Source organism: Phyllobates terribilis, unplaced genomic scaffold, assembly GCF_046119375.1.
Source record: "Phyllobates terribilis strain yellow unplaced genomic scaffold, ASM4611937v1 Scaffold_1__5_contigs__length_1240528914, whole genome shotgun sequence".
Classification (NCBI taxonomy): domain Eukaryota; kingdom Metazoa; phylum Chordata; class Amphibia; order Anura; family Dendrobatidae; genus Phyllobates; species Phyllobates terribilis.
This window is the reverse complement of record NW_027362761.1, coordinates 428,321,322-428,609,679: the sequence shown is the minus strand read 5'-3', so window position 1 is coordinate 428,609,679 and position 288,358 is coordinate 428,321,322. Positions and strand designations below refer to the sequence as shown.

Here is a 288,358-nt window from a genome sequence, read left to right as displayed (position 1 = left end):
ATTATCAGCATGACTATTCCGGTGATTTACATGCTGGAGCATATGTTAAACAGAATTCGGAGTCAGGTGGTGGCACAAGAGGAGGTGGAGGAAGTAGAGGAGGAGGAGTTGTATGCGGAAGGGCTAACATCTGCAAGGTCCAGACTGTCGACAGCACCAAGGCGGCAGGCATGTGAGGGTGGGGGAGATGGTTTTACCAGGGCGCATGGTAGCAGCCAAACTAGTGAGGAAGGTGCAGGAGCCCAGGAAGAAGTGGAGGACGAACTGATGGAAGACTCATCAGATGAGGGAGACCTTGATCACATTTCTGTTATGCGAGATTGGGGGGAGAGGACAGAGGAAGGAAGCATGATTGTTACCTCGCCACCAACACAACAGGGACTTGGTGATCCTGGATGCGCAAGACACATGAGTGCCTTCTTGCTGCACTACCTGCAACATGACCCTCGAATTGTGAGAATTAGAAATAATCCTGACTACTGGGTTGCCACACTGTTAGATCCCCGGTACAAAAGTAAATTTGCAGAAATTATTCCTGCCATAGAAAGGGATGCACGCATGCAGGAGTATCAGCAGAGACTGTTGCAGAATCTTACATGTGCTTTTCCACAAAACACCAGTGGTGCACGTAGTGAATCTCACAGTTCCAACTTGCCAACCGTGGGACTGTAGAGTGTTCAGCACTCAAACCGTAACAGAAACACAGTATCTGCTGGTAACATCAATTTTGTGGAATCATTTCACCACTTTTTTAGCCCATCCTTTGCAAGGCCACAGGAGACAAGAAGTCTGACACATAGTCAACGCCTAGAGACGATGGTACAGGAGTATCTCCAAGTAAACATTGAAGCCATGACTGTGTCACTGGACCCTTGCTCTTTTGGGCTTCCAATCTGGATAAATGGCTGGAGCTCGCCACATACGCCTTGGAGATCTTGTCATGCCCCGCAGCCAGCGTTCTGTCTGAACGTGTGTTCAGCGCTGCTGGTGGTGTGCTGACAGATAAGCGCACGTGGCTCTCCACTGATAATGTAGACAGACTCACGTTCATAAAGATGAACAAATCATGGATCCGAAATGACTTTTCTACCCCTGTGTCATCCTGGGGAGAGTAAAAGCTTGATGATTTGTTAAAATCACCTCACCAACCGTTTTAAGCTTTCAAATTACTAATCATGTTTATCTGTATCTTGGCTGGAAAATAATTTGGGCCTTGTAGCAGTGTGCAGTACTGATTCTATTAGGCCATCTATACTAAACTCCACCAGATTTAAAATTACTAACCATGTTTATCTGTATCTTGGCTGGAAAATAATTTGGGCCTTGTAGCAGTTTGCAGTACTGATTCTATTAGGCCATCTATATTAAGCTCCACCAGCTTTCAAATTAATAATAATTTTTAGCTGCATCTAGCCCGGAAAATAATTTTGGGGCTCCTAGATGAGCAAGACACATGAGTGCCTTCTTGCTGCACTACCTGCAACATGACCCTCAGATTGTCAGAATTCGAAATAATCCTGACTACTGGGTTGCCACACTCTTAGATCCCCCACACTCTTCGATCAACCTTTTCATTTTAATAAAGAACAAAAAAATGGTCATTTTTGAAATTATAAGCATTAGCAGGTTATTAGTAATTGAAATCAAACAGTTTTCAACTCAAAACTTTATTCTAGGTGATGTTACATTTGCACATAGGACCCCTTGTTCGAAAGGAGCTTCTGATCTCACTTGTCCATTGAATTTGTCAGGTTTTGGATGGTTTCTGCTTCAATTGTTTTGCATGAGGACAGAATACCCTCCCAGAGCTGTTGCTTAGATGTGAACTGCCTCCTGCCATCATAGACACTCCTTTTGATGATGCTCCAGAGGTTCTCAATGGGGTTGAGGTCAGGGGAGCATTGGGGTCACACCATAAGTTTGTCCCCTTTTATGCCCATATCAGCCAGAGATGCAGATGTGTTATGTGCTGCATGAGACGGTACATTATCATGCATGAAAATGATCTTGCTGCGGAACACACGGTTCTTCTTCTTGAACCATGGCAGGAAGTGCTGTTTGAGAAACTCCACATACATTATGGAGTTCATCTTTACCCTTTCAGGGATCCTAAAGGGGCTGACAATCTCTCTCCCCATGATTCCAGCCCAAAACATTACTCCACTTCCTCCTTGTTGGCACCGTAGCCGTGTTTGCATGGGGTGTCCATCAACCAGCCATCCTCCACTCCATCCATCTGGACAATCGAGCGTTGCACGGCACTCATCGGTGAACAAAACAGTTTTGAAGTCAGTCTTCATGTATTGTTTGGCCCACAGGAGCCGTTTCTGCTTGTGTACAGTGGATAGAGGAGGTCGACAGGATGGCTTACGCACAGATGCAAACCTCTGAAAGACCCTGCATCTGGTTGTTCGGGGGACGTTGGAGGCCCCAGCAGCTTCAAAAACTTGTCTGCTGCTATGACAAGGCTTTTTTGCCGCTGCTCTTATAACCTGACGTAATTGCCTGTAGGAAAGAGTCCTCAATTTTCCCTTATCAGCACACACACGTGTGTACTGTGAATCAGCTACTTACTTCTTGATTGTGCGATGATCAGGATGAAGTGTCTTTGCAATGTTGATTGTAGTCATGCCTTGACCTAAACACTCCACAATTTGTTGCTTCTCAGCAGCCGACACATCCTTTTTCTTTCCCATTTTGGCAGAAAATGTAGGCTGCTTAATAATGTGGGACAGCCTTCTTAAGTAGTCTTGCCTTTCATTGGACACACCTGCCAAACTAATTAGCACAGGTGTCTGCAATTGCTTACAGTGATATAAAGAGCCCTGACACACATCACCATCAATGAGTTTAACTGACAAACAAAAAAATTCTTACCTTATCACTCCTAAGCACTTTTTGCATAATAATTTGTAACACAGTGTATGTAACATACCTGGCGGCGCCCTTGCATGGTGGTCCATCTCCCACTGTGCAAGAGCGCGCACTTGATCTCCAGTCCAGAATGTCTCTCTGGCTTCCCTCCATGCTGTCTGTTGGTGTCTGTTTCTGCTGCTTAAGGGCGGCGCCCGATCACTTCCTGCTTTTTGTACCTGCTGTGGGTCACACCCCTTGTGCGTCCTCAGCCTATTGTTGTCTGTCACCTGGTATATAACCCAGCTGCTCCAATCAATCCCTGAGCATAGTGTTTCATTCAGTGTGTGCTTGCACTCTGAAGGTGCCAGGTCCCGTTCTGTGTTCTCTTGTCTGCCTATCCTGGAGGCTGTATGTCTAGGCCTGTCTGAACACGCTCCTAGCCTGTTCCTCCCGCCTTCTAGGGGCCGATTACCTAGACCCGCTCCTGTATCTTGTCTGTCCTGTCTGAACACGTTCCTAGCCTGTTCCTCCCGCCTTCTAGGGGCCGATTACCTAGACCCGCTCCTGTATCTTGTCTGTCCTGTCTGAACACGCTTCTTGCCTGTTCGTCCCGCCTCTCTGGGGGCCGTCTTCCCAGACCCGCTCCTGTATTCCGCTGCAGTGTCGGTCTCCTCCGTACACTCAGTTCCAGTCTGAACTCTCTCCTATCCTTTACCTGTTTTGCCTCTATGTCCGTTCCCTTCCTTTTTCTGCAGAGTCTGAACTCATACCTAACTCCTGTTTGTTGTCTCTGTACTCCCGTTTGTGAGTTTGTGGTCCACTCGCTACTTCACTGCAAGTACCTGTGGGTATCTGGCTCTGCTTTTCCCTTCCTGTCTGTTCCGTGTGAACAGAGCCCTGTCCCCCCTGCTCAGCCTTGCCTGCTCTGACTCCTTTGCTCACCGCTCCGGCGGTTCTAGCCTGCTCTGACTCCTTTGCTCACCGCTCCGGCGGTTCTAGCCTGCTCTGACTCCTTTGCTCACCGCTCCGGCGGTTCTAGCCTGCTTTGACTCCTTTGCTCACCGCTCCGGCGGTTCTAGCCTGCTCTGACTCCTTTGCTCACCGCTCCGGTGGTTCTAGCCTGCTCTGACTCCTTTGCTCACCGCTCCGGCGGTTCTAGCCTGCTCTGACTCCTTTGCTTACCGCTCCGGCGGTTCTAGCCTGCTCTGACTCCTTTGCTCGCTGCTCCGGCAGCCTTGCTCCGCTCCGACCCTTTTGCTCACTGCTCCGGCAGTCTCGCTCCGCTCTTATCCTTTTGCTCACTGCTCCGGCAGTCTTGCTCCACTCTTGCTCACCGCTCCAGGCGGTCTCGTCCTGCTTTACTCTTGCTCACTGCTCCGGCAGTCTCGCTCAGTTCTGACCCTTTGCTCACCACTCCTGGCGGCCTTGTCCTGCTCTACTCTTGCTCACCGCTCCAGGCGGTCTTGTCCTGCCCTGTTCTCGCTCACCTCTCTGGGCGGCCTCACTCTGCTGTGTTTGTCCGCCACATCTGTGGTTCTGTTCCTGGGTCCCAGTGTGTACTGGGTCCTGTCCCGCCAGTGTCCCTACCTGCTAGTGCCTCCCTGTCTGCACTCTAGCTGTGCTTGCCTGTACCCTTCTGCCTGTATTGTTCCTGAGTCCCAGTGTGTACTGGGTCCTATCCCGCCTGTGTTCCTACCTGCTAGTGCCTCCCTGTCTGCACTCTAGCTGTGCTTGCCTGTGCCCCCCTGCCTGCATACCCGCCTGCCTGCATATCAGTCGTGCCTGCCTATACCCACCAGTCTGTGCGCCAGCCTAACCAGCCTGTTCCTGTATTCCCCTGTGTGGGTCAACAGCCGTGTCCGGGGTCTGTCCTGGAGTAGCACCTGGTCCCTCTGCTCGGTTCCTCCTTGGTGCACTGGCGTCGTATGCCGTCGTGCGACCCTGGTCGGATCGGGTGAATACCTAGTTACGCCCCTCCAGGCATTCACTCTCCGGCACGGTCCAGTGGAATCACACGCACACGCCGCTCAGCCCGGGCGTGTGCATTACAGCATGCTCAGGCCATGGTTCCCGTTGAGCCCCACGGCCTTCGCTCTCTGAGACGTTTTCCAGCGAATACATGCATTAAAAATAAATAAATACAATTTTTTTTTCTCTAGCTGAGTTCCTGGCTAATTACGCACCCGTCCAGATGGATCTATCGGCTCTCGGTCCTGCGGATTCGCCACATTACTATGGGGATCCAAGACAAAGTCGTGCATTTGTGGAGCAATGCATGCTACACTTCAAGTTCTACCCTCTATGTTTTCCCACCGATCGGGTTAAGGTGGCATTCATTATGTCTAACCTAGCGGGTGATGCCTTGGAAGGGATCAACCCCCTATGGGAAACACAGGATCCTATCGTCCTGGACATAATGGCCTTCCTGGAGGCCTTTCTAATGGTCTTCGATGATCCTAACCCGGAGGCTCCTGCTGAAGCTTCACTTCCCAATATCCCGGAGCAGCCCCGATGGGTAATGTGTGTGGGTAGCGCAATAGTCCTCCAGCCCAATGAGACTACTGCCACCCAGAATCCTCACAGGGTGACTACGCTCTCCGGAATACTTCTCCCAACCTCAAGAGGTAGTCCAGACGTGCTAGACGTAGAGGCAAGCCGTCACGCCAGGGTCTGTCCTCCCTGAGACCTCCTGACCCCATCCTTGAAGTCCCTACTGAAGCTTCATCTCCTTGTATCCCGGAGAAGCCCCAATGGGTAATGTGCGTGGGTAGTGCACCAGTTCTCCTGCCCGAAGAGACTACTGCCCATCCAGACTCCACACAGGAGAACTTCCTGCACCCGGCATCAGATGCTTCACCCACTTTAACCGGTGTGCATGTACAAGGATGCTCCGAAGCTGTGATTACCTCAGAGTCTGTGCACCTCTACTACCTGGAGGAGGACCCCCAGTTACCTCCTGAATCCTCCGGGATACCACTCGATGACAAATGGAGAGAGACTTCTCTACACCTGGTACTCGATACTTCGTCCGCTCCGTCCTGTGAGCCTGACAATGGGTACCCCAAAGTGGTAGTTACCCCCGAGTCTCTACACCCCTCCGACCAGGCGGAGGACCTCCAGTTGTCTCCAGAACCCTTCGGGGTGCTACCTGGTAGCGAAAGGTCAGAGACTCTCCTATACTCTGTACCTGATACCTCTCTCGCTTCGTCCAGTAAGTCCAACCTAGTGTACTCCGAAGCAGAGGTTACTCCCGAGTCTCTACACCCCTCCGACCGGGCGGAGGACCTCCAGTTGTCTCCAGAACCCTTCGGGGTGCCACCTGGTGGTGAATGGACAGAGACTTTCCTATACTCGGTACCCGATACCTCGCCTGCTTCGTCCAGTGAGTCCGACCTAGTGTACTCTGAAGCAGATGTTTTCTCCGAGCCTCTGCACTCTTCTGACCCGGCGGAGGACCTCCAGTTGTTTCCTGAATCCTCCGGGGTACCACCAGATAACAAAGAGACAGTGATTTTTCCTCATCCTGTACCTGATAACCCGTCTATTTCTTCCTGTGAGCTTGACAAGATGTACCTCGAAGCAGAGTTTACCCCCAAGTCTCTGCTCCCCTCCAACCTGGTGGAGGACTTCCAGTTGTCTCCTGTACCCTCTGGGGTGCCACCTGAAAATATGTGGAGAGAGACTTCCTTGTGTGCTGTTCCTGGTACTCCACCCGTTTCGTCTGTTGCTGAGGATGGCTGGATAGGAAGTAGCATCCTAGCTAACCAGATGAGACCAGTTTTTCCTGTGGACAGTGGGAGTGATCTCCTTAAAGTGAAGGATTGGCCCTCGAATTCCCTGCGGAAGATTCTGGCAGGCCTGAAGAAGAGGGAGCGTATGGGGGGAGGTACTGTAACATACCTGGCGGCGCCGTTGCATGGTGGTCCATCTCCCACTGTGCAAGAGCGCGCACTTGATCTACAGTCCAGAATGTCTCTCTGGCTTCCCTCCATGCTGTCTGTTTGTGTCTGTTTCTGCTGCTTAAGGGCGGCGCCCGATCACTTCCTGCTTTTTGTACCTGCTGTGGGTCACACCCCTTGTGCGTCCTCAGCCTATTGCTGTCTGTCACCTGGTATATAACCCAGCTGCTCCAATCAATCCCTGCGTGAGCATAGTGTTTCATTCAGTGTGTGCTTGCACTCTGAAGGTGCCAGGTCCCGTTCTGTGTTCTCTTGTCTGCCTATCCTGGAGGCTGTATATCCAGGCCTGTCTGAACACGCTCCTAGCCTGTTCCTCCCGCCTTCTAGGGGCCGATTACCTAGACCCGCTCCTGTATCTTGTCTGTCCTGTCTGAACACGCTCCTAGCCTGTTCCTCCCGCCTTCTAGGGGCCGATTACCTAGACCCGCTCCTGTATCTTGTCTGTCCTGTCTGAACACGCTTCTTGCCTGTTCGTCCCGCCTCTCTGGGGGCCGTCTTCCCAGACCCGCTCCTGTATTCCGCTGCAGTGTCGGTCTCCTCCGTACACTCAGTTCCAGTCTGAACTCTCTCCTATCCTTTACCTGTTTTGCCTCTATGTCCGTTCCCTTCCTTTTTCTGCAGAGTCTGAACTCGTACCTAACTCCTGCTTGTTGTCTCTGTACTCCCGTTTGTGAGTTTGTGGTCCACTCGCTACTTCACTGCAAGTACCTGTGGGTATCTGGCTCTGCCTTTCCCTTCCTGTCTGTTCCGTGTGAACAGAGCCCTGTCCCCCCTGCTCAGCCTTGCCTGCTCTGACTCCTTTGCTCACCGCTCCGGCGGTTCTAGCCTGCTCTGACTCCTTTGCTCACCGCTCTGGCGGTTCTAGCCTGCTCTGACTCCTTTGCTCACCGCTCCGGCGGTTCTAGCCTGCTCTGACTCCTTTGCTCACCGCTCCGGCGGTTCTAGCCTGCTCTGACTCCTTTGTTCACCGCTCCGGCGGTTCTAGCCTGCTCTGACTCCTTTGCTCACCGCTCCGGCGGTTCTAGCCTGCTCTGACTCCTTTGCTTACCGCTCCGGCGGTTCTAGCCTGCTCTGACTCCTTTGCTCGCTGCTCCGGCAGCCTTGCTCCGCTCCGACCCTTTTGCTCACTGCTCCGGCAGTCTCGCTCCGCTCTTATCCTTTTGCTCACTGCTCCGGCAGTCTTGCTCCACTCTTGCTCACCGCTCCAGGCGGTCTCGTCCTGCTTTACTCTTGCTCACTGCTCCGGCAGTCTCGCTCAGCTCTGACCCTTTGCTCACCGCTCCTGGCGGCCTTGTCCTGCTCTACTCTTGCTCACCGCTCCAGGCGGTCTTGTCCTGCCCTGTTCTCGCTCACCTCTCTGGGCGGCCTCACTCTGCTGTGTTTGTCCGCCACATCTGTGGTTCTGTTCCTGGGTCCCAGTGTGTACTGGGTCCTGTCCCGCCAGTGTCCCTACCTGCTAGTGCCTCCCTGTCTGCACTCTAGCTGTGCTTGCCTGTACCCTTCTGCCTGTATTGTTCCTGAGTCCCAGTGTGTACTGGGTCCTATCCCGCCTGTGTTCCTACCTGCTAGTGCCTCCCTGTCTGCACTCTAGCTGTGCTTGCCTGTACCCCCCTGCCTGCATACCGGCCTGCCTGCATACCAGTCGTGCCTGCCTATACCCACCAGTCTGTGCGCCAGCCTAACCAGCCTGTTCCTGTATTCCCCTGTGTGGGTCAACAGCCGTGTCCGGGGTCTGTCCTGGAGTAGCACCTGGTCCCTCTGCTCGGTTCCTCCTTGGTGCACTGGCGTCGTATGCCGTCGTGCGACCCTGGTCGGATCGGGTGAATACCTAGTTACGCCCCTCCAGGCATTCACTCTCCGGCACGGTCCAGTGGAATCACACGCACACGCCCGGGCGTGTGCATTACAGTGTACATGTGCTTTTCCACAAAACACCAGTGGTTCACGTAGTGGATCTTACAGTTCTAACTTGCCAACCGTGGTCTGTATGGAGTTGTTCAATAAAGGGCTCAAAATTCAGATAACATAGACGGGAGAGGTCTCTATGAATACGGATTCCTAAGTATTTGATACCCTGTGAGGGCCATGCAAAGGGAAAGTTCGACTGGATGCAATCCTGTATGGATTTGGGGAGGGAAACATCGAGGGCCTCAGACGTCGCTGCATTGATTTTAAAATTTGACCATGTAACAAAGTGATCTATTTCAGCCATAACAGCAGGGATGGATATATGTGATTGAGTGATATATACTAGGACATCATCAGCAAATGCAGAGCACTTGTACTCGGTGCCTCCCACCTCAATCCACCTAATATTGGGGTTATGGCGAATTGATGAGAGCAGGTGCTCCGTCATTAGGATGTATAAGAGAGGGGACAGAGGACATCCCTGCCTTGTCCCATTGGTGATTATGAAAGGTGATGAAAATGTTCTGACGCGCCCCCTGGGTCTTGGGACACCCGGAGCCGGACCCTTTTTGGTGGATGCTGGGGGTTGTAGTCTCCGTGGCAGCGACCCGTTTCCGTGGCTCAGGGCGGTCAAACCAGTGGCGGAACTATTTATGTGGTTTTGATGTTGAAATGTCCGACTACGCCACCCGTGGATTGCGGTCAGAGTGAACCGCCGCTGCAGGGCAGACCGCTGAGGCTGGTGTTGTGGGTGCAGCAGAGCGTAGTATAACTCCCCACGGGAGAAGTATAGCCTCAGGGCAGTGTATGTGGAGGATGGGGGTGATGGTGCAGGGCAGCAGCAGTAACGACACGGAGTCAGTGATGCAGTCCAGGGCCTTTACTCACAGTTCTTATTATCCAGACCACTTCTGCAGGTAACGGCTGCCCACGTCGTACTGTGCTCACCAGGTAAGGGGCTCGGCCAACTCCCAGATAACTTTGGAGCACTTCACAGGACCCCCTTTGTGTGTCCTTTCTCTGGCCTTTCTTACCCCACCAGTGACCACGCTTCTGTCCAGCTGCCTCGGGCCTCCTCTTGGTAAACTTGGCGCCAGTTTCCCTGACCCTATGAGGTGCCTTCCTAGCGGGTGTAGCGAGGGGCTGCGCCACATAAAATGTCACAGCCTCCGGTTTCTAGCTGAGGGTCGTTTCCCGCCTCCACTAGTTTCGGGGACCGGTCTCCCCCTTTGGCCTGACCCCTCCACGCAGGTGGATTCGGGCGTTCGGTGGCGACTCGCCCATCTGCACCCCTGGGATCCCTTCGGTCCTCGTTCCTGGAGCCTTCTCTGCTCCTCTTCCTTCCTTCTCCCTCTTCCAGGCCTGGGACTCTGTTAGTAGGCCCACCTCCGGAGCAGAGCTCATGCAGAGCCCCTGCTCCCTGTCACTTCTGCTCAGACTTCTCTGCACTGAACTAAGATGGTGCCCACCTTTTATACTCCCTTCTCAATGCACCCAGGAACTGCTTCCTCCCTGCTCCTGCACTACAGGGTTCCCCTTCTTCGGTGTTTCCTCCCCCCACTCCAGCCAGGGACAGGGAGTGTCATGCCCATCTCAGGGGCATATTGGTCGCCCTGCCCCACGGCAATGTGGTGTAATGCATGCAGGTGTCGGGGTCCTGATCCACACTCCATCCTTACCTGAGAGTGAGATATCACACCTCTGGGTGAGGTGCAATACCTCAGTAGCAACCGAGCCCTCGGGGTGCTACAGTTCCATTTATCTTCAGCCTAGGTGACGTATTGCGATACAGGTCTGTGATTTTGGCTATAAAAGGGTCCCCTAGACCCCTACACCAAGCTTTTTAAGAGAATAATATATGGCATGCCAGAAGACTCTATGGAATGCTTTCTCAGCATCCAACGAGAGTATCTAATTACAAATTTTTAACTGCGTCTAGCCCAGGAAATACTTTGTGCCTAGTAGCAGTGTCTGCTAGTCAGCAGATTATCCCAGCTGTTAAGCAAGCTACACCACCTGTAGTTTGGACACTTAATTTTTTCAAAGGAAATGCTTCGGGCCCCCGGAATACTCAGTGAAGAGCATTGGGAGGCACCCCAAGGCACAGGGGCTGGGACTTGCGGTAGGACGCCTTGTGGTGGACCGCCAAGCTCGATCCTTATAAAAGCTTTTTAACTGCAGCAGCTTTAGTGGACGCTACTCGAGCTGGAATTCCCGCAGCTGCTGGCATGAGACTTGCCCTCCAATAGATCCTTGTAAAAGGATTTCAAGTGTACTCATTCAAATTAGAGAGACAATTTAAATGAAAAAGCTTAGACCTGCCTCCACTGCAGGGGGGCTCGCTCGACCCACCAGCGGACAGGCACCAGTATTGGGAGAGGGGGGCTGGCCATCAGGGTCCACCGCAGCTCTGGCACAAACACGGAGACACGGAGGTCGCACGGGCAGGAACGGACTGGCCGTGTCGGCTTCGCACTTTTTTGGTTTTAGAAGGGCATGACATGCCTATATCTGTGTCTCCCCCTCCTTTTACTCCTCCACCTTTTTTCTTTTCGCATGACTATATGTACTTGTCACTTTTCCATGTGTTAGTTGTGTCTTCTGAGCAGCTTGTCAGCTTTTGGACTCTTTTGAAGTGTTTTCTATGTGTTTTCTATGTGTTGCTATGTGTTTTTGTTCGCCTGCCATTGGTTTTAACGGTGTTCGAAGGTGTTCGTCGAACAGTTTGACAAACAGTTCGTTGAACATACTGGTGTTCGACGAACCGAACCGAACTCGAACACTACGGGGGTGGCTCAACACTACTCGCTACTTCATTGTAAGTACCTTGTGTGTATCTGGTTCTGCTTGTCCCCTTTCCCTGCCTCCGTATCTACCTCCTGTGTTCTAACCATCTTCCTGTATTTTCCAGTCTGTTCCATGTGAACAGAGCCCTGTCCTGTCTGCCTTCACCTTCTGCTCTGTTCTGCTCTGCTTGTTCACCGCTCCGGCGGTTCCACTCTGCTCTACTTGTTTACCGCACCTGCGGTTCTGTTCTGCTCTGTTTGTTCACCGCTCCGGCGGTTCCGCTTTACCCCGCTTGTTTACCGCACCTGCGGTTCTGTTCTGCTCTGCTTGTTCACCGCTCCGGTGATTCCGCTCTACTCCGCTTGATTATCGCACCTGCGGTTCTGTTCTGCTCTGCTTGTTTACCGCTCCGGCGGTTCCGCTCTGCTCCGCTTGTTTACCGCGCCTGCGGTTCTGTTCTGCTCTGCTTGTTCACCGCTCGGGCTGTTCCGCTCTCCTTCGCTAGTTTACCGCACCTGCGGTTCTGCTCCACTCTGCTTGTCTCCGCATCTGCGGTTTTGCTCCGCTCTGATTGTTCACCACACCTGCGGTTTTGCTCCACTCTGCTTGCTCACCGCACCTGCGGTTTTGCTCTGCTCTGCTTGTTCACCGCTCCTGTGGTTTTGCTCTGCTAGTCCACCGCACCTGAGGTTCTGTTCCTGTATCCCAGCCTGTATTGGTCACTATCCAGCCTGCGTTCATACCTGCCAGTATCTGCCTGTCTGCATTCCAGCCGTGCCTGTCAGCACCCGCCTGTCTGCATACCAGCCGCGCCTGCCAGTACACACCTGCCTACATACCAGCCGTGCCTGCTAAGTACCCACCTGCCGTCATACCAGCCGTGCCTGCCAGTACCTACCTGTCTGCATACCAGCTAACCTGCCTGTTCCTGCATTCCCCGGTGTGGGTCAACAGCTGTGACCGGGGTCTGACCTGAAGTAGCACCTGGTCCCTCTGCTCGGTTCCTCCTTGGTTCACGGAGTCGACTGACCGCCTTGCGACCTTGGTCGGACCGGGTTGATACTTAGTTACGCCCCTCCAGGCACTCCTCGGTTCATGGTACAGTGGGATCACTAATCACGCTCATGCCAGTCAGTCCGGGCACGAGCGTAACACAGTATTATAGCTGAAACTGTGCTGCAAAGGTCTGGATCAAAATTAAAACTCAGATCCAATCAATTTTATCCTTTAGATATCACAGTCAATAAAGTGGGCACCAATTGGTTCTCATGACCTAAAGATCATTGTGTACATTTGAACTGTCTGGGAAGTGTCTTGCACTACATACATCTAGTACAAAGTAGTGGACTACCCCTTTAAATACGACACAGGAGATGTTATGTTCTTTTTTTGGCAGTGCAGACTCCTCAAGATGTATTAGAGGAAAATAACACATTTATGTTCTATTTCTAAACTAACAAAAAAGTTCGAATTTACAAAGCATATACTGTACACCAAACAGTACTAAGTTACTGCTACTTTGTGAGCCAGCACTGTCAGTTTAGATTATGAAAGTGTGAGGGAAGAGAACTGGACAATGGAGACAAAGAGATAAATAGAGTAGATTGGCAGTGACATAGGAGAGATAACATTAGGAAGCGGTGAATTACCAGAAATCTAGAAAACAGGAAAAAAGTAGAAAAAGCTCTGACAGTAACATTCCATTCTAGCAATAGAATAGGTTGCTGCAAGGAACTTTATTTTCTTAAAATGCTGAATATCAACCCTTTACAAAAGGCTCTACTAGTAAAATCACAAGGAATCTAATGTTTTATATTATAATAATTCATGTACCCACTATATAAGATGCTTTCTGACATATAACAGCAAACGTTCCCCTTTATTAAAGCAAAAGTACACTTCGGTTTCATACATTCCCTGATGCCTGGCTGCCGCACTCTATGCACCAGGGGCATTACTCTACACTGCTGACCTCTGTTTTCATACATGTTCCTAATGTCTGTCAGATGAGCTTTATGCACCAGGGTCATTACACTACACGCCACTGTTTTACTTCACAGGGCAATTTTAGCCATGTAACTTTAAATAAAGATTGGTGTAGTAACATATTTTAAGAATTACCTTTAAGAATATGTACTTTAGAGTTCATTTACACCGCATTCCAAATTATTACGCCAATTCTATTTTTCTCTGATTTTCCTAAATAGTAGATACAAATGAGTCAATGTAATTTTCAAATTATCAACTGTTCCAAATTATTATGTACAACAGTTTCCAAACATTTTATAGGTTGTAAAGAACTGAAATGGTCATTTGTTGAATTTGCAGCATTAGGAAGTCACATTTACTGAAATGAGAAGCTTTTTCAATTAAAAACACCTTAACAGCCAAGTTACGTAGGACCCTTCTTTGATATCATCTTCACAATTATTGTATCCATTAAACTTGTGAGTTTTTGGATAGTTTTTGCTTGGATTTCTTTGCAGGATAACAGAGCTGCTGTTTTTATGTGAACTTCTACCCACCCTCATAGATCTTTAGCTTGAGGATACTCCAAAGGTTCTCAATAGGGGTGAGGTCAGGGGAGGATGGTGGCCACACATCATGAGTTTCTCTCCTTTTATGCCCATAGCAGCCAATGACTCAGGGGTATTCTTTGCAGCAAGAGATGGTGCATTGTCATGCATGAATATGATTTTGCTACACATGGCATGGCTCTTTCTGTACCATTGAAGAAAGTAGTCAGTCAAAAACTACTTTGCCGAGGTAATTTTCACAACTTCAGGGTCCCTAAATGGGCCTACGAGCTTTCTCCCCATAATTCCGGCCAAACACATGACTCCACCTCCTCCTTGCTGATATCGCAGCCTTGTTGAGACATGGTGGTCATCCACCAACCACCATAAACTATTCCATCCATCTGGACCTTCCAGAGTTTCACAGCACTCATCAGTAAACAAGATTGTTTTAAAATGAGTCTTCATTTATGTCTGGACCCACTGCAACCGTTTCTGCTTGTGAGCACTATTTATGGGTGGCCGAATAGTAGACTTATGCACAACTACAGTCAGTTGTGCTCAAAAGTTTACATACCCCGGCAGAATTTTTCTTTTCTTTGCCTTGTTTCAGAGAATATGAATGATAACAAAAAAATTTTTTCTCCACTCATGGTTATTGGTTGGGTGAAGCCATTTATCCTTTTTGTATCCTTTTCCTGTGTTATACAGTTCAACTACCTTTTCCCGTAGATCCGTTGACAATTCTTTTGCTTACCCCATGACTCACAATCCAGAAATGTCAGTGCCTGGATGAAAGATTCAAGAGTCTGTCTGGATCCCAGAAACTCACTCAGCTTTTATGCACACACACTGATTACAAGCAAACAGGTCACAGGTGAGGATGTTACCTTTAGTAGCCATTCAAACCCATTTGTGTCAAATTCTGTGCATGTTATCAGGCCAAAATCACCAGGGTATGTGAACTTTTGATCAGGGTCATTTGGATGTTTTTGGTTGTCGTTAAGATTTAACAAGAAAAACACAGTAGTTTGACAATAAATGGCTTCAACCAACCAATAACCATGAGTGGGGAAAAAGTTTATTTGTTATCATTCACATTCAGTAAAACAAGGCCAAGAAAGCAAAAATTCTGCCGGGGAATGTAAACTTTTGAGCACAACTGTACAAGTCTCTGGAGGATCCTACAGACCTTGAGGTTCGTAGGAATGCAGAGGTACCAGCAGCCTGAAATAAGTGTTTGCTGCTTTGTAATGGTATTTTAGCATCTGTTTTCTTAATCCAATGAATTTGTCTGTCTGGCAGAAATCTTTCTTATTATGCCTTTATTTGCATGAACCTATCTGTGCTCTGTATCAGCCACAGTATGATGATCATGATTTTCATGAAATATCTAATTTTTTTATACCTTGTCCAAGGCATTGCACTATTTGATGCTTTTTGGCAGCAGAGAAATCCTTTTTCTTTCCCATATTGCTTGAAACCTGTGGTCTGCTTAAAAATGTGGAACGTCCATCTTTAATAATTTACTTTAATTGGGCTCACTTGGCAAACTAATTATTACAGGTGTTTGAGATTGATTTCAGTGATCCAAAGGGCCTTGAGACACAATAACATCCATGAGTTTATTTAAAAAAAAAACAATAATTACACCTTTATGACACCTAACTCCAATTTTCATAATAATTTGGAACACTGTATAACCCTTTATACCCAGTTACAGCATGATGAAAACAAGCAGTATTCAGAATAGAAATCATAGGGCCTAATAGCAAAAATCAGATTATCAGTCCCTCTCCAACCAAATAAATATAAGATCTTTCAGAACTTCAAATGGATGTAACCTCAGATTGATGTCTTCTTCAATTTGACTGACACTGGTTCCGGATGTCCTGCTGCTCCTTACTGTGACTTTATCCTTTTTCTGCTACGACATGTTTACAAGGATAAGACTGGATGAAATCAGTGTCAGATGACATAACAGTCAGCATGACTATTACCTCATGGGTAGTTTTATTTGGCTCTTCTTGGGGCACAGCTGGTTGGTGGAAATTCTTGACATCACAGTAAGAATGAATATTACACTAATAACTATTCAATTTTCTTCTTCAGTCATAAAGTCTTCTGATTGGTTACATTTCAGCTTAATGACATCCCAATTAGCATGACTATTAGCTAAAATAATCATGCACAGAATTCCACCTAACCAAATAATTCCAGCGACAGAGAAAATGCTAGTCCCTTTCACCCACAGTCATCTACCTTGTTACACGCTGTGGACCCTCCATAATACACATACACATCACACGGACAATCATATCTTGCACCAAGCAACTACTTCAGCTTGTTCTAATGTGCTTTTCATTGAGGCTGTGTGCCCACGTAGCGTTTTTCAAGCGTATATGCTGCGGAATTTCCGCAGCGTAAACGCTTGAAAAACGCATGTATATCCGCACCCCATGGTCCCCAATGGCATTCCGCAATGTCAATGCCCATGCTGCGGATTTTTCCGCAGCGTATATGCTGCGGTCAAAAATCCGCAGCATGTTCATTAATTTTGCGGAAGCGCAGCGGAATCAATGTGCGGATGGTACCCAAGTCTGGATGAGAGGAGACTCTCATCCAGACCTGGGTACCAAAGAACCTGTAAAAAAAAGAAAAAATAAAGTTTATACTTATCTTCTGATGTTTTCCCTCCGTCGCGCTGTTGTCTGAAGGACCTGCCACGTCATTGAGTCATGTGACCCACCACATGACTCAATGACGTCACCGCAGGTCCTGCACACAACAGCGTGAGCCGCTCAAGCCTCCGGACGGGGCAGAGAATGCATCAGAAGGTGAGTATAAAGTTTATTTTTTTATTTTTTACCATTCTGAACAAGTTGTCAAGCACTTTTCCAAGTGATGCTTGGAGAAGTGCTTGATAACCCGCATGCGGAAATGCATGCAAAGACGCCTCACAAACGCTTCTACCTGGCGGGAAAACCGCATGTAATATCCGCATGCGATTTTCCCGCCAGGGAGAAGCGTAAAAAATATGCTTCAGGTCCGCAACGTGGGCACATAGCCTGACCCACATTTTTTGAGTATGCATTTTTTTGGCTGTGACTACTCAATCTTTGGTCATTTAAAACAGTACATAGCAAGGCTGATGTGATTTCAGTGTCTCCTGATGAACCGTTACTCCACCCACAGGGAAATTCCTTGAGTATGAGTTTTCTCAGTTTTCTCTTTAGGGCCAGTGATCTTTTTTTTTCTAGACTTTTGACATTTTCTAAACTGCTATTCTTTCACTAAACTTTGCATTGCTGTTACTCACTTATTGTCATTTTAACACTGGTGGATGTGGACGTACTGTGCCACCGGCCGGGCTTATCTTGGAGGGATGAAATAAGTGACTACCAGATGTTCGCTAGAGCCTCTGATGGTGAGGATAGGCTTTGCCGCTGGTTGATACCAGGTACCACTCTAAAGCCCCCGTCACACTAAGCGAGATCGCTAGCGAGATCACTGCTGAGTCACAAGTTTTGTGACGCAACAGCGTTTCCGCTAGCGATCTCGTTACGTCTGACAGGCAGCAACAATCAGGCCCCTGCTGTGAGATCGCTGATCGTTACAAAGCTTCCTGGACCATTCCTGGGTCGTTGCGCTCCCGCTGGGCAGTGTGCATCGCTGTATTTAACACATTATCAACCACCTCGTTAGCGATTCAGAACTGAGACACGTAGGCGTGCATAAATTGGACTTTTCGGCGCCCCTCGTCCCCGATTGGTGGTCGCTATAGCATTCTCATTTCCGGCCGTGCATAAAGAAGGCAACAGAATAGCGATTCCATCCTTTGTTTCTGACCTCGTGCTTGATTGCAGATCCTAGCCGAACTCTCCGGGCTGTTGATATATGTTCATTGGATTAGTCCAGATTTTGCGGATCGTTGTAGGGTTGTCCGGCTGTGACTCCACTTTGAAGAAATCAGGCATCTTTAGCGAGGTAGGTATTGTTTGGGGTCTCAAATGAGTTTCCATTTTTAATTCATTTATAGGACATCTACCAATTATCTGTTAGCATTGCTCTTCAGGGAGGGAGGTCTTGGCTTCTATCTGTATGTATATGCTTTTGCATAGGCAGATATTTTAGGGGTCTCGTGCACACTCACCCACACAGCACGTTTTCTGACACGCTGTCCTGGCCAACCGCTTCAGAGGTTTTCTGTCACGCTCACTAACGGAATGGAACACAGTTTTCCATGGCATTTTGCATGTACAATTTAAATACTTGCGTTAATTGTTTTGTTGAAAGTGTTCTCATCTTTTCATTTTGTGTTTGCAGTTTGCACATCATGAACGACGGGCAGCGTGCTATTGTGGTTGCTGCATTGCTGGTTGAGGAAGCTCGGCGTATAGATGAGGCAAGGGAGCTACAGAGGCGTTCCAAATGAAAGCATCGCATGTGGACCAGAGAGTGGCTGCAGAAGAGGTCTGAATTGTCCCACATGCAACTTGTAAGAGAGCTTCAGGAGAAGAATCCTCATGATTTCCGCAACTATCTGAGGATGTCAGAGGAATCATTTAAAGTGTTACTGGAAAGAGTTACGCCACGTATTCAACGGAAGGATACAGCAATGCGTGCTGCCATTCCGGCAGATGAAAGATTGGCAGTCACGCTGCGATTCCTGGCCACTGGACGCTCACTGCAAGACTTGCATTTTTCTTCAGCCATTTCAAGGCCCATGCTCAACGTTCTAATTCCGGAGACATGTAATGCCATTTTCCACAGTCTAAAAAAGCTACATACAGTTTCCCAACACGGAGGAGGAATGGAAAAAGATTGCCTCTGATTTTGAGCAGCTGTGGCAGTTCCATAACTGTGGTGGGGCTTTGGACGGGAAACATGTCCGGATCACTCAGCCACCAAATAGTGGATTCTAATTTTATAATTATAAGGGCTATTTCAGCATCATCCTGATGGCCCTTGTTAACGCCAATTACGAATTTATAAATGTAGATGTTGGCATGAACGGCAGGGTTTCTGATGGTGGTGTTTTAGAGCACACACTTTTTGGAGAGCGATTGGACAACTGTGACCTACACTTGCCTCCCAACTCAGAGACTACAGGTAACCTTAATTTTGTTTTTGTTGGCGATGAAGCCTTCCCACTTCATCCCAATCTTATTAAACCGTTTCCCCAAAAAAGTCTGACACAGGAAAGAAGAATTTTCAATTATCGTTTGTGAAGGGCACGTCGTGTTGTAGAAAATGCCTTCGGTATCATGGCCAACCGCTTCAGAGTTTTTCATACGCCAATTAACATGAAGCTTACATCAATAGACTGCACGCTTCACAACTTTCTTCGTCGACATGATGCAATTACATACTGTCCGCCTGGCTTCGTGGACTCTGTGGACGTAGCCAATGGGGAAGTGGAGCTCGGTGAATGGCGTGCAAACGATCCTGCAATTGCAGGCCTTCAACCAGTGGGTTATGGCAGAAACACCCATGATGCGAAGACCTGCCGCGACAACTACTGCCAGTATTTTAACGGTCCTGGTGCTGTTACTTGGCAGCATCAGAACTTATAGTGGGCAACTGCTGACATTTATACACTACTTTCACTTTTGTAATGATTTGTCTAATAAACTGTGTTTTACTTTGCAAATGCTTTGTTTCTCATTGTTTCAGTAGTAAGGGCCTGTATACACATACGTGTACTCCAGGGGCATACATAGGAATCATGGGGCCCCATAGCAGAAGTTCTAATTGGGCCCCCCCCCCCCCAAAAAAAAAAATTTTAATAATTGTTGGGTGCACAGAAGAGCAGATCTCACAACTTTCCAGCCTTTGCATAGCCATTTTCTTCCTTGCTGAACTCCTGGATTCCTCTTTCATAGCCCCATAAAATGTGATGCCAACAAAAGTGTCCCCCTTAACACAGTATGATACCCCGATGGTGAATTCCTCCTCTTTAGCCTCCACATGCACAGTGTAATGACCCTACTGTCAGGGCTGTGGAGTTGGAGTCGGTATAAAATGGACCGACTCCTAAAAGATATAATAAATTGGGTACAGTAGTTCAATGCAGTTTGTGGGGAATATTTATTTCTTAAGTATTTGGGAAATATCCTATAAATGTCTGTCCTATTCCTGATCTCAGGGTCTGGACTTTTAGCGGAGATGAATCTGTGCAGCAGTAAATTTATCACTACACATGAGCCGTGTATGAGGTGGTCGCAGTCGGAGTCGGTGTCATGGAAATTGAGGAGTCGGAGGTTTGGCTTTCTGACTCAACAGCCCTGCCTACTGCACCCCACCTCAACTTCCAGGGCAAAGTATGGTGACCCCAACACAATATAATCCACCAACTGTGACCCCCACACAGTCTTCCATGCAGTATAGTGGGCCTACATACAGTATAATGGCCCCCACATCTCTCCACACTCCACAGAGTATAATGCAGTCCCCATGGTCCTCCACACAGTATAATGCAGCCCCCCATAGGGTAAAAGGCAGCCCCAGTCCTCCAGTATTATCAGTACTGACTGATTTACAAAAATAAATAAATATATACATATTCAGATACATAAAAATCTACACCCATATCCACACTTATATACAGATAACTACATATACACATCCATAGTCACAGACGCAGCAGCGTCCTCCAATAAACCGCGCGGGCATTGTGGGTGACGTTAATGCGTCGTGGGCGTGGTTTACGACGTTGATGCATCGTGGGCGTGTTTTACGACGTATTTGCGGCCTAGCTTGTTAGGAAAGGCGGCAATATGGCAGCCAGGAGGCATGCATCTCCATGGGGGGATGCAGAGGTGCGCTACCTCATAGCACAGCTGGATGCCAAGGATTATGATTGCCTTGAGCATCTTTGGTCCAGGGCCTGGACCAAAGATTTGGAGTGCAGCGCTCCGCTACCCAGATCCGGAAGAAGCTGGCGGATCTGAGGTACAGATCCAGTGAACGTATTACCAGCATCCGGTCACAGACCCTGCCCCATCGTGGTGAGTGGTTTTAAAATAGGTTAGCACAGTATATGGCAGAACATGAGTTACAACTGCAATTACAGTGCAGTACCTCAGGTATGTAATGTTATTTGTTCTCCAGCACCTGCAGACTCGGAGCCCCAGCAGGAGTCATCTACAAGCTCGCCAGCATCACTCCATGATATGGGTGTAGCTTCGTCTTACGGTAATGCTTTCACATAAAATACGGTCCATACAACTTGTTTAGTATAGAGCTGTCATGTACTATGAAGTGTTGTGTCTTTCCCTAGCCGGTGACGCCAGAGGATCCGGGTGGTCCATAAGCTCTTCATCACCAGAGCAAACCGAAAACCGTAAGTATTAAATAGCAAACATGTACCTGATAGGCTGTGTGCCCACGATGCGTTTTTAATGCGTTTCTGCAGCGTTTTTGCAGCTGTGGAAACGCATTAAAAACACAGGGGTAGAAGGGCAGCAATGTTCCCCAACGATAATCCGCATGTGCTGTGCACATGCTGCGGAAATTTCCGCTGCGGATTATCATTGCGGAAAAAAAACAGCATTACCAATTATTTTGCGGAAGTTTTGCGTTTTCACCGCCATTGACTTGCATTAGAATGCGCCAATTCCGCAAGATTGCATCTGTACTTGCGCAATTGGCGCATTCTAATGTGCGGATGGTACACGGGTGTGGTGCATCGTGGGCACATAGCCTTAATTAGATGAATGTACAGAATTATTGGTCTTACGTTTAACAATTACCTCCGTAGAAATCTCTACATTAGACGATCTCCTGGCGTCACAGCGGAGACTAAGCGAAGCAGTCCAACAGCACGGAGTGATGCTGGCAAGATTTGTGGGGGCCCAACAGTGTCGCGGCAGCCAATAACTTTTTTTTTTGTTGTTGTTAATATTTTTGGGTTAGGTTGTTGTTATATTTATTTTATATTTATAAAAAAACGTTAAAGTTTATATCCACTGTTGTGTACACTTTGTTACAAACAAATAAGATGTTTCATCACTCACACCCATTATATGTATGCATCTGTATAGATCAGGGGTCTCAAAAACGCGGCCCCTCCGGCTGCTTCATGCGGCCCACAGGCACAGACCCCGTAACTATCGCGGCTCTTTCCAGCAGCCGCCAACATCAGCGCTGTAGTGCAGAGTATTGCGGAGACCGGCTCTCTGCACAGCAACACCAGTGCCAGCCGCCGGCCTATCAGAGGCCAGCAGCTGACCTCTGCGTCCCAGCGCAGCGGCGTATGACGTCACTGCCATGCGCAGATGTCAGCTGCTGGCCTCTGATAGGCCGGCGGCTGACACTGGTATTGCTGTGCATGCAGAGAGCCTGTCTCTGCGCGGCAATACACTGCATTACAGCGCTGATGTCCGCGGCTGCTGGAGAGAGCCGCGATCGTTACAGGGTCTGTGCCTGCGGGCCACAGGTGCAGAGGACGCCGAGGGAACGGAGGACAGGTGAGATTTTTTTTTTTCCCTCTGTGATGTGAAATACAGCACAGGGGACCTGTGCTCAGTATGGGGGGGGGGGGCACTGTGCTCAGTATGGGGGGACGGAGACCCTGAGCGCTCTATGGGGGGGTATAGGGACCCTGAGGGCTGTATGGGGGGACGGGGACCCTGTACGCAGTATGGGGAGGGGGCCTGGATGGGGGACATGTCTGCAACATAAGGACCAGGATGGGGGACCATGTCTGCAATATGGGGGACCTGGATGGGGGACCATGTCTGCAATATGGGGGACCTGGATGGGCGACCATGTCTGCAATATGGGGGACCTGGATGGGGGACCATGTCTGCAATATGGGGGACCTGTAGGGGAGGCCATGTCTGCAGTATGTGGGACCTGCATGGGAGACCATGTCTGCAATATGGGGGACCTGGACAGGAGACCATGTCTGCAAGATGAGGACCAGTTCAAAAGGTGTATAGAAAATAAAATGGTATCACTAAAAATGTCACTTTGTCATGCAAATAATGTGGACCCCCAAATTAAATGTTTTTTCGTGTGTGGCCCATATGCCCAGCTGAGTTTGAGACCACTGGTATAGATGCACCCAGTCCATTACCCCGCCTAGTAGGCCTGCTAATAACTTTATGCTGAAGTCAGTAAAGCAGGCTGCAAGTCTTAATTCAAAAAACATTTTTATTATGAACAAATATTTTAATAAATAAACAATAAAATTAACTATTAATTAAACAATAACTTAACAATTTAAACATTTTACGTAACCCCTACAAGGAAAACATCACTAAAGCTCTTGATACTGGTTTTCCGCATTCAAAAATCCTTGGCTGGGCAGAGAAGAGAGTTCTTCAAGGAACGAATTTGAAAACCTGGGATATTGGGGGGGGGCAAGCTGCAGGTTTTGTTGAGTTAAAAATTGTCGCACTGGTGTGCTACGCTGTGGTTCCGGCATTTGTGCCCATGCCTGCCTTGCACAAGGATCACGGTCAATCCTACTATGTACTGTTGATGTTTCATTGAGTTAACCGGCTGCCGCTTTATTTAAAGTCTCGAAAATGACCCTTTCGGCAAGGATCCTCTGTGTGGCATCCAGCTTGTGAAGTCGATCAGCGGCAAAGTTGGCAAAGCTGTCCATGCCCGAGTCGGTCTGCTGGCTTAAAATTTTCTTTGCCAAAGAGAGTAGCTCTGTCGATGGTGACAAGGCGGCCTTTCTCTTATTACGTGAGTTGATTACTCGCCGAGATGCAGTAGCTGAGTTGAGGGTTGAGGGTGCAGGTTCTTGACTCGACCCCTCAGTAGCCTCCGCCAGGCTAGGTTCATCACCCAGGATGTCGTCACTTGTGGTTGACATATCTTGCTGATGTAGCTGCGGGAACAGAAAATTAATGTTAAAGTTAAACCCAAAAATTATTTTACAACATCCAGCACCACACCACAGAAATGTGTTGGCATTGGATATATCATATAGTAGTACAGGATATGAAATGTCATTCAACGGTATGAGAACTGAGTGGGTCGAAAATAGTAAAGGAGTGTACTTATCTGAACAGGAAGGGATAACTTGTAAACTGCAGAATTAAGCAGGTGAAACCTTAGTTAATATTTTCTATTAAACTATGGCATGTACATACCAAGTTGAAATGCTATTTACAGGGAAGCAAGCAAAGAAGGTACTTACATTTCGAAAAGGGGTGACAGTCGGGATCACAGGGTCTTCATCCAGGGTCTGCCGCATGGAAGATACTGTTGTGCGCGGCAGCTCCTGGTCACGGGTGAAGCCAAGTAATTCATAGTACCATAATGAGGGCACATAAACTTGATCTGTGCCGGCACCAGACTTCATTGACTTCTCGACCTTGTTCAGCTCTTTTTTATACACTCTGCAAAGACCCTGGATCTTTTTCCGAACAACTGTCTCATCCACCTTCTCGCTGGGATTATGGTGCTTAAAGAGATCTACTAGTTTCCCATATGCCTCCCTTTTTTTATTGCGATTACTGTAGTCGGCAGACTTAATCTGCCAAAGGCAAGGCAGGGACGGATACATCTCGATAAGTTCTCGAACAAATTCTTCAGTATTGTAAGACATCTGAAATAAAAAATAGCATACAGTGATCATACATGGAACATTTGAAAAAAAAGAAAAAAGTACCGTTGTAACCACACTACCGTGTGCACACGAGACCACCTAAAATGGCTGCCCATACTAAAGCATATGTACACAAATAGAAGCCAAGCCCGCCCTCCCTTCCTCCCTCCCTCCAGAGCAATGATAGCAGATAATAATAGTAGGTGTTCTATAAATTAAGGAGGCAACGGGAACGCATTTGAGACCCCAAACGATACTTACCATGAACAGAGTATAGATCACAAGAACCGTTGAAGAATCGAAAAAGAGTCGCAGCCCAGAGAACTCTACTACGATCTGTAAATCAGCACGCGGTCAGGAACAATGAACGGAAGCGCTACTATGTCTCCTCATAATGCAAGGCCGCCACCCAATCAGAACGCAGTAGCGACCACCAATCGGAACTGAATGGGCGCGGAAAAGGCAACGCAAATGCACGCCTTTATGACTACGTCACACAGTACGTCCCTCATCGAGGTCTGAATTGTCAGAGCAGCTGCTATGTGTGACAGGGTCACAACGACCAACGACATTGCTTTACAGGTCGCTGTGTCGTTGCAGCATCGCTGGTGGCATCGGACTGTTTGACATCTCACCAGCGATTACGTAGCGATGCAGCAACGATCTCTACCAGGTCGTATCGTTGTCGGGATCGTTGTAGCGTCGCTCAGTGTGACGGTACCTTAAGGCAGTCTCCAGGTCTGCCTCAGCTGTCCAGAAGGTCAGAGGTATGGGTACAAGGTACAGAAAGGCTATACAGGAGCGTAGTTGACGCACCCCCTGGCCGTGGGGTATTCGGTAGCTGGGCCGGTCGGTGCTGGGGATGTCACGGTGGCAATTACCCGGTCCGTGACCCAAGGTGGTCAGTTAAAGGAAAAGTAAAAGGGGAATAAAGTTTTTAGAGATAATGTTTGTGACGCCACCTGTGGTATGCGGCTATATGGGGCCGCCGCTGCAGTGCAGATCCCCTGAAGCTGATGGTGACGCAGCAGAGTTGGTTCAGCTCTCCACAGGCAGAGCGAAGCTCCGGGGCAGTGTAGATTATTTGAAGAGTAGATGTTGTCGGCTGCGACAGTGTCGTGCAGGGCTGAGGGCGCAGGTAATGAACAGACAACACATTAATGGCAGTTTCCTCTTAGCTTTACTTGCGGTTTGGCAGAGCAGACTGGGGCACGGGTACTAGCTGGTAGTGGAGGTCCGGGCGGCCTGTAAGCAAGTTGGGGATCCACCTCACCAGGTGCAGTTGTAGGCCTTCCCTCTGCCCTAATCTCTTTGGCCCTGCTGCTTGAAGCTATGCTGCGGCCCTCGTCCCTGAGTAAAACGTCTTTTTCCTCACCCGTATGGCAGGCAGCTCGGGCCTTCTTCAAGTGTTGCTCCCACGTGGCGGTGTTGGACCTTATGGTGCTGCTGTGCTGCCGGGCGTCTGGTGGGGCCAGGAGACATGCAGTCTCCTGCCTGCCGGATTCTGCTGCTGGGCCTTCAGTGCCCCACAACCACGGACTCCAGTGTCTGGTTCACTTGCGCTTCTCTCTGGGGTGAGCTTGTACACAGCTCCCTTCCCCAGGTCCTTCCTCATCGCTGCCTTGTCTCCAACTCCCCTCAACTAACTCTTACTAACCCCGCCTCCAGATTCCAGTTGCTAAGGGGAGGAGCTCCCCTTTCTGGTCTGGAGCCAGGAAAGTGTTGTATGCTGGTAAACCTGATTAGGGAACCCCTCCTTGCTTCCAGGAATGACATCACCCCTTGTGAGGGAGGCAATGCCACTGTGGCAACCGGACCCCTGGGGTGCCACATAGTCAGAAGGTCTGAGGTCGGGGCAGGTAGCACAGGATCAGTAAATGTAGCTGAGGTCAGGAGCAGAGAAGTCAGGCAGGACAGGTAAACAAGCCGCATTAACAAGAAGTGGAATACAGAAGATGGCATAAATGTGCGCTAACAGAGTAGGAACCAACATTTGGGCGGTGAGTGGTAGGAGGAGCTGCCTAATAAAGGCCTTGCTAGCTTGAGATAGGTCGGGGAAGCTTATCTTTGCAGGACACAGCAGGGTTAAATTCCTGCAGAGACTGGCCTTGCCTCCTAAGGCTAAATGAATGCCATAGCAGAAGCAGCAGTGCTGCAAGAATCAGAATCAGGATGACCTGACATGGAGAGAAACCGCACAGTGAGTAGAGGGGCGCTGAGGAGGCGTGCGAGTTACTTCCATGGAAGTCATATTGCATGGTGGCTGGACTATTAAGGGGCCGGGTTCCTAGTGGAAGTATACCTTATCAAGCTGGTCATGTTGGTGTAGGAATGGTTTTCAAGGGATACAATAAGGGTACAAAGTAACAGGTTTTTTTTTAATATGGATAGTGTGTTTTTGCGATAATTATTAAAAGTTAAATATTAGTTGCAATGAATTCTAAAATAGAAACTAAATATAATTCTACACTTTTTCCAGTCTTCTCTGTGTGCCAGCTGTTTTTTGGACACAATTCAAATGGAGTATTATTTGCAGAATTTATGGCATTGACTGTATATTAATGACCATTTTAAATCTTCTATGCATCTATGTCTATAACCTTTAGAAAAATCGCATGCAGATATCGTACCTATGCTAAATAAGCAACACCGCATAAAAAGTTTTAGCCTTATAAATAAATCATAATGAGAATCATATATTTTGCTGGCTGTAGCGGTTTTCTATATTTCAGGAGTTGACTTATAACCATTTTTAGGTCCAGAGCGATGAATGAGAATTGTAAATTAATTTTGTCATCAGAGAAGATCTATGAATTTGTTTAAGTAATTAGAATCCTATATTGAGGAACATTTATCTCGTCTGCTTGCAAATAGTAGAAAAAATAGTGCACGTGTGGAAATTTAATGCAGCTTAATGCAACAGTAGTAAACTCTGAAATTGGGATATAACGTAATAGGGGCACTAGCAGGGCCTGAGAAATGAGATGACGAGCATTGTTGCTGCTTATAATTTATATAAACTATAGTATTAGAATAAACTTCTGTGTTTCTATCCCATCCTGTGGGAGCTGCACAAAAATGAAGTGTATGAAATGCATAGTATTGTAGTTGAACATACGGGTACAATGGTCCCCATAAATGGCATCTGCAATGTTAAGCAAGGTGACAAAACTCATTTCAAGCATACTAATGGAGTTGCCCTCTATTCTAAGACTCGAGGTGGCCACTAACGAAGACAAGGAGTAATTGCGTGTCTATAGTGACCAAACAATTGTCTCTGACATACATATCTGTGGTTTAGAGATGGAATGATCTGTCATTATAGCGGGCTTTGTTTAATGCCAGCTACAAACACACCGTAGCACGGATTACTATTGTTAATTGCGAGTTGTTGAACAAGTCAGGTAACACTGGACCGTAGCAAAAGACGCTGGTAAAATTAGAACATTATACACAGATCTACACTGGGAACAGCTTTCTTATTCGTGTTATTGAATGTTGGTACCAAGAGACTATATAATCTTTAACATGGGGCGATGGTCGTCTGAACAAAAGTTCGTTTTAGATCTTTGCCATGATAAGCACGCCCAATAATCAGACTACAGATGAGAAAACACTTTATTTGTTAATGATCTCATCTTGTATACGGAAATATAAATTATCGTTGGTCGGTACACCGCTCTGGGTATCATGTGCTCTTGCTGGATCTGTGTGCTTCGGAGCAGTTTTTTGAGCAATCATTGAGGATCTCAGAACCCTGATGCCCAACAATCTGCAGGATGTGTAACAGGGTAGCACATAAAAAATAAATAATAATTACACTTTGAGTTATTGTCCTGTGTACATGCATAGAAATGTATGAAGACTATTGATGACCGAGCATGTTCTGTTAACCCTTTCGGCGAGCATGCTCGGGTGCTCGCAGAGTATCTTCAGCGTGCTCGGGAGTTATGTTTGAGTCACACCGTGCGCATGATTTGCGACTGTTTGACAGCTTTAATACATGTGAGAAATGCCTAAGAAACAGGCATTCCTCACATGTATTAAAGCTGTCAAATAGTCGCAAATCATTCGCACGGCGTGACTCAAACATAACACCCGAATATGCTGAAGATACTCGGGAAAACACCCGAGCATGCTCGTAAATCTCGAGTAACGAGCATGCTCGCTCATCACTAATGACGACATACAATATGTAGGAAGTTGAGCCCCCAAGCACTATAGATAGCTGTCGACTGAATCTATCTGACAGCTATCTCTTGAGAATCCTACGTAAACATTGCTCCTCTGTTCTCTATGAGACAGGCCCAGCCAGACTCCTCCTCCAGCAGTGGCTTATTTCACCAAGAACAAGAGGATCAACAGTTTGATATCACCTGTTGTAGGAGAGATCTAAAGACCCCCCATACACATTAGACTGTTAGCTGAGCCTGCCGTTATAGATGGGTTCAGCCAATGTTGGCCTACTATTCAGGCACAGCTTTGGGGAAGCATTTATGTAGGGGACATTTATATCCATTTTACCCAAGACCATTTTTCAAAGTGCCTTGCAGTTAATCATGATAGTTAGTAATGAGCGAACGTGCTTGCCACTGCTCGGTACTCGCCCGAGCATCACGGTGCTCTACAAGCCTGGTGAGTATTTCTGGGTTGCTCGGGCGGGAACTTGGGTCCCCGCCATGCATGTTTAGCGCTCTTTAGACAGCCAATGAACATGTAGAGATTGCTTGCCACGCACTGTAATGCCGTAGCCATGTTGGTTGTGGGCATTACAGTGATTGACTGGCCGCACAGCATCATCAGGTCTATATAAGACCTGTCGCCGCTATGCTTGTCACAGTCTACTCCGGAAACAGGCAGAGTAGGGAGAGCAGCTGCTGAGTAGAGATGAGCGTTGTTCTACTCGAACTGTTCGCCAATCTCAAATTCGAGCTGTTTTGGGCGGTGTTCGAGCCGTTCGGCGAACACGAACAATTTGAGAAAAATTCGGCTGTTCGAGGTTATGTTCGATAACTGTTCGTGCACCAAAATCATAACTGGATTTTTTCTCAGTAATGATGAAAATTAATGTTAATACGCAGTTTGAGTGTACAGCGGGGTGGGGGGAGGGGCAGGGGATGGATCTCTGCAGGAACAATGAAGATCTCCATTTTTTTTTTTTTTTCCCGCATTTACAGTGGGGAGGTGCAATCTGTCAGCCTATCAGCAGCGCACACACGGAGCGAAGTGCTTTTTTTCACACAAGCAAGGGCATGTGTCATTGGCAGTGTATGTCACATGTCCTTGCCCTATAAGACCAAGCCATTTTCCCCGTCGCCACCATTTTCTCACTGCTGCAGCTGCGTGTTAGACGGCACCGCTGTTGCTGTGTGCGCTATACCTTGTTAATTTCAAGCCAATTTTCGCACAAATCTACAGATAGCTTGGGAGTAGGGAATAGTTGTGATTGCAGTCCTTTTAAGGACTAGGTTACAGCATTTCCTACGACTTTTATCAGGCAGGTCTGTGCTCTTAAATAGATAGATTGTGGGAGTAAAGACTAATTGTAATTGGAGTCCTTTTCAGGACTAGGTTACATCAGTTCCTATCAGTTTTTGCCAGGCAGGTCTGTGCCAGTGCTGTGCAAGTTTTTTTCACAGCATTTGGCTGAATCTAGCAAAGCTAATCCTTTTTGGCCTATTGCAGAGTGTGTTAGTCAGTGGAGTAGCCTATCTGTGTTGCAAGATATACCACCTGTGTATAGAATACCAATTTTTTTACTGCACCTAGTGAAGTAAAATCTTTTGGGCATAGCATCATTCTATTAGTCCATCTATACTGACCTCCATCAGGTTGCAAATTGAATATAATTTTTTTCTGCATCTAGCTCTGAAAAAATATTGGGCTTCTAGCTGTGTGTGGGACTTGTTGTATTAGTCCATCTATACTGACCTCCATCAGGTTGCAAACTGCATAAATTTTTTTCTTCATCTACCTCTGAAAAAATATTGGGCTTCTAGCTGTGTGTGGGACTTGTTCTATTAATCCATCTATACAGACCTCCATCAGGTTGCAAACTGAATATATTTTTTTCTGCATCTACCTCTGAAAAAATATTGGGCTTCTAGCTGTGTGTGGGACTTGTTGTATTAGTCCATCTATACTGACCTCCATCAGGTTGCAAACTGAATATATTTTTTTCTGCATCTACCTCTGAAAAAATATTGGGCTTCTAGCTGTGTGTGGGACTTGTTGTATTAGTCCATCTATACAGACCTCCATCAGGTTGCAAACTGAATATATTTTTTTCTGCATCTACCTCTGAAAAAATATTGGGCTTCTAGCTGTGTGTGGGACTTGTTGTATTAGTCCATCTATACTGACCTCCATCAGGTTGCAAACTGAATATATTTTTTTCTGCATCTACCTCTGAAAAAATATTGGGCTTCTAGCTGTGTGTGGGACTTGTTCTGTTAATCCATCTATACAGACCTCCATCAGGTTGCAAACTGAATATATTTTTTTCTGCATCTACCTCTGAAAAAATATTGGGCTTCTAGCTGTGTGTGGGACTTGTTCTATTAATCCATCTATACAGACCTCCATCAGGTTGCAAACTGAATATATTTTTTTCTGCATCTACCTCTGAAAAAATATTGGGCTTCTAGCTGTGTGTGGGACTTGTTATATTAGTCCATCTATACTGACCTCCATCAGGTTGCAAACTGAATATATTTTTTTCTGCATCTACCTCTGAAAAAATATTGGGCTTCTAGCTGTGTGTGGGACTTGTTCTATTAATCCATCTATACAGACCTCCATCAGGTTGCAAACTGAATATATTTTTTTCTGCATCTACCTCTGAAAAAATATTGGGCTTCTAGCTGTGTGTGGGACTTGTTGTATTAGTCCATCTATACTGACCCCCATCAGGTTGCAAACTGAATATATTTTTTTCTGCATCTACCTCTGAAAAAATATTGGGCTTCTAGCTGTGTGTGGGACTTGTTCTATTAATCCATCTATACAGACCTCCATCAGGTTGCAAACTGAATATATTTTTTTCTGCATCTAGCTCTGAAAAAATATTTGGCCTTCTAGCAGTGTGTGGGACTTTCTCTATTAGTCCATCTATACTGACCTCCATCAGGTTGCAAATTGAATATAATTTTTTTCTGCATCTAACCCAGCCAATAGTTTTGGCCTAATACCACAGTTTGGCCACTCAGCTCTGCTCGGTTCCCATCCATTGTTTTTTTGTGCAAACAACTCCAGAGTTGTTAATTAGTTAACCACCAAAATGAGTGGAAAAAGGCCTGCTGCTGGTGGAAAGGGGAATAGGCGTGTTGGGAAGGGGAAAAAAGGTTGTGTCCGTGGGGTAGGTGTTAAAGAAACAGTAACATCTGCAGAAGAAAGACCATCTTCCAGCCAAACAAAAATGTCTACTTCTTTTAGAGGACAATGTGATAAGATCCCTTTCTTACGGCCAAGCCAATCGCTACAAATTCCAGATGAGGCACAAAAACAGCAGGTGCTTCAACGGATATCAAGTGCTCCTTTAAGTGGGCTCTCCTCCACATCAACTTCAACATCACAAATACTCCAGTCCTCAAAGGTGTCACCCCAATCGCACTTGCTTCCTCACAGCTCCCAAATCTCCAGCTGCCCGTCTGAGTATGAGGTAGAACAGATGGTTGAGTCTGCAGAGCTGTTTACTCATACTATAGCCTGGGAATCAGAGGTCGACTCCAGCGCTTCTGTGAATCCAGACGAGGAAATGATCTGCACTGATGCCCAGAATCTTTATGAGTCGGATCCAGGACCAGACGCAGAAGGTTCTGACCATAATGTAGACCCTCATTCCCAAACTGTAACTCCTGTTGGTGGAGACAATGAGGAAGACGATGATAAGACTCAAATACCTGATTGGAGCGACAACTTTAGTTTTTTGTCAGGGCAGGAACAGGTTGGCTCTGAGGACGACGGGTGTGATAACGCACAGGGTGATGATGATGAGGTTGGAGATCCCACTTACTGTCAACCCACAGTCAGCCAAGAGATGAGGTCAGCAGAGGAGGTGGAGGAAGATGCTAGTGACGACGAGGTCAGGTTGCGCCTTCCTGGACAGAGACGTAGTACTGGAAGCACGTCAACAACTGCATCCACAAACACAACTCTGCCTCTCACCACAAGTCGTGGTGGCTCTTCAGGTCGCATGGGTGCTAAGCCTTGCATAGCCTGGGCATTTTTTCAGATCGATAAAGATGACCCAACTCCTGTTATCTGTAACATTTGTCAGCAAAAGCTAAGTAGAGGCCAAAAAATACATAGTTTGAGTACTTCATGCATGAACCGGCACATGGACATGAAGCATAAGTTGCAGTGGGAAGCTCAGTGTGCTACAATGCGGCCTAGCCGGCCGGGCCAACCACCGTCTGCCATATCTTGTGCATCCGCGGCCTCTTCATCCTCTGTGACTGGGGGGACAGCAGTCACACCTGTTTTGGGGCGCAGACCTGCCACCTCTTTACCCGCAACAGCCAGCGTGATTGGCAGGTCATCATTTTCTTTGGAGGTGGTAACACCAGCTGGTGTTGAGCGCTGTCCGACATCGATAGCACCACCTTTGGATCAAGGCAACCTAACATGTCCGCCTGCATCTTCCTCACAGACCGGCAGTTTGCCGGGGACACCCTTATCAACCCCGTCTAAGCACAATAGCCAGCCCTCGGTCCCTCAGATGTGGACAAGTAAAAGACCATTTCCTCCTAGCCATGAGAAAGCTAAGAGGTTGAATTTCACCATCTGCAAGTTCTTGGCTACAGAAATGCTGCCTTTCCGCCTGGTGGACACAGAGGATTTTCGAGACCTTATGTCTGTCGCAGTGCCCCAGTACCAGATGCCCAGTCGGCACTACTTCTCAAAGAAAGGTGTGCCTGCGCTCCACCAGCATGTCGCACACAACATCACCGCTTCTTTGAGAAACTCTGTGTGTGACAGGGTGCATTTCACCACAGACACTTGGACGAGTAGGCATGGACAGGGGCGTTACATGTCGCTGACTGGGCACTGGGTAACTATGGTGACAGCAGGACAAGGGGCTGCTGTCCAAGTCTTGCCGTCCCCACGAGTTGTGCGTCAATCCTCTTTATGTCAAAGTTCCTCCACTGCTTCTGCCTCCTCAACCTCCTCTCGGTCTTCCACCTGCACCCAAAGCCTGTCTGGTCATGCCACAAGCTTTCTAACTGCACAGAAGGGATCCTGCACACCTCCTTACTATGCTGGCAGTAGGGCTCAACGTCATCAGGCGGTTTTTACATTGAAATGTCTGGGAAATGTGAGTCACACAGCTGAGGAGTTGTGGTCAGCTCTGGAGAATCAATTTCATGAATGGTTGTCTCCACTGGACCTGAAACCAGGGAAGGCCGTGTGCGACAATGCTGCAAACCTGGGTGCGGCCCTTCGCCGGGGCAATGTCACACACGTGCCTTGTATGGCTCACGTGTTGAACCTGGTTGTCCAGCAATTTTTAGCCCACTATCCCAGACTAGATGGCCTTCTGCAGAGGGCACGGTCGCTGTGTGCTCACTTTCGCCGTTCGCATCCCGCAGCTCAGCGACTTACATCTCTACAGAAGTCGTTGGGCCTGCCACTTCACCGGCTAAAATGCGATATGCCTACCCGGTGGAATTCAACTCTGCACATGTTGCAGCGACTGTGGCAGCACCGACAAGCCCTGCTGCAATACGTTCTGACGTATAGCCTGGGCCAACGAGATCCAGAGGTGGGGCAAATCACGCTGGAGGAGTGGTCTCAGATCAGGGACCTATGCACCCTTCTGCACAGTTTTGAAATGGCGACGAAGATGTTTAGTGCTGACGATGCCATTATCAGCATGACTCTTCCGGTGATTTACATGCTGGAGCACATGTTAAACAGAATTCGGAGTCAGGTGGTGGCACAAGAGGAGGTGGAGGAAGTAGAGGAGGAGTTGTATGCGGAAGGGCTAACATCTGCAAGGTCCAGACGGTCGGCAGCACCAAGGCGGCAGGCATGTGAGGGTGGGGGAGATGGTTTTACCAGGGTGCATGGTAGCAGCCAAACTAGTGAGGAAGGTGCAGGAGCCCAGGAAGAAGTGGAGGACGAACTGATGGAAGACTCATCAGATGAGGGAGACCTTGATCACATTTCTGTTGTGCGAGGTTGGGGGGAGAGGACAGAGGAAGGAAGCATGATTGTTACCTCGCCACCAACACAACAGGGACTTGGTGCTCCTGGATGCGCAACACACATGAGTGCCTTCTTGCTGCACTACCTGCAACATGACCCTCGAATTGTGAGAATTAGAAATAATCCTGACTACTGGGTTGCCACACTGTTAGATCCCCGGTACAAAAGTAAATTTGCAGAAATTATTCCTGCCATAGAAAGGGATGCACGCATGCAGGAGTATCAGCAGAGACTGTTGCAGAATCTTACATGTGCTTTTCCACAAAATACCAGTGGTGTACGTAGTGAATCTCACAGTTCCAACTTGCCAACCGTGGGACCGTCAAGTGTTCAGCACTCAAACCGTAACAGGACCACAGTATTTGCTGGTAACATCAATTTTGCGGAATCATTTCACCACTTTTTTAGCCCATCCTTTGCAAGGCCACAGGAGACAAGAAGTCTGACACATAGTCAACGCCTAGAGACGATGGTACAGGAGTATCTCCAAGTAAACATTGAAGCCACGACTGTGTCACTGGACCCTTGCTCTTTTTGGGCTTCCAATCTGGATAAATGGCCGGAGCTAGCCACTTACGCCTTGGAGATCTTGTCATGCCCCGCAGCCAGCGTTCTGTCTGAACGTGTGTTCAGCGCTGCTGGTGGTGTGCTGACAGATAAGCGCACGCGGCTCTCCACTGATAATGTAGACAGACTCACGTTCATAAAGATGAACAAATCATGGATACGAAACGACTTTTCTACCCCTGTGTCATCCTGGGGAGAGTAAAAGCTTGATGATTGGTTAAAATCACCCTACCAACCGTTTTAAGCTTTCAAATTACTAATCATGTTTATCTGTATCTTGGCTGGAAAATAATTTGGGCTTTGTAGCAGTGTGCAGCACTGATTCTATCAGGCCATCTATAATAAGCTCCACCAGATTTAAAATTACTAATCATGTTTATCTGTATCTTGACTGGAAAATAATTTGGGCTTTGTAGCAGTGTGCAGCACTGATCCTATTAGGCCATCTATACTAAAGCTTCACCAGATTTAAAATTAATAATAATTTTTAGCTGCATCTAGCCCGGAAAATAATTTTGGGGCTCCGAGATGCGCAAGACACATAAGTGCCTTCTTGCTGCACTACCTGCAGCATGACCCTCATATTGTCAGAATTCGAAGTAATCATGACTACTGGGTTGCCACACTCTTAGATCCCCCAAACTTTTCGATCAACCTTTTCATTTTAATAAAGACCAAAAAAATGGTCATTTTTGAAATTATAAGCATTAGCAGGTTGTTAGAAACTGAAATCAAACAGTTTTCAACTCAAAACTTTATTCTAGGTGATGTTACATTTTCACATAGGACCCCTTGTTCGAAAGGAGCTTCTGAACTCTCTCGTCCATTGAATTTGTCAGGTTTTGGATGGTTTCTGCTTCAATTGTTTTGCATGAGGACAGAATACCCTCCCAGAGCTGTTGCTTAGATGTGAACTGCCTCCCGCCATCATAGACACTCCTTTTAATGATGCTCCAAAGGTTCTGAATGGGGTAGAGGTCAGGGGAGCATGGGGGTCACACCATAAGTTTGTCCCCTTTTATGCCCATATCAGCCAGAGATGCAGATGTTTTATGTGCAGCATGAGATGGTGCATTATCATGCAGAAAAATGATCTTGCTGTGAAATACACGGTTCTTCTTCTTGAACCATGGCAGGAAGTGCTGTTTGAGAAAATCCACATACATTATGGAGTTCATCTTTAGCGCCTTCAGGGATCCTAAAGGGGCCGACAATCTCTCTCCCCATGATTTCAGCCCAAAACATTACTCCACCTCCTCCTTGTTGGCGCTGTAGCCGTGTTTGCGTGGGGTGTCCATCAACCAGCCATCCTCCACTCCATCCATCTGGACCATCGAGCGCTGCACGGCACTCATCCGTGAACAAAACAGTTTTGAAATCAGTCTTCATGTAATGTTTGGCCCACTGGAGCCGTTTCTGCTTGTGTGAAGTGGATAGAGGAGGTCGACAGGATGGCGTATGCACAGCTGCAAACCTCTGAAGGACCCTGCATCTTGTTGTTCGGGGGACGTTGGAGGCACAAGCAGCTTCAAAAACTTGTCTGCTGCTATGACAAGGCTTTTTTGCCGCTGCTCTTTCAACCTGACGTAATTGCCTGTAGGAAAGAGTCCTCAATTTGCCCTTATCAGCACGCACACGTGTGTACTGTGAATCAGCTACATACTTCTTGATTGCCAAGACACTTCATCCTGATCATCGCACAATGTTGATTGTAGTCATGCCTTGACCTAAACACTCCACAATTTGTTGCTTCTCAGCAGCCGACACATCCTTTTTCTTTCCCATTTTGGCAGAAAATGTAGGCTGCTTAATAATGTGAGACAGCCTTCTTAAGTAGTCTTGCCTTTCATTGGACACACCTGCCAAACTAATTAGCACAGGTGTCTGCAATTGCTTACAGTGATATAAAGAGCCCTGACACACATCACCATCAATGAGTTTAACTGACAAACAAACAAATTCTTCCCTTATCACTCCTAAACACTTTTTGCATAATAATTTGGAACACAGTGTACATGTGCTTTTCCACAAAACACCAGTGGTTCACGTAGTGAATCTTACAGTTCTAACTTGCCAACCGTGGTCTGTATGGAGTTGTTCAATAAAGGGCCCAAAATTAAGATAACATAGATGGGAGAGGTCTCTATGAATAGGAATTCCTAAGTATTTGATACCCTGTGAGGGCCAGGCAAAGGGAAAGTTGGACTGGATGGAATCCTATATGGATTTGGGGAGGGAGACATCGAGGGCCTCAGACTTCGCTGCATTGATTTTAAAATTTGACCATGTAACAAAGTGATCTATTTCAGCCATAACAGCATGGATGGATATATGTGATTGAGTGATATATACTAGGACATCATCAGCAAATAGAGAGCACTTGTACTCGGTGCCTCCCACCTCAATCCACCTAATATTGGGGTTATGGCGAATTGATGAGAGCAGGTGCTCCGTCACTAGGCTGTATAAGAGAGGGGACAGAGAACATCCCTGCCTTGTCCCATTGGTGATTGTGAAAGGTGATGAAAATGTTCTGACGCGCCCCCTGGGCCTTGGGACACCCGGAGCCGGACCCTTTTTGGTGGATGCTGGTGGTTGTAGTCTCTGTGGCGGCAACCCGGTTCCGTGGCTCAGGGCGGTCAAACCAGTGGCGGAACTATTTATGTGGTTTTGATGTTTAAATGTCCGACTACGCCACCCGTGGATTGCGGTCAGAGTGAACCGCCGCTCCAGGGCAGACCGCTGAGGCTGGTGTTGTGGGTGCAGCAGAGCGTAGCATAACTCAGGGCAGTGTATGCGGAGGATGGGGGTGATGGTGCAGGGCAGCAGCAGTAACGACACGGAGTCAGTGATGCAGTCCAGGGCCTTTACTCACAGTTCTTATTATCCAGACCACGTCTGCAGGTAACGGCTGCCCACGTCGTACTGTGCTCACCAGGTGAGGGGCTCAGACAACTCCCAGATAACTTTGGAGTGCTTCACAGGACCCCCTTTGTGTGTCCTTTGTCTGGCCTTTCTTACCAACCCTTCTGTCCGGCTGCCTCGGGCCTCCTCTTGGTAAACTTGGCGCCAGTTTCCCTGACCCTATGTGGTGCCTTCCTAGCGGGTGTAGCGAGGGGCTGCGCCACATAAAATGTCACAGCCTCCTGTTTCTAGCTGAGGGTCGTTTCCTGCCTCCACTAGTTTCGGGGACCGGTCTCCCCCTTTGGCCTGACCCCTCCACGCAGGTGGATTCGGGCGTGCGGTGGCGACTCGCCCGTCCGCACCCCTGAGATCCCTTCGTTCCTCGCTCCTGGAGCCTTCTCCGCTCCTCTTCCTTCCTTCTCCCTCTTCCAGGCCTGGGCCTCTGTTACTAGGCCCGCCTCCGGAGCAGAGCTCATGCAGAGCCCCTGCTCCCTGCCACTTCTGCTCAGACTTCTCTGCACTGAACTAAGATGGTGCCCACCTTTTATACTCCCTTCTCAATGCACCCAGGAACTGCTTCCTCCCTGCTCCTGCACTACAGGGTTCTCCTTCCTCAGTGTTCCCTCCCCCCACTCCAGCCAGGGACAGGGACTGTCGTGCCCATCTCAGGGGCATATTGGTCGCCCTGCCCCACGGCAATGTGGTGTAATGCATGCAGGTGTCGGGTCCTGATCCACACTACATCCTTACCTGAGAGTGAGATATCACACCTCTGGGTGAGGTGCAATACCTCTGTAGCAACCGAGCCCTCAGGGTGCTACAGTTCCATTTATCTTCAGCCTAGGTGACGTATTGCGATACAGGGCCGTGATTTTGGCTATAAAAGGGTCCCCTAGACCCCTACCCCAAGCTTTTTAAGAGAATCATATATGGCGTGCCAGGAGACTCTATGGAATGCTTTCTCAGCATCCAACGAGAGTATCTAATTACAAATTTTTAACTGCATCTAGCCCAGGAAATACTTTGTGCCTAGTAGCAGGGTCTGCTAGTCAGCGGATTATCCCGGCTGTTAAGCAAGCTACACCACCTGTAGTTTGGACACTTCATTTTTTCAAAGGAAATGCTTCGGGACCACGGGATACTCAGTGAAGAGCATCAGGAGGCACCCCAAGGCATAGGGGCTCGGACTGGCAGTAGGATGCCTTGCGGTGGACAGCCGAGCTCGATCCTTATAAAAGCTTTTTAACTGCAGCAGCTTTAGTGGACGCTACTGGAGCTTGAATTACGCGGCTGCTGGCATGAGACTTGCCCTCCAATAGATCCTTGTAAATGGATTTAAAGTGTATTTATTCAAATTAGAGAGACAATTTAAATTAAAAAGCTTAGAGCTGCCTCCACCACAGGGGGGCTCGCTCGACCCACCAGCGGACAGGCACCAGTATTGGGAGAGGGGGGCTGGCCGTCAGGGTTCACCGCGGCTCTGGCACAAACCCGGCGACACGGAGGTGGCACGGGCAGGAGCGGACTGAACGTGTCGGCTTCTCACTTTTTGGATTTTAGAAGGGCATGACATGCCTATATCTGTGTCTCCCCCTCCTTTTACTCCTCCACCTATTTTCTTTTCGCATGACTATATGTACTTGTCACTTTTCCATGTGTTAGTTGTGTCTTCTGAGCAGTTTGTCAGCTTTTGGACACCTTTGAAGGTGTTTCTATGTGTTTCTATGTGTTTTTGTTTGCCTGCCATTGGTTTTAATGGTGTTCGAAGGTGTTCGACGAACAGTTCGACGAACAGTTCGGCGAACACACGGGTGTTCGACGAACCGAACCGAACTCGAACACTATGGGGGTGGCTCAACACTACTGCTGAGTCAGGGAGAGATTTGTTTGTTTATAGTTAGTATAGGTATTCCACAACATATATATGCAGCTGCATATATTCAGTGGTGATAGCAGGAGTTAGGCAGGCAGGCAGGGTATGTGACAGACTGCAGTGCACGATACAGCACAAGAGTGTCCATTGCACGTTCAACTTCTGACCGGTCCTGCTGTGACAAATATTTGTAGACATAGCCCCAGATATCAGGGGCCAAGGCAATTTTTTTTTTATCTTAATCCTGGTTATTTGTTTAAAAAGCAATCCAGAGTACACCATTTTTCTGCTCCATTTGCTTGTTAGCACTGCAGAATACAGCCAGATCTTTTCCATATTACAGCGATAAAAATCCAGAAATTTGAACTGAATGTGGAAAATATTGGCCTCCTTTTCCATTTTGTTGCAGTGTGTCGGTGAAACTATTCACACTAGGTCTCTGTGAAGAATAGTATTAGTAAACTACAGACCCGCTGTTACGGGTCCGGGTGGTGGAACCTCTGTGCCGAGGTGCAAGGAGGGACCCATAGGGGCGTGACTAAGTATCCACCCGAACCGACCCTGGTCGTACGGCAGCAAACGACACCGTGACCAGGGAGGATCCAGGCTGAGGGACCAGGTGCTACTCTGGGGACGACCTTGTAAGAGAGCAGGTGGCTCCCACGGGTCAGATGGCTGGGACTGACCGGTATGGCGGATGGACACGGCAAGCAGGCGGAAGTCTCTGGTAGCTGACAGGTGGTCACAGTTCGAGAAAGCAGGGCAAGTAGCAGTCTTTAGGTTTACCAGGAAGGTGGTCACAGCAAGTGATGGCAGGGTCTCCAGGCAGGCAGGCGGGAAACAGGCAGGTGCTCCCAGGTGAGCGGGCAGACAGACGAGGCAGGTAACTGGCAGGTAACTGGTGGGCGCTCCCAGGTGAGCGGTCTGACGGACACAGCAGATAACAGGCGGTTGCTCCCAGGTGAGCGGTCTGACGGACACAGCAGATAACAGGCGGGTGCTCCCAGGTGAGCGGACTGAAAGCCAAGGCAGGTAATAGGCAGGTAACAGGTGAGCGCTCCAGGTGAGCAGGCTGGCAGGCTAGGCAGGTAACGGGCAGATAACAGGCTGGCAGGCAGGACGAGGCGCTCCCAGGTGAGCGGTCTGACGGACTCAGTAGGTAACTGGTGGGCGCTCCCAGGTGAGCGGTCTGACGGACACAGCAGATAACAGGCGGTTGCTCCCAGGTGAGCGGTCTGACGGACACAGCAGATAACAGGCGGGTGCTCCCAGGTGAGCGGTCTGACAGACACAGCAGATAACAGGCGGGTGCTCCCAGGTGAGCGGACTGAAAGCCAAGGCAGGTAATAGGCAGGTAACAGGTGAGCGCTCCAGGTGAGCAGGCTGGCAGGCTAGGCAGGTAACGGGCAGATAACAGGCTGGCAGGCAGGACGAGGAGTCAGGCTAGCAGCGGGACCTGAGGGCTGAAGCAAAGATCAGACACAGTGCAATTGGCCGGGGACTCCTTAGGACGGCGCGCGCGGTCCCTTTAAGAGAGGGGGAGCGCGGGCCCTAAGCAAACTGCCGGGGAAGGAGCGCGCGCCGGCAGCAGCGGGGAGAGAAGCGCTGGAGGACGCTGCGCCAGGAGCGTGGAGGTGAGAGGGACGGCGTCTCTGCCTAGCAAGGGGCAGAGACGCCGATGCTACACCCGTTATTTAGAACCGTGGATCTCTTTCAGACGTATCACATATAACTGCGCTTCAAATCCAGCCATTTGTAGTGAACGTGGAAAATATTGTCCTCCATTTATAGATTGCAGCAGTGTGTCAGTGTACACCATTTAACAGCTCCATTTGCTTGTTCGCAGAATGCAGCCAGATTTTTTTAGTTTTATTCATATTATGGTTAGAGATGAGCGGTGTTTGACTCGAACTGTTCGCCAATCTCAAATTCGAGCTGTTTTGGGCGGTGTTCGAGCCGAACGATTTGCAAAAAATCCGGCTGTTCGAGGTTATGTTCGATTAACTGTTCGTGCACCAAAATCGTAACTGGATTTTTTCACAGTAATACTGTTAATCAATGTTAATAGACAGTTTCAGTGTAGAGTGGGCAGGGGGAGGGGCAGGGGATGGATCTCTGCAGAAATAATGCCGATCTCCATTTTTTTTTCTTTCCCGCATTTACAGTGGGGAGGTGCAGTCTGTAACCCTATCAGCAGCGCACACACGCAGCGAAGTGCTTTTTTTTCACACAAGCAAGGGCATGTGTCATTGGCTGTGTATGTCACATGTCCTTGCCCTATAAGACCCAGCCATTTTCCCCGTCGCCACCATTTTCTCACTGCTGCAGCTGAGTGTTAGACGGCACCGCTGCTGCTGTGGGCACTATACTTTGTAACTGTGTGAATTGCAAGCGAATTTGCTCTTAAATAGACAGATAGGTTTAGGGAGTAGGGATTAGTTGTAATTGCAGCCCTTTTGAGGGCTAGGTTACAGCAGTTCCTAGCACTTTTTGCCAGGCAGGTCTGTGCCAGTGCTGTGCAAGTGTTTTTCATAGCATTTGGCTAAATCTAGCTAAGCCAATCCTTTTGGGCCTCTAGCAGTGTGTGTTAGTCAGTGGAGTAGCCCATCTGTGTTGCAAGCTACACCACCTGTGTATCTCAGGCTGCGTGCCCAAGTTGCGGATTACAAGCGTTTTTGATGCGGATTTTCCGCAGCGTAAACGCTTGTAAAACGCTTGTTAATCCGCACCCCATGGTCCCCAATGAGAATCCGCAAGTTCTATGCCCATGCTGCGGATTTTTCCGCAGCGTTTATGCTGCGTTCAAAAATCCGCAGCATGTTCATTAATTTTGCTTTTCCGTATGCGGAATTGCCTTATTCAATGCATGAAAAAACGCAAGGCAATTCCGCATGTCGAAAACGCGTGAAAAACGCGCGATAAACGCGTGCAGAATTCCGCATGCGTTTTTCCGGGAGAGGACATGCGGAAATGAAGCACAAATTTTCTGCTTCATTTCCGCAACGTGGGCACATAGCCTAATACCAATTTTTTACTGCACCTAGCCAAGTAAAACCTTTTGGGCATAGTAGCAGTGTCTGTTACTCATTGGAGTAGCCCATCTGTACCAAGCTACACCACCTTTGTATTTAATAACAATTTTTTACTGCATTTAGCCAAGTAAAACTTTTTGGGCATAGTAGCAGTGTCTGTTTCTCATTGTAGTAGCCCATCTGTACCAAGCTACACCACCTTTGTATTTAATAACAATTTTTTACTGCATCTAGCCCAGTAAATACTTTTGGGCCTGGAGCAGTGTCTGTTACTCATTGTAGTAGCCCATCTGTACCAAGCTACACCACCTTTGTATTTAATAACAATTATTTACTGCATCTAGCCCAGTAAATCCTTTTGGGCCTGTAGCAGCGTCTGTTACTCATTGTAGTAGCCCATCTGTACCAAGCTACACCAGCTTTGTATTTAATAACAATTTTTTACTGCATCTAGCCCAGTAAATACTTTTGGGCCTGTAGCAGTGTCAGTTACTTATTGTAGTAGCCCATCTATACCAAGCTACACCACCTTTGTATTTAATAACAATTTTTTACTGCATCTAGCCCAGTAAATATTTTTGGGCCTGTAGCAGTGTCTGTTACTCATTGTAGTAGCCCATCTGTACTAAGCTACACCACCCTTGTATTTAATAACAATTTTTTACTGCATCTAGCCAAGTAAAACCTTTTGGGCATAGTAGCTGTGTCTGGTAGTCAGTGGAGTAGCCCATCTGTACCAAGCTACACCACCTTTGTATTTAGTAACAATTTTTTACTGCATCTAGCCAAGTAAAACCTTTTGGGCATAGTTATAGTGTCTGTTACTCATTATAGTAGCCCATCTGTACCAAGCTACACCACCTTTGTATTTAATAACAATTTTTTACTGCATCTAGCCCAGTAAGTCCTTTTGGGCCTGTAGCAGTGTCTGTTACTCATTGTAGCAGCCCATCTGTACCAAGCTACACCACCTTTGTATTTAATAATACTTTTTTACTGCATCTAGCCAAGTAAAACCTTTTGGACATGTAGCAGTGGCTGTTACTCATTGGAGTAGCCCATCTTTACGGATATGCAGCGATACTAAATAACTAATGGTGCACAAGCTTATGGCCTCCGTATTGGGCAGAACAAGTGCTGACAAAAAAACAGACACTCCTGGAACTCTTCCCAATAGTGGTAGCAATAGAAATATGGGGCGCGCACCTGGCTAACAAAAATATATGCTTCATAACAAAAAACACCAGCCTAGCGCACTGCATTAATAAGATGGCATCATCGTCTCTCCCAGTGCTAGGCCTACTACGCCGGCTAGCATTCCTTTGCCTAAAACACAATGTATGGGTCCGCGCTAGCCACAATGCTGAGGGGTCTAACGCTGCTGCTAACACTTTATCACAATTCAATTGGCAGATTTTCACAGAGCTCCTCCCCAACGCCCACTCATCAGGCAACAATTGCCCACCCTCCCTATGGGATCTAGTGGCGAATAGTTGATGCCATTAATCAGAGCGTCAGTTGCCCCGTCGACGTGGCAAGCATACGGTAAGGCATGGGAAGAGTGGACACGACTAGTAGCAGGCAGACGGGTTGACCAATGTGAACAAGCCAGATTACAAGTCACCATAGAATTTCTCCACCAGAAATGAGGGGCATATCAGGGGCGTCAGCGCAGCGGTGTCTGACCGGAGTAGCATTTCACTTCCAACTACTGAATTGGGGAGATGTGACAAAGAGATTCATCATCAGACAATCCATAAAAGGGTGGAAAAGGAGTCAGCCAAGTCAGGAGTGTAGACGTCCCGTCCCGTGTCACTAAAACTGATTTCTCACATCATATCCCTAACAACATTAACATGACACTCACAATTTGAAGCAACACTACTGTCTACTGCATTTGCGATCGCCTTCTTCGGGGCGCTATGCGTAAGCGAATTAGTCCCTCAATCCAAAATTACCACCAGTGGAGGCTTATTACACCAGGACGTAGACATAGCCAATAATGCAATACGTCTACGCAAATGCAAATCGAAAACGGTTCCAGCGGGCAGGGGCACTTGGGTACTTCTACAACCAACAAACGGTACACTGAGTCGGGTAACAATAGTAAAAACATATATAACCATCAGATCACAAAGTAATTTCTTCCTAACACACATTGATGGAACGCCATTATCAAGATACCAGTTCCAAGCTATATTTAATAAATGCCTAACATCTTCACGGAACCACCCCAAAGATTACGGGACACACTCATTCCGCATAGGCACGGCCACGGAAGCAGCAAGAGCAGGACTGTCAGAAACGAAGTTCAGAGGATAGGGAGATGGCGATCCACGTGTTTGGCGAGATACATAAGACCGGACTTGTTATCCTAACGTGGTTTGTTTCTTTTACAGGTGACGCTAAGTCAACAGTGTGGGTGATAGGCCACTCGTATATATATTGGGCAGAAAAAGGGGCGAAAGTCCTCCCAGGAGGGAGGAAATTAGAGTTTCATAACACATATTTCAACTGGAGAGGTATTAGAGGCCTGCAATGGCCACAGGTACTAATGGAGGTAATCAAGTTAGGGAGCGAGGCAAGAGGTCCGGTAATCTTAGTTATACAGGCCGGGGGAAACGACCTAGGTCATCACAAGAGAGCATAACTAATGGCAATAATGAAACTGGACACTGAGCGCTTTAAAGAATTTTTCACAAAACTAACTATAGTATGGTCAGAGACTGTGCCGATAGCGGTATGGCAAGGTGCGCGAGACATCACGGCAATCGAACGGACAAGGCGGGTAATAAATATTCGGATGGCAAAATTTAGAAGAGATAGAGGCAGTGTAGTAATACGACACCGACAACTGGAAGGAGATAAAGCAGGCCTCATACGGCCCGACGGTGTTCACTTAATGGATATTGGACTGGACATATTCCTGTCAGGACTCCAGGACGGAGTGGAAAAAGCGTTAAGAGTGATGGATGGGGGTCAGAGTCCTGCATACGAGTACGCAGGATCCTCCGTGGCCTGAAAATAGAAAGGACATTTTGGAGAGTTACACTTGTTGGCCAACTTGCTGGTGTAGAGACACAGGGCATGCTGCAACAAGCTGAATTATTTTAGAAATAAAATGCCTTTCTAATGGAATGAGTATAAAGAGTTAATAAAGCTGTGACCGATCCTCACCCATCCAGTTGTAAGAGTTACATTATTGTATTGTCAAGGAAAGGGGGGCGGTATGGGGGCTGAGTGTCTGGGTTTGGTTGGGCACCCCATAGTCTGCCTAGGCTAGATGCAGTTAAAAATTCTTATTAGATACACAGGAGGTGTAGCTTGCTTCAGAGATGGGCTACTACGCTGACTAGCAGACACTGAAGCTTTGGACAGACCTCTCAGTAAACAGCTCTTCAGACTCAACCATCTGTGTTACCCCAAGCCATAGTGTATGTTGTTTCTTACGGTTAAAAGGGGGGGGCGACCCAACCCACCTGGAATTTAGGATGCCAACGTCACGTAAAACACAGCAAGGGGACTCCAAAAAGAGTCTCCATTTTTTCCAAAAATTGTGGCATAGACACCACTTAAGTGGCATCAATTGCCCCAGAGCTGCTTAAAACGGTTGGTGAGGTGATTTTACCAAATCCTCAAGCTTTTAGTCTCCCCAGAATGACACAGGGATAGAAAAGTCCTTGCGGATCCATGATTTGTTCATCTTTATGAACGTGAGTCTGTCTACATTCTCAGCGGACAGCCGCGTGCGCTTATCTGTCAGCACACCACCAGCAGCGCTGAACACACGTTCAGAGAGAACGCTGGCTGCAGGGCATGACAAGATCTCCAAGGCGTGAGTGGCGAGCTCTGGACATTTTTCCAGATTGGAAGCCCAAAATGAGCAAGGGTCCAGTGACACAGTCAAGGCTTCGATGTTCACTTGGAGATACTCCTGTATCCTCTCTAGGCGTTGACTATGTGTCAGACTTCTTGTCTCCTGTGGCCTTGCAAAGGATGGTCTAAAAAAGTGGTGAAACAATTCCACAAAATTGCTGTTACCAGCAGATACTGTGTTACTGTTACGGTTTGAGTGATGAAGACTCGACAGTCCCACGGTTGGCAAGTTAGAACTGTGAGATTCACTACGTGCACCACTGGTGTTTTGTGGAAAAGCACATGTAAGATTCTGCAACAGCCTCTGCTGATACTCCTGCATGCGTGAATCCCTTTCTATGGCAGGAATTATTTTGGCAAATTTACTTTTATACCGGGGATCTAAGAGTGTGGCAACCCAGTAGTCGGGATTACTTTGAATTGTGACAATCCGAAGGTTATGTTGCAGGTAGTGCAGCAAGAAGGCACTCATGTGTCTTGCGCATCCAAGAGGACCAAGTCCTTGTTGTGTTGGTAGCGAGGTAAGAATCATGCTTCCTTCCTCTGCCCTCTCCCCCCAACCTCGCACAACAGAAATGTGATCAAGGTCTCCCTCATCTGATGAGTCTTCCATGCCCATCGCCAGTTCGTCCTCCACTTCTTCCTCGGCTCCTGCACCTTCCTCAACAGTTTGGCTGCTACCATGTGCCCTGGTTAATCCCTCTCCCCCACCCTCCCGTGCCTGCCGCCTTGGTGCTGACGACCGTCTGGACCTTGGAGATGTCATCCCTTCCGCATACGACTCCTCTACTTCCTCCACTTCCTCTTGTCCTACCACCTGACTCCGAATTCTGTTTATCGTGTGCTCCAGCATGTAAATCACCGGAATAGTCATGCTGATAAAGGCATCGTCAGCACTAAACATCTTCGTCGCCATTTCAAAACTGTGCAGAAGGGTGCATAGGTCCCTGATCTGAGACCACTCCTGCAGCGTGATTTGCCCCACCTCTGGATCTCGTTGGCCCAGGCTATACGTCAGAACGTATTGCAGCAGGGCTTGTCGGTGCTGCCACAGTCGCTGCAACATGTGCAGAGTTGAATTCCACCGTGTCGGCACATCGCATTTCAGCCGGTGAAGTTGCAGGCCCAACGACTTCTGTAGAGATGTAAGTCATTGAGCTGCGGGATGCGAACAACGGAAGTGAGCACACAGCGACCGTGCCCTATGCAGAAGGCCATCTAGTCCGGGATAGTGGGCTAAAAATTGCTGGACAACCAGGTTCAACACGTGAGCCATACAAGGCACGTGTGTGACATTGCCCCGGCGAAGGGCCGCACCCAGGTTGGCAGCATTGTCGCACACGGCATTCCCTCGTTGAAGGTCCAGTGGAGACAACCATTCATGAAACTGGGTCTCCAGAGCTGACCACAACTCCTCAGCTGTGTGACTCACATTTCCCAGACATTTCAAAGTAAACACCGCCTGATGCCGTTGAGCCCTGCTGCCAGCATATTAAGGAGGTGTGCAGGATTCCTTCTGCGCAGTTAGAAAGTGGGTGGAATTACCAGACAGGCTTTGGGTGTAGGTGGAGGACCGAGAGGAGGTTGAGGAGGCAGAAGCAGTGGAGGAACTTCTAGATAAAGAGGATTGACGCACAACTCGTGGGGACGGCAAGACTTGGACAGCAGACCCTTGTCCTGCTGTCACCGTAGTTACACAGTGCCCAGTCAGTGACATGTAACGCCCCTGTCCATACCTACTCGTCCAAGTGTCTGTGGTGAAATGCACCCTGTCACACACAGAGTTTCTCAAAGAAGCGGTGATGTTGTGTGCGACATGCTGGTGGAGCGCAGGCACACCTTTCTTTGAGAAGTAGTGCCAACTGGGCAATTGGTACTGGGGCACTGCGACGGACATAAGGTCTCGAAAATCCTCTGTGTCCACAAGGCGGAAAGGAAGCATTTCTGTAGCCAACAATTTGCAGATGGTGAAATTCAACCTCTTAGCTTTGTCATGGCTAGGAGGAAATGGTCTTTTACTTGTCCACATCTGAGGGACCGAGGGCTGGCTGTGCTTAGACGGGGTTGAGTAGGGTGTCCCCGGCAAACTGCCGGTATGTGAGGAAGAAGCAGGCGGAAAAGTTAGGTTGAATTGATCCAAAGGTGGTGCTCTCTATGGTGTTTCCACTTCCAAATGAAATGATGACCTGCCAATCACACTGGCTGTTGCGGGTAAAGAGGTGGCAGGTCTGCGTCCAAAAACATGTGTGACTGCTGTCCCCCCAGTCACAGAGGATGAAGAGGCCATGGATGCACAAGATGGGGCAGACGGTGGTTGGCCCGGCCCGCTAGGCCGCATTGTAGCACAGTGAGCTTCCCACTGCAACTTATGCTTCATATCCATGTGACGGTTCATGCATGAAGTACTCAAACTATGGATTTTTTGGCCTCTACTTAGCTTTTGGTGACAAATATTACAGATAACACGAGTTGCGCCATCCTTATCGATCTGAAAAAATGCCCAGGCTATGCAAGGCTTAGAGCCCATGTGACCTGAAGAGCCACCACGACTTGTGGTCAGAGGCAGAGTTGTGGATGAGGATGCAGTTGTTGACGTGCTTCCAGTACTCCGTCTCTGTCCAGGAAGGCGCAACCTAACCTCGTCATCAATAGCATCCTCCTCCACCTCCTCTGCTGACCTCATCGACTGGCTGACTGTGGGTTGACAGTAAGTGGGATCTCCAACCTCATCATCATCACCCTGTGTGTTCTCACACCCGTCGTCCTCAGAGCCAACCTCTTCCTGCCCTGACCGAAAAGTCAAGTTGTCGCTCCAATCAGTTATTTGAGTCTCATCATCGTCTTCATCATTGTCTCCACCAACAGGAGTTACAGTTTGGGAACGAGGGTCTACATTATGCTCAGAACCTTCTTCATCTGGTCCTGGATCCGACTCATAAAGATTCTGGGCATCAGTGCAGATCATTTCCTCGTCTGGATTAACAGAAGCTCTGGAGCAGACCTCAGTTTCCCAGGCTATAGTATGAGTAAACAGCTGTGCAGACTCAACCATCTGTGTTACCCCATACTCAGATGGGCTGCTGGAGACTTGGGAGCTGTGAGGAAGCAAGTGCGATTGGGGTGACACCTCTGAGGACTGGAGTATTTGTGATGTTGAAGTTGAGGTGGAGGAGAGCCCACTTGAAGGAGAACTTGATATCCGTTGAAGCACCTGCTGTATTTGTGCCTCATCTGGAATTTGTAGCGATTGGCGTGTCCGTAAGAAAGGGATTGTATCGCATTGTCCACGAAAAGAAGTAGACATCTTAGTTTGGCTGGAAGTTGATCTTTCTTCTGCAGATGTTACTCCCCCCCACCGCGGGGGGGCTCGACCCACCAGCGGACAGGCACCAGTATTGGGAGAGGGGGGCTGGCCGTCAGGGTCCACCGTGGCTCTGGCACAAACCCGGCGACACGGAGGTCGCACGGGCAGGAACGGACTGGCCGTGTCGGCTTCGCACTCCAGCGTACTCCCTCTGCCAGCTCGCGCCCGTAACCTCAAAGGGATGAGCAAGAGGCTTTTCTTCCCAGGGCTGTTCCCCGCCCAGCAGGAACGTGGGGGAGCTCAGGTCGGCCTTCCACTGTACTCCCTTACCTCCCTCGCCCTCTTTCCTTCTTCCGTTCTCCATCTAACCCCTCAGCTCTGTGGTGTCCGCTCTCCCTCATGCTCTCTCCTTCTCACAGGTGGACTACCGCGTGTATTCACACTGTGGCGAATCTTTTGGGCCCAGGCATAAGAAGTTGTCGAGGTAATGGATAATATGTGCCCTCTTAGAAACGTCCATTACAACCCATTCAAGGAAGCAACTAAACGCCTCAAATAGTGAGCAGGATCTGGACCACCCCATGGGCAAACAGCGATCTATATAGTATGCTCCTTCCCAGAAGCAGCCCAATAGGTGGACACTATTCGGAGGCACAGGTAGTAAGTAACCGGAACGCCGCATCAATGTCTGTTTTGGCCATTAGGGTGACCCTTCCCAACTTCTTGATCCGCCTGATTACCTTGTCAAAGGATGTACAGTATATACTACTGTACTTGGTTCCGCGTCGATGTTGTCGTTTACTGACCTTCCCCTTGGATATGACAAATGGTGGATTAGTCCGAATGTATTGGGTTCCGTTTTTGGCACAACTCACAACGGGGATACCACTACGTCTTGTAAGGAAAGTGTTCTGAATGGAACCGCCATTCTACCAAAAGATATTTCTTTTTTTAATTTTCTTGTCACGACGTCTGGGTGTTGGTAGGCTGATTTTAGATTTTTACTCCAGCCTTTCTTGATTTTAGAAGGGCATGACATCCCTATATCTGTGTCTCCCCCTCCTTTTACTCCTCCACCTCTTTTCTTTTCGCATGACTATATGTACTTGTCACTTTTCCATGTGTTAGTTGTGTCTTCTGAGCAGTTTGTCAGCTTTTGGACACCTTTGAAGGTGTTTTCTATGTGTTTCTATGTGTTTTTGTTTGCCTGCCATTGGTTTTAACGGTGTTCGACGAACCGAACCGAACACTACGGGGGTGGCTCAACTCTAATTATGGTATTGTGGAAGCAGAGGAACTTTTTTCAATGATCAGATGCATGTGATCCATATGACTGTCGTAATAATACAGAAATTTTGTGGAGCATGCCAAATATTCCACTCCATTTAAAGTCAGCCACCTGTGTTGAACCAATTGACACTTGGTCACCGACAAATACCATACTATTAGGTGACTGCCTGAAACCGTGGCCATCAGACTTCATCCCATATGACTGCCCTAATAATCGAGCAATTATTGTGAGCGTGTCAAATATTACACTACATTTAAAGTATTGCAGTTGTGGGTTCAAACCTATTCACAGTTGGCTGCTGACAAATAGTATATCTGTGAACAATGTTGTCAGAGTATTACGTCACTTTTATGGACTGACAAAAAAAAACATACAAAAAACAAGCTAAAATGGAAAAAATGTTAAGAAACATTCTTTCCAGGGTAATTACTTGTATATAACGCCAAAGAAATAATAAAAAAAAAAGTTATGGACTGTGGAAGACATTTATGCCACCAGAATGAACACTCATCGGCAGCTGGTGATGATACCACCTAGCAGCACCTGTTTCTATTGTAAATGCATCTAACAGCGTTATCTATAGGGAATAGAATAGATTTTAAATTTTTTTGGGCAGCACCAGCAGCGCACAGTATACAATAATACCTGGCTGGATTGATGTAATACGCTATCCATACTGCGATACCTCACCCATAAAAGAATTTCAGAAAAGACAGTTAATATTCTAGAGTATAGAATCTATTTCAATTGTCCTTCCCAGTATTAAGGAGTGTGTCTGCTATACGGTTATTGCATATGCAGCAATTTCAAGGGTTACCAAAAATTAGGACGAACTCCAATACATATTTGAAGAGACGTAAAAAAAATAAAAAATAAAAACACAGTAGGATCTTTTTAGTATAAAAACAAGACTCACCAATGTAACCTCAATGTAATCACATTGTTCAGCTCCTGTACCACCTCCTCCTCCTCCTGTTCAGCCTCTATCTCCGAAATGACCACATCAGTCACAAGCTGGAAGCTTGTTTAGTGACAAACTGCCGCAGAGTTGTTGAAAGCTGTAACAGAGCAGCCTGATCTGTGGCTCTCTGTAACATCCCTGGCGGTGTGCTGGCATGGCTTACCATCTCCCACCATTCAAGACTGCCAACTTACCTACCAGTCCAGGCTGTGCACTATACTCCTCTACTTGCTGTGTGCATGTCTCTTGTCTGCTGGCTTAGGGCGGCAGCGCTGGAACTTCCTTATTCTTAAAGTTACAGTGTGTGCAGTCCTAATGCGTCCCCAGCCTATTGCTGTGAGTCACTGGATACTTAAACCTCCTCCACCCAGTGGGAGGTGCCTGAGCAACACTTTCTTACAGTGTGTTCTGTGCAACTGGGAGTTGCCAGGTCCTGTCCTGAATCTTGCCTGTTTCCACCACCCTGGGGGCTGAGTACCCAGGCCCGTTACCTGTATCTGTGACTTCTAGTCTATTTGTGCCACCCTGGGGGCTGAGTACCCAGGCCCGTTACCTGTATCTGTGACTTCTAGTCTATTTCCGCCACCCTGGGGGCTGAATGCCCAGGCTCGTTCCTGTATCTCGTTCCTGTGTCAGTTCATGTCTGAACTGTGTTCTAGCCCGTTACCTGTTTGTCTCTATGTCCGATCCTTCCTTTTTCCTGCAGTGTATGAACCAGTACCTAACTCCTACTCGTTGTCTCTGTACTTCTGTTTGTGAGTTTTGTGTCCACTCGCTACTTCATAGCAAGTACCTTGTGTGTATCTGGTTCTGCTTGTCCCGTTTCCCTGCCTCCGTATCTACCTCCTGTGTTCTAGCTATCTTCCTGTGTTTCCCTGTCACTGTCTGTTCCATTTGAACAGAGCCCTGTCCTGTCTGTCCGCACCTGCGACTCTGCGTTGCTCTGCCCTGCTCCGCTTCCCCTCCGCACCTGCGGCTCTCCTCTGCCCTGCTCCGATTCACCTCCGCATCTGCGGCTCTGCTCTGCCCTGCTCCGCTTCCCCTCTGCACCAGCGGCTCTGTTCTGCTCTGCCCTGCTCCGCTTCCCCTCCGTGGCTCTGCTCCGCCCTGCTCGGCTTCCTCTCTGCACCTGCGGCTCTGCTCTGCTCCGCTTCCCCTCTGCACCGGCGGCTCTGCTCTGCTCCGCCCTGTTCCGCTTCCCCTCTGCACCTGCGGCTCTGCCCTGCTCTTCTCTGCCCTGCTCCGCATCCCCTCCGCACCTGTGGCTCTGCCCTGCTCTGCTCTGCCCTGCTCCGCTTCCCCTCTGCACCTGCGGTTCTGCCCTGCTCCGCTTCCCATCCGCACCTGCAGTTCTTCCCTGCTCTGCTCTGCCCTGCTCCGCTTCTCCTCCGCACATGCGGCTCTGCCCTGCTCTGCTCCCCTTCAGCACCTGCGGCTCTGCCCTGCTCTGCTCTGCCCTGCTTCCCATCTGCACCTGCAGCTCTGCCCTGCTCTGCTCTGCCCTGCTCCGCTTCCCCTCCGCACCTGCGGCTCTGCCGTGTTCTGCTCTGCTCCGCTTCCCCTCCGCACCTGCGGCTCTGCTCCTGTATCCCAGTCTGTACTGGTCCCTATCCAGTTTACCTACCTGCCAGTACCCACCTGTCTGTATACCAGCCGTGCCTGCCAGTACCCGCCTGCCTGCATACCAGCCGTGCCTGCCAGTTCCTGCCAGTCTGCATACCAGCCAAACCAGCCCATTCCTGTATTCCCCGGTGTGGGTCAACAGCTGTGTGACCGGGGTCTGACCTGGAGTAGCACATGGGCCACCTCCCACGTCCCTCCTCGGACCACGGAGTCGATTAAGCCGCCGTGAGTCCGTGGTCGGATCTGGTGAGGTCCTTGGTCACACCCCTCCAGGCACTCCTCGGTTCGTGGCCCAGTGGGACCACTAACCACGCTCACGCCAAACAGTCCGGGCGTGAGCGTAACACTCTCACTGCTGAACATACAGCTAGACATGGTCATGTGTGACAATGGGCGGAACATGACAGAAATGACAGCCTGAGTAAATACGGTTTCCCTCTATGCCAGTCCTTTCACCGAGCTAAAGAATACAGCTGTGGTGAAATACAACTCTCACCAAGAAGCAGACTGAAAAACATTGGACCCACCAGAGGATTTGATTCTGAGGGCCCACCTTTCTCCCCCACTCAAGAGCCAAATTGCAGCTGCAGAGCTTGCGTTACCATGAACTCTCCTGATGGAGAAGCCAGGGCCCACCCGAGGATTCTTGGGTGGCCCCGTCCAACCCTGCCGAGAAGCAGCCCTGGCTAAGAAATGTGTTTGGGAGGGTTCCCGGACACTCTATGGCTGCTTTTCTACTGAGGGGGAAACCCATGCAATTATGGGGAGAACATACAAAATCCTTGCAGATGTTGTCCTTGGTGGGATTTGAACCCAGGACCCCAGCGCTACAAGGCTTCAGTGCTAACCACTGAGCCACTGTGCTGCCCTCTCTGTTCTCTCTCTGATATCTAACATGCTGGACAAACTTGCACCTACTGCCACTAAGTATCTTCAGCTCCTTTGTGAGAAACTAATGTATTTGGGCAGAAGAAAAGGAAATTGTGGATGGCTACGCTGCTGGTACTGGGGGCACTACTAATACCATGGCGTCGTGCCAGAGTTCACTGGAAATATTCCAGGCTGGTTGGAGCCAAACTGATTCCCATAGAAAAGTACCAGCAGCAAGCTAAGGAGATGGTGGCCTCTATCATCATTCCAACCTCACCTCAGCACGATAACTCTTCTGATGGAGAAGCCAGGGCCCACCGGAGGAATCTCCAGTTCTCTGGTGGGCCCGTCCAACCATGCCGAGAAGCAGCCCTGGCTAAGAAAAGTATGTGGGAAGGTTCCCGGACACTCTATGGCTGTTTTTATGCTGTGTACTAGCAGCGTACCGTCCCTGGCCACATTCACTTGTCCACGTGTTTGTGGTTAGGCGGTCCTTCCCAGTAAGTGCACTGGGGAGAACACGGGTAATGTTCTGGGACCTGCGCTTGCTGAAGGCGGAGACGATACCCGGAGAAATAGTGGTGGCTGGGGACCGAGCATAGACACCCGGCCGCCGCCATGAGGTTGTGGAAAGCTTCCGCCTCCACAAGCCTAAAAGGCAACATTTCAGGTGCAAGCAGTCCAGAAATGTGGCAGTTTAGTATTGCGACCTGTGGATGGGTGGTTGGCTGCATACTTGCGCTTGCATTCCAAGGTCTGAGGTAGGGACAACTGAACGCTGCGAAGGGACAAGGATGTGGACGGTGTCTGCAATGACAGGTGCAGGGTGAGAGGCATCTTCGCATGTGCCATGGACAGGGGATTGGCGTGCACGCACAACAGCGGAAGAGGCAGTGATGTCACCCGCAGAAACTGTTTCTGGACCTTGGTGTTCGGCCAAGCTATTCGGGTGCTTTGCTGTCATGTGCCTGAGCATTCTGGTGGTGGTCAGGCTGGTAGTTTTGGTGCTCTTGCTGATTGTGGCCTGGCATATGTTGCAAATGGCCTTTTTGGCCTTATCTGAACAGTCTTTAAAAAAGAACCAGACTAGGGAAGACCTAACAGTTGCACTTGCAACTTCCGTCTTGTTGGTGTTCCGGGGAGCAGTTGCCCTCCTTGTGTCTGTGGCCACCACACTGCTTGTTCCTGCCTGTTGTGATGCTAAGCCTCACTCCCCCTGTGTGCTGCTGTTGTCCTCACTCTACATGTCCCCTTGCCAGGTTCGGTCAGTGACTTCATCGTCCACTGCTTCATCTTCCACTTCCGCACCCTGGTCATCCTCCTGACTTTCTGTCCATTGTGTCTCATCATTATCCACCTCTTGTGACATTAATTGCATTTTCCAACTGTCACATTTGGGTGACCATGGCTGCTCAAATTGCTACATGTGATCTTGTGTTGCCCTGTTCAAAGCTGGCCGGTCAAGAGGCCCGAATCTATAGATGGAAAAGTGAACAGCTCTTGGGGTAACCCTGGACTCTATTCTCTCCTTCAAACCACATATCCAAGCTCTTTCCACTTCCGAGCGGACCGAGTGAGAGACCAGAATCTATAAATGGAAAGATGAACAAAACAGCTCTTCGGAGTGTCCAAGTTTGGGATCAGTTGTCTCAAGGCATTCAAAATGGGGGAAGGAGGATCAGGGTGAGGAAGATGCCGACTCCAAGTAAAAAAAATCTTCCGGATCTGCACATTCCTCAACCACGAATCTACAAAAAAACTAGTGCACGTCCTCATCATCTCTCTTCTAGACGTCTGCAAGCTCCTGCTCTATGGCCTCTCTTCTAACACTCTCGCATTCTTCCAGTCTATCCTAAACTCTGTTGCCCGACTAATCCACCTGTCCCCTCGCTATTCCCTAGCCTCTCCTCTGTCAATCCCTTCACTGGCTCCCCATTGCCCAGAGACTCCAGTTCAAAACCCTAACCTTGGCATGCAAAGCCATCTACAACTCTCTACCCCACCATTTCTGACTCTCGCCTACTGTTGAAACCTTCAAAAAGCACCTGAAGACCTACCTCTTGCGACATGCGCACAACCTGCAGTAACCCTCGCTCCACCATACCGCTGCACGACCAGCTCTATCCTCACCTACTGTATCCTCACCTATCCCTTGTAGACTGTGAGCCCTTGCGAGCAGGTCCCTCTCCTCTCCTGTACCAGTTGCTGTCATATTTTTGTTCAAAATTATTGTAATTGTTTTTGCGGTGTATACCCCTTTTTCACATGTAAAGCGCCAAGGAATAAATGGTGATAAAGTAATAATAATAATGTGGTCCAGACTCACATCTACTGAGACTGGACTATGTGGAACACAGAGTGGTGGTGGTGGCAAACTGACTGGAAGCTTTATCAGCTATCCAACAAACAACCTTTTCACTAGAGATGAGCGGTGTTCGAATCGAACTGATCGCCAATCTCAAATTCGAGCTGTTTTGGGCAGTGTTCGAGCCGTTCGGCGAACACGAACGATTTGAAAAAAATTCGGCTGTTCGAGGTTATGTTCGATAACTGTTCGTGCACCAAAATCATAACTGGATTTTTTCTCAGTAATGCTGAAAATTAATGTTAATACGCAGTTTAAGTGTACAGCCGGGCGGGGGAAGGGGCAGGGGATGGATCTCTGCATAAATAATGAAGATGTCCATTTTTTTTTCTCTTTCTAGCATTTACAGTGGGGAGGTGCAATCTGTCAGCCTATCAGCAGAGCACACATGGAGCAAACTGCTTTTTTTCACACAAGCAAGGGCATGTGTCATTGGCAGTGTATGTCACATGTCCTTGCCCTATAAGACCCAGCCATTTTCCCCGTCGCCACCATTTTCTCACTGCTGCAGCTGCGTGTTAGAAGGCACCGCTGTTGCTGTGTGCGCTATACTTTGTTCATTTCAAGCCAATTTTCGCACAAATCTACAGATAGCTTGGGAGTAGGGAATAGTTGTGATTGCAGTCCTTTTAAGGACTAGGTGACATCATTTCCTATGACTTTTATCAGGCAGGTCTGTGCTCTTAAATAGATAGGTTGGGAGTAAAGACTAATTGTAATTGCAGTCCTTTTCAGGGCTAGGTTACATCAGTTCCTATCACTTTTATCAGGCAGGTCTGTGCTCTTAAATAGATAGGTTGGGAGTAAAGACTAATTGTAATTGCAGTCCTTTTGAGGGCTAGGTTACATCAGTTCCTATCACTTTTTGCCAGGCAGGTCTGTTTTAGTGCTGTGCAAGTTTTTTTCACAGCATTTGGCTAAATCTAGCAAAGCAAATCCTTTTTGGCCTCTTGCAGTGTGTGTTAGTCAGTGGAGTAGCCTATCTGTGTTGCAAGCTACGCCACCTGTGTATAGAATACCAATTTTTTTACTGCACCTAGTGAAGTAAAACCTTTTGGGCATAGCATCATTCTATTAGTCTATCTATACTAACCTCCACCAGGTTGCAAATTCAATATAATTTTTATCTGCATCTAGCTCTGAAAAAATATTTCGGCTTGTAGCAGTGTGTTGGACTTGTTCTATTAGTCCATCTATACTAAAGTCCACCAGGTTGCAAAATCAATATAATTTTTATCTGCATCTAGCTCTGAAAAAATATTTCGGCTTGTAGCAGTGTGTGGGACTTGTTCTATTAGTCCATCTATACTAACCTCCACCAGGTTGCAAATTCAATATAATTTTTTTCTGCATCTAGCTGTGAAAAAATATTTAGGCTTCTAGCAGTGTTTGGGACTTGTTCTATTAGTCCATCTATGCTAACCTCCACCAGGTTGCAAATTCAATATAATTTTTATCTGCATCTAGCTCTGAAAAAATATTTGGGCTTCGGCTTGTAGCAGTGTGTGGGACTTGTTCTATTAGTCCATCTATACTAACCTCCACCAGGTTGCAAATTCAATATAATTTTTTTCTGCATCTAGCTCTGAAAAAATATTTCGGCTTGTAGCAGTGTGTTGGACTTGTTCTATTAGTCCATCTATACTAACCTCCACCAGGTTGCAAATTCAATATAATTTTTATCTGCATCTAGCTCTGAAAAAATATTTGGACTTCGGCTTGTAGCAGTGTGTGGGACTTGTTCTATTAGTCCATCTATACTAGCCTCCACCAGGTTGCAAATTCAATAAAATTTTTATCTGCATCTAGCTCTGAAAAAATATTTGGGCTTCGGCTTGTAGCAGTGTGTGGGACTTGTTCTATTAGTCCATCTATACTAACCTCCACCAGGTTGCAAATTCAATATAATTTTTTTCGGCATCTAGCTCTGAAAAAATATTTCGGCTTGTAGCAGTGTTTGGGACTTGTTCAATTAGTCCATCTATACTAACCTCCAACAGGTTGCAAATTCAATATAATTTTTATCTGCATCTAGCTCTGAAAAAATATTTGGGCTTCGGCTTGTAGCAGTGTGTGGGACTTGTTCTATTAGTCCATCTATACTAACCTCCACCAGGTTGCAAATTCAATATAATTTTTTCCTGCATCTAGCTCTGAAAAAATATTTCGGCTTGTAGCAGTGTGTGGGACAAGTTCTATTAGTCCATCTATACTAACCTCCACCAGGTTGCAAATTCAAAATAATTTTTATCTGCATCTAACCCAGCCAATACTTTTGGGCTAATACCACAGTTTGGCCACTCAGCTCTGCTCGCTTCCCATCCATTTTTTTTTGTGCAAACAACTCCAGAGTTGTGAATTAGTTAACCACCAAAATGAGTGGAAAAAGGCCTGCTGCTGGTGGAAAGGGGAATAGGCGTGTTGGGAAGGGAAAAAAAGGTTGTGTCCGTGGGTTAGGTGTTAAAGCAACATTAACATCTGCAGAAGAAAGACCATCTTCCAGCCAAACTAAGATGTCTACTTCTTTTAGCGGACAATGTGATAAGATCCCTTTCTTACGGCCACGCCAATCGCTACAAATTCCAGATGAGGCACAAAAACAGCAGGTGCTTCAACGGATATCAAGTGCTCCTTTAAGTGGGCTCTCCTCCACCTCAACTTCAACATCACAAATACTCCAGTCCTCAGAGGTGTCACCCCAATCGCACTTGCTTCCTCACAGCTCCCAAGTCTCCAGCTGCCCGTCTGAGTATGGGGTAGAACAGATGGTTGAGTCTGCAGAGCTGTTTACTCATACTATAGCCTGGGAATCAGAGGTCGGCTCCAGAGCTTCTGTGAATCCAGACGAGGAAATGATCTGCACTGATGCCCAGAATCTTTATGAGTCGGATCCAGGACCAGACGCAGAAAGTTCTGACCATAATGTCGACCTTTGTTCCCAAACTGTAACTCCTGTTGGTGGAGACAATGAGGAAGACGATGATGAGACTCAAATACCTGCTTGGAGCGACAACTTGAGTTTTTTGTCAGGGCAGGAAGAGGTTGGCTCTGAGGACGATGGGTGTGATAACACACAGGGTGATGATGACGAGGTTGGAGATCCCACTTACTGTCAACCCACAGTCAGCCAGTCGATGAGGTCAGCAGAGGAGGTGGAGGAGGATGCTAGTGACGACGAAGTCAGGTTGCGCCTTCCTGGACAGAGACGTAGTACTGGAAGCACGTCAACAACTGCATCCTCAAACACAACTCTGCCTCTGACCACAAGTCGTGGTGGCTCTTCAGGTCGCATGGGTGTTAAGCCTTGCATAGCCTGGGCATTTTTTCAGATCGATAAAGATGACCCAACTCGTGTTATCTGTAACATTTGTCAGCAAAAGCTAAGTAGAGGCCAAAAAATACATAGTTTGAGTACTTCATGCATGAACCGGCACATGGATATGAAGCATAAGTTGCAGTGGGAAGCTCACTGTACTACAATGCGGCCTAGCCGGCCGGGCCACCCACCGTCTGCCACATCTTGTGCATCCGCGGCCTCTTCATCCTCTGTGACTGGGGGGACAGCAGTCACACCTATTTTGGGACGCAGACCTGCCACCTCTTTACCCGCAACAGCTAGCGTGATTGGCAGGTCATCATTTTCTTTGGAGGTGGAAACACCAGCTGGTGTTCAGCGCTGTCCGACATCGATAGCACCACCTTTGGATCAAGGCAACCTAACATGTCCGCCTGCATCTTCCTCACAGACCGGCAGTTTGCCGGGGACACCCTTCTCAACCCCGTCTAAGCACAACAGCTAGCCCTCGGTCCCTCAGATGTGGACAAGTAAAAGACCATTTCCTCCAAGCCATGAGAAAGCTAAGAGGTTGAATTTCACCATCTGCAAATTGTTGGCTACAGAAATGCTTCCTTTCCGCCTTGTGGACACAGAGGATTTTTGAGACCTTATGTCCGTCGCAGTGCCCCAGTACCAATTGCCCAGTTGGCACTACTTCTCAAAGAAAGGTGTGCCTGCGCTCCACCAGCATGTCGCACACAACATCACCGCTTCTTTGAGAAACTCTGTGTGTGACAGGGTGCATTTCACCACAGACACTTGGACGAGTAGGTATGGACAGGGGCGTTACATGTCGCTGACTGGACACTGGGTAACTATGGTGACAGCAGGACAAGGGGCTGCTGTCCAAGTCTTGCCGTCCCCAAGAGTTGTGTGTCAATCTTCTTTATCTCGAAGTTCCTCCACTGCTTCTGCCTCCTCAACCTCCTCTCAGTCCTCCACCTGCACCCAAAGCCTGTCTGGTCAAGCCACATGCTTTCTAACAGCGCAGAAGGGATCCTGCACACCTCCTTACTATGCTGGCAGCAGGGCTCAATGTCATCAGGGGGATTTTACTTTGAAATGTCTGGGAAATGTGAGTCACACAGCTGAGGAGTTGTGGTCAGCTCTGGAGAACCAGTTTCATGAATGGTTGTCTCCACTGGACCTGAAACCAGGGAAGGCCGTGTGCGACAATGCTGCAAACCTGGGTGCAGCCCTTCGCCGGGGCAATGTCACACACGTGCCTTGTATGGCTCACGTGTTGAACCTGGTTGTCCAGCAATTTTTAGCCCACTATCCTGGAATAGATGGCCTTCTGCAGAGGGCACGGTCGCTGTGTGCTCACTTCCGCCGTTTGCATCCCGCAGCTCAGCGACTTACATCTCTACAGAAGTCGTTGGGCCTGCCACTTCACTGGCTAAAATGCGATGTGCCTACCCGGTGGAATTCAACTCTGCACATGTTGCAGCGACTGTGGCAGCACCGACAAGCCCTGGTGCAATACGTTCTGACGTATAGCCTGGGCCAACGAGATCCAGAAATGGGGAAATCATGCTGGAGGAGTGGTCTCAGATCAGGGACCTATGCACCCTTCTGCACAGTTTTGAAATGGCGACGAAGATGTTTAGTGCTGACGATGCCATTATCAGCATGACTATTCCGGTGATTTACATGCTGGAGCACATGTTAAGCTGAATTCGGAGTCAGGTGGTGGCGCAAGAGGAGGTGGAGGAAGTAGAGGAGGAGGAGTTGTATGCGGAAAGGCTAACATCTGCAAGGTCCAGACGGTCGGCAGCACCAAGGCGGCAGGCATGTGAGGGTGGGGGAGATGGTTTTACCAGGGCGCATGGTAGCAGCCAAACTAGTGAGGAAGGTGCAGGAGCCCAGGAAGCAGTGGAGGACGAACTGATGGAAGACTCATCAGTTGAGGGAGACCTTGATCATATTTCTGTTGTGCGAGGTTGGGGGGAGAGGGCAGAGGAAGGAAGCATGATTGTTACCTTGCCACCAACACAACAGGGACTTGGTGCTACTGGATGCGCAAGACACATGAGTGCCTTCTTGCTGCACTACCTGCAACATGACCTTCGAATTGTGAGAGTTAGAAATAATCCTGACTACTGGGTTGCCACACTGTTAGATCCCCGGTACAAAAGTAAATTTGCAGAAATTATTCCTGCCATAGAAAGAGATGCACGCATGCAGGAGTATCAGCAGAGACTGTTGCAGAATCTTACATGTGCTTTTCCACAAAACACTAGTGGTGCACGTAGTGAATCTCACAGTTCCAACTTGCCAACCGTGGGACCGTCTAGTGTTCAGCACTCAAAACGTAACAGAAACACAGTATCTGCTGGTAACATCAATTTTGCGAAATCATTTCACCACTTTTTTAGCCCATCCTTTGCAAGGCCACAGGAGACAAGAAGTCTGACACATAGTCAACGCCTAGAGACGATGGTACAGGAGTATCTCCAAGTAAACATTGAAGCCATGACTGTGTCACTGGACCCTTGCTCTTTTTGGGCTTCCAATCTGGATAAATGGCCGGAGCTCGGCACTTACGCCTTGGAAATCTTGTCATGCCCCGCAGCCAGCGTTCTGTCTGAACGTGTGTTCAGCACTGCTGGTGGTGTGCTGACAGATAAGCGCAAGCGGCTCTCCACTGATAATGTAGACAGACTCACGTTCATAAAGATGAACAAATCATGGATCCGAAAGGACTTTTCTACCCCTGTGTCATCCTGGGGAGAGTAAAAGCTTGATGATTTGTTAAAATCATCTCACCAACCGTTTTAAGCTTTCAAATTACTAATCATGTTTATCTGTATCTTGGCTGTAAAATAATTTGGGCCTTGAAGCAGTTTGCAGTACTGATTCTATTAGGCCATCTATACTAAACTCCACCAGATTTAAAATTACTAATCATGTTTATCTGTATCTTGGCTGGAAAATAATTTGGGCCTTGTAGCAGTTTGCAGTACTGATTCTACTAGGCCATCTATACTAAGCTCCACCAGCTTTCAAATTAATAATAATTTTTAGCTGCATCTAGCCCGGAAAATAATTTTGGGGCTCCTAGATGCGCAAGACACATGAGTGCCTTCTTGCTGCACTACCTGCAACATGACCCTCAGATTGTCATTATTCGAAATAATCCTGACTACTGGGTTGCCACACTCTTAGATCCCCCACACTCTTCGATCAACCTTTTCATTTTAATAAAGAACAAAAAATGTTCATTTTTGAAATTATAAGCATTAGCAGGTTATTAGAAACTGAAATCAAACAGTTTTCAACTCAAAACTTTATTCTAGGTGATGTTACATTTGCAAATAGGACCCCTTGTTCGAAAGGAGCATCTGAACTCTCTCGTCCATTGAATTTGTCAGGTTTTGGATGGTTTCTGCTTCAATTGTTTTGAATGAGGACAGAATACCCTCCCAGAGCTGTTGCTTAGATGTAAACTGCCTCCCACCATCATAGACACTCCTTTTGATCATGCTCCAGAGGTTCTCAATGGGGTTGAGGTCAGGGGAGCATGGGGGTCACACCATAAGTTTGTCCCCTTTTATGTCCATATCAGCCAGAGATGCAGATGTGTTATGTGCAGCATGAGACGGTGCATTATCATGCATGAAAATGATCTTGCTGCGGAATACACGGTTCTTCTTCTTGAACCATGGCAGGAAGTGCTGTTTGAGAAACTCCACATACATTATGGAGTTCATCTTTACCCCTTCAGGGATCCTAAAGGGGCCGACAATCTCTCTCCCCATGATTCCAGCCCAAAACATTACTCCACCCCCTCCTTGTTGGCTCCGTAGCCGTGTTTGCATGGGTTGTCCATCAACCAGCCATCCTCCACTCCATCCATCTTGACCATCGAGCGTTGCACGGCACTCATCGGTGAACAAAACTGTTTTGAAGTCAGTCTTCATGTATTGTTTGGCCCACTGGAGCCGTTTCTGCTTGTGTACAGTGGATAGAGGAGGTCGACAGGATGGCTTACGCACAGATGCAAACCTCTGAAGGACCCTGCATCTTGTTGTTCGGGGGACGTTGGAGGCACCAGCAGCTTCAAAAACTTATCTGCTGCTATGACAAAGCTTTTTTGCCGCTGCTCTTTTAACCTGACGTAATTGCCTGAAGGAAAGAGTCCTCAATTTTCCCTTATCAGCACGCACACGTGTGTACTGTGAATCAGCTACATACTTCTTGATTGTGCGATGATCAGGATGAAGTGTCTTGGCAATGTTGATTGTAGTCATGCCTTGACCTAAACACTCCACAATTTGTTGCTTCTCAGCAGCCGACACATCCTTTTTCTTTCCCATTTTGGTAGAAAATGTAGGCTGCTTAATAATGTGGGACAGCCTTCTTAAGTAGTCTTGCCTTTCATTGGACACACCTGCCAAACTAATTAGCACAGGTGTCTGAAATTGCTTACAGTGATATAAAGAGCCCTGACACACATCACCATCAATGAGTTTAACTGACAAACAAAAAAATTCTTACCTTATCAGTCCTAAACACTTTTTGCATAATAATTAGGAACACAGTGTACATAGTGTACATGTGCTTTTCCACAAAACACCTGTGGTTCATGTAGTGAATCTTACAGTTCTAACTTGCCAACCGTGGTCTGTATGGAGTTGTTCAATAAAGGGCCCAAAATTAAGATAACATAGATGGGAGAGGTCTCTATGAATACGAATTCCTAAGTATTTGATACCCTGTGAGGGCCAGGCAAAGGGAAAGTTGGACTGGATGGAATCCTGTATGGATTTGGGGATGGAAACATCGAGGGCCTCAGACTTCGCTGCATTGATTTTAAAATTTGACCATGTAACAAAGTGATCTATTTCAGCCATAACAGCAGGGATGGATATATGTGATTGAGTGATATATACTAGGACATCATCAGCAAATGCAGAGCACTTGTACTCGGTGCCTCCCACCTCAATCCACCTAATATTGGGGTTATGGCGAATTGATGAGAGCAGGTGCTCCGTCACTAGGATGTATAAGAGAGGGGACAGAGGACATCCCTGCCTTGTCCCATTGGTGATTATGAAAGGTGATGAAAATGTTCTGACACGCCCCCTGGGCCTTGGGACTCCCGGAGCCGGACCCATTTTGGTGGATGCTGGGGGTTGTAGTCTCCGTGGCGGCGACCCGGTTCCGTGGCTCAGGGCGGTCAAACCAGTGGCGGAACTATTTATGTGGTTTTGATGTTTAAATGTCCGACTACGCCACCCGTGGATTGCGGTCAGAGTGAACCGCCGCTGCAGGGTAGACTGCTGAGGCTGGTGTTGTGGGTGCAACAGAGCGTAGTATAACTCCCCACGAGAGGAGTATAGCCTCAGGGCAGTGTATGCGGAGGATGGGGGTGATGGTGCAGGGCAGCAGCAGTAACGACACGGAGTCAGTGATGCAGTCCAGGGCCTTTACTCACAGTTCTTCTTATCCAGACCACTTCTGCAGGTAACGGCTGCCCACGTCGTACTGTGCTCACCAGGTGAGGGGCTCGGCCAACTCCCAGATAACTTTGGAGCGCTTCACAGGACCCCCTTTGTGTGTCCTTTCTCTGGCCTTTCTTACCCCACCAGTGACCACGCTTCTGTCCGGCTGCCTCGGGCCTCCTCTTGGTAAACTTGTCGCCACTTTCCCTGACCCTATGTGGTGCCTTCCTAGCGGGTGTAGCGAGGGGCTGCGCCACGTAAAATGTCACAGCCTCCGGTTTCTAGCTGAGGGTCGTTTCCCGCCTCCACTAGTTTCGGGGACTGGTTTCCCCCTTTGGCCTGACTCCTCCACGCAGGTGGATTCGGGCGTGCGGTGGCGACTCGCCCATCCGCACCCCTGGGATCCCTTCGTTCCTCGTTCCTGAAGCCTTCTCCACTCCTCTTCCAGGCCTGGGCCTCTGTTACTAGGCCCTCCTCCGGAGCAGAGCTCATGCAGAGCCCCTGCTCCCTGTCACTTCTGCTCAGGCTTCTCTGCAGTGAACTAAGATGGTGCCCACCTTTTATACTCCCTTCTCAATGCACCCAGGAACTGCTTCCTCCCTGCTCCTGCACTACAGGGTTCCCCTTACTCGGTGTTCCCTCCCCCCACTCCAACCAGGGACAGGGACTGTCGTGCCCATCTCAGGGCTCATATTGGTCGCCCTGCCCCACGGCAATGTGGTGTAATGCATGCAGGTGTCGGGGTCCTGATCCACACTCCATCCTTACCTGAGAGTGAGATATCACACCTCTGGGCGAGGTGCAATACCTTTGTAGTAACCGAGCCCTCGGGGTGCTACAGTTCCATTTATCTTCAGGCTAGGCGACGTATTGCGATACAGGGCCATGATTTTGGCTATAAAAGGGTCCCCTAGACCCCTACCCCAAGCTTTTTAAGAGAATAATATATGGCGTGCCAGGAGACTCTATGGAATGCTTTCTCAGCATCCAACGAGAGTATCTAATTACAAATTTTTAACTGCATCTAGCCCAGGAAATACTTTGTGCCTAGTAGCAGTGTCTGCTAGTCAGCGGATTATCCCAGCTGTTAAGCAAGCTACACCACCTGTAGTTTGGACACTTAATTTTTTCAAAGGAAATGCTTCGGGCCCCCGGGATACTCAGTGAAGAGCATCGGGAGGCACCCCAAGGCACAGGGGCTGGGACTGGCGGTAGGATGCCTTGCGGTGGACCGCCAAGCTCGATTCTTATAAAAGCTTTTTAACTGCAGCAGCTTTAGTGGACGCTACTGGAGCTGGAACTCTATTTTTTATTTTATATAAAAGTACAAAAAAACAGAAACAAAACACAAATATAAACCACAAATACAAACATTGTACAAGAAAAACAAAAAAACCCAGCAAGACATAGCCCAAATCCAAAATTATATGGAGTCCAACAAACTAACCCATGACACTTGACACGAAACACAAGACACAAAACGTCTTCGTTTTTCCAAAAGACCCCCCAGCAAGGGAAGACCTTCCGTACCTACCAGCCAGGCCACGCCCTAAAGCGCACAAGACCCCTAACATCCGCAACATTCATACCTGCACATTCACACCTAACCCCAAAAAGGAAAACTAAATAACTGGCCCACCGCCCAAAAATAAGAGATGGGCCACCTGGCCAAAACTAACACTACACACAAAAAAAATTATTATTTTTTTTATTTTATTTTTTTGTAATTTTTTTTTATTTATTTATTTATTTTATTTTTTTTCCCCACCACCATTTTTAAACACCCAACGTCCCACGAAAGTCTGTGGCCTCTTAACACCAACAAGGTCCCACGAAAGTTTGTGGCCATTTACGCGCAAAAAGGGTCCTTTTTCCCGCATCCCGCAGGATGTCCATTTTTTTTTTTTTTTTACAAATACACCCCTTCCCCCTCCCCCCCTGAAACCCCCCACCCAACCTAAAACTACAGCCCCCCACAAGCAATACACATATATATACATACAATACACATATACATACAATACACAACATAAAAAGTCTGTTTTAACACTTAGCAGTAACATGATAATTTCAAACCACAAAGAACCAACCATAAATCAAAAATCAGACCCAAGTTCAGTGCTTGCAAGCCCTATATTCCGATTCCGATACCGCAAAACAAAAAACTACAATGTGAGGGAAGCAGCCCACCACCAGGAAACTGGAGACTACAGAGGCTCTCACCCTAATCTAACACACAACACCCTGTCCCTCCCTATTAAAGGAAAGAAAAAACCTGTCCCTACCGCCCTACCAATCTTTCCCTACCTGTCCCTCACTGACCCTCACTACCAACCTAATACTAAACTACCTATCCCTGATGACTGTCCCTGCCTGTCCCTCCCTGACCCTACACGACTACCTGACCCTACAAATAAATATAAAGTATAGCAGGAGACTAACTCACCCTATCACAGACACGCGTAACCTAACTCTCCCTAGGGCACATTGAATGAGAACCCCCTCCATAGAAGGGAAGCCCTCCCTGCACCCAGCCTCTCATACTCCAGCGAGCGCACTTTTGCCAGGTCACCCAGGATGTTCCTAATCACCTCTTCCCGAGGGAGGGCTTTCTGCTGGGTGGACACTAAGCACCGTGCGTTCCACGTGTAAAACCTAGTCACTAAGCTAACTAAGGAAACAGTGCTCCGATCTCGGCCACCCAGGGACCTGAATGCCCCATAGGCCCACTCCGCATAGGAAAGGCCTGCCAGCCTGGGCCAGCCAATGGAAGCACCCACCCTACTGTAGACCTCTGTATTAAAGGGACACCGAAGCAGGAAGTTCTCCATGCTCTCAAGCATGCCGCCACACTCCTCGCGGGGACAATCCCGGTCATCAGAGTTCCTGTACTTCAGGTTGTCCCTCACATACAGTCTCCCATGGAAGCAGCGCCAAGCCAAGTCCCAAAACTTCAAGGGGATCCGTTTAGAGTTCAATAACCCAAGCCCTACCTCCAGATCCCGGCTTGGGCAATCCTTGAGCGCCAGGGGCTTCTGAAAGTGGGTCAACAGGACCCTATTGTCAAGTAACCTCCTTGACAAGGTCCTGATCTCCCACACTCCCAGACCCCACCGACGGATCACCTTCAGAACCGGGGTAGCATAAGCCGGAAGATGCCCATGAGGGGTTCGAAGGTCCTTCACCTGCCCTCCTGTCTCCCATTCCTGGAAGAAAGGCCGAAACCACCCCCTACAGGAGAATACCCACGGAGGAGCCCTCTCTAACCAGAGGTTGGCGATGTTTGCCTTAATAAAGGTGTTTACTAGGAACACCACTGGGTTGACCATACCCAACCCTCCTAGTCTCCTCGTGCGGTACGTGACCTCCCTCTTGATTAGGTTCAGCCTATTCCCCCATAATAGTTGAAAGAACAGGCTGTAGACCCATGTCCAAAGAGGCTCTGGCAAGATGCAGATACTGCCCAGGTATATTAGTAAAGGCAGCAAATACCCTTTAGCCAGGCTAACCCTTTCCCTCAGGGTCAGGGACCAGCCCTTCCACTGATCCACCTTCTGGGCGGCAATCTTAAGTCTGCCCTCCCAGTTTTGCTGGGGGTAGTCCCCCGGGCCGAAACTGATGCCTAGTATTTTGGCTGTGGCCTGAGGCCCTGGAAGAGTGTCCGGGAGATCAAAACTAGGATCTCCCCCTCCCAGCCAGAGACTTTCACACTTATCCCGGTTGATCATGGACCCGGATGCCACTGAGTAGCGCTCAACCTCAGACATGACCCAATCTGCCTCCTCTCTCGAGGTTACAAAAAGGGAAATGTCGTCGGCGTACGCCACTACCCTCAAGGTGGCATCTGGCTCCGCCTGGTTCATCCCGACTCCCACCAATGGTCCGCGCTCCACCCTCCTTAGAAGGGGGTCAATCGCAAACACGTATAACAGTGGGCTCAGAGGACAGCCCTGGCGGACACCAGACTTCACCTCAAAAGGGGGTCCGACCCAACCGTTCACAAGTGGAAAAGTCTCTGCCCCATTGTATAAAACTCTCAACCAATCAACAAACCTCCCGGGCAGACCGTACCTCAGAAGGACGGACCAGAGGTACTCGTGGATAACCCGGTCAAAGGCTTTCGCCTGGTCTAAGGACAGCAAGTACCCCTTCCAGTGACCTGACCTGCTCTGCTCCACTGCCTCTCGGACACCGAGCACAGCACTAAATGTGCTGCGGCCGGGAACAGGGCAGTGCTGGGCCCCCGAAAGGAGCCGGGGTGCGAATTTCACCAACCGATTAAAAAGCACCTTTGCCAGAACCTTTCGGTCCGTATTGAGAAGCGCTATGGGACGCCAATTCTCAATACGGGACGAGTCTTTACCCTTTGACAGAATAATCAGGGCTGACTTCCTCATTGAACTGGGCAGAGCGTCCAAGGAGAGACACTCATTAAACACCTCAGTCAAGAGGGGGACCAAGGAGTCCCTAAAAGTCTTGTAAAACTCGGATGTTAAGCCATCCGGACCAGGCGACTTTTTGGGCCGGAGCCCATCAATCGCCCGTCTCACTTCCTCTTCCCTGATTGCTTCCGCCAAAACATGAAGAGAGGGGTCATCCCCTGGCTCAGAGATGATTTCAGCCAGGAAAGCCGATATCTCATCCCAATCCCCCAAGAGGTGCGAGTAGAAGGATCTGACCACCTCCAGGATCCCTGATTTGGATCTGTTCAGGGACCCCGTACTGTCGATCAGTCCTGTTACCACCTAACAACTCACTGACATCCTGCAGTTCCTGTAAGGGTCGGGCGAGCGGTACCTCCCGAAATCCCTCTCAAAAACCAAGGATGTGTGCCTATCATACTGGCACCCCTTGAGCAAGGCCTTCACCCTGGAGATTTCCTCACGGTCCCCTCCAGTCGAGACGAGCTGCTCGAGTTTCCTCCCCAGATCCCGATACAGGCGGTGCCTGTTCAGGCCCCTGAGGCTCGAGAGCTGACGGAAGAACCTTGCAACCCTTCTTTTGAAGATCTCCCACCACTCAGACTTAGTACTACAGAGACCCAAGAGAGGTACCTAGCTCTGAAGAAATTCCTCAAAGGATTGTCTTACATCAGCTTCTTCCAACAGGGACGAATTCAGCTTCCACAGGCCTCTCCCCATCCGGGGGGTCTCTGTAACATTCAAGGAAAAGAAAATGAAACAGTGATCGGAGAATTCCACCTCAACAGCGGACACTGCAGAAGAGACGGCCTCCTCCTTTAAATAAAACCTATCTATCCTAGACCTACTGCTACCCCTATGAAAGGTGAAACCCCCGTGACCTGGGGTGTGCCGGATGTGGACATCCACCAGGCGAGCTTCACTTGCTATGCTATTCAGGGCTATGCTATCATAAGCCAGCCGGTCTCCGGGGCCTCCCCTATCACGGGATCTAGTTACAGTGTTAAAATCCCCACCGAAGACCACCTGCCGGCTTGTAAAAAGATAGGGCTTGACCTTCAGGAAGAGACATTTACGGTCCCATTTAGATTGCGGGCTGTAGATATTAATGAGCCGGAGCTCCTGTCCCCTCATGAAGACATCAAGAACCAAGCACCTCCCCATTTCTACCTCAATCACCCGTCTGCATTCCACCGAAGCGGCCTTAAAAAGGACCGCTACCCCGCTATATGGCTCGGCCGCAAGAGAACAGTATGAGGGCACACACCTCCACTCCCTCTTTGCTTTATAAATGGCCCCCATGTCCGTTAGTCTGGTCTCCTGCAAAACTAACCAGCCTCAACTCGGGTGAAAAAATCAAAGGCCGTAAATCTGGCCGCATCTGACTTTATACTGGCGACATTAATCGACGCCAGAGTCAACGGGGTAGGTTCCGCCATCATGGGTGATTGAGTTAGATGGCCTTCTTTTTCCCCGTACCCCCCTTTTTCCTCCCGCCTTCTGAGGAGGAGCCCGAGTCACCCCTCCTCTTTAGGGATACCGAGGTGTCCATGCCCGCCCCTCCAGCATCGGACACCTCCTTCCTAGCACAGGTTTCCTCGCCTCCGGACCCCAGGGCAGTCCCCCGCCGCACCCTGAAGGCACCCCAGATGTTGTCTCCGGCTCCTTACCCCCGACCTCCGACACAGCAGAATCATCGAGGGCTTGGAACCGATTGGAGAGGGGGATCAGAGGGGAGCCGGTGAGCCCTTCCGTAGGCACCGTAGCGGTCAGGGGGGGGGGGCTTTAGTTTTTTTTTACCCTTTTCCTGTTCTTTTTCCTCTGACTACTGGTACTTTTGTCACCTGATTTTTTTGGCTGCTCCACCACCTCCTCATCCAGACTTTCATACTGGGAGGAGTTATCGGAAGCAGCCGCCTCCTCCCTCTCCATCCTCCTGATCTCCTCGCTCACTGCCTTTTCCCCCAGGGCCTCAGAGGCTCCGGCTGCAACATCCGGGGAGGGGACAGTCATCACCCCAGTCGCCTGGGGATTATCCTGCCCCCTGTCCCTTCGGCGCCTCACCTGTTGCCACTTGTGGGCAGGTGTATTCGCCTCACCTTTCCTCCCTGACCCCTCAACTCCCCTCCCGCCCCCACCTCCAGTTCCAGCAGAAGATGAACCACTGGGGAACCCCCCGCGGCCCTCCTCCGCCTGACCAGAGATGGTGTTGGAAAAGGAATGGGGGCAGCGGCTATATGGGTGACCTAGATCACCACACAGGTGACACCTAATATCACCACAGGCCGCGGCCAGATGACCTATCCCGCCACACAAGGCACATTTCTGCACCTTGCAGCCCGCGCTGAAGTGTCATGGGTCACCGCACCTGTGGCAGACCTTCGGCTGCCCCTGGTAGAAGATCAGGATCCTGTCCCTCCCCAGGAATGCTGAGGAGGGGATGTGAGTGACAGTACCACCTGAAACCTTCAATTTCATCATGAAGGTCCAGCCCCCTGACCAAATGCCGGACTCGTCCCTGTTCTTCTTTGGGACCTCTGTGACTTCCCCATAACGAGAAAGCCATGTCATAATATCGATCCCTGAGAGTGACTCGTTATTTGTTAGAACGGTTACCCTCTTTACGCCATTTTGGGGAGACACCGCCTGTACGGCAAAGTCTCGCCAGCCGGGCTCCCCCTTCACCTGTTCAAAATTCGACCAGAAAAGCTCTAAGCCCTCCGGCCGAACAAAACTGATGTCAAAGATGGAGGTACCAAAAGGATGGATCAGGGCAAAGATGTCAATTGCCCTGAAGTCCATCTTCAGGAGGAGCTCCACGACCCTCGCTCTAGGCGGGCACGCTTTACTGCCCCTCCACCGAAGACGGACCACATTCCTCCTGGCCACCCCCTGCCCGGCTGTCGGGAGGGACCACACTGTTTCCCCCTCCCTTTTATCTTGGAAGGCAGCCTGGCCATGCCTGTCCAGCCAAAAGGCCAGATCCACCTCTCTTCCCTCTACCGTGATCGTCTGTTCTCCCTTCTTGAGGGCCTCCAGAAAACGGCGTTGCAAGTCACCGTCCCTGAGGTCCAGAGGCGAGGAAACCCCCCAAGAGGACCCCGAGGCCCCGGCAACTACCCCCGCAAAACTCTGGGGGCTCGCAGCCGGGGGAGCAGATGGACCAGTCCCCCCCCCGTGCTCCCCGCTACCAACAGACACTCCATTCACGCACCCTACCGCAGACACCCCACCATTTGCATCCCCAGCCACAGACACATTCGTACCCACACCATCCCTTTTTGTGTCCACAATCACCCCACTCGCCCCGCTCCCACTCCCATGCGCACCGGGGTCAATGTTTTTCTTTTTTTGTGTACACTTTCTGGGCACAGTTTCACTACCACCGTCCATATTACTTGTGTTGCCGGTACTGCCGCCTGCTGGTGGCGTCTTCCCTGCCGGGGAGTTCTGTACATTTAATGCTGCTGGCCTATCAAGCACCACGCTGCAGGACTTAAGCAGTGCAGCACCACTGCTCCCAGCATACCTGGAGCTTCCTGCTTTACTGGCAGAAAGAGAGCCAGGTGTAGCTCCTCCCACTGCACCATCCAGCCCTGCTGCAGTTTTCCGGTATACCTGCACTGCCGGAGCCCCTGCCCCAGGTAAGCCCCCAGACACAGCGGACCCCGGCACACAGGCACCCGCATCAGCCACAGCAGCAGCCCCCACACTGGCACTGGCCGCAGCTGTGGTCTCTGTTGCTCCAGGAGCAGCCACCGGCGCTGGCGCTAAGCCCCGCCCCGGGCGTGGCCACGCCCACATGGGGCAGACCCGGCTTGGGAAGCCACGCCCCCAGCGCCCGGCAGCACAGTACTGCTCACTGTGGCCACACCTACATGGGCGACCCCCACCCAGGAAGCCACACCCCCTGCACCCGGCAGCACAGTGCGGCCCTCCGTGGCCACTGCCACATGGGTGGGGGACACCAGGGAGGCCTCGCCCCCCGAAAATGGCCACGACGGGACCCCCAAAACCGACCCAGAGCCGGGTCTACTCTCGGGGGTCCCCGGTCCAGCGGCACCAATTCCCGGAGGCACAGCACCCCCCACCGTCACTCCCTTAGCCACAAAGAGCTTGGCCACAGCAACTCCGGCGGCCGGTCCCAGGCTAGGCCACTCCCCCCTCGGCGTCCACCGGTGGCAGAGCCCTCAGCGCCGACCCCTTACTGGGCCCCTGCGCCGGGGGCCTCGACTTCGCCACGGACCCCGCCGGGGGAGCAGGCCCCACCACCTTCCTTTTCCGAACCGGCTCTTCCGGAGCTGCAGGCCCCGCACTTTTTGCCTTACCAGATGCCTTACCGGGTGCCTGGGTCCCCAAAAGTGATCCAGATTTAACGGATCCGTGAGTGAGGGACCCAGACACTTTCCCAGCACAAGCCGCCGGAGATGCGGCCCCGGCTGCCGGTGTGCCGCCAGCAGTGCAGGTGGCAGCGGCAGTTACGCTGGCCGCCCCCCGCACGCCAGCAGGCACACCAGGTGCCAGGCCAGCCCCCTCTCTCACAGGGGACCCAGCCTGAGCACCACTATGGTTTCTGCCAGCCGCCGGGCCGCCCTCCGCGCCATGCTCCATGTCAGACACATCCGACACACCACCTTCATTACTGCAAACAGAGGCGGCGCTCTGAGTGCCATGGCCTATAGTCTCCCCGTCCCCTCGCTGCGGACCCACATCAGGGCCCGAGCCGGGGTGGGTAGCGGGTGCCGCACAACGGGACCGGGGGCCCCAGAGAGGGGGACATACACAAATTTATGTGTTACCGATGTTTTCTTTGTCATAGCTCTCTTCGCTTTCCTCTTCATCCCCCTCCCGGTTGCCTCGTCCTCGCAGATCTCGTCCCCGAACGTCAGCTGGTTAAAACGTACCGGGGACTCAATCTGCCTGATCTGCTTCATGACGAGGCAGCCCCCCTCACTACTACTACCACCATCCTCATCCTCCCCTTCGCTCCCGCTGCCCTCTGAAGGGCTAGAGTCAGACAGGAGAGCCATCTGCTCAGGGGCTATCCCGCTATGCGATGCCTGGAGATCACTTACCAGGCCACCAGATGGCGGGTAGGGCGCAACCTCCTCCTCACAGTCCTCTTCCTCCTCATCCTCCACCGCCACCACCTGGCTGGAGCTCCGTGACCCCTCCAGAGATCCACCGGCCATGGCTCTGAACCGGTCGTCGTTCTCCAGTTTTTCTCTGAATGGCCCGCTGCCGGCCAGGATGGTACACCACCGGTTCTCCACCTCCTGGATGGCCTTCTTAATCCTCCTGACCGCGGCAGATAGCTCAGGCTTCTTGCTGCTAGAGGCCCTGTCGGACCTCTCCTGAGCTACCCTCAACTCCCCCCAGAGGGATTTTAGCTTCCTAGAGGCGTTCTCATACTCGCAGAGGTGCGCATGGATGCGGGAGCCATAGATGACAGTGGACTCCTTCGCCACCTTGGTACCCCAATCAGGGGGCACCGCTGCAACACCCCTGCACGTACTCGGCCTACCTCCGGGGGGAGGAGCTGCGGCGGCCGTGGCCTGGGGGGCCCTCTGGTCTTCATGCCGGACCCCTTGCCTTTTCCGGACCTGGTCATCCCAGCCACGATGGTATTCCTCCCGCCCCCCGCCGGCTTGGACCGGGGGGCAGGAGCCGGGGGCCCAGCCCCGGAGGCCAATCCCACAGCAAGTCTCCTTTCCTGGGAAGGGGGCAGACAAAAAATCCCAGATGGAAAAGGCAAAACCTCCCTTCCCAGGAGCTCTCTCCACACACCAAACACAGCAGCACACGGCAAGCTCCGCCTCTTCCTCCTCCTGCAACCGTGGCTGCTGGCATGAGACTGTAAAAGGATTTAAAGCGTACTCATTCAAATTAGAGAGACAATTTAAATGAAAAAGCTTAGACTTGCCTCCACCGCAGGGGGGCTCGCTCGACCCACCAGCGGACAGGCACCAGTATTGGGAGAGGGGGGCTGGCCGTCAGGGTCCACCGCAGCTCTGGCACCAATCCGGCGACACGGAGGTCGCATGGGCAGGAACGGACTGGCCGTGTCGGCTTCACACTTTTTTGGTTTTAGAAGGGCATGACATGCCTATATCTGTGTCTCCCCCTCCTTTTACTCCTCCACCTCTTTTCTTTTTGCATGACTATATGTACTTGTCACTTTTCCATGTGTTAGTTGTGTCTTCTGAGCAGTTTGTCAGCTTTTGGACACCTTTGAAGTGTTTTCTATGTGTTTTCTATGTGCTGCTATGTGTTTTTGTTTGCCTGCCATTGGTTTTAATGGTGTTCGAAGGTGTTCGTCGAACAGTTCGACGAACAGTTCGTCGAACATACGGGTGTTCGACGAACCGAACTCGAACACTACGGGGGTGGCGCAACACTACTTTTCACACTGTTCTTGCTTCAATAGTGGTGTTCCGTGGTCCCCTAGAAATTGGGACAGGAAGGTAGTTCGACATGACATGAGTGTTTGTTGTGCTCCCTCAGCAGGCACAGTTTCATCTTGCCCACGGCCTCTGCGTGCACTATCACCATCACCATAACGTCCACTTCCCCGTCCCTTGACACACACCTTGCTCATTTTAAATAGAGTTTAAGATTTGTCACGTTGCCAAAAATGTCTGTATTATTACCGCAGTAATATAGGATCACGTCTGATGAGATGACCATAGTTTTAGGCAGTACCCTGTGAGTCAGAGATGCTTGCAGGGGTCTTCCCCATGCCGTTCCCATGTCTTTTCAGAACTGTATGAATGTGTCTGATCATGTCTCACACACCATATGGCCAGATAAGGTAGTAAAATGTTAAAATGATATTTCCCGGTGAATGCATTTTTCACCGTTGAAAGCAATGCAAAAGTGCAAAAACACATTAAAAACGCTACGTGTGAACATAGCCCAAGGTGTGGAGGAGAATTTTTGTATATTTATTGTGCCTTATATACAAGTGATCACCCTGGAAAGGATGTTTCTTAACATTTTTCTCAGGAAAATTCATTTTGTTTTTGTATGTTTTATTGTTCGTAAAAGGGGCGCAATACCTGGGAGTCAGAGATGCCTCTAGGGGTCTTCCTCATGCTGTTCCCTTGTAATTTGAGCACTGTTGCCATCGATTTGGGCAATTTTTAGGCCTTCTGTAGAACGCCGGGGAGGGGGGCCACCGGAAAAGTGCTCGAGTTTCCCATAGACTAACATTGGGCTTGTTGCTCGGACCGAGCACTCAGGCATTTTAATTTGCTCAACCCGAGCATCGAGTACCTGAGCATTTTAGTGCTCGCTCATCACTAATGACAGTTAGACAGGACAGGAGACAGTTAAGACATTTAAAGAAACCTATTTCCACAACATTTGCATTGCAACAAATATTCACCATATGTATTTGTAGCATTTATATTCTGGCTGCTGCATTAACTCACATCTACCATCCTTGCACACACTCTTTATACTCCATTCATATCAGCCCATCTCTCCTCTGATATGTACAGCACTCATGCTCTTGTCACAATCCTAAGCTGCACAGATCCATTCACCCCCACCATACATCACAAGAAACACTCTCACAATTCACTTAACCATTTGCTCTCTCTCTATTCTCCTCCTAGTTGCATGAGGTATCTCTCCAAATCCTGGCCCTTCTTGTATTAGTAATTCGAACTCCTCCCCTGCTACACTCAGAAACCCTGCAAATCTCATTAATATTCCTTGCATGCCTTCTGTCTCTTTTAATTGTGCCCTCTGGAATTCACGCTCAGCATATAACAAACTCTCCTACATCCATGACTTCTCCTTTCAAATTCGTTTAACCTTCTGGATCTTACTGAAACCTGGATCCAGCAGTCGGACACCACCTCTGCTGCTCTTTTGTATGGTGGTCTACATTTTTCACATACCCCAGACCTGAAAGCAGACAAGGTGGAGGTGTTTGTCTGCTCCTATCAGTCAAATGTACTTTTCAGGCTATTCCCCCAGTACTTTCACTGATCTTCCCTTCTTTTAAGTTCCACACTGTCAGACTCTAACAGCCCTTCTCCCTGCGAGTGGCGGTTGTGTATCGACCTCTGGGTCCCTCCTGTCAGTTCCTGGATCACTTTGACACCTGTCTTCCTCACAATCTATCCTGTGAAATCCCCACCGTCATCATGGGGGATTTCAATATCCCCATCAGCAATCCCCTCTCCCCATCTGCCACTCACCTTTTATCCCTAACCTCCTCCTTTAGCCTTTCACAGCTTACGAACTCTACTACGCATGAAGATGGAGACACGCTGGACCTGATCTTCTCCCAGCTCTGCTCAGTGCATGATTTTATTAACTCTCCTCTCCCACTCTCTGATCACAACCTTCTTTCCTTCTCTGTTAAGAACTCTCACCTCGCTCAGGACACACCTCATAAAGAAATATACGTGCCATTAACACCCAGAAACTTCTGAAGAATCTACAGTCATCATTATTATTATTATTATTTATTATTATAATGCCATTTATTCCATGGTGCTTTACATGTGAAAAAGGGGATATACATAGCAAAAACACTTACAATAATGTTAACAAAACGAGTCAGCGACTGGTACAGGAGGAGAGAGGACCCTGCCCGCGGGGGCTCACAAACTACAAGAGATGGGTGAGGAATACAGTAGGTGAGGGTAGAACTGGGCGTGCAGCGGTATGGTGGAGAGGTGGTTACTGCAGGTTGTAGGCTTGTCGGAAGAGGTAGGTCTTCAGGTTCCTTTTGAAGGTTTCCACGGTAGGTGAGAGTCTGATATGTTGGGGGTCGAGAGTTCCAGAGTAGGGAGGATGCACGGGAGAAATCTTGTATGCGATTGTGGGAAGAGGAGATAAGAGGGGAGTAGAGAAGGAGATCTTGTGAAGATCGGAGGTTGCGTGTAGGTAAGTACCGGGAGACTAGCTCACTATCTGTCTTTGAACCAGTCACGGAAGAAGAAGTGATCAGGTTCCTTGCATTTTCTCACCCCACTACTTGCACCAGTCACCCTATTCGCTGACATCTCCTCCAGTCCATTTCACAGGCTGTCACCACTCAACTAACTAAAATATTTAATCTCTCTCTCTCATCTGGAATCTTTCCCTCCTCATTAAGCTGACTCGCCCCCTGGGCCGTGGGGCACTCAGATCCGGGCAATAGGAGAATGATGGGGGTAGTAGTGGCGACCCGGTTCCGTGGCTCAGGGTGGTCAGACCAGTGGCAGTCTTTTAGATGTTTTAGATAATGTCCAACTACGCCACCCGTGGATTGCGGTTATTAGGAACTGCCGCTGCAGGGCAGACCGCTGGGGCTGATGGTGGGCGCAGCTGAGGTGGTGTGACTCCCCACGGGAAGAGTGCGGCCCCAGGGCAGTGTAGTAGATGGTGGGAGTGATAGTGGTGAGAGTCCCAGCAACGGTAGTGCTGGAGGCGCAAAGGAGCACACAGGCAACAAGTTACAGTCCAGGGTCTTTACTCACAGTTCATGTGCTCCGGGTCACTTCAGCACCGGTAGTGACCGCCCGAGCCGTGCTGCGTCCACCAGGTGTGGGGCTCGGTCAACTCCCAGGCAGTTCAGAAGTATGGCTCAGGACCCCCTTTTGTCCTTTCTCTGGCCTGCCTCACCAGTGACCCACTTTTGTCCAGCTGCCGCGAACTTGTGCGGGTAAACGTGGGCCCCGTCCTCCGCTGTCCTATATGGTGCCTTCCTAGCAGGTTTGATGAGGTGTCGCACCAATAAATGATCACGACGACCGGTCTTTGGCTAACGGTAGTTTCTCCTCCACCAACTTGGGGTCCGGTACCCTTAATCTGCCTGACCCTTCACCCTGGATTCTCGTGGGTTCTTAGGGTCCCTTCCACCTTCTTGTTCCTGAGCCCTTCTGTTTCTCTGTCTCTTCTTCTCCTCTTCTGTTCCTTTCTCTTGGAGCTGGGATGAGCCACAATCTCAGCTCCCTTTCACCTCCACCTCGGCCTCTCACTAGGCCCTTCTGGAGCAGAGCTCCTACAGAGCCTCTACTCCCTGTCTTCTCCTCACTGGACAGAACGAACTTCTCTCTCTAGAGCTAAGATGGGGCCCACCTTTTATACCTCCCTCTGACCATGAGCCCAGGTGACCAGCAACCTATGGGCTCCTACCTACGCTCAGGAACCAACCCCTACCTGTCCCTACAGCACTGGGTGTTCCACCCCCCTCCCCACTCCAGACAGGGACATAGTCGGTCGTGCTTGCACTTCTGTCTAGTGGGAGCACCGTTGAGCTGTCCCTCGGAAATGGAGTGTGTGTGCTGTATGCAGCTAATGGAGCCCTGGTCCATACTCCATCCTTACCCGGGAGTGGAATATCACACCTCTGGCAGAGGAGCAATACCCCTGTAGCGGCCGAACCCACGGGGCGCTACATAAACACTCCAGCATACATCCATTACTTAAAAAAACATCCCTTGACCAAAACTGTGCTGCGAACTACAGAACTGTGTCTAATCTTCCTTTCAGCTCTAAACTCCTGGAAAGTTTGGTTCGCTCCTGTCTAATCCGCTATCTCTCAGATAACTCTCTTATTGAACCTCTACAATCCGGTTTTCGCTCTTTACACTCCACTAAAACTGCCCGCAATAAAGTCTTTAATGATCTACTAACAGCTAAATCTAATGGTCACTACTCTCTGCAGATTCTCCTGGATCTCTCTGCAATGTTCGACACTAAGGATCACCAGCTCCTCTTCACTATGCTCCGCTCTTTCGGCCTCAAGGACACCATTCTCTCCTGGTTCTCCTCCTATCTCTCTGACCGCTTCATCAAGGTATCTTTTGCTGACTCTTCTTCCTCTCCTTTTCTCCTTACTGTCGGGGTTCCTCAAGGATCAGTCCTAGGTCCCCTGCACTTCTCCTTGTACACCGCCCTTATTGAACAAACAATCAGTACATTTGGTTTTCAGTAACATCTCTATGCTGATGACATCCAATTATACACATCATCTCCTGATATCAGCCCTACATTATTACAAATTACCAGTGATTGTCTTTCTGCTGTCTCAAACATTATGTCCTCACTCTATCTGAAACTGAACCCATAAAAAACTGAACTCCTTGTATTTCCTCCCTCCACTAACTTACCTATTGCCATTTCTGTGTGTGGCTCCACCATTACTCTCCAGCAACATGCCCGCTGTCTTGGGGTCATGCTTGAGTCAGATCTTTCATTCACTCCTTTCATCCAATCACTCACTTGCTCATGTCATCTACACCTCAAAAACATTTCTAGAATTCGCCCTTTTCTTACCTTTGACTCAGCAAAAACTCTTACTGTTGCTCTTATTCATTCTCATCTGGGCTATTGCAACTCTCTGCTAATCGGTCTCTCTCTTACCAAACTCTCCTCTCTCCAATCCATCCTGAGTGCAGCAGCCAGAATCATATTCCTCGCCAACTGCTACACTGATGCCTCTACCCTATGCCAGTTGTTGCACTGATTACCTATCCGCTACAGAGTTCAATATAAACTGATCACTCACCCACAAAGTGCTCCATGCTTCAGCACCACTCTACATCTCCTCCCTCGTCTCAGTCTACCACCCTACCTGTGCCCTTTGTTCTGCTAATGACCTAAGATTAACATCCTCAATAATCTGAACCTCCCACTCCCGTCTCCAACACTTCTCGTGAGCTGCGCCAATTCTTTGGAATGCACTACCCAGGACACTTGGATTAATTCCCAATACCCACAGTTTTAACCATGCCCTAAAAACGAATTTCTTTAGATTGGCCTATCACCTCACCACACTTATCTAACTATGCCTGCTTTTCCCATACAAAATTTCCTTCCTAATCAGGACCCTCGTATCATCTGTTCACATACCCTCCATGCACTTAATAGCCCTCTGTGTGTGTACTTGTACACATATTGGTTGGAGACTGGTTCATTCAGCATTATGTGAATGCCCTATTTATTACATTGATGGTTGACCATACAATACAAGCAATTGTTACCATCCACCTTTCGTGTCTCCCCCTATATCCTCATAGATTGTAAGAGCAGGGCCCTCATTCCTCTTGGTATCTGTTGATTTAAGTGATTCTTGTTCTGTAATGTCTTTTGTCTGTACAATTCCCCTCTAAAATGTAAAGTGCTGTGGAATATGTTGGTGCTAAAGAAATAAAAATGAATATTATTATTACTGTGTATGGGGGTATTTAAAGGGAAGCCCTCATAAGAAAATTACCTATTGTTTAAATCACGTTTTCATGTTAAATGTATCATTTAAAGATAGGTACGGTTTTCTTCACTCCATATAGCAATCTGTATTAAAATATAAAACATACATGATGCAATTTTTAAAATGGCCACTGGGGATTTTTTAGACTTAAATTCCTATTGTTTCAGGAAACAAGACATATATATTAGCCACAATGAACAGACTCCGACTCTATCTTTTCTATTGAAACATCTGTGTGCAAAAATCAATGTGAAGAGAGGGGGAGCAGTGTCAGCTGAGACATCAACTATTGTGAATGGTGGATCCTGTGTTATCAGCCCTGTGTAGAGGTCTTCCTGGACATTGTAATCCTGCCACCGATGATAAGGAGCCTTGCTGCAAACTCTTCCAGAAAGGACAGGAAGTAGGAGTCTAAAAAAGCCCCAGTGGTCAGTATGAAAACTGCAAGATTACTACATTTAATAATAATAATAATAATAATAATAATAATCTTTTTATTTATATAGCGTCAACATATTCCACAGCGCTTTACAATTCAGACAATTAACAGATAGTGATGAGCGAGTATGTTTTGTTAACCCTTTCGCCGAGTATACTCGGCTGAGCACTGAGTATTTATAGCGTGCTCGGGCTTTAAGTTTTCGTCGCTCTGTGAACATGATTTGCGACTGTTTGACAGATTTAACACATGTGAGGAATGCCTGTTTTTCCAGGAAACCAGAGAACCCAGACGAAACCCAAGCAAACACGGGGAGAACATGCAAACTCCTTGCAGATGTTGTCCTTGGTGGGATTTGAACCCAGGACCCCAGCGCTGCAAGGTTGCAGTGCTAACCACTGAGCTGTTGTGCTGTATTTTACTATTAATTGTGATATGAAAAAAAAGTTGGCAAAATTAAAAAAAAATACATATAATACAAAAACTTGATTTAAATAATTGGTTATTTTCTGATAGCTTCCCTTTAAAAGGGTTATTCCCATCTCAGCCTTTCATTGCAGATCAGTGTGGGGATATCAGCTGTTATTTGCTCAAGCTGAATTTAAACAATGTATGGAACCAAAACAGCACGGCTCTGTACACTGTTTAGTGACCTCTCCTGGGTATTGCCCCTTATCCTGCATTCAACTGAATGGGAGATAAGGAGCAGTACAAGAAGCAGCCACTAACAAAGTATAGAACTGTGCAGTTGAGGCTTCCTACATTTTTACATCTGCTCTTCATCAGAGGATATAACAGCTGATCAATGGGGTGTCGAATCCCCATCAATCTGATATCAATTGCCTATTCATAGATATGTAATCAATATGTTAGTCCCAGACAACCCCTTAAACATAGAATTGTATTCATTGGTAAGGGCGAGTGGTATGGACAGTTTGCACCAATGGTTAGTATGGACTGGAGTGGTGCCAGTTTGTTTCATAACTAGCCAAGAAAATTAGATTGCAGTAGTTAGGAATATATTAACGGTGCATACTGATATTTCACTTGTGATAGAAAAGGGAAGGAAGTTCTGAATAAAGTAATGGAGGGTACATTGTTCAGGATAATCATGTTTTGATCAGAATAAAAAGTGGCTACAAATAAAGCTGAACTAGCGCTGTGTATACAGATTTGGACGCACTCACCCTGCTTTCATCTCCAAACCCAGTGAACATGTGATCACTGGGTATAGTGAAGGAATAGGATTTGCTGGTTCCTAGGAAACCCAGACAGCTCTACTATGCAGCTGACATTTTGATGTAGCTGGGGCTAATATAACAGTCCCAATTACAAGAGAAATAAAAAAAGAATGTATTCATAAATATTTCTAAATTAAAATGTCCCCCCCTCCCAGGTCTTTTAAGACCTTCTCAGGGGCACTGGGTATAAAATAAATGAAAATAAAATAAAGATTACAAAGAAAAAAAGATAAACAGCATGCATAAAAAAATGCAAAAAACAAGAGTTTAAATTACTGTTTCTCTCACTTCGAAAAAAATATGTCCAATATATAAAAATATTTTTACAGAAAGGAAAAGCAATTTAAAATGTTTTAGCTGTATTTTGTGGTCATAAAAAATAAATTGAAAAATGTGAAAAATGAACACGTATTTAATATTTTTCTTTACATTTTCCCACGATATCAGCAAAAAAGGAACAAAAAAGATGGCAATAACAGTTTTAAAAAATTATAGAGCAGTAAATAGTACATGTGCGCTAAACTCCCAAAATATTCCTAGTCAGAAAGGGGGATAAATGGCCTAGTCATGAACTGGTTAATAACTTGTTTTTTTTGCTTGGTCTGCTTAGGGGACTTGAAACTTTGAACATTTGATTACTTATATTATCTAATGCAATACTACAGTATTGCAGTCTGAAGGTCAAATCATTGTCTCCTATGAAACTCAGCTTCTGGCAGAAGAGAGACAAAATGGTAGCAATGGGGACCTTCAAATACAAAGGTTTAATGTTACTAACAAATACATATGTAGTAATAATTTAACTTTTAAGTCGGCACACTACTTTATTAACATAGACATGTGGCACAACAACTTACAAGTTATGAATTGATACTTGTGTTCAGGATCAGAACTAATAACAGTACAGGAATAAGGAAGAAGAATCACCATCAGTAAAGAAATACAGTATCACAACCATCATCAGTACATGAGTACAGCACCAAAACCATTACCAGAACACAGCAACATAACCACCATCAGTAGAGGAATACATCAAAAGACCGACCATTAGTACACATACAGTACTTGTCACAAAAACCACTGTCACTACATGAATACAGCACCAGAATCAGTGTGTTTGCATCACCAAGCTTAGTATAGCATTCAATTGTAATGCAAGGTCAGCCCCTGCCATACACACTTTTTTAGCATGAATCTACGACTCCTAGAATGTCATTAACAATGGTGAGATGCTGGGAATGGTCATTACTAGACATCAGACTGTTGGTAGTGATGAGCGAGCACTAAAATGCTCAGGTACTAGTTGCTCGGGTCGAGCAAATTGGAATACTCGGGTGCTCGACCCAAGCAACGAGCCCAATGTAAGTCTATGGGAAACTCGAGCATTTTTCAGGCGGCTCCCCCCGGCGGTCTGCAGAGGGCCTAAAAATTGCCCAAATCAATGGGAACAGTGCTCAAATGACATGGGGAAGACCCCTGGAAGCATTTCCGACTCCCAGGTCACTGTCAACAACGTTGTCAGAGATATTACACCACTTTTACGGACTCACAATAAAACATACCAAAACGAAAGCAAAATGGATTTTCCTGGGAAATATGTTAAGGAACATCCTTTCCATGACATGTATAATGTATATAAAGCAAAAAAATAACCAAAAACAAAAGTACTCCTCCACACCTTGGGCTATGTTCACACGTAGCGTTTTTGATGCGTTTTTTGCATTGTTTTCAACCAAGACAAATGCATTCACCAGGAAATTTAATTTTAACATTTTACAACCTTATCTGGCCATGTGGTGTGTGACACATCAGACACATGCAGACAGTGCTGAAAAGTCATGGGAACAGCATTGGGAAGACCTCTGGAAGCATCTCTGACTCCCAGGTCACTGCCTAAAAGTGTGCCCATAAGTGATCCTTGGCGCATGCGAAGATGCCTCCTGCCATGAACCTGTCGTTGCAGACTTGCAACAATCACCGTCCACGTCCTTGTCCCACTGCAGCGTTCAGTTGTCCCTACCCCATTCCTTGGAATGCAAGCGCAAGTTTGCAAGCAGCCAGCCACCCACCCACCGGCTGCAATACTATACTGCCAAATTTTTGACAGCTGCTTGCACTTGAAATGTGGCCTTTTAGGCTCGTGGAGGTGGAAGCTTTTCACAACCTCATGCCGGCGGCAGCCGGGTGTCCATACTCGGTCCCCAGCCGCCACTATATTTCCCGGTATCGCCTCCGCCTTCCACAAGCACGGGTCCCACAACATTACCCGTGCACTCCCCAGTGTACTTACTGGAAGGACTGCCTAACCACAAACACGTGGACAGGTGAATGTGGCCAAGGACGGTACGGAGCCAGTCCACAACTTTTTTTGCTGACAGTTGTATTTAGCTCGGTGAAAGGACTGGCATAGAGGGAAACCCTATCTACCCTGCATGTCATTTCTCACAGGAAGTCCTGTAATGCAGCTTGTTGCAGAAGCAATGGCAGCCCGTCCAACATCAACTCGCCCTTGTCGGTGGTGCTTTGACACACACACATCTTTCTTTGCACATTTAATTTCTTGAATACAGAGTTGGACAATGGCCTGATCTGTAATGCGGTTGTAACAATTATAGTGGATAACTAAGGAGACTGTTTGCGTGGAGCAAAACACAACAGTACACAGTTTATAGGTGAAAAGTCTATATTAAAGCACAGTGTTTTACACAAAAATGCAGAGAAATCTCAAAGTCTTAAGTTCACAGAATAATGAGTCTTTGCAAGGTTAGTTCACCGTTATATATGTATATATCAGCAAGTCCATACAATGCAGAAGAAATCAAAGAGGCCCGGGTAAAAGTCTCGCACAGTGCAGACCAGTCCCGTGCTCAGCAACCATCCGAATAAGGAGAGTGAGAACTCAGAGCAGCTTACTTGAGAGCCAAAGCAGATGGAGGGCAGAGGTGCAGAGGAACCAGCACAAAACAGTCAGGGGCACGAGAAATGCTGGAAACTAGAGCATGAAGCAGGCTCTCAGGGAACAGGAGATTCCAGCAGAACTTCAGGAGCATGCAGAAAGCCAGGAAGTCACCAGAAGAAGGATCTCAGGTAAAATACTCTAGCACTGGACTAGAGGCTGGGGTGGAGTTATAAGGGCAGGAGGTAAGGGCACATGATACAGAAGACGCCATCTTGAAAAAGGGCAGAAATGTCCCAAAGGAAAACAAAACATTCAGAGTCCTGACAGCGGTTTGAGAAATAACATGCATAAGCATGGCTGATCCACATTAAAAAAGCAGCCATAGAGTGTCCGGGAACCTGCTTTTCGGCAGGGTTGGACGGGCCCACCAGAGAACCGGAGACTCCTCCGGCGAGCCCTGGCTTCTCCTTCAGGAGAGTTCATAGTGCCGAGGTGAGGCCATGATGATGATAGAGGCTACCATCTGCTTAGTTTTCTGTTACTTGGAATACAAGTGCAAGTATGCAGCCAGCCACCCACCCACCCACAGGCCGCAACACTAAACTGCCAGATTTCTGGGCAGCTTTTTGCACTTGAAATATGGCATTTTAAGCTCGTGGAGGCGGAAGCTTTTCACAACCTCATGCCGGCGGCGGCTGGGTGTCCATACTCGGTCCCCAGCCGCCACTATATTTCCCGGTATCGCCTCCGCCTTCCACAAGCAAGGGTCCCACAACATTACCCGTGCCCTCACCAGTGCACTTACTGGGAAGGACCGCCTAACCACAAACACGTGGACAGGTGAATGTGGCCAGGGACAGTACGGAGCCAGTCCACAACTTTTTTTGCTGACTGTTGTATTTAGCTCGGTGAAAGGACTGGCATAGAGGGAAACCCTATCTACCCTGCGTGACATTTCTCACAAGAAGTCCTGTAAAGCTGCTTTCACTTGAAATGTTGCCTTTTAGGCTCGTGGAGGCGGAAGCTTTTCACAACCACATGCCTCATGCCTCGTGTCCACACTCGGTCCCCAGCCGTCACTATTTCTCCCGTTGTTGTATGCGTCTTCTACAAGAGCGGGTCCCTGAACATTACAGCTGGTACTTTTCTGTGGGAATTTGCTTGCCTCCTACCAGCCTGGAATATTTCCAGCAAACTATGGTACGATGCCATGGTATTAGCACTGCCCCCAGTACCAGTAGCGAAGCCATCCCCAATTTCCTTCTCAGGAATTTTATTTGGTAGACTGAGTGGCTGCCAAATACATTTTCTCACAAAGGAGCTGAAGATAGAGTGGCAGTAGGTGCAAGTTTCTCCAGCCTGTTAGATATTAGAGGGTGAACGGCAGTGTAGCGCTGGCGTCCCTGCCCTCTGCTAGGCAGGGACGCTGCTCCCCTCACCGCTCTGTTCCGTGCCCGGCGTCCTCTCCCCGCTCTGCTGTCAGCGCGCGCTCCTTCCCGGCGTCCTCCTCCCGCTCTGCTCTCAGCGCGCGCTCCTTCCCGGCCCCTGTGCTTAGGGCGCGCGCGCGCTCCCCTCCTCTTAAAGGGGCCGCGCGCGCCGTCCTAAGGAGTCCCCGGCCAATGGCCGGAGGACTTCATCATATATAAGGCACCTCCTCCAAAATGGAGGTGCCCGAGCAATGTTGTTTGCACCTGTGTCTCACCTGTGCTTCAGCCCTCAGGTCCCGTTGCCAGTTACCTGCCAGTTTCCTGCCAGTTTCCTGCCAGTTTCCTGCTAGTTACCTGCCTGATTCCTGCCTGAATACTTGTTACCTGCCTGCCTGCCTGAGGTCCGACGGTCTGCCTTACAACTCCGGTCAGTCTGTCTATGGACCAGCTTGCCCGCTCACCTGGGAGCGCTTCTCCGCTACCTGCCTGCTTGCCAGCCTGGAGGCTCCGTTGTCACGTGCTGTGACCACCAGCTATCTCAGAGACTCTTGCCCGCTCACCTGGGAGCGCTTCTCCGTTACCTACCTGCCTGCCAGCCCGGAGGTTCCGCCGTCACGTGCCGTGACCACCTGCTATTCCAGAGACTCTCGCTTGCTCACCTGGGAGCACACGTCTACCATCTGCCTGCTAGCCTACCCGGAGGTTCTGCCATCACAGGTCGTACCTACCCCTTACCCAGAGACTGCCCTGATCACTTGCCGTAACTCCCTGTCCGTTCACCCGGAGACTGCCACCCGCTCCCTTACAAGGGCCGCCCCCTTGTATAGTAGCTCAGAGGTTCCGCCTCCCGGACCCGTTACAGTTTGCTCGGGCCATGGAACCCGGTGGCACCCAAGCTCCCTCGCTCTCGGACCTCTGTCTTGAACTGTCCCGTCAGAGGTCCCAACAGGAGGCCATCCTGGGTCACCTGCGGAATGTTAATACTCGCCTGAACACTCTGTCTGATCCACCAACAACCTCCGCCAGTGCCATATCTTGCAAACCGGCAGCTCCGCTGCCCACTAATACTATGGTATCCTACCCCGGACCCCGGCTCTCTGCACCTCCTCGCTTCGGAGGCGACCCCGTCCAGGCTCGGGGCTTCATAAATCAGTGCACCCTGCACTTTGAACTTTTGTCCCATCAGTTTAATTCCGACCGGGCCAAAATTGCCTTTATCATGTCCCATCTCACCGGGGAGGCCCTGGCCTGGCTAAATCCTCTATGGGAGAGAGGAGACCCCCTGGTGTCCAACTTGCCTGCTTTTCTCTCGGCTTTCCGGAAAGTCTTAGACGAACCCGGACGGAAGACCTCATCCGCATCCTCTCTGCTACGCCTCCGTCAGGAGGGTCTCACCGTGGGCCAATATGCCATACGGTTCCGCACCCTTGCCTCGGAGCTGGCTTGGGATAACGACGCTCTGGTATCCGTCTTCTGGGAGGGTCTGTCCGGTCGTATTAAAGATGAACTTGCTGGTCGGGACATTCCTACCTCTCTCGATGATCTAATAACCCTTGCCACCCGGATTGACCTACGGTTCCAGGATTGTGCCAAAGAGGTCACCCGTGAGAGAAGGATTCCACGTTTAGCTCCTACTCTCCAGAAACCCGTCATTCCCTCCATCTCTCCCCAGGTACACTCTCCTGAGCCTATGCAGGTCGACCAGACCAAGATGGTCAAAACCCGTCAGGACTCACGCCGTGCCGAGGGGAGCTGCTTCTACTGTGGCAGTAAGGAGCACCGGATCCGTGCCTGCCTGGAGAAGTCGGGAAACGCCTGTGTCTAGGTTCGCTCAGAGAGGTCCACCTAGACAAGAATAAATCCTCTCCATCCCTGCTGTTGTCAGTTTCGATCATCTACGGGGAGAACCGTTATTTCGAACTAGCCCAACTTGACTCTGGAGCAGCCGGGAACCTTATTTCACAGTCCCTGGTTGAGAGATACCGCATCCCCACCAAACCTCTGGCTGTACCCTTGTCTGTCGCTGCCGTGGGTGGGGGCCTCTTACCTCGCCCCATTCAACTCATCACCGAATCCATTACCCTGCAGGTGGGAATGCTGCATTCTGAAAGTATCTCCTTTCATGTTCTGCCTGGACTCTCTCACGCCCTCTTGCTAGGTCTGCCCTGGCTCCAGAGACATGCACCCGTGCTAGACTGGCAAACCGGTGAGGTCCTTCGCTGGGGACAAGACTGTCATAAAACCTGCCTGGTTCCCGTCCATCCCGTCCGTCCCTCTCCTACCCCAGCTAATCTACCTGGACTTCCGATTCCTTATTGGTCTTATGCAGATGTCTTTAATAAAAAGGAGGCAGAGACATTACCACCACATAGACCATACGACTGTCCCATCGATCTGCTACCCGGTACTACTCCTCCCCGTGGGCGTATCTATCCTTTATCCGCTGCTGAGACCCGGTCAATGTCCGAATATATTGAGGAGAATCTGGCCAGAGGATTCATCCGGAAATCTACCTCCCCGGCGGGAGCAGGCTTCTTTTTCGTCAAAAAGAAGGACGGCTCTCTCCGTCCCTGTATAGACTATAGAGGCCTAAACCTGATCACGGTGAAGAATAAGTACCCCCTTCCGCTCATTCCAGAATTATTTGATCGCCTGAGGGGGGCTAGGATCTTCACCAAACTGGACCTTCGTGGGGCGTACAACCTGGTTCGTATTCGTCAGGGGGATGAATGGAAGACGGCATTCAACACCCGGGACGGCCACTATGAATACCTGGTAATGCCCTTTGGTCTCTGTAACGCTCCTGCCGTCTTTCAAGAGTTGGTCAATGACATCTTCCGGGACCTTCTCTACTCCTGCGTAGTAGTGTACCTGGACGACATCTTGGTCTTCTCTCCGGATCTCCAGACTCACCGGAGGGACGTTCGTCAGGTCCTGCTCAGGCTAAGGCAGAACCATCTCTACGCTAAATTTGAGAAGTGCCTCTTTGAGCAGACCTCGCTTCCGTTTCTGGGCTACATTATCTCTCAGACCGGCCTACAAATGGATCCTGAGAAACTGTCTGCCATCGAGAAATGGCCCCGACCGGAGGGGTTGAAGGCCATTCAGCGATTCCTGGGCTTCGCCAACTACTACCGCCTCTTCATACCACACTTCTCTTCCCGGACGGCTCCAATTTCTGCGCTCACCCGTAAAGGTACTAATCCCAAAGAGTGGCCACCCGAAGCAGAGGAGGCCTTTCTTTCCCTTAAACAGGCCTTCTCTTCCGCCTCGGTGCTGCATCGCCCAGATGGCAACAAACAGTTCTTCCTGGAGGTTGACGCCTCCTCCTCTGGAGCCGGAGCGGTACTTACTCAAAAATCATCTTCCGGGAGGATGGTAACTTGTGGCTTCTTCTCTAAACTCTTCTCCTCCTCTGAGCGCAACTATTCCATAGGAGACCGAGAGTTATTGGCCATCAAACTGGCATTGGAGGAGTGGCGTTACCTGCTCGAGGGGGCTCTTCACCCGGTAATAATTTACACTGACCACAAGAACTTGGCTTACCTCCAGCATGCCCAGAGACTTAACCCGCGCCAAGCCCGGTGGTCCTTGTTTTTTGCTCGTTTTGATTTTGTCCTTCATTTTCGCCCGGCTGACAAAAACGTCAAGGCGGACGCCTTGTCTCGGTCCTTTCTGGTGTCTGATCTCGAGGAGGATCCGAAACATATCATCGATCCCGCCAGAGTAATGCAGGTGGCTCCCGTGAGTCTAAATCGTCTTCCTCCTGGTAAGACGTTCGTACCTGTACCTGATCGGGAGAAGATCCTACACTGGGGTCATTCGTCTAAACTAGCTGGCCACGCCGGTCAGAAAAAGACCCTCCAGCTTATTACCCGGCACAACTGGTGGCCTAACCTGCACAAGGATGTAATAGACTTTGTTTCTGCCTGTGTGTCCTGCGCCCGCAACAAAGTTCCGAGACACCTGCCGGCCGGCCGCCTCCTACCTCTGCCAGTACCTGCTGCCCCCTGGCAGCATATAGCGATGGACTTCATTACTGATCTACCCGTCTCTGCCGGTTGTACGGTCATTTGGGTGGTCGCTGACCGCTTCTCCAAGATGGCTCACTTCATTCCACTGCCAGGTCTTCCGTCTGCACCCGAGCTGGCTAAAGACTTTATCCGCCACATCTTCCGTCTTCATGGCCTGCCCCGTCACATCGTGTCGGATCGTGGGGTACAGTTCACTTCCCGTTTCTGGAGAGCCACTTGTAAATTGCTGGACGTCACCCTGGACTTCTCCTCCGCTTACCACCCACAGTCTAATGGTCAAGTGGAGCGGATCAATCAGAACCTGACCAGTTACCTTCGGCACTTCGTTAATGCCCACCATTCTGACTGGGTGGATCTCCTGCCATGGGCCGAATTCTCGTACAACAATCACGAGAGCGAGTCTTCCTCCAAATCCCCGTTTTTTGTAGTCTACGGTCAGCATCCTCGGATCCCGTTTCCCGTCTCCACCTCGGCGGACAATCCGGCTGCGGAATCTCTTGTTAACAAATTTTCCTCCATATGGGAGAGTACCCGGTCCGCACTCCTTCTGTCTTCCGAGCGTATGAAAAGACACGCTGACAAAAAACGTCTGGACCCTCCTCAATTCCGCCCTGGGGATAAAGTCTGGCTCTCGTCCAAATATGTCCGGCTCAAGATCCCTTCCTATAAGTTAGGGCCTCGGTTCATCGGCCCACTGGAGGTCATCAGCCAGATCAACCCGGTGGCCTATAAATTGAAACTCCCGGCCAACTTACGGATCCCTAACTCCTTCCATGTGTCTCTCCTCAAACCTGTGGTGCTTAACTCTTTTTCCAAGTCTACAGGTACGCCTCCTGCTCCGGTTTCTGCTGAGGACGAGTTTGAGGTAGAGAACATTCTTGCCACCAAAAGGGTAAGAGGAAAGACCTTTTTTCTAGTAGATTGGAAGGGGTTTGGTCCTGAGGAGAGAACGTGGGAGCCCCGGGAGAACATCCATGCCCCTCTCATCCTAGCTAAATTTCTGTCTGGCCTAAAAAAGGGGGGGCCTAAAGGGGGGGGTACTGTAGCGCTGGCGTCCCTGCCCTCTGCTAGGCAGGGACGCTGCTCCCCTCACTGCTCTGTTCCGTGCCCGGCGTCCTCTCCCCGCTCTGCTGTCAGCGCGCGCTCCTTCCCGGCGTCCTCCTCCCGCTCTGCTCTCAGCGCGCGCTCCTTCCCGGCCCCTGTGCTTAGGGCGCGCGCGCGCGCGCTCCCCTCCTCTTAAAGGGGCCGCGCGCGCCGTCCTAAGGAGTCCCCGGCCAATGGCCGGAGGACTTCATCATATATAAGGCACCTCCTCCAAAATGGAGGTGCCCGAGCAATGTTGTTTGCACCTGTGTCTCACCTGTGCTTCAGCCCTCAGGTCCCGTTGCCAGTTACCTGCCAGTTTCCTGCCAGTTTCCTGCTAGTTACCTGCCTGATTCCTGCCTGAATACTTGTTACCTGCCTGCCTGCCTGAGGTCCGACGGTCTGCCTTACAACTCCGGTCAGTCTGTCTATGGACCAGCTTGCCCGCTCACCTGGGAGCGCTTCTCCGCTACCTGCCTGCTTGCCAGCCTGGAGGCTCCGTTGTCACGTGCTGTGACCACCAGCTATCTCAGAGACTCTTGCCCGCTCACCTGGGAGCGCTTCTCCGTTACCTACCTGCCTGCCAGCCCGGAGGTTCCGCCGTCACGTGCCGTGACCACCTGCTATTCCAGAGACTCTCGCTTGCTCACCTGGGAGCACACGTCTACCATCTGCCTGCTAGCCTACCCGGAGGTTCTGCCATCACAGGTCGTACCTACCCCTTACCCAGAGACTGCCCTGATCACTTGCCGTAACTCCCTGTCCGTTCACCCGGAGACTGCCACCCGCTCCCTTACAAGGGCCGCCCCCTTGTATAGTAGCTCAGAGGTTCCGCCTCCCGGACCCGTTACAGGCAGCACATTGGATCAGTGGTTAGCACTGAAGACTTGCAGCGCTGGGATCCTGGGTTCAAATTGCAGCAAGGACAACATCTGCAAGGACTTTGTATGTTCTCCCCGTGTTTGCGTGTGTTTCCTCCTCAGTAAAAAAGCAGCCATAGAGTGACCGGGAACCTTCCCACACACTTTTCTTAGCCAGGACTGCTTCTTGGCAGGGTTGGACGGTCCCACCAGAGAATCCTCTGGTGTGCCTTGGCTTCTACCTCAGGAGAGTTCATGATAGCGCTAACTTTGCAGCTGCTATGGGGCTCTTGAGCGGGGGAGAAAGGTTAGCCCTCAGAATCAAATCCTCTGGTGGGCACAATGTTTTTCAATCTGAAACAGCTTCTCAGTGGGAGTTGTATTTCACAACAGCCATATTCTTTAGCTTGGTGAAAGGACTGGCATAGAGGGAAACCGTATCTACCCCGGCTGTCATTTCTCCGTCACCAGGTTCCGCCCATTGTCACACACGACCATGCCTGGCTGTATGCTCAGCGGTGAGAGCCACAGATCAGGCTGCTGTGTTACAGCTTTCAACAACTCCGCAGCGCTGGGCGGTTTGTCAATTAAGAATTAAGCATGTTATCTTCAGCACAGCCTGTTGCCGCGTGGTCAAGGCTGTGCTGCAGTGCTGTCAGCTTGTGACTGATGTGGTAATTTCGGAGATGGAGGAGGAGGTGCATGAGCTGAACAATGTGATCACATTGTTGTTAAATTGGTGACGCTGTTTTTTATACTAAAGACAGATCCTATTGTTTTGGTTTTTTTCTGTTTTTTTTTTTTTTTTTTAAGACAAATGCATTCACCGGGAAATGCCATTTTAACATTTTACAACCTTATCTGGCAATGTGGTGTGTGACACATCATCAGACACATCCTGTTTTATTTATGATGGAGGGACTCTGAAAGTCATAAAGCCTATTTTTAAAGGGACATCAGACGGCCCTTACTATTCTTAAAAGGCCAGCAGTCGGCCCTAGCTATTGTTAGAGAGCCATCAGCCGGCTATGCTTTGTTGTTCCCATTATTAACAAGTGGGTCTCCTATACTGTTATTGCGTATCCAGTGACTGCAAGGGCTGCCAAAAATTTGGATGCAACCCAATACCCCTTTGAAGAGACATAGAGGAGGGTCTCAGTAAAAAAAATGTTCCCATTATAAAGGAGCGGGTCTCCTATAGTGGTAATGCCCATGCTATGACTGCAAGAGCTACCAAAATTTGGGAAAAACCCCACTAAGAATTTAAAGACACACGGAGCAGGGCCACAGTAACAAGGTACGACATGTTCCCATTAGAAAGGAGAGGGTCAGCTATACAGTTATAGGGTATGCAGTGAGTCCAATGACTGACCAATTTTAGTAAAAACACCACTAAGAATTTAAAGACACATGGAGCATGGCCACAGTAACAAGTACGACATGTTCCCATTAGAAATGAGAGAGTCTGCTATACAGTTATAGGGTATGCAGTGAGTCCAACGGCTGACAATTTTAGATAAAACCCCACTAAGAATTTAAAGACACACAGAGCAGGGCCACAGTAACAAGGTACGACATGTTCCCATTAGAAAGGAGAGAGTCTGCTATACAGTTATAAGGTATGCAGTGAGTCCAACGGCTGACAATTTTAGGAAAAACCCCACTAAGAATTTAAAGACACACAGAGCAGGGCCACAGTAACAAGGTACGACATGTTCCCATTAGAAAGGAGAGAGTCTGCTATACAGTTATAGGGTATGCAGTGAGTCCAACGGCTGACAATTTTACATAAAACCCCACTAAGAATTTAAAGACACACAGAGCAGGGCCACAGTAACAAGGTACGACATGTTCCCATTAGAAAGGAGAGAGTCTGCTATACAGTTATAGGGTATGCAGTGAGTCCAATGACTGACCAATTTTAGTAAAAACACCACTAAGAATTTAAAGACACACAGAGCAGGGCCACAGTAACAACAAATTCCCATTAGAAAGGAGAGAGTCTCCCATAGTGTTGGCCTATGCAGTGAATGCAAGGGCTGCCAAAAATTTGGAGGTACTTCAAAGCCCCTTGGAAAAGATGTGGAGGAGGGCCTCATAAAAAAATGTTCCCATTAGAAAGGAGCGGGATTCCTATACTTGTAATGCCCATGCACTAAGTGTATGGGCTGACAAACATTTATCCCTGGGGGGTATACATGAACATACTGTATACATTTTTTTTTTTATGGGCATCATAAACACCCTTTAAAAAAATTAGGTGGGTGTTGCATCACGGACCACGGTCAACCTGTAATAACTATTAGACACAGTAATGTTTTTGCCTTGAAATGAGGTTTATTGTACTAACAGAAAATGTGCAATCTGCATTCAAACAAAATTTGACAGGTGCATAAGTATGGGCACCCTTATCATTTTCTTGTTTTAAATACTCCTACCTACATTTTACTGACTTACTAAAGCACTTTTTTTGGTTTTGTAACCTCATTGAGCTTTGAACTTCATAGCCAGGTGTATGCAATCATGAGAAAAGCTACTTAAAGTGGCCACTTGCAAGTTGTTCTCCTGTTTGAATCTCCTCTGAAGAGAGGCATCATGGGCTCCTCAAAACAACTGTCAAATGATCTGAAAACAAAGATTATTCAACATAGTTGTTCAGGGGAAGGATACAAAAAGCTGTCACAGAGATTTAACCTGTCAGTTTCCACTGTGAGGAACATAGTAAGGAAATGGAAGAACACAGGGACAGTTCTTGTTAAGGCCAGAAGTGGCAGGCCAAGAAAAACATCAGAAAGGCAGAGAAGAAGAATGGTGAGATCTGTCAAGGACAATCCTCAGACCACCTCCAGAGAGCTGCAGCATCAACTTGCTGCAGAGGGTGTCACTGTGCATCGGTCAACTATACAACGCACTTTGCACAAGGAGAAGCTGTATGGGAGAGTGATGCGAAAGAAGCCGTTTCTGCAAGCACGCCACAAACAGAGTCGGCTGAGGTATGCAAAAGCACTTTTGGAGAAGCCAATTTCTTTTTGGAAGAAGGTCCTGTGGACTGATGAAACCAAGATTGAGTTATTTGGTCATACAAAAAGGCTTTATGCATGGCGGCAAAAAAACACAGCATTCCAAGAAAAACACTTGCTACCCACAGTAAAATTTGGTGGAGGTTCCATCATGCTTTGGGGCTGTGTGGCCAATGCCGGCACCGGGAATCTTGTTAAAGTTGAGGGACGAATGGATTCCACTCAGTATCAGCAGATTCTTGACAATAATGTTCAAGAATCAGTGATAAAGTTGAAGTTACGCAGGGGATGGATCTTTCAGCAAGACAATGATCCAAAACACCGCTCCAAATCTACTCAGGCATTCATGCAGAGGAACAATTACAATGTTCTGGAATGGCCATCCCAGTCCCCAGACCTGAATATTATTGAACATCTGTGGGATCATTTGAAGAGGGCTGTCCATGCTCGGCGACCATCAAACTTAACTGAACTGGAATTGTTTTGTAAAGAGGAATGGTCAAAAATACATTTATCCAGGATCCAGGAACTCATTAAAAGCTACAGGAAGCGACTAGAGGCTGTTATTTTTGCAAAAGGAGGATCTACTAAATATTAATGTCACTTTTCTGGTGAGGTGCCCATACTTATGCACCTGTCAAATTTTGTTTGAATGCAGATTGCACATTTTCTGTTCGTACAATAAACCTCATTTCAAGGCAGAAACATTACTGTGTCCAACAGTTATTACATATATCAAACTGAAATAGCTGTTGCAAAAACACCAATTTTTATAAAACATTAAGCTTAAGATTAATAGGGGTGCCCAAACTTTTTCATATAACTGTATAAGGGTGTGGCCGCCCTTTGTCTGAGCTGAAAGGTTCATTCTGCCTCATTTCTATGCTTCTACTAGGGGGTCAGTTTCTCTGCCCTTATCCATATGTACGTCACTTGACAAATGGTAAGGTTTTAATATTAGAGCTAGGACTGTCCCATAAGGGTTGCCGTGACGTGGCGGTATAGCTTTTACATTATTTTGATCAAAATTATGTTAACTAAATACCCTTCATTATTTATTATTATTTTTGCACTGTGTGATTTACCCATTTACTTCCAGTTACTTGGGTATTTTGCTTGTCTTTGGTTTTTCTTTGTCTAATGGCCTTGTGTGAACATGCATTTACATTTTGCATGCACATCAATTTATGTTTCAGTTCAGACTTCTAGGTTTTTTCTTTGTAGTTCAGTGTGCTTTAGTACATATAAGGGTGTGGCCGCCCTTTGTCTGAGCTGAAAGGTTCATTCTGCCTCAGGTCTATGCTTCTGCTAGGGCGTCAGTCTCTCTGCCCTTATCTATATGTACGTCCCTTGACCAATGGTAAGGTTTTAATATTATAGTTAGGACTGTCCCATAAGGGTTGCCGTGATGTTGCGGGATAGCTTTTACATTATTTTGATCAAAATTATGTTAACTAAATACCCTTCATTATTTATTATTATTTTTGCAATGTGCGATTTACCCATTTATTTCCAGTTACTTGGGTATTTTGCTTGTCTTTGGTTTTTCTGTATCTATAGTGTATGTATACTGTGTATTTATAGTGTGTGTATGTATACTTTGTGTATACTGTGTATGTATACTGTGTATATAGTGTGTAAGTGTATGTATACTGTATATCTATAGTATATGTATACTGTGTATGTATAGTGTGTATATACTGTGTATCTATAGTGTGCATATACTGTGTATCTATAGTGTGTATTATATATACTGTATATGTATAGTGTATATACACTGTGTATGTATAGTGTGTGTATACTATGTATGTATAGTGTGTATTATATATTTACTGTATAAGTATAGTATGTATATACTGTATATGTATAGTGTGTGTATACTGTGTATGTATAGTGTGTATATACTGTATATCTATAGTATGTGTATATACACAGTATGTACAAACTATACATACACAGTATACACACACACTATAGATATACAGTATATACACGCACTATACATATACAATACATATAATACACACTATACATACTCACATTTTATACATACACACTGTATATGTGTAGTGTGTATATACTGTATACTGTGTATGTATAGGGTGTATAAACTGTGTATATATACTGTGTGTATAGTGTGTGTTCTGTAAATGTATAGTGTATGTATAATGTGTGTATACTGTGTATCTATAGTGTGTATACTGTGTATACTTTATATGTTTTCTGTAAATGTATAGTGTATGTATACTGTGTATGTGTATTATATATACTGTACATGTATATACTGTATATGTATAGTGTGTATACTGTGTATCTATAGTGTGTGTACTGTGTGTATATACTGTATATATGTAGTGTGTATATATACTGTATATGTAGTGTGTACATACTGTATATGTAGTGTGTGTATACTGTGTATGTATAGTGTGTATATACTGTATATCTATAGTGTGTGTATATAGATACACAGTATGTACAAACTATACATGCACAGTATACACACACACTATAGATATACAGTATATACACACTATACATATACAATACATATAATACACACTATACATACTCACATTCTATACATACACACAGTATATAAACACTATACATATACAGTATACACACACTACATATAAAGTATGTACACACTACATATACAGTATATATACACTACATATATACAGTATATACACACAGTACACACACTATAGATACACAGTATACACACTATATATATACAGTATATACATGTACAGTATATATAATACACATACACAGTATACATACACTATACATTTACAGAAACAAATATAAAGTATACACAGTATACACACTATAGATACACAGTATACACACATTATACATACACTATACATTTACAGAACACACACTATACACACAGTATATAAACACAGTTTATACACCCTATACATACACAGTATACAGTATATACACACTACACATATACAGTATATACACACTACACATATACAGTATATACACACTATAGATACACAATATACACACTATACATATACAGTATATATAATACACACTATACATACACGGTATACAGTACAGACCAAAAATTTGGACACACCTTCTCCTTTAAAGATTTTTCTGTATTTTCATGACTTTGAAAATTGTACATTCACACTGAAGGCATCAAAACTATGAATTAACACATGTGGAATTATATACTTAACAAAAAAGTGTGAAACAACTGAAAATATGTCTTATATTCTAGATTCTTCAAAGTAGCCACCTTTTGCTTTGATGACTGCTTTGCGCACTCTTGGCATTCTCTATACACTATACATTTACAGAACACACACTATAGATACAAAGTATATACACAGTATACACACACTATAGATACACAGTATATATACACCCTATACACACACTGTACACATACAGTATATATAATACACACTATATATACACAGTTTACACACTATACATGTACACAGTATATATAATACACACTAAACATATACACCACACACTATAGATACTCTGTATACACACACTATACATACACAGTATATACACTATCCATTTACAGAACACACTATAGATACAAAGTATATACACAGTATACATACACTGTATACACACACTATACATACACAGTATATATGCTATATATTTACAGAACACACACTATAAATACAAAGTCTATACACAGCATGTATACAAACACAATAGATACACATTATATAAACACTATACATACACGGCATCTACACACTATACACATACAGTATATACCCACACAGAATATATAATACACACCCACTTATACACACGGAGGGCGCTGTACAGACCTCAAAGACCAAACTACACAGCGACCCCAAATCCCCAGAGGGGCGTGACTGCTCGGACCGAATCCTGTGACGTCACCACTCTCACTCGCTGGGCTGTGACGGTATGACGCGTCCTTAGCACATGGTGTCCCCGCCCCTTCCTGGAAGCCCCGCCTCTCGGTGGTTGCATTCTGGAGCCGCTGGTCGGAGTTGTGGCGCGGCTCCCGGGAGCTGGGACTGAGGACGCGGGACACAGCGGGACGCGATTGGTGTGCCCGGGATGAGCGGTTCTGGGCGCTGACCCCGGCCAGGAGGGCAGACCACTCTGCGGAAGTCCCGGGGCTCTGCTGCTTTGGGAGGGGGCACAAGCTCTGCCCTGTGCTGAGTGCAGCAGGAACTCTCTGGGTTCAGCCCTCATGGGGGGGAAAGTTCGTTCTGTCACTGTGTGACCTGTGGAGCCGGAGCATGTGACACTGTGCTCGGGCAGCAGTGAGCGGAGGGCACTGCCTGGCATGCTGCGCTCTGTGTGAGCCGGGCACCTGGACTGGTCGGAGCTGTGTGCGCTGCCCGGGAAGATGAAGCTGAGCCGGCAGATCACGGTGCTGGGCAGCGCGATATTCTGTGTCGTGATCTTCTCCTTGTATCTCATGCTGGACCGGGGGCAGCTGGACCAGCCGAAGAACCCCCGCAGAGAGGGGGCATTTCCACAGGTGAGTCCTGCCCTGCTGTGTTAACCCCCCCCCCCATGCCGTATGTGGCACTGAGGACATGCCCCACTGCTGCCACACAAGGCTCCAGCGCTGCCCGATCAGCTGTGGACGTGGTGTGGGCACATCCTAAGCCATGGAGCTGCCCGGGCAGTGGGGGCATCACCAGGTGCCCCTAGTGCGGAGCATCCCGGGCTCACAGCACAGGGGCAGCGTTGTTTTTTCTAAGTTGAAACACTTTACACTCGATCTGCTGCCAGTTTTCTGCTTACTTTATTGGCTATTAGATCTGGTGAGGCTGGTGTACTTATTGTGAGAATCTATTTCAGAATGGCTCTATAATCTTTACAAAATGTCCCCACCTGATGATAAAATGAGAATTTTAGGAGTCCATCCATCCTTGACGAATTTTCAAAGTAAGTACACCAGCCCCATCATGTCTAGGCAATCTACTTAATAATGCGTGCAGTTTGCATTGTGATATATGGAGGCAGATCACTTTAAGGTCATGTTACTTAAAGGGGTGTCAGCTATATTACTGAGACCCCCACTGATCATGAGTGTACAAGGTCTGCTCTGCTTGTACACCTTGTGTTCTCATTGAGGGGTCGTCCGATTCTTTGAGCCCCAAGATTTTGGAAAACCCCTCCAATTCAGTCTTATGTCACCAAATTGTTTTGTAGTATATTTGCTAGGTGGTGAATGGGTGTTCTCTAAGAATAATTCCAGGCAAGAGTGATAGAAATCTCCCTGATACCATGAATGTTCCTCGTCTGTCAGGGCATGGGTCCTTATCAATAAGCATTTTGTGTGTATATAATATATATATATATATATATATATATATATATATATATATATATATATATATATATTTTTTTTTATTTTGACTTGGACCCTCTCGTTCCCTCTGGACAGACCGCTGATGAAGTCCTTCTCTTTGGAAGGTGTGTGTGTGTGGCAGCTGATTTTTAAAGTCCTGACTCTGAAATTTGGTGATCACTTAGTTTTCAAAAACTTTCCCAACAGCAGGAATTGTTATAAAATATGAAACACTTACTGTCCTGCTGAGTCCCCCTCCTCTCCAGTGATCCGTACCAATCCTGCAGCGATGACATCACGTCGTGACGCTGACATCAGCCGTGACTCACACAAGGCGCACAACCCCTGGTCAGTTATCCGTCACACGAGTGTCTGACACATGATGATTGCCAGTACGGCCATCATTACGCTTCTCGCAGTGGTGGGCACTCCACATCTCCAAACACAGACATAAAAAATGGCTGAATATTTTGCTCTTTATTTTCTATTATTCCAATGTTATTTGTCTCTTCGTTTTCCAAATATTTATTTTACTCACTTATACTGTACCATTAATTCCACAGCACTTTACAGACATTATCGTCGCTGTCCCCATTGGGGCTCGCTATCTAGATTCCCTATCAGTATGTCTTTGGAATTCTTAGATTCCTTATCACTACTGCAGGAAAGTGTCTTTCATAAGTAGATATGTTTTTTTTAATTTGATATTTTCCTATTTATTTATGGATGTTGTCAATGGGGGAAAGATTTACCAATGCTGTAGAATGTACCAGGTTCCCATATGGAGGATAGGAGAGGTGATCTGCGCTGCCGAGGAGATATTGCCAATGAGGATCCAGAAGACATGAGGTTGGAATAATGAAGCAGTTTATTCTCAATGCAATTTGAAGTTGGGCTAATTTCTTCATCAGGAGATCCACAGTACTATCCTGATGAAGAAGTTAGTCCAACCTCGAAGCGCATTGAGGATAAACTGCTTTGTTATTCCTATATGACGTCTTCTGGATCCTTATTGGGAATATCTCCTCCGCAGCTCAGATCATCACTCCTATCCTCCAAACGCTAACACAGTAGGTTTTCCTCTCCTGAGGGTGCTCCAGCTGTTAATTGCTTCTATTCCTCATTAGTGGGTTTCATAACCCCAAAAGTGAGCGCTTGCCTGTCTCTCCGCCTGCGCTTGCCTGTCTCTCCGCCTTTTCTTTCAGTAAATTTTAATTGTTACATTAAATTTTAACAAACAATGATAATAACTTGGTAAGTATAAAAACAGTTTAAGCAGAGAAGGAAGAAAAGGGAAAGGGCTTATGTAGGGGGAGGGAAATAAAAAATGTAATGGGATATAGGTAAGGGAAAGGAGAGGTATTATAGTGTCAAGTCATTTTTAACAAACTATGTGAACTCTTTCAATCTTATTAGAGTAATGCTGTGTAACAACATTCACAGAATATAATAAAACCTGAGGAAAACAAAGCTTGACATATCAAGTGGTTGCTTAGGGAGAAGAGAGAAAATTATAATAATACCTAGGCTGTCATGGAAATGTATTAATCCAGGGTTCCCACCTTTTCTGATATTTTGGGAAGATGCTATTAGCAATAGCATGACAATTCTCATATACTGTACATTACAATTGTTTATTTTCTTTCTTAAGTCCCTTTTGTATCATGATATTTGTTCCCATTTTTAGCGAAAATGTCTTCAAAATGGTGCAATTGGGTTCATGAATTTTGAGCAAAATCAAAAGTGCTCTTTTTGTGTTTTACCTCCTTTTTATTTATTTTACTCACTTTTATATAGCGCAATTTCAGACATGATCATCGCTGTCCCCACTGGGGCTCACAATCTAGGTTACTTATCAGTATGTCTTTGGAGTGTGGGAGGAAACCGGAGACCCCGGAGGAAACCCACGCAAACACTGGGAGAACATGCAAACTCCTTGCAGATGTTGTCCTTGGTGGGATTTGAATCCAGGACCCCAGCACTGGAAGGCTGCAGTGCTAACCACTGAGCCACTGTGCTCCTTTTATATGTTTTTAGAACAAAAAAGATGCATGAACCGTTGAAATGTCGCTCACAATTATAAGATCTGTGCAGAAATTCCTTGCGTACTAGAAAATCACTGAGGGGGGGACTGGAGTACATTTGCGGCCAAAATTTTGCTTTTTTTTCTTCATCTAGTGCAAATTAGGAAAAACTAAAACTTAAATAGGCGCAGATGTAATATTGAATCAGGCCCAAAGTTTGCACAGTGCTTTATCTAAAACCTTTGTAAATGTGTCTCCTACAATTCTGAAGCCATGCTCACCTACAAAGGCGCCCACGGGCATCACACTTAGTGTTAGGACTGAGCCTCCTGTTTTATGTCGATAGATTGTTCTTAATGCATTCACACCTCTGCCAGTGATGAGCTTTCTATGAGTTGTTGGTCTCCGTAGCAGAACGCTATGTAATGTGTGTGGGCACGATTAGCCTTTTCCCATGTCATGGATACTTTGTATAGTCTTACTCTATTACATCCTTTAAGTAACGTGGACATGTCCCTTGATATTCAGCGCTGAGATACCTTTTCTTCGCTGCTGCTTAATGCTTCTCCTTAGGCTACGTGCCCACAATGAGCTTTCATCTCATTTCTAGCGTGTTTTCCCTGCCTCAGAAAACGCTGCGTCTTACAGGTCCAGCAAAGTGGATGGGATCTATAGAGATCTCCTGCCCACTGTGCTTCTTATTTATGCTGCGTAAACTGACCTGCGGTGTGATTTTCAAATCCGCAGCATGTCAACTTCTCTTACTGGTACACTGAGATTTATGTGCAGATGTTCCCCACAGACGTTCAGTAGATCTGCCGGTAAAAAAAACGCACGTGGTTTTTTAGTGCATTTCCGCTGTGGAAACGCATGTAATCCACAACTACGCATGTCAAAGTTCAGTGAAATCAAAATGGCAGAAAGTTTCAAAAACAAGGCCGCTTTATTTCAAGAATGAAACACCAAACATGGACAAAAACGTGATAAAAAATGCACACAAATGCATAGAAAAAAATGCAAGTTACTTAATTAAAATAAGTGCAGAAAATCTGCAACATCAAAAGCTCATCGTGGGAACGCAGCCTTATACAACCTCCTGACTCTGTTATAGTATAAGCAGAATTCTCCCAGTTCAAAGCTAATTTGTGTTCAGTTGAGCAAAAACTTTTGTGGTTTCTAGTCATTATCTGAAAAGAGAGGGGATTTAAGGATTCCTGCTGGTTTCATAATACAAGGATGAAGGTGTGTTTTTTTTTTTTTTTTTTTTTTTTTTTTTTTAAGCCAAACACTTCTATTTTCTTCAGTATTTGCAAAGTACTGCTGATATAGCTAAAAAAGATTTATAAATGTTTTGCAGACGTAACTTTCCGTTAGGCCACGTTCACACATTGGTCAGTATTTTACAGGGTGTCCTTAAAGTTTGGACACATAGGCAAAAATACATATTTTTAAGAAATGAAATTTATTAGTAATGTTTTATTCAATTGGAATATTAATAATTTCTTCAATATGATTTCCATAATTTGCGATGGAAAAGTTGATTCACTTTGCAAAATTCTATATAGTTAGTTATTTTGCTCACTTATATAGCACCATTAATTCCACAGTACTTTACAGACATTATCGGCACTGTCCCCATTGGGGCTCACAGTCTACATTCCCTATCAGTATGTTTTTGAAATGTGGGAGGAAACCCACGCAAACACGGGGAGAACATACAAACTCCTTCAGATATTGTCCTTGATGGTATTTGAACCCAGGACCCCAGTGCTGCTCATGTTAGTTAAATTAAATAAAATTATAATTAATGAGAATTCCTATGTGTCCAGACTTTAGGGACATCCTGTACAACAGGATTTGTAAGTCAAAACCAGAAGTGGAAGAATCGGAGAAAAAGTATAATAGAAACACGTCACCACTTCTGTATTTCTCACCCACTCCTGGTTTTGGTTTACATATACTGATGTAAAATACTGAATGTGTGAATGGCCTTATTCAGTCATATGGTTACCTTTTTATTTGCTGATGCAATTATTAATCGCCTTCAGCTCGAACTTGAGCCATGGCTGCTTGATGGATGAACGCTCTGTAGGAAGATAGATCTTGTGAAGCCTAGTCAGGTCCACCAGGGTCTTCTCCATCATTATCTTGATAGTATCAAGCCATTGGGTAACTGGTCTTCCTCTTCGCCTTGTTCCTTCTATTTTTCCGACCATGATGTCCTCCAGTGATTGCTCTCTTCATATGATGTGTCCAAAATAGGCAAGTCATAGCTTGGTGATCCTTGCTTCAACTGACATACCTGTCTTGATTTGTTCCAAAACTGATTTGTTGTTCTTGCCATCCATAGTATTGATTGTATTCTTCTCCAGCACCACATTTTGAAGGTGTTGTTTCTTCTTCTGTCTTGTTTCTTTATCGTCCAGGTTTCGCATCCATATGTTACAACAGAAAAGACCAGACTATGTATGAGCCTGATGCTACCAAATTGTAAAAAAAAACAAAACTCAACAGGTCTTTGTTATTACAGGCATTTAAAAACTAGTAAATGAAGGATAAATTTTTAGCATCTTTGTAATCAACGTTCCAGTGCAGAATCTCATGCTGGGGCTGCAACAGTGAATGTACGCAAGCATTGCTTGTATGTGATTTCCATGGGTGCAGAGCTACCTACCTGCGGCCTCCTATCTGCTGCTGGGTGGGTTCATGTAGGGAGCTCATGGCACACAGCCTTGTACAGTCTTTAAAGCCAAACATAACTTTTATTACAATGCTATTGACACCATTTAGGACTTACCATAGGCTCCGCGGGCTAAGAAAACAGAATTTTTTATAGAATTTTTTTTTATGTCAGATGTATTATCCACCTCTGACACCATATGACATTGGTATACCCTTGGGCAACCCCACAGGAGCACACATTCACAAAAAAGTAACAGTTACAGCAGATGAGGACGTATCTGTTACATTTCCATTCACACCATTGCTAGTTGTCATTGTAAACAGTCAACATCTTGCGTCTGATTATTGCACAATGTCTGTGAGAAGAGTGAACTGAAAAGATCCACGGAAAGTTCTCTGGAAATGTTTAGCCTTCAAAAATTGCTAGAAGATGCCGGCAGGGAAGTGAATGCATCTCTTGGCTACAGTACAGACTGAGACAAATCTTTAAAACTAGATTAGCAAACTTTGTATTATCAGTGTTACTCAACTCAAGGGCTGTTTGTAAAGCATGAAGTGGTTTTCAAAAGTGATTACAAACAACCCCTTTCCTCCTCCAGACACTCAGCTGTAGCAGTTAGGGTATGTGCACACGATGCAGAAATGCTCAGGATTTTTTCCTGAGCGTTTCTGCATCTCTCTGGCAGGAAAAAACGCATGCGGATTGTACATGCGGTTTCCTGCCAGGGACATGCGGAAATGAAGCGGTCTTCACTTTCATTTCCGCATGCGGGTTGACAAGCGCTTCCCAAGCGATTTTAGCATCACTTGGAAAGTGCTTGTCAACTTCACACTATATAAATCCATGCAACCGGCATGGATTTATATAGTGTGTGAATGTCAAAAAATAAAAAATAAATATATACTTTACCCTCTGATGGCCCCCGGTGTCCTGCTTTGCTCGGTCCCGGCTGCCGGCAGTGAAGACTTTAGGACCTTCCGACGTCAGCGTCACGTGACCCGTCACATGACTCTGACGTCAGCGAAGGTCCTTCTTCATTCAACCGCGAAGTGCGGGGAATCAAGCAGGAGCGCTGCGCGGGCCGTCAGAAGGTGAGAATATATATATTTTTTATTTTATTCTTTTTTTTTTTTTAATGGTACCTGGGTCTGGATGAGAGTCCTCTCATCCACACCCGGGTACCATCCGCACATTAGACCGCATGAAAAGCGCATCAACATATACAGTGATGCCGATTCCATGCGGTTTAATGCAAGTCAATGGCGGCAAAAGAGCAGCGTTTCCGCAAAATTAATTGACATGCTGCGGATTTTTGACTGCAGCGTTTACGCTGCGGAAAAATCCGCATCATGGGCACAGCACATGCGGATTTCAATTGGGGAACATTGCTGCCCTTCTACCATGCGTTTTTCATGCGTTTCCGCGGCGTTTACGCAACTGCAAAAATGCCGCGGAAACGCATGAAAAACGCATCGTGTGAACTCACCCTTAGCGGGGTTGGAAGTAAACTGTACAGTCCGAGAGCATCCGAGCGCAATAGACTGTGGTGCCCGTTCTTAGGTTCAGCAGCTCAGCTCCCATTCACTTTAATAGAAACTGAGCTGCAGTATCTGGAAATCGCTGCTTACACATTCTGCGGAGCCGTGCTGTTCTGGTTCTGTACAAGAGCTGCAAACACATCGGTCCCCAACCATCTGAAATGAATACCCCAAGAGTAAGTCATCGCTATATTAGTCGTGGACAACCCCTTTAACAATCTCAGTGCTCAGGAACCTAGTGGCCACAACCCCTTCCCTCCCGGTTGATTTCCGATTTGGCGCTTTAACTATAACTTTTATTTTCCATTGACCTAGCCATATGATGGCTTTTTTTTAAGGATAAGTTGTAAATTTGAATGACCCCTTTCATTTTATCATTTGATGCAGAGAAAAACGGGAAAAAATTGCAAGTGGGGTGAAAAAAAATCGAAAATGTGATTCTGCAATTTTTTTGGGCTTTTTTTTCAGGTGGTCATTCTGAGGTAAAAAATTAATTTTTCTTCAGGTCAGTACAGTATTCTAAACTTAAAGGGAACCTGTCATGTCTGATCTGCTAAGTAAACTGCCTCCCAGCACTGGAGGCTTTACTGCCTGGCCGTGATACTGCGCATGCGCCCCACAACTTCAGCGCTCGTCGGGAGCAAAATTCAAATACATGGGCGGCGCCAGCACGGACTGAATGTGAGAATCATGCCCCTATAACTGAAGGAGTAGGTAGGATTATAAGTACATAACATGTTATATCCTCATTATATTACCACTAATTTTAATGAAAAAAGCGTGTTAGTCATGCTCATGGCATCACTAACAACGTTATGGGGGCCGTTTACATAGCGGATAAGACATGACAGGTTCCCTTTAAATAGTTTGCTTAAAAAGGCTGTTTAAACACTTTTTTTTTTTTTTATAAATAATTTTTTCAGGCATTTTTATTGCCCCTTTTACCATCATTTTTGGTGGTTTTACTCTGCAGCGATTAACATTTTTTCAGTTTATTCTTTTCAGGTTTTTTTTTCCTCCCTTTTTATGAGTAAAACACTCTAAAAAGCTCTACCAAGTATATGCTTCCGACCCCAAAAAATCTACAGACGCAGTGCATTTTCTTTTGCGTTTTACATTATGTAACATTTGGCCGCATAGGACTTGCATGGAAAGGTGGATTGTGCTCTTAAGAACTGTACAGTTGTCCTCCTAATCTAGGTCTCTATCTCCTAAAATACAATCCAGAGTGAAGAGTGGTAATGCTAAAACGTAACGTTTGTTCAGTCTTTTTTTTAGAACAAATCTGCCAAACCTGAAAAATAATATAGTAATTTGTTCAGGATGTCTTTAATACTGGTACTATCAAGAAATCACTAGACTCATTTGATATCCCGGTGCAATAGTGCGTGGTTCTTGTTCTTCTGGAACTCACCACTTTTGGTATCCTGGTTCTGTGTGTGTTTTTTTTTATTTAACCAAAGTGATGGTTATTATTAATACTTTAAAAAGGACTGGTTTTATATTTAGTCCTGCTATGTCCTGAAAAGGACATGGCAGTGCTCAGTCTTCCTCTCCCCTTATCTCAAAGCATCATTTCTTACATTTGGAATAATCTGGGAATGATGTAAGGTGAAGTATCATTTCTGCCTGGTATGTGCCTGGCAGCATGACTCACCTTTTTGGAGGATGTTAAAGGTGTTGTCCGGTCTAAAATGACAAGTCTGCAGTCACTCTATGCGACTGTAGACTTGTGAATCCTCACATTGTGTGCTGTGAAGATTCTCCGGTGTCAGCAGCAGGAACGGCGGTCACTTGACTACAAATATGCGATATGCATACTCCCTTCCACAATCTGACTAGACTGTGTTCAGCCTTGCACAGTACACTTGCATTGAGCGCACCTGAAACAGTCTAGTAGGAATGTGGCCAGGAGTATGCCTATCACATACTTGCAGTTATGTGACCGCTGTTCCTGCTGTTGACACCGGAGGATCCTCACAGTGCGCAGTGTGAGGATTCACAAGTCTGCAGTCACATAGAGGGACTGCAGACTTGTTGGTTTAACCCGGACAACACTGATAAGAGTGGAAACCGTTAAATATCGTACTGAATGGGACAGTGAAACGGTGACCACTGTCCTGGAAATATCTGCCCAAGGTCTGTGTTAGACCATGCACTATATTCACCACCTCTGGATTAGCTCTATTTTATACAGAACCAGGATGCCATATAATGGTGTCCCACAAGTTCAGTAATAGGAGCCACACACACTTTGCAATTGGTAAATGATAACACCGCATTGGCCCTAGAACGTCACAATCCAAAATGCTGTGTATGTACACATGCTCATATTTTTCTAGCTTTAGCTTCCAAAAAAGACAAATTGCGGGAAAAAAAGATGGCAAAGTGGTGTAAGGGTTTATACTCGTGTGTATATATACTTATATATGTCTTCTAGTCGCCGGCGTTACCGCTGAGTTTGTGAAGCAGAACACACTTTGGCGGTGTTTTTCCTGAAGCTTCTTCTCTTATCCTTTTGGTCATTTTTGTTCGAGTGCCGCTGGAAGCTCCTTTCTTTTTTTTTTTTTTTTTCCACCTGTATATAGGCTAGTGAGCGGCTTCAAACCGCCTGACTGTCAGGTTATTTTTTAGCTGCTTCACAGCTTTAGAAGCCTGGAGCAGTTATTAGAAGCTCTAAACATATGCAGAGCATAGATTAATTATTTTTTTAATTGCTGGTGCACCATAACACCGTGCACATGTAACCTTAAACCGGCTTTAGATTTGCGATGGCCTGTAAGTCACATTATACACACTAATACACTTTGAAAGGGAATCTGTCAGTAGGATCAACCCTCCTAAGCCGTCTATATGGGCATGTAGGTCATAGGAAGCTGAATAAATGATACCTTGATATCTGATCCAATGTCTTATTCCAGAAAAATACATGTTTTCTAAAATTTCGTAGCGTGACTATTTCTGATAATTTTGCAGCTCTACTCTCCTTCCTGCTCCCCGTGGATTGAGCAGTATGATTCTGATGGCAGGTTTTCTTTAATGTCTTATGTGATCTGTGATTTTTTTTTGTAGCAGATTGTAAACCATTTGTGAAGCATAACAATACACCATAGGTTAGGGTGACATTGGACTGACACTGATCTGGCACCGTAACACCCAGGAGCAATTGAAGGCAGTTTACCATCCTCACCCTATAGTGAGTAGCTGTAATTCTTAAACTGGCACAACTTGTTTTTCTTAATACAGAGCTGGCACGAAGTATAGGATATGAGCTTGTGGGGAGTGGTGTTTGCACATCATGCTTGGCTTCTATTATTTTGCAGTATAGGCGCCAGCCAGCAGTGAACCATAAACCTTATGGTTTATATATAGAATAGTGATTATTAATGATTTTTATGGATTTCCGGGTGTCTTTGATTCCAATAACTTCAGTACAGCAATTAAGAGAACTGTACTGTGGCTTGTGCTATACAAAGAATATAGACTGTTGTAACCCAGCATATTGCTCTCTTTATGCTAGCGGCACTTTTGCAGTTAATTTTAACTTGTTTGCTTTATTTCATAATAGGCTCCATAGCTGGGCCTCAGTATATTCTGTCTTAGTTTATTATAACACTGTCTGATTTATTATGCAATAACACAATAAAAAGAATTTGTAATCTGAAAAAGATTTATTGCTCAAATAAGATTTTTTAAAGGGCCTGTCCACTACTAAGATGACCCCTTCTCATTTCCCATGTTTGGCCCCATTTAAATTAAAATACTCACCTCCCGTGACGGCGCTGTTCCAGCGGTGACGGCACTGTTCCAGCGGTGTCTGCACTCGCGTTCCCGGGGCTCACATACGGTTATGACACATGAGCCCAATCAGCGCTGACGTCACTGTCCCTGCCGCCTTTGGATGTACTAGTAATCAAGAGGAAGGAAGAGGCTAGCAACAGCGCTCGCTTCCTTTTGATTACGTATACGTCCAAAGGCGGCGGAGCCAGTGACACCAGCGCTGATTGGTTGCCGGGCTCGTGTCATAGCCACATGTGTGTGCTAACACCGATGGAACGGCATCGGCAGTGAGTCTAAGGCCACGGCCTCACTATCAGTATTTGGTCAGTATTCTGTCAGTATTTTTTCTCAGGAGCGGGAGCCAAAACCAGATGAGGAACAATCAGAGAAAAGGTATAATAGAACCATGTCACCAATTCTGCATTTATCACTCCTGGTTTTGGCTCCAACTCCTGAGAAAAAAATACTGCTAGGGGGGGCCGTGGCTTTAGTGTTTTTGTTTTAATGGGGCCAAACATTCAGATTGAGAAGGGGTTGTCCTATTAGTGGACAACCCCTTTAAGATTTTTTTCCATTTTTCTTTTTTTTTTTTTTCTATTCACTATATTTTTAAAAAAATAAAAAATAAAAAAATGAAGAAAATTTTTTCCAACTTTCACACTGACCGCTAGGCCTAATATTCAACTCTTAATTTATTTTCTTCACATTGACTTTAGTTGCAGTAGACTGATTCAGACCAAGTTTGTTTGTATGGAAGTATAAACTCCTTATGAAGGGAGGGGGAGAATATGAGCTGTTACATCACCATAGCTTGATGTGGATCCATTGTAATCCTATCTGTGATAATGAGACTGCTAATGAGTTATCTGCATAAACTGTGTGCACACTGTTTTTGGTCCGTTTTCTCCGCGCGGAAATGGGCTAAAAATGCTAGGGGATCCTTGTGCCAGCTAGTGCAATGACAATCCTGAAGTGCTGTGCACATGATCAGGAATTTTCCTGTCAGGATTGTCATTGCGTTTAAATCTGCAGCATGTCAATTCTTTGTGCGTTTTCACCCATTGACTTCACTTGAGTCAGTCAAATCCACAGCAAAAATGCAGGTATAAAAATATTTGCAGATTTTTGCTGCGGATTAGACTGACTCAATTCAAGTCAGTGAGTCAAAAACTCTGCAAAAACGCAAAATGAATTGCCCGCGGGAGACTACTTCTCTCAGCATCCTACGGCCGCTCCCACTTATAACAGCGGGAGCAGGCGCGGCTGAGGGGAGAAGTAGTCTCTTCAGCCGGCGCCTGTGCTCCGTGTAAAAAAACAACAACAAAAAACAGTTAAAATAAATTGCTATTAAAATAAAAAATACTTCATACTCGCCTACCGCCGTACCCAGAGTGTTTCACAGCGATCCGATCACCCGGCAGCACTCTATACACTGACAGCTGCGTGATCGCTCCCGGCAGTGTATATAGCGCTGAGCTATCGGGAGTGAGGTCACTGGAGTTCAATCAGCTGAGAGCTCCGGTGACCTCACTTACGGCATCGGTGCTGCGTGAGGTCATAGTTGCTTATTTTCACATGTACTATTGATTGATTTATGAGATACGAATTTAAAATAATGGTTAGTCGTTAAATGTTTGGCCCCCGCCATGATGCACCGAGCGCCTGTATATGGTTTGAACAGTCCTTCTGTGCTTAGTCCCTTTAACTGTGTGAATTCTCTTTAGTAACGGGCACTGTCAGCTGGAGCTGTGGCTCAGCGCTCCTCTGTGCCCACTGCTAAATAGAATGATTATTCACTCTTCTCCACGCACATAGTACTGGCATAGAGCGGAGTGAATATGCCGGCAGCTCAAATCAGCGTCTGAGTGCATGGCAGTGAAGCCATGCGCTGCTCAGATGCTGTCATGAGCTGCTGCAGCAGAGGTGAGGAAGGAAGGTGAGTATAAGTGTTTATTTTTTTTATGTGTGCAGGGATGGGATGCTCATGGTAGTGGAGAAGAGTGAATATTAATTTTCCTTTAGCAGCGGCACACGTGGTAGCTGCAGCAGCTGGCTACTACGTGTGACCCGCTCCTCCGCCGCCGCAACCCCTCCGCCCCCACTATCCACCAACAGAATTTCTGTTTACTTCAGGAAAGAAATTAAATGTCCTATTCCTGATCTAAGGGTCTTGACTTTCAGCTGAGCTGAATCCTGTGCTACAGTAATTTTATCACTTAAACATGAGCCATGTATGAGGGAGTCAGAGGTTTGGCTTACCGAATCCACAGCCCTGGCCAGAATCCAACAACCAGTTCTCTTCTGTTACTGAATTTTACCTTCCTGCATCCATTACTTTGTCTGTAACCTGCTGGGAGTTCAGTTTATAGCAGTCAGTGATGTTGGGACAGACTTGTTTTTTTTTATTGCACCGCTGGAGTGGTGCTTTAAATGTAAGTCCCCTGTCTGATACTCACCTGTCGCTGCCTTTATTGTTTTCCAGCCATTGTGTTCCTGTCAGTCTCCATTGAAAAGTGACCTGCCTGCTGCTCCAGTGTTTCATGGAGCTGCACGGAGGTCACTTTTCAATACAAGTCTATTAGAGTCTCTTTCGGGCTCCCATAGACTTGTATTGAGCGCTTGTGACGTAGCTTCTGAGTTCTCATCAGATAGAAGCTGGGCTCAAAAAATGATGCCGAAAACCTGGTGAAGACACCAGAGAGTGAGTATATGATCCGGGGCAGGGGGCTTACATTTAAAGCGCCACTTCAGCCCTGAAAAACAAATTCTGGAGTGCTGCTTCAATGTTATTTACATGGTGAGGGGTGGACGGGGCATTTATTGTTTGATTGTTATTTACAATTGCATTACAAAGTTGAAAACTTTGGCACACGCCATATTTGCATAAATTTGTTTTTATTTTTGCTCACACCTTTCAGGGCCTTAGGTGGATGGGGTTAGGTCACCATTGGTCTGACAGATTTCCTGTTTCCATAAATTATAGTGCAAATCTACAATTGATGACAACCAAGATATATTTCTGGTACCTAAGATGTGCTACATTTATTGAGGTTCGCACACCCTAATAAACTGGTACATTTTACTCCAATGAAGTTTAATAAAACACTCCCTTATGTAGTTTTGATAAAATACTTCCTTTTGAAGTACAGTACAGTTCCTCTGTTTCCTGTGCTTTTCAGACTAATGTCTAAATGTAGAGAAATTACCTATAGCTACCCATAAAAAAAAACTAATATCCAGTAGTATCACTAGTCGTTGCTCATTGACATAAATGACAGGCTTTCATGTGTGGGATAAAAAGCAATTCTCTACAGATAAGCATGAAATATACAGTCAGGAGAAAAATATAAATGAGGAAACCAATCTCCCGAGCTTCTATAAATATAATACATGTGTTGCTTTTATTTACCCAATTAAATCAACCCTTAAAATCTTTATCTTTATATCACAATGTTAAAAAAAATTACACTGCACACGTGAACACTTAAATAATGACCAAATCTACAAAATATAGCTTTAAAATAGATTTCTACCTAAGCTGTGTAAGTGCAAGGGACACTATCCCTGTTATTAATGTCACGAATCTCTTCTACCTGGCCGCAGAGGTGGGCACCCTAGAAGCAACAGCTCTCCCTAATTGTCCCCGGGTGGTCTTATATACATCCAATAATGCCAGGATTGGGAACCGTGTAAACAGGTGATACAAAAAGTTACACCTACCAAATACTTTGAATAGGAGGGAACCAAAAAGGATATCTATCCCTGGTATCAGTCACAATACATCAAAAGATAGTGGAAATCAATATTTAATGAGTCATGCATGAGGTTAATTTGCTCATCTTAAAGGGAACCTGTCACCAGAAAAAATGCTATTAAGCCTCAGATCTGGGGTTAATCTGCAGGTTAATGGCATTACTAACCTGCCCGTTGCCTGCGGTTAGCCGAACGCTGAGGGCAGAAAATGAACTTTATTCCCCCTGACAGCGTTCCGGTTCCAGTCACGGGGGCAACATCGGTGCAGGATCAGTCACCGCTCTTGAGAATACAGGGGGGCGGCTGTAACCGTGCCCCCGGCCCTGACTCACATTAGCTGTGCATTAGGGCCGGCCTTCAGTCAGGGCTGGGGGCACGGTTACAGCCAACACTTAACCAATGCTGTCTCCGTGACTGAAACCAGAATGCTACGGGGAAATAGTTATTTTTCTCCCCGCAGCGTTCGGTTAAGTGCAGGCGCCAGGCAGGTTAGCAATGCTATTAACCTGGTGGCATATATATCTATATCGTGCCTCGAAGCTTTTCCCCTCCTTTCAGAGGTTCATCAGGAGGCTCCCAGATATTGTGGCATAACGTTCTAATGGAAACAGATATTAATTCATTCCTGCTGTTGTTAGTGCTCTGTATTGTATTGGTTTTATTTGCAGAGATACAGCTGGTGACTCATACAGTCAATTCTCCCTGGGAAAAATCTTGCAAACTAGTTCTTTAGAAGGAAGAAAGCTATTTTTCTAGTGCCATCTATGGGTAACTATATTGTAAGTCACAGTCTGATTGTGACATGCCGAAGTAGTGCTGTTGCTTTAAAAGCATTCAGCAACTATTAGAAGTAACACAAGCACATGACACAGGAAGTGTTGTGCTTCAGAAGCATCCAGCAACTAGAGGGGTTAACACAGCCACAGGAGAAGGGGAGTGTTTTAGCAGAGCCTCAGGGGGATTGTGGGGAAGTTGTTTACTGTCTGGCTGGAGCTGAAGAGAAAGGTAGTGTGTGTGTGTGTGTGTGTGTGTGTGTGTTCTGTATCTGGCAGAAGCACCCCTTCATTCAAGTCAGGAATGAAGCTAAGCACAGGTCAGGTAGAGTTCCTGAACTAGCAGTTCAGAGTATTGTCAGGCAGAAAGATAAGGACTGGAAGAAATGGTGTCACAGGGATCATCTCCCTCAGCAAACCCCCCCCCCCCCCACCTCCATCTCACTGTGCTGTAAAGAATGCTGTGTTCATTAATGTGTCTTTGCATTAGAACTGTTCTATCTTGTATTACTGGGAAGACTGTGAACTGCTGTGCTGCTAAGGAAACTGTACTGTTTGTCACTGGAGCCTGTTGCTCATAAGACTTAACTTGCACTGGTTGTGTGGCTTCTTATTAAATGCTACTGTTCTACCGTTTATGAGGACTCTTGTCAAATATGTCTGGTCAGCAAGTGAAACAACCTACGTGTCTGTGCCTGAGGGTCAGTACCCCTGTGTGCCTGAGAGAAGCTGCAGAACATGGTCTTTGGTCGCCCTGCGTAACTGTTCCCCCAGGATTCCAAAGAATTCATGTAACCTGTCCCGCCCCTATCTGAAACTAGTGGCGTGCGTGTAACATGATATATTAAAGGGATCTTCTTAGAACACTATGCCCCCTTCCCCACACATACACAAACTGTTTATATGGTCATGTTGCTCTCTGAAAGGTAATGTCACTCACACTATTATTGATGCAATGTGTTGCTCCCTGACTGAAAAATAGCTGTTTTAATTCATTCATATGCTAATGAGCCTTAGGTGCTCTGGGAGGGTCAGAGCACTTCCCTTTCCTCTGCCTGGCTAGCTGTATTCACAACCTTTCTCTGCTTGACTGACAGCTCACTGGCTTCACTACAGTCGGTGAGCTATCTGTCAAGCAGAGGAAGGTTTGGCTGGGCGTGAAATAAAGCCATGGAGGCCGAGACTTGGGAAGTGCTTACACACTCCCAGAGTAGAGCACTTAACTCATTTGCATTTGCACTAAAACAGTGATTTGTCAGTCAGGGAGCAACAGTTTGCATTAGTAAAAAAGCAACATGGCCGTATAAACAGTTTGGGGGGTTAGATCATTCCGACTGCTTTTCCTTTAAACAATTTTGAACATGACTATAACCAGGGCGTTCAAAAAGCTGCATGATAGGCATCTCGTCCAGCCAACCAGGACCCTGCTCTGTAACACCCAATTAACTTTTTTTTTTTTTTTTTTTAAGCTCATTAGGTGCCAAATACTTTGAGTGCTAATATCACCACAACAGAGTGGCAAATCTTAAAAAAAAAAAAAGAAAAAAAAAAAGGACTTTATTCTTCTCTGCAGCCGCAATTATGCTGCGTGTACAGTTCATCATGAAAAATTTGGTGACCGGTTCCTGTTTAACTCCTTCAAGTGCTCTTGCCTTTGATGTGGGCTTCGGCGCTGAGCCCATATCATTCCCACGGCTGTCAATCGGTGATGGCATTTAACTCTTCCGGCTGGAAGCGCGTCATAAGTCTCGCCCATCGGCGACCCGATCACATGATCGGGGAGCCCCAATGGGTTCTCATGACAACCAGGGGTCTGCAGAGACCTGTCATTGTGAATCTCCTGTGAACAGTGACCTGTGGCTGGCGTTCATAGGAGATTGATTTTTTGCTATACATAGCTGGGCTGAAGCGTAGCATCGGAAGATCGCAGCTTCTGGTCTCCTAAGGGGACTATTAAATAAAGTAGGAAGTTTTTAAAAAAAAAAAAAGGTTCAAATAACCCCCCCACCCCGCCCAATTAAAAATAACAACAAAAAAATGCACATCACATTTAGTATTGTTGTGTTCAGAAATTTCCGATTTATCAAAATATAAAGTAAATTAATTTGATCGGTAGACGGCGTAACGAGAAAAAAATCGAAACTCCAGAATTAGGTTTTTTTTGGTCGCCGCAACATTGCAATAAAGTGCAGTAACAGGCGATCAAAACATTGTATCTACCTCAAAATGGTATCAATAAAAACATCAGTTCGGGGTGCAAAAAATAAGCCCTCACCCAGCCCCAGATCTTGGAAAACGGCAACAAACGCAAAAACTTTTTCATATAAATTTCAGATTTTTTTTTTTTTTTCACCACTTAAATAAAAAAAAAAAACTACATGTTTGTTGTCTGCATACTCGTACTGACCTGAGGAATCATATTACCAGGTCATTTTTGCCGTATAGTGAATATTGTGGAATTTCACTTTTTTTGCAATTTCACCGCACTTAGAATTTCTTTCCCTTTTTCCAGTACACTATATGGTAAAATCAATGGTGTCATTCAAAAGTAAAACAACCCCCGCAAAAAAACAAGCCCTCATATGACTATGCGGACAGAAAAATAAAAAGTTATGGCTCTCGGAAGAAGGGGAGCAAACAACAACAAACGTAAAATCGCTCGGGGTTAAAGGGGTTAAGCTCTTAATGCAGGTCCGTTGTCAGTAATTTACCCACTTTCAGTGAGTTGGAACTGTCATGGCAAGGTCTTCTCAGTATTCAGATTACCATGTTTTGGTAAAACCTTTTCTACCCTATAGAATAGAGGCTAATTTCTAATTTACAGTTTATCAGGAGGCTTCAGTTTGGTTAAAACTGGTGCAAACTGAGGGTCTTTTCCAGGAGCAGACTAACGATCCTGCCAGCAAGAAAGCACCTAGAAATCCCAATGGAGCCATAGTTTGCTGCGACACAAATGGAGTTCAAAAGGACTGTTTGTGCTTTTTTTTTTTTCCCCCCTTCTCTATCACATCTGCAAAGGAGAGAGTATAGCAGTAAGGCTATGTTTGCACATCATGTTTTTTTTGCATCAATTTTCTGCAGCAAAACCTGATCTTCAAGGGCAATTTGTTCAGGATTTTTCGTGCTTTTTTTGGTGCATTTTTTTCTCTTTTTATGCATGTACATAAAGTTCTGTGAAAAAAAAAAAAACCTCATTGTATTTTGGCATCAAAAACGCTGATACAATTTTTTTTTTTTCCAGCCTTTTTTTTTCACCACCCATTACTTCCCATGGGTGAAAAAATGCTTAAAGACGTGACGTGCTCTATTTTCCGAAAAAAAAACATGCAAGGCACAAAATCCTGAACAAAAAAAACCATGATGTGTGAACAGAGAATTCCGGCTGGTACTGCAAAAGGCAGCTGAAAATTTGCATAAAAAATGCATCAAAAACCACTGAAAAAAACATGATGTGTGCACATAGCCTAATACTGGGCAGAAGTGGCATCATTCCTCTCATACACACAACAGCTAGGTACGCCATAAGCAATCTCAGCCATTACCTGATTCCTGGGATTTGGCCAGCATTGCCCTCCCGTGTGTCTTATCTGGTGAATACTATCATGTAACCACTAAACCAGAAGACATGGATAAAGTCATCTTGATCTATTCCGCATGCATGACAGGACCTGTGACAAGCTGCTGGTCCCTGGCCAAGCACATGGGTAGATGCTGTCCACTGTCATCTGCTCCTGGTTCTGTTTGCTCTGATACATTAGAAGAGACTCTTGCGTGTAATATTCTTCAGCGTACAGTATATCCATTAAAACTTTAAGCTTTGTTTCATGCTGTTCTCTGTGCTGCTGTATGCCAGCTGAATTTTACTAGGATGCAGGCAGTAATCTCTTGTGTGCCAGGAATCTAGTATCACTGCTTACTAAAGCATGCATAAAATGTATCCAGATGCTTTCTATCCCTGTCTCTATTCTTCTCTCAGTAAGGAGAATGCCTCCTGATCTACGGCTGCCTCTTGCCTGCTATGTAGATCATTTTCACAAAGGGTTGTCGTGTGTGCAGTCTGCATAGTAATGAGTGATGAAGGAATTTCAACATCTTATAGAGGAAAGGTTTGCAGTCTAATGAAAAAATGCCTAAAAATGCTATAGTATTAATAATAGTGATATCATTAATAATGTATATTCTCTTTGCATCTAAGCTAGTGTTTAAAAAAAATTGTAACAAAGATATATACTGTATATATTGTATTTTTGATATTAGTTCCTCTACCAATGGAGCATAGCCCCGGTGTTGTGTAATTCTTAAAGGGATTTTGTCAGCAGGTTTTGGCTATGTAATCTGAGGACAGCAGCTAGGGGCTGAGACTCTGATTTCAGCGATGTGTCACTTATTAGGCTGTGTTCTGTTGTTTCAATACGATGACTGTTTTATCAGCAGAAGATGATCACTGCTGGACAGTGAGCCGTGCATCCTGGTCCAACTCTGCCCCCTCCTCTGATAAACAGATGCTCACTGTCAATATACAATGTACATACAGTTTGGACTGGGCTAGCTTTCTGAGCTCTGCTACATGCTACACCTAAAAACTCTGATTGCGTAACAACTGCTGCACCCAGTAAACTAAGTTACATCGCTGGAATCAGGGTCTCTTTCCTTTTTATGCTGTTAATTTAAAAAAAACTATTAGACTCGCTCCCTCTTTAGTAGTCTCAGTCTTGGTTTAGCATTAGCCTTTTCACTACTTTATGAGCAGTCAGACCATTCTTAAATCCATTTTGACCTGTGAAATGCCAAGCAATAGCCATTTTTTACACAAGTTAAGTTATGTAAAGAATCTGTAAAGTGTGCTTAATTTTTAGCTGTCTGAGGTAGTGGGGATGAACTGCAATGATCTCGCCCTATACAACTGCACACAGACTTGCGGGATTTCTTGTCTCTATGTAGCACATCTTCAGAAACAGCAGCAGCATGGAGGAGATTATACAGCAGCACTGAGAAGTGTAGCTGTGAACTCAGCACCGAGATGAAATAAACATTATCTAGAAGCCCTGATCGGCCTATTCTGTGTCTCATCGCTTTTTTCTCCATAGACTTAAGGCAGCTGTAATCTTGATTCTGCTGGCAGCTGCAATCTTGATTCTTCAGGCAGTTAATCTTCTTTTGACCAAGACTGATTTTAGCGGTTTCTTCAGAGTGGATAATGAGTTCAGAAGGCGGATTGGTGAATAAATGGGGCTCATAAGTGGAGAAAGAAGCAGATTTCTCTGATAAAACTTATTACAAAGTTTCTTATATTTACTTGTATTAACCGGTTCCCGACCGCCCACTGTACATAAACGTCGGCGCTGCCTGGGCTCTGTGCAGCGCCGACGTTTAAAAACGGTGGGTGGTCCTGCAAGCGCTGCGATTCCGGTGCAGAGCGATAGCTCTGACAGGGCACATCATCGGGACCTGATTTGATCAGGCCCCAATGATGTTAACCCTTTGCTGCCTTCTATATGCCGCGATCTATAGTGGTCAGACACAGGAACATTCAGGTCTTTGGAGATGGACTTGTAGCCTTGAGATTGCTCATGCTTCCTCACAATTTGGTTTCTCAAGTCCTCAGACAGTTCTTTTGTCTTCTTTCTTTTCTCCATGCTCAATGTGGTACACACAAGGACACAGGACAGAGGTTGAGTCAACTTTAATCCATGTTAACTGGCTGCAAGTGTGATTTAGTTATTGCCAACACCTGTTAGGTGCCACAGGTAAGTTACCGGTGCTGTTAATTACACGAATTAGAGAAGCATCACATGATTTTTTAAACAGTGCCAATACTTTTGTCCACCCCCTTTTTTAGGTTTTGTGTGGAATTATATCCAATTTGGCTTTAGGACAATTCTTTTTGTGTTTTTTCATTGAAGACAAATTAAATGAAGAGAATAATACCAAAGAATTTGTGATTGCAATCATTTTCAGGAAGAAACTGAGTATTATCTGACAGAATTGCAGAGGTGCCAGTACTTTTGGCCAGCACTGTATGGTGTCCTGCTGAGCTCAGCCCTGCAGCTGAGTCCAACAGGAGACACTAACTGTGAAACAGTCAGAAAAGATGTCATGCAATGTAATACATGTCTATTGTATTGCATGACATCAGTGATTAGAAAAATAAAAATTAATGTCCCATACAGGGACTAAGTAAAAATGTAAAAAAAAATGTTTTCAAACTGTTAAAAAAAAAAAAATCACAAAATAAATAAAAATAAATAAATAAAATATTAAACCAATAAATCCGTATATTTATGCAAAAACAAAAGTACACATATTTGGTATCGCCGCGTCCGAAACAACCCGATCTATAAAATTGTCACTAATTAACCCCTTCTGTGCACACCGTAATAAAAATAAATAAAAACCGGAGCAAAAAACTGCTTTTTCATCATATCACCAAGCAAAAAGGGGAACAAAATGCGATCAAAAAAGCAAAATGGAAATAAAAATGGTACCGCTGAAAACGTCATCTTGTTCCGCAAAAAAAAGCTGCCATACCGCTCCATCAGCCGAAAAATAAGTTATAGCGCTCAGAATAAAGCGATGCAAAAAAATATTTTTTCTATAAAATTGTTTTATTGTGTAAAAGCGCCAAAACATAAAAAAATTATATAGTAAGTGTAGTATCTCTGTATACGTACTGACCCGAAGAATAAAGCTGCCTTATCACTTTTACCACATGCAGAACGGCATAAAAAAAAAAAACTCAAAAAACAATTCCTGAATTGTTGGTTTTTGTTAATTTTACCTCCCAAAAAACGGAATAGAAAGCGATCAAAAAAGTCACGTGCCCAAAAATGGTACCAATAAAAATGTCAACTCGTCCCGCAAAAAACAAGCCGTCACATGACTCTGTCGGCCGAAATATGGAAAAATGATAGCTCTCAAAATATGGCGATGCAAAAACTAGATTTTGCAAAAAAAGCGTCTTAGTGTGTGACAGCTGTCAATCATAAAAACCTGATATAAATCTGGTATCTCTGTAATCGCACCGACCCGAAGAATAAAGTAATCTCATCACTTATACTGCATGAGGAACGGCGTAAAAAATAAATAAAACCAATTCTTCACCTGCTACTGATTTGTTTATTATGTCTCCCAAAGATCGCAGTAAGGCTCTGCTCACATTTATCCTGCGCTCTGCGCTGAGCACTTACACCAGAGTTTCCGTGTAAATCTCTGAAATACGTGATTCAGACGGAACCCATGATGGAAGATTCCCTGTAATGAGGCTGATATAGGCCACTGTGGATGCCATCTGGCCTGTGATCCCACAGTGTCAGTTTTTTTAGGCGTGCATAAAAGTGCTTTTGGCCACAGTTTTGTGCACTTCTGAAAAAAAGGACACCGCTAAACAGAGGCCAGACGGAGTCCAGAGTAACTCTGCTGCCTCATTACAGTGAATGGATCCCACAGGGGTTTCATCTGAATTACATCACTTGAAAATTTAGATGGAAACCCCGATGTAAGTGCTCAGCCTAAAGCACCGGATAAATGTTACGTAAAATGTTCCCAATAAAAGCTTCAACTCAGTCCTCAAAAAAAGCTAGTCCCCACTCAGGTCCGTCATCTGTTAAAAATATTCCAAGTTACTGGTAGCAGAAAGGCTCTGGAAAGGCGAAATGGCCCTTGCCCCTCAAAAGAAATTCAGAAAATTTTGTGCTCCCAAATCCAAATGCCTATTCTACAATAATTTGTTCTCCAATTGTCAAATAGCGCTCCGTCCCTCCCAGATCTCGCCGTATGGCTAAGCGGTACGATGCAGCCACATATGGGGTATTGCCACTTTTAGAAGAAACTGTGTGAAAATGTAAAATCTGAGGGTAAAACATTTTTTTGTGGTAAAAATATAATTATGATTTTTTCACTGCCCAATGGTATAAATTTAAAAATTAAACAATACTCACTACTTCCCTAGATGAATTCCTTGAGAGGTGCAGTTTACAAAATGGGGTCACTTGTGGGGGTTTCTGCTGTTTCGGCATGTCAGCGACTCTTCAAATGTGACATGGCGTCTGCAACCCATCCCAGCAAACATAGCGCTCCTTTCTTTTCGGAACCCTGCCGTACACCAAAGCAGTGGTTTTTCCCCACATATGGGGTATCGGCGTACTCAGGAGAAATTGTACAACAAATTTCATGGTGCAATTTATCCTATTACCCTTATGATAATGAGAAATTAGGGAATGAAAAACATTTTTTGTGGGAAAAATGGGAAAATTTTATTTTTACGGCTCAATATTATAAACTTCTGTGAAGCACCTTGGGGATCAAGGTGCTCACCACACATCTAGATAAGTTGCCTAAGGGGTCTAGTTTCAAAAATGGTGTCACTTGTGGGGGGTTTCCACTGTTTAGGCACATCAGGGGCTCTCCAAACGCAACATGGCGTCCGCTAATTATTCAAACAAATTTTACATTCAAAAAGTCTAATGGCGCTCCTTCCCTTCCGAACCCTGCAGTGCGCCCAAACAGTGGTTTTCCCTCACATATGGGGTATCAGCGCGCTCATGAGAAATTGAACTACAAATTGTGTATTCCATTTTTTCCTGTTGCCTTTGTGAAAATAAAAAAATTGGGTCTAAAGTAACATTTTTGTGAAAAAAAGTTAAATGTTCATTGTTTTCTTCCACATTCCAAAAATTCCCGTGAAACACCTGAAGGGTTAATAAACTTCTTGAATGTGGTTTTGAGCACCTTGAGGGGTGCAGTTTTTAGAATGGTGTCACTTTTGGGTATTTTCTGTCATAAAGGCCCCTCAAAGTCACTTCAAATAAGATGTGGTCCCTAAAAAAAAAAATGTTTTTGTAAATTTTGTTGGAAAAATGAGAAATCGCTGGTCACCTTTTAACCCTTATAGCTCCCTAACAAGAAAAAAATGTTGGTTCCAAAATTGTGCTGATGTAAAGTAGACATGTGGGAAATGTTATTTATTAACCATTTTGTGTGACATATCTCTCTGATTTAAGGGCATGAAAATTCAAAGTTTGAAAATTGCTAAATTTTCAAAATTTTCACCAAATTTCCGATTTTTTTTCCACAAATAAACGCAAATGATATCGAAGAAATTTTACCACTATCATGAAGTACAATATGTCATGAAAAAACAGTCTCAGAATCTGGGGAATCCGTTGAAGCGTTCCAGAGTAATTACCTCATAAAGTGACAGTGGTCAGAATTGAAAAAAAATTGGCCTGGTCACGAAGGCAAAAACAGGCTCTGGCGCGAAGTGGTTAATGATTCTCACAAAGCTTGTTGAATTTACAACAGCCATTTAAAGGGGTTCTCCATATATATATATATATATATATATATATATATATATATATATATATATATATATATATATATATATATATATATATATATATATATATATATATATATATACCATAATGTATTAAGGGACTGACTCCTCTTAAAGGGATTTTCCAGGTAAATAAATATTGTAATTTCAATAAACTTAAGTTAACAGATAATTTAGTTTTCTAATCTACTTCACATTTGAAAGTTGGTCTGATCTTCGTCTACAATCCTCAGCCTATTGACAGGTCCTTTCCCTGGTTGTGTCCCACATAGCAAAGTATTTCATGTGTCTGCATGTTAACCATGGCATGAAGTGTGCTGAACTGCAATGGAGCTTATAGGTGAAAATAGAGGGACCTTTTAGAAATATATTAGTAAATTGCATACTTTAACTTCATAAAGATGTAATTTTTTTAGCTGGACAACCCCCATAATCTCTTTCCAGTCGTTTCATTAGGACTTCTAAGCATCAATTTACCAGGCAAAATCAGCTGTTTAGTGGGGTATAAGACGTTGCATCCAGGGTACTCATAATATTCCTTGTCTGTGATGAGAAATGAAAGTTGGTGGGTACATTTCTTATTTTTTAGTTACTTTTGATTAATAAAGAATCTTCCGTTTTACGTCAAATATTAAACTCTGCAGTAAAGGCTTGATAATAAGGAATAGTTAGTTTACAGAAGACTTTGGGGAAAGCTGAGCAGTGTTGTGTTTTGCCTTCTCCTGGCTCTGACAAGCTGGCAGTTCCAAGACTTTAGTATTTTAGAAGCCAAGAATAAACCCCAGCAGTATACGTTTCAGCTCTTTTAACCAGTAGTTCTATAGTTTCTGTAAAATCATCATAGGGATTCTATTGCAGCTCATTATAGTACTTGTTTTTACTGTATTGCTGCTTATTATAGAATAGATACATGTACAGAGAAAGCATTTCACTCACAAATGTGTGGAGACTTCAATACAAAGTCTGAAGAAAATGTCTAAACCTACTGGTTTTGGTTTACACTTACATTCCCCCCCCCCCAACAGTCTACACTATGTTCACAGCAGGACGGTCTGCATTGCCTGAGATATAATTGTGGGAACCTTTATGACAATGTGCTGTTTTTGTCACAAATGTGTTTCCTGTATTTATAGGAAGTGAATTGTTTTTCTCATACATTTTTATGTTCTTTTCTGTATGCAAAGATATAGTTTCTGATGTTTTCAACTTTTATTTAGTGGAAATCTAGAAATGTTTTAGGTTTTGTCTGTCATTAAAGGGGATATTTTTAATGTTATGTTGCTTTAGTTAGCCAGCAGGAAAATAAGCAAGTTCGTAATTGACTTGCAATGTACTTGCTTTATCTATCTGCTGTCATTCTTCTGCAGTGAGAGCTTTATCTTACATAGCGTACAGTTGGTTTCCATGGAGCTTGGCCACTAGTACCTGCCTAGACCCTGGCCGAGGGTGCATGGTGGTTACATTCCAAGAAAGGGTTTTAAGAAGCTCTCCCATCAACGTTTTTATCCTCTTAATATATTGCAATCATCATATTATATGGCACTGTGTACATACAATTGCTCATTTTGCCTTTCTACCCAGTAAATTCTTCTTTTTATCTGCTCTATGCAGAAACAGGAAGTCTTATTTCCCCTGCATGATCATAATCCTCTTCAGCTCCTGACCCAGCTGCTCTCTCCTCCCCCCTGCCACAGACTTTTGCAGAGACTCATGACTCATACAATGAAATTAACTTCCTGTCTCTACATAGAGCTTAGAAGGTTTAATTAAGCTAGTCAGTTTTTAATCACCTGCTATCATAGACCTAATGAAAACAGAAGAATTAACTAGGTAGAAGGGAAACGGAGTAATTGTAAGAACACAGTGCTATATAATATGATTTGCAATATATTAAAAGGATTAAAGCTTTGATGGGAGTACTTATTTAACTCCTAACATATCAGCCACTCCTCTCCTGCCTATAGATTTCTATACAGCAGTTATCTGCTCACTTCTCTCCTCAGAGCTTTCATCTCTTGATAAGCGGATGTTATATATATCTTGCAAAAGCTTTCAGAGCTGGTCTCCTAATCGGGGCTCTCTAAGCTATCTGCTTGTTCAAATGCCCAGTTACTGTGTAAATCTCGTGACAACAGCATAGACACCAGAACAAACCACTGATGGCTGAATGTGTTACAGCAGACCTTGTGCTGAGCGTTATAGTTGTATTAATACTACAGCTCTGCTACTTACCAAAACTGTCACTCGAGGAGTGATCATCACCCTGCCAGGAACAGGAAGTGAATGAGATTGGAAAGCTGTCTGCTGATACAATTTAAGAATAACACTTTAAGGTCCTTCTTGGTCATAAATCTTGTACACATTAGCATCAGCCAGTATTCTGATGAATGTTGGCTTAGGATAACCTAAGGCCTCTTTTTAGAATAAGGGTCAAACATGTTGGATTTTCACTTATGTTATTCTTTGCTACCCATAAGATGAGCTCTGTCATCCCGAAGCTGCCACCTTCCTACATTTGCTTTTGAAATATAATTTTGTCATTGTAGCTAGAAATTAGCTTCTGTCTCTTGGTTTAGCGCTATTTTCACTTGGTTTGTGGTCTAAGTACATGTCTAACTACTAAAGAAAATTAATAAGATCCCTAAAATAACCTTTTCTAACTGGCTTCTAAAATCTACAGTAATGTGTTTACACCTTACTGTAAAGCAAGCCTCCAGGAAACATTTGTGTGTGTTCATACTTGGCAATATGCTTTCTACAACCTGTCTGGGTTAGTGGATACATGGACATTGCATAGATACAATTGGGCATAATTTAGCCATGTATTTATTCCAGATTTCTGTTATGTTAATTAAAAATATGGTACGTTAGCTGAATGTTCTATAATAAAAGCTTCATCCACACTGTTCATGACGCGACAAGACTCGCGTCAAAAGTACCGTCAGGTATGCAGTTGACTATGACAGAGGTTTCTGGCATCGTATGACTGCCCAAGTACTGAAGCGTACTCTTACCCAGCCATATCTCATGTCATCACTTTTAGCAAAGGTTTCCAACACTTCTGCTTGTCAAAATGCTTTAATATAAACCCAACAAATTCATCTAAACATATTTCTCTATTTAACAAACTTTAAAGTGAACCCGTCACCAGAAATAATGCTGTTAACCTGCAGATATGGGGTTAATCTGCAGGTTAACAGCATTATGTACCTGGCTTCTGCACACAGCTGAATGCAGTAAGGAGAAAATTAACTTTATTCTCCCCGCCAGCATTCTGTTTGTCTCGGTCGGGGGTGGGGAGGGGCAGTGCTTGTTCTGTCATTGCTCTGAGAAGACAGAATGGCTGCTGTAACCGCGCCCCCCCCCCCGGCCCTGACTGACAGCCGGCTGCAGTGCAGAGCGAGTGTCCGTTAGGACCGGAGGCACGGTTGCAGCGGTCGCTGTGTATACTCAGAGCAATGACTGAACCTGCGGCACCGCCGCCCCCATGACTGAATCCAAATGCTGGCGTGGAGAATAAAAGTTCTGTTTCTCCACGCTGCATTCGGCTGCGTGCAGGCGCCAGGCAGCATAATAACGCTATTTAACCTGCAGATTGACTGCAGCTTAACAGCGTTATTTCTGGTGACAGGTTCCCTTTAAAGGGAATCTGTCAGTAAGATCAGCCTCTTCAAACTGCATATAAGGTCATACCGGTCTTTGGGATGTAAATCCATTGACACCTTTATATCTGCTTTCTGTTGCTGCATTCTGGAGAAATTAGCATTTTAATTCGGACACAAATAGCACTTAAAAAGCCCCTGCCTCCCCCAGTTGTCTCCATGTCCACCACTAGTGTCTTTAGGTTGATTGATTGGCTCATTGTCTGTGTAACTTCAGGCACCAGGCAAGGAAATCAGATAGTCAACTTTTGAGAGAATGTGAGACAATTAACAGAATTGCAAGTATGGAAATCGCATACAAGCAGTCAAGAGACCACCCAAGCGCATGGGGGATAAGAGGCAATCATTATTTTTCTTCTTAGACAGGACAACCCATTTAAGCCATATACAGCTTTAAAACATTTGTCTAGACTTACAAAATAAGTGCATATCACCCCCTTTTGAAACTTTTCCTTCTCTCCCTACGTGTTCCCTTTTAAAGCCTCTGTTCATTTCTTTCATTACGTTTAGCGTGTGGTGTGAGACCTCCTGGCATATAATCTTAGTGTATTAATAGGTGTTAATGCACTGTGGGCCAAAGGAGTGTCCTCTTGGTATATGCTGGAGCGGTATGTGTAGTTTGATGGGGTTGTCCTAAAAGTAGGGACGCAATAAAAAAAAATATATATATATATATATTTAAAAATAAGCAACACATTTCACTGTACGATAAATCAAGCTCTAATAACACATTATATGGAAGATAGTGCTGCTGGCATTTCTCCTAAAATGTCATGTAACTATTGATCTCAAAGGAAACCACCTTCTAGATGTTTTAAAACCAGACTGCCAGTAGCAAGGAGATGTTACCCTTGCCACGGCTGATGATTTCTGGAGTGTTATCAGACAGGATTGCTGTGATGGTGACGTCAGGCTTCATTTTGTTCAGTTACCGACAAGTGTCTTCACGTAATTTCTCCAGTAAGCAATTACAGCTTCCAATCAAATAGTATAAGACTTTCTCCTAAACTTTTGTTTTTGCTGTTGCTGTAATTAACCTTGATATGTCCTGCAGTATCTCTTCTCTTAGTGGGGTTCTGCTTCCTGAAACGCTTCCTGAAACGCACTTAGGATCATTTTCAATGTAGTCCTCTACCTATCTGATAGTTCAGAGTGTTTTATTCTGATTCCTGGAATGTCTTGTGGATTAGATGTCATTGTCATCCCATCTTGATGTACCTTCATGTGTATCTAGTATACATTGTACTTGGGAATTCAGACATATATAATGTTATAGGAGTCTATCAGCACAAAATGACTGTTCAAATCCAGCTCAAGTGCTTGGGGCACCCTTGATGTGATCGAGCAGTTCAGTGCACCTTCCCATATGCTTGTATTCCATCTTTCTCTGCCTTCCTCTGTCCAGAACTGTCAATCAAGGAGGAGGGGTGGAGACGGCTGCAAAAGAAGTAGGTTGGAAGGTGCACTGAACTGTTTGGCCACACCTAGGGTGCAATTGCTTGTGCTTGGTTTGACCAGTCATTTTGTGCTGACAGACTCCCTTTAAATGAACTTTTCTGTGACTTCTTAGTACACCTACAATCCAGAGCTGTATTCACAATTCAGCTGAAATCTTTCAGACTTGTTGAGCTTGCACTGGCTCCTTATATTTAGCACTGTCATGTTTTCTCTTCTAATTAAGAATACGGTTTCTGACTATAAAAGAGGCAATAACTTTGTTTTAGTACAAGATAAGAAGCCCAATGCTTATACAAAGTGTCTCCGCTGTTTATGTAGATTATGTCTATATATAAACTGTAACAAAATGTGCGTTCGCCAAAGGTAAACATTATTTTTCCTCTTTCAGGGTCAGCTCTCGATACTTCAAGAGAAAATTGATCATTTGGAGCGGCTGCTAGCAGAAAATAATGAGATCATCTCTAATATAAGAGACTCTGTAATCAACCTGAGTGAGTCTGTGAAGGATGGTCAGAAACCCCCAGAAGCCATAAACGATAGTCGTGGATCATTTTCTCCGCTGTTGCCCTCTGCACCCGCATTGCTTCCAATCAATAAAGAGGATTGTCAGTTTGCTCCTGCGAGTGGTAGCCAAAAATCTGATGTCCAGGTAAGGGTCTCCCAGAAAATGAAATAAACCTCGGAAAAGGGACTGAGGTGGGAAAATGCTACCTCTTCAGCTTGTGCCTTATTTTCATTACCTGGGTACAGATTCCCGAATTTATGTATTTTAAAGCATTTTTTGTGATATTGCAGCCACCAAAAAGCATAATTTTGGCACTCTTTGAATTTTTTTCGTTTACGGTATTTTCTGATTGGGTTAATTATTATTTTTATATTTTAATAGGACTTTTCTTAATGCAGCAATAGCATGTCTATTTTTTCACTTTTTATTAACTTTTATTTTTAATGGGCAGAAAGGGGGGTGATTTCAACTTTAATGTTTTTCTTTTTTTTTTCTTTTCACTATAATTATTAGTACCCTTATGGGTCACTTCATGTCAAGTGAACAAACTAATTTTTCCTCTATTTTTAATTCTTTTGAGATCTTGTTCTCTGGAAATGTGTTAGAGAATGCAAAATGTGAAGGGGAAAAAAAATGCATTTTCATATTTTTTTTTTTTTAATTCATTTTCAAAGTTTTGAAAAAATGTGAGCTTCTACGTTGCGTGCCTTTTACGTTTCGCCTCATAACTCAGGCCAGAACCAAAATGGAGAAATGGGGGAAAAAAAACATCATTGCACTCAGAACTGTACAGGCTTTCATTCGATCTGTCACAAGAATATCTTTAACCCCTTTACAACCCATGACGTCTTAGTACGCACATTTGCGTACCCCCCTGTTCAGTGAGGGCTGCTGCGCTGAGCCCTCAATGAACCGAGCACATGTCAGCTGATTCTTACAGCTGACATGTGCCCGCAACAGCCGCGGGTGGAATCGCGATCCACCCGCGGCTGTTAACATGTTAAATGCCGCTGTCTCCGACAGCGGCATTTAACGCGCGCTTCCGGGTTGCGCGTCATCAGCCCCGCCCATCGGCGACCCCGTCACGTGATCGCGGGTCACCGATGGGTGGGCATGACAACCCAGGGTCTGCAGCAGACGCCTGTGGTTGTCATGATCTGGTCGCTATGAGCGCCACCTAGTGGTCGGCGCTAATAGCACAGGACCATTTCTGCTGCATGCAGGGGATCTGACAACTGCTGCTTCTAGTCTCCTATGGAGACTATTGAAGCATGCAGTAAGTGGAAAAAAAAGTTTTTAAAAATATAAAAAAATATAAAAGTTTAAATCACCCCATTCAAAATAAAATATAAAAAAAAAAACACTACATAGACATATTTGGTATCGCCGCGTTCAGAATCACCCCATCTATCAATATAAAAAAGAATTAATCCGATCGGTTAACGGTGTAACGAGAAAAAAATTCTAAACGCCAGAATTACGTTTTTTGGTCGCCGCAAAATTGCAATAACGGGCGATAAAAACATTGGATCTACCCCAAAATGTTATCAATAAAAACGTCAGCCCGGCGCACAAAAAATAAGCCCTCACCCAGCCCCAGATCACGAAAAATGGAGACGCTACAGGTCTCGGAAAATGGCGCTATTTTTTTTTTTTTTTTACCAAATTTTGGAATGTTTTTTCACCACTTAAATATGAAAGAACCTATGCATGTTTGGTGTCTACGAACTCGTAATGACCTGGAGAATAAGAATGGCAGGTCAGTTTTAGCATTCAGTGAACGTGGTAAAAAAATAAAATAAAAAACAACTGTGGTATTGCACTATTTTTGCAATTTTACCGCACTTGGAATTTTTTTCCCGTTTTCCCGTACACGATATGGTAAAACTAGAAATGGCGTTGAAAAGTACAACTCGTCCCGCAAAAAATAAGCCCTCACACGGCCATATTGACCAAAAAATAAAAACGCTATGGCTCTGGGAACAAGGGGAGCAAAAAACGAAAAAGCAAAAACGACAAAACCCAAGGTTGCGAAAGGGTTAATATTTTACCCATGCGGACTCTTAACACACAATTTTGAAAAGCATTTCCAAAAAAGCTATGATAGAAAATTTTCACATATGCCTCCTATGCTCCTAGCCGCATCTGTATAAAAATTAAAGTTGGGATCTTGAAGGGATCATACTTCAAAATATAACTATATGAACAGCGTCAATTTGAAAATCTCAAATTCAGATCTGTTGAGCTTGTCGTCTGAAAGGGTGGTGTCTGTTTTCCAAATAAAATAAAGTTTCATTACTTGTCCTGATCTTAAACCAGGCAAATCATTAGATAAATCTATAGTGGATACAGTGGAAGGTTTTTACAATAGTGATGATGTGAGCCGAATTATACCTGGCAAGAAAGACAGTGTGTCTATGAAAGTGAACGGTAGGAAAACTCATGTCCATAAGAGGCTGGTTCTTTCCAATTTAAAAGAGACCTATATATATATATATATATATATATATATATATATATATATATATATATATATATATATATATATATATATATATATATATATATATATATATATATTTTTTTTTAATTCAGCTTCTGCTAAACTAGGATTTTCAAAATTTGCTGCCCTGCGACCTAAGAATTGTGTCCTGGCTGGTGGTCATGGTCCGCACTCAGTATACATATGTACAGCACACCAGAACACTAGGCGTAGGATTGAAGGAGGAAAGCTGAAAGATATTCGGATTGGTGAGTCCAACCTTGGTGATTACGAAGTATGTGTCTCACATAATGTGTCCAGAACAGAGTTCAAACTGTTACCTAAATATCTTTAAAAAATGTCCAGTAATGGCTCTCCAAGAAAAAATATTAAATCATTTCGAAGAGGCTATAGTAGATAGTATAACTCATTAAGAGTGGATATCTGGTGACAGATGGACTTTTGACACGATTTCTAAAAGTGCAGAAGACTTTGTAGAACGTTTTTGTGGCCAGCTGATAGTCCTTAAAGGGTTAGTCCAAAACCCAAAGTAAATTTCAATTAATAAATCTTTAAAAACGAATGTAATTCAAGTCGTGGTAAAATTCCCTACCCTTAACTTTGTACTGGTGTTGTGTTTTTATTACTCGCTTCTTTTGACGATTCGTTTAAGAATCCCCAGTGCATGATGGGTTACTCAAACCAATTGTCATCTGCTAACTGAAACTGCTGTCATTCCCCTTTCTGGCCTGAAACAAATTATCATCCAAGGGGAGGGGGCTGGGGCATCCCGACACTCCCCTTCTTTTGTTTGCTGCCCTGATACAATTGTCATCTGCTGGCTGACACTGCTGTCACTCCCCTTTCCCTCCTGTCATTTAAGGGGAGGGGGCTGGGACATCCCGATACTCCCCTTTCTTTGATTGTCATCCTGAAACGAAGCGTCATCGGTGACGCTTGTTTCAGGGGCTGGTCCCTGCGCTGTCTCCCCCCAGTGCCCTGTGCGATGAGCGCCGTGTCCGGCCTGTTGTCTGCTTAGCTGAATAGTAATAATCCGGCTCTGCTTACAGTCAGAAATAAAATACAAAGGTGTAGTTATGATATCTGAGTGCTTACTTCATGATTCAAAAGCAGTTCCATTTGTTTAAAAAAAAAAAATTGATTTCATTGATAAAAACTGACATCCTACCAAGTTTGAGCAAGGTCTACTACTTCTCTGATGTCTCTTCTGCAGTGTAAAAATAGGAAAAATTTTATAAATGTATGCCATTACAAGAAAGATTTTGGAGTGGAATCTGACACTTTTTTTGCCACAGCTCATGGCAAAGGTGTATGTGATGGTTTAGGAGACGCTCCGTGAAACATCTTGCAGCTCGAGATGGCTTCCCGAAGCCACATTCACACCAAATCTTAACACCCATGCAACGTTTCAACTGGAGTGAGAAAAATATTCCTAACATCCAGTTCATGTAGTGTACAAACCGGGACTACGAAGAAGAGGGAAGTTTGTTAAAACATTGGTTTCTGGAAGCAGAACCCAACAAAGGAACTCGGCAATACCAGACTCTCATTCCATGTAGTGAAAAATAAATAAAAACAATGATTTTTTCATTGAGCAGCGACAGTGAAGTCCATGAAGTGATTGAAGGTGTGAAACAAGATTGACAATGGATGACATAGCTGGTTATGTGACCTGTGAGTATGATCGGCACTGATGGCTAATGGACTCTCCAAAGACTATGATAATGAAGTAGAAGTGACTTTTTTGCACCTTCTGGTTCATCACCGTCCTTTGTGTATCCAAAAAAACTAGACATGATAAAAGTAAACAAAAATCAGATATTAACTCATGTAGAGCCAAACCCCATAACAGAGATTGTCTGCAAGATTACATTTCACCCAGTAGAAGGGACAAATTGATGATAAAAGTTCAGTGTAAAGACTCAATATTAATTGTTTAAGACTAGTTCATATTGTTTTATATTATAGTTTGATGATTTAACTAATGTACTATTATTTTTAAAAACTTGAAAAAGGACTTCTAGTGACATAATAATAAAAACATTATTTAATGTATATTTAAAAAGGTGTTAAAACTATTGATTTAATTTAGCATTAAACATATACGATTAGGATGAGATTGTATTTGGAAAATCACGCTTCGAAATATGATCCTACGGAGATCCCAACTTGAATCCCTGAAAAAATTTAATCAAGAACACAAGTAACACACATGCATTTTTTTTTTTAATTTATAACCTTTATTTTGTCTGAAATCGCCCATCAAAATTTAGAATTTGACTCCTCAAAAACAAAATATCAGCAAACATAGTCTTGTGACATATCATATTAAAACCTATACAATTTTGAGCAAAATGTTGCCTCTCCCATCTCTTTACCTCAATTCTAGACCGATACACGATAACAAATGTAAAGTCATACAAGCCCAACATTCAGGCTTTCAAAACTTTAGAAAGCTATAAAAAATGAACTAATGACGATAAAAATTCAAAACTTATAATTTTTAATTCACTAAAGTAGCACTTTAAAAAAAAAAAAAAAAACACCAAAGAAAATTAAATATCTTAAGAGATCAGGTAAAAAAAATATTCAGATTTGGATCACATGAAATGTGTGTGTGTGTGTGTGTGTGTGTGTGTGTATATGTGCATATAATGTGAGTGTAGTAATATACTCCCCTATAGCTGCTCTCCGGTGTCCAGCACCGCTCTGCTCCTCTTCTCAGTGACGTCACTGCTCTGCACATTCTCTAGGTCATGCTCGGCTCTGTGTGATCCTGAAGTGGCTTTTATGATGTAGGTCTATGGAGCGTCACAACGATGATCCATAGACCTACATTGAAAAAGAGACTTCCGGCTCATGCATAGAGCAGCGAGTGAGCCCGGATAGTCTGATTTCCGGCGACGTCACTGAGAAGAGGATCGGGACGGTGCTGGATCCCATAGAAGCTGGCAGTACATTTGTATATTACTACACTGACACTACACACACACTTAATGAAAATATTTATGGGAGTGCTCCTTTTAACTATATAACATTTTGCTATGGTGACATGTCAGGAGTATGAGTTGCTGTGATTGTCAGGCTGACATTTATGTTGCTCACTATTTTCCTTGCCAGGTGTTGCTGGTTTACTAAAGCTAAGATCTGCAGTTATAAAAGAAATAACTGCCCGTTTTATGTACCACGAAAACCTTTAAAGGTTATACCCAAAATATCAAGCCATTTCGCATACATAGCGAGTTAGTCCCCTCTCTTCGCTCCAGTACTTGCCTAGAGGACTGTTGGAAGAATCTGAGTACAGCGCTTATGGATTTCCAGTACTAGTGAAACGAGTGCATGCGCACATAGACTCCACACGGGCTGCAAAGCCTCATACACTGAGGGTCCCATCGGCCTGTTCCACAGATGGTGGATAAACTTGCTAAACCTTTTAAAACCATCGTCAATATGGGAGAAGTGTTACCTGAGTTATGCCTCTGTGAAAGGGTAAACTGAACTTTTTTAACTAATGACCATCCCTTCTAGAGCCCACAATTTATTTCACCAGTCGTTTCATCTAAGCATGTCTTGGGAGACCGAAAGAGAGCACATGGGTAGAACATGCCAACTCTGTACTAATGTTGGACTCCAACCAATGGCCCAATATTGGTAGGCAGCAGTGCCAAGCGTTATGCCAGTGTGCTGCTAATCAGAGCAGACAAGCAATTATTTTTGATTTTCATACTCCATTAATCCAGGGCTCGACAAACCCAGGCGCCTGGTCGCCAGTGGCACCTAGAAAATGTTGTCTGGCGCCTAGAAAATGTTGCCTGGTGCTTGAGGAGTTGAGAAGAGAAAAAAATACTCTCAATCCAATCCCACCTCCTGCACGGAGTCATCCAATCGGAGGAAGCAGGGACAGTATCGCTCAGGCCGCCTTCTCCACTTTGCTCCGCCCCCCTTATGCTCCGGGACTGGACAGGGAGAGTTGGGTTACGGGGGAAGGATCGCTGTGGCCGGGGGCCCGTTCTCATCTCCCGCTACCTGTGTAAGTACATACAAAGGCCGTGCTCCCCGGGGAGACGCCGTGTGTGAGGGGGTCTATATGTACAGTTTGTCAACAAAAAAACGGAACAGGCATTTTTTTAAAAAAATTAGTTTCTTTGATTTTTCTGAGAAAAAAACTGAGAATATAAAAAATTTATAAATGTAATGACATCTATTTATTTTTTTTTAAAAAGCAATTTTTAAAGCATTCGTAAAAATTTAAAAAAAAATGTCAAGAAAAAAACGGAACAACAATTTATCTTTACTTTTCCCTCCAAAAAACATTTAAGGTGAGTATGTTGTTTCATTGATTTAGAAAAGTGTTGTTCCTACAAAAAAGGATTTGAAACTTCTTATGGTTAGAAAATAAAATATATGGATAATAAGGCAGATTGATTTTTAATCTTCTCTAGAAGTGCTGAGAGACCCTATCCTGCTGGACCACCACTGAATGGAGTTTCCTACATTGCTAAATCTTTTTGTAAGTAGGGTATAGCAGTATATACACAGTATATGCTGTAATTATATGGTTACTATATGGCAGTATATTCACAGTGTATCCCATTATTATATGGGTACTATATGGCGGACTGCGGAGTGCTGCTGGAAGAACAAAGTCGGGTGCCGCCGGGAGAACGAAGCCGGAGTACTGCCTCGTCCACTCGGACAAAGAAGGGTAAAGAGATCATGTGTAAGTTATAATTGGCATAGCAGAGCAAAGTGCACATTTTTTTTTCTTTTCTGGGTTCAGGAAAAAAATGAAGCGCAGAGCAACAGAGAGAATACCAGAAAATGTAAAGCAACTGAAAATGACACAGTTCTTTACAAAGACCTCTCTTGAAAGCGCAGTGCAACAGGTAGAAAGTGCCGGGCAACAGGTAACTGAAGAAACAAGAGTTGACCCACCAGCAGAGGAGTCCCCATCAACAAGCCGTTGTCAAACTGCTGGACCCAGGAGATTTAGGCAAGAGTGGTGTAAAGAACTCGCATGGCTTAAATTTGACTATACAACTGGTATAGCTATATGCGAGATTTGTGCTTCCTTCCCTGGCATTGCTGACCAAGCATCTAGGATCGTAAAAGGATTTTCAGGACCCTTTAAACTTGAAACCTTCAAAAAGCACGCAAAGTCTCTCCAGCATCTAAATTGTGTGGAGGCTAAACATGCAGCGTTGGCTCCAGAAGCTACTCCATTGGCTGCTTGTATAAGGAAAATGGATGAAGACATTTTTAAACATATGACCATTCTATTTAATGTGGCCTATTATATTGCCAAAAACAACAGACCTTTCACAGATTTTGAAGGGTTGCTAGAGTTGACGGAGAAATTAGGGAGTGCTGTGCGACAGGAATATGCAAACGATAAAAGATGCAAAGAATTAATTTCCCATATTGCAGAAATAATCAGGAAAAACCTAATCAGTGAGCTCAAAGAGGCAAAATATGTCAGGTTGATGCTAGATGGCTCAACTGACAAAGCAGGGGTTGAACAACTGATTCTGTATGTCAGGTACATCAAGGACAACAGGGTGAAAGAAGTATTTCTTTCTGTTTCTCCTCTTGAAATGGTTACTGCAGATGGATATTTAGAAGCGCTCACAGAAGAACTTAGAACACTTGGTCTTGTAGGCTGGCTTTCTTCAAGTCACTTGATTGCTATTGGTACAGATGGTGCTGCCAGCATGATTGGGACCGAAAATGGCTTGGTGCAGAAAATACGCCAAAACATCAGTCATTTAATTGGCATTCACTGTGTTGCACACCGATTGAACTTAAGTGTATTAAGTTCAGTAAAACAAGCTAAATTAATTGATGATTTTGACTCTATTTTAATGAAACTCTACCAATTTTATCAATACTCACCTAAGAGAATGCGACAGCTGAAGCAAGTAGCAGAAAACCTGCAGCTTACAATTCTGAAATTCCAATACTTGCATAATGTCAGATGGGTAGCAAGCAAAGTCGGTGCTCTGTCTGCACTTGTCAAAGACTGGAAATGCGTGACAATCCACCTAGAAAGTGTGGCTGCGGAAAAAGACAGTGCCTCTGCAGCTGCCCATGGTTTACTGAGAAAGCTCACAGATTTTAAATTTGTTCACATGCTCCATTTTCTACTGGACTATCTGGAAATTCTTAAAAACTTGTCACTTATATTTCAAAGGGAAGAGCTTTTTTTAAGCACAATTGAGTTGCATGTGAAAAGCACAATTTCAACAATCAATTCACTTAGAGATGCACCAAAGCAACATGAGGCCAGATTTGTCTCAGGAACATCTCTTCAAGGACTGTTTCAAAATGTACAGCTACATGGACTGAGCAACACTGTAGCTGCATCAATTCAGCAGGAAAAAGCTAATTTAATTAATCATGCAGTTAAATACTTGACAGTGCGATTTCTAAGTGATATAAATATTGAAAGATCCACCGCAGTGTTTGACACCTTTGCCTGGCCAGCAGGAACAACATTGCAAGACTACGGTGTGGTTGAGATTACTGCATTGGCTCATCATTTTCGTAAACAGCTATCTCCACCTGAAAGTGATGACCAATGCATTCACTCACTCCTCAATGAGTGGTATGAGTTTAAGGTCCTTGGAAAGGGAAAGAAACTGTGTGAGCTTCTGGATTTGGCACTCTCCAACACCGAGAGATTTCCAGTTCTGGGAAACCTGTTGTCGATTGTGGCGGTGCTCCCTGTCTCAACCTCATGTTGTGAAAGAGGATTTAGTTTGATGAACATGGTCAAAAATAAATTCAGATCAAGGATGCAAGAAGAAAGTTTAAGTGACTTGTTTATGATCACCATGAATGGGCCATCTGTGAAGGCGTTTGATCCTGCCAAGGCTGTGGACCACTGGTACTTCAGCTCTAAAATCACAAGGCATGTTCATGGCCACAAAAAGCAAAGTGAAAAACACTAGAATGTTGCTTAAAATCTAAAATATCAATATATAATATTTATTATCTTTAAAAGTAAAATGTTGTTTATAACGTTTGTAATGTTTTTTTTTGTTAAATTAAAAACCAAGTTTGCTTAAAAAAAATTCTGGCTCCTAAATTTTTTGGCTGGCTCCTAGATTCTGAACAACTTTGTCGACCCCTGCATTAATCTATCATTACCATTCTGATAGTGAGAATTTTCTTATTCCTTTTTCACTTTCAATTTAAATGTTTTTCCTGTCTAAAGCCTTTTTATTTTGGCCGTTACTCTTCTAGTTTATCATTAACTATTAGTCAGACAGGCGTTTCACTAGTTCAGTTCTTACAATATACATACATAATATCTGTCTTTATTCCCCCGTTTCTTGTGTTTCTCACTTTGCTCTACCTGCTTTTATTTCTGACTGGGATTAAAAAAAAAAATAAAGTAAAAGCAAATGTCTGTGATCACTTTGTGTAAAGTGAGTAGAAGGATCAGATAGATTTACTATGAGATGGATAATCTTCCTATACCTGGCCCATCCATTGAAGCTTCCTTACAATTTGATATCTGTTCTTCCTGTGGTAAAGCCTTGGGCCTTCCTGTAATTATTCCCCATCAAAGCCCTTTTGTTCTGATACTTGACTGCTCGTACCCGGTGACATCTTGTCTTTATTGAGGGAGAAACTGTGAGACTATCTTACATTATTTATTAATGCTTTTGAGGCTTTTTATGTTTTTGTTGTCATTTCTTAAGCTTACTGTGTGTTTTGTGTATACATGCCTTTAGGCTATGTGCCCACGATGCAGAAATGCTGCATATTTTTTCCGCTTCTCCCTGGCAGGAAAAACGCATGCGGATTTTACATGAGTTTTTCCCGCCAGGTAGAAGCGTTTGTCAAGCGTTTTTGCATGCATTTCTGCATGTGGGTTATGAAGCCCTTTTCCAAGCGATTTTAGCATCACTTGGAAAGTGCTTGACAACTTGGTCACACTATATAAATCCATGCAACCGGCATGGATTTATATAGTGTGACCAAGTAATAGTTAAAAAAAAAAAAAAAAAAAAAGAATAAGAATGGTGAAAAATAAAAATTATACTTGCCTTCCGATAGCCCCCGGTCTCCTTCTCTGCTCCGTCCGGTCTCCTTCTCTGCTCCGTCCGGTCTCCTTCTCTGCTCCGTCCGGTCTCCTTCTCCGCTCCGTCCGGTCTCCTTCTCCGCTCCGTCCGGTCTCCTTCTCCGCTCCGTCCGGTCTCCCCGGTGTCTCGCAATGGTGTGAAGGACCTGCGATGATGTCATTGAGTCACGTGACAGCCGACGTCAGCGGTCACGTGACCTGTCACATGACTAAGTGACGTCATGTTAGGTCCTCACACCACCGCGAGCCTCCCAACACACCGCACGCATCGCTGAGGAGTCCGGGGGACATCGGAAGGTAAGTATAATCTTTATTTTTGATTTTTGAATTCTTTTTTTACAGTTTCTATGGTACCCAGGTCTGGATGAGAGTCTCCTCTTCTCCAGGCTTGGGTACCATCCGCATCATATCCGCGTGTGCACATGTAGTGATGCGGATATGAAGCATTTCAATGCAAGTCAATGGCGGCAATTACGCTGCGTGTCCGCAAAATTAATGAACATGCTGCGTATTTTTCCGCAATGATAATCCGCAGCGGAAATTTCCGCAGCATGTGCAAAGCACATGCGGATTATCATTGGGGACCATGGGTCACGTATTACCAATCGTTTTTTAAGCGTTTTCGCTGCGGAAATTCCTCGGCAAAAACGCTTGAAAAACGCATTGTGGGCACACAGCCTTAGTATTATTTTACTCTATTGCACACTTACTAGACAAAGCAATTGTTGATACAAGTACCATTTTCACTTAGTGTTTGTATCGCAGTATAGGTTAGCAATCCTTGCCCACTATAATCGCCCCCTTGTCTTATCAGTGTGAGCTGTATATAAAGCATGGGTGGGCACCACCTAATTCACAAGAAAATTGAAAAATGTATTTATTATTAAGCATGTCCAAGAAATAAACCAAGAACAAGAAAAAAGGCATCTAAAAGAAGCAAACGACACATACGCTGTGTGTATATGACGCGCCCCTGGGCCTGTGTCGCGCTGCGTTGCGCACGCGGGAGCTTACCCGGAGCCGGATCTCTTGAGGGTTGTAGTCTCGTGGCGGCGACCCGGTCCGTGCCCAGGGAGTCAAACTGAGCGGCGATGTATCGGCGGTAGATGTTGTACGACTACGCCACCCGTTGAATGCAGCTATGGAGCTGCCGCTGCAGAACAGTCCGCTGAGGCCGGTGGATGGATGGTGCAGCGTAGATGGTATAACCCCCAACGGGAGGGGTATGGCCTCAGGGCAGCAGATGTGGATGATGGGGGTAGCAGGAACCACTCGGAGACGGTACTGTGTAGTTCAGGGTCTTTACTGGTGACAATGATAGACCCTCCCGGAGTACTGGCTAGCGATTGGGGCCTGGTCAGTCCTTGAGCAGATGGGATCTCCCCTGGCCAGGTGGAGTTGTAGGCGTCCCAAACTGACTGTACTCTTCTGGCTACCTTGCTAGAAGTGGGTATAAGTAGCCCACGTCCCTGAGTGTACCGTGTGGTGCTCACCCATATGGCCGGTGACTCGGGGCCTTCTAATGGCTTCCGCTCCACGATGGCGGTGCTGGACCCACGCGTGTGACCGTGCCTTCGGGCTTCTTGGCCAGGGGACCTGAAATCCCCTGCCTGACGGATTCTGCTGCTGGGTAGGAGTTAGTCCCCACAGCCTCGGACTCCGGGTCCGGTAAGAAATCTTCTCAGTCAGGGCGAGCTCTGCAGCTGCCAGCCCCTGACTTGTAGTAGTATTGCTCCCACTGAGCTTCTGCTGTTTCTTCCTGTGACTGTTTCTTGTCTCTACTCTCCTTGACTGCTAACCCTGCTGCAGCCCCGGGTTTATATAGGGGAAGTTCTTCCCCTCCCAAGACTGGGCAGGAGGTGTGGCATGCACAGGATCCCTGACCAAAGGACCTCCCACCTGCTCTCAGACGTAATATCTCTATCACTGTGGCAACCAGACCCCTGGGGTGTCACATATATATGTATGTGTGTATATATATATATATGCGTTTTTCAGGCGTTTTTGCCGCGGAATTTCCTGCAGCAAAAACGCTTGGTAATACGTGCCCCATGGTCCCCAATGATAAACTGCATGTGCTTGTGCACATGCTGCGGAAATTTCCGCTGCGGATTATCATTGCGTAAAAATATGCAGCATGTTCATTAATTTTGCAGACACGCAGCGTAATCGCCGCCATTGACTTGCATTGGACCGCGTGACATCTGCATCTGCACATGCGGATATCACACGGTTCAATGTGCGGATGGTACCCAGGTCTGGAGAAAAGGAGACTCTCCTCCAGACCTGGGTACCATAGAAACTGTAAAAAAAGAATTTAAAATAAAGATTATACTTACCTTCCGATGTCCTCCCGGTGTTTTCTCCCCTCTGACTGGTCTGCTGTATGGGTCGCGGTGTTGTGAAGGACCTGCCATGACATCATTGAGTCATGTGACCTGTCACATGACTCAATGACATCACCGCAGGTCCTTCACAGCACCGCGAGCCGCCCAAGACATCGGACGCAGCGGAGAAAACACTGGGAGGACATCGGAAGGTGAGTATAATCTTTTTTTTTATTTTTTACCATTCTTAATCTTTTTTTTTTTTTTTTTAAACTAACTTGGTCACACTATATAAATCCATGCCGGTTGCATGGATTTATATAGTGTGAACAAGTTGTCAAGCACTTTCCAAGTGATGCTAAAATCGCTTGGAAAAATGCTTGATAACCCGCATGCAGAAATGCATGCAAAAACGCTTGACAAACGCTTCTACCTGGCAGGAAAAAACGCATGTAAAAAACGCATGCGTTTTTCCTGCCGGGAGAAGCGGAAAAAATCTGCAGCATTTCTGCATCGTGGGCACATAGCCTAATTGATCATGTCCTTCAGCTGAGGCCTGCATGTTATGAAGGGGGGTGGACTGATGGCCTTAACCTGCGTAATTGAATTTTGATTGTCGGCTATCTAATGTGTATGGGAGCCTCCGCTTTCCTGCTGGTAGGTGATAAAGCATGCACCCATGTTGACGGACAATCATGGTAATGACTTCTAGGACATCAATGGATATGTTTTGTTTGGTTTTCTGATAGTTCTAGGCGTGTGCTCCATTTATTACCTCGTTCTATATGGAGTGATGCTGTTTATCCAAGCTTCATGTTAATAAAGGTGTGGGCTGTGTATATGCCAATAAAAGTAATATGAAGTCTGTGCGTACTGTGGCTTCTTCCCTATGTGGCATGCTCATAATCTTTTTATTGTTGACTTCTACTACTGCCAGATTTGTTCTTTTAATATCTAACACGAACCTGGGGTTGTCACAAGAGGATCTGTTCGCTCGCCTGACTATCTAAATGTTTTAGAAAATTCTTGTATTTTCCATGAAATAACAATTCACAGAACATTTTCTCACAGCTGTGTATAATCCTGTTCCTCAGTTAATTCTTCTGGAAATGTGTAAATGAATTGACAGCTGGATTCCCCTTCAATGTCTGGTGCGATCAGAATTGATTAGAAAAGTGTCAATGTGCATTGACACATCCCATTACGAAGTAGGGCGGTAATACTAAATTGTCAATTTATTCATACATTTTCTAGTATGAAAAACTGGAATCTCATATACTTTTTTTATTTCTTTATTTTTTCATTCTAATAAAAAAAAAAAAAAAAATGACCAAAAGTTGTTAGCATGCAAGTAGTAATTAAAATATCAGGAGAGCGAACATGACCTCTTTAACCCATTTCCACAGAAGACCGTTTTCACCTTCCTGACCAGGCCAAATTTTTCAACTCTTGACATGTCACTTTGTGCCAATAATTCTTAAATGTTGCCACATTTCAATGATTCTGAGAATGTTTTTTCTGTGACACATTGTTCTTCATGTTCTTGGTAACTTTAAATCTATATGATTTGCGTTTCTGAAAATTTGTAAAATGTGTCAAATTTAGCCTTGAAAGCAGTCATGCCACACAAGATAGTTAAAGGGAACCTGTCAGCAGGCTTTTTGCTACCTCATCTGAGAGCAGATAATGTAGAGAGAGACCCTCATTCCACCGATGTATCACTTAGTTTACTGGGTGCAGCAGTTGTGATACAATCAGAGTATTTGATGTATCATATGGCCGAGCTGAGAAAGCTAACCCCGTCCAAACCAGGCTCTCTATGTACATTGTATATAGTAAGCTGCTAATCTGTGCTAGGGTTGTGGTTGGACCAGGATGCATGTGAGCTGTAGTCCTCTAGTGATAATGTCCTGCTGATAAAACGCTTGTATTAGAACAGCGCTCAGCCTAGTGTGTGACACATTGCTGAAATCTGTCTCAGCCCCTACCTCATGCTGTCATCAGATTACATAGCAAAAACCTGCTGACAGATTCTCTCCCAGTTATCTACTTTACGTCAGCATCATTTTTAAAATCGCTATTTTTTTATTTATGTTGCTAGAAGGTTTAAAAGTTTGGCAGCAGCTTTTCATTTTCTCCCATGCCGTTCTGTCTGTGTACTCCTTTTACGTCCTCCCCTGCCCAGGAGATGTGGTATGATCAGACCATGTTCCAGCATGGTCAGACACAGCCATTACACAGTACATTGCAGGGGCACATTTATAAGATTATCTCAGCACAGGAACATTTTTTTTTAACCCATCCAATTGTGGAACTTATTATACCAAGATCTATTTATTAAAGTGTACTTTGTTCTTGGGAAAACCCATTTTAAAAGGTAGTGCTTTTAGTTTATATGGGGAAAACTTGTTGATCGGTTCCCTTTTTAAATATCATTTCACTCCCAAATGTTTTGCTAGTTTGTCAGGCGATTGGCAGCATTCTTACACTGCTCACTTATTGGGAAATGAGTTCCTAGGATATGTTCATTCACAAATCTGCCAGTGTACAGTTGGTATGACAAAGTTTGTCCCCTTCCTGATTTCTTGTTCTTTTGCATGTGGTTTATCACATGTTTGGGAAGCAGAGTTCAATTCCCTAGCCACAGACAGGCCTGATTACTGCCACACCTGTTCTCAATCAAGAAATCACTTAAATAGGACCTGCCTGACAAAGTGAAATAGACCAAAATATCCTCAAAAGCTAGACATCATGCTGCGATCCAAAGAAATTCAGGAACAAATGAGAAACAAAGTAATTGAGATCTATTAGTCTGGAAAAAGTTATAAAGCCATTTCTAAAGCTTTGAAACTCCAGCGAGCCACAGTGAGAGCCATTATCCACAATTGGTAAAAACATGGAACAGTGGGGAACCTTCCCAGGAGTGGCCGGCCCACCAAAATTACCCCAAGAGCGCAGCAACGACTCAGCCAAGAGGTCACAAAAGACCCCACAACAACATCAAAACAACTGCAGTCCTCACTTGTCTAAGTTTAGGTCAGTGTTCATGACTCCACCATAAGAAAGAGACTAGGCAAAAATGGCATGCACGGCAGAGTTCCAAGACTAAAACCACTGCTTGTCAAAAAGAGCATAAAGGCTCGTCTCTGTTTTTCCAGAAAACATCTTGATGATCACCAAGACTTTTGGCAGAATACTCTGTGGACTGATGAGACAAAAGTTTAACTTTTTGGAAGGTGTATGTCCCATTACATCTGGTGTAGCTGTAACAGCATTTCAGAAAAGGAACATTATACCAACAGTAAAATATGGTGGTGGTAGTATGATGGTCTGGGGCTGTATTGCTGCTTCAGGACCTGGAAGTCTTGCTGTGGTAAATGGAACCATGAATTCTGCTGTCTACCAAAAAATCCTGAAGGAGAAAGTCCGGCCATCTGTTTGTGACCTCAAGCTGAAGCGCATTTGGGTTATGCAGCACGGCAGTGATCCAAAATATGTCAGCAGATCCCACCTCTGAATGGCTTAAGAAAAACAAAATTAAGACTTTGGAGTGACCTAGTCAAAGTCCTGACCTTAATCTGATTGAGATGCTGTGGCATGACCTTTAAAAAAGGCAGTTAATGCTTGTAATTCAGCCACATTGAAGGGTTTCCAACAATTTTGCAAAGATGAGTGGGCCAAAATTCCTCCAGAGCATTGTAAAAGACTCATTGCCAGTTATCGCAAACGCTTGATTGCAGTTGTTGCTATTAAGGGTAGCCCAACCAGTTATTAGGCTTAGGGGGCAATCACTTTTTCACACAGGGCACTGTAGGTTTGGATTTCTTTTCTCCTTAATAATAAAGACCTTCATTTGAAAACTGCATTTTGTGTTTACTTGTGTTATCTTTGTGTAATATTTACATTTGTTTTGTGATCGGAAACATTTAAGTGTGACAAACATGCAAAAGAATAAGAAATCAGGAAGGGGACAAACACTTTTCCATACCACTATATCTAGCAGAAGTTTGCACTACTGAATCATTGTAGTACCGATGAATATGCCCCAATGTCTTTAATGGTATGGTGCTTGAGAAGTAGTATAGCTGCCTTTTATAGGTGCCCACCAAATATACACAATAGAATGCAAGACAGGTTAGTTAGCCATAAAAGGGGCATCCAGGAACCTTGCCATTTCTCCTTTTTGGATCAGATCTTTCTGATGGCAGCTCTGATTTTGTTTTTAAAATAAAAACCCAAATCACTAATTTTATTTAAAAGCCAGAATTAAACAGTGTGGAAAATCTTGCTAAAAACAATAAAAGTTGCCATATTGAGTAGTTATGTAGCAATTCTAAAAAAAAATATGCCTGTCTCACAGCCTGAAGAAATTCTAGTGATAACGAGAGCAAAAAAAAAAAAAAACAATCAAGCAGAAAATATGATTTGGAAACTTGAAGTGTATTTCTGCTGTACTTTAAACCGGTGCCCAGGTGACCATTCGGTAAATGTTGCGCTTTTGATCTGGGTGTGAATTAGGCCATGTGTTGCTTATGATACAGTACATGGTCACATGGCAGTTGTAATCTTTGCACAAGAAAGTACTTAGAATGAGAACTGGACTTTGCACCATCAGGTCTAAAGCTAACTCTATTTACTTATATAGCATTGGTCTTTGAAGCCAGCCGCCATTGGTGTTGTGTGGCATTGAAATGTTTGTATGTGTGTGTGTATTTAACCTGGGTAGTGCCTTAGCAGGACATTTGCATATCGGTGGGTTGACTTTGCAGCCTTAATATGGGGCAGATTTGTAGTACTTGTTCTCCGCCACTATACAGTTGATGAAGCTGTGTAGTTCTGCTCCACTACTGAGCACAGTTGGCTGCCGCCAGCATCGGGAGCAGCTAATCAGCGGGGTTGCTGGGTGTTGCACCCCCACCGATCAGATATTGATGACATAAGTTAAGGATAGGGCATAAATATATAAGTAAAATGGGAAAAAAAGCCTTTTAATCACTTGCACATGTAACTGAAGTTATTTGCCAGCATTTATCTCCTAGCCATTGAATATACATTTGTTAATTTTAATATATATTTATATATTTTTAGATGCTGGATGTGTATGAAATTCTTCCATTTGATAATCCAGATGGTGGTGTATGGAAACAAGGATTCGATATAACCTACGATGAACACGAGTGGGATAATGAAATTCTTCAGGTTTTCCTTGTGCCTCACTCTCACAATGATCCAGGTAAATCTTGCATACACCGTTTTATATAATACCATTAAAGTTTATGTTCGTATAGATATAATATGTAAAAATATTTTGGCTAAGGCTTTGTACACTCTTCCATCAAAGGGTTTATTCAGAGACTCATCATAGACTTTCTGGAAATAAACGGTTTACGTGGCATCTACTGATTTCATTGTTAACCTGATATATTGTGAGCCCCACCGGATACCTATTGGCTAAATAATCATTTAATTACCATCCTATTTCCTCTCTGCTTTCCCACCAGGCTAGCATTCTTGCTTATTCCATCTACCACTGGTCACGGAAATCTAATTATCCCCTTGTGTTTTTTTGGGTTTTTTTTTGTGTTTTTTATTCTTTTGATCCATTTTCATGTTGGGGTTAAAATTACTTATTCCTACAAATACAAATGCTAGTTGCTACTTTTCTAATAATAAAAAAAGCATTCACAAGGGAAATGCAGATATCTTCCTAGGTTTAGTGTTCTGGTAATATCTGATCCTATGAACCATGAAATAGAATTTGGTCTGATTCATATGTACTCTTGTATTATCTCGGAGCTGATTAAAATAAAATTACAATACGTGTGTTCTTACAGACACTTTTGTATTGATTGAATATGTAGACTACTCATAAATGGTATTCAATATAAAGAAAAGCTTGCCGGAGCAAATTGTATGAAGTGATATTGTGCACTTTAAACTGCGCTTATGAAGTGAAGGAAATCTTTTAGCTAATTTTATGTACTGCCTGTAAAGTAATTCCAGACATGCTTCCCCATTATCCGCTTACCAAATTTCATAACATGAAACTATTCAACTTCTTAAAAAAATAAAAGGGCTTTACTGTTTTTGGATTAACTGCAATACCCAAGACCATTAATTTCCCATGTCAGTATAATAAAGTTCATGCATAAAATATTCCTTTTTATTTTTACCCATGCTTCATTTCTGAATATAATAAGGACAAGCCTGTTACTGATTTCGTCCTGATTCCTTAATTATACATTGATAACAGATATTCAGCAAACAGTGTTTTTTATAATGGCTTATCAATATTGAAACTGTGATAGTCTGACTCTGCTGCGCACCAGAAAGTGGCACAGCCCCGTACTTTTTTGTAGTGGCCATGTTGTAAGCTCTCTCCCATGCAAGTGATTTGTATCAAATCTTGCAATATCATTCATGGCCACTGCTCAATATATAGAGCTGAGAACAGTTTATGAAATTGCAGTCATCTGATTATTCTGAGTACGAAGAGCAAAGAAATAAAATACTGGCACTACCACCACACCCAGTTGCAAGGAAAAAATTGGATCAAACAAAAAAATATCCAGATTATAATAGCCATGTCTTGCGGTGCTCAGCTTGATACTTGTAAAAGATCATAAAAATTCATTGGAGAGCAAGAGAAGCGGAACTCGCCACCGTCAATTTCAGTAAAATGCACTTTATTTTCCTATCACCCATGACAGCACCACCTGAGAGGGGGGAATCTGCCCTTCAAGGACAGGAAACCTACAGAATAAGAGGACTGTATCATTCCACCATATCGCTTGGTTTACTGTCCTAGGAGAGGGAACCTACATCCTGGAGTTGTCCAGGGGAATAAACGTCGCGGGACATGAAGACTTTCCCAGGCCCTGGCCTGGTTGCCTGGGTAGCAGTATGGCACTGATGCGGCCGGAACAGGTTCCAAAGGGGAAATCAGCTGGTGAGCATACTCTGGATGATGGCAGTAAAGTAAACTGAGGAGCCTGCTGGCCGCCACCTCATTCTCCTGGTTCCTGATGACTAATGCGCTGCTGATGTCCGAAGCGCAGGACGCAATGGATCCATTTGCAGGGTATGCCGGTGGAGGCGCCAAATTTAAAGGGCAGCGCTGTGTTTCGTGGGGCATTGACTGCTGAATGAAAGCTGTGGTCAGCCCAGCGGAGGAGCAGCTAGGTAACAGCAAGTGAAGACGTTCCTCAGCAACCCCACAAAATTTTGATTATGCCAGCAGGGGGGGGGTGTAGAAATCATAAACATAAATCCCTAACCTTGTTCAGGTTCTAACTAAGCAATCTGCTATTGTCCATAGCAACTACTGATACTTGCGGTTCTCTGCACATGGCCCTGTGCAAACTCAGCTCAGGGAGAGTCTCTGGCCTGTCTCTCTATCATGGGCAGTTTTTATTGCTTTCCACAGCACCGAAACAACAAACATCATAAACCTAAATCCCTAGCCTTGTCCAGGCTCTAAATGCACAGTATAGACCCTGACTACTTCATACACTGCTGAGCTAGTCCCAATGCAGGCAAACAAAACTGCTATCATCCATAGCAACCACTGATATTGCAGTTTGCAGGCTCTTCTTAAAGAGATTCTGCCTTTTTTTCTCTTTTTAACTCCAAGGCACATCAAGTCTTCTCTGCTTTCCAGCCGTCTGACTAGGTGAACACCTAGCCTGATCATGTGCTGAGCTCCCCAGCTGCCCTTGTACAGCTAGGATTTAACCCAGTCCTACCTGGCTTTGCTACAACCTGAAGAGGCTGAACTGATTCCTGAGAGTTAGATGATTTAAAATAGTGTATATAAGATTGGCTATAAAACTTCTGGTTCCAGATTGCTATATGGTAGTCTAGGACTTAAAGGACAACACTTGGAACACCAACAATTCCTGAGTAGCTTTAAGCATAAAAGGAGAAATTAGGCTTTCAGCTTCAGGTCTTTCCCTTCGGTTGTCAATGGACTCTCGAGTCTTTATGGAGATTATAGCAAAAAAGAAGCATTGGTGATGCCTTACCTCGATGATCTTCTGATTGTGGCATATCCGTTAAGGGCAACCTTGACAAGGTTAGGTTGGCTACTCCAATTTAAAAAAATAAATTTAAGATTAAAACATAAAACAGTGCAGGTCTTCCGTGGTCTTTTCCTAGACTCTGTGAATCGGTTATCTCCCAAGGGAGAAGGAGGAGAAGGTGTCCTGCTAAGTGTCAAAATTAATAGGTAATCTGGCCACAACTCAAAGGAAGGCAATATCACTGTTATGATTCCAGTAGTAGCAGCATGGTCACAGATACACACCCGTGTGTTACAATGGGATATTCTTTCAAACAAAAAAGCTTAAGTTGTTGGAAAACGTACTCTTTCTTCAAAGGTGACTCAATCTCTCCTCTGTTGGATGGAGACAAAAAATCTATACAGAGGAGTTCTTTGGATGAATCCGATATCGTGGGTCATTACTACAGATGCAAGCCCTCAAGGACGGATGGGGGGAGGACGGCACATATGGGAGATCTCCTGGGCCAAGGCTGATGGACGAAGGAAGGAAGATCCGGTTCTGCCAAACTGAAGAAGCTCTTGTTGGTAAGACAGTCTTTAAGAAAGCTAATTTCATCTATACAAGGTCACCGCATAAAGGTCTTTTCAGACAACAGTATATAGTTTATGTAAGGTACAATCAGGGGAAAACTAGGCCAAGATCCCTAATGATGCTACCTGATGAGATCTTTTGGATGACTGAGTCTCACCTCTGTTTGACAGTTCCTCACATAAAGGGGGGAGAGAATTGCAATTAGACTTTTTGAAATGCATTCAACTGAAATAAAGCAAGGGTACTCTGAATAGGAGAGTGATCAATCAGATTGTATACCTATGGGGGCTCCAGAAATAGATCTTATTGCAGACAGACCGAACAGGAAGGTGCGAAAATTCTGTTCAATAGATCCCAGGGGATAGCAACAAGCAGTCGATGCCTTCCTGCTCAAATTAAATTTTGTTTGGCATATGCCTTTTCTCCTGTGATGCTGGTCCCAGCAATTCTAGAATTTGGGAAGATTGGGCAAAGGTAATCCTGATAGCTGTTTTTGCCCAAGAGGCCTTAGTTTTCTTGGATGAGAATGTCAGCCACCGAGCAAAGGGTCTTGCCTGAGATTCCAGATCTACTTTTCCAAGGTCCAATTCTACATCCTTGACGTGTCCAACCTGCATTTAACAGCATGGAATTTGAAATTAAGCTTCTAAAAGGTAGTTCTTTGACAATTTTGATGTCAACATTGCTGCAGAGGAGGAAAACCGTAATGACAAATATGACAAGACGTGGAAGGAATTTCTGATCAGCTCAGGGGCAGATGTAGAGGACGAAGTACAGATTAAGGCTGTGTTCACACGATGCGTATTTCATGCGTTTCCGCGGCGTTTTTGCAGTTGCGTAAACGCCGCGGAAACGCATGAAAAACGCATGGTAGAAGGGCAACAATGTTCCCCAATGGAAATCCGCATGTGCTGTGCCCATGATGCGGATTTTTCCGCAGCGTTAACGCTGCGGTCAAAAATCCGCAGCATGTCAATTAATTTTGCGGAAACGCGGCGATTTCGCCGCCATTGACTTGCATTAGAACGCGCCAATTCCGCAAGACAGCATTTGTACTTGCGTAATTGGTGCGTTCTAATGTGCGGATGGTACCCGGGTGTGGAGGAGAGGAGAGTCTCATCCACACCCAGGTACCATTAAAAAAGCTGTAAAAAGAAGAATAAAATAAAAAATAAATGTATTCTTACCTTCTGTCGGCCCGCGCAGAGCTCCCGCTTGGTTCCCGGCACTTGCAGTGAGTTGTAGGACCTGCGGTGACGTCAGAGTCATGTGACGGGTCACGTGACGCTGACGTCGGCAGGTCTTTCAATTCAAAGTTGCCGGGAGAACGGAGTGAGCAGGACAGCGCGGGCCATCGGAGGTAAGTATATACACTCTCTCGGTTCACACTGTATAAATCCATGCTGTTTGCATGGATTTATATAGTGTGACCTAGTTATCAAGCACTTTCCAGGTGATGCTAACATCGCCTGGAAAGCGCTTGTCAATCTGCATGCGGAAACACATGTGAATCTGCATGTGGATCCGCATGTATTCTGCAGGAAAAACGCATGCACAATCTGCATGCGTTTTTTCTGCCAGGGAGATGCAGAAATGATGCAGAAATTTTCTGCTTCATTTCTGCATCGTGTGCACATACCCTAAAACCTTTTTTTAATTCCTCTAGAAGATGCTATAATATGGACTCTCCATTAGTATTCTTAAAGGGAATCTGTCAGTAGATTTTTGCTACCTCATCTGAGAGCAGCCTGATGTAGGCAAAGAGAAGCTGAATCCAACGATGTATCACTTTGTTTACTGGGTGCAGTTGTTCTGACACAATCTGAATATTTAGATTTAGCAGTGAAGCAGCGCTGAGGAAAGCTGACCCCGCCGACACCAGGCTCTCCATATACAATATCTATAGACAGTAAAGTTCCTATCACAGGAGGGGGCGTGTGGGACCAGGCCTCAGACCAGCTAATTTTCAATCCAAAGTTGGCACCCTTGGATCTGAATCTGGTGCTTGCGGCTCTTAACAAAGCCTTCGTTTAAACACATGGAATCTTTTAAGATCTTTACACTATAAAGACTATTATCCTGGTGGCTCTGACTTTGGAATGGTATATTAGTGACATTCAGGCTGTGTGCCCACGATGCACATTTAATGCGTTTCCGCGGCGGCATTTCTGCCCCGGAAACTCATTAAAATCGCTTGTTAAGATGTCTGCCATGTTTCATTGCAGAAAAATCCGCAGCACAACCAATTTGGCCGCAATTTTGCTGCGAAATCGCGCCTATTGACTTGCATTGAATCGCATAACATCCGCATGTATACATGCAGATACTATGCGGTTCAATGCGCGTATGGTACCCGGGTTGGGAGAAGAGGAGACTCTCATCCGACCCGGGTACCATCGTACCTGCTAGTTAACAAAGAATTATAACGTTTAAAAATAAATATTCATACTCCCCTCTCCGGCTGACCGCTGACATCAGCGGTCGCGTGACCATCAACTGACTAAATGACGTCACCGCAGGTCCTACCAGTACACTGCAGGGCGCCGAGGAGAGAGGATCGCCGCCGGGAGGAGACCGGGGGCCGTCGGAGAGGTGAGTATTAGGTTTTTAATTTTTTTTATTCACACTAGATCCACTATTTGAAGCAGAAATTTCCTCATAAGTTGGTCACACAATATAAATCTATGCTAGTTGCATGGATTTATATTGTGTGACCAACTTGTCGAGCCCTTTTCCAAGTGATGCTCAAAATCGCTTGAAAAAACGCATGCATAAACGCATGTAAGGCTATGTGCACACAAAGTGATTTTAATGCGTTTTGCGCCATATTTTTGCTGCGAAAACGCCGCAAAAAAAACTTATTGAAATCGTTTGTAATAGGTCTGCCATTTACTGCAATGCAAATCTGCATGTGCTGTGCACATCATGCGGAGATTTCCATTGCGAATTCGCATTGCGGTAAAAACCGCAGCAAGACCAATTCTAGTGTGATTTTGCTGCAAAATCGCCGCCATTGACTTGCATTGGATCGTATAAGATCCACAAGACAACATTTAGTCATGCGAATCTTATGCGATTAAGGCGCGGATGGTACCCGTGTCTGGAGACGAGGAGACTCTCCTCCAGACCCGGGTACCATAGTACCTGTAAGTGTTAAAAAAAAAAAAATAAAATAACCTTATACTCATCAACGTCAGCGGTCGCGTGACCGGTCACATGACCACTGACGTCATGGATTGTCCTTTTACATTACCGGTACCCACCACGGAGCCAGCAGCGACTCTAGGAGCAGAGCGGGGGCCATCAGAAGGTGAGTATAAGGTTATTTTTTTATTTTTTACGTTCTAATTCTTTTTTCTTTTTTTTTTTAACATTATGTTGGTCACACAATATAAATCCATGCCGGTTGCATGGATTTATATTATGTGACCAACTTTCAAGCACTTTTCCAAGTGATGCTAAAATCGCTTGGAAAAGAGCTTGACAAAAGCATGCAAAATCGCATGCTAAAAACGCTTGACAAACGCTTGTCCCTGGCCGAAAAAACACATGTAAAATGCGCATGTGGTTTTTCTGCCCGGGAGATGCAGAAACGCTCAGGAAAAATCCGGAGCATTTCTGTATCGTGAGCACATAGTCTAAAAACGCTTGAAAAACTCTGAAAGAAACGCATGCATTTTTTCTGCCAAGGAGGTGCAGAAATGCTCAGGAAATTTCTGCTTCAAATCTGCATCGTGGGCACATACCCTCAAGCTATGTCTGTTAATTTTCTCTTTACACAGATCCTAGAAGATAGGATAGTTCTGAAAGAGGCCTATCTTCCCGAGGTAGCTTCCAAGTTCCATAGAAGTCAGGAGATTGTTCTCCCTTATTCCTGTGCTCCTCCTGGGCATCCAAAGGAAGACCAACACCACACTTTAGATATTAGGAGAAGTGAGAGCGAATATCTCAGCCGCAACAACCTGGTAAAAATGTCAGTCTCTTTTTAGAGTCATAAAGAAAAGTTGAAAGCCTCTAAAAGCACTAGCTAGATGTATAAACAGTCTATAGGGTTAGCTTATTCCACTAATAATAGGGCAGTTCCAGGACACCTGAAATATCATTCTACTAGGGCTATTTAAACCTCCTGGACAGAGAGGTCCCCATATACATTGAACATAATCGATCCTGCTGAAATCGACAGGTTTGAATGACAAGAATCTAATGTGTATGGGGACCTTTAGAATAGGTCATCACTATTTAAGTCCCAGAAGACATTAAGGTTTTACTATTCTGTTGGAAAAATAACGAAGTGAGAAGATCTAGTGTCGCTCGGCTCTGCTATGAGGAATGCATGCTTTGCTGCCATTGTTACTACTTATTTTCAGACAGTTCATTTTAGCTATAAATGAACATTATTTTGTTGTGTTATGAGTCGACTAATTCTCATGAATGTTTCAGAGAGAGATTAATTTCCGTTGGGTTCAGTACTGATTCATTTCAGCACCAACGGCTCACAGTGATCAAAGTAATTTACATGCATAATTTATATACAGTATACACTTTCTGTCTTAAAGTAGATGCAATTGAATCGAATCATAGAAATTTCCTTTCAGTAGGATTATTTCTTGAGCGCAGCAGATAAGTGAAACTGTTAATTCAATACCCAGTCAAACACGTAAAAATGTGGTGTAATTTACAACCACGTCAAAAGGGGCTACAGTTACTGGACAAAAACATACATGTTAATGTGTTTTTTTCATTTTTATGGGGCAGGTCACCTTCTCGCCTATTGGTTCTATCTGGGTTTGCCTAATGGTTACAACACCATTTAGCTTCTTATTTATCTTCAGTGTTTAAACCTCTAAACATATAACACGAAAGCTTGGACTATTGTAGTCTGGAGAGTTTATCAACAAAGGGTTCCCATATTCTGTAGACTAAAGCTGGTGAAAATAGAGTTCAACCATAACCAACGTTCGAGTGGAATTTAACAATGAACAATCATTATAGTCAACCAATGACGCACTGTAATTGTCATTAAAGAAGCCGTGTAGGAGTAGCCATCAGTTAGCTATTGGCCAAACACTTGTTTGGCTGACTGCTAACTTGCCTGACCTCCCAGTTGGACCAAGTGTGCATGTGTTTTTAAAGAGCGGTGTAAACTGCTGCAGTAGACCTCTTCATGCCCAATTCTTCTCTTCTCCGATATCAATAATTGAGGAAGAGTAAGTAGACCTCCATACACATTAGATGGTGAGCCAGTCCCTCTGAAGTTGGTGGATACATATTCTAATATATATGGGACCTTTAGTTTAAAAACATATTTTTCCACCGTTGGGCTTAAAGGGAACCTGTCATGTCCCCAAATGCTATTCACCTGCAGATATGGGGTTAATCTGCAGGTCAATACTGTTCTAATGCTCTTTTGCTAATGCATTGGAAGCTTGACTACTGGGTGAAAATAAACTTTGTTCTTCCCAGCAGCCTCTGGCTTTCAGTCATAGAGGTACAGCCAGCACGGCTGCAGTCACCGCTCAGTACATGGTGAGCAACTGCTGTAAGCACACCCCGGCAGTGACTGACAGCCGGCTTAGCAGTGCATCAGTACAGCGTGTTCGCTTACACCTGTTGCTCACTATGTACTGAGCAGTGACTGAAGCCACTCTGGCAGCGCCTCTGAATACATTTCATTTTCTCCTGGCAGCCGGAATCAAAGGGCAGCGGCCGCACAGGTTTAGGACACTATTAACCTACAGATCAATCCCATACCTGCAGGTTAATAGTGTATTTTTTTACTTGACCGGTTCCCTTTTTAAATGATCAAGCAAAAGTAGAGAAATAATTTTTGAATATACTAAATAAAAAAATAAAAACTTTGGTTAATAAAACTCTTTAGGCAAAGAATGATGACAATTACATATTTATAGAATTTTTCTATCCCCATGTCTGTAAATATTTGTATGATGAATGAATTCCGATAGAATCTATCCTGTATGCAGTTATAAGTGGTGCTACATAGGCACTTTTCATCCTTTTGTGCACAGTCTGTTGCAAACCACTTTTGCAAAAGTTCCTTTGCCTGTGCCAACCATTGACTTGTCAGAATTGCTTATTTTTCTCTCTCTAGAAAAAAAGAGGGTATTTAATAGTTGCTGTGTCTATTAAACTCCATGGTTGCAATGGCATTTTATGCGCGAGACTGAACTCTCTAGGGTTGGCGGCTGCTTATGGCTAAATAAGAACATGAGAGCTTCTCTAACTGGCACAGTCTGTGTGATTGCCTAAAACAGTTACTTGCAGAATAAGCAATCTAGGTAAATAATTAGGGAATACTGGCTGACATTTCTCCTTTATGAGCACAGTTTGCTTTAGATTCCTAGTAGCTCCAGTTGAACTGGTTCGTCAACTTGTCAACAAACTAAAGGGCAATGGAAACTAGTTTAAGAAATGTTTGGGGACAAGAATGTCCTTTTCTGAACACTGAACATTTGCTTTTAACTTGTAAATATATGCTAGATCCTCAAACCCATGAAATTGTGTGGTTTGGATTGGAGAAATGTCGAGCAGGACCTGAAATGGGTCTCGTTCACATCCTTCCTATTACCCCAGTTCTGTGTATTCCACCGTGTAGAATAAATTGTGCGGGTGACATCTAGACCGGTATTTTAATGAATACCACATAAGTATACTAAGTGAAATAATGGGGAAAGCGGTCTGTAGTATAAGAGAAGTCCACAGTAATTTGATTCTTTTTCTTGTCCTGATATTTTTGTTGCAACAGGTGCAACTTTGGTACCCAATGCTTGGAGGAAAGATGCAGCTGTTTCTAAACTTATCCTATAGCTTTACTGTAAGAGACCTGTGGAGCGGTTTATCGTAGGATCAAGCTAAAAAAAAAAAGAACTTTGTTTCCCTCTTGTCAAAATATTGGGTCTAGAAAATTGCCAAGAAATCAGATAGCCATCATCTATGTCTATGGGCAAATAAAGATGTTTAAAAATTTCAGAATGGATAAAAATATCTTTTTAAGACCAACTCCAAAGTAACGTAAATTCTTTCATTCCAGAAAATATTTACTTTCCATATACATCAGTATGTAATCCATGGCTGCAGAAGAATATGTATGTGTGTATATATGTGGCTATATAGATATGTAGATCTCCATCTCCTCCTTCCTCTCCGATACACTGTAAATTGTAAGCCTGTGAGGGCAGAGTCCTCTCCTCAACTGTAACAGTCTATTTCTTAGTTTTACTGTACTTGTATATTATATATGCATGTGTGCACAATTAGTCAAGTGAATATTTTGACCATATCCTAATTTTTATGCAGATTTTCCAACTCCAAGCTGTATAAACTTAAATAAAGCAGATCAGGTGATGTGTATTTATAGGATGAGGGAGGATAAAGGATATCTACACCCATCCTCTAGGGACAGGAAACACACGAGAGGTTAAAAGCCCCCCTCCACCTCCCCCTCAGTGTTTTTCCTGTCCCTAGCAGGACAGGACGCAGGAGAGAGGCGCAACAGCGCGAAGATTACCTGGCAGATCGGAGGGCATCGATCTTTTCCCTTCTGACTGTGAAGAAGCTCCCATCCAGGTCAGTAGTAGCGGGATGAGGCTCTTGACTTTGTCGCTTCCCTCTTTGGAGGGCTTTCGGCACCACGCCGCATCTGTCGGCCGCAAAGTCCGGGTCACGCGCATGCTTGCTTTCCAAGGTGGAACGAATTTCCGGCCTGGACAGCATTTGGTGACGTGCGTTTGTCTTAGGGTTGAGCACACATCCGGTTTAGAGGGGAACCTCTGATTTGGGTGGCGCACCGTGCGTTCCCACGTGGAATACAAGGAGATGCCGGTGGGGGATGTCTCTAGGTCACTTGGACCAGGTAAGAACCTATAAAAGGGTGCTATCAGGGGTGTTGAGTGTGCACAGTCTGAACAATGGATACTAATCCTGCTCGCACAGGCACCAGCTGAACAGTCACTGGGTAGTGTAAGTGTTCCACATGTCACTGCTAACCTCTGTACCCTTCTGGAGAGCTTGAACCCAATTTGTAAATGCAGGTCTCTTATTTTGAAAAATGGAACAGTGGAGCCCGCTTGGATCCCGATCCTCTTCACAGAAAAAAAACAGGAGATGCCCAGCTTGTAATACTAAGCTGCTGGAGGCACATAAACAGCTATCCAGAATGGATAGCGAAAGGTCTTAAGGATGATCAATCTTCGTTCTTAGCGGACATAGGGTCTATGATCAGGGAGGAAATCCAGAGCAAGGTCTTCTAGCCTTATGCCTCCCCAAACAACTCAGACCACTTCCTGTCATAAGAGCGCCAGATGGGAGATGGAAGAGTCATCAGAAGAGGGGGCATATGCATATTAACATTCCGATCAGGACCTTGAGGGAGAGGAAGAAAGTATTCCCCCAACTACCTTCAGAAGAGATAAAGAACTACCTTTTCTCGTCCGAAAACACAGGCTGTAAGGAGTACCATAAAGATAGAGGATACTCAAGTGGCACACTCCATACAAGACGAAATGTTCAGGGTTCTGAGAACACAGAGAAATAGTGTTTCCCAGTAAACGAACATATAAAAGCAATGATCCTAGAGAAATGGGAAGATGCAGAAAAAAGGCTGATCGTTTCCAGGGATTTTAAAGCTAGTCTCCCCTTTGATCCGAGAGGAAGTAAAAATTTGTGAAGAGATCCCAAAAGTTGTCATTCCCATTGCCAAAGTGGCGAGAAAAACATTGATACCTTTTGAGGATTCATCCTGCCTCCGGGATGCCATGGATAGGAAGGTTGAGGGGTTACTAAAGATGAGTTAGTAGTCATTAGCGGCTTTTATTAGAGCTAACATGGCCGCTACCTCCGTAGCCTGGTCCATGTGCGTTTTGGGTTGACGAGCTGATAACCTCTCTGAAGGTATAGAATTTTAGTTGAGCTATGTTAGATTTCCTCCCCATGTTAAAAGCAGCAACACAGTTTATGGCTGATGTCTCACAGGGCTGTGGAGTCGGTATAAAATGGACTTACTCCAACTCCTAAAATATATAATAAACTGGTTACAGTAGTTCAATGCAGTTTGTGAGGAATATTTTTTTCATAAGAATTTGGGAAAGTTATGAAATGTCCTATTCCTGATCTAAGGGCCTAGACTTTTAGCTGAGATGTATCTGTACTACAGTAAATTTATCACTTAAACATTAGCCATGTGGGAGTCGGGGAGTTGGAGTTGGAGACTAAGTCGGAGGTTTGGCTTACCGACTCCACAGCCCTGATGTCTCAGCTGAATCTGTGAGGTTCGCAGCCAGAAGTAATGTGCTATCTAATTTGATGAGACAGGCCATCTGGTTAAAAACATGGTTGGGAGACAGCCATTCAAAAAACAAGCTCTGTTCCATCACTTTCTCAGGCACACACAACTTTGGTCCAGTTTTAGATGAGATTCTAGAGAGGGCCTTAGACAACAAAAAAGTTTTCCTGAAATATAAATCTAAAAAATACCATTCCTTTTGTAAACCCCAGCAGTCCCACAGACAGGATTAGGAAAAGGATAAGACTGGAAGGTGGAGTTACCCCAAGGGAGGAAAGGGTAGATCCACCCAGTTTTCTTCCGGCCCATCGGGAAGACACTGATGCCAAAGAGGTAGAGGGGGAGACTTCAGTTCTTTCTGGGAGGATATCAGGCCATTACAGACAACCGGTGGATTCTACGAACCATAAGGGAAGGTTACAGAATAGACTTTTCCCACCTTCCCCTGCAACTTTATCAACTCGCCAAACAAAAATCCCTCTCTGCCTCAGAGGCTCTGGGAGACATAAGAGCCCTTCTAGAGCTAAGGGCGGTAAGTCCAGTACCCCTCTCAAAGATAGGACAGGGTCACTATTCCTCCCTTTTCTCAATAAAAAAGCCTTTCGGGCAAATACTGTACCATTATAAACCTAAAATCCCTAAATCAGTGGGTCAGGTACAGGAAGTTCAAAATGGAAACCGTAAAATCCAGCATTCCATTGATAGGGAGGGATTCGGTAATGTGCACATTAGACTTGAGAGATGCATATTACCCTGTGCCCATTCACCCCAGCCACCAACAATTTCTCAGGTTTGTTCTGGAAAGTCTGAATAGTCCACCACTTTCAGTTTACATGCCCTACCATTCGACCTGTCCTCGTCAACTCGTATTTTTATGACAATGACGGAGGTTGCAGCCTCCTTAAGAAAAAAATGCATTATTATAATCCTATACCTGGACGATCTAATTCTAGTGGCGGGTTCAACCACAGGCCCAAACTATCTACACACTAGAAAGTCTAGGGTGGTGCATCAATTGGGAGAAATCAGACTTACAGCCAGACACCCAACAAGTGTTTCTAGGGGTCCTCCTCAACTCGTGTCTCAGAATTTCTTCCCTGTCCCTTAGATATCTTCCTCTTTTATATCAGACATTCCAGAGAGAATACAGTCTCAATCAGATACGCTATGAGGATCCTAGTCCTAATGGCTTCTTGTAGCTCAAGCCCACTCAAGACAATTGCAGAAAGAAATTCTGTCTGTCTGGTCTATACAGGAAGATGAATGTATCAGCAGATGTAAGAACGTCCCTGTTATGGTGGACATCACCAACGAATCTCCAGAAAGGAGTACCATGGGTCCTATCCCCCTTAATTCATATTACCACCGAAGCCAGCCAGATATTTCTGCTCCCCAGCCTAAAGGGCCAATACCTTCTGGGCACATGGACAATCTCTTCCTTTTTTTGGGGAACCAATTACAGAATAATAAGAGCAGTATGGGAATCGCTCCAGCAATGCCAGAATATCGTCAGAGGACATCATGTGAAGATTTTCTCAGACAACGTTACGACTGTCTCTTTTCTATGTCTGTAAGGAAGTCCAAGGGGCAGACTTCTACAGGCCTTAGCAGAACATCTTTCAGTGGACAGAAAGAACTGTTCTTTCCATTTCAGCAGTTCATCTGAAAGGTTCAGAAAGCAACATAGCAGATTTAATTTTTAACCCTTCAAACTTCCTAACAAAAAAAATTTTTTTGAAACAGTGTGCTGATGTAAAGTAGACATGTGGGAAATGTTATTTATTAACTATTTTGTGTAACAAAACTCTGGTCTAAGAGCATAAAAAAAAAGTTTGGAAATTTTCCAAATTTTTTGCTAAATATCCATTTTTTTTTTCACAAATAAATGCAAGTCACATCGAAGAAATTTTACCACTGTCATGAAGTACAAGATGTCACGAAAAACCATCTCAAAATCGGTGGGATCCTTTGAAGCGTTCCAGAGTTATCTGATAAAGTGACACTGGTCAGAATTGTAAAATTTGGCATTTAAGGTCAAAATTTACTCCATCACTAAGGGGTTAAGTGACTGAAAAGTCAAGAACTTTAAGTTTTACTGAGGGATGCAGCACTCTTGAATTTGCGAAAGCGCAGCTGCGTAAAGAATTGACATGTCAATTCTTTGCGCACCGCGGACTGCGCTTTCTCACATATTGTGCCCATTATAAGCAATGGAATTACGCAGCTGTGTTCACACACTGCGTAATTCCAGCGCTTTTTTACGGAGGTGCAGGAGAAACTAATGGATACTCGCCTATCCGATGGATGGGAGAGGCGTCTGGTCCGGTCCCGCCGCTTCCAGCATCTGCCGGTGAACCGATCATCTGACTGTCAGCTAACCGGCTTGTAAATCAGCTGATCGGTCTAGTCAGTTGATCGGTATACCGACCGATCAGCTGATGTACGAGCCAGTCAGCTGAGCGGTTCACCAGCAGATGCTGGAAGCGGCGGGATGATGCCTCAGTGTCTGTAGGTGCAGGAGATGAGGCTCCGGCCTGTAGTTCCAGCAGAGCAGCTGCTCCCAGCATGGCCCCTTCTCTCTGCCTCCCCTGTGCTCTCTCTCTCTGCCTCCCCTGTGCTCTCTCTCTCTGCCTCCCCTGTGCTCTCTCTCTCTGCCTCCCCTGTGCTCTCTCTCCCTGCCTCCCCTGTGCTCTCTCTCCCTGCCTCCCCTGTGCTCTCTCTCGCCCTCCTGCCTTCAGCCCTGCAATTTGCAAGAACACTCTGCAGTCGGGCCCTGGTAGATGGGAGGCTGCATCAGAGAAATGCATCATGTGGAATCATCTGCAGAGAGGGTAAGTCCATGTGTAATGTGTGTGTGTGTGTGTGTGTGCATATACAGTACAGATCAAAAGTTTGGACACACCTTCTCATTTAAAGATTTTTCTGTATTTTCATGACTATGAAAAGTGTACATTCACACTGAAGGCATCAAAACTATGAATTAACACATGTGGAATTATATACTTAACAAAAAAGTGTGAAACAACTGAAGATATGTCTTATAATCTAGGTTCTTCAAAGTAGCCACCTTTTGCTTTGATGACTGCTTTGCACACTCTTGGCATTCGTCTTTGTGCGACGCAGAAAAGGTGAATGGATGGACTCTACATGCCTGGTTCCCACCGTGAAGCATGGAGGAGGAGGTGTGATGGTGTGGGGGTGCTTTGCTGGTGACACTGTTGGGGATTTATTCAAAATTGAAGGCATACTGAACCAGCATGGCTACCACAGCATCTTGCAGCAGCATGCTATTCCATCCGGTTTGCGTTTAGTTGGACCATCATTTATTTTTCAACAGGACAATGACCCCAAACACACCTCCAGGCTGTGTTAGGGCTATTTGACCAAGAAGGCGAGTGATGGGGTGCTACCCCAGATGACCTGGCCTCCACAGTCACCAGACCTGAACCCAATCGAGATGGTTTGGGGTGAGCTGGACCTCAGAGTGAAGGCAAAAGGGCCAACAAGTGCTAAGCATCTCTTGGAACTCCTTCAGGATTGTTGGAAGACCATTTCCGGTGACTACCTCTTGAAGCTCATCAAGAGAATGCCAAGAGTGTGCAAAGCAGTCATCAAAGCAAAAGGTGGCTACTTTGAAGAACCTAGAATATAAGACATATTTTCAGTTGTTTCACACCTTTTTGTTAAGTATATAATTCCACATGTGTTAATTCATAGTTTTGATGCCTTCAGTGTGAATGTACAATTTTCATAGTCATGAAAATACAGAAAAATCTTTAAATGAGAAGGTGTGTCCAAACTTTTGGTCTGTACTGTATGCTGTGGTGTACCGCCAACTCCACGGTTATGGGACCCATGAGCCTCACCGCAGCGGGCCCTGCTTCTTCCAGTTAGCACCCACACTGCCCGGCCGCTCGCCCGCACAAAATGATGCGATTGGAAACGTCTTCTGATGCTTCCTCCTCCATCATCATTGCTCACACTGACAGCCGGAGGGGGCCCAGTGCGAGCAATGATGATGGAGGAGGTAGCGTCAGAAGACGTTTCCATTCCCATCATTTTACTCGACGTATGACGTCATTACAGGGCACTCGCTGCTAGGAGATGTCCGGCGCTTCACACTGCACGCTGAGGAGACCGGAGCATCGGCTGAAACCAGGTGAGGTGAGTACTGGATCTATTTTTTTTAAATCAGTGACCGGTGGCCATAATACAGTAGAAAAAAACGGACACTGCAGACACTGCAGAAAAAAAACGCATGCGTAAAAAAACGCAGCAAAAAACGCAGTGTGTGAATGGAGGTGCTTTTTTTACCTGCGTAAAAAAACGCAGGTAAAAACTGCAGGAAAATACGCGCGCGTAAAAAAAAAAAAGCAGCAAATACGCAATGTGTGAACTCAGGCTAACTGCCAAAGATTTGAAGAATCAAACGTGAAACGACCAGGCACCCATTTTCCTCCAGTACTGTCATATTTCAGAACTACAACCTCCCTGGATTGCCCAGAAATACAAGGAGTTCAGTGGCTCAGAGACATGGCCCAGGTAAGGGAGGCTGAAACCCAACCACTACTGAACCAATATGCAAGTCATGACTAGAAGGTTCTATCAACTGATCAGATGACTCTGACTTTCGGACCAGATGGATTGGCCTGTGGCTGTATCAGTAACAGGCACAGACCTCCACTTCGATTCATTCATCGGCAGCAAGGTGGAGATTGGGGCATTGTTATGGGCTGATATTAAAGATGAGCTAGGTGGACATTTTCAAGTTGAATATGGACTCACACTGAACTCAAACCTGCTGCCATTTTTTAGAAGACACTTTCTTCCAGTAGTGGTATAGGAAAAAGTCTACATGTTTCAAGAAAACCATGATTGTTATGCAGCACAATGCTTCATCGCATGCATCAAAGTATTTCACTGTTTGGCTAGCTAGTAAAAGGCCTTAAAGATGATCGAATAATGACATGTACCCCTTGCTCACCTGACCTAAACCCTATTGAGAGCTTATGGGGCCTGGAAGGTTTTCAGTGAAGAACAGAACACATTTTTGAGCAGTGTTTGGGAGGCTGTGGTTGTTGCTGCCCAAAGAGTTGATTGTGAGCAGATTCAGAAACTGAAAGACTTAAGCCCCCGTCTCACATAGCGATATCGCTAGCGATATCGCTGCTGAGTCACGGTTTTGGTGACTCACCAGCGACCTCACCAGCGATGTCGCTGTGTGTGACACTTTGCAACGATCAGGCCCCTGCTGTGAGGTCGCTGATCGCTGCAAAGTGTCCTGGACCATTTTTTGGTCGTTGGCCTCCCGCTGGCCAGCACACATCGCTGTGTGTGACCAGCGGGAGCAGCGATCTGGCTGGTAACTATGGTAAATATCGGGTTACTAGGGGCACGCGCGCACTTAGTAACCCGCTGTTTACCATGGATACCACTCTGCTACGGTAAGCGGAGGCTCCCGCGCACCGTAGCAGAGTGGTATCCATGGTAAACAGCGGGTTACTAGGGGCACACGCGCACTTAGTAACGCGATGTTTACCATAGTTACCAGCCTGCTCCTGCTTGCAGCAGGCTGGTAACGGGAGCAGGACATCGTGGAACGATCCTTTCCACGATATCGCTGCTCCCCTGATCGCTGGTGAGCCTGCCTGTTTGACAGCTCACCAGCGATGTATTAGCGATGCAGCAACGATCCCTGACAGGTCGTATCGTTGTCGGGATCGCTGCTGCATCGCTTAGTGTGACGGGGCCCTTAATGAGTGGAAGGCTCTTATGGATGTTATTGAAAAGAAGGGTGGCTATATTGGTTTATCTTTCTGCTGTTTGTTTTTTACCCTGCCCCTAACTTCTGTTTCTTTTTAGGAAGTAGACAGCATAATCTCAAACAGTACATACTTAATCCTTTTATTTTGTATTTCGTGGTTTGTTTTACTCACTCTGGGATCTTTCTATTTCAGCACACTTTCCTTTCTGTAGGTAATTTGCACTCTGCTCTGCCCTCCAGTTCTTTTAGGAGGAACGTGAAGCACTCGACAGCCTTTCAGGCAGCATAGGTCCCAGTTGCCATATTCTAGTCTGTGGTTAGGGCTATCTCTGCTCATCCAGGAACCACTAGGGACTGCAAGGTCAGGATCTCCAGTCTATAGAGTAACTGGCAGGGTCAGTTACAGTTTTTAGAGTGTTACCTATTGTCCCGAGTGAGTTGCTACACACATCAGAACATCAGGTTTTTTATTTAGTTGCATAATAATTCTGCACACATACTTATTATCTTTGAAGACCTAATCTTCCTTTTACTTTCTTAAATATTCTAGGTTTAAGGTTTATTAACCTTTTGGACTGACCGACAGCAGTGTAGATGTTCAATAATAAAATTAATCATCAAAAATACAAATTGCCCAATTGTAAACATAGTGTAAAAGACTAACACAAAAAATATATAGTAGAGAAATAGTAGAGGTACACTGTACCTGCTGGCGAAGTCATGTCTGCACATACTGTACCTGCCGGGATGCTTGTGCAATCGGCAGGTATTGTACACCGCTCCTGCTCAAATGAATTGGACAGGTGCACGATACCGGAGACACGTGAACTCTTCCCGGCAGGTATGTCCGGGCCTAATACCGGTGGTACTGAAAATCCTTTTAAGGCTGTTGTCTAATTCCAACCCATCCTCTGCCCCTTACAAGTCTTTTTTTTATATAACCAGAGAGCTTGTCGATTATCATAGGCAGCATGAACTAATAGAAGGGTTCTCTTTCTCTTCATGATGTTTTGCCAAGCTCAGATGTGTAGGCTATAACCGATGACTTTTTGCCTCATATTTGGACATATTAAATTGCCTCTTTTGACGTATTCGGCTTAGCTGCATTGGATTCTCAATGATTCAACTATTAATTTGCCTTTAAACAAAGTATGCTAAAAATGGCTCAGTAATGTTTAACCAAAACTATACAACCCTGAAGATACAAAAATAAAATCCGTACATTCAGTGATTATCATAAAAGGAAGCATTGGGAACGAAAAGAACTCATGGCTGTTAAATCTTCTCAACCAGGATAATATACGGAAATGTAAGAGTAAATTAGGTTTTATTACGCTAACACAATAGCATAATCAAGCTGAAAGCGCTGTGCTGAATATGTTCTCTATTCTCTCATGTCTTTAAATGTCTATCTTAAAATCTGCATCTGCTTTGTAATTGTCAAACAATGAAATTCTAATAGTAATTTTACATAAAGCAGAAAAAGGGCTGATGGTTTGAGACTTAGATCCATTTTTTCAACCACTTGGCCTCATAGTATGAGTTATGCATGAACTTTTTACTTAGTTTTTTATAGAAAGTTTTATTTCTGATGGAAAATGAACCAGAACATCTATAGACAAGCAGGGCTGTGCATTCGGAGTCCATTTTGGTGGAATCGGTATCAAATGGATAGACTCAGATTCCTAAAATATATTATAAATTGGGTTTAGTAGTACAATGCCGTACATGCTGTAAATTTTTTCATAAGAATTTGGGAAGATATGAAATGTCCTATAAATGTCTATTCTATACCTGATCTAAGGATCTCGGCTTTTAGTTGAGATGAATCTGTGCTGCACTTTATGTACATGCTGAGTAGTGAGTGCTGTGAAGGTGGAAGTCAAGGAAATTGAGTTGTCGGTGGTTTGGCTTACTGACTGCACCCTAGTACTAGGGTTTAATATAATCCCAAATCATCTACAGGAGAAAGCTAGTGATTTCACGCTTTTACTAGATGCATTCAGAGTGAGGTTAAACAGGTTACAATTAGTGTTGAGCCACCCCCGTAGTGTTCGAGTTCGGTTCGGTTCGTCGAACACCCGTGTGTTCGCCGAACTGTTCGTCGAACACCTTCGAACACCGTTAAAACCAATGGCAGGCAAACAAAAACACATAGAAACACATAGAAAACACCTTCAAAGGTGTCCAAAAGCTGACAAACTGCTCAGAAGACACAACTAACACATGGAAAAGTGACAAGTACATACAGTCATGCGAAAAGAAAAGAGGTGGAGGAGTAAAAGGAGGGGGAGACACAGATATAGGCATGTCATGCCCTTCTAAAATCCAAAAAGTGAGAAGCCGACACGGCCAGTCCGCTCCTGCCCGTGCCACCTCCGTGTCGCCGGGTTTGTGCCAGAGCCGCGGTGAACCCTGATGGCCAGCCCCCCTCTCCCAATACTGGTGCCTGTCCGCTGGTGGGTCGAGCGAGCCCCCCTGTGGTGGAGGCAGCTCTAAGCTTTTTAATTTAAATTGTCTCTCTAATTTGAATGAATACACTTTAAATCCATTTACAAGGATCTATTGGAGGGCAAGTCTCATGCCAGCAGCCGCGTAATTCCAGCTCCAGTAGCGTCCACTAAAGCTGCTGCAGTTAAAAAGCTTTTATAAGGATCGAGCTCTGCTGTCCACCGCAAGGCATCCTACTGCCAGTCCGAGCCCCTATGCCTTGGGGTGCCTCCTGATGCTCTTCACTAAGTATCCCATGGTCCCGAAGCATTTCCTTCGAAAAAATTAAGTGTCTAAACTACAGGTGGTGTAGCTTGCTTAACAGCCGGGATAATCCGCTGACTAGCAGACACTGCTACTAGGCACAAAGTATTTCCTGGGCTAGATGCAGTTAAAAATTTGTAATTAGATACTCTCGTTGGATGCTGAGAAAGCATTCCATAGAGTCTCCTGGCACGCCATATATGATTCTCTTAAAAAGCTTGGGGTAGGGGTCTAGGGGACCCTTTTATAGCCAAAATCACGGCCCTGTATCGCAATACGTCACATAGGCTGAAGATAAATGGAACTGTAGCACCCTGAGGGCTCGGTTGCTACAGACGTATTGCACCTCACCCAGAGGTGTGATATCTCACTCTCAGGTAAGGATGGAGTGTGGATCAGGACCCGACACCTGCATGCATTACACCACATTGCCGTGGGGCAGGGCGACCAATATGCCCCTGAGATGGGCACGACAGTCCCTGTCCCTGGCTGGAGTGGGGGGAGGGAACACTGAGGAAGGGGAACCCTGTAGTGCAGGAGCAGGGAGGAAGCAGTTCCTGGGTGCATTGAGAAGGGAGTATAAAAGGTGGGCACCATCTTAGTTCAGTGCAGAGAAGTCTGAGCAGAAGTGGCAGGGAGCAGGGGCTCTGCATGAGCTCTGCTCCGGAGGCGGGCCTAGTAACAGAGGCCCAGGCCTGGAAGAGGGAGAAGGAAGGAAGAGGAGCGGAGAAGGCTCCTGGAACGAGGAATGAAGGGATCCCAGGGGTGCGGACGGGCGAGTCGCCACCGCACGCCCGAATCCACCTGCGTGGAGGGGTCAGGCCAAAGGGGGAGACTGGTCCCCGAACTAGTGGAGGCAGGAAACGACCCTCAGCTAGAAACCGGAGGCTCTGACATTTTATGTGGCGCAGCCCCTCGCTACACCCGCTAGGAAGGCACCACATAGGGTCAGGGAAACTGGCGCCAAGTTTACCAAGAGGAGGCCCGAGGCAGCCGGACAGAAGTGTTGGTAAGAAAGGCCAGACAAAGGACACACAAAGGGGGTCCTGTGAAGTGCTCCAAAGTTATCTGGGAGTTGTCTGAGCCCCTCACCTGGTGAGCACAGTACGACGTGGGCAGCCGTTACCTGCAGACGTGGTCTGGATAATAAGAACTGTGAGTAAAGGCCCTGAACTGCATCACTGACTCCGTGTCGTTACTGCTGCTGCCCTGCACCATCACCCCCATCCTCCGCATACACTGCCCTGAGGCTATACTCCTCCCGTGGGGAGTTATGCTACGCTCTGCTGCACCCACAACACCAGCCTCAGCGGTCTGCCCTGTAGCGGCGGTTCACTCTGACCGCAATCCACGGGTGGCGTAGTCGGACATTTAAACATCAAAACCACATAAATAGTTCCGCCACTGGTTTGACCGCCCTGAGCCACGGAACCGGGTCGCCGCCACGAAGACTACAACCACCAGCATCCACCAAAAAGGGTCCGGCTCCGGGTGTCCCAAGGCCCAGGGGGTGCGTCAGAACATTTTCATCACCTTTCACAATCACCAATGGGACAAGGCAGGGATGTCCTCTGTCCCCTCTCTTATACATCCTAGTGACGGAGCACCTGCTCTCATCAATTCGCCATAACCCCAATATTAGGTGGATTGAGGTGGGAGGCACCGAGTACAAGTGCTCTCTATTTGCTGATGATGTCCTAGTATATATCACTCAATCACATATATCCATCCCTGCTGTTATGGCTGAAATAGATCACTTTGTTACATGGTAAAATTTTAAAATCAATGCAGCGAAGTCTGAGGCCCTCGATGTCTCCCTCCCCAAATCCATATAGGATTCCATCCAGTCCAACTTTCCCTTTGCCTGGCCCTCACAGGGTATCAAATACTTAGGAATTCCTATTCATAGAGACCTGTCCCATCTTAATTTTGGGCCCTTTATTGAACAATTCCATACAGACCACGGTTGGCAAGTTAGAACTGTAAGATTCACTACGTGAACCGCTGGTGTTTTGTGGAAAAGCACATGTACACCGCGTTCCAAATTATTATGCAAAAAGTGTTTAGGAGTGATAAGGGAAGAATTTGTTTGTTTGTCAGTTAAACTCATTGATGGTGATGTGTGTCAGGGCTCTTTATATCACTGTAAGCAATTGCAGACACCTGTGCTAATTAGTTTGGCAGGTGTGTCCAATGAAAGGCAAGACTACTTAAGAAGGCTCTCTCACATTATTAAGCAGCCTACATTTTCTGCCAAAATGGGAAAGAAAAAGGATGGGTCGGCTGCTGAGAAGCAACAAATTGTGGATTGTTTAGGTCAAGGCATGACTACAATCAACATTGTGCGATGATCAGGATGAAGTGTCTTGGCAATCAAGAAGTATGTAGCTGATTCACAGTACACACGTGTGCGTGCTGATAAGGGCAAATTGAGGACGCTTTCCTACAGGCAATTACGTCAGGTTGAAAGAGCAGCGGCAAAAAAGCCTTGTCATAGCAGCAGACAAGTTTTTGAAGCTGCTTGTGCCTCCAACGTCCCCCGAACAACAAGATGCAGGGTCCTTCAGAGGTTTGCAGCTGTGCATACGCCATCCTGTCGACCTCCTCTATCCACTTCACACAAGCAGAAACGGCTCCAGTGGGCCAAACATTACATGAAGACTGATTTCAAAACTGTTTTGTTCACGGATGAGTGCCGTGCAGCGCTCGATGGTCCAGATGGATGGAGTGGAGGATGGCTGGTTGATGGACACCCCACGCAAACACGGCTACAGCGCCAACAAGGAGGAGGTGGAGTAATGTTTTGGGCTGGAATCATGGGGAGAGAGATTGTCGGCCCCTTTAGGATCCCTGAAGGCGCTAAAGATGAACTCCATAATGTATGTGGATTTTCTCAAACAGCACTTCCTGCCATGGTTCAAGAAGAAGAACCGTGTATTTCACAGCAAGATCATTTTTCTGCATGATAATGCACCATCTCATGCTGCACATAAAACATCTGCATCTCTGGCTGATATGGGCATAAAAGGGGACAAACTTATGGTGTGACCCCCATGCTCCCCTGACCTCTACCCCATTCAGAACCTTTGGAGCATCATTAAAAGGAGTGTCTATGATGGCGGGAGGCAGTTCACATCTAAGCAACAGCTCTGGGAGGGTATTCTGTCCTCATGCAAAACTATTGAAGCAGAAACCATCCAAAACCTGACAAATTCAATGGACGAGAGAGTTCAGAAGCTCCTTTCGAACAAGGGGTCCTATGTGAAAATGTAACATCACCTAGAATAAAGTTTTGAGTTGAAAACTGTTTGATTTCAGTTTCTAACAACCTGCTAATGCTTATAATTTCAAAAATGACCATTTTTTTGGTCTTTATTAAAATGAAAAGGTTGATCGAAAAGTTTGGGGGATCTAAGAGTGTGGCAACCCAGTAGTCATGATTACTTCGAATTCTGACAATATGAGGGTCATGCTGCAGGTAGTGCAGCAAGAAGGCACTTATGTGTCTTGCGCATCTCGGAGCCCCAAAATTATTTTCCGGGCTAGATGCAGCTAAAAATTATTTTTAATTTTAAATCTGGTGAAGCTTATTATAGATGGCCTAATAGGATCAGTGCTGCACACTGCTACAAAGCCCAAATTATTTTCCAGTCAAGATACAGATAAACATGATTAGTAATTTGAAAGCTTAAAACGTTTGGTAGGGTGATTTTAACCAATCATCAAGCTTTTACTCTCCCCAGGATGACACAGGGGTAGAAAAGTCGTTTCGGATCCATGATTTGTTCATCTTTATGAACGTGAGTCTGTCTACATTATCAGTGGAGAGCCGCGTGCGCTTATCTGTCAGCACACCACCAGCAGCGCTGAACACACGTTCAGACAGAACGCTGGCTGCGGGGCATGACAAGATCTCCAAAGCGTAAGTGGCTAGCTCCGGCCATTTATCCAGATTGGAAGCCCAAAAAGAGCAAGGGTCCAGTGACACAGTCGTGGCTTCAATGTTTACTTGGAGATACTCCTGTACCATCGTCTCTAGGCGTTGACTATGTGTCAGACTTCTTGTCTCCTGTGGCCTTGCAAAGGATGGGCTAAAAAAGTGGTGAAATGATTCCGCAAAATTGATGTTACCAGCAGATACTGTGGTTCTGTTACGGTTTGAGTGCTGAACACTTGACGGTCCCACGGTTGGCAAGTTGGAACTGTGAGATTCACTACGTGCACCACTGGTATTTTGTGGAAAAGCACATGTAAGATTCTGCAACAGTCTCTGCTGATACTCCTGCATGCGTGCATCCCTTTCTATGGCAGGAATAATTTCTGCAAATTTACTTTTGTACCGGGGATCTAACAGTGTGGCAACCCAGTAGTCAGGATTATTTCTAATTCTCACAATTCGAGGGTCATGTTGCAGGTAGTGCAGCAAGAAGGCACTCATGTGTGTTGCGCATCCAGGAGCACCAAGTCCCTGTTGTGTTGGTGGCGAGGTAACAATCATGCTTCCTTCCTCTGTCCTCTCCCCCCAACCTCGCACAACAGAAATGTGATCAAGGTCTCCCTCATCTGATGAGTCTTCCATCAGTTCGTCCTCCACTTCTTCCTGGGCTCCTGCACCTTCCTCACTAGTTTGGCTGCTACCATGCGCCCTGGTAAAACCATCTCCCCCACCCTCACATGCCTGCCGCCTTGGTGCTGCCGACCTTCTGGACCTTGCAGATGTTAGCCCTTCCGCATACAACTCCTCCTCCTCTACTTCCTCCACCTCCTCTTGTGCCACCACCTGACTCCGAATTCTGTTTAACATGTGCTCCAGCATGTAAATCACCGGAATAGTCATGCTGATAATGGCATCGTCAGCACTAAACATCTTCGTCGCCATTTCAAAACTGTGCAGAAGGGTGCATAGGTCCCTGATCTGAGACCACTCCTCCAGCGTGATTTGCCCCACCTCTGAATCTCGTTGGCCCAGGCTGTACGTCAGAACGTATTGCACCAGGGCTTGTCGATGCTGCCACAGTCGCTGCAACATGTGCAGAGTTGAATTCCACCGGGTAGGCACATCGCATTTTAGCCGGTGAAGTGGCAGGCCCAACGGCTTCTGTAGAGATGTAAGTCGCTGAGCTGCGGGATGCGAACGGCGGAAGTGAGCACACAGCGACCGTGCCCTCTGCAGAAGGCCATCTAGTCTGGGATAGTGGGCTAAAAATTGCTGGACAACCAGGTTCAACACGTGAGCCATACAAGGCACGTGTGTGACATTGCCCCGGCGAAGGGCCGCACCCAGGTTTGCAGCATTGTCGCACACGGCCTTCCCTGGTTTCAGGTCCAGTGGAGACAACCATTCATGAAATTGGTTCTCCAGAGCTGACCACAACTCCTCAGCTGTGTGACTCACATTTCCCAGACATTTCAATGTAAAAACCGCCTGATGACGTTGAGCCCTACTGCCAGCATAGTAAGGAGGTGTGCAGGATCCCTTCTGCGCAGTTAGAAAGCTTGTGGCATGACCAGACAGGCTTTGGGTGCAGGTGGAAGACCGAGAGGAGGTTGAGGAGGCAGAAGCAGTGGAGGAACTTTGACATAAAGAGGATTGATGCACAACTCGTGGGGACGGCAAGACTTGGACAGCAGCCCTTTGTCCTGCTGTCACCATAGTTACCCAGTGCCCAGTCAGCGACATGTAACACCCCTGTCCATGCCTACTCGTCCAAGAGTCTGTGGTGAAATGCACCCTGTCACACACAGAGTTTCTCAAAGAAGCGGTGATGTTGTGTGCGACATGCTGGTGGAGCGCAGACACACCTTTCTTTGAGAAGTAGTGCCAACTGGGCATCTGGTACTGGGGCACTGCGACGGACATAAGGTCTCGAAAATCCTCTGTGTCCACCAGGCGGAAAGGCAGCATTTCTGTAGCCAAGAGCTTGCAGATGGTGAAATTCAACCTCTTAGCTTTCTCATGGCTAGGAGGAAATGGTCTTTTACTTGTCCACATCTGAGGGACCGAGGGCTGGCTATTGTGCTTAGACTGGGTTGATAAGGGTGTCCCCGGCAAACTGCCGGTCTGTGAGGAAGATGCAGGCGGACATGTTAGGTTGCCTTGATCCAAAGGTGGTGCTATCGATGTCGGACAGCGCTCAACACCAGCTGGTGTTACCACCTCCAAAGAAAATGATGACCTGCCAATCACGCTGGCTGTTGCGGGTAAAGAGGTGGCAGGTCTGCGCCCCAAAACAGGTGTGACTGCTGTCCCCCCAGTCACAGAGGATGAAGAGGCCGCGGATGCACAAGATATGGCAGACGGTGGTTGGCCCGGCCGGCTAGGCCGCATTGTAGCACACTGAGCTTCCCACTGCAACTTATGCTTCATGTCCATGTGCCGGTTCATGCATGAAGTACTCAAACTATGTATTTTTTGGCCTCTACTTAGCTTTTGCTGACAAATGTTACAGATAACACGAGTTGGGTCATCTTTATCGATCTGAAAAAATGCCCAGGCTATGCAAGGCTTAGCACCCATGCGACCTGAAGAGCCACCACGACTTGTTGTCAGAGGCAGAGTTGTGTTTGAGGATGCAGTTGTTGACGTGCTTCCAGTACTACGTCTCTGTCCAGGAAGGCGCAACCTGACCTCGTCGTCACTAGCATCTTCCTCCACCTCCTCTGCTGACCTCATCTCTTGGCTGACTGTGGGTTGACAGTAAGTGGGATCTCCGACCTCATCATCATCACCCTGTGCGTTATCACACCCGTCGTCCTCAGAGCCAACCTGTTCCTGCCCTGACAAAAAACTAAAGTTGTCGCTCCAATCAGGTATTTGAGTCTTATCATCGTCTTCCTCATTGTCTCCACCAACAGGAGTTACAGTTTGGGAATGAGGGTCTACATTATGGTCAGAACCTTCTGCGTCTGGTCCTGGATCCGACTCATAAAGATTCTGGGCATCAGTGCAGATCATTTCCTCGTCTGGATTCACAGAAGCGCTGGAGTCGACCTCTGATTCCCAGGCTATAGTATGAGTAAACAGCTCTGCAGACTCAACCATCTGTTCTACCTCATACTCAGACGGGCAGCTGGAGATTTGGGAGCTGTGAGGAAGCAAGTGCGATTTGGGTGACACCTTTGAGGACTGGAGTATTTGTGATGTTGAAGTTGATGTGGAGGAGAGCCCACTTAAAGGAGCACTTGATATCCGTTGAAGCACCTGCTGTTTTTGTGCCTCATCTGGAATTTGTAGCGATTGGCGTGGCCGTAAGAAAGGGATCTTATCACATTGTCCGCTAAAAGAAGTAGACATTTTAGTTTGGCTGGAAGATGGTCTTTCTTCTGCACCTACCCCACGGACACAACCTTTTTTCCCCTTCCCAACACGCCTATTCCCCTTTCCACCAGCAGCAGGCCTTTTTCCACTCATTTTGGTGGTTAACTAATTCACAACTCTGGAGTTGTTTGCACAAAAAAACAATGGATGGTAACCGAGCAGAGCTGAGTGGCCAAACTGTGGTATTAGGCCAAAACTATTGGCTGGGTTAGATGCAGAAAAAAATTATTTTGAATTTGCAACCTGATGGAGGTCAGTATAGATGGACTAATAGAGAAAGTCCGACACACTACTAGAAGGCCAAATATTTTTTCAGAGGTAGATGCAGAAAAAAATATATTCAGTTTGCAACCTGATGGAGGTCAGTATAGATGGATTAATAGAACAAGACCCACACACAGCTAGAAGCCCAAATATTTTTTCAGAGGTAGATGCAGAAAAAACTATATTCAGTTTGCAACCTGATGGAGGTCAGTATAGATGGACTAATAGAACAAGTCCCACACACTGCTAGAAGCCCAAATATTTTTTCAGAGGTAGATGCAGATAAAAATTAGTTTTAATTTGCAACCTGATGGAGGTCAGTATAGATGGACTAATAGAGAAAGTCCGACACACTACTAGAAGGCCAAATATTTTTTCAGAGGTAGATGCAGATAAAAATTAGTTTTAATTTGCAACCTGATGGAGGTCAGTATAGATGGACTAATAGAATGATGCTATGCCCAAAAGATTTTACTTCACTAGGTGCAGTAAAAAAATTGGTATTCTATACACAGGTGGTATATCTTGCAACACAGATAGGCTACTCCACTGACTAACACACTCTGCAATAGGCCAAAAAGGATTAGCTTTGCTAGATTCAGCCAAATGCTGTGAAAAAAACTTGCACAGCACTGGCACAGACCTGCCTGGCAAAAACTGATAGGAACTGATGTAACCTAGTCCTGAAAAGGACTCCAATTACAATTAGTCTTTACTCCCACAACCTATCTATTTAAGAGCACAGACCTGCCTGATAAAAGTCGTAGGAAATGCTGTAACCTAGTCCTTAAAAGGACTGCAATCACAACTATTCCCTACTCCCAAGCTATCTGTATATTTGTGCGAAAATTGGTTTGAAATTAACAAGGTATAGCGCACACAGCAACAGCGGTGCCGTCTAACACGCAGCTGCAGCAGTGAGAAAATGGTGGCGACGGGGAAAATGGCTTGGTCTTATAGGGCAAGGACATGTGACATACACTGCCAATGACACATGCCCTTGCTTGTGTGAAAAAAAGCACTTCGCTCCGTGTGTGCGCTGCTGATAGGCTGACAGATTGCACCTCCCCACTGTAAATGCGGGAAAGAGAAAAAAAAATGGAGATCTTCATTGTTCCTGCAGAGATCCATCCCCTGCCCCTCCCCCCACCCCGCTGTACACTCAAACTGCGTATTAACATTAATTTTCATCATTACTGAGAAAAAATCCAGTTATGATTTTGGTGCACGAACAGTTATCGAACATAACCTCGAACAGCCGAATTTTTCTCAAATTGTTCGTGTTCGCCGAACGGCTCGAACACCGCCCAAAACAGCTCGAATTTGAGATTGGCGAACAGTTCGAGTAGAACAACGCTCATCTCTAGTTACAATGTTTTAAGGTCCCCACACGTGATATCTGCAGAATAAGCCGATCATCTTGTGTATATTCTTAATATGTATCAGGGCATTTTGAATTGAAATGCCTGATTCTTCTATTTCTGTAGGACATAAGTTGGCACCAGAGGAGTCTGGTAGTAGCTCTCTCCACCAGTGTAAATGTATAAGGGCGAGCTGAGCGTCCATCATTTTTACTTGCTGAATCCGTGTAAGGAGGGCTACAGTCTAATGCCATTTCTCCAGCTGTATAGCCTCTCGGCCATTCTAGAGTTGATACATTTCTATAAACCCATCTTTTAAATGTGATCAGAGGGGATGTGTAGATATAGAGGAGGTTATATTTTTCAAATAAAGGGTTAACAAGAAAAGTCGTTGAACATTGGCTCATCCTAATCAGACAAATTGTTGACTTTGCAACTCTGAGATTTTTGATATCCTTCGTTCTAATGATTTTCTAAAGATACTTGCTAAGGATAAGGTTGTGTGCCCACTATGCGTTTTTCAAGCGTTTTTGACGTGGAATTTCCGCAGCGAAAACGCTTGGTAATACGTGCCCCATGGTCCCCAATGATAATCCGCATGTGCTGTGCACATGCTGCGGAAATTTCCGCTGCGGATTATCATTGCTGAAAAATGTCCATTAATTTTGTGGACACGCAGCGTAATTGCTGCCATTGACTTACATTGAATCGCTCAATATACGCTTGAGTACATGTGCACATGGGGATATTAAGCGACTCAATGTTTGGATGGTACCTGGTCTGGAGAAGAGGATACTCTCATCCAGACCCGGGTACCATAGTACCTGTAAAAAAATAAATAAATAAATAAAATAAAAAATAAACATTATACTCCCCTTCTGATGGCACCCGGTCTCCTGTATGATGCGTCCTGGCTCCCCAGCGGCTCGCGATGGTGTAAAAGGACCTTCCATGACATCATTTAGCCATGTGACAGGTGACGCGACCTCTGACGTCGGCGGTCACGTGACCTGTCACATGACTAAATGGCATCATGAAAGGTCCTTTTACACCACCTTGAGCCGTACAGGAAACTGGGGGACATCGGATGGTGAGTATAATGTTTGTTTTTTTTTTTTTACCAGTTTTTTTTTTTTTTTTAACTAATAACTCGGTCACACTATATAAATCCATGCAACCAGCATGGATTTATATAGTGTGACCGAGTTGTCAAGCACTTTTCCAAGTGATACTAAAATCGCTTGGAAAGCGTTTGATAACCCGCATGCAAAAACGCTTGACAAACGCTTCTACCTGGCAGGAAAAACGCATGTAAAATCCGCATGCGTTTTTCCTGCCAGGGAGAAGCGGAAAAAATATGCAGCATTTCTACTTCGTGGGCACTTAGTCTTACCCTGACAATACCTGTAATCTGATGAACCTGTAGCAAGCTGGATGACTACCACCAATGGCACGTATTACACTGTGTGCAGAATTATTTTAGAGGATTATTTTTATTATTGATCAACAACTATGTTCTCAATCAACCGAAAAGACTCATAAATATCCAAGCTTAATATTTTTGGAAGTTGGAGTGTTTTTTTTTTTTTTTATATTTGGCTATCTTAGGAGGATATCTGTTTGTGCAGGTAACTATTACTGTCACCTTGTGCTTTTTAATACTCCAGTAACGTTGCAGCTCTGAAATATGGCAAAACTGGTGGCGAATGGCATCTTGGCAGCTTCACGCTTGATTTTCCTCAATTTATGGGCAGTTATTTTGCGCCTTTTTTGGCCAACACGCTTCTTGCGACCCTGTTGGCTATTTGCCATAAAACGCTTGATTGTTCGGTGATCACGCTTCAAAAGTTTGGAAATTTCAAGACTGCTGCATCCCTCTGCAAGACATCTCACAATTTTGGACTTTTCAGAGCCCGTCAAATCTCTCTTCTGACCCATTTTGCCAAAGGAAAGGAAGTTGCCTAATAATTAAGCACACTTTATATAGAGTGTTGATGTCATTAGTCAACACCCCTCCTCATTACAGAGATGCACATCACCAGATTTACTTAATTGGTAGTTGGCTCTCAAGCCTATGCAGCTTGGAGTAGGACAACATGTATAAAAAGTATCAAAGTGATCAAAATACGCATTTGCCTAATAATTCTGCACGCGGTGTATTTATTTTTGCATGATTTGCCCAGATGTAAACTAGTACATGAGACACTGATAGAATAGGGAATTGGAACGGGAATGAATATTTAATACTGTAACCAGCGCGCTGTTTATAGAGAAATTCTTCTTATATATTTATTAACTCGAAGATATTTGGGGAAGGTTTGTAAAATTGTATTGTATATACTTTTGGTTGCACCAGGAACACTTACATTTTGTGGAGTTTTGCTGAACATATCAGTACTTTTTTACTTTTTTTTTTTTTTTTAGACCGAAAAATACTTTTTTTTAACTTTGGATTCTTTGGACACTTTGTTCTAATAATCTTAGCTGGAAAGGGCACACATAATCTTGTAAATCTAGTGTTACACAACATTACATGGTATCAGAGTCCGTTACTTGAAAAGCAGTTCAGAAACTATGTGCTTTTATATTAGTCTGGATTCTTGATTTCTAGCATTTTTCCTGAATGTGGTATGCTCTGCATTTCTTTTTCTTTTCTGAAGTTTTTCCTCATTCACTTTCGTTAAAGGATTTTAAACACTGCCACAAAAGTGCATTGTAACAAAATAAGAGAAAATCAAAACAAAATATCCTTGAAAAACATTATGAAAATGTGTAAGGAGCATATAAAGGACGCTTCAAAGGAAATATATCGGAAAATGAATGGTTTAAATTGGCTTTTATATTACATGGATTTGTTTTTTAAAGGGAACCTGCCACCAGAAAAACAAAACAAAACGCTATTATCTTGCAGATATGGAGTTAATCTGCAGGTTAATAGCGTTATAATGCTGGCTGGCACCTGCACGTAGCCTAACACTGCGGGGAGAAAATGAACTTTATTCTCCCCAGTAGCTTTCCCATTTCAATCGCGGGGCTGCGCCGGCACTGGTTCAGTCACTGCTCTGAGTATATAGAGAGCAGCGGCTGTAACTGCGCCCCTGGCACTGACTGACAGCTGAGCCCCAGCTGTCAGTCATTGTCGGGGGTGCGGTTTCAGTCACCGCTCTGTATACTTAGAGCGGTGATTGAACCCGCGCCGCCCCCGTAACTGAAACAGGAGCGTTGCTGGAAAGAATAAAGTTAATTTTCTCCCTTCAGCGTTAGATTACATGCAGGCGCCGGGCAGCATAATAACTCTAACCTGCTGATTAACCTCATATCTGTTGGTTAATAGTGTTTTTTCTGGTGACAGGTTCACTTTAATTTTTCATATCTCAACATTAAAAAAGTAGAATCTTGCAATTTTCACACTGGCCACTAGGCCTAATACTCCTTCTTGTTGGGCACATGAACTTCACCAGCAATAGAATTACTCTGACCCTGCTAAATTATATCAATGTTTAATGGACAATGTTTGTAAGGGTAAAGCTCATTATGAAGGCAGAAAGAGGAGGTGAGCTGTGACATCACCTCTTGTGTATGATGGATCCCGTGTTATCTCCTGTGTATAGAGGTGTTACCTTTCTCTGTAATGGTGTCTGTGATATTAATTCACCAACAAAAACATTTGAATTGTGATTTTTTTCACAGTGGACCCAAAGCGCAGTTAAGCAATAACTTGTACAGTGGGGAAAAAAAGTATTTAGTCAGCCACCAATTGTGCAAGTTCTCCCACTTAAAAAGATGAGAGGCCTGTAATTGACATCATAGGAGAATGTCATATGGTCAGATGAAACCAAAGTAGAACTGTTTGTTAGAAACACAACTCGTCGTGTTTGGAGGAGAAAGAATGCGGAGTTGCATCCAAAGAACACCATACCTACTGTGCAGCATGGGGGTGGCAACATCATGCTTTGAGGCTGTTTCTCTGCCAAGGGACCAGGACGACTGATTCGTGTACATGAAAGAAAGAATGGGGCCATGTATTGTGAGATTTTGAGTGCAAACCTCCTTCCATCAGCAAGGGCATTGAAGATGAAATGCGGCTGGGTCTTTCAGGATGACCATGATCCCAAGCACACCGCCAGGGCAACAAAGGAGTGGCTTCGTAAGAAGCATTTCAAGGTGCTGGAGTGGCCTAGCCAGCCTCCAGATCTAAACCCTATAGAAAACCTTTGGAGGGAGTTGAAAGTCCGTGTTGCCCAGCGACAGCCCCAAAACATCACTGCTCTAGAGGAGATCTGCATGAAGGAATGGGCCAACATACCAGCAACAGTGTGTGTCAACCTTGTGAAGACTTACAGAAAATGTTTGACCTCTGTCATTGCCAACAAAGGATATATAACAAAGTATTGAGATGAACTTTTGTAATTGACTAAATCCTTTTTTTCCACCAAAATTTGAATAAAATTTCTTTCCAAATCAGACAATGTGATTTTCAGGATCTGTTTTCTCATTTTGTCTCTCATAGTTGAGGTCTACCTATGATGTCAATTACAGGCCTCTCATCTTTTTAAGTGGGAGAACTTGCACAATTGGTGGCTGACTAAATACTTTTTTCCCCACTGTATAAGTAACCTGGTGCGTATATACAAATATAATGCCATTCCAATCACGATGATGTGGTTCCCAAAAGTCAAACAAACGGAGCCCTGGTAGATCCTCTAGTATTATTTTCAGGTTCATGTTTTTAATGGTTCTGACTAATTAAACTGTAGTTGGGTACACTATTCAGTACTTTTTTACAAAGAGAAAAAAACATAACTAAAATGACATTTTGAAGATGAAAAACTCAGACTTGTGCCTAAGGAACGCAGGTAAGAAACAAATTGTCCAGCTAATAAGCAGTTCTCCACTTCGCCTGCTGTAGGGTGCCTGGGGCACACGCACCAATTTGATCTGAATGTTGCTTTTCTGCTTTTGTGTTTTATGCCCGTGTTGTATTTGCTGTGTAGGGGTTATTTATGTTTGTTTGGCAATTCCAGATTGACCTGTTGGTTAGACAACATTTGTGTCTTGTGAATCCAACATTCATTATCATTAAATCTCATCTGTGAAGTGCGTATGGAGAGGTATTGCGGTGATGAGCTTAGAGCCGGCCTGCGGAAAATAACTGATGGCAGTTCTATCTAATGGAACGCCCAAGATTCAGGAGCAAAGTTGACTTTGCATGTGGCAGGATAGTCTACCTACGATCACGTGGGGTGCTATACAGAACCTCAAGTCCTGTTTTTAACCCTATTACAAGCCTGAATTATGGAGTCTGTGAACCAGGAGATCTTTCACCAACTTATAGGTGGCATGATCGAAAGTTAAAACAAGCACAGGCAAAAACCTTACTGAGGTATTTTGTATTCTCTGGTGTTACCTTCAAAAGCGGGGCTTCCTAAGGTACATTGCATTGTATATTTTGTGGTTTGAAAATGATGTGAAATGACCACAGTTCAGAGCCACAAAACCCCATGTTCAGTAGCTTGTTCCAAAAGAGCGAGTCCTCTAGTTGGCTCCATACAGCTGCATATCTATTTATCACAATAACCACACAATAGAGAATAACCACCCAAATGAGAAAGAAACATGAAAAACTGTCAGATTCTATTTCTAGCTGAGAGCTGGCTTCACAGAAACCGAGAAGAGGTAGGGAGTTTCTTTAGAAACTCTCAGGAGATGAAAGGGAAATAACCGAAAACACAAATTAGAGTTGTACTAAAAGCTGTTCATGAATATAGGTCAAGACTGCAAACGTTTGAAAACATTTGATTTTACATTTTTTTTTTTTTTTTTTTTTTTACTAGTCGTTTGAACAGTTGTGTTCCCTACAATGAGAACATTCATATGCATATTATGTACGTTGCATATCATTTTATACATGGAAGTTTTGCATGGAATAACATATAACCGAAAAATTGATGAGAGATTTTTAATTGTAAAATGTTCAGATCTGTCCCTCCACCCATGTTCTTACAGTAGGTGAAGCGCAGTCCATATAGGATGTAGCAATTTGTTACATTTACTAGATCTAAATACTTCACACAATTTCTCCTGTTTTCAAATAATTCAGTCGTTTCATCATATATTCAGCATTTACCTCCTGTAATTTGCTATTTCTCATCTACGTGTCACACTGCAGCTTTGCTGTGGAACAGACGAGAGATTCCTCTGTTAAAACTTTTCACCTTCAAGTTTCTGATTGTCCAATCCATCTTGCAGGTTGGCTGAAAACCTTTGATGACTATTTCAGAGACCAGACACAGCACATTCTTAATAACATGGTTGTAAAATTGCAAGAGGACAAAGAGAGAAAATTCATATGGTCGGAGATCTCCTACTTTGCCAAATGGTGGGATGGCATTGATACCCAGAAGAGAGATGCTGTTAAGAAGTAAGTGAAATAAAAACTTATTCTCAGGACTAATTTCCTGAGTATAATTGCTCTTCACATTGAATTATACATTTTGAAATCAAATTGGAAAAATAACGTGATCTATATGTTTCACTTAATGCAATGTCACATTTACCATAGAAGCTGAGCGCCGCTAGGCCTCATTCCGACGTCATTGTTTTTCTTATATGCAAAAAAAATTGTCCGTTTCATCAGTGTGCTGGATCCGAGCTTTCAGTATTTGTCCTTTTTGTCTATTTTTTACCATTCAAGATTCATCAGTGATTTTGATGGTAAAATAAATCACAAAGCTGCTACTATCTATTACGATGTCAATCACGGATGGCACACAACACACAAATGCCATCCATGTGCTGTCGGTGATTTTCTTGGAGCCAAACACTTGTATGGAAGATTTTTCATCCATGGCGTCAATTTTAAAAAAAAAAATGGACCTGTCTCCGGAATTTTTTTTGTGTTAACATTCCCACAGACTATCTGTGAAAACCACAGATCCAATGCGTACGTGAAAAATGGACATCTGAATAATACCTTCTAGGGAGTTTGGTGGGAGGGGATCCGTAAAAGAACTGTTTTCGCTGCCTACTATGAGGTTTTCCGGATTACTGCATCTGCTACTGGTGTGAACTCATGTAACTGATTTCATATTTTCCCCATTGATCTGTATAAATCTGTTTGCTTTCTTGATTGATGGGTGCAGAGAGTCTACATATTTCATATAACCATTGCCCCCCAATATAAATATATTATGAATATACTAGGGAGCAGCACGAGGGACAGAACCCATGCTGAGTCTTCCTGAGATGCCAGGAGTTCTGTTTGACTCTGAGTATGTGTATCGTCTCCTAGGGTAGGACATTTGTAAACTGGCATTTCCGTATCTAAATTCTGTCTTATTAGCACTAAATTAAAAAAAAAAAACATTTCTCCATAACCATATGAACACAAAACAAACCTTGTTACAGGTCTTCTTTAAGGGTCACCAGTTTTGGTAGTTTTTGGCAACATTTCTGCCTAACATTGGCCAGATTATCAAGGAATTTTCACACTACTTGCTCCTCATGGAGTTTTTACTGGATTAACTAACTGGATTTCTAGCTCAATAGTTCTTACCGGATTAATGGCATTGCTTTGTGTTTTTTACTAATCCCATTTTATATTATGCTGGCTTCACAATGTGCAGTTTTTATGCAGGTGTTTTTGCGCTAAATCAGAATGGGATAGAAAGTTGCATTTCGAAACCTAAGACTATGTTCCCCTGATGAGCTTTTGGTGAGTTTTTGTTGTTGCAGATTTTCTGCACACATTAAGTAAAATGAGTTACTTGCATTTTTTTCAAAAAATACACAGCGTAAAAGAACTCAGCGTGGGAACGTAGCCCAATGCAGCAAGTGCATCAAAACTGACTTTATTTACCAAGAACATCCCTACAATGTGGATTACTATGCAGTGTCTGGGCAGACATGAACATGTAAAACTATTGCAGTGTCCGTTCACCATATGCACAAGTAAAAGCTTCAATTGGCCTTCGTCAGGTTTTTTATACCTTTTGTACCTTCATTGAATAGTACAGGTCTGATGCACTATTCCATTTAGAAATATTGAAGGATCCAGCGAAAAAGGTATACCAAGTGGTGTATATTTTCTGTTTAAAGCATTAAAGGTGTTATCTGGCGCCATCCAGAGCAATTCACTTTCAAATCGGAGGTGAGCGGTTTAGATGATGATCTAACCCCACACAAGTGCTGGGAGTGTTCATCCTGTTCACTTCTGATGTGGAAGTGAGTGGTTCTCGATTTTGCCAGATGGCCCTTTAAGGTGTGTGGGTGGAGTATGGTGCCTTATCCATCGGCCAGGAAATCACTTCCCTTCATTTCGTACCTTCAACATACATTGTGAATTTCCTCAGCCTTTAAGACTAGGTTCAGTCTAGGGTTTCACACTTTAGGAGTAGGTTTCTGCTTTTCTGTTAAGTTATAGCAACAGAAAAAAACACAGCAAGAAAAGGTTCCGTCCTATGACTAAAACAAATGACTTCAAACAAACGGACCTTATTAACCATTATAAGGTCTGTTACCGCACGCTGTTCTTTTGTAACAGAAGCTGAAAAGTGTTACTGTTTGCAAACATTTTTATGTAGACCATGTTAATACTTAATTTGTAATTCATTTTTATATAGATTAATGAACACCTATCTACTTAGACATTTTTATGTCAAGGGTCTCTGGAAGGAGTGCATAGCAATGAATGGGCAGGCAGTGCGCATGCGCAACTACTGATCCATTCACATGGTGACAACAGTACCTTTTTTTGTTATTTGAGATCGATGGAGATCCTATATTTCCCACAAACAACTTTTCTGAACTTTTATTTGCGTCCATAAACTGTTGTGGAGGAACTAGCTCACTTATGGTTCTTGATTTTTGCAATGGACTGTTCTAAACAAGAATAGAAAATATTAGCTTGGAATATTTTTATTTTTCATCGACAAAATGCCTCCAATTTCTGCATTTTTCACTAAAGAATTTAGTGTTAAATTAGTAAAATGTGATTTGGTAAAAGCACAAACTGTCAAGGCTTGTCAGAAGTCAATACGTAATTACATTGTTATTTTGCAAATTCAGGAGCAATGCTGCTTATACTGTATTTCTCAGGGTTTCTTAGCTGACCTGTAATTTTGATAACAAATTTCTGCTGGAAACAATTGACAAGATAATTGCCAGATTTATTTAGTCATCTCTGTGACTGTCCCAGATTTTCTACCTTTCTAATTGCAAATAGTGAAAAGAGAACATTTTCCTGTGCCAAACAAGTTAATGGATTGTAACAGTGGATGACCCTATAAAGCCCAAATATTTATTTTAAGTTAATTATTTTTCAGCCCTATGGTACGCACTTATTTGTGTAACAGTAACCACGGTGTTAACAATGCCTATGGGATTTAATTAAATTAAACAGTGGCGAGAGCATTTACTCTTTCTTCAACATTTTTATCAGGTCCATTAAATTTCTGCACAATATTTTTGTTGTTGTGGAACTAGTCTAAAAATGAACTTTTCAGCTAAAAATGTCTGATAAAAGCCAAGTTGGTTAATAATTTATGTAATCTTTAACCTATGGCCATCCTATTTACTCTTAAATTTACTTTTGTAAGGAGTTAGGAAGAAGGGGGATTAATGTCATTATTTTGGCAGCCTTTAAATTACTGCGATCAGTTGTGTGTAATGACCTATTTAGACAGTTGGACCACTCTTCTGTGAAATCTGTCTTTGCATTACATGTCCTGTTCACACAGAACTATGTCCAAGCAAGAACTGTATTCTTGCCATACCCTTTGTGGTCTAGAAAGGTTTAGCAAGATCAATCAACACCATCCACTTATTAGATACTGATTGATATCCACAGGATAGGTCATCAAAATTGTCAAAACGAATAGCTGATCAGTGGGGGTGCCAGGTGTCGGATCCTCATTGATTGCTATTGATACCTAGCCCGTGGATAAGTAATCAGTACCATATGCCTAAAGAACCCCTTTAATATACATGATTTTCTAATGATATTATGGGTAATATCTTTTTATCCCTGGAGGTCTAGGTTGATTTAGTGGATAACGTTTTATCTGCTACTCTAATTTTTTTCGGATACATCGCTCTATATATCTTGCTTCTCTTCACACAATTATCCAACGTGATACAAATTGTTAAGCTTTAGTCTTCAACATATGTTATTGGTATAAGATAATCTTACTTGGACTTTTCTAAAATTAAACTAAGAAGGAGGGCACATGATGTTCTTTTATATAACAAGAGAAAATTATAATTTACTTAAAGGGAACCTGTCACCAGGAATAACACTGTTAACCTTCAGATATGCGGTTAGTCTGCAAGATAATAGCGTTATGCTGCCCGGCGCCTGCACGAAGCCGAATGCAGCTGGGATACAATGAACTGTCTGCCCCCCCCCAGCATTTGGCGTCAGTCATGGGGGCGCCGCTGGTTTGTTACCGCTCTGAGTAGACAGAGCTGTGGCTGTAACTACTAACCCCCGGCCTCGACTGACAATGGCTCTGCCTTGCAACTGGCCTGCAGTAAGGGTCGGAGGCGTGTTTACAGCTGCCGCTCTGTATACTCAGAGCAATGACTGAACCCACAGCGCCCCCATGACTGAAGCTGAATGCTGGTGGGGAGAATAAAGTTAATTTTCTCCCCACTGCATTCGGCTATGTGCAGGCGCCGGGCAGCATAATAATGCTATTAACCTGCAGATTAACCTCATATTTGCAGGTTAATAGCATTATTTCCGGTGACTGGTTCCCATTAATCCCACTGCTTCTTTGTGTTTGGACTAAGAATTTATAATGGTAACCAAAGTTAAGAATTGTCAAATACAGATGACTTGTAATTAGATGGAAATGCCACAATAAAGCCAAAATGCATTTGTCAAATGCTTTGCTATTTTTCATTTTACCTTTCATGTTGACTTTAATGTTAACACTGTCACTTTATCTAACAGGTTAATTGAGCAGGAACAGTTTGAGATTGTTACCGGTGGATGGGTTATGCCTGATGAAGCCTCACCTCACTATTTTTCTTTAATTGACCAATTAATAGAAGGACACCAGTGGCTGGAGAAAAATCTTGGTAAGATATATATATATATATATATATATATATATATATATATATATATATATTTTTAAACTTTTGCTACTTGCACTGTGTGTAGAATTATTAGGCGAGTATTTTAACCATATCATCATTTGTGTGCATATTTTCCAACTCAAAGCTGTATAAGCATGAATGCTTATTGGTTTCAAGCATATCAAGTGATGTGGTGTTTTCCTCAAGCAAAATGGGCCAGAAAAGATTTAACTGACTCTCAAAAGTCCAAAATTAAGTCTTACAGAGGGATGCAGCACTCTTGAAATTGTAAAAAGTTGAGGTGTGATTGCAGAACCATCAAAAGTTTTGATGTTAATAGGCAACAGGGTTGCAAAAAATATGTTGAGAAAAAAGACACATGTTACCGATCAAAACTTTGAGAAGACTCAAAAGTGAAGCGGTCAGGAACCCATTATCCTCCATTGCTGTCATATTTCAGAACTGCAACCTCCATGGAGTGCCCAAAAGTACAAGGTATTCAGTTCTCAGAGACACAGCCAAGGTAGGGGAGGCTGAAGCCGACCACCACTGAACCAGACATAGAAGATGAAATGTCAAGACTGAGCCAAAAAATATCTGAAGACAGATTTTTTTCTAAGGTTTTATGGACTGATCAGATGAGTGACTCTTGATGGACCTGATCGATTAGCCCATGGCTGGATCAGTAACTGGCACAGACCTCAACGTCGATTGCACAGTGGAGGTGGGGTACTTCTATGTGCTGCTATTATTAAAGTTGAGTTAGTTGGACCTTTTCGGGTTAAAGATGGACTCGAAAAGAACTCTCAAACCTACTGCCAGTTTTTAGAAGATGCCTCCATCAAGCAGTGGCACAAGAAAGTCTGCATCTTTCAAGGAAACAATGATTTGTATGCAGGACAATGCTCCATCATATGCAACAAATTACTCCACGGCTTGGCCAGCCAGTAAAGGTCTTAAAGATGAAAGGATAATGACTTAAAGATGAAAGGATAATGACATGGGCCCTTTTCTTATCTGACCTAAACCCTATTGAGAACATGTGGGCCTTTCTTAAATGGGAGATTTACGGTGGAAAACAGTACACCTGTCTGAAGAGTGTCTGGAGGCTGTGGTTGGTGCTGCCCAAAAAGTTGATCGTTAACAGATTAAGAAACGGACAGACTCCATTAATGGAAGGGTTATGACTCCTTTTGAAATGAAGGATGACTATATATTGGTCACTAATGTATTTTTTTTTTGCAATGTCAAATGTATTTTTGTACATTTTGAGTCATTTGGTTATTATTTTTACTTTTTAACAGATGAAAATAAACTGAGATGAGAACATTTGTTTTTCATTTGGTTGCATAATAATTCTTCACACCTCGATATTCCTTTACCTAGAAACCTTTTATGTTCTCATAGTTGAGCTGTGCCCTGTGTAATGGAAAGTCATGAAGTATTTAGGTTATAGGATGCAACCATTTTCTACTACTTTTATGGTATAGGATTTATAGCCTAAAGTTGAAAGTATTGGCCACTTGTTTTAGGTACAAAGCTTCACAAATGCTGAATTTGATGGCATATGTCCCTGCTTTACATGTATTTTCTCCCAAACTTGGTATTTTTGGACACAGTCACAATTATGAAGATAGTGATGGTGGTGGTGAAGAGGTGGCAGCAGGGTCATTGCAGGCTGAAGAGATGGGTTTTCAAGTTCTGTCTGAAGGTTCTGAGTGTGGTGGATAGTCAGATGTGTTGAGGCACAGAATTCCAGAGGATGAGGTACACTCGGGAGAAGTCTTGGAGGCGATTTGGCGAGGAACATCGGAGTGTGGAGGAGAGAAGGAGGTTTTGGGAAGACCGGAGGTTGCGTGTTGGAAGATATTGGGGGATTAGTGCAGAGATATATGGAGGAGACAGATTATGGACGGCTTTATAGGTCAGCGTTAGCAGTTTGAACTGGATGCGTTGGGGAATTGGGAGATGGTGTGAACCTAGATGAGACAACAGTCTTAAAATATTCCATGCTTATTAAACAGCACGAGCTACTATGCAAAACCTGATGCCTGTTAACACTGCCTAGATTAAATTGGCACTTTCTAAGAATTAGTGTTGATTAGCCTACCATATTAATATGCTTGTACAGTATATAACTGTCTGCTATTAATTTTGTTAATTATGAAGGTGTAAAACCAAAATCTGGATGGGCTGTGGATCCTTTTGGGCATTCTCCAACTATGGCATACCTTCTAAAGCAATCGGGGATATCGAACATGCTTATCCAGCGCATTCACTATTCAATAAAGAAGCATTTCTCCGCAAAGAAGACATTAGAGTTCTTTTGGAGGCAAAACTGGGGTAAGTAAATACCTCTCATTATTGCTTTTCATTGTTCACTGACTTAAAATGATTATACATACATTTAATTGGAACTTTTCTATTATAAAATACCAGGAACTTTTAAATATCTTTATATAATGATGAAAACTAAGTAGTTACATGTTCACATTTATCTGTTGTTGGACGGCTAATAAGGCAGCCCATTTAATAAAAGTATTCCTCTTTCAATGGCTGGTCCTAAAGCAAGGAAGCTAGTCCTAATGCTATAACCAATCACTAAGCCCCAGCTGCTTGTGCATTGTACATTGGAAGAGCCACTGAGCCCAGTGATTGGCTGCAGTGGTGATCTGCACTGTCAATATGATGTCATTGCTGCTGTCAAAACACATAACTGGAGCAGCAAGGAGCCGGCACTAGACCCAGGGTGAGTGAGTACATTTGGGCTTAATTTTTCATGACTGCAAGTGTTTGGAGTGTTTTTAAAATCTCTTTACTGGGCCTAAGCTGCAATACGCACCGCAGACTATCAATGACCAGTGGTGGTGTTTGAGTGGGGGGAGGGGCAGACTAGTCTCATTCACTTGTTAATTCTATTGAGCTCCATTGTTTACATGAATGTATAAAGTCTTTCAGACATTCCTGCAGATCAGTCCAAGATTGGCCCACTAATGCATGGTCTGTCCATGGGTCTCCTGACCCAAGCATGACCACTTCATGTATTTCTTTGAGGCTGTCCCGCTCTGGTCAGAGCTGTATCCAGTCTGTGCATTGCAGTCCAATCTCACAGATTTGCACGGACGTCTGAATGAGCCTTAAAGGGATATTCCCTTCTCCAAGATCCTATCTCAATATGTAGTAGGTGTAATAATTATATTAGCAAGTACCTCCAATTGGAAATGTAGTATAGTTTTTCTGATTCTGTCTTTCCTCATGTGCAGGCATTGCAGGGCCTTAGGTATTCATGGTTACGACCACTGATATAGTGACAGCTAGTTTCTAGTGGTCGTACACAAGGATGCCTAAGGTCCTGCTATGCCTGTACATAAGGAAAGAGACAGTGAATCAGAAGAACTATACTACTTTTTTAATTGGGAGTATTTGCTAATATTATTATTACATCTACTACATATTGGGATAGGCTCTTGGAGATGGGAATGCCTCTTTAATACCATGCTGTAATTGGCGATATATCTAGAGGTGGCCCTTTTGCTGATGTCCCCCACTTCCTACAAGCTAGACAGACCCTGAAAGATAAGTGCTAATGGTTTCTTTAATCTTGTGATTCTGAGGATGAATTTTTGTTTTTCTAATGTAGTTAAATATTTGTCTGCGAACTTGAACTTGTGTGTGTCAGGAATGAGATGTTGGCAGCACTTATTGGAATGCTAACAGTTCATCATCGCAGAGCATGATACGCAGCACATCGGCCCTTTCCTAATGGATTATTGCAAGATCCTTAATTAGAAAAAAAAAAACTAAGTTGAAAGTTTGTGTGATCACAGAAAAATACTTGTGAAGTTAATGATTTAGAGAGACATTAAGCTACTTGGTCCTGCAGGCTGTAATGAACAGTCGAGACTGCTGATTTCCAAAGTGCCCAAAGCCGTTGCATAGGCTTTTAATATCCTATTGATCGAAGTTGAAAATAATAATTGTTGTTGATGACGTGACACGACTTTCAGCCAGCATAGAAAGCTGTGGAGGGTTCAGGGTCTACAGCATTAGAGGAATGAAGGCATTCCTTGCTTTTATTTTTCTTTGTGCCTAAATGTGTAGTTGCTGCAGCTTTTTTGGCTGGTAGTCCAAATATCCTTAATTGACTCTACGCCAAAGGATGGTGCCGTATTATATTAAAGTAAATGTGGACAGCACACAATTGTACTAAACTGTAGAACAGGATCGGTGTATGTGTAAATCACATACTAAAAAAATTGCATACAAAGTCATGCTAGAAGATTACCATTTTATAAACTGTACCAAAAATCATCTCGGGCATTGCATGGATCCGCGCGGTCATCACAAAACTTCATACTGCTTCTCCCCCTCCCCCAAATCTGCTCCATACATAAATGGCATAATATACTTTTGAATGTTATAATCCTTGAATGTTTAGTGTGAACAAGTTATCTTGCAGTGTAAATGCCCCTTTAGTCTCCTGTTAAAAACGTTGGTTTCACGATTATCTTGCCGTGTCAGCAGGCTGCCTATAAACTAGCAAAACGCTCGTTCATCAGGGGAAATAATCTTTATGCAGCATAAAAGATCATCATTCCCGGTAGGCAATCGTCCTGTGTGGCAGTCTATGCACATTGAGTGATCTAATATAGATCGCTTAGCGAGCATCATTTTCCTTTGTCTGCTTGTGTAAGCAAGTATTTAAACCACCGCCGTTAGGTAAAAAATTGCCAGTCAGTGGTCGTATCATGCCGCAAGTGAACAGAACTTTATCACCCAACTCTGCCAAAGGCTAAAGAAAAGCAGTACATGAATAATAAGCAAATGTATAGAAATGTTAAATGTAACAGGTGTTCTGACACTAATAAATCCTTTTAAACCTATTTACTGTGCTGGGTGAAATTGTATCAAAAAGATTATTATTGTTTCCATCCCCAAACTCCTTAGCTTCACTACCGCAGCTAACCTGCCGCCAGAACATAGATTACAGGTGCCTAGTGGGACTTTTCATTTCATTGTATTCGGCAGTAGTTAATGTTGAATCATAAAATAACATTTCACCTTTTGCCAGAACTTCAAAGGGAACGTGCAATTTTGTCCACATTTTTGTCCTCTGACATGTCCTAAAGAAATGTCAGAAGATTGCATCTGTGGAGATCCTCCTTAGCTTGAAGATACAAATGATATGAGCAATGCAACGTGCATCATGGATATCTTGAAGATTTCTGTTCCCCTAAGTATTGCAGTAGGGCTTGACGTCAGTAACGCTCTTGTGATCATTTTACCAACCGGTTTTTATGTTATGAAAAAATTAAAAATAAACAGAAAAATTTGCAAATGTGGAAGGTACAATTTTTCTCAAATTTCAAGCAAACCGGTTTGTGAAAGCAAAATATTCAGAAGTTACTATACACAGAATATATAAAGGAATTTTGAGATTATATATGAGCTATCAATGTCACCCTCTTTATGATGTATTCAGAAGATTAGTGCACAGTTATCTAGATTGATTAAGCAGGGGTTCTCGTTTAGTGGACCCTTATAATTTGCTGACTGCTCTAAGTGATCTCAGTTAATATCAGCCTAATAGGCTTAGTCAGATTGAAAATTGTAAGATTTTAGTATTTTTTTTTTTTTTTAATATGTAAAAAGAAATATATAAACTTTTAACCCCTTCACCCCAAAGCCTGTTTTCACCTTCCTGTCCAAGACAAGTTTTACACTTCTGACCAGTGTGACTTTGAGGTAAAAACTCTGGAACAATTCAACGTATCCCAGTGATTCTGAGATTTTTATGTGACACATTGTACTTTATGCTAGTGGTAAATTTAGTTTGATATTTTTTGCATTTATTTGTAAAAATATTGTCATTTTGGCGAAAATTTTTAAATTTTGCCATTTTTAAACTTTTAATTTTTATGCCCTTAAATTAGAGTTACCGTTTGTCACACAAAATAGTTAATAAAAACATTTGCCACATGTCTATTGTACATTTTTGAAACATAATTTCTTTTTTTTTGGTAGAAAGTTAGAAGGGTTAAACGTTGATCAGCACTTTCTCATATTTAACAAAATTTACAAAACCAATTTTTTTTAGAGACCACTTCATATTTGAAGAGACTTTGAGGGGTCTATATGACAGATCAAATAACCCAAAGTGACACCATTTTAAAAACTGCACCCCCCCAAAGTGCTCAAAACCACATTCAATAAGTTTTATTAACCTTTAGGCGCTTCACAGGAAATAAAGCAATGTGGAAGAAAAAAAATAAAATTTTACTTTTTCCCCAAAAAATGTTGCTCTAGCCCCAAATTTGGCATTTTCAAATGGTAACAGGAGGAAATGGACCTTACAGTTTGTTGTGCAATTTCTTCTCCGAGTTTGCCAATACCCAATATGTAGTGGAAAACTACTTTTTTGGGTGCACGGTAGGGCTTGGAAGGGAAGGAGCACCATTTGACTTTTGAAATCGGTAAAGGATGCCATGTCGTGTTTGCAGAGCCCCTGATGTGCCTTAGCAATGGAAACCCACCACAAGTGACCTAATTTTGCAAAACTACACCCCTCAAGGAATTTATTTAGAACTGTGGTGAGCACCTTCAACCCACAGGCGATTCACAGAATTTTATAACGTTGAGCCGTGAAAATGAAAAATTCCAATTTTTCCTGCAAAAATGTTACTTCAGCCTCAAAGTTTTCATTTTCACAACGGTAATAGAAGAAAATGCATCATGCAATTTCTTCAGACTACACCGATATACCATATGTAATGGAGAACTACTGTTGGGCAAACGGCAGGGCTGGGAAGGGAAGGAGCTCCAATTAAATTCTGGAGCACAGTTTTGTCTATAATAGATTGCCGATTTCACTTCACATTTGAAGAGCCACTGACATGCCAAAACAGCAGAAACCCCCACAAGTGACCCCATTTTGGAAACTACACCTCTTGAGAAATTAATCTAGCTGCATAGTGAACATTTTTAAGCTTTAGGCGATTCACAGAATTGTATAACATTGGACTGAGTCAATGAAAAGTTATCTTTTTTCCACTAAAATGTGACTTTGGCCCCAAGTTGTTCATTTTCAAAAGGTATAAAGCTATGTGTACACGAAGCGTTTTTGATGAGTTTTCGCAGTGGTTTTCTCACTGCGAAAACGCTTGTTAATAGGTCTGCCATCTATAGCAGTGGTAATCCTGATGTGCTGTACACATGATGCGGAAATTTCCGCTCTGGATTACCATTGCGGAAAAAAACACGGCATGACCATTGTTCGGGCTTTTCCGCCACGAATTTGCGCCCATTGACTTGAATTAAAACACAGTAAAACTGCAGGTATAATATTTATACCTGTGGATTTGCCGCGTTTCAATTAAAGCCAATGGGCGTGAATTCGCGCCAGAAACTCCCTACAGGTGGTACCCGGGTCGAGAGAGGAGCACTACTACTCTCTTATGACCTCCGCTCCCTCTGATAACAGCGAGAGTGGCCTGGCTGGGGGGAGCAGTAGTCTGCTCTGCCATGCCCGCAGTTTAAAATTAAAAAAAAAAAAACCTTATACTCACCTGTCCGGCACCCCCCGGTGTCCTCCTGGTCCCCAGCGGTGTTCCGATGCGGCCGGCGGTACACTGCGGGGTGTGGGCTCGCTCCCAGCAGTGTACTGAGCTGCCAGGACCTGCGGTCACGTGAGTGATTAGCTGATCGGTCACATGACCTCACCATGGGAACATTCTCAAGAACGTTCCCATGCTGGTAAGTTCACCGGTGCTGATCAGCTGATTTTCAACTGATGAACCCCAGTGACCTCCTGCAGCAGCATGTATACTGACAAGGGTGATTTTACACCCTTGTCAGTATAGAGTGCTGTCTTCTACAGCAGTGGACAATCGTTGATGACTGACAGGTGAGGAATATGGTTGGTTGTTTTTTTACTTTTTTTTTTTTTCAGAAGATCAATGGCTTTGCGGACAGAGGGTAATAAAAAAAATTGTAGAACCGTGTGTTTTTTATTTTATTAAAATACTTAATTCTGGCCTTGTCTATTATTGAAAGAGTGGTTAGTAATGTGGGCGCCATTATCCCACTCGCCACCACTACACGGCAGTTGGAAGAGCAGAGGCTAAGCGCCAGATTTGGCGCATCTTATCGATGCACGATTTCTGGGACTGCTGAGGGATGATATTATTAGCCGCGTAGGGGATAAGATCCATGACCTTTTCTCTGGCTATTAATATCAGCCCGCAGCTGTCTGTTTAGCATTTTCTGGTTAGATTTTATAGGGGGACCCTACGTTAATTTTTTTCTGGGGTCCCCCTGTAATCTAGCCAGTAAAGACTAAACAAACAGCTGTGGGCTGATATTAATAGCCAGGGAACATTGTTGGCTAATGGCCCCTTCCCCAGCTACCAATATCAGCCCCAAGCGGTCGGCTTTCCCTCTGCTGGTTATAAAAATGATGCTCGAGCCCACGCCATTTTTTTTTAAATTTTAGGCTCTGTGCCCACTATCTGGACGTAGCAGTAGTTTTAACGCATGTTTTTGCTGCGTTTCTATTGCATTCTATTTGCATTCTATTGAACACAGGTAAATCCACATGTGTTCACTGAACCATGCGGATTTACTGTATTCAATACATTCTAGTGTTCAAATTTCTATTGCGGAGACTATCGACTCTGCAAGAGAGCTTGGTATGCTGCAGTCCTCAAAGACGTGCCGCATGTCAGTGTCCACGGGTGACTCGCAGCCTCTGATGCATGCATAGTGGACATGGGATTTCTAGAGAACCCATCCACAATACTGTAATATCTGGATGCTGCGGGTTTGATGCTGTAAAAACATGGAGCTTCAAACCTGCAGTGGCTCCTGATCGTGGCTACGTACCCAAACTCACCCGCAGCATGTCAATTTCTGTAGCGGACACGCTAGTACCGTCAACAAAAGTGCGGCATTAGAACACAGCGTTTTGAACGCAGCAAAAATATGCTGCGTCCAAAGCGCTGCTGAGTGCTGATCGGGGGGGACATAGGGACTAACGAACCAGCTGTGAGCAGTTAATTATAGCCAGGGACCATGTTTGCAAATGGCACTTTCCTAGGCTAAAAAAGCAGCTCACAGCTGATGCATAAATTACATGAATGAAAATGCTAAGGACGATTGGGTGTATGGGATCAGCTGACACCTAGCTCTTTTGTTTGGTTATGACAAGGTGTCAGACCTTTTCATGACCAAACCTAAGTAAAGTAAAGAGTTAAATAAACACACATAGCAAACACTTTATTTGAATTACAGCAAACACATACTTTAATCATTTAAATTAACCAATATACTAACCCAGTCCTGAAGGTAATCCAAGGTTTAAAGCGATGTCCCACCAAATAACTTTATTTAGGTCCAAAAGCATTAATTGATGTACAAAAACGCTTCAAAGACCGCGGCAAAACCGCATCGTTTTTCCTGCCAACGAGATGCAGCTAAGGAAATTTCTGCTTCAAATCCTGATCGTGCGCACATAACCTAATAGGAGAAACTGGACTGTAAAATTTGTCACACAATTTCCCCTAAGTACGCCAATACCCCATAGGTGTTCGAAAACAACTTTTGATGCACAGTGCAAAGCTCAGAAGGGAAGAAGCACCGTATTGGAGTTCAGATATTGCTGGAATGGTTTGAGGGTGCCATGTCACATTGGCAGAGCCTCTGACGTGGCAGAACAATGGAAGCCCCCATAAGTGACCCTATTTTAAAAACTACACCCACTAATGAATTCATCTAGGGGTGCAGTGAGCATATTGACACCAAATGTGCCTTGTAGAATTTTATACTATTGGGCTATGAAGAAAGAATAATTACATTTTTTACCACTAAAATGTTGTTTTAGCCCAAATTATTAATTTTTATTAGGGCTAATAGGAAAAAATGGACATCAGTTTGTTGTGCAATTTCTCCGAGTGAGTCAATACCCATGTAATCAGATACTACTTTTCATGCACAATGCAAGAGTCAGAAGGGAAGGAGTGCCATATTGTTGTGAAGATTTTACTGTTTTATGGTTTGCTGGTGTCATGACCCAGTAGAAGAGCACCTGAGATAGTAGCAGAACAACCCCCCACTTCTCCCCCATAAGTGACCCGATTTTACAAACACCATCTTAGTTTGAATTCATCTAAGGGTGCCGCAATCATATTAACACCACACGTACAGTGGGTGCGGAAAGTATTCAGACCCTTTTAAATTTTTCACTCTGTTTCATTGCAGCCATTTGGTAAATTCTGAAAAGTTCATTTTTTTTTCTCATTAATGTACACTCTGCACCCAATCTTGACTAAAAAAAAAACTAATGTAGAAATGTTTGCAAATTTATTAAAAAAGAAAAACCTGAAATATCACAGGGTCATAAGTATTCAGACCCTTTGCTCAGACACTCAAATTTAAGTCTCATGCTGTCCATTTCCTTGTGATCCTCCTTGAGATGGTTCTACTCCTTCATTGGAGTCCAGCTGTGTTTAATTAAACTGATTGGACTTGATTTGGAAAGGCACACACCTGTCTATAGAAGACCTCACGGCTCACAGTGCCTGTCAGACCAAATGAGAATCATGAGCTCAAAGGAACTGCCCAACCATCTCAGAGACAGAATTGTAGCAAGGCACAGATCTGGCCAAGGTTCCAAAAGAATTTCTGCATTACTCAAGGTTCCTTAGAGCACAGTGGCCTCGATAATCCTTAAATGGAAGACGTTTGGCACCACCAGAAGTCTTCCTGGACCTGGCCGTCCAGCCAAAATGAGCAATTGTGGGTGAAGAGCCTTGGTGAGAGAGGTAAAGAAGAACCCCAAGATCTCTGTGGCTGAGCTCCAGAGATGCTGTAGAGAGATGGGAGAAAGTTCCACTAAATCAACTATCGCTGCAGCCCTCCACTAGTCAGGCCTTTATGACAGAGTAGCCCGATGGAAGCCTCTCCTCAGTGCAAGACATATGAAAGCCCGCATAGAGTTTGCTCAATAACACATGGAGGACTCCCAGACTATGAGAAATAAGATTCTCTGGTCTGATGAGACGATGATAGAACTTTTTGGAGATAATTCTATGCGGTATGTGTGGGAAAAAAACAGGCACTTCTCATCACCTGCCCAATACAATCCCAACAGTGAAACATGGTGGTGGCAGCATCATGCTATGGGGGGTGTTTTTCAGCTGCAGGGACAGGACGACTGGTTGAAATTGAAGGAAACATGAATGCGGCCAAGTACAGAGAGAACCTGGATGAAAACCTCTTCCAGAGTGCTCTGAACGTCAGACTTGGCCAAAGGTTCACCTTCCAACAAAACAATAACCCTAAGTACACAGCTAAAATAACATAGGAGTGGCTTCAGAACAACTCTGTGACCATTCTTGACTGCCGCAGCCAGAGCCCTGACCTAAACCCAAATGAGCATCTCAGGAGAGACCTGAAAATGGCTGTCCACCAACATTCACCATCCAACCTGACAGAACTGGAGAGAATCTGCAAGGAAGAATAGCAAATGATCCCCAAATCCAGGTGTGAAAAACTTGTAGCATCATTCCCAAGAAGACTCATGGCTGTACTAGCTCAAAAGGGTGCTTCTACTCAATACTGAGAAAAGGGTCTGAATACTTATGACCATGTGATATTTCAGTTTTTCTTTTTTAATAAATTTGCAAAAATTTCTACATTTGTTTTTTTTTCAATTAAGATGGGGTGCAGTGTACATTAATGAGAAAACAAATGAACTTTTTAGAATTTACCAAATGGCTGCAATGAAACAGAGTGGAAAATTTAAAGGGGTCTGAATACTTTTCGTACCCACTGTATGTCACAGAATTTTATACTGTTGGGCCATGAAGAAAAAAATTACTGTTTTACTACAAAAATGTTTTAGCCCCAGATTTGATATTTTCACACATGGAAATAGGTAAAACTGGCACCAAAATTTGTTTGTCACACAATTTCTGCTGAATGTAGAAATACCCCATATTGGCTGTACAGTACTGCGTAGCCACACGGCGAGACTCCGGAGGGTCGGAGCGCTATTTGCCTCCTGGATCATAGATTTTCCTAGAATAGTTTGCGGACTCCATATGCAGAGCCCATAAGTGCTAGAAGAGCAGAATCCCGCCTTAATTGACCCCATTTTAGAAATTATACCCACTTGTGAATTTATCTACAAGTGTAGTGACTATTTGACTCCATGAATGTTTTCCACAATCAAGCAGCAGTGGATGTTGCTGAGTGAAAATTGCAAATCTGTCATTATAGTGCCCATACATTGTAGTCATCATTATGTTGTAGTGCCCATACATTATGCCCAGCTTGGTCTTCTGGAGACATGCACCCGTAAATTAAGCGGGCTCTCAACCAGGGCTGTGGCGTCAGTTTGCCAAACCGCCGACTCCTCAATTTCACTGACTTTCGACTCCACAGCACGGCCCCACTACTGAGCATGTACATAAAGTGCAGCACAGGTTCTTCTCAAGTAAAAGCCTAAATCCTTAGATCGATTCCGACGCCACCAAAATGGACACCAACTCCACGACTCCGACTCGACAGCCCTGCTCTCAACGCTACAGACATTCCAAACATGTGGATGCTAAATGTGGTTAAGGCACACTGGGTCTCAGAAGGGAGGGGGGCATTTGGATTTGAGATCACATAATTTGCTGAATTTCTTTTGGGGGGATTAATTTCACTTTTCCAGAGCCTTTGTGTTACCAGTAACATGGAAGCCCCCACGATTTCCTTTAACAGGTGACTGACCTGATTGAGGACTTGCATTTTTTTTGTGGATTGAGTTGAAGCTTTTATTTGAAACACTTTACATAACATCTTGGATTACATTTATCCTGCGCTCTACACTGAGTGCTTACATAGACTATTACACAGCTCCTGATATCAGAGATTTAACAATAGACTATTACATTTTCCAGAAAGTGGGTAGAGTATATCTCCTCAACCAGAGACCAAGAAGTGACCGATTAGATTCGTGAAGAGATCTATCTGTGTGCATAGTATGATCATCCTGGCTTATCTAGGACTCCTGCAGTAGCTATATAGAGCTTTAAGTAAATCCTCTGCCCTTTGTTGACTCTACCCTAGTCTATACAGCAAAGCCTCTTATTTGTGTTCTAGAGTCCATTGTAAAAACTAGATTATTTGTTGATTTGCCTGTTTGCAATTGCTTCTAATGTGTTTGTGTACATTCAGTGTAGGCTCTTTTACAATACAGTATTCGGGGTCAAGTCAATGTTTAAGTACCATGCTATTGCTTCATCGTATTATGCTTTTTTAACGCTGCCCTTATAATTTATCCATGTATTTTAATTCTAGATTTAGGAGGTAGCACCGACATTTTGTGCCACATGATGCCTTTCTACAGCTATGATGTTCCTCATACGTGTGGTCCAGACCCAAAGATCTGCTGCCAGTTTGATTTTAAGCGTCTACCTGGAGGTAGAATTAATTGTCCTTGGAGAGTACCACCCGAGCCTATTCATGAGGGCAATGTAGAACATAGGTATTATTATTACTTTTACATTATATGTATTTCTTTGTGTATTTATATATTTCTGTACTTTTTTTTTTTGCTGTATTCCCAAGTCTTTATCCATGTTTTTACTGCATTTCATTGCAGAGCCTGGATGCTTTTAGATCAGTACAGAAAGAAGTCAACGCTCTTCCGCACTAAAGTGCTCTTAGTCCCACTGGGTGATGATTTTCGCTACAGTGACAGCTCTGAGTGGGATCAGCAATACCAGAACTATCAAAAGCTGTTTGATTACATGAACTCTCACCCTGAGCTCCATGTTAAGGTAGGTTTTAGAATTTTAGTTTCAAATCCTGGATTTCCTGGAGGACTGATGGCAATTTTCCCTTTAATTTTGATAGCATCCAGTGTGTCTTCATGTTCACTTAGGAATAGATTGAGAATATATTTTCACTGCTCCAGCGCCTACTGCTTTTCCTAACGGAATTCTAGTAGATTGAAGCCTGAATCACACTATAGTACAAATTATATTTCAGCATGAGTGCTACATAATCAATGCCGTGTACAAGGTTTTCTCAGGTTACAATATTTTTCCCTAACAGCTTTACTTACTGACTCCTGCTCCAACGCCAGCTCTCCGCTTCTGCTCCCAGAGATTGTTTACAGGCTGCATCGGTGATGTCATGACTATAGTTCACATGACCGCTGCAGCCAATCATTTGGCTCCGCAGTCTTGTGCACTGCCTTGAGCCATGTCACTGCTGCACGTCATGAGCTCAGAGCTGCCAGAGAGGTACCACCATAGGGGTCAGTAAGTAAAGCTCTTTTTTACTTACTAATTATAATAGGTTGTAAAAAATTCTCAATGGAAAACCTACATACAGTGGAGGAAAGAAGTAATTAGTCAGCCACCAATTGTGCAAGTTCTTCCACTTAAAAAGATGGGAGAGGACTGTAATTGACTTCATAGGTAGACCTCAACTATGAGAGACAAAATGGGAAAACAAATCCTGAAAATCATTGTCTGATTTGGAAAGAAATTTTCTTCAAATTTTGGTGGAAAATAAGTATTTGGTCAATTACAGACCAGCAAGATTTCTGGCTCTCTGTAACTTACTGACCTGTAACTTCTTCTTTAAGAGACTCCTCTGTCCTCCACTCATTACCTGTAGTACTGTCACCTTTGAACTTATCAGTATAAAAGACACCTGCCCGCAACTTCAAACAGTCACACTCCAAACTCCACTATGGTGAAGACCAAAGAGCTGTCGAAGGACACCAGAAACAAAATTGTAGCCCTTCACCAGGCTGAGAAGACTGAATCTGCAATAGGCAAGCAGCTTGGTGTGAAGAAATCAACTGTGGGAGCAATAATTAGAAAATGGAAGACATACAAGACCACTGATAATCTCCCTTGATCTGGGGCTCCACACAAGATCTCACCCCATGGGGTCAAAATGATCTCTAGAACGGTGAGCAAAAATCCCAGAACCACATGGGGTGACCTAGTGAATGACCTGCAGAGAGCTGGGACCAACGTTACACAGGCTACCATCAGTAACACACTATGCCGCCATGGACTCAGATCCTGCAGTGCCAGACGTGTCCCCCTGCTTAAGCTATTACATGTACGGGCCCATCTGAAGTTTGCTAGAGAGCATTTGGATGATCCAGAAGAGTATTGGGAGAATGTCATATGGTCAGATGAAACCAAAGTAGAACTGTTTGTTAGAAACACAACTCATCGTGTTTGGAGGAGAAAGAATGCTGAGTTGCATCCAAAGAACACCATACCTACTGTGAAGCATGGAGGTGGCAACATCATGCTTTGGGGTGGTTTCTCTGCCAAGGGACCAGGACGACTGATCCGTGTACATGAAAGAATGAATGGGGCCTTGTATCGTGAGATTTTGAGTGTAAACCTCCTTCCATCAGCAAGGGCATTGAAGATGAAATGTGGCTTGGTCTTTCAGCATGACAATGATCCCAAGCACACCACCAGGGCAATGAAGGAGTGGCTTCGTAAGAAGCATTTCAAGGTCCCCTGGAGTGGCATAGCCAATCTCCAGATCTAAGCCCTATAGAAAACCTTTGGAGGGAGTTGCCCAGCGACAGCCCCTAAACATCACTGCTCTAGAGGAGATCTGCATGGCGGAATGGGCTATCATACCAGCAACAGTGTGTGTCAACCTTGTGAAGACTTACAGAAAACGTTTGACCTCTGTCCTTGCCAACTAAGGATATATAATAAAGTATTGAGATGAACTTTTGACCAAATACTTATTTTCCACCAAAATTTGAATAAAATTTCTTCCCAAATCAGACAGTGATTTTCAGGATTTGTTTTCTCATTTTGTCTCTCATAGTTGAGGTCTACCTATGATGTCAATTACAGGCCTCTCATCTTTTTAAGTGGGAGAACTTGCACAATTGGTGGCTGACTAAATACTTTTTTTTTCCCCACTGTAGGTGCTAAAATTTGGGGCAAGTAACTCCAGTTTCAAGCACTGTTCTTCAATATGTCGGTCAGGACAAATTACTTTTTAAGCACCAAGTTATTCTCTATCGCCAGCTCATTCTGTTTGCAATGTACAGGACCCTGAAGAAGGTTCTGTCTATTACACATGATTATACACAGCTCGAGCACCTCTCCCTGACCTTTACATCTAAAGACTGGCGTTACTTAGGTTCCCTATCTGCTTATTTTACTGCTATCTTCATTGTTTGAGATCACTGTTTACAAAGTTACTCAACTTTTTTATTTTATATATTCCATATATATATTTCACTATAGAGCCTGCAAAAAGGTGTCAGAATTTTACCTGTATTTATACAGTTATATGAAAAAGTTTGGGCACCCCTATTAATCTTAAGCTTAATGTTTTATAAAAATTGGTGTTTTTGCAACAGCTATTTCAGTTTGATATATGTAATAACTGTTGGACACAGTAATGTTTCTGCCTTGAAATGAGGTTTATTGTACTAACAGAAAATGTGCAATCTGCATTCAAACTAAATTTGACAGGTGCACATTTTCTTGTTTTAAATACTCCTACCTACTTTTTACGGACTTACTAAAGCACTTTTTTTGGTTTTGTAACCTCATTGAACTTTGAACTTCATAGCCAGGTGTATGCAATCATGAGAAAATCTACTTAAAGTGGCCACTTGCAAGTTGTTCTCCTGTTTGAATCTCCTCTGAAGTGTGGCATCATGGGCTCCTCAAAACAACTGTCAAATGATCTGAAAACAAAGATTATTCAACATAGTTCAGGGGAAGGATACAAAAAGCTGTCTCAGAAATTTAACCTGTCAGTTTCCACTGTGAGGAACATAGTAAGGAAATGGAAGAACACAGGGACAGTTCTTGTTAAGACCAGAAGTGGCAGGCCAAGAAAAACATCAGAAAGGCAGAGAAGAAGAATGGTGAGATCTGTCAAGGACAATCCTCAGACCACCTCCAGAGAGCTGCAGCATCAACTTGCTGCAGATGGTGTCACTGTGCATCGGTCAACTATACAACGCACTTTGCACAAGGAGAAGCTGTATGGGAGAGTGATGCGATAGAAACCGTTTCTCCAAGCACGCCACAAACAGAGTCGGCTGAGGTATGCAAAAGCACATTTGGAGAAGCCAATTTCATTTTGGAAGAAGGTCCTGTGGACTGATGAAACCAAGATTGAGTTGTTTGGTCATACAAAAAGGCGTTATGCATGGCGGCAAAAAAAACACAGCATTCCAAGAAAAACACTTGCTACCCACAGTAAAATTTGGGGGAGGTTCCATCAAGCTTTGGGGCTGTGTGGCCAATGCCGGCATCGGGAATCTTGTTAAAGTTGAGGGACGCATGGATTCCACTCAGTATCAGCAGATTCTTGACAATAATGTTCAAGAATCAGTGATAAAGTTGAAGTTACGCAGGGGATGGATCTTTCAGCAAGACAATGATCCAAAACACCGCTCCAAATCTACTCAGGCATTCATGCAGAGGAACAATTACAATGTTCTGGAATGGCCATCCCAGTCCCCAGACCTGAATATCATTGAACATCTGTGGGATCATTTGATGAGAGCTGTCCATGCTCGGCGACCATCAAACTTAACTGAACTGGAATTGTTTTGTAAAGAGGAATGGTCAAAAATACCTTCATCCAGGATCCAGGAACTCATTAAAAGCTACAGGAAGCGACTAGAGGCTGTTATTTTTGCAAAAGGAGGATCTACTAAATATTAATGTCACTTTTCTGGTGAGGTGCCCATACTTATGCACCTGTCAAATTTAGTTTGAATGCAGATTGCACATTTTCTGTTCGTACAATAAACCTCATTTCAAGGCAGAAACATTACTGTGTCCAACAGTTATTACATATATCAAACTGAAATAGCTGTTGCAAAAACACCAATTTTTATAAAACATTAAGCTTAAGATTAATAGGGGTGCCCAAACTTTTTCATATAACTGTAGGTTTAAAGTATGAAAATAATCATCTGTCCTGTCAAAATTAAAGTCAGGATATGCTAGTAAGAATAGGTTTATAGTGCTTTTACAACTTTTTAATAGTTTTCCTACTCCTTATTTATATTTTACTTTTTTAGGCTAAGTTTGGTACTCTGTCAGATTTCTTCGGAGCTCTGAGAAGAGCGAGCTATATTGATGAGTCCAGCAGCCCATCATTCTTCCCAGTTGTAAGTGGTGATTTCTTCACATACGCGGACAGGGATGATCACTATTGGAGTGGGTATTTTACCTCACGGCCTTTCTATAAACGTCTAGAACGAGTCATGGAGTCTCATTTAAGGCAAGTCTTTTATTATACAGTCTATTTATATATTTTACTTTACATTTTAAGTGACTTGGTATTGAGCAGAATACAATAATATCCAATGCATTTTTCACTTTGGTTTGGGGGACATGGAGTTCCTTGATGTAGATTTTGGACCTACTCCAAAATCAAAGCCAAAAAACCTTACAATAATCTGGCTATTGACTCCAATGGGAAAAAAGTGTCTACAATGCACATGGAACTTTTTTCTGGATAAAACATCATGTCAGATTTTCAAGTATTTTTAGCACTGAAAATTTGCCAAATTTATTCTTGTAAAATATTATTGCATAAACATATCTGTTCAATAACACCACATGAGTATTTTCTGCCAGTAAAATCCAAGTCAGATTGTGGTCTTACTCTATAGCAGGGTTTTTCACTTCTTACATTCACATTGTAAGGTCGGCAATGTCTAGATTTCCTACTACGCTAAACTTAACTGCGTTTTAGGCACAAACGAGACTGTTGTTTCTGGATGTGTAAACAGTCATCAGCTTTCTGTAGAAGAAACCATGTTTAATATCAGCATATATCAGAATGCATGCTTTTGCTTATGACAGCCTGTGTTCTGCCTGTGGCATTGAAAGGAAACAGCTAGACTTTCAGTTCTACTTGTACAGGATAAATGAGAACCTATAGAGGGCCAAAGTGTAAGGGCGCTTCTGAAAATTCATTGCGTCCAAACAAAAATTAGAAGCAAAAAAGCCCACTTTAAAATGAACAACTTATGGTTAACAAAAGATAACACACATAATAAATAGAATAGCATCAGAAAGGGAGTATAGGACGCAAAGATCCCTCCTACCCAGGTGACGGGTAATAAAGACCGTACATATCCCGTTCATGAAAATCAGAATATCTGTATTGACCCACCTAGAAGAAGCTCAAGCGAAATGCGTGTTGGGATTTTTGGTCCTTATCACTCTCAGGCTCCTACGGGTTTCTATAGCTAATTATTTGTTGCAGTGTATTTCTTCTGTTTCACATTGTCACTATTGGACATTAATGTATATTCTTTGTATTTATGTATATTTAGCCCTTTGTTTAAAATTGGCCCACTTGGTTCTCTGTCAATACAGATATTCTGATCTTCATATACGGCGTATGTACAGTTTTTATTACCGTTCACCTGGGTAGGAGGGATCCTTGTGTCCGTGGGATCCTTGTGTCCTATACTCACTCACTTTCTGAATTTATTCATTTTATTATGTGTTATATTATGTTACCAATAAAAGCTGTTAATTTTCACGTGGGCTTTTTTTGCTTCTAACTTTTGTTTGGATATATTGTACAGAGAGAAAATTCAATTATAACGGTATGACATTTCATGTGGTGACACTCTAAAGAATAACCTACATTATTGGCTTTACACATACTTGCTTGTATGAATGAGCTGTGTGTTTGGAGATCAAGGGGTAACTTTTCTCCTCATGGAGAGTGACATGACAGGGTAAAAAGGCTTATATGCCATGCAATGCTCCTCTGGGAAATTAAATATACAAATTGCCTCTTCAGAGCGGAAGAGGACTAGAACTCTAGTGCTACCTATTGAAGGTAGCAATTTTAAAAGTCATTATCGGCCCTTTAATGAGCCTTGCCATATGACTGGGGATAAAAACTAATCCAGAATATCAATTTGCAGATACATGTTTTGGGCTGTTGCCCCTAGTCAGTATAAAGCAGGAGATCTGATTTGGCTCCCCTTAGACCTCAGAGGCCTCTCATACAGCCATATCATATCTCATGCTTTAGACTGAGGAGGGGAAACATACCAAAACATGTTTTTTCAAATTGAGATTCTTGTTTGGCTTTTATTTTAAGTCATATGGCTTAGGCTCATTAAAGGGTTGATATTGACTTTTAGAATCACTGCTTCCAATTGGTGGCACTAGAGTTCAAGTCCTCTTCCTCTCTGAAGAGACAATTTGCATATTTAATTTCCCAGATGAGCATTGCAGGGCCTTTAAGCCTCCTAGCGAATAGAGCTAGTCCATAGTCATCTGAGTGTGCATGGATGTGTGGAACAGTACCTGAGATGACTGCTGAAATTGTAAGCAAAATAAAAACTTTTTTTTGGATAGGACCATAGAAACCTGTGAACATCTAGACATTGACATTAGAGCACATCGTTAAGAAACTGCAAAGTGCCTTCAGGGAGCCCAGACATAATGACCACTTTTTCCCCTGGTAGAACTGTGTATTAGTTGCATGGATGGTTATGGACCTACTTTGGCTATATATTGGTTGGTACTGCTTCTAATTGGCACTATGCAGATCTTTTTCTGTTATTAGTTTATTGTTTAATATAAAAATGACAATGTTTTTATTCGCCATAAGAGTGTAATTAATTTGAACAATCAAGGCTTTTATATTGCCTGTGACTTTTCCAGCATGAATACAACTCTATAATTGAGACTGCAATAAAGTAGCTGCACTAAAATTTACTTATTACTTGTTTGTTTTTTAATGTTACATTCAATTAGGGAATCCTGTAAGTGCAATTAAAGCACCGTGATTATAGCCCAGCTTCATTGTAATTTTGATTGAAATAATACCTTACTAAAAAAAAAGTCTTAAATAAGGGAAAGTTTTATATTCCCCATTTGCCTCTATGAATAATGCACTGGAAGAACATAGCTTATAAATGCCTTCTTAAGCAGCCTTAATATGTCTTGTCACAACTGTCACAGCCCTGGATAATTCTCAAGGACATTACATTAGTATTCAAAAAGAGGCAACTATGGTGAGGTTTTAGTAAAGCATGTTACCTTCAAGTGTTCTTCATTGTCTTTAACTGTTTAAACACGCGTTGCTGTTTTTGGGCTAGCCTTAGTTATATATGTATTTATTAAAGGGTTGTCTGGGATTTTAAAAAAACACCATTCGAACAGCCGGCAATAACCATACAGCAGACAATACTTACCAGTTAAATCTCCTACTCTCCAGTGTTGACGTTTTGGTGGTCTCTTGACTTTTTCCGATTACTTATCCTTCAGTAGTGACGCAGCGTCTATCCACATGACCACTGCAGCAAATCACTTGTCTCAAGTCTTACTTGCAAGTGTCACTGCTGCGGCCATTGGCTATAGTGGCCACGTCACTGTTACGGCCATTGGCTGTAGTGGCCACGTCACTGTTACCGCACATGATTGCTGCAATGACTGGTGGGGACCACTGGTGCTTTGGCGCTGTAGTGGTGGGATGAACTTAACAAGTGAGTAATGGTTCTGAAAGATGGGATAATCAATTTGGAAATAGTAGCAAAAGGTTAAAAATATCAATGTTTTATTTAATTCTGATAAAAAATATATAGGATCATCACCCAGAATAAAGTGCACTGTGCACATATAAAAATCAGATATACATATATGCACTCTGAAAAAGAGAACAGACAAAATTCCTGGATTTATACCATTATGAAACAAAGTTTTAAATTTGACTGCACAATTATGACGCGCCCCCTGGGCCTGTGCTGTGCAGGGGGATACCCGGATCGCTGGGGATTGTAGTCTCAATGTGGCGGTGACCCGGTCCGTGCCCAGGGCGGTCAAACCAGTGGCAGTCTATTGGTATTGTAATTGTCCGACTACGCCACCCGTGGATTGCGGTCAGTGGGGACCGCCGCTGCGCTGCCGACCGCTGAGGCTGATGTTTGCGCAGCCGAGTATGGGATAACTCCCCACGGGAGAAGTATTGCCTCAGGGCAGCTAATGTGGATGGTGGGAGTGATGGTGTGAGTGTCCCAGTACTGATGGTGCTGGTACGGCGATGAAACACAGAGACTTGTAATTGCAGTTTCCAAGGCTTTACTCACTGTTGTTATTCTGGTCACTTGTGCACATGAGGGACCGCCTGAGCCGTGCTGCGTTCACCAGGCAAGGGACTCGACCAACTCCCAGGCAATTCCAGAGCGTGGCACAGGGCTCCCTTCCTTTCCTTTCTCTGGCCGTCCCCACCAGTGACCCACCTTTGTCCAGCTCCCTCGGGCCTTCTCTGGGCACGCTGATCTCAACGTCCCTGACCCTATATGGTATGCCTTCCTGGTGGATGTAGTGAGGGGTCGCACCAAGATGTGGTAACAACCTCCGGTCTTTGGCTGAGGAATCTGTTGCCTCCACCAATTTGGGTTCTGGTACCCTGTTCTGCCAACCCTTCACCCTGTATCTCCTGGGCATATGGGGTTCCTTCTGTCTTCGTGTCTCTGGGCCTTTCTCTGTGTTCCTTGCTTCCTTTCTCCTCTGTTCCAGTTCCTTTCTTACTTTCCTTTCTGTTCTTTCTTCTCTCTCTCAGGCTCCAGCCTTCTGACAAGGCCTGCCTGCGGAGCAGAGCCCATGCAGAGGCTCTGCTTCCTGTCTTCTTCTCTCACTCTTAACACTGATTCTAAGATGGTGCCCACCTTATATACCTCCTTCTAATACCCGAGCCCAGGTGACTAGCAACCAATGGGCTCCTGCCTATGCCCAGAAACCCACCCCTATCTGCTCCTACACCACTGGGTATTCCACCCCCCGCCCCACTCCAGCCAGGGACAGATGCTGTCGTGCCTGCACTTCTGTCTAGTGGGAGCACCGTTGACCTGTCCCTCGGAAATGGGGTGTGTGTGGTGCATGCTGCTAAACGAGTCCTGGTCCATACTCCATCCTTACCCGGGAGTGGAATATCGCACCTCTGGTTTGAGGTGCAATACCCCTGTAGCAGCCGAGCCCTCGGGGTGCTACAATTACAATTCATATACCCTGTTTCCTACAGGAGGCTCAGAAAAAGCTTAATGATAGTTGTTCCATCACCATGCCCCAGTTCGAGCTCTTTTAAATGGGGGGTCCTTTTTGCATTATAAATCATCAGACACGCCTATTAAACCACTTATTCAGGGGATAAGAGTGAATATTGTACCCCCTTTTTTTCCTTTTTTCTTAACACAGTCAAAAATTTACGAGACACAGAATTACCATAATCCTCCATTATAATGTCATGATTGTTGCTTTTTCATAACCTATACATCATGCTGCTTATCAAACTTTCTTAGCAGCCCATAGATTCTGTCATAATTAATAGGTTTGGCACAGTTTTAAACCATTTCAACAATTCTAATATATATAGGCAGATTTATCTGTCCACAGTGTCATAACTTGTACGTCATCCTGCTGCTTATCAAACTCTTTTGCAGCCCATAGATGCTGTTCCAATTAAATAGTTTGGCACAATTTAAACCATTTCACCAATTCTAATATGTATAGGCAGGCTTATCTGTCCACAGTATATGTCATCTTGCTGCTTATCAAACTCTTAGCAGCCTATAGATGCTATTACAATTAAATAGTTTGGCACAATTTAAACCATTTCACCAATTCTAATTATGACAGAATCTATGGGCTGCTAAGAAAGCCTGATTGATAATTGAGGTTATCTATACTAGCTGTATTGTTGGTTATATTACAAGAGCATGGCAGGTTTTCTGTCAACTGGCTTAGATACTAATACATGAATTACAGAGGCTAAGGTATTTTTGGACCGTATATTCACGCAAAAAAGATATACGCCCTCTTTTAATACAGCATTTAAGGAACTTACTAAAGTATATTGGGATCAAATTACATCCTGGTGGGAGGTACAAAGCCTTGAGAACTATATTAAATCAGGCATAGTACCTAGACATCTGAGGATTACCCTCTCACCAGGATAACGTTATAAAAGTTCAGGTCTTTTGGCAAAATGGGAAAAGGAAGCAACAGATAGCTCATTGAGATTGATGAAATGGTTATTGGAAGAAGAGAAAATAACCCTAAGTAATCTAAATTACTCGTTGAAGGAACATATCGAAATTACCAAAAAATTTTCAGCAGAGCCGGAATTTAGTATAAAAGAGACTGGTCTTCAGAATAGTCTTGACAAATATCAATATATTCTGAAAGAAAGGAAACATAGATTGTTTACTAGAGACTTACCGGAGTTCCGTGAAAATAAGGCATATTCCATTTCCATTGGACGGAATTATCGCGTATTAGAGACAGACATCTCATCATCCGAAACAGACCTTTCTGATACGGATACGAGACTTCGTAATCAAAAGGGAAGGGGAAAAGGGAGAGGGTGGAAGAGGAAGCAATAGAAGATCACCCCAGAGAGATCATCTTTTTAGAGTACAATTACCTACTGAGAAACCACATGAATCTTTCCAGTGGGGGTCTAAAATAACACGTATTTATGGTACTCTAAATGAAGGGATGGATAGGATTTATAAGAAAAATCACCTCAATAGGCCCCTCCATATCCGATTCCCCCAAACCTCAAAAGAATAATACTGAATCTCAAGTGGTCAATCTGTCATCGAGAACTTTGTCGGATGGTGAGATGGATGTCTTGAGGAAGGGTTTATTGTTCGCATGTCCGAGATACAACCGATTTTCTAAGTAAAATTGACGATATACATCTTGAAGAAGGTATGATCTTGGGAAGTATAGATGTTGAAGCACTCTATTCCTCTATTCCACATGAAAAAGGACTTAAAGCTGTGGACTATTTTCTCCGAACCAGGGGATGTCAGTTCAATAGACATAATGCTTTTGTGTTGAAGGCCCTTCACTTTTGCCTAACAAATAATGTCTTTCTCTTTGACAATCAGTACTTCCACCAGCTCAGGGGCACAGCGATGGGGAGCCCTTGTGCCCCCTCGTATGCAAATCTGCTCCTGGGTTGGTGGGAAGAAACTTAGATATTTAGTGCCCCCCCCCCCCCCCCTATCCCAGGGATTGAGAGGGTGGTCATTTGGTTAAGATACATTGATGACATTTTTGTGATATGGAAAGGAACTGAGAATGACTTTGTGAGCTTTGTGGAAGGGCTTAATGTGAACGATATAGGTCTACGATTCACATATGAAGTGAATAGAGAAAAACTAGCATTTCTTGATGTCCACATCCAAAAAGGGGAAAACGGCGAACTAATCACAAGCACGTTTAGAAAACCCACTGCAACTAATTCCCTTTTGAGATGGGACAGTGGACATCCTGCCCCACTCAAGAAGGGTATCCCAAAGGGACAGTACTTGAGGATACGCAGGAATTGTTCTAATATCAACAAATTCAAAGAACAAGCGGATGATTTGAGACCGCTTTTTTTAGAAAGCGGTTACCCCAGGGGGATTTTGACAGAGGCATACAAATCCTCCTTGATGAAAGATCGAAAAGATCTCCTCAGACCAGCTGTAAATAACAAACTGGAAAATAAGTCTAGATTTATTACTAGATTCTCAAACCGTGCAAATGACATTAGAGAAATTCTCAAACGTCATTGGCCAATTCTGCTAATGGATGCGGACATCAATGAAAATATACATGACATCCCCCAAATTACCTTCCGGAAGGGTCGATAATTAAGAGAGAGACTAGTCCATAGCCATTACAAACAGTCCCCTCAGACAACATGGTTGGAAACAAAAATGAAGGGTTGCTATAAATGTGGAGATTGTATGGCATGCTGATCGGTAAAAGAAACAAAAGTTTTCATGAGTAACAACACAAAAAGGGAATAAAACATTAGGCATTTCATTAATTGTCGAAGTGTAGGTATAATCTATAAAGCAACGTGTGAATGTGGGGCCGAATATGTTGGAAAGACGAAAAGGGAATTTAGGAAAAGAATCAGGGAACACATTTGTGACACCATAAATAAGAGAAATACCCCCATCGCCAATCATTTAAGCAACTTTCATGGAAGAAACACTGATAAAATAACATTTGTGGAGATTGATAAGATTCCTTCCCCCCCAGAGAGGGGGCGATTGGGATATAATGATCCTACAAAAAGAATTAAAGTGGATCTTTTGGTTAAAAACAGTACACCCAACTGGACTCGACGAACAACTATCCTTCATCCCTTTTCTCTGAGATTATAGGTGAGAGAATAGGAGTGAAATTTAGGGACAGCCACCGTTGAGTGGGGGCGCCACTGCGTAGGTCCCTTAGGGTGCCAACCTCTGCGTGAGGTAGGTGACAGTATAGGAAGGGAATCACAAGTAAGGGAATATTTAGACCCTCATCTTATTTCCAAGAAGATCTCCCTCACTGTATTTTCCTCCGTTTTACACTAGCCCCTCATTTTTGTTCGGACATGCAAACTCAGGGCCCCCACCTTCTATATTTTTCAAATTGCCATTACTGACTTTTGATGAATTATTGGTCTAGAACTATACTTTGGTCCTATATTCATGTATGTATGATTGTTGCTATTGACAGGAACTGGCACATGCTTATTTAGATGAGGTCTTCTTTGAAAGAACAGTTTCCTCTGGCCTTTAAGTACTACTTTATATATTGGGGATAGGGAAACACCTTGAGGGTGGACTACATCCCATAGTATGCCCCCTCAGTGCATTCTGCAATATAATTGTGCCCTTTGAGGTGGTAGTTATGACCCTAACCCCGCAAACGCAAGCTCCGAGATATGTGACGTTTCTGGAATGTGGTGCGTTCCACTTCGGTGCTTGCATTCCACGGGTCGGATATACGTCACGGAGAAGCCGGAAGTGACTCGAAATACCGTCTGCGAGTGCATGCGCGATAGGAGACCTTGCGCTCCAGCGTGCGTGTCAGGATACAGGCATGACTATGGAACGCAGCTCTATAGGGACACTTAATACCGGAAATGCATACAATATGGCAGGTTGGGTGGTCAGCATATAAAATGTACACAGCTCACTAACAGTGTCAGACATTCTTGGAAGATGGCATAAGGCTCTTAACTCCCCTGATGAATAATGAAACACGTCGGGAGCCGCCGCACTGCATAATCTGCACTGACACCAATGAAGGAGACTTCAGGACAGATAAGTCTGCCTAGATATATTAGAATTGGTGAAATGGTTTAAATTGTGCCAAACTATTTAATTGTTTCAGCATCTATGGGCTGCAAAAGAGTTTGATAAGCAGCAGGATGACGTACAAGTTATGACACTGTGGACAGATAAATCTGCCTATATATATTAGAATTGTTGAAATGGTTTAAAACTGTGCCAAACCTATTAATTATGACAGAATCTATGGGCTGCTAAGAAAGTTTGATAAGCAGCATGATGTATAGGTTATGAAAAAGCAACAATCATGACATTCTAATGGAAGATTATGGTAATTCTGTGTCTCGTAAATTTTTGACTGTGTTAAGAAAAAAGGAAAAAAAGGGGGTACAATATTCACTCTTATCCCCTGAATAAGTGGTTTAATAGGAGTGTCTGATGATTTATAATGCAAAAAGGACCCCCCATTTAAAAGAGCTCGAACAGGGGCATGGTGATGGAACAACTATCATTAAGCTTTTTCTGAGCCTCCTGTAGGAAACAGGGTATGTGAATTGTAATTGCGCAGTCAAATTTAAAACTTGGTTTCATAATGGTATAAATCCAGGAATTTTGTCTGTTCTCTTTTTCAGAGTACATATATGCATAACTGATTTTTATATGTGCACAGTGCACTTTTTTCTGGGTGATAATTCTATATGTTTTTTATGAGAATTAAATAAAACATTGATATTTTTAACCTCTTGCTACTATTTCCTGATTGATAATTGAGGTTAGCCATACTAGCTGTATTGTTGATAATCAATTTGGTAGACTACGGACCATCGGCAAGTTCAGTAACCTGTGACCGTTGGACAGTACACAGCAGGGGCACATTTATAAGATTATCTCCGCACAGGAACATTTTATTTAAACACATCCAATTGTGAAAGTTATTATTATTCCAAGATCAATTGATTAAAATCAACTTTTGCTCATGGGAAACAACCTTTAAGCTTTAACTCTAATACCCGAATAGCTACTCGTCACTCTCCGCATGATACCCAGTTCACTGACACAGAAAAATAATAAATGTTTTATTGCGTAGTATTAAAACAGGTTTTATTTCTTTTTGACGACTTGGAGTACTAAGATTTTATTATACTGCCAAATTTGACACAAACTTGATGCATAGCCAATTTTTGATGTAGCTACAGCTTACTTAAGGAAATTTTGTCAGAACGATCTACTCTCTCAAACTGTTTATATGGTCATGTAGCATCCTGAAAGAATAATGTCATCCAAACATTTACTGATGCAATCTGCTGCTCCCTGACTGAATAATTGCTGGTTTAATTTATATGCATGTGAGGTTAAGTGCTTTTGGTATGTCAAAGCACTTCCCATGCCTCTGCCTCGCTGGCACCATTCTCAGATTAGCCCCATTTTCCCCTGCTTGACTGACCACTCCTCTGCCTTGTAGTTAAGCCATTGAGCTTTCGGTAAAGCAGAAGGTGAGGCTATGCGGGGAGCAGAGCCAGGGACGCAGAGGCTCGGGAAGTGCTTTGACACTCCCAAAGCACTTAAACCTGTATTTCCTGTAACCTTTTTAGTCAAGGAACAACAGATTGCATGCGTAAAGGTGTGAATAACATTATCTTTCAGAGAGCAACATGACCAGATAAGCTGTCTGGAAGGGGGGGAGGTGGATTGTTCTGTTCTGATAGATTCTCTTTACATAAGTAACTTTGGATTTGTCTTACACAATTACCGTATTTTTCGGACCATAAGACGCACTCCCCCCCCCCCCCCCCCCCCCAAATTTTGAGGAGAAAAGGGGTTGCGTCTTATGGTCCGAATGTAGTCAAAATATAGATATTATGGTGCTTACTGTGGTGGTGTGGGGCGGAGGCGGCAGCGGTGGTGATTGAGTGTGGTCGTACTGCAGGTAGCGGGTGGCAGGGCAGGGAGAGGTATCACACACAGCAAAATCTGTGGTGCCGCCATTAATGCACTTACGCTGCGTTACACAGAAAGTGGGCGGTCCTGGGCCAGATCACATGCTGCAGTGACGATACAAGTGACGTTATGTGTTGTCTCGGCCCTGCCTCTTTTGTATCGTTACTGCAGCATGTGATCTTGCCGGAACCGCCCACTTTCTCCTGTGTAACGCAGCGTAAGTGCATTAATGGCGGCGCCACTGATTTTGCTGTGTTTGATACCTCTCCCTGCCTAGTCCGATGGAGCTGTCCTAGTGAATCCAATGGCGCTGTTATGAATTCACTATGGCAGTGTTAGACAGGAGTTAGTGGGCGGTCCCGGGCCAGATCACGTGCTGCAGGGCCGGGGCAACACAAAACAGCACAGCATGCAGTCCCCCCGGCCCTGCCTCTTTTGTATTGTCACTGCAGTATGTGATCTGGCCCGGGACCGCCCACTAACTCATGTCTAACACTGCCATAGTGAATTCATAACAGCGCCATTGATCCCTGATGATCCTCTCCCTGCAGTGCGACCCAGCTCCCTCCAAACAAGAAACAGTGAGGCAAGCATTACCCTTGTTAAAGCACATAAAGCAAAACACTACCACTGTGGTGAACTATAACTCCTAGCATGCCATAGAAGCTGCAGGACATTCTGGGAGTTATAGTTCTCCTCAGGGAAATCACATGAAATAAATGTAGGGTGAACTATAACTCCCAGCATGCCATAGAAGCTGAAGGACAATCTAGGAGTTATAGTATATTTTACCACATTTTTTGCTACAAAAGTTTTTTTCCCCTATTTTCCACCTCTAAAACCTGGGTGCGTCTTATAGTCCAAAAAATACGGTACATTTTTGTATAATCCATTTACCAGATTTTTATTTTCAGGTCTGCTGAGATACTGTATTCATTGGCTCAAGTGCATATTCAAAGAAACAGCAAACTCAAGGAGTTCCCATCAGGAGAACATTACAAATTACTGACAGAAGCCAGGAGGAATTTAGGACTTTTCCAGCATCATGATGCAATCACTGGGACAGCTAAAGACTGGGTTGCAGTGGATTATGGCACCAGGTAAAGTCTTCTCATCTCAGCTCATTGCAGGCAAACTTGAGCATGGAGATCCACTACTGGCAGTTTCCTTTGCAATTGTCAACTAATAACATCCTAAATGTGGGCTGTGTGAGACCAGTCAGGAGATGCTGTAGGCCATGGTTGTACATTTAGGCCATGCAGGCTGCTCACAGTAGCAGAAGCAACACTGCAAAAGGAGCTGACCGCAGCGGATCTTGATGATTCATGTGACTAAGAGCATTCAGCCTGACAGGACATTCCTCATGATATCAATGTGATTAGTGTCTGCTAAGGCGTCTGAGTGCAGGTATGTCTGCGTATACCTTTTCATATCATTAACATGTCAATCAATCCTGTAATTTTCATAAATCCACAACTTTTTCTTCTTGGTATTGCAATTTCAATGTTGAGGAGTGTATATAACTGTGCCAGAAATAATTTTATATTATATATTGGGGGGATTATGTGGGTTAAACACTGTAATTTACATTTTTCCTTTTTCTCTGTAGACTTTACCATTCTTTGATGAACCTGAAGAAGGTGATCGTAGATGCTGCACATCTTCTGATTCTCAAAGATAAAGGCGCATACATCTATAATCCGTCAGCTCCATTCTTCAGTATGGTGGGTTAGCTACAGTGTCACACTGGCTCTGCTTATTCATTATTCAGGCATTTAAATCATACAAATTTATATATTAGATATATAATTTATTTTATTTTTTTCCCTTTAAGCAAAGACCAAATATTTATTTTTGCTTGCTACCTTCTTAAAATCTCTGTTCACATCTACATTTTGGCTTCTGTTATAAACTGAAACCATAACATACTGGTGGATCCATTGCAATACTAATTCCTGGAGTAAGCTAGACCAGATTGATTAATCACAGGTACCGCCTGGTGTCTAATGCTTTGGGGCGAAAATGGTGAAATCACTAACGTAGACTTAAACAGAGCCTTAGCATCAAAGTAAAAATGATAGGAAACATGAATCTTTTTGTGTCTCAGAAGATCAATGATGGGCATAAAGTTAGATTCAGCAGTACTAAAACAATTGCCCACTGCCCAGTATTGGCTCGTATATCACAGTGATGTTCTTCACTCTTTAATTGCCTCTGTTTGTTGTTTTTTTTTTTTTTTTGTGGGGGGGTAGAGTTCAGTGTTGTGGGGGGGGGGGTTTGCATTTCTGTGATGAATTACTACATGCAAGTCACCACTCTAATTTGCCTATTTAAATATATTTATGCTTCAGAACCTGTTAATTCTGGGCAGTCTCTTTCAAAATCAGCATTTTTCTTTCCCATCTTCCTCATAAAGCATAAATTTATCAGCAACCAGTCTATCAATGATAATAACTGTGCCAAGACTTTATTGGTATACACTATTTGACCAGGGGAATAGTAGAACGAAGTTTAAAATATATTCATAAGTTTCTTGGAAGAATAACTTGGGAGTATTACAGCAGCATTATGAGAAGATCTTCCAGATTTTTATTTCATGGTCATTCTGATTTTCACCAAAACAGACTTGTTGGGAGCGCTAATAGGTCCCCTCTCATTGTGATACTCTGATTTTAGTAAGTATACAGTGGATATAAAATGTTTACATACCCCTTTTAAAATGCTAGTTTTTTGTTGTGTAAAAAATCATACCAAGAAGTGTAATTTCAGGACTCTTTCTACCTTAACGTCACCCATAATCTGTACAAATCCATTGAGAAACATACTGAAATCATTTTGAGAGTAAGTGTCGAACTAGAATAATGTGGTTGCGTAAGTGTGAACACCCTCTTATAGTTAAGAATGTGGTTGTGTTCAGAATAAACCAATCACATTTCAACTCCTATTAAATTGTCAAGATACAGCTGCCATCATTTACAGTGATTATGATTACCCCCATTTAAAGTTTAGCTGCTCTAGTAGGATTTTCCAGATATTTTCTTAGTTGCTTTTAGCACAAAAAGCCATGGTCCGTACATGGCTTACAACACAGCAAAGGGATCTCATTGTTGAAAGTTATCAGTCAGGAGACCGGTGTAACATTTTTTTCCAAGGCATTAGATATATCATGGAAATATCATATATCATTGAACACTGAAGATGAATTTGGCACAGCAATGACATATCCTGAAACTGGACAGCCCTCAAAAATTGATTAAAAGACAAAAAGAAAACTAGTCCAGGAGGCTGCCAAGAGGCCTACAAAAACATTAAAGGACCTGTAGGAAATTCTGGCAACTACAGGTCGTGTACTGCATGTAACAACAGTCTCCTATATTGATATGTCTGGCCTGTGGGGTAGGATGGCAAGACAGATTATTTTCTTATAAAGAAAAACATCCAAACCGGGCTGTTTTGCCAAAACTTGCATTATCTGCGGAAAACATGATATGATGGGATGAGACCAATGTTGAACTTTTTGGCCATAATTCCAAAAGGTATGTGTGAGGAGCTGGCCATGGACTTTTTCCAGCACAGAGCATCGGTACATCAATCTTATTGTTGTGTTTATTAGAGATTTGTCAGTTTAAGTGCACTAATTTCACCTTGAAAGTGTTCAGCTTCAGGAATCAATGTTTCCAATCAGTGATAGCAAGCAAAGGGAAGACATGCAGGTTGGATCTTATGTATACATTAGCATTTCTGTCCTGCATCTGGTGGAGGCATGTGTATCTTTGTTCCTCTCTGCAGGGGGCATCTCTCATACACAACCCTGGAGACTCTGCTTTTGAAACATTTTTCATTCTTTGAGCTAAAAGCAAATGTTTAAGGGTCAGGTTGTGAACACTTCTGTCCTCCTAGGGGGCTGATCCCAGGAAAGGGAGAACAATAAGCCACATGTTTAGTGAGTCAGTTGATGAGGTGACGCCGAGAATCCGTTGGTTAGGTCCTGGTGCCGCTGTATGGATGGCATATAGAGATTGGACATGGGTTCCCGGCTGGCGCTTGATACACATGCTACTGCTACAGTCATGATGTCTATCGTCTGGATGTGCGGAACTATCTTAAGGACTGTTGTTGCCAGCTGGAGCAGGAGACATGTGCTACGGTCATGGTATGGAGCATGGACAGTGACTACAGACTATACTGTGGGCCAACCAAAAGTTGGGAGACTGTTCCACTTCACCCATACCAGGAGATACCCACTATCTGCTCTGGAATGGGATCTTGTGGACAGGGAACATTGCATTGTAACCTTCCACCCGGAATTGCTATAAGACTATGTAAGGAATAAAAATAGTTGCATTGTTAACCTGCCTAGGTAATTATTACTACCACAACCTCAGCCTTGTGTGTTTGGTGCAAAGCCCACATTGTGCATCACCAAAAGAACACTATACCCACAGTCAAGCATAGTGGAGGCAGCATTGTGCTTTGGGATTGTTTTTCAGCAGCTGGAACTGGGCTTTAGTTAAGGTGGAGGGAATTATGAACAGTTCGAAGCATCAGTCAATTTTGCATTAAAACCTTCAGGCCCTCTGCTAAAAAGCTGAAAATGAAGAATTGCTGAAAGGTGAAATTCAACAACAATTCTAAGCATACCTTCAAATCAACAAAAGAATGGCTTCACCAGAATATCCGTTTTGGAATGGCCCAGCCAGAGCCCAAGCCTGAATCCAGTTGAAAATAAATGGTTTGACCTGTACACAGTAGATGTCCTCGTAATCCGACAGATTTGGAGCGCTACTGGAAGGAAGAGTGGGGAAAGATTGCCAATTCTAGATGTGCCAAGCTTATAGACTCCTACCCAAAAAGACTGTAAGCTGTCAAAAATGTACTTCAACAAAGTATTAATTTAAAAGGTGTGCATACTTATGCAACCATATTATTTCAGTTAATTTTTTTCTTTCTCCATCAGAAAAGATTTCAGTTTCTTTTTCAATTGAATTGTACAACATAGGTGACTTTAAATGTAGAAAAACCACAGTGGTGTGCGGAGTTTTTATACCCAGTGCAGCTTATTGTGTGTACAAGAAATCTTTCTTTAATTTTTCAGTTTTCTTCTATAATTTGGTCATGGATTTTTATTTCCTTTTTCACCCTACATTGCTCACGAGTTGTGCTTGCTGTCAGAATGGCATCTCTAATTGTTTACTTCCAAAGGGTGAAATCTGTCCTGATGTGCACGACTTACTTAATAGCTGTTCTGTAACTGTAACATGCGATGTGATCTTCACCTCACCAAGACTATTTTTTTTTTGCTCTGAAAGTAAACAATAAACTTCCCAATTCAGTGACATGATATGTAATTTTTTAATATATTTAGATTTTTTTTTTTCTTGATTCAATAAAAGTATATTATTTTACAGGAAGATGTGCAGAAAGCACAGGATTCATTACCCCAAAAGACCGTCATCAAAGTCTCTGTGCAGCCAAGGTGAGTAAATTATCAGGATGGAGCATTATCTGTGCATGCAAAAGCCAATATTCTAACATTGCCTCTGACTCTCTGCAAATAATTATTTAGAAAGTACAGCTGGACAGATAATGTTCAGATATTTACATAATTGTACCGGGATGTAATTTGGTTGTGTGAATATAGACATAAGCTACATTCATTCACCTCGTTTGCATTTTGTAGCATTTCCATATGAGGTTCTGACATTAAGTAGTGATGAGCGAGCATGCTCTTTATTCGAGATTTACGAGCATGCTCGGGTGCTCGCCGAGTATCTTCAGCGTGCTCAGGTGTTATGTTTCAGTCACTCCGTGTGCATGATTTGCGACTGTTTGACAGCTTTAATACATGTGAGGAATGCCTAAGAGACAGGCATTCCTCACATGTATTAAAGCTGTCAAACAGTCGCAAATCATGAGCACGGGGTGACTCAAACATAACACCTGCACACGCTGAAGATACTCTGCGAGCACCCGAGCATGCTCGCCAAAAAGGTTAGCAGAACATGCTCGCTCATCACTAATATTATGCTGCCTAAAAGGCACAAATAGAATTGTAAATATCCTTCCGGGAATGTAACTTTCTTTGATATTATAGCCACTTAACGCCATGTGACGAATATATCCTTCATGAGCACTTGTTTCTTCGTCCTCCTTGACTGATTTGTCGTGCTGATCACACAGTACAGCGATCAGGAGCCTGACTTATGTAAACAACTGAGTCCTTGTTTTAACTGCTAGGATTGGCGTTCTCATTGACACTTGCAGTTTAACCCGTCATATGCCACTCCCAATATCGATGCGGCACATAAGGATTTTGGCAGAGGAAGAGTGTTCCCTCTATTAGCCCACCATCACCCTCGCAGTGCAATCATGGGGTGCCATTGGGTTGCTCTGGCAATTAAAGGCCTCCAGGTCTACCACACACCAAGGTCCAAGTGGCACGGCCTGACTGGCTACCTGTCAGTCGAGTAGTGATAGGAAGTATAGTGCAATCAAGCAACATTGAAGCATTACTGATGATATCAAAAGTTCACATGCCCCATTCAGGGACTAGTAAGTATTGCAAAATTTCTAAAATTAATAATTTGAAGTGTTTAAAAATAATTTCACTTCCCCCAACCATCCCCATCCTCCCAGAAAAATAAAATGGTTATGCAAGGGAAAAAAGAAATATGTTGCTTAAGTCACATATCTGATATCGATGCATCCATACTGACCTGTCCCGTTACACCATATTATTATTTATTGCGCAAAAAAAACTATTTTTTTTTTTATGCATTACGAATGATATGTGCAGTTAGTGAGTTTTTGGAGCAGAAACTCAAAGGGGGCGATTCATCAAATATTTTTTTGTCAGATTAATAGCAAAAAAAAGCTTTGAAAAGTCGCAAATTTTTTTTGTGTAATGTGCAAATAAGTGTGATTTCTGAGGTTTTCATGCCATTACTGTCGGTTCTGACAAAGTGTGCAGAGCTGGGGCGCGACGGGACAAGACAAGCGGTGACATTTGCTATGCCACAAATCTTACTCCAGCAAGGTTTGTTGGGGGCGCACATAGTGGTGCACGTCACTACGCGCCTCACCCAATTCATTACGAGGCATGTGCTTCTTATTGAATCAAGAGCATCTGCCCAAAAGCGCCCTCGCATCAAGACCACCGAGAGAATTGCCTTGATGAATCGCCCCCAATGTTTATGTGGAGGTTTGACATTTTAAGGAGGATTTGTGGATGTTATGTGCAGATTCTGCTCCAAAACCTCCTAAATAAAAAAGAAACAAAACTGTACTCCTAGCCAATAGCAGAAAATTTAAAGAGGGTTTTTCACCAAATTTTTCATGATGAACTGGAAACCTAATGTAATAGTGGCCGGATAGCGAGAAAAGCGTTTTATTCCGCCCTGCAGCTATTACATTGTGTCCAGTTCAACGTGAAAAATTTGGTGAAAGGTCCTCTTTAAAACATCAAAATACAACAGAAGTGCTGTTTTTTTCCATGCATAAGCATTAACCATGGGTACCTTGAGGGACATTAGTACAAGTTTGTGCAGAGTTTACAGTCACACCCCACCCCAACATCTAAAGGGTCTTAAAGGTCCATCTGCTGCAAATAAGGAGTCCAGTACTAAACATCTACTGTCGGCTTGGGACATATATACCAATATTGTAAAATATCAACGTATTTACTGTTGTATTCAGGCTTTTTGTATTTTCTTGTTAGTTATGGTTTCACTTATTTACTTCTTACAGGTCTCTTGTCATTTATAACCCATTTGAACAAGAACGGATTTCAGTGGTTTCGGTATATATTAGTTCGCCAAAAACAAAAGTCCTAAATGCTGCAGGAAACACAGTAAAGACCCAGATCAGTGCGGTATGGGACGGCGCCACAGCTATGTCTCCAGACACTTACCAGGTATTGATTAGCACAAATATGCATTTCTATTTTCTGGAATTAAATAGTAGTCTGTTTTTAATAACCAGAGTAAATTGTAATTGCTAGTTTATTAATTTTTGGGGTTTGTTTCAGGGGTAGAAGAAAATGTCACACATGGTCCCCTAGATTTTTTTTTTTAATATGACATTGTATATATTGTGTATAGTTTAAAAATGCTTCTTTCCATGAACAGGAGTTATTGCAGGTAGGACAGCCGGGTTTTTCATGTAGAATATGACCCAATGATATGTGCTTTAAGCCCTGAACTGTAAGATGAGGGAGGATATTTATGGGTGCACAGTCAGTAGCCTGTAACGCTTTTATTAATATTCTAGTAAGTAACTTTTGCTCTAAAACTTATTCCAAAGTACCATTTACACAGCAACACTCTGAGTCAACATTTCATTCATTTGAAGAGTTTTAAAGGGATTAGTGTCAGAAAATGGTCTGTTGTTTAAATCATACTGTTTGGTAAATGTATTCGGAAAAATTTGGATAATCTTCTTGTCAATTTTCCACTTTATGGAAAATCTGTACACATAAATAAAAATATCTTACAATATTCACACCGGCTTGTAAGCTTAACACTAGGCTCATACTGCCTATTCCGTACAGAATACTTTTGAATAGTATTATAGATAGGATTGCAGTGAGAGGTAAAACTTCAATATACAACCGATTATATAGGAGCCACCAGTCACCATAGACCATGGGCACATCCTCTCCTTTCATAATGACCTTTGCCAAAATCAGTGCTTGACCACAACACGCTGCTATAGAAGTCAATGAGTCAGACAGTGTATTGCTGCCTCTGTGTGGCTGCTGAAAAGGACAGGAGGTATGAGTCTAGTATTGGGCTTAGTAGCCTGTGTGAAAAGTGAAAGATTTCAAAATTTTAACCCCTTACTGACATGTGAAGTAATTGAATGTGAATGTGACATGTCGGGCGCCTGTGTATGGGGCTGGCTCAGGAGCGGAGCCTGCACCATACCCAGGAGATGTTGTCTATGTACCAGGTTGCTCCAATATTTTCTGTTAACCACTTAAATGTCGTCATCAATCACAGACAGTGGCTTTTAAATCATGAAGTCGCTGTTGCCAATGGGTTTTCATGGCAGCTGGGGTCCTGCTGAATGCCACCACTGCGGCCATCGTTGTCCCCTTCAGTGCATAGTTTGATGGAAGCACATAGTGTAGTATTGCAGTATATAGAACAAGCGATCAGACAATTGCAGGTTCAAGTCCCCTTAGCTGATTAAAATAGACAAAAAAAAATATAACAATTTGAATCGCCCCCTTTTTCCCATGTTAATAAAGAAATAAAAATCACATATGGTATTATTGCAGCCATAACAGTCTGACTTATAAAATATACAATTAATGAACCCAAAAGGTAAGGGCCATCATATAATAAGAAAAAAAAATCAAAATGCCAGACTTGCAGGTTTTTGGTATCTATCAAAATGTCACCATGCAAAAAAATACATACACCCATGCACAGCTCCATCGATGGAAAAATAAAACTTATGGGTCTCAGAAAATAGTGAAAAAAGGAGTAAACCTACAAGTTTGGTATCACTGTAATTATACTTATTTGTAGAATTGTATTGCCAAGTCATTTTAAGCTGACAATGAACGCCATGAAGATAAAAACTCAAAAACAATGGTTGAGTCACAGGATTTTTTTTCACCATTTCACCGCACATTCTATGGTAAAATCATTGGTGTCATTCAAAACCACAGCTCGTCTTGTAAAGCAGAAGTCCTCGTACGGCCAGACCGGTGGAGTGATAAAAATTATGGCCTTGGAAGGAGGGGTGGAAAAATCTGGAAGCGCAAAAAGGAAAAATCAACTGATTGTGAGGGGGCTAATACAGTGAAATGAAAAAAAAAAAGTTTGAAAAATAAATTTAACAAAAAAAAAAAATAATTGATCACTTTTCGATGGCACATTGCCTTTAAATATAACCCTGATACCTGTTGGTGAGAGGTTGTCACCTGCTAACAGATGTTTCATGCTTATGAGCCTCATCAGTGCAAATTAGTGAGATTAGTTTAGCAATGTAAGGTAGGACATTAGTTAACAAACACCACCGCTATGTAAGAACAGAAAGACCGGAATCTATTTATTTATTTTTTTACTTCTGTCTGTCACAAGTGTGTTTCAGCAGCAGAAGGGAAGGAAGGGAGACACAGATCCATTACTAGTGGGTAGGCGGAGCCCCACAGGGATAGTTCACCTCAGATTAGAAAAAGTGACGACCGGCCCCTCCAGCTTAGGCTCCTCCTACTCCCATGATTCTCCAGTCTAAAATTTGAGATCGCAGAGGATAGTCGCTGCCTTTGCAGCTCCTCAGAAGATTTTTTATTTTTTATCCACGGAGGCCTGGACCCCCCGTGGTCTAGAGGTCTCAGGGGGTCTCGGCGCTGCTGGGACCCCCACCCCTCCCCTGGCGGATCTGCGTACTTCTTAAGGAGGTCCCCGTAGAACCCTGCCGGCCCCGGGGGATACAGGGCGCTTCCTGGCGGAGACGCACACCGCGCCTTTGGGGTCCCTGCGCGCTCCGCTGTGGGGGAAGCTAAGGGCCACCGCGCCACACATCCCTGGGGGTCCCTGTGGCGCTCAGCTGGGTAAGTGCTCATCATGTGTGAGTGCTGCAGTGGCTGCTGCGGCAGCCGCTGTTATGTTTTTTCAATGCAGTGACTGCTGTTTTTTGTCTGCAGGTGGAATTCCTGCAATGAGGCGAGCGGAGAACGGAGAAGCCGCGCGCTTTTTTGAACGGCGGTGGTGGGCGTGGCCTCGCGTCTCCTCGGCTGCCTGTCTTTCGCAGGCAGGAAGCTCTCTAAGCGCGCGCTGGAGCGGTTCCTGCCCCTCCTCTTCCGGCTTCTTCTCGCGCGGTGGCCATCACCGTGCGGCATCCTCCTGCTCCTGGCTCGCCTCTCTCCCTCCTTCCGGACCGGTCTGCGTCTTCCAGACCGGGAAGAGCAGTCACCGCGGCCAGCTGGGTGAGTCGCTTCTGTCTTTAAGGCAGAAGGGTTCCTCTCTCGCCTCCGCAGCGTGGGGCACCTCTCTGCAGCCCAGTAAGGTAGTCAGACTGTGTTGTACCTGCCGCGGTTACCTCTCATGAGGTATTTCTGGGACTCGCACACCTCTTCTCTCCTAAAAGCAGAGGTTCCGTAGTCGGCAGCATTAACCCCTGTCGGGCAGCTGGGGTAGCTTTCTCTTCTAAGAGGAGCTTTAACCCTTCAGCGCTTGGTTTCTTTTGTGAAGAACAGGCTGTGGTACGGGATCACACTGTCCTAGTTACTGACCACAATTTTAAGGGGTTATTCGGCCTTACAGATACTGCGTGAGGGCATGTCCGATCAGGGTCCAGAAGGCGCGGACCGCCTCCCAGGTCCGCTTCAGGATCAGTCACGCGTATCTGACACGCAGTCCTCGACGGCGTCAAGTTCAACGCTGGTCGGGGGTCTCGGTGATGTTAAAGTGGAGGCGCTCACTCGCTCCATTGATGGCCTGTCTGGCCTTCTAGGTCATTGGGTATCAGCTAAGTCCTTACAGACTTCTCGTGGCAAGAAGCGCCACAGGCCAGTACTGTCCCCTCCGCGCAGCGAGACTGAGGCCTCAGATCCGACCAGCTCTGCTGGGGAGATCTCAGATTCTGACAAAGAGGATCGGCAGGGTCGCTCTGCTTCGCTTGTGGGCCACGTGGATGCCTTTATTGGGGCTATGAGAGAGGCGTTACAGTTGCCTGATGAGGTATCGAGCCGCCCTGGTAAGTCGGCCCGGCTGTTTCAGGAGTCGCATCGGACTCTGTCAACACTGCCATCGCTCGATGAGCTTAACGAGGTGGTGGAGAAAGAACGCCTGTGTCCGGATAAGCGCTTTCAGGGGACTCGGCTTTTTGATGCACTGTATCCCTGTTCCACGGAGACTATCGCTAATTGGGTTCCCTCTCCTGAGGTAGACGTACCTTTATCTCAGCTGAGCAAATCTTCGTTACTTCCTGTTAAAGGGAAGGCGAGTCTGCAGTATCCGCTAGACAGAAGGACAGAGTTAGCGGCGAAATCCATCTACGAGGCCGCGGGTCAGGGGTTCCGAGCTTCTTTAGGAGCCATGTGTGCTGGTGAGGCTTCTCTGCGGTGGTTGGATCAGCTACGGACGGCGTGGCAAGATGGGACCCCGCTATCTGAGGTAGAAGGGCTCATCCAGTTGCCCGTTATGGCAGAGACGCAGTTCTGGATTCTACTTAGGTTCTGTCCAGAGCGCAATCCTCAGCCGTCACAGTCAGAAGAGCACTGTGGCTTAAGCAGTGGACTGGAGACGCAGTATCCAAGCAAGGTTTGCGGAGTCTGGCGTACAAGGGTGGTCAGCTTTTTGGTTCTGACCTCACGGAGCTGATTGCTAAGGCCAAAGCAAAGGATACGGCTTTGCCGCAGCAGAGAGCAGTGGCGCCTAAGTCTGGCAAGTCAAGTGCCGGTGGTGGTCGTCGGTCCTTTCGACCCAGGGGACGGTTCGGTCAGCCCTCTTGGGGATCGGGTCGTCCCTCGTCTTCCGGAAAGAAGACCTCTCAGAAAACCCGTACTCCCTGGAAACAGAGTTTCCGTCAAGACAAACGGGAAACTGACAAGAAGCCCGCTAATGCGGACTGACGCCAGGTTCTCACCCGAGGGCTCTCGGGTGGGGGGTCGTCTGCTACAATTCCAGTCGACTTGGGCATCCCACGTATCGGACGCCTGGATGACACCGGTTATGTCGGCAGGCTATTTCATAGTTTCATTCTCGACCCCCGGACAGGTTTCGCCAGTCTCGCATCCCGTCCGAGCCCAAGCTGGCAGCTGCTCTGCTGTGGGAGGTCGATTCTCTTCTGCAGAATGGTGTAGTGGTTACGGTCCCGCCGGAGGACCAGGGAAGGGGGTTTTACTCCAACCTCTTTGTGGTCCCCAAAAAGGAGGACAAGTTTCGCCCCATTCTGGACCTCAAAGAATTGTATCCTCACGTCCGGACCCGGAAATTCCGCATGGAATCTCTTCGCTTTGTTGTGGCGGCCCTGTCACAGTATGATTTTTTGGTGTCAATCGACATCCACGACGCCTATTTGCATGTCCCCATCGGAAGGGCCCACCAGCGCTTCCTGCGTTTTGCCATAGGTCAGGCCCATTACCAGTTTGTGGCCCTACCATTCGGGTTGGCCTCGGCGCCCAGAGTTTTTACGAAGATTCTGGCGCCACTTATGGCGATCCTTCGAAGGCAAGGGGTTACGATTCTCCCCTACCTGGACGACCTGTTGATAGTGTCGTCCACAGCGGAGGAGGCGGTGACAGCTCGCGATCTCTCCCTTCAGCACCTGGAGGACTTCGGGTGGCTGGTCAATTGGAAGAAGTCATCACTGGAGCCGTCACAGTCAATCCTGTTCCTGGGAATGCACTTCGACACGGTACGGGCAGTGGTGTCCCTGCCTCCGGACAAACAAGCGAGCCTTCGTCACCATGTTCAAGCTATGAGGTCGTCGTCGGCAATGTCCCTTCGAAGGTGTATGCGCCTTCTGGGTTTGATGGTGGCGACAATGGAGGCAGTACCTTTTGCTCAATTTCATTCCAGGGGTCTCCAAGATCTCATTCTGACCCGTTGGGATCGATCGCCGACCTCGCTGGATCGCAGTGTCATTATCTCCCGCAGGGTGCGAGAGTCTCTCGGATGGTGGTTACGTCCGGAGGTGTTATCCCTGGGAACATCATTCCTCCTTCCGCGGTGGTCGGTCATAACCACCGATGCCAGCCTGACGGGCTGGGGGGGGAGTTTGGAACGATCTCTGGATTCAGGGGGTCTGGTCGTCAGAAGAGTCCTCTCTGCCGATCAACATCCTGGAGTTGAGGGCGATTTTTCTCTGCCTCCGTCATTGGACGGTCCTTTTGAGCGGTCTGCCAGTCCGAGTTCAGACGGACAATGCGACAGCGGTCGCGTATATCAACCATCAGGGCGGGACGAGGAGTTCCAGACTCATGATGGAGGTCTCTCAGATCATGGTATGGGCCGAGTCCAGGGTTCCAGCCATCTCCGCGATTCACATCCCAGGAGTGCGGAATATCACAGCGGACTTTCTCAGTCGCGAGCAAGTGGATCCCGGAGAATGGAGTCTTCATCCGGAAGTGTTTGCACTGCTGTGCTCCCTTTGAGGGACTCCCCAAGTGGATTTGATGGCATCCAGGCTGAACGCCAGGATTCCGACGTTCATGTCCAGGTACAAGGACCCGGAGGCCGTGGCGGTAGATGCTCTAGTAGCCCCGTGGGACCAGTTCGAGCTGATCTACGTGTTTCCGCCGGTATCCTTACTGCCTCTAGTGATTCGGCGGATCAAACTCGAGCGAATTTCGGCAATTTTGGTGGCGCCGGATTGGCCAAGGAGGGCGTGGTTTTCAACGCTGGTGTCTCTTCTGGCAGCGCCTCCGTTTCCACTACCTCTTCATCCGGACCTGTTAACCCAAGGTCCCATTCGTCATCTGGACCTGAAGTCTCTTCGTTTGACGGCGTGGCTCTTGAGACCGAAATCTTGACCCGTCGAGGGTTTTCAGCCGAGGTCATTTCCACCTTGCGAGCGGCCAGAGGTCCTGCTACGACTAGGGTTTATCACAAAACTTGGGAGGCCTTATTTTCGTGGTGTTCTGAATCGTCAAGAAACCCTAGGATTTTTTCCATTCCCAACTTATTGGCTTTCCTGCAATATGGGTTGGACAAGGGTCTGGCAGTTAGTACTTTGCGGGGTCAGGTATCTGCTCTATCCTTGCTTTTTCGGAAGGCTATTGCCTCGCGCAGGGATGTGCGTTCCTTTTTTCGCGGGGTAACTCGTCAGTTTCCGCCTCGGAAGACGTTTGTGGCTCCTTGGCGGCTCAATATAGTCTTGGAGGCTCTTCAGCATGGGCCTTTTGAGCCTATGGATTCTGCTACGCTTTATTTGCTTTCTTGGAAGGTGGCCTTCCTGGTAGCTGTCACCTCCTTGAGAAGGGTTTCTGAGTTGGCGGCACTTTCTTGCTCGCCCCCCTTTCTGGAATTCCATCCGGATCGCGTGGTGCTTCACACCCGTTGTGACTTTCTGCCTAAAGTGGTCTCACGTTTCCATGTCAATCAGGACATCTTGTTGCCTTCCCTCTGTCCAGAACCGAGGAATTCAAAGGAGCAGGCCTTGCACTCGTTGGATTTAGTACGGGCGTTAAAGTTCTATCTTGCGATCACGCAAGGGTTTCGGAAGTCGGACTCTCTTTTTGTGATTCCTGCTGGTCGTCGGCGTGGTCAGCGGGCTTCCAAAGACTCTATAGCTCGGTGGATACGGTCGGCTATCCTAGAGGCGTACCGGCTCAAGGGCGAGCTTTGTCCGATTAAGGTTCGAGCTCACTCCACGAGAGCTGTGGGTTCGTCGTGGGCTTTTCGTCAAGGGGCCTCGGCAGCTCAGCTCTGCCGGGCGGCTACCTGGCGCTCCGTTCACACCTTTAAAAAGTTTTATAAGGTGAACATCAGTGCTTCCGCTGATGCGGCCTTGGGACGCAGGGTCCTGCAGGCGGCGGTGGTTTAGGATATCTCTTTAACTTGTGTTTAGCGCTGGTTGCGCGTTTATCTAAGTTGTTGAGGAGTTGGTGATTCTGCCACTGTTTTTCCCACCCTTGAGTTCTGGACTGCTTTGGGACGTCCCACTAGTAATGGATCTGTGTGTCCCTTCCTTCCCTTCTGCTGCTGAAAGACGGATTTTGGTAAGACCTTACCTGTAAAATCCTTTTCAGCGAAGGAAGGAAGGGAGACACAGCACCCTCCCATGGCAGAAGTGTTTTATTGCTTTTCAGATGCGGCGCGACCCCTCTCTGATGGCGGTTATCTGGGCTGGGGTCGGCGCGCAAAGGCTCTGTTCCAGCATTGCCAGCTCATCGCAGTTGTCAGGTCCATTGAGTAGTGCCTGGGACTGTTGTTTTTTTGTTATATGCATAACCTGTTCTCTCGTTTTTCTGAGTTTTCAGAAGGGGTTGTGTTGCTCCGCTGGTGTTATCTGCTCTTCCTTAGCTTGTGTACGGACTGGAGAATCATGGGAGTAGGAGGAGCCTAAGCTGGAGGGGCCGGTCGTCACTTTTTATAAATCTGAGGTGAACTATCCTATGGGGCTCCGCCTACCCACTAGTAATGGATCTGTGTCTCCCTTCCTTCCTTCGCTGAAAAGGATTTTACAGGTAAGGTCTTACCAAAATCCGTCTTTTACCTCCTTACATTTTTTTTTTAATTTGACAAAATCAAATCCCAGCTGACCGAAGAAAGGAATTTTACCCAATAGATTGGAACCCAGCAGGAGAAAGCATGTAGCAATGATCACTTAGTTAAGCGGAGAATAAAAAAAAAATACAGAGGAAAATGCAATGCTAACAAGCCATGTTACTGACTTTTTTGCCTCACATCCAAATAACGTTAAAGAAGGACTCCCAGCTAAATTTTTATTCCCTACTCCCTTATAAATATGCGTGCAGTGTAGTTGTATTCAACTACTTACTGATAGTCGTCTTCTGCGCAACGTTACCTCAAATCGGACTAGCCGCTATAGTGGTTGACTCTCGCGGGTAGCCGCTTGGAACTTAAAGCCACAGGGTTCTTTTATATCACACACGGAATAGTGTTTATTTCCACTGGTTGCACAGCACCAAATAAAACTATAAACATAAATCCCTAGCCTTGTCCAGACACTAACTAATACATTAAAGACCCTGAATACTCGAACATGGCTGAGCTAGTCTCAGTTTGGTCACAGATATCGTCCATAGGAAGCAGCGATACTTGCAGTTTGGTGCACACGGCCTGTTCAGTCTCCTCTGAGAGATTCTGGCTTCTCTCTCCAGCTCCAGCACAACCCACTCTGCTCAGTTTCCCCCCGCTGACTGCCCAGGAACACATGGCCTGGTTCTAGTCCTAGCTATCCAGGTGCACCTAATCAGGACCTGTTGTGCTAGGATTTAACCCTAGCCTACCTTGCTCTTCACCACTAACACAGGGTTTTATATGTGGACCAGAAGTCTTTCTCTGTGTAAGTACAGATGTTAGTACTCAAATGAGAAAAACTATCCGAGTATTTGATGGATACCCCTCAAATCCATTATAGTCTATGGGGTAGTTCATACATCTGATTATTTTTTTCTCCCCTCACAGACCATGTAGTCCGCACAGCAGCATAGAGACATGAACGATATTGATCTGAATGTCTGATCAAACTCGCCATTGCAAATCTATGGATCCATTAAAAAAAATCAGACAACACTTGGATACTATCCGTGTGCGGTCCCTCTTTCACTGACTGATGGGAGATTTCACAAGCTTCTCCTATCAGTTTTGTTTTGGGGTTGTCTTTGGCAAAAAACAGATCACATTGTAATGGTAAAAACTGACACTGAGCAATTCTGATATGTTTGTAATCAAAAGCCATTATGAAACGCCATTATGAAACTCTGACCGTTTTTCATAAGAAAAATGACTGACGTCTGAATGATGGTGGTGACTTATATTGGGAATTCGTCACCACCTCAGTGTGAGCTGACAAAGCTAAAAATTAGCTGGGAGTCTGTCTTCTGTAAATTGTTATTCTACCTTTCTTATGAATAAGATAAAGCTTTTGAATTGTTAATGGAGACATATGGACATTTCTTATATAGCTCTATTAATGACTATTCTGAATTTCTTGTACATCTTTTGTCTCACCAATTGTGCCCTTTAGGTTTCTTTTGTGGCCCACTTGCCACCTCTTGGCCTAGCTGTCTACCAGCTTGTGGAAGGTGAAGATGAGGAGTCTGTGAAGGCTGATTACACTCTCTTTACCAGAGGCAGAAATAACAAAATCCTGTCTGATGGACTCTTCCATGTCAATGAGCTGGATAATGTTGTCACCGACTTGACTATAGAGAACTCCTATTTAAAGCTTTGGTTTTCAGAGACCTCTGGATTACTGGAGGTAAGAGACTCTTCTCAGTTCAAAGTGAATAATCATTCTGTTGAGATAATTTGACTGGATTTTTGTTTAAACAAAAACAAAATACTTTATTTTTTATTTATTACATTTTTTGTCATTTTTTTTATTGGGGAGGCCATCTTGTTCTAACAGCACTTCAGAGATTTCCAGATCCTGTAGCCAGGCATTGGCTCACTAGCTTCTATTGGAGAGGTGTTTTGTGGGAATACTCTGTAATATGTGTAGAGACCATTATGTAGTTCGAGGAAGAAGAGCAGCTCTGTCCGTCATAGAGCGATCCTGAAATAGAGTTGTTACCTTTTATTGTAATTCTGCCCCTCCACAATGAGTTGACTGCTGAGTAGTGACTTCTACAAAATGAAAAGGGTCAGTTTATTATGAGGCTCTGTGGCTAAGGTGAAAAGAGCAAGATTTGATTTTTTTTTAAGAAATAGATGTGATCAAAATTAGAACAAAATCACAAATTTTTAACAAATGTTAACATAAAAAGTGATTTGACAATGCATTCCCATTAAAAGAAATGCAGCGCTGACGTCTATAAACGATCAGTGGTCCCGCAGCGCTCAGAACCCCCAGGGTCCTGCAAGCGCTGCGGGTGCGCTGCAGAGCGACAGCTCTGACAGGGGACATCATCAGAACGTGATTAGATCAGGTTTTAATTATGTTAACCCTTTGCTATCTTCTACATGCCAAGATCTATAGCGATCGCGGCATTTAGAAGATAGTGAGAGGAGAGGGGGTTGTCCACTTACCTCTCCGACGGCCCCCCTGATGTCTGAGAGGACCTGGCGTCGTCATGGCAGCCGGAGGTCACATGACCGCCTCCGGGTCTGCCATGTATGGTGTCCTGCTAGGGTCAGCCTGCAGCTGAGTCTAGCAGGAGATAATGACAGTTTTACACTGTCAGCAGAGCTCTCATGCAATGCAATACATGTCTATTGCATTGCATGAGAACAGTGATTAGAAAAATAAAAATTAATGTCCCATACAGGGACTAAGTAAAAATGTAAAAAGAAAAAGTCAAAAAAAGTTTTCAAACTGTTAAAAAAAAATAAATAAATAAATAAAAAATTGCAAAATAAATAAATAAAATATTAAATCAATAAATCAGTATATTTATGCAAAAACAGAGTACACATATTTGATATCGCCGTGTCCGAAACAACCCGATCTATAAAACTGTCACACTAACTCCCTCTGTGCACACCGTAAAAAAAAAATAAGTAAAAAACGGAGCAAAAAAAAAAAAAACGATGCTTTTTCATCATATTGCCAAACAAAATGTGGAATAAAATGCAATCAAAAAGTCAAATGTAAATAAAAATGGTACCGCTGAAAACGTCATCTTGTTCCGCAAAAAAAAGCCGCCATACAGCTCCATCAGCCGAAAAATAAAAAAGTTATAGCTCTCAGAATATAAAAGTTTTGTGTAAAAGCGCCAAAACATAAAAAAAATATAAGTGTAGTATCGCTGTAAATGTACTGACCTGAAGAATAACGCTGCCTTATCACTTTTACCACACGCAGAATGGCATAAAAAAAAACTCAAAAAACAATACCTGAATTGTTTTTTGTTCATTTTACCTCCCAAAAAACGGAATAGAAAGCTATCAAAAAATGTCACATACCCAAAAATGGTACCAATAAAAATGTCAACTCGTCCCGCAAAAAACAAGCCGTCACATGACTGTCGGCCAAAATATGGAAAAATTATAGCTCTTAAAATATGGCGATGCAAAAACTAGATTTTGCAAAAAAAAAAGCGTCTTTTAGTGTGTGAGAGCTGTCAGTCATAAAAACCTGATATAAATCTGGTATCACTGTAATCGCACCGACCTGAAGAATAAAGTAATCTCATCACTTATACCACACGAGGAACGGCGTAAAAAATAAATAAAAACAATTCTTCACCTGCTACTGATTTGTTTATTATGTCTCCCAAAGATCACAGTAGGGCTCTGCTCACATTTATCCTGCGCTCTGCACTGAGCACTTACACCAGAGTTTCGGTGTAAATCTCTGAAATACGTGATTAAGACGGAACCCATGAAGGAAGATTCCCTGTAATGAGGCAGATATAGGCCACTGTGGACGCCGTCTGGCCTGTGATCCCACGGTGTCAGTTTTTTTAGGCGCACATAAAAGTGCGGGTATTTTCTGTCATAAAGGCCCCTCAAAGTCACTTCAAATAAGATGTGGTCCCTAAAAAAAAAAAAAAAAAAAAAAAAATGTTTTTGTAATTTTGCGAAATCGCTGGTCAACTTTTAACCCTTAGAACTTCCTAACAAAAAAAAAAATGTTGGTTCCAAAATTGTGCTGATGTAAAGCAGACATGTGGGAAATGTTATTTATTAACTATTTTGTGTGACATATCTCTCTGATTTAAGGGCATGAAAATTCAAAGTTTGAAAATTTCTAAATTTTCAAAATTTTCGCCAAATTTCCGATTTTTTTCACAAATAAACGCAAGTGCTATCGAAGAAATTTTACCGCAATCATGAAGTACAATATGTCACGAAAAAAAATCTCAGAATCTGGGGAATCCGTTGAAGCGTTCCAGAGTAATTACCTCATAAAGTGACAGTGGTCAGAATTGAAAAAATTGGCCCGGTCACGAAGGCGAAAACAGGCTCTGGCGCGAAAGGGTTAAAAGAACAGATCACAACACTTTTTCCCCCCTTCTACTTTTGGTCTTTGACATTTAAATGATTTGTTTATTGTTTAACATTTTTTAGCAAATGAAACTAAAGGAAGATGGAAAAATTCAGAACGTGAAGGTGGAATTTAGCTGGTATGGTACGACAAGCAACAGGGATAAAAGTGGAGCTTACCTGTTCCTGCCCGATGCTGATGCCAAGGTATGCCTGACCTGCCTTATAGATCCACGGATTTTCTCTACATCTGAATGTATTTTAAATAGGTCATAAATTAAAATATCCACTGAATTTTTTTTTCCCTTATGATGAAATTTCATATATTTTTTTTTAAAGTGGGTGTCACCAGGTTTCCCAATACAAAATGAATACATTATGAAATAGATCTTTGACCTGATTTGCATTTTATGAGTGTGCAGAAAAACTTTCACAATAGTTTATACAGCAATTCTGACATTCATTTTCAAAGTAAATACACCTAGACACCACACCTGACTCATAAAGTTAAAGATCTACCTTCTACCATATGTAGTTTATTATGTGAAATATGACAGATCTGATTGCTCCCTGGGCTGCAATTTGTTTTTTGTTTTAAAAAAAAAAAAGCCTTACTCACCTTCCTCAGGTCTAGTACTGAGTCTTGGCCGCTGCTCCCAGTGTCTGTTATTGATGTCAGCGTTGACGTAACGTAGACAGCGTTGCAGCTCATAATTGAGCTCAGAGGCTCTGCCTGAGTTGACAGCATGATCCGCTCAGAGCCATTAAGTGCATTGATTGGCTGTAGCGCTATTGATGTGATCTCAGCACTGCAGACCATAACATCGGGAGCAGTGGTGGAGACTCTGTACTGGACCCAGGTAGGTTAAAGAAGCACTCCCATAAATGCTTTTATCCTCTTAATATATTTCAGTCAATATATTACAAAGCACTGTGTACTTACAATTTCTCATTTTGCCTTTCTACCCTGTAAATTCATCTATTTTCTCTGCTCTATGTAGAAACAGGAAATGTCTTTAACCTACAAAAATCATTCCCCTCTTAACTCCTGACCCAGCTGCTTCACTCCTTCCCCCTGCCAGGGACTTTTGCAATGATGACTCATGCAGGGAAAACAGACCTGTTTCTACATAGAGCTTAGAAGGATTCAGCTAGTCTGTGTTTAATCATTGATATCATAGACCTAATGGAAAACAGAAGAATTAGCTGGGTAGAAAGGCGAAATGAGCAATTGTAAGTACACAGTGATATGTAATATGATGCCAGGGAACAAGGGTTTTCCAAAACTGGAAAACCTCTTTTAGGAGGAAATGTGAGATTGCAGTTTTCCTGTGTAGATTTCTATTTCTTTACACTTAAGTTTCCTTTTCTATCATGGCTCTTGCTAGAGCTTTGGGTGCAGAACGGTGAAATCAAGTTTTAGCACTTTTGCTTGTTTGTACCCAATAGTATTAAAGCCTTTTTACACCACCTTTCTATTGCTATTAGTATATGTGACCGCTGGTTAATTTTAGTACCTGTAGTGTCAGAAATTACCCCCCTTAACCCTGGCAAGCCTTACAAATTTACAAAAAAAAGTTTTGGCCATTGAAGTTTTTGTTGATTCCAGCCCAGTGTATGGGCAAAAAAGGATGACCCTTAATCTATCACCAGGTTTTTGCAACCTCCACTGAGAGCATCATAATGTAGTAAAAGAGACCCTGATTCCAGTGATTTATCACTTAGTTTACTGGGTGCAGCAGTTGCGATACAATCAGAGTTTTTAGATGTAACATGAAGCAGAGCTGAGAAAGCTAACTCCGCCCACACCGGGCTCTGTACATTGTCCGTTGACAGTGAGTGGCTTATAAGAGGAGGGGCGGAGTCAGACCACTTATCAAATGGGCATCTAGTCCAGCACTGATAATCTGCTGATAAAACACTCAATGTATTGAAACAGCACGCAGCCTAATAAATTACACATCGCTGAAATCAGTGTCTCAGCCCCTACCTCGTACTGCCCTCAGATTACATAGCAAAAACCTGCTGATAGATTCTCTTTAATAGCACATTGGATAGATAGTAATGAATATTTCTACCATCATTTATTACTGTAGAAGAAAAAATGTTGAGAAGGTTCTTGTAATGACTTAAAAACCTTTCCATCCCCACCGTATAAAATCATATAGCAAAGTATAAGTGTTGGTAGCAGATCCCCACCACCGTTATTGGCAGAGAAGCCTGCAGATGAGGCTGTGTATGTTGTGGCTGAGCGGTGTCCGTCTGCCGTGCACACAGACATGTCATTATCATACTGTCACACTAGATTTCAGAAACTGTTAGGCTGCGTGCCCACGTAGCGTTTTTCAAGCGTTTTTGATGCGGAATTTTCGCAGTGGAAACGCTTGTAAAACGCTTGGTAACCCGCACCCCATGGTCCCCAATGGGATTCCGCAAGTTCTATGCACATGCTGCGGATTTTTCCGCAGCGTTTATGCTGCGTTCAAAAATCCGCAGCATGTCAATTAATTTTGCGTTTCCGCAAGCAGAATTGCCTTTGTCCAATGCATAAAAAACGCAAGGCAATTCCGCATGTGGAAAACGCGCGATAAACGCGTGCGGAATTCTGCATGCGTTTTTCCGGGAGAGGACTTGCAGAAATGAAGCAGAAATTTTCTGCTTCATTTCTGCAACGTGGGCACATAGCCTTAAAGAATTTATTTAAAGTTAAACTCCTCATCTCCTCTGTGGGCGTCTTTTGCTGCATACCCTGATGTTCAGTGCTGTACACTCTTTTTTGTGTTTTGTATTCCTCACCATGTGCATTTTGCTAAAGGAAAAAAAATCCATCTGAACTTGTGCATATCATTATACTTTCCTGCCAGCAGTTTATGGAAATGAGGGTTTCCTCTTCACATTTCTAATGCTGAAAGGACTGCTCCTGTCGTACATTTATTTAGTGGCTAAGAAATATAATGTAGAACAGTATCTAAAATGTTAAGCCGCTGGAAAAAATTTTTGGGGGATTAATTAGATGCTAACTAATAAGAATTGAAATTGTAATATGAATGCACAAATAATCTCAAAGGTGGAATATTGGCTGAAGCAGGCTTATTGTAGCACTTAGTGGTATACCATGAGGGCGCATTTCACAGACGGCGTCATCCATATATTTCTGGGCAAGGTGGGAATGGGTTCCATGTGTAAGATCTTGCCCCCTAAAAGGACATGTGAACACACACTGACAAGTAAACCCTGTGGGTACTTACAATGAAACTAGTGATCTAGCAGAGAATACCACAGTTTTAGTGGTTTTAACCCCATACCAACATGGCTATTTTCCATATTTGAGTCTTATTTTTTTCCTCCCCTTCTTCCAAGAGCCGTAACTTTTTCTATTTTGCCATCGACACAGCCATATGAGGGCTTGTTTTCTGCAGGAAGATTTGTACTTTTGAAGGACCCCCATTCATTTTATCATGTGATGTTCTAGAAAGTGTGAAAAAATTCCAAGTGCAGCAAAATTGAAAAAAGCACAATTCCGCAATAGTTTGTTTGGGTTCTCTATTTACAGCGTTAATTACACGTTAAAAAAATGGCCTGACAATATAAATCTTCAGGTCAGTATGATTTATGAAGATCCTTTTTTTATTTTTCAATTAAATAGTGGAATAAAAATCAATTCATTTAAAAAAAATCTATATATATTTTTTTGCTTATCACCATTTTCCAAGGCCCGTAACGTCTTTTTTTTTTGTTTGTTTGCTTGTTTTTTTTCTTTTTTGTTCTCTGAGATGACATTTTTATTGATTTCATTTTGGGGTAGAGATGAAGTTTTCATTGCCTCTTATTGCATTATTTCTTTGTTGCAGCAGGCAAAAATAACTTTTTTGTGTTTTTGACTTTTCTTTTCATTACAGTGTTTTCAAATCAATTCTTATATTTTGATAGATCAGACTTTTATCGACGCAGTGATACAACATTTTTTTTTATTGTTTTTTCTTTAGTTTTAATGGGGAAAAGGGTGGTGCTTTTGAATTCATATTTTTTTTTAACCCTCAACTGGTGAGGTGAGGTTTTTGTCACGCAACTGGTGATGTGGGGTTTCCTATACCCCAGTGTTTAGAAATGTCTTATTTTTACAGAAAATGCAAAGATCACGTTTGTTTTAATCATTTTCTTATTGGCGATTGATTACACAAGTATAACAAATTTTTGACACCCACAAATGGATGGAAGCTAGTGAGACACGTATCCTCACACCAGCATTTTTCAATGAATGGCAGCCGAACAAAAATTCCCTGGGGTGAGGCAAACCCCACCTCACCAGTTGAGGGTTTAAATATCTATTTTTACTCTTCACTGTATTTGTTAGTTCTCTTGGGTAACTTGAAGCTGCGATCATCCACATACTGTTGGATACCACCGTATTACTGTATATATTTTAAAAAATCATGATCTCTTATGAGCACCAGCTGGAAGCTAGCATTCACAGGAGTGCCGTGTTGACATGTACTGGGGTCTTCAGCAGACCCCTGGATGTCATGAAAACCCCTTAGCGTCCTGCGATTGCGTGACTGGGGCACCAATGGGTTCACAGAATGACGTGCCCCCCTGCTGGCGTGTTGTAAATGTCACAACCATCATCTGCTGGCAAAGTAGTCGATTCAGTTCCTGAGTGCTCATCCAAGTCAGGGAGCGGTCTTATAACGTACTTGGACATCATATGTCGTTAAGGGGTGAAAGGGAACCGGACAGCTGATAGATGCTGCCCTACTGGTGTCACTCAGAAGAGAAGAACAACGGTGCTGGACACTGGAGAGCAGCTCTAGAGGAGTATATTAATGCACTCACATTACATTACCTGCACACCCACACTTAATGAATAAAAAACTGAATGTGAGTGCCTCTTTAATGCAAACAGCCCTGTGTGTCACAGAAAAAAGCACTGAAAAATTTTGCAAGCCTGCGAAATGCTAAAAGATTGATGGCACTTTGCCTAATGAAGAGCATAGCACAGATCCTACATACAGGCATTTCAAATAGAATGATTCTGTGGGCTATTTACCAGTAGATATTAAAAGTAGATAGGTATTGTAGTCCTTTATCGGTAATTGCCGATTCTCCATAGCCCTCCTTTGGCTATTCACAACTCTTCTTCTCCTTTTTCCTGCTACTGTTTTTTGTCTGAAGCTTCGCTGTAAATATTGGCTTGTCTACACTATTTAAACTCTTTGCACTTCTAGATAGTAAATTAAAAGTTCTGTATTTTATGTAGACTAATGAACATAAGTTAAAGCCATAAACTGGCATGAGTGCAAAAGTGGTAAAAACTGATCACCAGTCTCTGCTTATTAAGATGTTCAAATACAAAATGAAGCAAAAAAGTTCAGTTTTGTTAAGCTTGGACTAATCGCTACAGGGCAGGGGCGCACAACCTTCTTTGGTACGAGGACCACGTTGTCAGATTGAACAAGGGCCATAAGAAAACATCATAAACATCACTGAATAAATGTCTTATAAGTGCTGGTTCCATTTTCAGGAATACATAAGAGCAGCCATCAGACCGTGTCAGGCGTATATGTGACCACATTGTTGAGGGCCGCACAAATGGCATTGAGGGCCTCGTGGTCCCTGGGCCGCAGGTTATGCACCCCTGCTATTTGGGGAACTGACAAAGTTTTTTTTGTTTTTGTTTTTCTTTTATTATTTTTTGGGGGAGGGGATTACATACTGTTTTTTTTTTTTTTCATTTCAGCCTTATGTGTCTGAGCCACCAATTGTAAGAGTCACCCGTGGGGATGTCTTTAGTGAAGTGGTTTGTTACTTCAATCATGTCACACACACTGTTCGCCTTTACAATGTTCAAGGTAAGTTTTCAGGACGCCTGCAGTCATTGATCTAAGATTGTTACTTGTCGTGTCAAGTGTTCTTACCTGTTTCATACAATTTACCTTTTCAATCTGTTTGCGGAATAATGTTCATTTACACTTATGGGTTTATGTAGATTTACCATCATAATAAGTACATAAGGGTGTTTAAAATGTAAGGGGAAAAGGTGGTAAGTTATGGAGATTCACATGTACATCCCAGTGCATAGATATGACTTGAAAAAAGAAAAAAAACTTAATTTCCTAGAAAAACAAAAGGGTCACCAAATATCTTTGATTATTTGGTGAAGTTTTTATAAATTGATCCTCTTGTATAAGAGAACTTCTATTATATGGTGTCTGTTGTATCATATCATCATCCCTTATAGGCCTTGAAGGGCAGTCTCCAGAATTAACTAATATTGTGGACATCCGAGGGGAATTCAATCGTGAGATTGTTATGAGGATAACATCAGATGTAAACAGCCAGAACAAGTTTTATTCTGATCTCAATGGATTCCAGGTAAGATTTTTTGTTTTCTGTAATTACAATTTTTGCAGAAAATTGAAATGATCAAAACTTTTGAAATTTGAATTCACCTGGTTTGGTCAATTTTTTTAAAATCAAACTTGTGGGAGATTTGCTTTGAATCTCAGGTGCTCCAATTGCCAAGAAAATATGTATAACACTCTGAGGTCTCTTAGGACTCTATCCAACCCCTTTCAATCTTTTTAATATAGATACAGACTTAAGTAAATGTCAGTGACTTCACCATAGAAACGGATGGTAACCCAGTAGTAACTAAGAGCCTATTTAATAACACAGTGCATTGACAGACTTTTCATTCTTTTTAAAATGTTGAAAAAAAAAAGGTCCAAAAATTATCCCTTTAAGTCACTGGCACAATCTGATGGTGTTGCTGTTAGAAGTGATACTGTGTTACAGTGATGATAAATGTGCCATATGTTCCATAACATCCTCTGCTTCCTCTTTTCTAACTCGTTTCCCGTAGGCAAAGGAGGCCAATTGTTATCTTTGTTTGATAGTATTACTGCCTGGACGGCTTGTGCCCGTGGTTGTGCTTCTGTTGCTGCTAATGGCACCCACGTTCTTAGCTTTGATCTAGGTTTTTGTTTTCTTTTATACTACCATATTCCTTGCTATTACCACTTTTTCTTGTACCAAATATTTCGTACAACACTATAATTATCTTTATTATTTTTACAATGTTTTAAACCCCAGTTATTCAAGGCTTACCAAAAAGGCATGAAAGGAACGCATATAAAGAAAGCAAAATGTGGCAGCAGGCTGCAGTATAGCTGTGGCGAGTACAGTGGTCAAATTAGACAAGTAAACCCGGTGTGCAAAATAAAAAATTGTTTGCGAAGCACACATTTTGTGGGATAGATAGTTGCAATTAAATATAAACTAGAATAAAAACAATGCCTAGAAATCTTACAGTAAGTAAATAGTAGCACACTTAACTAGGTACCCTTTTTTTTTTTAATCCAAACTTAAAAGCCATCCGACAGCAACCAGGTGTATCCAACCAGATTGGTGCTTAGTCTAGTAACTCACCTTGCTATGTGCCAGCAGGTTTCAAAATAGACAGGTGATGCACTAGACCTGGGCCAGACTGTTTTACACCTGCATATGGAAAGCTAAGTAGATAAAGGTGTGCACATTAAGGAGGCGGCCACATCGGATATGTAGCGAGTACAAAAAAATTGACGCAAAGCCAAAAACGTGGACAAGCACAGCTGTTAGTATAAGTGTAATATGTAGGTACATATACACACTGTGACTTAATAGACAAATATAGCCTAAAATAAAAACAATGCATTGAAATCCTAAAGTAACCAGTAACACATGTAAAAACTTAAGATTAACGTTTTAAAGGGAATCTGTCACCCCCCTGGCACTTATCTGACCTCTAATATGGGCATACAGGTGAGAGAAATGTAAATCTATTCATACCTGTATGCTTCATATTAGAGGTCTTGTTGCTGTGAAATGTCTTTTTATTCATTGAAGTTTCTGATGCGATCCCATCTTGGGGCCAGAAAGAAATCCCCGCCTCCTGTGGTAATTATAATTTTTCGCCCATCCCCTGAAGTTCCCGCTGCCAGATCCCGCACTTGCGCTCTTCACTTTTTACAGAATGCGCACCTGTACTATGTACTATGCAGTCATAGTATTGCAGGGATCTTGTGCGCGGGCGCCGAGAAGCCACAGTGACTCACCGGTGCCTGCAACAAGATCCCTGCAGTACTATGACCAAAGATGAAAGGAAGAAGTGCGCCTTCTGTAAAAAGTGAAGTATGCAGGCGTGAGATCTGGCCTCGGCAACTGCACGTCACAGGGAAAAATGGATTTCTGACCTGGATTTCACTTGAATTTTTCCACCTCCAAAACCAAAAAAAAATTTTGGTATTTCTCTTACAAATCAATGTTTTGTTATTTTGTTCTGAAATAGTTTCTAATCTACATTTTATGACAAATATTTGTCAGATTCAACCAAGACAAACGTTGAGCAAATTGCCTATCCAAGCAAACGTCTATCCAATGTGTACGATGGCTTACATTCAAGATGAGGCCAACCGATTAACGCTGCTCACAGCGCAGTCTCTGGGCATTGCCAGTTTAAGAAGCGGTGAGTTGATTGTCTTCTTCCATGCTTGCCTCTTCCTTACCTACAGTACATGACCTTTCTGCTGCTACATTGTTTGCCTTCATGCAGAGGTGTTGGCCGTAGGAATTTCTGATCTAATTAAACTGAGAGCCGAATGTTTATTCATTTAAAATGGATTTAATAAAATGGTTGAGACTAACAGCGGCGGGTCATAAACAATATCTGTCTGTGCAGCTGAATAGCAAAAACTTGCTCCCTTGTTAGAATCTCCAAAACCTCTCTATTGGTCGTGCGGGGACCATGTTTTGCTTTGTATTGATATTAGCATAGAGGACATAATTTGATAATGTTTGGCCACAAAATCTGTTTTAGAAGCCCTCTTACATTGTATTTTGTAGTATTAAGTGGCACATTGAGATTTACTTTTTATTTATTAATGTATGGATTTTAGTCTACTTTACAGAGATAATTTTTTTTATGTTTTACAATTTTTTCTCTGTGCTAAATCGTTTTCACCAAAAGATTGTAAAACCCTTTTTGCAAGGCCATGGCGGTTCAACTCCATGTAAACTTCCATTAAAATGTTTGTTTTCCTTTATATTTTTTTCAAGGCTGTGGAGTCGGTAAGCCAAACCTCCGACTCCTCAGTTTCCATGGCACTGACTCAACGACTCAGACTCCCTCATACATGGCTCATGTCTAAGTGATAAATTTACTCTAGTAAAATGGTAACATCAGGCTTTTAATCGTTATTATGATACAGTAATAAAGCCATTTAGATAGCTCATAAATAAATTTTGTGTTCTAAGAGGAAAAACAAACTAAAACATCAAGCATACAGAGACGACATATACTGGACTATTGATTTATGCATAGTTTATTGAAAGTTTAGATATGCGTTAAGAAGTACTTACCTTAATCCTGCTTTCCTGTTCACTCCAGCTGTTCTGAGATGAGTGCAGGCATTCCTTTCCTGTCCATGTACATAAACTGCAGCACGGATTCATCTCAGCTAAAAGTCTAGACCCTTAGATCAGGAATAGGACAGACATTTATAGGACATTTCATAACTTTACCAAATTCTTATGAAAAAATATTCCCCACAAACTGCATTGAACTACCCAATCAATTATATATTTTATGAGTCTGAGTCAGTCCATTTTATACTGACCCCGACTCCACCAAAATGGACACTGACTCAGACTCCATGACTCCGACTCCACAGCCCTGATTTTTTAAATCTCATCTTAGAGTAGGTGGTCTAACATTATTAGAACTATGAAACCGATGCAAACCTATTTTTGCTCATCAAATAATAAGTAATACGATATATAAATTTTTTTTTATTTCTATGTAACCCAAAATTCTACTAAGGAATATTGAAAGTTACCCTGCAAACAACAAACCCTCATTAAGCTTTGTTGATGGAAAAATTTAAAAAGTTATAACTTTTGGAAATTATTAAAAGGAACTTGTTAGGAGCTTTAGGGTTACCAAATTAATTACCTTGCTGTTTAGGGTAGTAGTAGGGTGTTTTACACATGTCTTTTAATGTTCAGTAGTTATGTATGCGAGGCTGGGCCGTTTCCTGGCTTCTGCTGTGATCCAATGCAGCATTCCCTGCTGAGGGCTAACGCCATGAGAGAGAGTGTTTGTCAGTCAATCACTTTCAACATAATAAGAGGTGAGCAGATGTCAATCTTGCTATTTCCAGGAGTGCAGAGGGTCAACGCACTCGAGTATCCATTTGTGGCCTGAAGGCTATTTTAGAACTTGTCTTTTATTATCCTTCTCTGCAAAGTAATTGACTTGGTGACACTAAAACTCCCAACTAGTCCTTTTAAAGGGACTGTCAGCACAGGATGACTGGCCTCGCCATGAAGCATTCATTTGAACAATCATTTAAATACACCTTCCCACCTGTCTGTTGTCATACTATCTCCACCCCCTCCATCATTATTATATGGCTTCTTAGAGCCAGAGAAGGGTGGAGATATATGGAAAACAAGCACTTGGGAAGGCTTCATTCAATGATTGGCCACGCCAGGATGCACCGAGTGCCTGTAGTTGGTTTGAACAGCCATTTTATGCGGACAGTCCCATTAAAGGGAATCTGTCGGCAGGTTTTTCCTACGTAGTCTGAGAGCAACATAATTTAGGAGCAGAGAGCCTGATTACAGCGATGTGTCATTATCTGGGCTGTGTTTTCCTATTTCAATACAATCAGTGTTTTATCAGCAGAAGATTATCATTAGAGGACAAAACTGGCCTTGTGCCTTCTAGTCCAACCCTGTCCCCAGCACTGATTAGCAGCTCTCTGTCACTATACAATGTACACTGAAAGCTGTGGTGTGACCGAGGTTATACACAGCTCAACAACTGACCTCTGCTAGATCTGCTGCACCCAGTAACTAAGTGATACATCATTGGAATCCTGGTCTATGTCCCTACATCATGCTGCTGTCAGATTATATAACAAGCTGCTGAAAGATACCCATTAAAAGAAAAGAAAATTTGTGTAAAAAATGTTAACATATTTGGGAGCCCTATGCCATGGTCACTTTTGACTTTAGAACTTAATGGATTCAACAGCCTAGATCATGGGTCACACAGTTGTAGTTACTTTTTAGGCAGATTATACTATACCATGCAAGAGAGGCAATGAAAGTCATTTTCCCCCTGCAAGTGCTTAATCTAGTAGAATGAGACATGTCTAAAGAGATGGAATAAATTGCTCTCTTTTTCTGATCCGCTTGCTTCTTCCCTTCTGTTGTAATTTTACAAATGCTCCAATGATTATTAAGCCTGACATCTGTATCTGTTTTATGGAGAAAATGAAAGCAGCGAAATGTTGAGCTGCAACTTAAATATAATGTTTCCAGACGTTTGATTTTTGAAACCATTGCCTCATTTTACACCCAAGGTCAACTGGAAGTATTCATGGACCGTCGCCTGATGCAGGATGATAACCGTGGTCTTGGGCAAGGGCTTCAAGATAACAAAATCACATTTAATTTATTCAGACTTCTTTTAGAGAAAAGGACTGGAGTAGATGAGGTATGTTAAATTCATGGTCAAAATTTCATTCTTCTCGGCAGAATTGCCTTATAATGTCAGCAGTAAAATGTGCAGCGGTGATGGCATCACTGAAGCGGGCACACACTGTCATATTACTCACCATCATATTACTCACCATCTGCTGACAAGCATGTGGCCAGTTTCCTTCAGTGATTTTTCAGAGTTACATTTATGATGTTTTTTTTTCCGTATATGGTCTCAGGTGATACAATCACTTTTGATAATGTCACTGTCCCCCTACTATGACCCCCTTGACCACCATATCCACTTCTTGTCTTTATGGACCTGCAATCATTTGTGGAATTATGTATGGGTTGTTGTCTGGTGTTGGCCATTACTTTAGAAACCATGTCTATCACAACCATGGCATGCTAATAAACTTTGAAGCTTTCCAAGCAGGACTAGTAAAAGGGATATAAACAACAATATTGGATATGAAGCTAAGGTGTAATAAGAAGTTAGCATGGCGTTGCCTCACCAGACGCATCATCATGAAGTTCTCTTACTTTACAATTTTCTTAAGCTTCCTACCACGTGTTAAGCATTTGTTGTTCCATATCTTTTCTATGTGTTTTACACATTCTGCTTGCACAAATTCAAATGTTACCATGATACAGTTCTAATTACGACTTGTCACCTTAGTGTACACCGATCAGTCATAACTTTAAAACTGCCTACTTATTATCGTATAGGTCCACAAAGTGCCCCAAAACAGCTCTGACCATAGAGGCATGGACACCACAAGACCTCTGAACCCATCTGGCAGTAGCTGCAGGGTTGTCTAGAGGGCAAACTGTTTTGGTGGGCGACACGGAGTGCTTCAGTAAATAGAAGAATGGTAATGGCCTCACTGATTCCACAGCACTTTACAGAAATTATCATCGTTGTCCCCATTGGGGCCCACAATCTAAATTCCCTATCAGTATGTCTTTGGACTGTGGGAGGAAACCCACACAAACACAGGGAGAACATACAAACTCCTTGCAGATGTTGTCCTTGGTGGGATTTAAACCCAGAACCCCAGCCCTGTAAAGCAACAATGCTAACCACTGAGCCACCGTGCTGCCCTGATGAATATAACATTTCAGTTTTCTACCCATTTTCTTTCAATAGGGTGAAGAAAAGTCAGTCAGCTTTCCATCTGTATTAAGTCATGTCACGTCATCTTTTTTAAACCATCCTGTAATCTCTATGGCCGTATTGGCTGATCTTGGTGCTCCTCCACTACTAGATGCCTTTTCTCCTCTCCAGTCTTCAATGCCTTGTGATGTGCACTTTGTCAATTTACGGACAATTCAGGCAAAGGTATGCGGTTTCATGTCACATATAAATCTAGTGTGTTTTTCCAACTGACATTTAAATTACTGAAGTTATCATTGCTCTTGATACATGTGTAAATGTTTTGTGACAAATTCATGGCTGCAGTGTTTTACAAGCTCTGTGCAAATATTACCACTTTCCTAACGATGTTGGATAAAAGTTTCCCCCATTCTACCCTTTTTTTTTTTCAACTTTTTAATATTTTGTTTATTGCTCATTGCCATGGTGACCAGCCACCTCTGGAGTCTAGCATTGGTGGCTGAACATACACAACACTTCCAAACTCTTTCCTACTGATCATTTAAGCACTGCACTGAAACTAACTGGTATCACTGGAGCACGATTAGCTTCTGATCCTTCAGTTCCCCTGTACGGTCAGTGTTGCAGAGGCAATTCTGCTGGCCTGAACTGTCCCTCAAGCACCATGTGACCAGACCAGTCTATCAGCCTCTTCCAATTATAAACACCTCACATGAGAAAGCTGCTTTTTCATTAAAGGGAAATGGTGGACTGATCTGGTCACGTGTCCATCTATCAGCAGTCATTTTGACAGAAGTGCTGGTCACTTGGTGAAGAAAGCTGCACTAACAAAAACTGGCTTATCCCCTTTAACCCATTCACAATATTGAAGTCATGATGACCTACAGGTCAGCCAGCTATGGCAAACCTGTTACACCATGCTATCAGTATAGCACTCACAGGTATAATGCATTAGTGCACGATAATTTGTTTTCCAAGAGTCAAATAACGCTCCTTCCCTCCCGAGTCTCGCCACGTGGCTAAGCAGTACTGTACAGCCACATATTTGGGATATTGCCATGTTCAGCTGAAATTGTGTGATTAAATTTTGGTGCCATTTTTACCCATTTCTCTGTGTGAAAATGTAATCTAAAACAAAATTTTAGTGGTAAAATGTAATTATTTTTTCTTCACTGCCCAATGGTATAAAATTCTGTGACACACCTGCGATGTCAATATGATCACTGCACCCTTAGATGAGTTCATTGAGAGGTGTAGTTTGTAACATGGGGTCACTTATGGGGGATTCTGCTGTTCTGGCACCTCAGGGGCTCTTCTAGTGAGCCATGGCACCCGCAAACCATAACAAAATCTGCACTATAATATGGCGCTCCTTCCCTTCTAAGCCTGAAAAGTAGTTCCCGATTACATGTAGGGTATTAGCACACTCAGGAGAAATTGCACAAAAAACTAAGAGATCCATTTTTTCCTATTAGCCCTTATACAAATTAAAAACTTGGGACTAAAACATTTTAGTGGTACAAATTTTAATTATTATTTCTTCATCACCCAATGGAATAAAATTCTGTGAGGCACATATGGTGTCAACATTCTCACTAATCCCCTAGATGAATTAATTGGGGGTGTAGTTTGTAAAATGGGGTCACTTATGCGGGGGTTCTGCTGTTCTGGCACCTCAGGGGCTCTGCGAATGTGACATGGCACCCTCAAACCATTCCAGCAAAATCTGAACTCCAATATGGCGCCTCTTCCCTTCTGAGCTCTTCACTGTATCTGAAAAGTAGTCTTTGACCACATATGCAGTATTGGTATACTCAGAAGAAATTGTGTAACAAATTGTACTGTTTATTTCCTCTTAGCCCTTTTGAAAATTAAAAACTTGTGGCCAAAGCAACATTTTAGTGGAAAAAATAATTTTCAATTTACTCAGTCTAATGTTATACAATTCTGTGAATCACCTGAAGGTTAAAAATACTCGGTACACTCCTAGATTAATTCCTCGAGAGGTGTAGTTTCCAAAATTGGGTCACTTGTGGGCGTTTCTGCTGTTTTAACATGTCAGGGGCTCTTCAAATGTAACATAGCATCTGCAATCTATTCCAGCCATAATTGAGCTCCCTTCTGAGCCCTGCTGTGTGCCCAAACAGTAGTTTTCCACCACATATGGGAGGAGAAATTTCGCAACAAATCGAACAACCATTTTCTCCTGTTACCCTTGTGAAAATTAAAAATTTCGGGTAAAACCAACATTTTTGCGGGAAAAAAGTATTTTTTTCAATTTCACTCCTCAACGTTATAAAATTTTGTGAAGCACTTGTGTGTTCAAGGTGCTTACCACACATCTAGAGTCTTTCCTTGAATGATGTAGTTTCCAAAATGGAGTTGCTTGTGTGGGGTTTTCATTGTTTAGGCACATCAGGGGCTCTGCAGATGCAACATGGCTTCCACTATCTATTCAAGCCACTCCGCCGTCCCCCAGTAAGCTATCTTCGGATTATAAGACGCACCCCCATTTTCCTCCCAAATATGGAGGAAATAAAGTGCGTCGTCTTATCTGAAAAATACAGTATTTTTTTTTAACCATTTGGCTTCTGCAACCTCTGCTTCTTTGAACATGGCAGACTGCAGAATGGATTTCTGTGAATCTGTCAGGTGTCTGAATCCCTTAAAATTCTGGAAAGTATAATGCACCACGTTTCTACCTGTGTCTAACCTTGAGGTATACTGAATATGATCTCCTCTTGGCATTTACTGCTTCAATTGGAAGAATCCTATACATTTATACTGCTGTTACCCAAGAGCATAAAGTACTTATGATATGTCTGTACAAGAATAACAAGCAAACTAGATTTACTAGATAGCTACAGGTATAAACACCATTTCACAGAAATCTATAAAGCAAAAGTATATTGTATATTCTAGATCCTTGAAGGAATAGTTGCTTCCTTTTGACTGAAAAAATAGATATAAACTCTTAGGCTAGATTTAGACGTTGTAGATTTGCTGGAGAAATTTCTGCAACTGAAAATCTGAGTGTGGCTGTTTCTACAGGAGGCACTTTCATTTCTGCACATCCCATTCAAATTAATAGAACAGTCAAAGAAATTTCTTCAGCAATATACCTGCGAATATACTCTTGCAACCTTTTAATATATTACATCTTTCTACATAAAGAGCTTAATGTTGAGGTGAGTCCGAGAAAAACATCAGCTGATGTTGGAGCGATGACTCTGTTGTAGATGACGACGATGAAAGGGAACATTTTCCTATTGAATTTTTAAATAGCTTAACCCCATCAGGCATGCCAAGTCATTGCCTTAGACTTAAGGTGGTCAGCATTATTACGTTGTTGAGAAACTTGAATACAAAACGAGGACTCTGCAATGGTACACGATTAGTTGTAACATCATTGAATAGAAATGTTCTTGAGGCAGAGATTTTAACAAGATCAGCTGAAGGGTGATAAGGCATACAGAGAGATTTCCACGCGATCTGCCCTGGGCAATTCACTTTTTGAATTGACTAACGTCTCTGTAATCTTCTAAATTTTATTTTTGTTTTCCATAATGCCATTTACTAATTTATTAGATATGACAACTTTGTTGTTTATCGTGTAAAAAGGCTGAAAGTAAATAGACATGGGTAATTTGAGTTAGTTTTTATTATGTAGAGCACACTTTTCTAGTTTCTGAAACTTATTTGTTTCAGAACTCGGGCCGCTAGTACAATAATATGTTGATGACTGTTCATGGCCTGAAAAAAAAAAAACAGCCATATTTACCAACGCTGGTCAGAAAACTGATTCACTTACAGGATGAAAAAAAATAGGAGAAATAGGAGTTTGTGGCTAAAATACAAAAACGTATTGTTTACAAGTGAAAAAACAATTAAGGAACATATACAAAGACAGACACCAGTGATTCTGGTAACCAAGAAAAGGCATAATTAAGGTGCATACAATTTATTACAAAAAATTAAGTGTAAACATGTACCATAGTATGGTGCATACAATTTACTTAAATAATGAGAAAAGTTCAGGTGTGAATGTGCACCAATTGAGTATATTTGAACCACCAAATTTAACTGCTCCCAGTATATAAATGAATATTTTACGGTTATAACAGGTATGTATGGTAGAAAGGAAGAATGAGCCTCAACATAAAAAAGAAAGAAATGGTCACAACAATCAAAAAGCCATTAAGTTTCCCACAAATTCTGCATGGCAAACACACAAACAGGATGCAGCAGCGCCTTTGATATAAGTGGAAGCAGCTCAATGGCAAAATACAGATGAATCAATCACTCTCAACCTCTCAGTTCATGGAGGGGATGGTTTCCTAGTATTAGAAATGCACACAGATAACGCTTGTATAGGGCACTGATCACACACATGTACTGCAGTGTCTGGTTTACAGCCTATTAGTGACGCCCATATTATTAGATTCTGCATGCTGCCCAGCACTATATAAGTATACCCCACAGGGACAAACACCCTGGTTCACAAGGCCAACATTAATGGGCCCGGCTGCATCTTCCATAGAAATTAAGCATGTGCAGTAAAAGATATATAATATACTTGAGGTATTGGTCAATATTTTGGCCAAAATACACAAGCTCGCAACCCACGTCAAGGGTCCTCATTGGTTTGCGATTCCCTCCACCAAAATCAACAGCAAAAACAGAGCTGCTTTGTTTTTTGAATTTTTTGTGTCCTTTTGATTTTACGGTTTATGGTCTGCTATCTACAGGTGCCGTCAAAACATTCAGTGTGCCATTTATAGAATCCTAAAAAGTGAATGAAGGCACCAGCGAGGAATAGAAACAAAAGAACTGTTCAATCGCTCACATGATCTGTGACCTAGTCTATTGCTGCATTATTGGATGCAAATATTTCACTTGTCATGAACGACTTTTCAATTACAGAACCCTGCAGCATCCAAAATTTCTAGTGTATGGGCCACCCTTAGGCCATAAGTGAAAAGTTATATGGATAGTGGACAACCACTATATAACTAGGCAAGAGTCAGGCAGTTGGTACCGTCTTTCTGTTGAGCTAAATGGGTGTGTGATATTCATATCCTTGTTTCTCAAACTAAATATTTAGACATCTGGCTTCATAACTTTCATGTATTTTATTTTTTCCTGGTTCAGACGTATCACTTCTTTCTATATTTTCCCCTAGAGTATTTTGATCTCATGAATATAGAGCGCCTTCATTACACAGTCACTTATTGTTCTTTGTTCGCTTTAGGTGGGACCTTCCGAAGAGGCAGCTCTCATTCTTCACAGGAAAGGATTTGACTGCAAGTTTGCAAATAAAGACCTTGGGCTATACTGTTCTACATCTCAGGGAAAGGTACGGTAATAGCCAAATGAGAACGAGCATTTTATCTGTATTTCACATAAGCATATGATGGGTGTACTGTTGGCATGTGTGAGCACTCCAGCTGTTGTAGAACATTGACTGATGCCCTTTCAGGTATGGCTGGGCACAGTATTTACAGTATGGTTGATACAAATGAGCTAAAAATCTGCCGCCTACCCAAATCTTGAGATGTTTCTGGGCTTCTCCTTTTAAGAGGTTGCCATCTGACAGACTTGTTTATGCTCCTTCTTTCCCGGGGTACTGCACAGAACATTTTTAGATGCAAATGGGTCTAGAAGGAACATTTTGTTACAATCTGGAACGGCAACAATAAATAACTCTGATTTAATGTCTGGAATATGTACAAGTAACCTGAGAAACACCTAAAGAAATTTCCACACACATGAATAAATTAAAATCTGTTGGTAGGAATGTATTGGTAAAACAGATGCATACGGAATATTTTATTTTTGTACTGTGTAGGAGCCTTCATAGTTCCAAAGCAATACTACTAACAAGTATAGCTATTAGGTATTTGTTATTTAATTCACACATGTGATGTGATGTAAAAAAAAATTACATTCAGGCGGTCCGTGTGAATGTTAGGACCCAGTGGTGGGGGCCAACCTCTATTCAGGTATACTAAAAAATGCCATCTATAACAGATTATTCATGTATTCATTTTTGATGAATGTATTTTAGAGTTTTCTTTTTCTTTGTTTTGAAATTTGGGATTAAATGATTCATTCAGAAGTGGAACATTCAGACTCCTAATAACATTGTGTCATGTGGGAAAAACCGTGACAAGCACAGTTGGCTCGTTTCTGATTTCCACCTATATATCCTATAGTGTGGCATCCCATGCTCAGGGTCTAGCAAAGAACTTGCTAGAAAAGATTGAACCCTTTTGTTAGTATGCAATTATAAAATGTGACCACTATGAGGACCACTAGTTTCTCCAGTGAGGACATCTAATTTCCTGGGGAATTTAGCTCCTGGGCCAGTTGTATGGGCTGGTTCCTCATCATAAACAAACAATTTATTTACTTTTCCAAAATGTCTATCTTGTCTGACACTGGTCAGATACAATAGGTATTTACCAGAGATAAAAATATCTAATCTATTAGAGTAGTCAAGGGGTTAAAGACTCCCATTACCTAGTCAGTTGATCCCATCAGTTTGGTCAGAGCTGTCAGCCATTTAATTTGTATTGAGGACCGGACTCTGAGAATTGCATCACTGACCACTGAGCATCTTTGCTTTTTCTCGTAAGGGGAAGGTGTCTTGGAGATTGGACATCCCTCAATGAAAATTTCCAATGTCTCTAATAACAGAATAGATTATAGAAAATACTGCAGTGCTGATTGCAAATAACAATTTGCATCCCGTGAATCACCCTGACCAAATGGAGAGAAAAAAAAAAGTTAATTCTGTATGCGTGCAGTATATATACTGTATATATACACATATATGTGTGTGTGTTTATATATGTACAATATTTTATGTATTGACGCACTTTTTTTTCATCCAAATTTAGGGGGAAAATGGGGGTGCGAGTGAGCGGGAGTCCCAGGAGGCAGGGTCTCTGCTGCAGGAAGCTGTCAATGGAAGGAGTGGGACAATGCTGCTGGCCTCTTGCTGGCAGAAGGGGGTTTTCAGCGATTTGAGTTGGCTGCGGGCCCCGGGATTTCAGAAAATGTTGGCGGAGTCCCCACACTTCCCATCATTTTCACTGCAGTGGACTTCGGGAAAATGGGCACTGGAGGAGGCGCATGCGCAGGTTGAGATCTAGGGAACAGGGATCTCAGTCTGCGCATGCGCCGCCTCCGGCTGCTATTTTCCCAAAGTCCACCACAGTGAAAATGATGGGAAGTGCAGGGACTCTGCTGACATTTTCTAAAAGCCCAGAGCCCGCCGAACAACCCCTTCTCTCATCCTGGGGCCCGCAGCATCGCCCCACGCCTGCTGCCTGCTTCCTGGGACCCTGCTCCACTGCAGCCACCCCACCTTCTCCCCGGTAAGATTGCCTAAAAGCAGACTATAAGACGCACCACCATTTTATTTAAAAAAAAAAAAAAGTTTTGTATTTTTCTCCCCAAAATTTGTGGTGCGTCTTATTGTCTGATGTGTCTTTACAGTCCACAAAATACGGTATATATAATGTGCCAGTTGATGAACCTTTTGTTTTATGTATTTTTTTCCATTTACAGATGCAAGTTCATGGACTTTTTGGTGGATTTAAAGTTGAAAGTCTAAAATCATCCACATTATCCTTAATGCACTCCCCTTCAGACGCTCGGAACTTAAGTACAATCAACATGAGCCCCATGGAGATTAGCACATTTCGTATAAAACTGAGGTGAATGTTGCTACACGTGACGACGACATCTCCTGTGTTTTACATGCAATAAAGAAGCACATTGTTGTACCAACTACTGGACACTGTGAGGATTTGCGTCCAGCATTCTCCATTGACAACACCTCCAATGGAAGCCATGCTCCTTCATCTTCCATAAAGTAGAATTTGAGTAAAGCATCGTTTCTGTATTCTCAGGTTTAATGGATCAATAATTTGCTTTCTTGTCTAATTTATGCATCCACTACTGCAACTGAAGAAAAATGCTTTACAAAATGTGTTCCTCATGAAGCTCTTGATTTGCAGCTGGTGCCAAATACCCATGACAATTGACAAGTTGAGAAGTTTATGTAACATGAAAGGTGGGAATGGTCTGGAACCTATAGCGACCGCAAGACTGTCCCTATTGATTGCCGAGAGTTGCAGCTCATTTTTGCTTTTCTTTATTATTATACCTTTAAGTAGGCCTCAAACTTCCTTTTTTATATATAAAAAGCTATAATTATCTAAATGAAAGAAAACTGATCATCAAAGTACGTTTCATTATGACGTATAATATAACGGGAAAATTTACATCCTATGGTAGAAGGGTGAAAGGAAAAAAAAAAAAGGTTTGGTTTTGATTTCTTTTTCTGCATTTGGTATAACTGCTGCTATGTAGTTTATAGACATTTGGTCAGTGACCAAAGCTGGCCATGGGATTAAGATTACTGTTGACTGTATGCTATTTTGTCCCTTGGCCCCTTAACATGCCCGTCTATATTAGCGAAGCAAACATTATTATATTTCAGTTTTCACAGTTGAATAAGAAGCTGTCATACACTTGGTGCCACATGTCTCCTGAGGAAGCAGAGGATTGGGCAAGTAAATTTTAATCAGGCAAGCACTGTACAAGATCTAATTAAAATTTGTGTGACTTGCTAACAAAATCTTAAGTCTATGGCCATCTTAAAGCGGATCTGTCGCACTGCGGACAATCTGTTCTAGAGCAGGACATGCATAGAAATATATGAAGCGGTCACGTTCGAGTCGGGAGACCTGCTGGCCAGTCCGTGCATTGTGGTCCCGGTCTCTTTCCGATTTGTATTGTCATCTGACTGCACCCTAACTTGTATTTTTTAATTTACAGTGGATCTGTCACTTTTTCCAAAAATTACTAAATATCCCTAAGCTTCCCTGATTCTGATGCTCTTTTCCTTTTTGCACTGGATCACTCCTTTGCAGACATATTCACATTTGTTGCTTCTTGAGCACAGTATATGAAATCTCTGATTGTAGATCAACTGATCTTTTCTTTAGAGTCTTCTCCGGGCATCCTTTTCCACTGCTCCCTCCCAGATGCTGCAAATCTCGGCTTGGCAGCTGATCTAGCAGTGTGGTGAGACGATGCCATGCTGTGATTGGCAGTGCCTGGGAGGGAGGGGTGAAAGCGTACGCATCCTTGATAGACTGAAGAAACACCCATTTGAACTACAAGTAACAGATCCTCTTTAAATCCTTTACCCTCTGTGCTTAAGTGTCCAGAAGATGGCCTCACTCAACAAAGGTTATCCAGGATTAAAAGAAGATGGCTCTTTTCTTCCAAAAAACAGTGCCAAGCTTAATCAGATTGTGGATGATTTTGCAGCTTGGTTCTGTTCACTTCAAAAGGTCTAAGGTGCAATATTAAACACAAGCCATAGACAATTGTTTTTTGTTTGTTTTTTTTTGGATAGTATCTTTTAAATGTGCATAAAGGAAATCTTATCAATTGTTGTGTGACCACCACCCAAAACTCAACATGACAGATCCTCTTTAAAACAGTTACGCTTATGTTGATCATCATGGCTTAAGCTAAATACCAGTTTATAGCTGCTGTACTTCGATGTGTGTCAAGAATCCGAATATTTTCCATTGAATATTTTCACTATTTTGATCCTGTAATTTTACCGATGCATTTGTGTATCATCCAGCTCGCATCACTTTCCTTTATTTTCCGTTCAGTTGACAAACTGATCTGGTTAACTGTCCAGAGATATTTTTTTTCTATTGTCAGTTTTGCGTTATGTGCAATTATTCCATTGCTTTTTAACACGGAGGTGATTAAGAGAATCACAGAATCCAGGTGTCTTCTTCCTAAATGAACATATTGAAGCGAAAATATGTGCCTTATTTTTTTACACTTCTTAAACTTTTTATGGACTATTGCATTTTTTTGAGGGGTTTGTTTCTATTTGAACTGTATTCTGTACGTTTTGTTTGGCATAATCCACAGCCGCCAGCAATGCTCTGAAGAGTCTTTTTGTAGACTGAATGTGTGCCTGCGTTACCATGAACTTTGTGATTTGCTGAATGTACAAACACCTTCCGGATACAGGCAAATCTCACTTTTTTCAGAATTCACAAGTACCAATTGTTAAGCCAAGAAACTCTTGCATTCCTCTGCTAATCACTTGCTGACCTTATGAAATGTGTTGACGTGTCATCTAGGGCAGGTTAAAGGAATTCATGTTTTGTTTTTTGTTTTCTCTTTTTAAACCAAAAATTTGTGGCATGTGTTGCACAAAGCATGCCAGTATGTTTAATTTCTTAGACCCAAGCAAATTATATCCTACGTTATTGTGTCCCACAATTGCGCTTTCTTTCTTTTTTTTGAGGTGGGTCATGCTGTGGTTAATATTATCTTATTTAATGGAGCACCAAAAAGTGTTTTGTAATTCTAAGGCTCTGTCCATATTAGTGTATAGAATCTACGGAATACGACTGATCCATCATGATTTTTTTAATGGATGCTAATGGATCGCATTAATTGCTGAGGTAGTCCAGCGAAGAAAAATGGTAAACCTAATTAACCCATTATAAGTCACTTTGTCGATGTATGATTTGTTGGTTTTGCACGTGTGGTCTTTTTTTAAAACCAAAAACCTTTTTCATAGCATGCTTATATATTTCATTTTATAACACTTTGCAAAGTTTAGTAACTGGTAAAATCCTAATGATGTGTGCACATCACAGCAACTGTAGAGCAAAGTGATATGAAGTGCTGTATACTGCTTCTGCTCTTCTGTTGTGAAACAATTGGAAAATTACACTTCACTTATTGTTTTGTAAATTGACCTGTTCATTACATTTGTCTGCAATATTTGTGTTTAAAGGGAACCGGTCACCAGGTTTGACCGATATGAGATACGGCCACCATCTTCCATAAACAGAATTCTATAATGCAGCCCCCAATCCGACCTGTCAGACAAGAAAAAGACGTTTTATTAAACTCACCAGGGGACAGTCCGGTCCGAGGGGTGTTGCTGGTATTGGTCAGGCGCATCCCTTCTTGCGATGCCGTCCTCCTTCTTGCTTTGTGTGGATGATGCGTCCCATAAGTCATCCACACAGTGTCCTGGGATCACACTCCTGCGCAGGCGTACTTCTCTGCCCTGACTAGGGCAAAGTAAAGTTCTGCAGTGCGCATGCGCTGGGGCTCTTTGACCTTTCCCGGCGCCTGCGCACTGTAGTACTTTGCCCTGTCGAGGGCAGAGCAGAGAAGTACACCTGTGCAGGAGCACGAAGTCGGTGAGACTATGTGGATGACGTGCGGGACACGTCATCCACACGAAGCAAGAATGGAGACCCAGGACCAGCGACACCGGTGAAAATAAAATGTCTCGTCTTGCAGGTCAGATCGGGGGCTTATATATAGCATTTTAGAATGCTGTGTATGAAGTCTGAAAGATGGTGGCCATATCTCGTTATTGGTCAAACCTAGCGACAGGTTTGCTTTAAGCTAATAGAGTAAAAGTCTATTACTTGACTTTTGCACTTTTTGTAAATCCCAGATTGTCCCAACTCTGAAGTGTTAAATGTAGTCTGGCCTCGTAGAAGGGGAATTGGAGTCCAAAATTGTAGGAGTGGAGCGATTTGGTGGATTAAGTTGGAGCACCTTTTCATTTGCTTTTGTTTTTTGTTTTTTTAATTTTGCTGCTATATCACTCATTCCTACTCTGTGCCATAAATGCCTCAAACACCGTTAAATGTTTGTACTATGAGTTAATGTGCTCCGGGAAAATAATATTTCTCCTTGTACCAGTATTCCATCGGGTGTGCTGAAAACAAATACTTTCTTGACTTGTTTGCTCCAAGGTGTTTTTATTTATTTTTTGTCATATTGAGATGAAACACATTCGGGTCTTATGGACTCCAGAGATGTCTGAATTGCTTTTCAAGTTGGATTTGCATTCATCGCGAAGTCCTCAAATATTAAATTCCCAGCCTCAGATTTGTGTAATAGTATACTTGTGGATATTTCAGTTAATTCAATTTTACGCTTATAGAAAGAGTTGCTGCTTTATTCAACTCTACTTTCTGCATTACTTGAGCTTGATGTGAACCTGTGCTATAAGAGCGGCAGAGCTGTATTGAGGGATGCCCAATACGTATAGATAATTTCATCAGATATAATGGATTATATAATAAATATTGACGCTCCCACAAAATTGTTGCTTCCATGCGTGTGGGGTGATGCAATTTATCTTCACCGTCATACCGGCGAAGAACTCAATTTGTATCTTCTAGAGGTAATTGTATAGAGAAAATACCAAGTATTAATGGGTTGATTGAAATTGGAGCGCCTTTTCAAATATCACTGCTCATCCATAGTTTATTAAAAACATGATTGAGCAAAATACTGAAACGTGATTTATCTTCTTCTTCTGCTTTTGTTTTTGTTTTTTTTTAATAAAAAATAATCCAGTTCTCTTCTGGCATTTTGTCTCCCACAAATAAAGTATTAAGGATATTTTGTTTTCTTAGGAGAATCTACCAATAATTTGATCTCATGCTGTATTATCCGATTGTATAATTTCTGTGTTCATTTATTGAAATTGAATTGATTAAAAACTTTTGATATTTTCTCTAATGATTTTTAAATTGGGAGATGTGAAATATTAAATGACCTTTTAATAAACTGTGTTTTTATTTATGTATACACAAGTCAAAAATGTGCTTTTCATATCGCTTGCATTTAATACAATTTGACAATTAGATAGGGGTTAAATTAAATTTTCAAACAGTGATTTCCATTTATTTTTCCCTGTTTTTTACGAATTCTCTTAGGGTGCTTGAACCCTCGAACAGTCTAACACTTACACGATATACTGCATTATGTAAAAGTACACACTTTGGGAGGATCATAGTAAAAGAAGTAGAAGCAAAATGCATATAAATTCAACATGGCCCACCATATAATGAAAGAAACAGAGAGCCTAGTGTAATTAGAAGCAGGATTATAAATGAGGACCATAATGATAAATATATTTTTAAAAGATCCCAATGATCATATCTTAGGGTCTCTGCTCCTGAGCTTGCATCAAACACTGAGACCCGTCATATGTCAGGAAGGGTTTAATTCTATTTTTGCCATGTCAAAAGATTGGTTCCAAAATATTTTTGGGAACAGACCAGTCTAAAAAAAAAAAGTTCCTACATAAAAGGATTGAATTTATTGTCTTATTTAGTGTGTGTAGGTTCCAGCTACTTATTATATGGACCATATATACAGCGTGTGAAATAAGTATTGAACATGTCACCAATTTTTTAAGTAAATACACTGCTCAAAAAAATAAAGGGAACTCTCAAATAACATCCTAGCTCTGAATGAATGAAATATTCTCATTGAATACTTTATGTACAAAGTTTAATGTGCTGACAACAAAATCACAGGCCTGGATTTGGATTCACCCCCAAAATTAAAGTGGAAAAACACACTACAGGCTAATCCAACTTTGATGTAATGTCAGCAGTTCCTGCAAGATGAAGGCATTGAAGCTATGGACTGGCCCGCCCATTCCCCAGACCTGAATCCAATTGAGCACATCTGGGACATCATGTCTTTCTCCATCCACCAACGTCACGTTGCACCACAGACTGTCCAGGAGTTGGCGGATGCTTTAGTCCAGGTCTGGGAGGAGATCCCACAGGAGACCATCTGCAACCTCATCAGGAGAATGCCCAGGTGTTGTAGGGAGGTCATACAGGCAGGTGGAGGCCACACACAATACTGAGCCTCATTTTGACTTCTTTTAAGGACATTACATGAAAGTTGGATCAGCCTGTAGTGTGTGTTTCCACTTTCATTTTGGGGGTGACTCCAAATCCAGGCCTCCATTGGTTAATAAATTTGATTTCCATTGATGATTTTTGTGTGATTTTGTTGTCAGCACATTCAACTTTGTACAGAACAAAGTATTCAATGAGAATATTTCATTCATTCAGATCTAGGATGTGTTATTTGAGTGTTCCCTTTGTTTTTTTGAGCAGTGTCTATTTCTAAAGGTGCAATTGACATGTAATGCTCACCAGTTGTCTGTAACAACCTACCCAATTCACACAAGAAATCGAACCATAAATGAATTTATGTGTAATAATGAGAAATGGCACAGGGAAAAAGTATTGAACACATGAAGAAAGAGAGATGCAAAAAGCCATAGAAAGTCATGAGACCAGCTGAAATCTCAGTAATTAGAAAGCCATCCTGCCACCTGGTGAAAAATAATAGCTGGTTCAACTGATGGCCTATAAAAAGGTGCCTCATTACCAAGATGCCACACAAGAAACCTCTTATGATAGTTAAAACCAGCAAGCTTTTTCAAGACCTTCGCAACCTTATTGTTGCAAAACATACTGATGGCAATGGTTACAGGAGAATTTCTAAAGTACTCAAGGTTCCAGTGAGCACTGTTGGGGCCATAATCCGCAAGTGGAAACAACATCATTTCTCCATAAATAGGCCACGACCAGGTGCCCCCTGCAATATTTCAGACAGAGGAGTGAAAAAATGATCAGAACAAGGACCACCTGTGGAGAGCTACAGAAAGACCTGGAATCAGCGGGTACAATTCTTTCAAAGAATACAATAAGTAAGTCACTCAACCTCATGGCCTGTATACACGCTCACCACGCAAGTGTTATGACTGCCAAAGCACATTCACACGGGTAACATACAAACCAGGAAGACAAATACCTGAACCTGACAGGTTCCCATTCAGACTAGGAAAAAACCCTTCTCTAATCCTGATCTGTCACTGCCTGACTGTGGAGGGTGGCACCCTAAGATAACATTATGGAGTGAAAAGAATTATCAGAAGAGTTTTCCCAAGAGTCAAGGACCACCTGTGAGAGCTACAGAAAGACCTGACATCATCAGGTAATGCACTTGACCTCCATGGTCTGTATACACGCTCACCACACAACTCCATTGCTGAACAAAAAACATGCTCAAGAGCATTTAAATTTTGCTCAACAACATTTAGACAAACCTGTGAAATACTGGGAGAATATAGTCTGATCAGTTGAGGATAAAATTCAGCTCTCTGGATGCCACTATACACACCATGTTTGGATGCCAAAAGGCACTGCATATCACCCCAAAAACACCATACCAACAGTGAAGTTTGGAGGTGTAAACATGGTTTGGAGCTGTTTTAGCATACAGCACTGGCAAACTTAGTCTGATTGACGGAAGGTTGAATGGATAAATGTACCGAGACATTCTTTCTAAAAATCTGTTGCCATCTACCGTAATGATGAAGATGAAACAAACACACAGCCAACAAAACTTTCAATTGGTTTCATAGAAAATAAAGCTGATTCACCTGACTTGAATCCAATAGAAAAATTATGGAAGGAGCCCACAGAACCTTCAGGATTTGAAGAGTGTTTGTGTGGAAAAATGCACCAAAATCACGTATGAGCAATGCATGTGACTAGTTTCTCCATACAGAAGGTGTCTTGAAGCTGTCATCACCAACAAAGGCTTTTTTATTAAGTATTTTATTGAATAAGTTTCAGTAAGTGCGTTCAATACTTTTTACCTGTGTCATTTCTCACTATTACACATAATTTATGGACATCTATGGTTTGATTTCTTTGCCTGTGTGAATTGGGGTGGGTTGTTACCAACATCTGGTGAGCATTTCATATTCTAATGCCATATTTTCTTAGAGCCTCCTGAGGAACCATATGACGAGGCAGTACACAGCAAGGGATCTAGATAAGTAATTTTATATAATGGGATTGCTTGCTATAATTTATATATGCCCTTTTTCACATTATGTATTAATAGCTAGCACTATTTACTATTGATATAGCCTTATTTATTTATGCCATATCAAGTCCTTGGTGATCTACACTGTCTTCAGTTATTCATACCGAAAAAAACATGACTAGTCCATCCATAAAATATAATCAAATTTGAGTGCTCCTCTCTTAATAAATTTGTAGAATCTTACTCCAATGGACTTCTGTTTAAAACGGGTATATATGAAATGCCAGTCTTATTAAATTCCTCCAAATTAGTAATCTACTAAATTCTAAAATTCTACAGAAGGTTTCTTTCAATCCTTTCATATATTTGTTCAGGAAATGCCTTACATTTAAATGAAATACTAAAATATTTTTTCTGAAAATTCAAATTTAGACTGTTTTCATACATCCAATGTTCATGATCTGAACATAGACTGCGATGTCCAGACCAGCCATGAGTCTCCTGATCCAAACTCAACAGTTTTATAGCTTCATGAGGCTGTTGAGTTCAGGTCAGAAGACCTATAGCTTGTCTGGAGAACACAGTTTGTACTTGGATTGTGAATGTCGGATCCTTGTACTTTGTAATATAGAGTGATGGAGTCAGTTTACCATTTAATTGACTATAAACCGACTGATATAGGTTAAGTGGACAATTAGTGTGCACTTGCTCACAACCAATGGCATTTAAAAAGTAAAAACTTGCTTAAAAATGTCCCATTAGCCTGTGTAGAAGACAAACATTGCTCAAGACACAGAGCTCATTAATGAGTACAATTCAGGCTTTCCTCTGGTTTAATTTGTCCTGTAATTTTTTTAGCATAAAATGACAGCTTTTATTATGCTGAAATATCCTACGAACCGCGCTTTTCAATTAAGTTTCTCCTGTTATTCAATCTGTATTTCAATAGGGAGTCGTGTTTTCAGTCCAATAATGAAGCATTTAAGTCTGAATTATTATCTGCAGATTATGGCCCTAATCAGGTGGACGTCCAAAGGGAAAGGAATATTGAAAGTGATCGTCTGAGGTCAAAATAGCCTAATCTTAAAATCGAGTTTTAGGTTAAACATATATTTAACTTTTTTTTTTTATTTCCGTGACATTATACAAGTAAAATAAATCCTGAAAAGGTACAATTATCACACCTTTTCAATACTCTAATGCTTTCTGTTGTGGTGAAGCTACATTTTATGTTATGCTTTCATGATGGAGCTGAAGAAAACTCAACTAAGAATCAAAAAGCAAATATAAAGCCATATATTGCTATTCAAAATTTACTTCCATCCCATCCTAAAGTTAAAACCATATTACACAATCATAAGAACACCATGAATTTTATGGCCAAATATAAAAAAATTAAGCTTCTGGAATTATAAAAGGTTATATTATTAGGAAAGCAATGCTCATAAACAGACCACTTACGTGATGAGTTTTTGCAGCAAGTTTCAAAATTACAGCAAAACAGTTTTGTCAAAAAAGACCATAATTTTCCAGCAATAAAAAATAAAAGTTCCTCATGCATGTATCCCATTATAGTTCACAAATAGAGAGAGTTCTGGAACAGATGAGTGACCAAATATATTGAGCACCATTTGACGTTTTGAACGCAGAATTGGCTGGAATTGCCATGTTGCGTTTGTAGAGCCCCTGATGTGCCTAAACAGTGGAAACCCCCCACAACTTATCTAAATGTGTAGTGAGCACTTTGAACCCCCAGGTGCTTCACAGAAGTTTATAACGTAGAGCCACATTTTTTTTATTTCCACAAGGGTAACAGGAGAAAATGGACCCTAAAAGTTGTTGTGCAATTTCTCCTGAATATGCTGATACCATATATGTGGAGGAAAACCACTATTTGGGCACACGGCAGGGCTCAAAAGGGAAGGAGTGACGTTTTGGAATGCAGACTTTGATGGAATGGTCTGCGGGCGTTTTGTCACATTTGGAGAGCCCCTGATGTGCCAAAACAGTGGAAATCTCCCACAAGTGACCCTATTTTGGAAACTACACTCATGGAATTTATCTGGAAGCATAGTTTTATAGTAATGATTATAATTAGTGATGAGCGCACATGTTCTGTTAACTTTTTCGGCGAGCAATCTCGGGTGCTCAGAGTATCTTCAGCATGCTCGGGTGTTATGTTTTAGTCCCTCTGTGCTCATGATTTGCGACTGTTAGGCATTCCTCACATGTATTAAACCTTTCAACAGTCGCAAATCATGAACACGGAGTGACTAAAACATAACACCCGAGGACGCTGAAGATACTCGGAAAACACCCGAGCATGCTCTTAAACCTCGAGTAATGAGCATGCTCGCTCATCACTAATTATAATGCTTTTGGTTTTACTGGTGTATGTATTCATAATGTGGTATGTGTGAATTGTGCGGAGTACATCAGATTAATAAAATTTGTTTTTACCCTGTTAACACAACACACTTTTATAATTTGTGGACGTGTGGTATGCTTTGAAGCAATTCAAAGCAAAGGCCAGGTTTCTCAGGGCAGGCTTCACAATGATAAATTGTGTCTTTTCGGATTCCCCTTTTGGAGCATTCTCTGCACCATTTTTGTGATCTTCACGTCCTTGCAGTTTGGGGAACCTCTCCTGGAAAATGCTGACCTGGGACAATACGGGCACTATCAGTTTCAGAATTACTGGGACGCTCAACTTCCTGCGTGCCAAACATTAGGGTCTTGATGACTGCCTCCTGAAACTGAAGGAAGGTCCCCGTATTGCCTGCAGATCTAAATAGTACAAAAGCATTGTACAGTGCCATCTGTACAATGTGCACAGCTAATTTTTTGTACCATATTTTAGCTTTCTGCATGTCACTGTATGGGTTGAGGACCTGATCTGAGAGATCTACACCCCCCATGGACTTATTATCGTCCAAGATACAATCTGGCTTTGGGACTTGAGTTGTTGTACCTCGGACTGTGATAAGTGGACGTGCTTGCTGATGGTGCTAGTTGAGAGTGTTCAATGTCAGGTGCAGTGCGGGAGGCATCTTGGCATGCGCCACAGACAGGGGATTGGCGTGCACGCCCAACAGCGGAACAAGCAGTGGTGTCACCCGCAGACACTGTTGCTGGACCCTGGGGTTCGGCCCACTTAGTCGGGTGCTTTGCTGACATGTGCCTGATTCTGGTGGTGGTCAGGCTGGTAGTTTTGCTACCCCTGCTGATGCTGGCCTGGCAGGTGGTGCAAATGGCCTTTTTGGGGTTATCGGCAGAGTCTTTAAAAAACAACCAGACTCGGGAAGACCTAACAGTTGTACTGGCAACTTCCGTCATGTTGGCGTTACGAGGAACACTTTCCCGCCTTGTGTCTGCAGCCACCACACTGCTTCTTCCTGCCTGTTGTGGTGCTACACCTCCCTCCTGCTGTGTGCTGCTGTCCTCACTCTGCATGTCCCTCTGCCAGGTTGTGTCAGTTACTATATCATCCACCACCTCGTCTTCCACTTCCGCACCCTGGTCCTCCTCCTTTCTTTCTGGCAATTATGTCTCATCATCATCCACCTCTTGTGACAGTTTCCCACCGTCACCTTCGTGTGGCCGTGGCTGCTCAAATATTTAGGCATTACTACATGCGATCTCCTCTTGCCCCGCTTCAAGTGGACTGGGCGAGAGGCCTGAATCTATAAATGGAAAAGTGAACAGCTCTTCGGCATGTCCAAGTGTGGAATCAGTTGTCTCCGGGCACTCAGCATGGTGAGAGGAAGGAGGATCAGGGTGAGGAATATGCAGTCCAGACTCATGGCTACTGAGACTTGACCGTGTGGAAGGCAGAGTGGTGGAGATGGTGGTGGCTAAGTGACTGGAAGCATTATTTGCTATCCAACCAATAACCTTTTCACACTACTCTGTGTTCAATAGTTGTGTTCTGTGTTCCCCTATTAATTGGGACATGAAGGTCGAGCGACAAGATGTGGGTGTTTGTTGTGGCACAATTTTAGCTTACCCACGGCCTCGTCCTCGTCCCCTGCATGCAACATCACCATCACGTCCACTTCCCCGTCCCTTGCCACGCACCTTGCCGTTTTAAATGGAGGACAATATTTTCCACGCTCACTACAAATGGCTGGATTTGAACCGCAGTGATATGTGATACGTATAAGTGATAAGTGATATGTGACGGAAAACCACAGTTTTAAATAGCTGGCCTGTAGGTTACTATTTTTCACAGCGACCTTGTGTCAATAACTTCACTGACACACTGCAACAAAATTGAAATGCAGGCCTGAAATGCCTGACTTTGTAACACACTTATATGTGATACGTGTGATGGAAAACCACAGTTTTAAATAGTTGGTCTGTTGGTTATTTTTCACAGCGACCTCGTGTCAATAACTTCACTAACACACTGCAACAAAATTTAAATGAATGCCAATATTTTCCACGTTCACTATAAATTTCTGGATTTTTATCTCTGTAATATGGAAAGAATCTGGCTGTATTTTGCTGTGGCAACAAGCAAATGGAGCAGAAAAACGGAGTTCTCTCAATTTTTTTTAAGCAAATAATCAGGATTAAGATCAAAAAAATAATTATCCCTAGACCCTGCTACCTGGGGCTATTTCTAGAAATATCTGTAACAGCAGAAGCAGACAGAACTGGAATGGAGCCTCTTGTGCTGTATGCACTGTAGTCTGCCACATACACTGCCTGCCTATCTAATTCCTGCTATCACCTTCCCCACTGAAAATATGCAGCTGGATTAGTCCTCAGAAGGACTGTTAGTTCAGATGGATATATATAGATGTTGTGGTATACCTACGCTAACTAATAAACAACCAAATCTCTCCCTAGCTCAGCAGCATCTCTACCTACACTGCTTTATTCCGGGGTAGACTGTGACGAGCATGGCGGCGCCAGGTCTTCTATAGACCTGATGATGCTGTGTGGCCAGCCAATCACTGTAATGCCACAACCAACATGGCTACGGCATTGCAGTGTGTGGCAGGCAATCCCTGCATGTTCATTGGCTCTCTAAAGAGGGAGGGAGGGGACCCGAGCTCCCGCCCAAGCAACCAGGAAATACTCGCAGAGCGCCGAGCATCTCAAGCAGTGAGATGCTTGGGCGAGTATTGAGCAGTGGCGAGCACGATCGCTCATCACTAAAAGTAACGTCTAGTACAAGAATATTGCTTCATTAAATATAATGATATGGTTCCAATATAAGAAGAAAAAAATTCAATTTTCTGAGTAAATACAACAAGTCATTCTTTCATTCATTCATTCATTTATTTACTCATTTTGGTTCATGAGTGTATATTCTTTGGTATTATTGGTTTAATAAATATATCTAGTTAATAAAGTTTGAGTAATAAAGATATAAACACTTGTTACATCAAAACACACTGACACCTATGGGTTGGAAAAGGTAATTACACCTATGACATAGAACATTTTTTTATCACATGAAGAACTTGATTAATAATGAATTATTAAACTATTATTTTTTTATTATTCTAAACATCATTTATTTTTAATATTTTGATAATATTTAGATGGATATTACTGATTGCTAAGGTACGCTGTGATATTATAAATTAGGAAATTGCCAGATTTGGTATTAGATTAGGGAATGAAGACTTCAATCAAAATACCGCAATTATGAATTTTATTTTAATACAGACTTTTCATATTTATAAATCAATGCGATTCTCAAAAGTTACAAGAAGAAAGAGCCGATATTCGGAAGTCTCAGAAGGTAATAATGCTGAATGCTGAGTGATAACAGACTGTGTCAGTTACAATACATTCTCACCACTGATCACCCGGACTGCAGAGGACGATGATCCTATATGAATTATGTTGTGTTCAAGTTTTCATCACGTTCCGTTGGTTTCCTATCACCTGAAAGATGGTGAATAATGAAGGAGTGTCAGGACTCTCCCACCCTGACATATGTCCTGTACATTAAGGAATAAGCACTGGTTATGGTGCCATAAAAAGCAGGGAAGTTTCAAGTTAACCCTTGCTATGCTGACCAAAGATGTCACATCTGTTCCAAAAGGGACATGAGACAAGTGTGGATGACACAGAGGATTCCAGAACTATCCAAAACAATCCAAAGTAAGTCCAGGTGACACTGCACAGATATCAAAGCTACATTTCATTTATGGACCTTGTTTTCTCATCAACACTTAATTTATGTACTCTGATTGACACATGATCTTTCTAATAAAGAGTACAGTTTATGGACTGCATAATAATACAATTATGGACTTTACAATATCTACATGTTATAATATATTTCAAATGAGTTTTTATCTAAAGACTGTGCTTTAAAAGAACCAAGAAGGCGGGACGAAAACCCGATGACATCAGATGATGACGATTGGACCCGGGATTGCTTCAATTTAGATTTAGGGAAGTACAATTATATATTTTAAATGAATATTAATCACGGCTTATCATAACATGAATTCACATCATTATGCTATTGAATAAGAATAACAATAATCCAATACTGATATTATTATTATGGACATTAAATTATATTGCCAAAGAAGAAGAAAGATGATGTCTGTCATCCTCAAAAGGGGGAATTGTTAAATATTAATTATGGATTTAAATTTTTTATTCTTAATTCTGAAGTACATAGATTGCACGTGGTAGATTTTGCTGACAAGACATTCAGGCTATGCTTGTATTTTTAGCTCAGTATAAGTTAGTACCATATGTAGAGGAACAGGTGCTATGAGGGGCCTATATAACCCATACACGGACGGGTCGCTCGCTCTCTGTCTTGGACTTCACGCGACACCAGACAGAGGATCTACGCATGGAGGTCAGTCAATGTAGGCCCGAGTACATGTGCTCTATCCGGACATATGCTTGACAAGGAGACGAAAATTACCATTCAGGATCCAGGAAAAGATGGACACTCATGAATGAATCACTTTGTAACTATTTCACCTATTTTATGTAACTACTGCAATTATTCTTTTTAATGGACAATCCAAGAATAAACCGCTACATTTTTTTATAAGAATATAGTGATATATTCTTTGAACAATCGCATCTGATAAGAAGTCCTCTATAAAAAATATACAGAAATAACTATATTTAACATCCTGTAGCCCATACCAGCCTTGTGAAGGTCTACAATTTTTTTCCTTGGTGCCCTTAGACAGCTCTTTGGTCTTGGCCATGGTGGAGAGGTTGGAATGTTATTGATTGATTGAGTGTGTGGACAGGTGTCTTTTATATCGGTATCAAGTTCAAACAAGTGTAATTACTACAGGTAATCGAGTGCAGAGTATGGGAGCTGCTTAAAGAAAAACTAGCAGGTCGGTGAGAGCCAGAATTCTTGGTTTGTAGGTGATCAAATACTTATTTCATGCAATAAAATGCAATTTAATTATTTAAAAATCATACAATGTGATTTTCTGTTTATGTTTAGATTCTGTCTCTCACCGTTGAAGTGTACCTACTATAAAAATTACAGACCTCTCCATTCTTTGTAGGTGGGAAAACTTGCAAAATCAGCAATGTATCAAATACTTATTTTCCCCACTGTATGTCTACATAAACTATGAAATAGAGTCCAGAGTTTAGTAACTAAGGATCAAGTCATGTGAGGTGTGAACTCAAAAGGCGTGAGACCAGAGGCACTAAGCTGGTGGCACCAAACAAGAGGCCCAGAGGCATGAGCCAGATGCCCGGAGGCATGAAGTTCAGAGGCCCGGAGGCATGAAGCTCAGAAGTCCGGAGGCACAGTCCAAATGCCCAGGGGCCCGAAGCTCAGAGGTATAAGGTCCAGAGGCGCAAGGTGTACAAGGTTCATAGGCACAAATTACAAGGCTAGAGGCCCGGAGGCATGAGACCAGAGGCATGAGACCAGAGGCGCGAGACCGGAAGCATGAGGTGTGTAAAGCTGGGAGGTCCAAGGTACAAGTCTAGAGGCCAGAGGCCCGGAGACACAAGACCAGAGGCACAAGGTCTACTAGGCCCAAGGTGCAAGGCTAGAGGCCAGAGGCCTGGAAGCATGAGGCTGGAGGCCTACAGGCACAAGGCCCAGAGACCTTAGTTACAAAGCTAGAGGTCAGAGGCTTGGAGGCTTAAGGCATGAGACCAAGAGGCACGAGGCTGAAGGCATGAGATCCAAGGTGCAAGGCTATAGGCCAGAGACTCGAAGGCCCATAGCCACAAGGTGTACACGGCCCGAGGTACAGTGCTAAAGGCCAGAGTCCTGGAAGCATGAGGCCTGGAGGCCAGAGGCATGAGGTGTACGAGGCTTGGAGACCAGAGGCACAAGGCTTGAAAGTGTGTGGCAGAAGGCCTGAGCTGCACTCGAAGGTGTGAGGCACAAGACTAGACAAGAGCCACGCTCACAGGTGTAAGGCACGAGACCAGAGCCATGTTCGTAGACATAAGGCACGAGACCAGAGTCGAAACTTGGAGGCATGAGCTGCGGTCGGACTTACATTTAAGAGAGTAATCCATCTGTGAATTCAGGATAACCCTTCTATTTGACTGTTACATCTCAATCGTCAGACTAGCCTCACTTGAAGGAGCCAACTAAGTCACAATGAGGCACAGCCAGAGAGGAGTCTCCATATACAATATAATATGCTGCATTAACATATATGCCATCCTACAGATGGAGTAGTCAGACTGAACCTGGTCTGGCGAGACAATAGTAGAAGCATCTGAGTGTTATTCAACCACAAAATGGGGACAAACATGCGGCCCTGGCATAAGTTAAAACTCTGAAGTCGTGAGATACTGTGCAGCCAAACCATGGAAATAACCTAAGAGCAGCTGCCATGACATGAGGCAGCAAACTGAAGTCAAACCATGAGACATAGCCTAGGCCTGCAACCTAACTTTAGCTAAACTTCAGCATATGAGGCCCAAGGCCCAGCTTCAGCAGAAAGGCATATGGCTAGTATCGGCCTAGAGGCCTAGCCCATCAAGACAACATTTACACAGTGCACTTACCTATGCTGCTTCCACACTGTATGATAGCTTTAGCCCTTCATTCCACTTCACAACTTTCACCTCCAGATTAGAGAGAGGGAGAGCTGGTAAGGCCGAGAGCGCACCATGGACGAAAGCGGCGTTACAACCAGGAATACTCCATTATTGCAGATGGTGCACAGGCTGGCTGATGGTTGAGGGACCTCTGCCCAGAGAGGTGTCGGCCCCGGACCGCTTGTTAGGGGAAGGGAAGGCAGAGACCTCCCGATCCCCAAGTCCGTACAATGATGTTCCACAGGATAAGATGTCTTCACCCTTGGAGCACCTGTCAAGCGACTATCCCATGTAGGGACAGGAAAAAAATTGGGGATGAAGGTGGAAGGGGCCTTTTAACCTCTCTGTGATCCTGTACCTGCATAGGTCAAAGAAGACTACCTACTGTTGTGCTGTCCGGAGGGACGTACTGGAAAATCCTGCTGACACCTCACTACCACCAAAGCTGTTCCAACCCCCTGACCTACTGTCTCCTTCCTATAGATTGTCAGCCTATGACAGATGGGTCCTCTGGCTCTCTGTGCCAGTCTGTCACTGTTAGGTCCTCTTCACATGTGTCTATAAAAGACGTAAGTGAAAAAACGGTATCGGTGTCATCAGTGTTTTCCATCAGTGTGCCATCAGTGTGTCATCAGAGTTTTCCTGGTATGGATAAAGAAAGAATTAAATTACAAAGCTTCTCCTATACTTTGCAATGTTAAATACGTACAGCACTCGTACAGCACACTGATGCCACCCGTGGGTTGCATGTGTTTTTCACGGACCCATAGACTTGAATTAGCCCTTGTCAACCATGCTGCCAGAAAAAAACAGACATGTCTCCATGTGGTTTGCATGGATACACGGTCCGTTCCGACATGTGACCAACCGCATAGGTTATAATGGCTACATGTTGTATCTGTGAAAACAATGGATATCTTTCCTACTGGAAACAAGGAGATGTGAAGGAGGCCTTAGTTTATTAACTGCATTTTATGTACTGTATGTACAGTTATATGAAAAAGTTTGGGTACCCCTATTAATCTTAAGCTTAATGTTTTATAAAAATTGGTGTTTTTGCAACAGCTATTTCAGTTTGATATATGTAATAACTGTTGGACACAGTAATGTTTCTGCCTTGAAATGAGGTTTATTGTACTAACAGAAAATGTGCAATCTGCATTCAAACAAAATTTGACAGGTGCATAAGTATGGGCACCCTTATCATTTTCTTGTTTTAAATACTCCTACCTACTTTTTACTGACTTACTAAAGCACTTTTTTTGGTTTTGTAACCTCATTGAGCTTTGAACTTCATAGCCAGGTGTATACAATCATGAGAAAAGCTACTTAAAGTGGCCACTTGCAAGTTGTTCTCCTGTTTGAATCTCCTCTGAAGAGTGGCATCATGGGCTCCTCAAAACAACTGTCAAATGATCTGAAAACAAAGATTATTCAACATAGTTGTTCAGGGGGAAGGATACAAAAAAGCTGTCTCAGAGATTTAACCTGTCAGTTTCCACTGTGAGGAACATAGTAAGGAAATGGAAGAACACAGGGACAGTTCTTGTTAAGGCCAGAAGTGGCAGGCCAAGAAAAACATCAGAAAGGCAGAGAAGAATGGTGAGATCAGTCAAGGACAATCCTCAGACCACCTCCAGAGAGCTGCAGCATCAACTTGCTGCAGATGGTGTCACTGTGCATTGGTCAACTATACAACGCACTTTGCACAAGGAGAAGCTGTATGGGAGAGTGATGCGAAAGAAGCCTTTTCTGCAAGCACGCCACAAACAGAGTCGGCTGAGGTATGCAAAAGCACATTTGGAGAAGCCAATTTCTTTTTGGAAGAAGGTCCTGTGGACTGATGAAACCAAGATTGAGTTGTTTGGTCATACAAAAAGGCGTTATGCATGGCGGCAAAAAAACACAGCATTCCAAGAAAAACACTTGCTACCCACAGTAAAATTTGGTGGAGGTTCCATCATGCTTTGGGGCTGTGTGGCCAATGCCGGCATGTGGGAATCTTGTTAAAGTTGAGGGACACATGGATTCCACTCAGTATCAGCAGATTCTTGACAATAATGTTCAAGAATCAGTGATAAAGTTGAAGTTACGCAGGGGATGGATCTTTCAGCAAGACAATGATCCAAAACACCGCTCCAAATCTACTCAGGCATTCATGCAGAGGAACAATTACAATGTTCTGGAATGGCCATCCCAGTCCCCAGACCTGAATATCATTGAACATCTGTGGGATCATTTGAAGAGGGCTGTCCATGCTCGGCGACCATCAAACTTAACTGAACTGAAATTGTTTTGTAAAGAGGAATGGTCAAAAATACCTTCATCCAGGATCCAAGAACTCATTAAAAGCTACAGGAAGCGACTAGAGGCTGTTATTTTTGCAAAAGGAGGATCTACTAAATATTAATGTCACTTTTCTGGTGAGGTGCCCATACTTATGCACCTATCAAATTTTGTTTGAATGCAGATTGCACATTTTCTGTTAGTACAATAAACCTCATTTCAAGGCAGAAACATTACTGTGTCCAACAGTTATTACATATATCACACTGAAATAGCTGTTGCAAAAACACCAATTTTTATAAAACATTAAGCTTAAGATTAATAGGGGTGCCCAAACTTTTTCATATAACTGTAACCCTTTTCACATGTACAGCACCCTGGAATTAATGGTGCTTTAAAAATAAATAATAATAATATTAATACATACATCATGATTTCTACAGAAAGGTGCAATTCATTTGATAGATTTGTCATTTGCAGCAAATCCACATTTTGGAGAATCCATTGAAAATATTTTGTTTGAGATTTCTGACTCACTTTGCCTTCAAAACACAGTGAATCTAAAATTGAGATCTCTAGCATTGATATAAAGAACTAGTTTTTATTCCATCTCATGAAAAGACTTTTTAATCCTGTTCTCAAATAAAAAGGGTCTATTGTATATAAATTTAAAAGCGTAGCATTAAGCGCTGCCCAACAAATTAAAGCATTCTGTAAAGCAAGAGCTCTGTAACTCAACAGGACACTAATTAGTGCTTTAAAAAAAGCAAGTGCATAAATAAATATTGATCCCTGTGCACATTATCTTCCTGAAAGCCAGTTTGTTGCTATTTATGGAGAGTGTAATCTATTGAACAGTTATTGGGTACAAAACTTGTGCAAATGTTCAGGTACTAAATTTAAGTCTTGGCATAAAATGTTGATACACAAAAGACTTTTGCTAATGAACATAATATATGGTCGTGGCCAAAATTTGCCTGTAACAAATTTTGGTTTTCACAAAGTTTGCTGCTTCAGTGTATTTAGATCTTTTAAGGGAATCTGTCAGCAGGATTTCACCCAAAAGCTGTGCATGTAGCAGTTACAAAGTCAAGTTCAGCAATGCCTTTACGTGGCCAGTTCGTTCCACTTTTACTGAGAAATCAGCATTTGAATTGATATGCAAAAAAGGCTAAATAGTTATATGTAGATCTGAAGCCTCTGTCATGCCAGTTATAGAATCATAGAATGGTAGAGTTGGAAGGGACCTCCTGGGTCATCTGGTCCAACCCCCTGCTCAAAGCAGGATTCACTAAATCATCTCAGACATGTCTGTCCAGCCTCTGTTTGAAGACGTCCATTGAAGGGGAACTCACCACCTCTCGTGGCAGCCTGTTCCACTCATTAATCACCCTAACTGTCAAAAAGTTTTTTCTAATATCTAATCTGTGTCTCCTCCCATTTAGTATCATCCCATTGCTTCTAGTCTTTCCTTGTGCAAATGAGAATAAAGATGATCCTTCTACAATGTGACAGCCCTTGAGATATTTGTAGACAGCTATTAAGTCTCCTCTCAGTCTTCTTTTTTGCAAGCTAAACATTCCCAAATCCTGCAACCGTTCCTCATAGGACATGGTTTGCAGACCAGTCACCATTCTGGTCGCTCTTCTCTGAACTTGCTCCAGTTTGTCTATGTCTTTTTTAAAATGTGGTGCCCAAAACTGTACACAGTATTCCAGATGAGGTCTGACCAAAGAGGAGTAAAGACCAATAATGACTTCACGTGATCTAGACTGTATGCTTCTGTTAATACATCCCAGAATTGTATTTGCCTTTTTTGCTGCTGCATCACACTGTTGACTCATGTTCAGTCTATGATCTATTAGTATACCTAAATCTTTTTCACATGTACTGTTGCTTAGCTCTATTCCTCCCATTCTGTATATGCTTTTTTCATTTTTATTGCCCAGATGTAGTACTTTGCATTTTTCCCTGTTAAAAACCATTCTGTTGGTTGCTGCCCACTGCTCCAGTTTATTTAGGTCTTTTTGAATCCTCTCTCTCTCTTCTCTAGTATTAGCTATCCCTCCTAGCTTTGTGTCATCAGCAAATTTAATCAGTTTACCCTCAATTCCTTCATCTAAATCATTGATAAAGATGTTGAACAATACAGGTCCCAGGACGGAGCCCTGTGGTACCCCACTTGAGACATTCATCCAGCTGGATGTGAAGCCATTTACAATCACCCTTTGAGTCCGATCACTAAGCCAGTTATGAATCCACCTAACAGTTGCCTGGTCCATTGCATACTTGGTCATTTTTTCAATAAGGATGGTGTGAGATACTTTGTCAAATGCTTTGCTGAAGTCAAGAGATACTATATCTACAGCATTTCCCTGATCCACCCAGTCAGTGATTCTGTCATAGAAGGAAATTAAGTTAGTCTGACATGACTTGTTAGTTATAAACCCATGCTGACTCTGGTTAATCACTTCATTCTTATCCAGGTACTTACATACATGTTGTTTAATAATTTGTTCAAAGATCTTTCCTGGTATAGAAGTCAGACTCACCGGCCTATAGTTCCCTGGGTCCACCTTCTTCCCCTTTTTGAAGATAGGAACAACATTTGCTCTTCTCCAGTCTTCTGGGACTTTTCCTGTTCTCCAAGAATTTTCAAAGATTATGGAGAGTGGTTCTAAAATTTCTTCTACGATCTCCTTCAGTACTCTGGGGTGTAATTCATCTGGACCTGGAGACTTGAACGCATTTATGTTAGCTAAATATTCCCTCACAATCTTTCTGTTTACAGATAACTTGGATTCTTCTATTCCTTTAAAAGGACAGTGAAGATCAGTTGATGTTACATTTTCTTTCTGAGAGAAAACAGATGCAAAATAGGAATTAAAAAGTTTGGCCTTCTCAACATCCTCTCTTACCATTTCTCCATTTTCATCCTGTAAAAATCCTATAGCATCTTTGACTTTTCTTTTACTTTTGACATACCCCCAAAATCCTTTTTTATTGCTTTTGACATCTCTTGCAAGCCTTAATTCATTGTCAGCTTTAGCTAACCTGATACATGCCCTACAGGATCTGCAGACTGCATTATAATCTTCTTTAGATATGCCTCCCTCTTTCCATTTAATAAACATTTCTTTCTTTCTTTTTAGCATGTGTTTAAGTTCTGTGTTCATCCATCCTGGTTTCCTTAAATGCTTCCCATTCTTCCTACTTTTCGGGATTGTTAACGATTGTGCTTTGAGAATCTCATTTTTAAAAATTTCCCATTCTTCCTGGACATTTTTGTCCTTAAGGACATCCAGCCATTGGATCCCTCCTATTCTCTTTCTGAGTCTCTTAAAATCTGCCTTTCTAAAATGTAACCTTGAAGTTTGAGTCTTCACATGTCTTCCTCCTCTAGTTATCCAAAATTCTATAATAGCATGATCGCTGCCTCCTAGGGTCCCAGCCACTTTTACCTCCTCAACCATTTCCTCCTTGTTTATAAGGATTAGATCCAAAGTAGCAGATCCCCTTGTTTTCTCCCCTACCTTTTGGAAGATAAAGTTGTCAGCAAGAGAGGATAAGAATTTGCTTGACCTGTTAGTTTTACTTGAGAGAGATTCCCAACAAATGTCTGGATAGTTGAAATCTCCCATGACCACTACGTCATATTTTTTTGAGAACTTGGTCATTTGATACATAAAGAGTTCATCCATATCTTCAGCTTGCCCAGGTGGCCTGTAGTAAATGCCTACAATGGTGTCCTTTCCGTTGTTCTCTCCTTGTATTCTTACCCAAACAGTTTCCACAGAACTCCCAGTCTCTGAAGCTTCAATCTCTGTGCAGATATACGCTTTTCTAACATACAATGCGACACCTCCTCCTCGTTTATCAAGTCTGTTTCTTGCAAATAAGTTGTATCCTTTTAGCCTTTTATTCCAATCATGTGTATCGTCCCACCAAGTTTCAGTGATTCCAATGACATCATATTTCTTTTCCTGCGTTAGTAGTTCTAATTCTCCTTGTTTGTTGCCCATGCTTTGTGCATTTGTATAAAAACATTTTAGTTTGTGATTTGTTTCTCTTCCTCCCATATTTTTATTATTTAAATTGTTTTGTCTTTGTTCTTCCTTTCCACTTCCAGTAGCAGAGATCTCAATAGTATTTGTCAGCTGTATGGCTTTTTCTGGCCTTTTGCTTCCCTTCCCACATTGTTCTAGTTTAAAGCTCTCCTGATGAGTGCAGCAAGGCAATTTCCAAATACATGTTTTCCAGTCTTCGTAAGGTGCACCCCATCTCTAGCAAGTAGTCCATCGTATAGGTAATTCATTCCGTGATCCAGAAATCCAAATCCTTGTTGACGGCACCATCGACGTAGCCAGTTGTTCACCTGTAGAATCTTATTCCACCTCATTGTTCCATGGCCATCCACTGGGAGGATGGATGAGAAGACCACCTGCACTCCCAATTCTTTCACTTTCTTGCCCAAGTCTTCAAAGTCACTGCAGATGGTTTCCAGGTCCTTTCTTGCGGTGTCATTTGTCCCCACATGTATTAGCAGGAATGGGTAGTGATCTGTAGGTCTGAAGAGTCTTGATATCCTGTCAGACACATCTTTAATTTTTGCTCCTGGAAGACAGCACATTTCTCTTGAGGTTATGTCTGGTCTGCAGATAGCAGCCTCTGTTCCTCTTAACAGGGAATCCCCCATGACCACCACTCTCCGTTTTTTCTTCACAACATTCTTCTTTCTCCATCCAGGAGGATTCTGAGGGCTTACAAGGTTATTCATTGCTGGCAAAGTCTTATCTTGCTGTATTTCTTCATGGTTCTCCTGCGAGAGAGCCTGGTACTGGTTCCTGAGCAGTATAGGTGCTGACTGCCTCTCTATCCTCCTGCTTCTCTGGGTCACATGCTTCCATTCCTCTGTTTCCTCAGGTGCAGTTCGAATTTCTTCTCTTTCTGAATCATGAAGAGATAATTCTGCTCTGTCTAAGAACTCTTCACCTTCCTTAATGATTTTCAAGGTAGTTAACCTCTCTTCTAGATTTCGCAACTTTTCCTCCAACAGGGACACAAGCTTGCATTTCTGGCATGTGAAGTTTGGCTTTTCCACTGGCAAGTCTGTGAACATGTAGCAGGATATGCAGCTCACCAAATGGCTCCTGGACTCTTCCATGTTCTTACTGTTAATGTTCTGAAAACAGTGAAAAAAGCTTAAAAAAAAAGTTTCAAAATGCGTGTGCCGGTAGGCGCGCGGTTTACCGATGTCCTCTTTTCAGCTCCAACAGCCAAAATCCAGTGTTCTTTGAGCTCATGGAGACTCTTCACTTACCCCAAAATGCAGTGGGAATATGCAAATTATCTCCTCAGGACTCCTCCCCTGGTTTAGTTGTATTCCTCACTGAGCGCCGCCTCCTCCTGTCTGACTGACAGCCTCTATGCTGGGTGCCATCAAGAAAAGTCGAACAGTAGGAGGCGGCACTGGGCAGGAAATAGAGCTGAGGTGATTGAGACTTCAGATCTACAATAGCTTTTGAGCCTCATTTGCAAATCAATTCAAATGCAAATTTCTGGGCCAAATCCTGACCAATGGCAACTTATTCTTGCCTAATTACTAATTGCAGTTTTTCATAATTTCTGTCTTTTCTTTGTCCGCTTGCTTTCTGGGGATTAACCACAGGTTCTCAGTAGGTTTGAGATTTGGGAAGTTTCCTGGTCATGGACCCAAAATTTAAATATTTTGTTAATCAAGCCACTTAGTTATCACTTTTGACTTGTGACTGGGTGCTTCATCCTACTGGAAAAAAGCATTGTTCTTCATCAAATTGATCTTAAATCATTGGGAGAAGTTGCTGTTTGAAGATGTTTTGATACCATTCTTTATTCATGGCAGTTTTCTTAGCCAAAATTGTGAGTGAGCCCACTCCATGGATGAAACGCAACCTCACACATGAATGGTTTCAGGATCAGGAGTGGACATATAGCTGGAGCAGCTGCACCGATGCCCAGAGGGGAGGGGGCTCTGAACTGTAATAAAAACTGCTTGTACTAGCTCATCGGGAAGCTGGTGAATCCCGATGGCACCTGGAACCAGTAAGAGGCTATACCTTTTTAAAGCTCACCTGTAGCTCTACAAATATACCCCACTCCTTCCCCTGCTGAGTGAGAGCGCATGGGAGAAGATGGCTGGAACTCATTTCTCAAAAGTGGTGGAAGACATCAGCATCAGCAGCCAATACTGAGAACAGACCTCAAGGAGAGGAAGGTGGGGAGAGCAGGGTTGAGGCGACAGCAGGAAGATGAAAGTCGCACATCCAACTCTACATTCTGTGTTCCTGGCCAAACAGGAGACAGGAGGAGAAGAGGCACAGGACACAAACTCCACCAGAGGATTCTGTAACTTGTGGGGAAAAAACAGGTAAATTACCTGTTGGATCTATTTGTTTCTGCATACAGAATGTGCTGCTTGTATTGTATATATGTGTGTATGTGCCTGTGTATTTATAGTATATGAATATATGTGCCTGTATATGTATGTATGTATGTGCCTATATATACAGTATATACAGTTGTGCTCAAAAGTTTACATACCCCAGCAGAATTTTTCCTTTCCTTGTTTCACAGAATATGAATGATAACAAAAAACCTTTTTCTCCACTCATGGTTATTGGTTGGGTGAAGCCATTTATTGTCAAACTACTGTATTTTCTCTTTTAAAATCTTAATGACAACCAAAAACATCCAAATAACCCTGATAAAAAGTTCACATACCCTGGTGATTTTGGCCTGATAACATGCACAGAATTTGACACAAATGGGTTTGAATGGCTACTAAAAGTAACATCCTCACCTGTGACCTGTTTGCTTGTAATCAGTGTGTGTGCATAAAAGCTGAGTGAGTTTCTGGGATCCAGACAGACTCTTGCATATTTCATCCTGCCACTGACGT

General features: G+C 43.9%; 1 protein-coding gene across 1 annotated transcript; it reads left to right on the top strand.

Annotated features, from left to right (window-relative positions):
• Window positions 1-101,849: 101,849 nt before the first annotated feature.
• MAN2A1 (mannosidase alpha class 2A member 1) lies at window positions 101,850-267,027 on the top strand. Its single transcript, XM_073677488.1, has 22 exons — window positions 101,850-102,412; window positions 132,628-132,888; window positions 150,752-150,896; window positions 187,266-187,437; window positions 191,971-192,098; window positions 194,268-194,441; window positions 205,443-205,629; window positions 205,747-205,924; window positions 210,196-210,398; window positions 222,069-222,254; window positions 222,764-222,878; window positions 226,563-226,630; window positions 228,901-229,066; window positions 238,825-239,058; window positions 241,812-241,934; window positions 247,465-247,576; window positions 247,966-248,099; window positions 250,089-250,230; window positions 253,133-253,266; window positions 254,401-254,592; window positions 259,619-259,723; window positions 261,943-267,027. Exons 1-22 carry the CDS (start codon window positions 102,278-102,280, stop codon window positions 262,093-262,095), a joined length of 3,447 nt encoding a protein of 1,148 aa, XP_073533589.1. The 5' UTR covers window positions 101,850-102,277; the 3' UTR covers window positions 262,096-267,027.
• The last annotated feature ends 21,331 nt before the right edge of the window (window positions 267,028-288,358 follow it).

What these genes read in the sequence shown, in the direction of transcription:
- MAN2A1 (XM_073677488.1), top strand. Translation starts at nt 102,278, where the DNA reads ATGAAGCTGAGCCGGCAGATCACGGTGCTGGGCAGCGCGATATTCTGT. An exon ending in CAGCTCCATTCTTCAGTATG is followed by an intron (nt 222,879 to 226,562) that starts GTGGGTTAGCTA and finishes ATTATTTTACAG; the next exon opens with GAAGATGTGCAGAAAGCACA. An exon ending in TCGCCTTTACAATGTTCAAG is followed by an intron (nt 247,577 to 247,965) that starts GTAAGTTTTCAG and finishes CATCCCTTATAG; the next exon opens with GCCTTGAAGGGCAGTCTCCA.